Here is a 288,358-nt window from a genome sequence, read left to right on the forward strand (position 1 = left end):
AATCTTCACTTCGTCTTAAAATAAGTTATTTCACCGGGCAACATAAGAAAGGACACCAATTTTATCCATTACTATAAAGAAAATTATATTAGTAGTAGAGGATCACGAACACACATGGAGAATTTTCCACCAAATCAATATTTAGTGTACACAAGTAACCTCAGATGGAGATTGAGTTTATCCCGCCCCCACCAGGTTCCCCTCAATTTTTCTCTTTTGACTTCCCTCTTTGCTGCCCACCTCTTCCACCAAGGAGAGTGCAGGCTGATTATAGAGGGTGCCGCAGATTAGGTCTGTAAGTATATATATATATATATATATATATATGTTTAATTGTTGGGGATTCATTGAGGGTACAACAAACCAGGTTACCCTGATCGCATTTGTTAGGTAAAGTCCCTCTTATACTTATGCCTTGCCCCCAAAAGGTGTGTCACACACTGAGACCTCCCCATCCTTCTCTCCTTCCTTCTCTCTGCTGTTCCTTTCCTCCACCCCACTCCCTCCTTCTCTCTCTCTGCTCTCTCCTTTCCTCACCCCACACCGGGTACTAGGTCATTAATTGTCCTCATATCAAAATTGAATACACAGGTTTCATGCTTCTCCATTCTTATGACGCTTTACTAAAAACAATGTGATCCACTTCCATCCAGGTTAATACAAAGGATGTAAAGTCTCCATCTTTTTTAATGGTTCAATAATATTCCATGGTATACATATACCACAGCTTGTTAATCCATTCCTGAGTTGGTGGGCATTTAGGCTATTTCCACATTTTGGCGATTCTAAATTGAGCTGTGATAACAGTCTAGTACAAGTGTCCTTATGGTAAAATGTATTTTTTTCTTCTAGGTGGATAGATGCCCAGTAATGGGATTACAGACTCAAATGGGTGGTCTAGTTTGAGTTCTTTGAGAATTTTCCATACTTCCTTCCAAAAAGGTTGTATTAGTTTGCAGTCCAACCAGCAGTGTAAAAGTGTTCCCTTCTCCCCACATCCATGCCAGCATTTGCAGTTTTGAGATTTTGTGATGTGGGCCCTTCTTGCTGGGGTTAGATGGTATCTCAGGGTGGTTTTGATTTGCATTTCTCTAATAATCAGGGACGATGAGCATTTTTTCATATGTTTGTTAGCCATTTGTCTTCTTAAGAGAAGGTTCTATTCATGTCTCTTGCCCATTGATATATGGGATTGTCAGCTTTTTTCATGTGAATTAATTTGAGTTCTCTATAGATCCTAGTTATCAAACTTTTGTCTGATTCAAAATATGCAGATATCCTTTCCCATTTTGTAGGTTGTCTGTTTGCTTTGGTTGCTGTCTTCTTAGCTGTACAGAAGCTTTTCAGTTTAATTAAGTCCCATTTGTTTATTTTTGTTGTTGTGATTGCCATGGAAATCTTCCTCATAAAGTCTTTCCCCAGGCTGATCGCTTCCAGTGTTTTCCTCACACTTTCTATGAGGATTTTAATTGTTTTATGCTTCAGATTAAGGTCTTTTATCCATCTGGAATCAATTTTTGTGAATGGAGAAAGGTGCGGGTCCAGTTTCAGTCTTCTACATGTGGATATCCAATTCTCCCAGCACCATTTATTGAATAGGGATTCTTTCCCCCAGTGTATGTTCTTTTTTGGTTTATCAAAGATTAGGTGGCTATAAGATGTTAGGTTCACTTCCTGGTTTTCTATTCTATTCCAAATGTCTATGTCTCTATTTTTGTGCCAGTACCATGCTGTTTTGACCACTATGGCCTTGTAGTACAGCCTGAAGTCCGGTATGCTGATGCCCCCAGCTTTGTTTTTATAGCTATAAACACCTTAGCTATACGGGTTTTTTTTCTGGTTCCATACAAAATGAACAATTATTTTTTCCAAGTCTTGAAAGTATGATATTGGTATTTTAATAGGGTTGGCATTGAATCAGTAGATTGCTTTAGGAAGTTTAGACATTTAACAATGTGGATTCTTCCCAGCCATGAGCATGGTATGTTCTTCCATTTGTTAATATCCTCTGCTATTTCTTTTCTTAGAGTTTCATAATTTTCTTTATACAGGTCCTTCACCTCTTTGGTTGGAAAATTTCATTTTCTTTGAGGATATGGTGAAGAGAGTTGTATCCTTAATTAGCCTCTTATCTTCACTGTTACTGATGTATACAAAAGCTACTGACTTCTGGATATTGATTTTGTATCCTGAGACATTACTGTATTTTTTGATGACTTCTAGGAATCTTGTGAGTGAGTCTTTGGGGTTCTCTAAGTATAAGATCATATCATCAGCAAAGAGGGAGAGTTTGACCTCCTCTGCTCCCATTTGGATGGCCTTAATTTTCTTCTCTTGCCTAATTGTATTGGCTAGAACTTCCAGCAGTATGTTGAACAGTGACAATAGAGGACAAACTTATCTGTTCTGGTTCTAAGTGGAAAAGCTTTAAGTTTTACTCCATTAAGTAAAATATTAGCTGTGGCTTTGTCATAGATAACTTCAATCAGTTTAAGAAATGTGCCACTTATGCCTATACTCCTCAGTGTTCTAATTAGAAAAGGATGCTGGATTTTATCGAATGCTTTTTCTGCATTTATTGAGAGGATAATATCGTCTTTGATTTTGCTTCTGTTGATATGGTGAATAACATTTATGGACTTCCATATGTTAAACCAGCCTTGCATCCCTGGGATGAAACCTACTTGATCATGATGTATGACTTTTTTTTTTTTTTTTTTTTAATTTTCTAAAGTTTATTTTTTTTTTATTTTTTTTTTTAATTTTTTTATTAAATCATAACTGTATACAATGATATGATTATGGGGCATCATACACTCACTTCATAAACCATTTGACACATTTTTATCACAGTGGTTAACATAGCCTTTCCGGCGTTATCTCAGTTACTGTGCCAAAACATTTATATTCTACATTTACCAAGTTTCGCAAATACCCCTGTAATATGCACCACAGGTGTGATCCCACCGATTCCCCTCCCTCTACCCACCCCCCCCTTTCCCACTTCCCCCTGTTGTTAAGTTGTAGCTGGGTTATAGCTTTCATGTGAGAGTCCCAAATTAGTTTCATAGTAGGGCTGTGTACATTGGGTATTTTTTCTTCCATTCTTGGGATACTTTACTAAGAAGAATATGTTCCAGCTCCATCCATGTAAACATGAAAGAGGTAAAGTCTCCATCTTTCTTTAAGGCTGCATAGTATTCCATGGTATACATATACCACAATTTATTAATCCATTCGTGGATCGATGGGCACTTCGGCTTTTTCCATGACTTAGCAATTATGAATTGGGCTGCAATAAACATTCTGGTACAAATATCTTTGTTATGTTGTGATTTTTGGTCTTCTGGGTATATGCCCAGCAGAGGAATTACAGGATTGAATGGCAGATCTATTTTTAGATCTCTGAGTGTTCTCCATATATCTTTCCAAAAGGAATGTATTAATTTGCATTCCCACCAGCAGTGCAGAAGTGTCCCCTTTTCTCCGCATCCACGCCAACATCTCTGGTCTAGAGATTTTGTGATATAGGCTAGTCTCATTGGAGTTAGATGATATCTCAAAGTAGTTTTGATTTGCATTTCTCTGATGATGAAAGATGATGAGCATTTTTTCATATGTCTGAAGGCCGTGCGCCTGTCTTCTTCAGAGAAGTTTCTCTTCAAATCCCTTGCCCAGCCTGCGATGGGATCCCTTGTTTTTTTCTTGCTGATGCGTTTGAGTTCTCTGTGGATTCTGGTTATTAAACCTTTGTCAGAGTTATACCCTGCAAATATCTTCTCCCATTCTGAGGGCTGTCTGCTTGCTCTGCTTACTGTGTTCTTAGCTGTGCAGAAGCTTTTTAGTTTGATCAAGTCCCAGTAGTGTATTTTTGAAGCTGCTTCAATTGCCCGGGGGGTTCTCCTCATGAAATACTCACCCAGACCAATTTCTTCAAGGGTTTTCCCTGCATTCTCCTCTAGTATTTTTATAGTTTCATGTCTTAAGTTTAAATCTTTAATCCAATGAGAGTCTATCTTAGTTAATGGTGAAAGGTGTGGGTCCAATTTCAGTCTTCTGCAGGTTGCCAGCCAGTTCACCCAGCACCATTTGTTAAATAGGGAATCTTTTCCCCACTGAATGTTTTTAATTGGCTTGTCAAAAATCAAATAGCGGTAAGTAGCTGGATTCATCTCTTGGTTCTCTATTCTATTCCAGATATCTACTTCTCTGTTTTTGTGCCAATACCATGCTGTTTTGATCACTATCGATTTGTAGTAAAGTCTGAGGTCTGGTAGTGTGATTCCTCCTGTTTTGTTTTTATTTCTGAGTAATGTCTTGGCTATTCGAGGTTTTTTCTGATTCCATATAAAACGAAGTAATGTTTTTTCAAGATCTTTAAAATATGACAGTGGAGCTTTAATAGGGAGTGCGTTGAAATTATATATTGCTTTGGGTAGTATGGACATTTTGATAATGTTGATTCTTCCTAGCCATGAGCATGGTATGTTTTTCCATTTGTTAACATTTTCAGCTATTTCTTTTCTTAGAGTTTCATAGTTCTCTTTATAGAGATCTTTCACGTCTTTTGTTAGGTAAATTCCCAAATATTTCATCTTCTTTGGCACTACTGTGAATGGGATAGAGTCCTTAACTGCTTTTTCAGTTTGACTGTTGTTGGTGTATATAAAGGCTACCGATTTATGAATGTTGATTTTGTAACCTGAGACGCTGCTGTATTCCTTGATCACTTCTAGGAGTTTTGTAGTAGAGTCCCTAGTGTTTTCCAGATACACAATCATATCATCTGCGAAGAGCGAGAGTTTGATCTCTTCTGACCCTATATGGATACCCTTGATCGCCTTTTCTTCCCTAATTGCGGTGGCTAAAACTTCCATTACAATGTTGAAAAGCAATGGAGACAATGGGCAGCCTTGTCTGGTTCCTGATCTGAGTGGAAATGATTCCAATTTAACTCCATTCAATATGATATTGGCTGTGGGTTTGCTGTAGATAGCCTCTATCAGTTTAAGAAAAGTCCCTTCTAGACCAATTTTCTTGAGTGTTCTGATCATGAAGGGATGCTGGATATTATCAAAAGCTTTTTCTGCATCAATTGAGAGAATCATATGGTCTTTGTTTTTTAATTTGTTTATGTGCTGAATTACATTTATAGATTTACGTATATTGAACCAGCCTTGAGACCCTGGGATAAAACCAACTTGGTCATGATGTATAATTTGTTTGATGTGTTGCTGGATTCTGTTTGTTAGGATCTTGTTGAATATTTTTGCATCTATATTCATTAGTGATATTGGTCTATAATTTTCTTTTCTTGTTGGGTCTTTTCCTGGTTTGGGGATCAGGGTGATATTTGCTTCATAGAACGTGTTGGGTTGTCTTCCTTCTTTTTCTACATTTTGGAACAGGTTGAGTAATATAGGTACTAATTCCTCTTTAAAGGTTTGGTAGAATTCTGACGTGAAACCATCTGGTCCCGGGCTTTTCTTTTTAGGGAGGTTTTGTATAGTTGATGCTATTTCTGAACTTGATATGGGTCTGTTCAACATTTCCACTTGATTCTGGTTAAGTCTTGGAAGGTGGCGTGCTTCCAAGTATCGGTCTATTTCCTTCAGATTTTCATATTTCTGAGAATAAAGTTTCTTGTAATATTCATTAAGGATTTTTTGGATTTCTGATGAGTCTGTGGTTATTTTGTCTTTGTTGTTTCTGATTGATGATATTAGAGATTTTACTCTTTTTTTCCTGATTAGGTTGGCCAGAGGTTTATCTATTTTATTGACCTTTTCAAAAAACCAGCTTTTTGATTTATTGATCTGTTGTATTATTCTTTTGTTTTCAATTTCATTTAATTCTGCTCTAATTTTGGTTATTTCTTTTCTTCTACTGGGTTTGGGGTTGGAATGTTCTTCCTTTTCCAGTTGCGTGAGATGTCCCATTAAGTTGTTAACTTCCTCTCTTTCCGTTCTCTTGAGGAAGGCTTGCAGTGCTATAAATTTCCCTCTTAGAACTGCCTTTGCAGTGTCCCAGAGGTCCTGGTAGCTTGTGTCTTCATTGTCATTTTGTTCCAAAAAATTGGTGATTTCTTTCTTAATCTCATCTCTGACCCAGCTATCATTCAGCATAAGGTTATTTAACTTCCATGTTTTTGTATGGGTATGCAGATTCCTGTTGTTACTCAATTCAAGTTTTATTCCATGATGGTCCGAGAAGATGCATGGAATAATTTCTATTCCTTTAAATTTACTGAGGTTAGACTTGTGACCTAAAATGTGATCAATTTTGGAGTAAGTTCCGTGGGCTGATGAGAAGTATGTGTATTCAGTTTTGTTGGGATGAAATGTTCTGTAGATGTCTGCTAAATCTAAATATTGGATGGTTAGGTTTAAATCTAAGATTTCTTTGCTCAGCTTCTTTCTGGAGGATCGATCCAACACTGCCAAGGGAGTGTTGAAATCTCCAACGATTATGGAGCTGGAGGAAATCAAGTTACTCATGTCTGTTAGAGTTTCTCTTATAAATTGAGGTGCATTCTGGTTGGGTGCATAGATATTAATAATTGAGATCTCGTCATATTGAGTATTACCCTTAACAAATATGAAGTGACCATTCTTGTCCTTCCTTACTTTTGATGGTTTAAAGCCTACTGTATCTGCAAATAAAATTGCAACACCTGCTTTTTTCTGATTACCATTTGCCTGAAATATGGATGACCATCCTTTCACCCTGAGTCTGTATTTGTCTTTTAAGTTGAGATGTGACTCTTGTATGCAACAAATATCTGGCTTAAGTTTTTGTATCCAGTCAGCTAACCTATGCCTCTTTAGAGGACAGTTTAAGCCATTCACATTGATGGAGAGTAAGGATAAGTCTGGTGGAATTTTGGGTATCGAGCTTTTCAAAGGTCCAGTGGACATTTTTAATCCTTTCGCCAGTGTGGAAGTTGGAGTTTGATCCGAAGTTTCTGATTGAGTTTACTTTTGTGGTATAGGATTGGGTTGGTCATTGTGGAGGATAGGTCTGAGAACATCCTGAAGAGCTGGTTTACGTATGGCAAATTTTTTCAACATATGAATGTCATTGAAGTATTTAATTTCTCCATCATAGATGAAACTCAGTTTAGCTGGATACAAGATCCTGGGTTGAAAGTTTTTTTGCTTTAGGAGATTAAAAGTTGATGACCAGCCTCTTCTTGCTTGAAAAGTTTCAGCAGAGAGATCTGCAGTTATTCTAATATTCTTACCTTTGTACGTTATAGTTTTCTTTCGCCGGGCTGCTTTGAGAATCTTCTCTTTCATGTTAACTTTAGTGAAGCTAATTATGATATGTCTGGGAGATGGCTTATTGGGGTTGAATCGTGCTGGGGTTCTGAAGCTGTCTGCTATCTGAATTTCAGATTCTCTAGGCATGTCTGGAAAATTTTCTTTCATAATTTCATGTAGAAGGGCCTCTGTGCCCTTGGCTGCCACTTCATCAGACTCCGAAATTCCTATAACTCTTATGTTATTTTTTTTCGAATTATCTGAGAGCTCTCTGAGTGAGTGATCCGTTTTTGCTCTCCATTTCTCTTCCTCTTTGAGAGATTGGGAGCGTTCGAAGACTTTATCTTCAATGTCAGAAATCCTTTCTTCTGCTTGCTCCATTCTGTTACTGAGGGATTCTACTGTATTTTTCATATCTTTGAGGGCTGTAAGTTCTTGTTTCAGTGTGTCTAAGTCTTTGGTGGTTTTGTCTTTAAATTCGTTAAATTCTTGAGACAGTTTTTGAATTTCTCCTCGAATTCCTAATTCCATTTTATTAATCTTGTCTGCAAACCAAATTCTGAATTCGACTTCTGACATCTCAGCCAGTTGTTTATGAATGGGATCTTCAATCACATCTGCCGTATCTTTTCTTGGGGGGGTTGATCTATTCTGGTTATTCATGTTACCAGAGTTTTTCCGCTGATTCCGCCCCATGGTTTACTCCCTTTGGTTTTTCCCCTGGGGTTTTATCGAGGGCCCGTACAGTGTTGTGGCCTGAGAAACTGGGGCCCTGTCTGGTGTGGTGGAGCAAAGTGGTTCTGTCTTGTTTTCAGCTGGTTTCTGTTCGATCCTATTGCAACTTCTACTCTGGCTTGAAGTCTCAGCTGTGTGGAAAAATCAGCAATTAAGTCACCCCGCCTGCCCACCTCTGGCCCCAGTTGGAAAAGGAGAATCAAACCTTCCTACAATCGCACACCCAGGGCACCACCTGAAAAGTCCTCAGTCTATTAGCCCAGTTCAAAAGGTCCGAATCAACTGTCTCAATCGGCACTTGTCTCGGGTGGAAGGGTTCAAGAGGTCTCTGGGAACTGGATCACAGGGGCCTGGTGACTCCTCTGAGACAGCTCACCCCAATGCAGCGTGGAGTCAGGAGGAGCCACCCTGCAAACAGAGCAGTCTGGGAACGTTGACGTCTCCTTCCCCACTTTGCCCCTCCGTCGGACCCAGTCACTGGTATCTCTGCAGATGGCTAACCCAGTTGCCTGCAGTGAACAGACACTCCAGGGGTTTGCACCTGCCTGAATCGCGAGGAAGTCTGCCAGGCCCCCGCAGACTGCCGCTATCTAGCAGGAGGAGATGGGGCCTGACATCTTTGAGTGTTTGATGCAGGTGATGGGAAGGAGGTGTTCACTCAGCTTAGCCCCGTCCCTGATGGATGCTGTTAACAGAACAGAACAGAACAGACAACTTTGTGAGGTTCTGTCTCTGTTCCTGTCGTCGCCTACAGGAGACGGGCTGTTTTGAGTTCAAACGTCTTTGCTGCTGGAGAATTGCGTCTGAACACCTCTCTGGGTCGGCCCCGCCCTGGAGTCTTCTGGGTTTGTGAGACGCGTCACAGGTGGCCTCCTCTGGTTGCCCAGGGAGACAGGGGGTGTGGCCTCAGAATATCCAGAAGTGAGCGTTCTTTTGTTTGCGTCCTTGTGATCACAACTTGCCTCAGCGGTGTTGATGTGCGTTCTTCAGCCTTCTCTCTTGGTGAGGCTCAAGTCCACCAGGATACTTACTAAATTCCTGTCCCTTAACTCTCCTTCTGGACGGGAGCCTTTGTTGAAAGCTGGCTTCAGTCCGCCATCTTGTCTCCCCTCCGATGTATGACTTTTTTATGATAATCTGTAATCTATTGGCTAGGATTTTGTTGTGAATTTTTGCATCTATTTTCATTAGTGAAATTAGTCTGAAATTCTCCTTTTTAGTTGGGTATTTTCCTGGTTTTGGTATCAGGGTGATATTTGCTTTGTAGAAGGTCTTGGGAAGATTCCTTCCTCCTCAACTTTTTGGAATAATTTGTGTAGTAGGGGAATAAGCTCTTCTTTGAAGGTTTGATAGAATTCTGGTGTGAAGCCATCTGGACCAGGGCTTTTGTTGGGAGATTTTTTATTGTTTCTTTGATCTCAGTGCTTGAAATTAGTCTGTTCAGGAGCTCTATTTCTTCCTGGCTAAGTCTAGGGAGAGGGTGCAATTCCAAATATTGATCTATTTCCTTCACATTGTCAAATTTCTGGGCATAGGGTTTCTTCTCTTGTATCTCAGTGGCATCTGTTGTTATTTCCCCTTTTTTCATTTCTGATTGAGGTTACTAGAGATTTTACTTTCCTATTTCTAGTTAGTCTGGCCAAAGATTTTTTTTTTTTTTTTTTTTTTTTTTGTAGAGACAGAGTCTCACTGTACCGCCCTCGGGTAGAGTGCCGTGGCGTCACACGGCTCACAGCAACCTCTAACTCTTGGGCTTACGCGATTCTCCTGCCTCAGCCTCCCGAGCAGCTGGGACTACAGGCGCCCGCCACAACGCCCGGCTATTTTTTGGTTGCAGTTTGGCCGGGGCTGGGTTTGAACCTGCCACCCTCGGTATATGGGGCCGGCGCCCTACTCACTGAGCCACAGGCGCCGCCCTAGTCTGGCCAAAGATTTATCTGTTTTATTTATTTTTTCAAAAAACCAACTTCTTGTTTCATTAATTTTTTGAATGATTCTTTTGTTTTCAATTTCATTAATCTCTGATTTAATTTTGGATATTTCTTTTTTTCTACTGGATTTAAGTTTAGATTGTTCTTCTTTTTTTGTTGTTTTTTAAGACAGAGTCCCACGCTTTCACCCTGGGTAGAGTGCTGTGACATCACAGCTCACAACAACCTCCAACTCCTGGGTCAAGCAATTCTTTTGCCTCAGCCTCCCAAGTAGCTGGGAGTACAGGTGCCTGCCACAATGCCCTGGTATTTTTTTGGTTGTAGTTGTCATTCAGCAGGCCCAGGATGGATTCAAACCCACCAGCTCTGGTGTATGTGGCGCCTTAGCCACTTGAACTACAGGCACTAAGCCTAGATTGTTCTTCTTTTTCCAATTCCGTAAGATGGCTTGCAAGTTTGTTGATGCACTCTCTTTCTGTTTTTTGGATGTAGGCATCTAAAGCGATAAATTTTCCTCTCAGGACTGCTTTTGCTTTGTCCCACAGGTTTTGGTAGCTTGTGTCTTCATTGTTGTTATGCTCAAGGAAGTTCATGATTTCCTTTTTTCTCTCTTTCTTTTTTTTTGTAGAGACAGAGTCTCACTTTATGGCCCTCTGTAGAGTGCCGTGGCCTCACCCAGCTCACAGCAACCTCCAACTCCTGGGCTCAAGTGATTCTCTTGCCTCAGCCTCCCGAGTAGCTGGGACCACAGGCGCCTGCCACAGCGCCCGGCTACTTTTTGGTTGCAGTTTGGCCGGGGCCAGGCCTGAACCCACCACCCTCGGTATATGGGGCCGGCGCCCTACCGACTGAGCCACAGGCGCCGCCCTTTTCTTTCTTTCTTCACCCAACTGTCATTCAACATAAGTTGTTTAATTTCCATGCCTTTTTGTGGGGTTGAATGTTTTTGTTGGAGTTGAGTTCCACCTTTAGTGCCTTGTGGTCTGAGAAGATATAAGGTAACATTTCAAAACTTTTGATTCTGTTGAGGTTTGTTTTGTGTCCTAGGATATGATCAATTTTGGAGAATGTTCCATGGGCCATTGAGAAGAATGCATATTCTTTATCTTTGGGATGGGGTGTTCTATATATGTCTATAAAGCATAGTTGTTCTAGGGTCTTATTTAAGTCCCTTCCATCTTTGTTTAATTTCTGTTTAGAGGATCTGTCCAGCTCTGTAAGAGGAGTGTTAAAGTCTCCTGTTATTATGGTGTTATGGGATATCATATTGCTCAGACTAATTAAGGTCTGTTAAAGAATCAGGGAGCATTTAAGTTGGGTGCATAATTATTTAGAATTGAAATGTCTTCTTGTTGTATTTTTCCCTTGACCAATATGAAGTGTTCATTTTTGTCTTTTTTGACTTCAGTTGCTTTAAATCCACTTGTATCTGAAAATAAGATTGCAACCCCTCTTTTCTTCTGAATTCTGTTTGCCTGAAAAAATGTCTTCCAACCCTTAACTTGGAGTTTTAATTTGTCTTTTGAGGCTAGGTGTGTTTGCTGCAGACAGCAGATGGATGGCTTGTGTTTTTTAATCCAATCAGCTAGTCTATGTCTCTTCAGTGGAAAATTCAAGCCATTAACATTTATTGAGATAATTGATAAGTGTGGTAGCATTCTATTCAACATATTGTGTGAAAGTCTATTGCTTAGTTTTTTATCTTTTGTATCATTGTGGAAGCTAGGTTCTGTTCTTTAGTTCCTGGGTGCTTACTTTGCTGGTGGTCCATTATGATGGTCAGTGCGTGGAACAGGTTGAAGTATTTCCTGTACAGCTGGTCTTGTAGCAAATTTCCTCAATGTTTGCATGTCAGTAAAAGATTTGATTTCTCTGTCAATTTTAAAGCTTAGCTTAGCAGGATATAGAATTCTGGGCTGGAAGTTGTTCTGTATAAATAGATTAAAGGTAGATGACCATTGTCTTCTTGCTTGAAAAGTTTCATTAGAGAAGTCTGCAGTCACCCTGATGTATTTGCCCCTGTAGGTCAATTGGTGCCTATTTCTGGCAGCTTGAAGAATCTTTTCTTTTGTCTTGACTTTGAACAGGCTCATCGCAATGTTTCTTAGAGAAGCTCTATTTGAGTTCAGGCAACCTGAGGGTCTGATATCCCTCTGAAAGGAGTGTGTCAGAATCTTTGGTGATATTTGGGAAATTTTAATATTCTCTAGTATGGCTTCCATTCCTCTGGGGCATTCTTCTTCCCCTTATGGGATACCTATAACTCATATGTTTGAATACTTTATAAAGTCCCATAACTCTGTCAGTGAACATTCTGTTTTCTATCTCTTTTTTTCTGCCTCTTCAATTATCTGAATTATCTTGAGAGCTTTGTCCTCTACCTCTGAGATTCGTTCTTCTGCATGTTCTAATCTATTATTGACACTTTCTATTGCATCTTTAAGTTCTCTAATTGCCTTCTTCAATTCCTTCAGCTCTGCCATATCCTTTTAATATTCTTCATACTGTTCATCTCTTATTTGATTCTGTTTCTGGATTTCCTTTTGGTTATTTTCCACTTTCTCAGCAAATTCCTTCATTGTTTTCATCATTTGTATTTTAAATTCCCCCTCTGTCATTTCTAACATTTCTTTATAGGTGAAATCCTCTGCATTAGCTACTCATGGTCCCTTGGGGCAGGGGGAAAGGGGTTGCTCTGGTCTGGTTTTTCATGTTGTCAGGATTTTTCTGCTGATTGTTCCTCAAGAGTGTTTTCTTTTATCTGTTTCCTTGCCCTACTTTTCCCTTCACTTTCTTGTGCTCTTTAAGTTACTGTGCCTCTGGCCTAAGGTTTCAATGAGTCCTTTTGGTACAAGACTAAAAGGATGAGAAGATTGATGAGCAACAAGGGAAAATGATTTTTTAAAAAAGTAAAAAGAGAAAGGTGAAGGGGTGAGTAAAAAGAAGAGAGGCATAGAAAGGGGGAAACAGAAGTAATAAAAGTGTACAGTAGCATACTTTTACCCACACCTTAAAAACCCCCAACCTTTGGGGGTGCTTGGTTGAGTGGTTCCCTTAAGGTCAGCAGCTAATTGCCAGCCTGAGCATACAGGGTACCCTACCTCCTCTCTGCCCTACCCTGAGCAGACAGAAAAGACAAAAATACTATAAATCTTGGTTGAGTGGTTCCCTTAAGGTCAGCAGCTAATTGCCAGCCTGAGCATACAGGGTACCCTACCTCCTCTCTGCCCTACCCTGAGCAGACAGAAAAGACAAAAATACTATAAATCTTGGTTGAGGTCAGCAGCTAATTGCCAGCCTGAGCATACAGGGTACCCTACCTCCTCTCTGCCCTACCCTGAGCAGACAGAAAAGACAAAAATACTATAAATCAAACCAAAACTAACAAACAGAAAACCTTACAGGATAAAACTGGGGGAAAAAAACAAATCACAGGGGCAGAAACACAAGAAAAAATGAAGTTATTATTAAAGAAGGCAACAATGGAAAATTATATTTACACTAGAAAAATGAAGAAAGAAAAAACAAAAATTGGGGGGAGGGGGGAGTTTAAAAACAAAAACAAAGCAATGTATATAGCTTGCAGAATACTGTCTGGGCAACAAGTGATCTTCTGGGGTATGAGATGCTAACACAATGTTGACACAGATGTATGAGGAGGTGGAGATTGGAGGCCTCTGCTGACTTTGTCCTCAAACCCAGCAGGGTTGAGAACCTGAATCTCTCCTTAGCGTACTTAAAAGACACTTTAAACCATTAACCTTGGCTAAGCCAAAGCTTTCCCAGGAAAGCACTTGTTGCTGGGATCTCTGCTGATGTGGCTGCCTGCTTATCTGGTGCACCCAAACCGGCCACACTGTATGCCCCTGAGGGCTAAGGTCATAGGGCAGCCCTCTCACTGCCAAACACTGGAAGTTCCACTCTTCCCCAGAGGCCTTTGACATTGCTCACAGTCACTAAATCACTCGCCTAAGGTCTCCCAGCATAGGCCTCGCTCTGTGACCCTGAGGGTGGGGCCTGCAGGTACAGTTGTCCCACAATGGCTGCACAGGTGGCCACAGCCAAACAATGTTAGCTCTGTTGAGGCCCAGTGGCTCAGTCCCATGCCCTGGACAATGCTTAAAGTCCCCCACACTCTCATCTAAGTTCTCCCAAGGTAATTCAACCGAGTGCCCAAGTCCAAACAAACAAAACAACCCACAGGGAAGGCTTTCCCTATCTGCAGTCTTGCTGCTGTTGTGGTTACAGTTATGGCAGCCTGTTTGCAACCACTGCCAGTTCTCCACTGTTTTTTTCCTCCTCCTGGGGTGCAGAAGTCTCTTGCTGGCTCCCTGCATCCCCAAAGGGATGCTTCTGGGCATAGCCCACAAGCCAGAGATCCCTGGAGTCTTCTCTCCCCAATTTCACTGTTCCTTGCAAATAAGATGTTGCTGGCTGCCATCTTGCTCCGCCCCCTTTAAGTATATTCTTTAAGGAGAATACCTAACAAATCCTTGCTTTCTAATGTTGACCAATGATTACAGGTGAAATTACACCTTTTACTAACAAAGTTCATAAATTTCATTTCCTGTCACCCTGAGTGAAGAACGTAAAAGAAGCACCAGAAGAGGAAAAACTTTACATTTTTTGAAAAATAATTTTCCTTATCAAGATAGACTTGAGAGCAGAGGCAGACTTCAGAGCCACAAATGCATGAGGCAGCATTGGCCAGTTCTCTGTGTGCTTATTCAACTCGCTTAGATTTTTAGATTGTCAAAGTAAGAAAGGGGATTTGAGAATCAATTTAAGCATCAGTTCCCAGGGCTTCTCAGATCGAGATAAATAAGAGTAATTTATATTTTTAGGGGTCCTAGTATGAAGAAGAAGGAAGAGGCAAAAAGAAGGAGAGGAAGGGAGAAGAGGAAGAGGAAATACCAAGACAGGGTTATTAAAAATTGTGATATATTTTTAAGTATGTACATTTAAAAAGTTAATGTCACATACACAAACATGATAAACTATATGGGCTACTTGAAGTATAGGATTTCTATCAACTAGGGTACTAGAGGTGGGGTGGCCCAAAGCTGAACTCACATTTTAAATTGTCATTAAAAACAGTTTTTCCCCTTCTTTTCCAAATCCTGTGAGTATGTCTCTGGAACTATGTGTATTACCATATATACAGCACCAAGTATTTTCTCCCTTGGCAGTTTCAAGTAAATACCCTGTCCTTAAATACCAATGAACTCACTATACATTTTTAAGATAGTGGAGGACAATTAATTTGAATTATACTTTCCTACCTAAAGCCAGACCTCCTGTCTCCTAACGCAGTGGTTTTTAAGATGGAGGTAGGGAACCTAGCTAGGGTCCCATTTGAAAATCCAACAAAAGTGAAAGTCCAGAAAAAATGTACACATACAAAAAAATTCTGTGCACATTTGAGGGCTGGGAGTTAGGAGTCCTCCTAAAATCTACCCAAATATAGACTATGGTCTCAGGTTAAGAACTCCTTTTGTGAAGGGTTCTCCACCCTGGGAGTCTGTTATTTCTCCATCGAGACAGGACTCCAGGCTTGAAGAGTACCTAGTGGCTGGGAACAACTGGTTGTTTTGGTGGTGGTGGTAGAGGGAAAGATGGGAGGAATGGCAACACCACTGAATTTCCTTCTTCTCCCCGGATTCTGGGTCTCTGGAATGAAAGAATGAATTCAGGGACCACAGGTAAGAGAAAGCGATAGTTCACAGAGGATAGGAATGCTTCCAATAGTCCACATGGATTGCTACCACAGATCGGTTGTTCAGGGGTTTTAAGCCTTGACAGCTCAAACCTTGTTGGGTCTTTTGAACCAACCTGGCTTTACATTGATTGGTTTCTTTAAAGCTTAACAGACTGTCCTCTGTTGATTGGCCCTCTATTCCTTGACTCCCCACCCCCTGTGCTTTCTTGCCCAATCCCCTGGAGGAGCCCCTCCCCACACACACCAGTGACCAATGGCTGCACAGGTCGTGCGGGCACTCTGTAGTGTCCACGAAACCTCCCACTAAGGAGCCTCTTGACTTTCTGACTGATCTCTCCTACCCTTCTTCTCCCGCCTGTTTTCTCCGTGTCTGCCTATAGCCTCTGACTCCTGTCCCCAGCCTCTCAGACAACAGGAAAGGCGCTGCTTGGCAGGACCTAGCCAATCAGGACCGGCTGCCACCCCTAGGTCACACCTCCACGTTGCCTGGCAGCAGAGCAGCACGTGGCGTAGCGGCAAAAGAAGCCTTTGTTCCCACCTCCAGCCCCACTGGGCGTTGGAAACCGCTAGGCCGGAAGCTGGATCTTGCGCCTGGGGAGGCTGCAGAGGAGCAGCTGCGGGCAGGCTCTGTGCGGGAGGAGAAGAGCAGAGCGTCATGCAGGTGAGGGGCACAGCCAGTGGGGGATACTGGAGCACCTGGCGGGGTTTCCTGGGGCCTGAGTCTGAGGGACACAAATGGGGAGCGCGGCCACACAGTTAGGTTCCAACGTTTGTTCTTGGCAAGTGCTAAATTTTGTGTCCTCATCTGGTTTTGAGAGAAATCCGAATTAACTATAGGAGAACGCCATTTTTCCACATTCAAGACTTTGGTTTGTCGCTGGAGGAAACGTTCGTAGTTGTTGAGTATTGCGTTTACACTTGAATCCTAGAAATCTTACTGCTGCACTATTTTTGGCTTAATGGACAAGCAACATTATCTCATGGGTCCTTTAGTTTAAGTTTCCTCCCCTGCTACCTTAAAAAAATGTTCAGAATATAAACCCCAGTAGTCAGATAAGACTCACAGAAGACTGGCTGTCCCTGGAGTTTCTCCTTCCTGTTCTCAAAGTTGTTAGACGTTCATTTGTTCCTTACAAGGCTCCTACTCTACCTAACCTCTGCTTCCTTGTTAATTAGAAGCCTATGCTGATGTTTTTTTAAAGCTGAGTAAAATTCTCACTTTCTGATTTATAGAAACAACCTTTTTCCATTCTTTCCCCCTCAAATCAAAACCACTGGTATTTTTCTTGTTTTACATATTTAGTTTTGGTATTTGTACATACTGTATAATTTATTAGGATATTTTGAACATACATGACATGTGACTTTTAAGCCAGTCCTTTCACATTAATAATAAATTCCTAAAAAGTACATCTTATATGTGTTTGTAAACACACGACCTGTTCTAAAAGAGTCTACTATGAGAGAATTGATAGGTAAAAGGAGTACCAGATCAAATCACGCCAGACCAACGAATATGCAGAAAAGTTTATTTCCAGCCAGAGTGTAAGGAGGCTGATATCAAAAGGGATGTCCATAGCATTATGGAAGGAGGCGGTTCTTTTTATGGCCAGCTGGGGGGCAGCTGGTTTTACAGACAAGTCTCTCTTATCAGGGTGCCAAGGACATGCAGCTCATTATTGGGAATCTCTGGGCTGGCTCCTTGTACAGGATTGTCAGAGGCTTGTTATAACAGGACCAGACCGAGGAGGCAACGGAGGCTATGGCATGTCTCCCTTTACCTGAGTTATATCTACCTGTAACAGAGTCTAAAGGTTTACCTTAGTTATATCTACCTGTAACAGAGTCTAAAGGTTTACCTGAGTTATATCTACCTGTAATAGAGTCTAAAGGAATTTTTTTTTTTTTTAGATTTAAAATGGAGTTAGTGTGGCCCACCTAATGGAAATCAGAAAGAGACAACTATTTCTGGCATGGTAATGCCATAATAGAGCAAATAGATAAGATTGCATAGATAACCTCTAAAAGTGAAGGGAATAACAAAATATAGAGCATTTGTTGTTATGTTAAGTTCCATTACAACTCACTCCTAGTCAGTTAAGGAAGGACAGAGCAGTGTGAATAAATCTATAACAGTGTCATAAATATCAAGAAAGAATGTTTTAATAAAAAAAAAAAAAAACTGATGCTGCTTCTCCAAGAAAACACAAATGCCAGTGCAGTGGGAGGCCCCAGAGGCCCCAAAGGAATGGGAAGCCGTGGCTGCATTTGGGGCCCTGGTTGGTCAAAGCAGAGGCTGCAAAGTGCAAGGAGGCAAGGCCAAGGACAAGACTTGGATGCCTGTCACCAAGCAGGACCACCTGGTTGAAGACATGAAGATCAAATCTCTGGAGGGGCTTCTTCTTCCTGTCCATCAAGGAGTCTGAGATCATTTCTTTTCCCCTCCTGGGGGCATTTCTTAAGGAAGAGGTGTTGAAGATTATGCTGGTGTGAAAGCAGACCGGCACTGGCCAGTGGGCCAGGTTCAAGGCAGTAAGTGCTCCAAGGAGGTAGCCGCTGCCATCTGAGGGCCATCACGACCTGGGCAGGGTCTCCATCATCCCTCTGAGGAGAAGCTCTTGGTGGAACAAAAGTAGCAAGTCTCACCATTTGTTTCAAGGTGACAGTCACTGTGGCTCTATGCTGGTACGTCTCATCCCTGCCCCTAGAGGAACAGGCATTGTCTCAGCCCCTGTACCTGAAAGCTGCTGCTGATGGCAGGTATCAATGATTCCTAGGCTTCAGCCAGGGGCTGCACTGCCAGCCTGGGCAGCTTTGCCAAGGCCACTTTTGATGCCATCTCTGAGACTCATAGCTGGCTGACTTCCGACTCTGGGAAGAGACCATATTCACCAAATATTCCTACTAGGAATCCACTGACCATCTTGTCAAGAACCTCTATGCAAAGGACCTGGGCTCCAGCTGTGGCTACAAAATTTTATACAAGAAAAATAAAGTGAATTAAGCCTGTTATATTTTTTTTAGTAATTGATTCCCATAAATTATGCTTAAGAAAATCAAATACAATGAATACCCATTGAAATTAATAACATGGAGGTCATCAGTAACGTTAGGTAGAGCAGTTTCGATGGAGCATTGTTGACAGAAGCCCAACTTGGAGTGTGTTGAAGAGTCAGGAGGAGGTGGAATTGGTTACAGCCTATATTCTAATTCTTCTTAGAGAATTAAGAAATTTGACTGTGAGAGACAAAAGAGTGGTAGGGGTTGTGAAATGTGGAGACATTGTTTTAAAAAGGTTAGTGCTGGAATCTCTTATAATAGTGGGCTAAGTTGTTTGGGCCAACTCTCCTACTAAGTGCAAGTAAAAATGTTGTTCTGGGCAGAGTGTCAAAACCATCAAAAGGTTACCCTAAAAGCATCAGAGTGTTGACATGATAGTAAGAACTAGTCTGACCAGAATCAAAGGGAAAGTGGAAAACCAGTGGATTTCTAGAGTTTGTAGGAGACCAAAATAGGGCATCACAAATTATGCCTGTCTGCCAAAAGGATTGTTTTGAGTTGATGATTTGGAGAAACAAAAGACATTGGAGAAGTTCTGAAAATAGAGAAGTTACCCTTTTGTAACAGAAATTTGAATTCATAAAGGGAATTTCAATTTATAAGGGTGTGGCCTCTATACTAGGAAGAGAAGGATAACTCTAAATCACAGGAAACTCTTACCAATGCAGATTGTAGCACCTAAATCTGCATAACAAATGTTATTCTAATACATCATGATTTTATTTTTCTTTTTTTTTTTTTTTAATTTTTTTATTAAATCATAACTGTATACAATGATATGATTATGGGGCATCATACACTCACTTCATAAACCATTTGACACATTTTTATCACAGTGGTTAACATAGCCTTTCCGGCGTTATCTCAGTTACTGTGCCAAAACATTTATATTCTACATTTACCAAGTTTCGCAAATACCCCTGTAATATGCACCACAGGTGTGATCCCACCGATTCCCCTCCCTCTACCCACCCCCCCCTTTCCCACTTCCCCCTATTGTTAAGTTGTAGCTGGGTTATAGCTTTCATGTGAGAGTCCCAAATTAGTTTCATAGTAGGGCTGTGTACATTGGGTATTTTTTCTTCCATTCTTGGGATACTTTACTAAGAAGAATATGTTCCAGCTCCATCCATGTAAACATGAAAGAGGTAAAGTCTCCATCTTTCTTTAAGGCTGCATAGTATTCCATGGTATACATATACCACAATTTATTAATCCATTCGTGGATCGATGGGCACTTGGGCTTTTTCCATGACTTAGCTATTATGAATTGGGCTGCAATAAACATTCTGGTACAAATATCTTTGTTATGTTGTGATTTTTGGTCTTCTGGGTATATGCCCAGCAGAGGAATTACAGGATTGAATGGCAGATCTATTTTTAGATCTCTGAGTGTTCTCCATATATCTTTCCAAAAGGAATGTATTAATTTGCATTCCCACCAGCAGTGCAGAAGTGTTCCCTTTTCTCCGCATCCACGCCAACATCTCTGGTCTTGAGATTTTGTGATATAGGCTAGTCTCATTGGAGTTAGATGATATCTCAAAGTAGTTTTGATTTGCATTTCTCTGATGATGAAAGATGATGAGCATTTTTTCATATGTCTGAAGGCCGTGCGCCTGTCTTCTTCAGAGAAGTTTCTCTTCAAATCCCTTGCCCAGCCTGCGATGGGATCCCTTGTTTTTTTCTTGCTGATGCGTTTGAGTTCTCTGTGGATTCTGGTTATTAAACCTTTGTCAGAGTTATACCCTGCAAATATCTTCTCCCATTCTGAGGGCTGTCTGCTTGCTCTGCTTACTGTGTTCTTAGCTGTGCAGAAGCTTTTTAGTTTGATCAAGTCCCAGTAGTGTATTTTTGAAGCTGCTTCAATTGCCCGGGGGGTTCTCCTCATGAAATACTCACCCAGACCAATTTCTTCAAGGGTTTTCCCTGCATTCTCCTCTAGTATTTTTATAGTTTCATGTCTTAAGTTTAAATCTTTAATCCAATGAGAGTCTATCTTAGTTAATGGTGAAAGGTGTGGGTCCAATTTCAGTCTTCTGCAGGTTGCCAGCCAGTTCACCCAGCACCATTTGTTAAATAGGGAATCTTTTCCCCACTGAATGTTTTTAATTGGCTTGTCAAAAATCAAATAGCGGTAAGTAGCTGGATTCATCTCTTGGTTCTCTATTCTATTCCAGATATCTACTTCTCTGTTTTTGTGCCAATACCATGCTGTTTTGATCACTATCGATTTGTAGTAAAGTCTGAGGTCTGTTAGTGTGATTCCTCCTGTTTTGTTTTTATTTCTGAGTAATGTCTTGGCTATTCGAGGTTTTTTCTGATTCCATATAAAACGAAGTAATGTTTTTTCAAGATCTTTAAAATATGACAGTGGAGCTTTAATAGGGAGTGCGTTGAAATTATATATTGCTTTGGGTAGTATGGACATTTTGATAATGTTGATTCTTCCTAGCCATGAGCATGGTATGTTTTTCCATTTGTTAACATTTTCAGCTATTTCTTTTCTTAGAGTTTCATAGTTCTCTTTATAGAGATCTTTCACGTCTTTTGTTAGGTAAATTCCCAAATATTTCATCTTCTTTGGCACTACTGTGAATGGGATAGAGTCCTTAACTGCTTTTTCAGTTTGACTGTTGTTGGTGTATATAAAGGCTACCGATTTATGAATGTTGATTTTGTAACCTGAGACGCTGCTGTATTCCTTGATCACTTCTAGGAGTTTTGTAGTAGAGTCCCTAGTGTTTTCCAGATACACAATCATATCATCTGCGAAGAGTGAGAGTTTGATCTCTTCTGACCCTATATGGATACCCTTGATCGCCTTTTCTTCCCTAATTGCGGTGGCTAAAACTTCCATTACAATGTTGAAAAGCAATGGAGACAATGGGCAGCCTTGTCTGGTTCCTGATCTGAGTGGAAATGATTCCAATTTAACTCCATTCAATATGATATTGGCTGTGGGTTTGCTGTAGATAGCCTCTATCAGTTTAAGAAAAGTCCCTTCTAGACCAATTTTCTTGAGTGTTCTGATCATGAAGGGATGCTGGATATTATCAAAAGCTTTTTCCGCATCAATTGAGAGAATCATATGGTCTTTGTTTTTTAATTTGTTTATGTGCTGAATTACATTTATAGATTTATGTATATTGAACCAGCCTTGAGACCCTGGGATAAAACCAACTTGGTCATGATGTATAATTTGTTTGATGTGTTGCTGGATTCTGTTTGTTAGGATCTTGTTGAATATTTTTGCATCTATATTCATTAGTGATATCGGTCTATAATTTTCTTTTCTTGTTGGGTCTTTTCCTGGTTTGGGGATCAGGGTGATATTTGCTTCATAGAACGTGTTGGGTTGTCTTCCTTCTTTTTCTACATTTTGGAACAGGTTGAGTAATATAGGTACTAATTCCTCTTTAAAGGTTTGGTAGAATTCTGACGTGAAACCATCTGGTCCCGGGCTTTTCTTTTTAGGGAGGTTTTGTATAGTTGATGCTATTTCTGAACTTGATATGGGTCTGTTCAACATTTCCACTTGATTCTGGTTAAGTCTTGGAAGGTGGCGTGCTTCCAAGTATCGGTCTATTTCCTTCAGATTTTCATATTTCTGAGAATAAAGTTTCTTGTAATATTCATTAAGGATTTTTTGGATTTCTGATGAGTCTGTGGTTATTTTGTCTTTGTTGTTTCTGATTGATGATATTAGAGACTTTACTCTTTTTTTCCTGATTAGGTTGGCCAGAGGTTTATCTATTTTATTGACCTTTTCAAAAAACCAGCTTTTTGATTTATTGATCTGTTGTATTATTCTTTTGTTTTCAATTTCATTTAATTCTGCTCTAATTTTGGTTATTTCTTTTCTTCTACTGGGTTTGGGGTTGGAATGTTCTTCCTTTTCCAGTTGCGTGAGATGTCCCATTAAGTTGTTAACTTCCTCTCTTTCCGTTCTCTTGAGGAAGGCTTGCAGTGCTATAAATTTCCCTCTTAGAACTGCCTTTGCAGTGTCCCAGAGGTTCTGATAGCTTGTGTCTTCATTGTCATTTTGTTCCAAAAAATTGGTGATTTCTTTCTTAATCTCATCTCTGACCCAGCTATCATTCAGCATAAGGTTATTTAACTTCCATGTTTTTGTATGGGTATGCAGATTCCTGTTGTTACTCAATTCAAGTTTTATTCCATGATGGTCCGAGAAGATGCATGGAATAATTTCTATTCCTTTAAATTTACTGAGGTTGGACTTGTGACCTAAAATGTGATCAATTTTGGAGTAAGTTCCGTGGGCTGATGAGAAGTATGTGTATTCAGTTTTGTTGGGATGAAATGTTCTGTAGATGTCTGCTAAATCTAAATATTGGATGGTTAGGTTTAAATCTAAGATTTCTTTCCTCAGCTTCTTTCTGGAGGATCGATCCAACATTGCCAAGGGAGTGTTGAAATCTCCAATGATTATGGAGCTGGAGGAAATCAAGTTACTCATGTCTGTTAGAGTTTCTCTTATAAATTGAGGTGCATTCTGGTTGGGTGCATAGATATTAATAATTGAGATCTCGTCATATTGAGTATTACCCTTAACAAATATGAAGTGACCATTCTTGTCCTTCCTTACTTTTGATGGTTTAAAGCCTACTGTATCTGCAAATAAAATTGCAACACCTGCTTTTTTCTGATTACCATTTGCCTGAAATATGGATGACCATCTTTTCACCCTGAGTCTGTATTTGTCTTTTAAGTTGAGATGTGACTCTTGTATGCAACAAATATCTGGCTTAAGTTTTTGTATCCAGTCAGCTAACCTATGCCTCTTTAGAGGACAGTTTAAGCCATTCACATTGATGGAGAGTATTGATAAGTCTGGTGGAATTTTGGGTATCGAGTTTTTCAAAGGTCCAGTGGACATTTTTAATCCTTTCGCCAGTGTGGAAGTTGGAGTTTGATCCGAAGTTTCTGAGTGAGTTTACTTTTGTGGTATAGGATTGGGTTGGTCATTGTGGAGGATAGGTCTGAGAACATCCTGAAGAGCTGGTTTACGTATGGCAAATTTTTTCAACATATGAATGTCATTGAAGTATTTAATTTCTCCATCATAGATGAAACTCAGTTTAGCTGGATACAAGATCCTGGGTTGAAAGTTTTTTTGCTTTAGGAGATTAAAAGTTGATGACCAGCCTCTTCTTGCTTGAAAAGTTTCAGCAGAGAGATCTGCAGTTATTCTAATATTCTTACCTTTGTACGTTATAGTTTTCTTTCGCCGGGCTGCTTTGAGAATCTTCTCTTTCATGTTAACTTTAGTGAAGCTAATTATGATATGTCTGGGAGATGGCTTATTGGGGTTGAATCGTGCTGGGGTTCTGAAGCTGTCTGCTATCTGAATTTCAGATTCTCTAGGCATGTCTGGAAAATTTTCTTTCATAATTTCATGTAGAAGGGCCTCTGTGCCCTTGGCTGCAACTTCATCAGTCTCCGAAATTCCTATAACCCTTATGTTATTTTTTTTCGAATTATCTGAGAGCTCTCTGAGTGAGTGATCCGTTTTTGCTCTCCATTTCTCTTCTTCTTTGAGAGATTGGGAGCGTTCGAAGACTTTATCTTCAATGTCAGAAATCCTTTCTTCTGCGTGCTCCATTCTGTTACTGAGGGATTCTACTGTATTTTTCATATCTTTGAGGGCTGTAAGTTCTTGTTTCAGCGTGTCTAAGTCTTTGGTGGTTTTGTCTTTAAATTCGTTAAATTCTTGAGACAGTTTTTGAATTTCTCCTCGAATTCCTAATTCCATTTTATTAATCTTGTCTGCAAACCAAATTCTGAATTCGACTTCTGACATCTCAGCCAGTTGTTTATGAATGGGATCTTCAATCACATCTGCCGTATCTTTTCTTGGGGGGGTTGATCTATTCTGGTTATTCATGTTACCAGAGTTTTTCCGCTGATTCCGCCCCATGGTTTACTCCCTTTGGTTTTTCCCCTGGGGTTTTATCGAGGGCCCGTACAGTGTTGTGGCCTGAGAAACTGGGGCCCTGTCTGGTGTGGTGGAGCAAAGTGGTTCTGTCTTGTTTTCAGCTGGTTTCTGTTCGATCCTATTGCAACTTCTACTCTGGCTTGAAGTCTCAGCTGTGTGGAAAAATCAGCAATTAAGTCACCCCGCCTGCCCACCTCTGGCCCCAGTTGGAAAAGGAGAATCAAACCTTCCCACAATCGCACACCCAGGGCACCACCTGAAAAGTCCTCAGTCTATTAGCCCAGTTCAAAAGGTCCGAATCAACTGTCTCAATCGGCACTTGTCTCAGGTGGAAGGGTTCAAGAGGTCTCTGGGAACTGGATCACAGGGGCCTGGTGACTCCTCTGACACAGCTCATCCCAGTGCAGCGTGGAGTCAGGAGGAGCCACCCCGCAAACAGAGCAGTCTGGGAAGGTTGACGTCTCCTTCCCCACTTTGCCCCTCCGTCGGACCCAGTCACTGGTATCTCTGCAGATGGCTAACCCAGTTGCGTGCAGTGAACAGACACTCCAGGGGTTTGCACCTGCCTGAATCGCAAGGAAGTCTGCCAGGCCCCCGCAGACTGCCGCTATCTAGCAGGAGGAGATGGGGCCTGACATCTTTGAGTGTTTGATGCAGGTGATGGGAAGGAGGTGTTCACTCAGGCTTAGCCCCGTCCCTGATGGATGCTGCTAACAGAACAGAACAGAACAGACAACTTTGTGAGGTTCTGTCTCTGTTCCTGTCGTCGCCTACAGGAGACGGGCTGTTTTGAGTTCAAACGTCTTTGCTGCTGGAGAATTGCGTCTGAACACCTCTCTGGGTCGGCCCCGCCCTGGAGGCTTCCGGGTTTGTGAGCCGAGTCACCGGTGGCCTCCTCTGGTTGCCCAGGGAGACAGGGGGTGTGGCCTCAGAATATCCAGAAGTGAGCGTTCTTCCGTTAAAGAAAAAACGGCTGTTGATCTACCTCCAGGGAACTGCTGCTCTGGTGTGGGCACTCAGGCGACCCTTTTCTCCTCTGTCCCGCGCCCCAGAGTCAGCACTGAGCGGCCGCAGTTTGTGCTGGGTCCACACCCCTTAAGAGATCCCCCAAGAATCAGAACTCTTGGGGGATGGGCCCCCAGACCCGGATTGGGAGTGGGGCGGGGGGAAGCTAGAGTTTCATTCAGTTTCACGCAATACTACGGTCCGGGGAGGGCTCCGGCACTGCACCGCAGGGAAGTGCCGCCAAGGCTTGATTTCCCCTCAGCGGAGTGCCCTCTCCTCGCTCACGTGTCCCAGAGTCAGCGCTGACCTGACGCAGCTCAGGCACTGTGCACTCCCCTCGAGAAATCACCCAAGGAGCCGAACTCCTGGGGGATAGGCCCTCAGACCCCGAGTGAGAGTAGGGGTTCTCAGCTCTCAGCGGGGAGGCCAGAGTCTGATTCAGTCTTGGGCCCCCTATGCCCGGGGAGGGTTGGTGCACTGCACCGCAGGGAAGTGCCGCGAGGCGTGACTCCCCCTCAGCCCGGTGCCCTCTCCTCACTCGGCGCGCCTCAGAGTCAATGCTGACCAGTCGCAACTCGGGGACTGTCCACTCCCCTTGAGAAATCACCCAAGGATCTGAAGTCTTGGGGGACAGGCCCTAGACCTCAGTGGGCGGGAGGGGAGCGCCGGGGATTCAGGGTTGCCGGCAAAGGATTCCCAAAGTTTTATTCAGCCCTATGTCCGGCAGGAGAACGCCATGGCACCCCAGTAGGGGAGGTAGGTCCAGTTTTTAGAAGGTCTCTCCCGTGGAGTGTAGTGGGAGGGGCTTTAATTTCTGCCCGCTTGTTCAATTATGGGGCTCCAGAGCCGGTCTCATGGGGGAGGGGGACTCCCGTCCGCTTGGTGGTGGATTTTGTACCTTTTGTTTGCGTCCTTGTGATCACAACTTGCCTCAGCGGTGTTGATGTGCGTTCTTCAGCCTTCTCTCTTGGTGAGGCTCAAGTCCACCAGGATACTTACTAAATTCCTGTCCCTTAACTCTCCTTCTGGACGGGAGCCTTTGTTGAAAGCTGGCTTCAGTCCGCCATCTTGTCTCCCCATCGATTTTCTTTTTCTTTTCTTTTTTTTTTTTGGTTGGTCATCAGCATTTATTTATTTATTTATTTATTTTCCAAAGGCCCGTGGTTTATTGCCAGTGATGGGGATGTTTAACATAAGCATTCATAGAGAATACTGAAAACATGAAAATTTCTAAAATTTATACAGTCACAATGCTGGACCTTATGGAGATTGAGATGCTATTCAAGAACTGAAAAGCTCCAATGAGGTTCCAAGTTGCTCAAATATAGAGTTCATGGACTCTGGTGTCCTCTTTTATTTATTTATTTATTTTTATTTTATTAAATCATAGCTGTGTACATTAATGTGATCATGGGGCACCATACACTAGTTTCATAGACTGTTTGACACATTTTCATCACACTGGTTAACATAGTCTTCCTGGCATTTTCTTAGTTATTGTGCTAAGACATTTACATTCCACATTTACTAAGTTTCACATATACCCTTGTAAGATGCACCACAGGTGTAATCCCACCAATCACCCTCCCTCTGCCCCCTCCCTTCTCCCTCCCCTCCCTTTTCTTCTTCCCCCTGTTCTTAGGTTGTAACTGGGTTATAGCTTTCATGTGACAGTCATAAATTAGTTTCATAGTAGGGCTGAGTACATTGGATACTTTTTCTTCCACTCTTGAGATACTTTACTAAGAAGAATATGTTCCAGCTCCATCCACGTAAACATGAAAGAGGTAAAGTCTCCATCTTTCTTTAAGGCTGCATAACAGTCCATGGTGTACATATACCACAATTTATTAATCCATTCATGGATCGATGGGTACTTGGGCTTTTTCCATGATTTAGCAATTATGAATTGGGTTGCAATAAACATTCTGGTACAAATATCTTTGTTATGATGTGATTTTTGGTCTTCTGGGTATATGCCTAGTAGAAGAATTATAGGATTGAATGGCAGATCTATTTTTAGATCTCTAAGTGTTCTCCATATATCTTTCCAAAAGGAATGTATTAATTTGCATTCCCACCAGCAGTGATGAATCCAGCTACTTACCGTTATTTAATCTTTGACAAGCCAATTAAAAACATTCAATGGGGAAAAGATTCCCTATTTAACAAATGGTGCTGGGTGAACTGGCTGGCAACCTGAAGAAGACTGAAACTGGACCCACACCTTTCACCATTAACTGAAATAGACTCTCACTGGATTAAAGATTTAAATTTAAGACATGAAACTATAAAAATACTAGAAGAGAGTGCAGGGAAAACCCTTGAAGAAATCGGTCTGGGCGAGTATTTTATGAGGAGGACCCCCCCAGGCAATTGAAGCAGCTTCAAAAATACACTACTGGGACCTGATCAAACTAAAAAGCTTCTGCACAGCCAAGAACACAGTAAGTAAAGCAAGCAAACAGCCCTCAGAACGGGAGAAGATATTTGCAGGTTATGTCTCCGAGAAATGTTTAATAACCAGAATCCACAGAGAACTCAAACGTATAAGCAAGAAAAGAACAAGGGATCCCATCTCAGGCTGGGCAAGGGGTTTGAAGAGAAACTTCTCTGAAGAAGACAGGCGCACGGCCTACAGACATATGAAAAAAATGCTCAACATCTTTAATCATCAGAGCAATGCAAACCAAAACTACTTTGAGATATCATCTAACTCCAGTAAGATTAGCCTATATCACAAAATCCCAAGACCAGAGATGTTGGTGTGGATGTGGAGAAAAGGGAACACTGATACATCATGATTTTCCTGGTCACCTGTCTGTAGCTTGCTTCCCTCACATCCTTTTTATTATTATTTCAGCTGAAGATGATATTTTAGCCTAAATTCTAAGGCACCTGAGATTTACTCATTTTTCCTGGTATCTCCCATGTATACATGAGGTATACATACTGATATACTTCTGTTTTTCTCTTATTAATCTGTTTTTGTTATTGTTGTTGCAGGAGTCTGTCCTATCGAATAAATTGGAAGCAAAGAGAGAAAATTATTTGAGGTGGAACCACAGGGTATGGTCCACCAAAGGGTGGGAGGGTAAACCAGAGGTAAACACATACACAGTATCTAGAGGAATTCAGAAAAGGTTATCTTGGTGTTTGTTGGAACAGGGGAGGAAAAGAAAAGGAATAAAACCTGTCCACAAAATTTGGCCAAGACAGCTCTTACATGGATTTGCATCCTGAGGCATATTTTAGGGTTGATCAGCAAACCTCAAACAGTTGGGGTTTTCGTTTGTTTGTTTTGTTTTATTTTGTTTTGTTTTGTTTTGTTTGAGACCGGCTCACTGTGCTGCTTAGTTAGACTGCAGTGGTGTCACATAGCTCACAAAACCTCAAACTCCTGGGCTTAAACAATCCTCCTGCCTTAGCCTCATGAGTAGCAGGGACTACAGGTGCACACCATGATGCCCAACTAATTTTTCTATTTTTAGGAAAGATAGGGTATCACTCTTGCTTAAGCTCATCTCAAACTCCTGAACTCAAGCAATCCTGCCTTGGCCTCCCGGAGGGCAAGGATTAGCAAACCTTAATTATGCTAACTAAAAGAGAGAAGACTTAACCAAAAAAAAAAAAAAAGAGAGAGAGATGTTACAGCTGATACTACAGAAATACAAAGTATTATAAGAGATCACTATGAAGAGTTATGTGCCAACAAATTGGAAAACTTACAAGAAATGGATACATTTCTAGATACAGATAACCTTCCAACACTGAATTGAGAAGAAACAGAAAATCTGGCAACATGGTAAGACTTCATCTCTACAAATAATAAAAATAAATCAGCCAGGTATGGTAGTGCACATGTGTAGTCCCAGCTACCCAGGAGGCTGAGGTACAAGGATTGCTGCAGCCTAGGAGTTGAAGACTACAATTAGCTATGATCACTGCAATTCAACAGAATGAGACCCTGTCTCTTAAAACAAACAAAACACTCTTGTTGCTTATGAGTGATGGTATGTACAAAAATAAAACAAAAATAAAAAACAAAAAAAAGAAGAAATGGAAAATCTGAACAGATCAATAACAAATAAGATTGAGTCAGAAATAAAAAGTCTTTCATCAAAGAAAAGCCCAGAAACTTGAAGGCCTCACCCATGAATTCTGCCAAGCATTTTAAGAACTAATACCAATCCTTTTCCAACTCTTCCGAAAGATCTAAAAGGAGAGAATGCTTCCAGTTTTTTTTAATGAAGCCAGAATAACCCTGACACAAAGCAACCACAAGGACATTACAAGAAAAGAAAATTATAGGACAATATCCCTGATGAATATAGATGCCCAAATTCTCAACAAAATATTGTCATACTAAATTCAACAGCACATTGAAAAGTAATTCACTACAACCAAGTGGGATTTATCCTAGGGATGCAAGAGTCAATCAACACATGCAATTCTGTAAGTGTGATATACCACTTTAACAGAGGGAAGGACAAAAACCTTAAGACTACCTCATTAGATACAGCCAGGTCATTCAACAAGATTCTGTATCTTTTCATGATAAGAGCTTAACAATTAAGTATTGAAGGAATGTACCTCAACACAGTAAAGAAATACCTGACCAGCCCACAATTAATATTATATTCAACAATGAAAAGTTTAAAGCTTCTCCTCTAAGACAAGGATAACCAGTCTCACCACTTCTATTCAATGTAGTACTGGAGGTGTTTGCCAGAAAAATTAGGCAATAGAAAGAAATAATAGGCATCCAAACAGGAAAAAAAGTAGTTAAAGTATTGCTGTTTGCTAATAACAGGATCTTGTGTATACAAAACCCTAAAGATTCCACCCCAAACTGTTAGAATAAATGAATATAGTAAATTTGCATGATGTACAAAATCAACATAAAAATATCAGTAGCATTCTTATATGCTAACAATGAACTATCTGAGAAAGAAATCAAGAAAACACTTTTATTTACAATAGATACAAAAAAAGTGAAATACCTTTTTGGAATAAATAGGAATAAATTTAGCCAAGGAGGTAAGAGATCTTTATCCTGAAAACCATAAAATACTAATGAAAGAAATTGAAGACAACACCAGTGAATTGAAAGATATTCCACATTCATAGATTAGAAGACTCTACAGATTCAATATAATCTCTATCAGAATTTCACTATGCCATTTTTTCAAAGACATAGAAAAAACAATTCTAAAATTCCTATGGAACCACCAAAAACTCTGAATAGCTAAGGCAATCTTTAGCAAAAAGAGCAAAAATGTAGGCATCACATTATCTGACCTTAAGCTATATTCAAAACAATAGTAATCAAAACAGCATAGTACCAGCATAAGAATAGACCTTAGCCAGTGGAAGAGAATAGGGAGTCCAGAAAAGGACCTCACAAATTTATGGGTACACTTGATGGATTTTTGAAAAGGTGCCATATTCTTGGCACAGTGGGGAAGGGGCAATCTCTTCAACAATGGGTATTGGGAAAACTGTATATCCATATGCAGAAGAATAAAATTGGACCCTTCTCCCACTTCATACACAAAAATCAAGTCAAGTGGATAAAAGTGAATTAAATTTAAGCTTCAGAAAATACTAGAATAAAACATGGGAAAACTATACAATAATGGCCCAGGCAGTGATTTTTTTTGTACTCGGGTAATGAAAGCCAAAATAGACAAATGGAATTACATCAAACTAAAAAGCTTCTGCACAGCAAAGAAAACAGTGAACAAAATGATGAGACAACATACAGACTGGGAGAAAATATTTGCAAGCAATACATCTGACAGGAGATTAATATCCAGAATATATAAGTAACTCAAAAAACTTAAATAACTGAATGTGAAAAAGTGCCAAAGCCTTAAATCAACATTTCTCAAAAGAAAACAAACATGTTTAACATCATTAATTATTAAGGTAATGAAAATTAAAACCACAATGAGATATTACTTCACATCTGTCAGGATAGTTATTATCAAAAAGGTAAAAGATAACTAGTGTTGATGAAGATACAGAGAAAAGGGAACCCTTGTACTCTATTGATGGAAATGTAAATAAGTACAGCCATTATGGAAAACTATATGAGGTTCCTCAAAACACTAAGAATTACCATATTATCCAACAATCCTACTTCTGGGTATATATCATAAGGATTTGAAATCAGTGTGCGGAAGAGATATCTGCATTCCTATGTTCATTTCTACATTCTTTATAATAGCAAATTGTGGAATCAACCTAAACGTCCATCAACAGATGAATTAGATAAAGAAAATGTAGTGTATATATACAGAATAGAATAATATTCAGCCTTTAAGAAGGAAATGTCATTTGCCACAACATAGATGAACCTGGAGGACATTGCATTAAGTGAAATAAGCCAGGCACTGAAAGAGAAAAACTGCATGTTCAACTTGTATATGGAATCTAAAATGATCAAACTCATAGGATCAGAGAATAGAATGGTGGTTATCAGTGTCTGGGGGTTGGAAGGATTGGGAACATATTGGTCAGAGGTTAGAAAGTTGCAGTTAAGAGGAATGAGTGGTGGGAGGAGAAAAGATGGCGGCCAAGTAACAGCTTCTATGCAGCCAGGTGCAGTGAGAGTGGCAAGAGAAGACTCCAGGCATCTCTGGCCAGTGGATTTTTGCCCAGAGGCTTCCCTTTGGTGACACAGGAAGCCAGTGAGAGACTTCTGGACCCCACGAGGAAGACAGAAGCGGTGGAAAATCTGGCAAGTGGTAGGTGCATTTGTTTGGTCGGAGGCTGCCTACAGCTGTACCCATAGCAACAGCGAGACTGCAAGCAGGAAATGCCTTACCTGTGGACTGTTTTGGTTTTCTTGGATTTGGGCACTTGTTTGAATTGCTTTGGGAGATCTTGGGCCAGTGTGTGCAGACGACTTTGGGTGTTGTCTGTGGCCCCGGTCTGAGTTGCTGAGCTGGAAGGGAGCTAATATCGTTCAGCTGTGGGCTGCCTACACAGCTGCTGTGGGAGAGCTGCCCCTGTGTGTTGCAGCATGGAGATCAGACAGGAGACCTTGGGCGAGCAATCTAGTGACTGAGCTGCCCCAAGGAGGGCACTGTGACACTGGGGAAGTGCAGAGTTCCAAGTGTGACAGATTAACAGCCTTGACCCTCAGGAGCATAGTGGGAGCCTGGACTTGGTGCACTGAATAAGCAGGCAGCCACACCAGTAGAAATCCCAGGGACAAGTGCTTTCCTTGGGAAGCTTCTGCGTGGCCAAGGTTCATAGTTTGGAGTGTCTTTCAAGTGGGCTGAGGACATTTTGGGGCTCCCAAGCCTGAGGGGTCTGAGAGATCATCAGAGGACTTCAGTCTCCCATCTTGTCCAGCTGTATCAACATTGTGATTAGCATCTTATACCTCAGAAGATCACCTGTTGCCCACACAATATTCAGCAAGATATATATACTATTTGGTTCTTCAGTTTTAGGGTTTTGGGGGTTTACTTTTTTTGTTTGTTTGGGTTTTTTCTTAATTTCAACATTTTTCCCTGGTATTTTTATTGTTTTTCTTTTTTTTGTTTGTTTGTTTTTTTGTCCACTATCCTAGTTTAAATACAAGCTTTTATTTTTGCCTTCTTTACCAATTAGAATTTCATTTTTGCCAGTGTTTCTGCCCCTATTATTTGTTTTTGTTTGTTTGTTTCCTCCAAACCCCATAAGGTTTCTTGCTTGTTGTTTTGGTTTGATTTATACTATTGTTGGCTTTCCTCACTATCTGGTGGAGGTGGGGTACTGTGTTTGATCCAGCTGGCAAAAAGCTGTTGACCTCAAGGGAATCACCCAACACAGCATTCCCAGAGGTTGAGAGTCTTTCAGGTTGGGTCATAGTACACTACATACACCTGTATTACTCCTGTTTCTTTCAGTCCCTTTCCTTTTTTTGTCAATATTTCCTTTTACTCACCCCCTCTTCTTTCTCTTTTTTCTTTCTTTTTAAAATCTTTTTTCCCTTCTTGCTATTCAATTTTCTCATCCTTCTGGTCCCCTACCAAAAGAACTCATTAAAACTTTAAAGAGCAAGAAGAAGTGAAAGAATAATTAGGGTAAGGAAACAGATACAAAAAAGCACTCATGAAGAAGAATCAGTAGAAAAATCCTGGTAACATGAAATACCAGTTCAGCGTAACCCCTTCTAGGGATCATGAGGTAGCTACAGCAGAGGACTCCTCCTATATAGAAATGTTAGAAATGACAGAAGGGGAATTTAAAATACAGATGATGAAAACAATGAAGGAAACTCCTGAGAAAGTGGAAAACAATCAAAAAACAATGAAGGAAATTGCTGAGAAAGTAGAAAATAACCAAAAGGAAATCCAAAAATAGAATCAAATAAGAGAATACAAAGAATATAAAAAGGATATAGCAGAGCTGAAGGAACTGAAGTAGTCAATTAGGGAACTTAAGGATGAAATAGAAAGTATTAACAATAGAGTAGATCATGCAGAAATATAATCTCAGAGGTAGAGGATAAAGCTCTTGAGATAACTCAGATAGTTAAAGAGGCAGAAAAGAAGAGAGAGAAAGCAGAATGTTCACTGACAGAATTATGGGACTCTATGAAGTGTTCAAACATACGAGTTATAGGTATCCCAGAAGGGGAAGAAGAACGCCCCAGAGGAATGGAAGCCATTCTAGAGAATATTATAAATGAAAATTTCCGTAATATCACCAAAGATTCTGACATACTCCTTTTGGAGGGATATGGGTCACCTGGTCACCTCAATTCAAATAGAGCTTCTCCAAGGCACATTGTGATGAATCTATCTAAAGTCAAGACAAAAAGATTTTGCAAGCTGCCAGGAATAAGTGCCAACTGACCTATAGGGTCAAACCCATCAGGGTCACTGCAGACTTCTCTAATGAAACTTTTCAGGCCAGAAGACAATGATCATCTGTCTTTAATCTACTTAAACAGAACAACTTCCAGCCCAGAATTTTATATCCTGCTAAGCTAAGCTTTAAAATTGACAGAGAAAACAAATCTTTTATTGATATACAAACATGGAGGAAATACAAGACCAGCCTTACAGGAAATATTTCAACCTGTTCTACACACTGACCATCACAATGGACCTTCAGCAAAGTAAACACCCAGAAATTAAAGGACAGAACCTAGTTTCCACAATGATGCAAAAGACAAAACTAAGCAATGAACTTTCACAAAATAAGATGACTAGAACGCTACCACACTTATCAATTATCTCAATAAACATCAGTGGCTTGAATTCCCCACTGAAGAGGCATAGGTTGGCTGATTGGATTAAAAAACACAAGCCATCTATTTGCTGTCTGTAGGAAACACACCTCACATCAAAAGACAAAACTCAGAGTTAAAGGTTGGAAGTCAATTTTTCAGGCAATCGGAATTCAGAAGAAAAGAGTGGTTGCAATCTTATTTTCAGATACATGTGGATTTAAAGCAACTAAAATCAAAAAAGACAAAGATGGTCACTTTATATTGGTCAAGGGAAAAATACAACAAGAAGATGTTTCAATTCTAAATATTTATGCACCCAATTTAAATGCTCCCAGATTCTTGAAACAGACCTTACTGAGTCTGAGCAATATGATATCCCATAACACCATAATAACAGGAGACTTTAACACTCCTCTTACAGAGCTGGACAAATCCTCTAGACAGAAATTAAACAAAGATGTAAGGGACTTAAATAAGACCCTAGAACAACTGTGCTTGATAGACGTTTATAGAACACTCCATCTCAAAGATAAAGAATATACATTCTTCTCATCATCCCATGGAACATTCTCCAAAATTGATCATATCCTAGAACACAAAACAAACCTCAACAGAATCAAAAGAATTGAAATTCTACCTTGCATCTTCTCAGACCACAAGGCACTAAAAGTGGAACTCAACTCCAACAAAAATGCTCAACCTCACACAAAGGCATGGAAGTTAAACAACCTTATGCTGAATGGCAGTTGGGTGTGGGAGGAAATAAAAAAGGAAATTATTAACTTTCTTGAGTATAACAACAATGAAGACACAAGTTACCAAAACCTGTGGGATACAGCAAAAGCAGTCCTGAGAGGAAAATTTATCTCTTTATAAGCCTACATTTGAAAAACAGAGAGCACATCAACAAACTCACAAGCCATCTGATAGAATTGGAAAAAGAAGAACAATCTAAGCCTAAACCCAGCAGAAGAAAAGAACTATCCAAAATTAAATCAGATTAATGAAATTGAAAACAAAAGAATCATTCAGAAAATTAATGAAACAAGGAGTTGGTTTTTTTGAAAAAATAAAATATATAAACCTTTGGCTAGACTAACTAGAAATAAAAAAGTAAAATCTCTAGTAACCTCAATCAGAAATGACAAAGGGGAAATAACAACTGATGCCACAGAGATACCAGAGATTATCTCCGAATACTACCAGAAACTTTATGCCCAGAAATTCGACAACGTGAAGGAAAGGGTCAATATTTGGAATCACAACGTCTCCCTAGACTTACCCCCAGAAGAAATAGATCTCCTGAACAGACCAATTTCAAGCACTGAGATCAAAGAAACAATAAAAAAATCTTCCACCAAAAAAAATGCCCTGGTCCAGATGGCTTCACACCAGAATTTTATCAAACCTTCAAAGAAGAGCTTATTCCTATATTGCAGAAATTATTCCAAAAAATTGAGAAGGAAGAATCTTCCCCAACACATTCTATGAAGCAAACATCACTCTTATACCAAAACCAGGAAAAGACCCAACTAAAAAGGAGAATTTCATACCAATTTCACTAATGAATATAGATGCAAAAATTCTCAACAAAATCTTAGCCAACAGATTACAGCTTATCATCAAAAAAGTCATACATCATGATCAAGTAGGTTTTATCCCAGGGATGCAAGGCTGTTTTAACATGTGCAAGTCTATAAACATTATTCACTGTATCAACAGAGGTAAAACTAAAAACTATATGATCCTCTCAATAGATGCAGAAAAAGCATTTGACAAAATCCAGCATCCTTTTCTAATAAGAACACTGAGGAGTATAGGCATAGGTGGCACATTTCTGAAATTGATCAAAGCTATTCATGACAAACCCACAGCTAATATTTTACTGAATGGAGTCAAATTGAAAGCTTTCCGTCTTAGAACTGGAACCAGACAAGGTTGTCCTCTGTCACCATTACTATTCAACATAGTGCTGGAAGTTCTAGCCAATACAATTAGACAAGACAAGAAAATTAAAGGGCATCCAAATCAGAGCAGAGGAGGTAAAACTCTCCCTCTTTGCTGATGATATGATCTTATACTTAGAGAACCCTAAAGATGCAACCACAAGACTCTGGGAAGTCATTAAAAAATACAGTAATGTTTCAGGATATAAAATCAATGTCCACAAGTCAGTTGCTTTTGTCTATGCCAACAACAGCCAAGATGAGATGTTAGTTAAAGACACAACTCCCTTCACCATAGCTCCAGAGAAAATCAAATACTTAGGAATATACCTAACAAAAGAGGTGAAGGACCTCTATAAAGAAAATTATGTAACCTTAACAAATGGAAGAACATACCATGCTCATGGCTGGGAAGCATCAACATTGTTAAAATGTCTATACTGCCCCAGAACAATTTACCGATTTCAATGCCATCCCTATTAAAATACCAACATCCTATTTTCAAGATTTGCAAAAAATGATTCTGCATTTTGTATGGAACCAGAAAAAACTCCATATAGCTAAGGCAGTTCTTAGTAATAAAAACAAAGCCGGGGGTATCACCATACCGGATTTTAGGCTGTATTACAAGGCCTAGTGGCCAAGACAGCATGGTACTGGCACAAAAATAGAGACATAGACATTTGGAATCAAATAGAAAACCAGGAAATGAAATCAACAACTTACAGACACCTAATCTTTGATAAACCAAACAAGAGTGTCCACTGGGGGAAAGATTCCCTATTCAATAAATGGTGCTAGAAGAATTGGATATCCACATGTAAAAGACTGAAACTGGATCCGTACCTTTCTCCACTCACAAAAATTGATTCAAGATGGATAAAGGACTTAAATTTAAGGCATGAAAGAATAAAAATCCTCAAAGAAAGAATAGGAAAAACACTGGAAGATATCGGCCTGGGGAAAGACTTTATGAGGAAGACTGCCATGGCAATAGCAACAGCAGCAATAATAAACAAATGGGATTTAATTAAATTGAAAAGTTTCTGTACAGCCAAGGAAACAACAACCAAAGCAAATAGACAACCTACCCAACGGGAAAGGATATTTGCATATTTTGAATAAGACAAACACTTAATAACCAGGATCTATACAGAACTTCAATTAATTCACAAGAAAAAAACCAATAATCCCATACATCAATGGGGAAGAGAGATGAATAGAATCTACTCCAAAGATGACAGACTGGCCAGCAATCATATGAAAAAATGCTCATCATCCCTAATTATTAGAGAAATGCAGATTAAAACCATCTGAGATATCACCTAACCCCAGCAAGAATGGCCTATATCACAAAATCTCAAAACTGCAGATGCTGGTGCGGTTGTGGAGAGAAAGGAACACTTTTACACTGCTGGTGGGACTGCAAACTAATACAACCTTTTTGGAAGGAAATATGGAAAAACCTCAAAGAACTCAACCTAGACCTCCTGTTTGATCCTGCAATCCCATACTGGGCATCTAACCAGAAGGAAAAAAAAAACCTTTTATTATAAAGACACCTGTACTAGGCTGTTTATTGAAGCCCAATTAACAATTGCCAAAATGTGGAAACAACCTAAATGTCCTTCGACCCAGGAATGGATGGGTAAGCTGTGGTGTATGTATACGAAGGAATATTATTCAGCCATAAAAAATGGAGATTTTTTAGCATTTGTACTAACCTGGATGGAGGTGGAACATATTATTCTTAGTGAAGCATCACAGGAGTGGAGAAGTATGAATCCTATGTATTCAATTTTGATTTGAAGACAATTAATGACATGGTGGTGCATGGGGGAAGGGGAGAGCAGACAGAGAATGAGGGAAGGGCTGAGGAAGAGAAAAAGAACAAGAAAAGAAAAGAAAATAGTGACTAATTTTCACATAAATTAATTTTGACTAACGTATATTACTTAAACATTAATTTTTAACTCAACATGTCAATATGTTGTGTAGGATATTGTATCCTCATTTATAAGTGTCGTATGTTTGTAATTTCTCCTTTATAATAATATATTTTCTCCAATTTAATATCAGGTGTACCCAGATCAAGTAAAATGATTTTGATGTATTTCTTCTTTTTCTGTTGTCTATAAGATTTAGCATGATCTGTTTTTTGAAATTATCTTTTACTTTTATTTATAAATATTAGTTGTATATTTTTTGATACTTCAAAAAAATAACAGGAAGTTAACTGATGACTCCATAGTGAATCTCAGAGTCAAAGCATTCTATGATAGACATACTCTTATTTGACAATGTGAATGTTACTTTCTTTGCATTATTATTATTATTATTATTGCTTAATATTTTGATGAAGCAGTTGTCTGATTCCTTTTCTGAATGTATTTATGTTTGTTCTTTATGAAGTTTTTGTTTCTAATCCTTATCTTAAACATTGTTATTGTTATTAAATTTTAAGTCTTTTTAATTTTGTGAAGGCAAAAAAAGGAAACCTAATTAACACATGTATATGTAAAAATAAAAAAAATTAAAAAAAAGAGGAATGAGTGGTATATAAAGTGATATGTTAATTAGTTTGCTTTAGTCCTTCCTCACAGTCTATACATAATATCACTATGTATCCCACAATTATATGTCATTATAACTTATCAAAGAATAAAAATGAGTGTATAGTTTCACTTTGACATGATGAAAAATTCTACAAATGGATAGTGAAGATCATTGTACAACAGTGTGGATGTATGTAATGTCATTGAATTGTGCACTTAGAATAGTTAAAAATGGTAAATTTTATGCATATTTTGTCACAATAAAAAATATTTGATGAAGAGCCAAGTAAAACGTCTAATAAAAAACTGCAACAAATAACATTTAAAATATCAGTGGATAGCTCTGCACCTGTAGTACAGTGGTTACAGCGCCAGCCACATACACTGAGGGTAGTGGGTTCAAACCTGGCCTGTGCCAGCTAAGCAATTGCAACAACAGCAACAACAAAAAATAGCCCAAGAGGTTGCTGTGAGCTGTGATGCTACAGCACTCTACTGAGGGCAACATAGTGTGACTCTGTCTTAAAAAAAAAAAAAAAATCAGTGGAAGATGGGTGGTGGTTTCAAACCCAGCCCAACCCAGCTAATATCAACAAAGACAACTGCAACAAAAAAATAGCCAGGCATTGTGGCAGGCACCTGTAGTCCCAGCTCCTCGGGAGGCCGAGGCAAGAGAATTGCTTAAGCCTAAGAGTTTGAAGTTGCTATGAGCTATGATGTCACAGCACTCTACCGTGGCTGACATAGTGAGACTCTGTCTCAAAAAAAAAAAAAAAAAAATCAATGGATGGGTTCATCAGTCAGAAGAATAGAAATAGAAAAGATACAAAAAAAACCACCTGAGACTAAGAAGGTCTAACATATGTTTAATTGAAATCCCAGAGGTACGGATGAGAAAGAAAAACGTCAAAGAACATTTGAAGAGATAATTTTTGTGAATTTTTCAGAAAAGTTAAAAGATACCAACTCACTGATTTAAGATGGCCTACTAGATGCAGCTAGTATATGGAGAGGAATCAAAATGGCAAGTGGATATTCATATTTCAAATAGATTCTAAGATAGAACCCTGGTGTTCAATAAAGATGTGACTGAGAACATTGAAAAAGGGACAGGAAAAGTGGGGCAGCCGACTAAGGGAGGAATGGCTGAGCCAGAAGAAGCTCCTAGGTACAGGAAAGAGAAAATGAGAGCCCCTCAAGGCTCCACATTCCTACCATGACTTTTATATTCCTAGCTATTGGAGAACACCTCAACCCATGCAGGCCTCAAGAATGCATAGAGATTGCACAGAGACATGGCTTCAGAGAAGGAACTTAACGCTGAGTTCCATAAGCTTCTGAGCCCCAAGCAAATGCAGCATGACGTTATTCTGAGAGCCAAGCCCCCAAAGGATTGTGTCCCTCTGGGTCTGGGGCTTCTGTTGCTGCTTCCACTGCTGGCCCTAGGAGGAAGAGAGGAGGCTAGGCACTTTCATGTGCCTCAAGGACAACCCCCACTGTCACTGTTGCAGGGTGCTGTGAGACTGAGGTGTGAGGAAACTCTACATCTCACAGCTGTCTTTCTATGCTACTCCCTTTGATCTTAACTTTGTCTTCCCTGGTGGTGGGCCTGTAGCACAACTGCCTCTGCCCACACATGACAATTCCACTGGTAACCTCACTGTTTCCTGTCATAGTCAGTGCTTGGATGCATTACTGGGGAACTTTAGGACAAATGTATTGGCCCAGTTCTGTCTCCCCAGTACTTGAGCATGCTGCCCAGAGGCATGGAAATAACCAGCCCAGTGCATGACTTTTGGCACCTCATTATCCCTCCCAGGGTCTAAAGTCAGGCTGACCCAACCTGTCACTGCCATGCAAACACCAGCACAGATCACTGTGTTCCATTGGGTAGCTCCACCATCACTATTACCACTGCTTACATCACATTCATTGCCCACGCACCCAAGAACTCACCCACACACCCAGTCTTCCATTGCCACTGTCAGAATTCAGGCAAGTCACCTGGAGGACCCAAAATTGGCCAACCTGGACCCACTCACACTATTGCCAACATATGCCACCTTGGGGCTCAAACAGGGCAAGCTCAGCCCATTGCTGCCACCACCAGGACCCAAAGATTAGTCTACCTGGTATCCTAGGCCTCAGCAAGGTTCACGAGAGTGTCCACAAATAACCACACTGAAAGTCACCAGAGAAATAACAGATACCACTGACACTATTTACAGCTGAAGAAATCATACAAAGATTGCACTACTTTGGAATCCAAAATCAAAACCAAATTTCCCTACCCTCCAAAAATACCTTCAGGGAAAAGGCCCTCCCAATGGAAAAGCACCTCTTGCACTAGATACACAGATATCAATCCAACGATACGGGCTACATGAAAAAGCTAGGAAATAGTACACAGAGGAATACACTAACTCTCCAGCAACTTACTTGAAAAATCATAAAATTGCCAGTAAACTCAAAATACTGATTTTAAAGAGGCTTGAAAAGATACGAGAAAATTGTAAAAAACAATAGAGAAATCAGAAAACAATTCAGCATATGAATAAGAAATCTACCAAAGACATAATTATTTTAAAAAATCATCAAACAAGAATTCTAGAACTGAGCAATTCACTTAATCAAATAACATATTTGAGGCTGGGTGTGGTGGCTCATGCCTGTAATCTTAGCACTCTGGGAAGCTAAGGCATTGAATTTAGGAGTTTGAGACCATCCTGAGCAAGAGCAAGATCCTGTCTCTATGAAAATTAAAAAAAAAAAGAAAAAGAAAATAAAATTTGGCTGAGCATTGGGATGTGTGCCTGTGGTCTTAGCTATTCAGGAGGCTGAGGCAGGAGGATCAATTGACCCCAGGAGTTTGAGGTTGCAGTAAGCTATGATGATGCCAGTGTACCCAGTGAGACGCTGTCTCAAAAAATAACGGAAAAATAATAAAAGAAAATGAGTAAAGCCTTTATGACATTTGAGAGAATGTAAAGTGGCTGAGTGTTTGAATTATTTAGTGTTTCTGAGAGTGAAGAGAGAATGAAAGGAATAGAAATCTATTTAATTAAATGCCAGATGAAAACTTCCCAAGTCTAGTAGAGAATTAAACATTTAGATACAGGAGGCTGAAAGATCTCCAAACAGATAAAATGCAAAAAGTTATGTCCATGGCACATTATACTCAAATTGTCTAAAGTCAAAGCCAAAAAGAGGATATTAAACATAGAAAGGGAAAAGTGACTAGTTACCTATAATTGAACCTCTGTCAGACTAAGGCCAAGAGAGAATTAGATGATACATTCAGCATGCTGAAGGAAAAAAACCCTGTCACCCAAGTATATCATATTCAGCAAAATTGTCCCTTTTAAGGGAGGAGAAATAAAGTCTTTCCCAGATAAGCAATGCTGAGGGAATTCGTTACCACTAGACTGGCCCCATAAGAAATTTGCAAGAGTCCTCAACTTGAAAGCAAAAGGATGACATTTACCATTATGAAAACACGTGGAAGCATAAAACTCACTGGTAAACCAAACAGAAGGACTCAAATGGTACCACTACCGTATACCACCAAACCACAATGACAAACAGAAGAGATAAAGGAGAAAAGAGTATACAAAACAACCATAGAAACTATTAACAATGTGACAGTAATAAGTCTTCACATATCAATAACAGCTTTCTATGTAAATTAATTACGTTCTCTACTTACCTGAGTGGATAAAGATACATGATCCAGTGTGTGCTGCCTATAAGAAACATACGTTACCTGCAAAGACACATGAAAATTGAAAGTAAAGGAATGGAAAGAGATATTCCACGCCAACTGAAACCAAAAGCAATGAGGATTAGCTATACTTATATTACATAAAGCAGACTTTAACTCAAAAACAGTATTTAAAAAAAAGTAGACAAAGTCACTATATAGTGATAAAGGGATCAATCCATCAAGAGGATATAACCTTAAGTATATACGTACTCAGGACTAGAGCACCCAGATTCATAACGCAAATGTTACTAGACCTAAAGAGAGATAGGCTGCAATACATTAATTGTTAGGGACTTTAATATCTTACTTTCAGCATTACACAGATCATCTAGATAGAAAATTTTAAAAATACATAGGATTCAAACTGAGCTCTAGACCAAATGGATCTAACAGACATTTACACAAAACTTTACCCAGCAATTTCAGAATATACATTTTTCTCCTCCACATATGGAACATTCTTCCAGATATAACCATGTGGAAAACAAGTGTCAACAATTTACAATCCCTTGATTGTCAAAAAGTTGAAATCATGTCAGTTATCTTCTTGGTACTTGTTATTGGTCTATTCAGGTTTTCCATTTTATTAGCATATAGTTCTTAATAGTCTAAGATGATCTTTTATATTTCTGTGGTATTAATTCTAATGTCCTTCATTTCTGATTTTATTTATTTGGATTTTCTCCTTTTCTTAATTAGTCTTTCTAGAGGTTTATCAATTTTATTTATTCTTTCAAAGAATCAACTTTTCATTTTATTGATCCTTGGTATTTTTTTATTTCATATTTCATTTAGTTTACTCTGTTCTTTATTATTTCTAATGCTGATTTTGGGTTTGCCCTTGCTTTTCTGGTTTTTTGAGGTACTTTGTCAGGTTGTTTATTTTAAATATTTCTCTTTTTTTAAGGTAGGCATTCGTTGCTATAAACTTCCCTATTAGCACTGCTTTTGCTTTATTCAACGGGTTTTGGTATGTTGTGTTCATATTTTCATTTGTTTCAAGAAATTTTTTTATTTCCATCTTAATTTCCTCATTGACCCAGTATCATTCAAAGAACATGTTTAATTTTCATGTACTTGTATAGTTTCCAAAGTTCCTCTTGGTGTTGATGTCTAGTGAGATTGAATCAGTAATAACACGTCTCCCAGAAAAGAAAAGCTCAGGTCCGAAGGATTCACAGTCACATTCTACCAGATATATGAAAAAGAACTAATACCAATCCTCCTGAAACTATTCCAAAAAATTGAAGGGTAGGGAACTCTCCCTAATTAATTCTACGAGGTTGGCATTATCCTGATACCAAAACCAGAAAAGGACACAACAAAAAAGAAAACTACAGTCTATGATGAACATAGACTCAAAAATCCTTAACAAAATACTAGGAAACCAAAAGACAACATACCATAACCAAGTGGAATTCATGTCAGGGATATAAGGATATTTCGATGTATGCACATTAATGAATGAGATGTATCACATCAATGTAATGAAGGACTGTAAACATATGATCTCAATAGATGGAGAAAAAGCATTCAATAAAATTCAGCATTTCCTTTGTAAAAAACTCTCAACTAAGAATAGATGGAATTTACCTCAAAATAATAAAAACTATGTCAGATAAACTCATAGCTAACATCATACTGAAGGCAGAGGAATGAAACTAGACCCCCTTTCTCCTCATACACAAAAATCAACTACCGATGGATTAGTGTAACATCTAGAACAATAAAACTACTAGAAAAAACACATGGAAAACACTGGTCTTGGCATTGGTCTTGGCAAAGAGTTCATGGTTAACAACTCAAAAGCACAGGCAACTATGACAAAAATAGACAAATATGGCTAAAAATGTTCTACGTCTAAATCATCTTATAAAAAAAGTTTCTGGGGCGGCGCCTGTGGTTCAGTCGGTAAGGCGCCGGCCCCATATACCGAGGCTGGTGGGTTCAAACCCGGCCCCGGCCAAACTGCAACCAAAAAATAGCCAGGCGTTGTGGCGGGCACCTGTAGTCCCAGCTACTCGGGAGGCTGAGGCAAGAGAATCGCTTGAGCCCAGGAGTTGGAGGTTGCTGTGAGCTGTGTGAGGCCACGGCACTCTACTGAGGGCCATAAAGTGAGACTCTGTCTCTACAAAAAAAAAAAAAAGTTTCTGGACAGCAAAGAAAACAATCAACAGAATAAAGAGATAACTTGTTGAATGGAAGAAAACATTTGCAAACTATTAATTTGACAAAGGACTATTATCTAAAACAGTGATTTTCAGCCAGTGTGCCACAAGAGTATCTTAGGTGTGCTGGCAAAATTTTTAAAGATCATTAATTAAATTATTTTTAAAAGAAGTTCAAAGCACAGTAAATATATTCTCTTTTTTACTCTTTTTTTGGATCAACACAATTTAAGTGTGCCGCAGGTTTAACTTCGAGTGTGCTGTGAGATAAAAAAAAAAAAGTTGAAAAACACTAATCTAGAATATACAAGGAACTCTGAAGCAACTCAACAATAAATAAAACCATTATAATTCCATTATAAAGTAAGCAAATGACATACAGAGACATTTCTCAAAAGAAGACATAGAAATGTCTTTTGTATACCAACAGGTATATAAAAAATGCTGGATGTAACTAAGAATCAGTGAAATGAAAATCAAAATTAAAAGGAAAGAAATATGTTATACTTGTTGGAATGGCTATTACCATAAGCAAAAAATAACAGATGTTGGTGAGGATGCAGAGAAAGGGGAACTCTTATACACTGTTGGTGGGAATAGGACTTAGGAAAACTGCTGTGGAAAACAGTATGAAGATTTTCAAACAACTAAAAATAGAACTACCATACAATCCAGCATTAGCACTACTGGTATGTAGCCAAAGGAAAAGAAGTCTGTATACCAGAGGGATACTTGAAATCATATGTTTACTGTAGCAATTCTCAGTAGAAAGTAACCCAATGTCCATTAACATGCAAATGGATAAATAAAATATGGTATATACACAATGAAATACTATTTGGCCATAAAAAGAATAAAATCACGTCAGTTGTAGCAACATGGATGAACCTGGAGATCATTATGTTAAGTAAAATAAAGCAGATACAGAAAGTCACATGTCACATGTTCTCATGTTTGGGAGCTAAAAATCTTGATCTCATGGAGATAGAAAATAGAGTGATAAGTACTATAGTCTGGGAAGGGTGTATAGTTGAGAATATATATAGAGAGAGGATATATAGAGAGATTGGTTAGAGGGAACAAACGCATAGATAGAATAAATAAACCCTGATACTCAGAGCACAGCAGGGTGACTATAGTTGCAACAATGTATAGTATATTTCAAAGTAATTAAAAGAGAGGGTTTGACACATTACCAATTCCTAGAAACAATAAATATTCAAGGTGATGGATAACCCCAGATGCTCTGAGTTGGTCATTGCACATTCTATGCACATAAAAAATACTTACATGCACTCCCTAAATATAGTAGAACCTCTATAAGTTGACCACCCAAGGGACTGTAACAAACTGGTTAAGATATGGAGGGGTCAACGTAAGGAGCTAGGCTTGCTGTACCAAGACATACATATCATGTATATACACAATGAAATGCTCTTTCATTGTGCTACATGCCTGGTCTATGAAAATTACGTCAGTTTAATAGTGGTCAATGTAGGGAGGTGATCAACTATGAAGGTTCTACTGTATGTAAAGTATTTTTGTCAATAATAATAAAATGAAAAAGAGATATCCTTCTATAGCTTCAAAAAACCCACTGAACCCACACAGGATAAATTAAAAGAAACACCTTAATTCTTCTTCATGATAAAACTGCAGAATACTATAGAGCAGTGTTTTTCAACACTTTTTATCTCATGGCCACTGAAATTATGTTAATTAAACAAAAAAAGAGTAGGGCAGTGCCTGTAGCTCAAAGGAGTAGGGCACGGGCCCTATATGCCAGAGGTGGTGGGTTCAAACCCAGCCCCGGCCAGAAACTGCAAAAAAAAAAAATAAAATAAATAAATAAATAAATAAATAAATAAATATATATATATATATATATATATATATACTTACTGTGCTTTGAACTTCATTTGAAAATAATTTGATTAATATTCTTTAAAATTTTTCCCAGCACACCTAAGCTCTTATAGCACACCAGTTGAAAAATCACTGCTATAGACAAAGAAAATATTAGACAATGAAAAACAGATTATTGACAGCTTTTGGCCAGAGCTGCAATCTCATTTTGTAGGTACAACAGAGCAAAGATAAACTCCCAGATTCACTTATATGGTAGCTGGCAAGGTTGATTTCTTTTGAGGGCTTCAGGTTTTTTGTTTTTGCAATTTTTTTGGCTGGGGCCGAGTTTGAACCTGCCACCTCCTATATAGAGAGCTGGTGCCCTACTCCTTGAGCCACAGGCACTGCCCGAGGGCCTCAGTTCTTAGCATATTGTTGGTGTGTTTTCCTTGCCACATGGTTCTCTCCCCGGGGCACTTAACAGTATGGTAGCTTCCTTTATCAAAGCCAGTACGCAGGGTAGTCTGGCACAAGATAGAAATTATAATCTTGTGGAATGTATTCATACTTACAGAAATGACATTCTTTCACCTTTGTCATATTTATTGGTTCGAAGCAAAGCACAGTTGCATCCCTCATCAAGGAGAGGGAGGTCGTTCAAAGCCATCTTAGACTTTGTCTGCCACAGTATTCACTCATATATACAACTACCTTCACTCTTTTCTCTGGAAACATCAGAGAATATGGGCAGCAGGCTAGAAAGGTAATAGCTAGTATGTGCTAGACAACTTCTGGAAAAGCTGCAAATAAAAGCAACAAATAACAAAGAAGGAAAACAAAGCTAACTTTCATAGAAAGGAAATGATGGTTAGATGGTACTTAAATAGTGGGAAGATTCCTACCCTCTGGGCAGTGCCTGTGGCTCAAGGAATAGGGTGCTGGCCCCATATACTGGAGGTGGTGGGTTCAAACTTTCCCCCGGCCAAAAACTGCAAACAAAATAAAATAAAATCACAGAATTGTAATTAAAAAAAAAAAAGATTTCTACCTTCTCCTAAGATTTAACCCACAAGTTAGAGTCCCATAAAGCCATATAACTGAAAAAGAAGTTCATCTGAGGCCAGGCACAGTGACTCATGCCTGTAATCTTGGCACTCTGGGAGGCCGAGGCAGGCAGATGGCTTGAACTCAGGAATTCGAGACCAACCTGAGCAATAGCAAAACTCTGTCTCTAAAAATAGAAGTAAACTGTGGTGGGTGCCTGTAGTCCCAGGCACTTGGGGGGCTGAGGCAAGAAGATTGCTTGAGCCCAAGAGTTTAAGGTTGCTGTGAGCTACGACACCACAGCACTCTACCCAGGGCAACAGAGTGAGACTTTGTCTAAACAAACAAACAAAAAAAGTTCATCTGAAGGATTGAAGGCTTACGTAGAAAAAAATTGTATTTGTGTGATGCAAATTGGTTTTGCCCATTGTAGTCATCAGTGAATTTCCCGTGACTTATGTGTTATTTTCCTAATATTTGTTATTATATGTGTTCTAAATCGATTTTTTTGTTCAAGTTTTCAGAGTAACCTGTAATCTTAGGATGTAGGAAAAAGCAGGCCACTTTGTTTTATTCTCTGAAATTTATCTAAACAACAATAAAAATAAACAAGTGGGACTTAATTAAGCTGAAAAACTTCTCAACAGCTAATGACACAACAATTAAAACAAATAGACAACCTTCAGAATGGGAAAAGATATTTGCATGTTACAAATCTCACAAAGTGTTGATAACTAGGATTTATAGAGTATTTAAATTAATCAACAAAAAAAGAGCAAACAATCCTATCTATCACTGGGCAAGAGACATGAACAGAACCTTCTCTGAAGATGACAGGTGAATGGCTGACAAACATATAAAAAAAAAAGTTCATTGTCCCTCTATGTTCAGAGAAATGCAAAACGAAACCACCCAACCTCAGTGAGGCTAGCTCACATCACAGAGTTCCAAAGCTGCAGATGTGGGTGTGGATGTGGAAAGAAGGGAACACTTTTACACTTTTGGTGGGACTGCAAACTAATATAAGCCTCTTTGGAAAGAAGTATGGAGAATTCTCAAAGAACTTAAAATAGACCTTCCATTTGATGGCACAATCCCATTATTAGGCATCTACTCAGAAGGAAAAAAGTCATTTTATCATAAGGACATTTGCTCTAGACTGTTTATCACAACTTAATTTACAATCACCAAAATGTGGAAATAGCCTACCTGCCTACCAACCCAGAAATGGATCGACAAGCTGTGGTATATATATACCATGGATACATTTACTACTGAGCCTTAAAAAAGATGGAGATTTTGCATCTTTTGTATTAACCTGGATGGAGTTGAAACACATTCTTCTTAGTAAAGTATCATAAGAAGGGAGGAACAAGAATCCAAGGTACTCAATACTAATATGAAGCCAGTAGATGATCTAATACACACCCATGTAAGAAAAAAATTCAAATCAATTCAAGGTGGAGGGAGGGGGAGGGACCATGAGGAAGAGGGAGAGGGATGGGTGTGCTCTCAGTTAACGGGCACAATGTAAGGGTACATGGCACACTTCCCGGCTGCAGGACACAACTGCAACAGGGACTTTACCTAACAAATGCAAACATTGTAACTAATTGTACCCTACATTAATCTGAAAAAAATTTTAAAAATGTATTGTTTGTAAAGTTTGTGAACAATTGCATACAATGCTACTTATCATTAAGTTTTACAAATATTTATTAAAGTGAACAACCTATATTAATAGGTTTTCTTTTTCTTTTGTGTAGGATCCCAATGAAGATACAGAATGGAATGAAATTTTAAGAGATTTTGGTATTCTTCCTCCAAAAGAAGAGCCAAAAGATGAAATTGAAGAAATGGTTTTACGTTTACAGAAAGAAGCGATGGGTATAGTAGTCCATTTGGAGGGGTTGATGAAAGGGAGAGCACAGTTAAGGAAATGATGCAGTATTTCATGAACACAGAGAGAGCGAGAACATTAGAAATAATGTAACATAACGCCACCTACTTTCAGTATTAGTATACTGATTTAAAATGGCTAACTCAAAAAAAATAAATAAATAAAAATAAAATGGCTAACTCAGATGTTGAAAATCACATGCTAGTTAATATGAGCACCAAAATGCGCTGGTGAGCTTTCTTCTCTCACCGTGCCTCTCTTCCTTGTGATCATGCAATGCTTTCTGTTCTGATCACTCTGGATAGTAGATCACTCTGGATAGTAGGAACCATTGGTTAAGATTTATGGGAACTTGGGGGAAATCTAAACTTACAGAGTCTAACTGATTTTCAATCTACGTTTAGATGTCGCTTCTCAGTTCTGTGAACTTTGAGGGAGTAATAACACTATAATGTTACAGTCTCTATAATTTGTAAATCTATCTTATGGCTGGCTGCTTTAAGTTTTGATCTCCGTTTATCTAAGATATTGTTTTTTCTAGACGTGCTGTAGAGTAAAAATAATTTTTAAACAATTTGATTATTTTGTTGGTTTATGTTGTCCTAGTTAAACCTTATGAAAAGATGACTCTTGCACAGTTGAAGGAAGCTGAAGATGAATTTGATGAAGAAGATATGCGAGCTATTGAAATATATAGGTACAGTAATTCATTTAAGTTGCTTATGAATTTTTGAATGCAGAAGTATTGTAAGGATAAAACTAAGAGTTTTGTCTTATGGAATATATTTTAAAAAGAACAAAACTAATTTTTAAGTAATATTTTAAAATTCACTTTATATAAGATGGAATTACATCATTTTTTCTCAATTTTTTGCCTTTGCTTAAATAGGATCTTAAACTTTTTTTATATAAAGAGGAAGGATTCCACTATTTTGCCCAAGCTGGCCTGGAACTTCTGGGTTCAAAAGATCCTCCTTCCTCACTGCCTCAGTAGCTAGTATTATAGACGCACAACCCCTGCACCCACCTCAAATAGAAAATTATACAATAATGTACAGTGGAATGTCATCAAGTTATATATGAGTAAAGCAGAAAATATCAATAAAAACCCAATAAAGAGATGGTCATGGGGTGGCACCTGTGGTTCAAAGGAGTAGGGTGCTGGCCCCATATGCTGGAGTTGGCGGGTTCAAATCCAGCGCTGGCCAAAAACTGTAAAAAAAAAAAAAAAAGAGAGAGAGAGAGTGAAAGATGGTCATTATTTTACTTCTAGCATGATGTTAATCAAGGGTTTCTATTATTTAAGGAAAAATTTACTACCATTCATAGACAAATATTTTTAGAAATTAGAACAATGTATGAAACATTTCCTAACTTCTTTTACAAGGCCAGCATTATCCTGATACTAAAACCAGACAAAGACATTGAAAAAACCAGAGCACTTTAGACAAATCTCCCTCATAAATGTAGACCCAAAAATCTTTTAAAAAATATTAGCAGATTAAGTCCACCATTTTCATCATAGCTCACTGCAGCCTCAAACTCTTGGGCTCAACCAATCCTCCTGGCCCAGTCTTCCAAGTAGCTGGGACTATAGGCACATATCACCAGCCTGAGCAAGAGCAAGACCCCATCTCTAAAAGCAGCTGGGCACTGTGGTGGGTATTTGCAGTCCCTGCTACTCTGGAGGCTGAGGCAAGGAGATCACTTGAACAACCTCACACTCCTGAGCTTAAGCGATCCCCCTGCCTCAGCCTCCTGAGTAGCTGGGAAGACAGGCATCTGCTACAACACCCAGATGGTTTCTCTATTTTTAGTAGTCAGGGTCTTGCTCTTGCTCAAATGGTTTTGAACTCTTGAGCTCAAGTAATCCGCCCACCTCGCCCTTCCACAGTGCTAAGAATACAGGCATGAGCCACTGTGGCCAGCCAAATTTTTTATAGAGACCGGGCTCAATCAGTTGGCCAGGCTGGTCTTGAACTCTTGGCCTCAAGCAATCCCCTGCATTGGCCCTCTCAAAATGATAGGATTACGGGCATGAGCCACCATGCCTGGCTCAGTTATTGTACTTTTTAGTTCCTTGTGTGTAGTTTTACTCAAACCACTTCTGACACAAAATCAGCAGCAAGAGTAAGGGAATTTCTCCCACACTAGCCAGTTCTCCAACTTTCTGGACACCCAACTGGGTATCCTTCAATTTACTTCAATTCTGACACTTACTACTAGAGGCAAGGAAGACTCCACAATGAGAGACCACTTCACACCCACCAAATATATAATAATAAAAATAATGGACAATAACAAAATTCTTGGCAAGGATATAGAGAAATTGGAATCCCTGTGAATTGCTGGTAGGAATATAAAATGATGCAGCCACTTTGAAAAATATTCTATTGGATTCTCAAAATGTTAAACATAGAGTTATCATATGATCCAGCAATTTCACTCCCAGCTGTATACCCAAGGGAATTGGAAACACAAAATATGTATAGGAACATTCAGAGCAATATACTCACAGTAGCTCCAAAATGGAGCAACCTGAATGCCCACCCACTGCTGAGTGGACAACCAAAAGTGGCATGTTTATGCAATGATTATTCAGCCATAAAACAAAATGAAATATCAGTATGTTCTACAACATGAATAGACTTTGAAAACAGAATGTCAAGGGAAAGGAACTAGTCACAAAAGTCATAAAGACAGAAAGAAAATTATTGGTTACCAGGGCCTGGTATGAGGGAATAGGGAGTAACTGCAAATAGATACTGGGTCTCTTTTGGAGTGATGAAAATGTTTTTTGCCAGGCACAGTGACTCATGTCTGTAATCCTAACACTCTGGGAGGCTGAGATGAGTGGATTGCTTACCTCAGGCATTCGAAACAGCCTGAGCAAGAGCAAGACCCCTGTCTCTGGAAAAATAGCCAGGCATTGTGGTGGGCACTTGTAGTCTCAGCTACTTGGGAGGCTGAAGCAAGAGAACTGCTTGAGTCCAAAAGATTGAGGTTGCTGTGAGCTTTGACACCACAGCTGTTAACCCAGGGCAACTGAGTGAGACTGTGTCTCAAAAAAAAAAAAAAAGTTTTTGAATTAGTGGTGATGTTTGCACAACTTTTTGATGCATATCCTGCAGTTATCCTGAGCAGCTCTACTCCCAGCAATGACTATGGACCTGGGCTCTTTTCATAAGGGGCTACACTGTCTTAGGATCCTTAATCTTGTCCTGTGTGTTTCAGGGAGACAGTGTGATAGATCACAAGGGGGACATTTTAGGGATGAGTCATAGAAATGGATATGTCACTTTTCTCATTGTTCGCATGACCCCAATCTAACTGCAAGGGAAGCTGGCACATGTAGACTTCCTGGCAATTATATCTTCCCTGGAGGAGGAAACATCATGAGGACCACCCAGCTAGTCCTTGCTACAGAGAATAAAGAGAGATGTCATATGTAGCAGTCCCTTTATTGATATATTACACTCGAAAACCACAAATCTAGCTGCCACAAATTATGGCAATATTTTCACTTCTGTACTGAACCTATAGGATTTGGGAATATCGCTTGTTCTGTTTTTTATTTTTTATTTTGAGAGAGAGAGCCTCAAGCTGTCGCCCTGGGTAGAGTACTGTGGCATCATAGCTCACAGCAACCTCCAACTCCTGGGCTTAAGTGATTCTCTTGCCTCAGCCTCCCAAGTAGCTGGGATCACAGGCGCCTGCCACAATGGCTGGCTATTTTTTGGTCGCAGCTGTCATTGTTGTTTGGTGGGTCCGGGCTGGATTCAAACCCGCCAGCTCAGGTGTATGTGGCTGGCGCCTTAGCTGTTTGAGCCACAGGCACCGAACCTTCACTTGTTCTTAAGAAGAGGAAATTCTGTAGTTACCTTGATAGTGCCTATTTAAAGCAAAAACAAAATACCAGGAAAGTATTTTTTAAAACTATTAGTAAGCTACAGCAATAGAACTTTTTTACTTGGTAAAGATTTTAAAAACATTAAAAGTTACCATTAATTACAAGTAAAAGATGAGTTGTATGTTGTCATCTCTGTCATTAAACAGCATACTTTATGTCCCAGCCACTGCCTTAGGACAGGATAAATGAAAAATATAATATTCATAAAAGAAGAGACAAATTGCTATTGCATAAATGATAAGCTATAAGATAAGAAGTGAATCAACTCAGAAGCTCTTAAAGTTAAAAGGATGAAAAAATCCGTATGTAGCTGTAAACGTATCTGCAGTGCATTTTTTTATGGCAGCCTAACTGAATTGGCTCCCTGATACGTGGCCTTCCTCTTGGTATATGTTCCAGCACCATGAAAGCTAAAAAGTTAAGACTACATTTCTCAGACTTTATTGCCCCGTGGGTGAAGAGTGTGATTTAGGTATTGTTGGACACATTCATAAGACATTCAAATTCAGAATTTCATTTCAAATTAAGTGGGGAAAGACATGGTAGCCCACAAAGCATCCATTTGTCTGGTACTAATCTAGAATTGGCATCACAGTTTTGGAGTCATTATTCTGACAATGATTTCTTATCTTTGGATTATTGCTAAGGGAGATATGTATCTAGAGACAACAGCTGTTACAGTGCTTTCTAGTTCTCAGAATAGTTTGATGCTAGGGCCAATAATGGAACAGTTGTTCCAGATTCCCTGGTTTCCAGATTGCAGTAGAGAAAGCCTTGGAAGACCAGTTTTGCTATATTGTTCTGGGAGTCATTCCTGGTAGCCCAGCCTAGAACCTGTTCTGTCTTACCATTGGGTTTGTAAAGCATTTAATTCCCTAATAGCTAGAGAGCGTTCTGTTATGCGACTGATATGATTGTTAGGTAAAATATGCAGGCCATTGAACAGTATGTGATTTCCTAATGGCATACCAAGCCGGTGTGTTTACCCTCTCTCCTGCCCAATTCCATTGAAATACAAAAAATGACGGCTGAGTGCAGACTCATGCCTGTAATCTTAGCATTTGGGAGGCTGAGGCAGGTGGATTGCTTGAGGTCACAGGTTCAAGACCAGCCTGATCCTGTCTCTAAAAAATAGTCGGGCATTGTAGTGGGCACCTGTAGTCCCAGCTACTTGAGAGGTTGAGGCAGAGGATTGCTTCAACCTGAGAGTTTGAGGTTGCTATGAGCTAAGAGCTAAGATATCATGACACTCTTCCAAGGGTGACCAAGTGAGACGCTGTCTCCAGAAAAAAAAAAAAAAAAAGAAAGAAAGAAAAGAAAAGAAAAACAAGAAGGAGGAGGTGGAAGAGGGGAGGAAGAAGAGAACTAGTTGATAGTTGTGCCATCAGGTAGGGTATGGGGCTGTCATTGGAACAAGAGCATTTTGGAATTTCAGAAAGCCAGTGAGATCAAACTGAAGGAAGTCTGTGATAGTATAAACAGAGCAGCGCTCCCCAAAGACCTTTGGGGTAACTCCAGGCTCAGAGTATTTGGGCCAGTGGAGGGAAAATTGAAAGATCTCTCTTTGAAAAGTATGAAGGTGCTGGCCCAAGGTCACTGTCTCTGGCCTTCTCCTCTAGACTTCATTTTGCTTGGATTACTGGTTATGTAAAGGGAGAGGTTTCTAACATGTGAAATAAGGCCAGAGTGTTTTAAAATGTATCAGAATTTTGTTTCCATTCAGTTGTATCAGGAGATGATTGCCATTGGAAAGATCATGTGTTACAGTTCCCAAGGAAAGGGGGCACACCCTGCCACACAGAGCCACACTGCAAGCTCCTGGACTGGTCAGGAGTTAGAGGAGCAAGGGGACAGCTTGGGCACAAGTCTTCATTGTGGTTCCTGTAAGAAAGGCAAGGCCAGGCCAAATAAGCAGAGTTAGGACTGGGTAGTTTGAGTAATTATGGCTCTGGGCTGTAGGGGCTGTATCTAGTTGTCTGGTACTTGGCCCTAGGGTGATGAGGGCAGGGAGATAGTGGTTTAGTCTGATATCGCAGGTGATTGAGCATATGGGCTGTAGATTTGTTGGTTTTGTTAGGAGAGCATGCTGTCTGGTGAATGTTTGCTATCTCTTGGAATTAGCCCTGGGAGGGGCAGTCTGTACAGGATCATCAAGGTGCCTGATACTAGAGCATCACAGAATACACAAAGCAAGAAAATATAATTTATATACCATGAAAGAAGGGGAGTAAGTGGCCCACAGCAAATTTAGATGTATAGAATCACTAAATGTTAAGAAACTTGCAGATATGTCAGTAACCATTTGGATTTGTTTCAAGAGTCAGGCAATTATCAAAATATATAAATTTTGAGAAAGTTTTAATGGAAGTTTTAAGGTTCTCTATGGGTGAATAAATAGGTAACATTATGGAATGCTCATTGTGTGCCAGGCACCAAGCTAAGAAATTTACATGTCTTATCTCATTTAATATTCAGTGATCCCGTGTGAGCAGTTACTAGTATGTTCCCATGTGCATTCATGGAAACTGGAGTTTAGAGAAATTAATTAACTTGTCAAAGTTCATGCTATTAATAAGTACTAGATCTAATATTTGAAACCAGTTCAGTCTGAACTTAAGAGTCCAAGCTTATAATCATACTCCTCTACTACCGCTCTACCTTTAATAAATTTATAACAAGTAATCACAAATATTTACAAAGGTTTTGGACTAAAGGTCAGTTTAGCATGACAGTTACAAGTACATCAAGGGGATAATAATAGCACCTACTTGAAAACACTTTTGCAAGGATTAAATTAGTTAACGTGATACAATGAAAATAGTGCTTGGCAACACTAAACACTCAATAAATGATATTATTATGACATTCTCCTTTAAAAAGTATTTAACCCATATATGAGAATTTGTTTGCCCAATGTCTAAATAAACTCTCTATGATCAAAACCTAGTCCTAAATAGAAATAAATTTAAAAGTCAAATAGCAAACTTCTTATACTTTTCAATATCTGTGGAAACATATAAAAAGAAAAACTGGCTTTATAAGATAAGTAAGGCTATTTTGCTATTTAAAGTGTTCAATGTATATGGGTATAATATTCATTGACCTAAACTGTTACAGCATATGAGAATGACTTTTAAGAATATGGCATTTTTCTTATGTAATTTAATTTCATTTTTTACTTAGAGAAAAGCGGTTACAGGAATGGAAATCTCTTACAAAAAAACAAAAATTCGGGGAATTAAGGGAAATTTCTGGAAATCAGTATGTGAATGAAGTCACAAATGCAGAAAAAGATGTGTGGGTTATAATTCATCTATACAGATCAAGGTAATTACCATAGCATTTCAAAATATAAATATACAAATGTTATAAAAGACATACTTCTGGTTTTAAGGTTCTATGAAGGTATAATAAAGAGTATTCAGGAATAATAAATTTGTATATATATTAGACATATATCCATCTACAGAGTTTTTACAGTCATTGGCTACAGGAATTAAATTAGGTATTTTTAAATATTTTCATTTCTAATTTAAAGATAAGTCACAGTTCTTGAAAACAATAAGCACTCTTTAAAATTTTTTATTATGGAAAATCTCAAAAATACAGAAAAGTAGAAAGAATGATAAAATGAACACTGTAAATACCTATCATACACATTTTATTATAAACCTTTTGCTATATTTATATCATTGTTTCTGTGTATATATATATTTACATTGGTGGAACTATTTCAAAGTTGATTACATACAGCATGATAATTTATTCCTGTGTGTTTCAGCATGCATTTTTAAAAACATAAGTTGTTGGAGAGGAAAAAAAATTCTTACCCATCCTAGGTGCATTAGCTGGGGTGCGGCAAATGGGACGGACAACAGACAGATTAACAGGAGAAAAAGAAATTCAAAGCGGTGTTAGAACTTGGGTTTATATAACATCTTAAAAGAAATGTACATTTTTAGAGAAGTGACAAGAAAAAGGAGAGGGACTATGAACTTCTAGGGGTGGCAAATTGTAGAAAGAAAAATCTACAGGTGAAATTAATAGAAGACAAAAGCTGTTTTAGCAAGGTTTGTTAAGTAGCTTTCTCTGGTGCTTCTCTGGGTACCAAGAGTCTAGAGTTGTCTCCAGTGATTAGCAATGCCCTGCTTTTCCTGGTAGAGAGGGGAAGAGAGCAGAGAGTTTTTCTTCCATCTATTTCTTCTCAATTGCCTTCAGCTCAGGATAATCCTTTTGTCAGAGCAGCATAGTTTGGTGTGGCATATGAACGTCTTCAAAAACATTCTTCTATATACCCATGGTACCATTTTCTCACCTAACAAAATTAACAATAATTTCTAATAGTATCTGATACCTAATCTTTTTTCAAATTTCCCCAAATGATGCCAAAATATCTTTAATAAATAATACATATATTTCTGAACAAAGAGCTAAACAAGGATTATGCAGCACATTTAGATATATCTCTTGAACTCCCCATTCCTCCAAGACAATTTTAAAATGCCTGGTTGTACCAAGTAAAATCCAATGTCCCTAGGCCTCACAAGCCTGATATAATAATTGAAGAGGAAAAAAAATTAAAAAAAATAATTGAAGAGGGTAGATTGTACCCCAAATGTTCCTCTCACTGAAACAGCCCCTCCAACTTTAAGTCGCAACTTCTCTGCCTCAGGGCTGTAAACCTTTCCAGGGAAAGAGACCAAAACAGCAGCCCAATTGTCTTTATCTCAGTTTCTGAATAAAAAATTGCTTCTCTTTTTAGGCCCTTGGGGAAATTCCATACAGAATAATTTATGCAAATTACAGTCCTATTGTTTACCAGCTCACCAGTTCCTTAGTCAAATTTTGAGAGGACAACATGCACCCACGAAAGAAAATGCCCTATAAAAGTTACTTTTATTATAACTAAAATTCTTGGTAGATTAATTTTGAAGTTGTTTTAAAGGTTTAAGAAGAATCACGTTTTTATTTTACCTATACCTCTTACTTAACTAAAAATGTTAACATTTACAAACTGTCTGGGATCTGTCTGTGGTAAATGTTATATCCTAAATAGGTTCACCGAGTGTCATTTCTGACTCTTTATGATCAGCAGAATAGGTTACTTCTGAATAAAATTGTTTACTTTAATGGTTATTAAATAAGCTACTAGTTTTGACAGATGATTTTCAAAAATTCATAAAGAGGCTAAATGTATTTTAGCCTCCCTCAATTGTTATATGTTTTGATAGAAAGTAAAGATGTGGTTTCATACTATTTTAAGTATTTGTGACCTTCTTAGAAGGTTTTGGGGGGGCTAATATAAGATAGTTACATAAGGCTGGGCATGGTGGCTCACACCTGTAATCCTAGCACTTTGGGAGGCCGAGATGGCTGGATTGCTTGAGCTCGGGAATTCCAGACCAGCCTGAGCTAAAAATAGCCAGGCATTGTGGTGGGTGCCTGTACTCCCAGCTACTTGGGAGGCTAAGGCCAGAGAATCACTTGAGCCCAAGAGTTTGAGGTTGCTGTGAGCTGTGACTCCATAGCACTCTACTGAGGGCAAGATAGTGAGACACTGTCTCAAAAACAGAAAAAAAAAGATAGTTACATAAAATACTAATTTGGGGAACATTAAAAAACTCATGTGTTGGTATAAAACATATTTTAAGAAAACCTATATTAATCCAAATTTTATAAAACGTAATAGAAAATAATTATGTCACAAATATTCTTTAGCAAAGTCTTGTTTTTATTTCGTTTTATTTTATTTTATTTTATTTTATTTTATTTTATTTTATTTTATTTTTGAGATGGAGTCTCAAGCTGTCACCCTGGGTAGAGTGCCCTGGTGTCAGCTCACAGCAACCTCAAACTCTTGGGTTTAAGCAATTCTCTTGCCTCAGCCTTCCAAGTACCTGGGACTACAGGTGCCCACCACAACACCCGGCTATTTTTTGGTTGTAGCTGTCCTTGTTTGGCGGGCCCAGGCTGGATTCATACCTGCCAGCTCTGGTGTATGTGTCTGACGCCCTAGCCGCTGAGCTACAGGTGCCAAGCCTTTTTTTAACAATAGATATTACTCATAACTTTAAAAAGTATATATAGAGAGATGAGGTCTTACTAAGTTGTCCGGGCTAGACCCAAATTCCTGGACTCAAGCCTTAGCCTCCCCAGTGCGAGTTTATAGGTGCCTGCCATCCACCTAGCTCTCATAACTTTATATTAATAATAATAAAGTGAAGCATAGCTGTTAAACAAATTTGTGTTTTTAGCTAACTTCTATACATTTTATAGGAGGGTGACAGTTTGTTTTATTACAAGGCTCCTAAGTTTTATAATTTTAATGGCTTTGCCATTAAATTTATAGGATTGGGTCCACTTTTTATCCAAATTCTCATTCTTAAGTATAGGGATCTGACTCACTAGGGCCAGTGAGCCTAGTGGGTCAGCTTGAAGTCAGTCTTGTCTCTGGATTTAATTCAATCTTACACCTGTGCCAAATTCTAATTTGGGGCTTTAATATTATTCCTATGCCCAAAGTCCATACTTTGAACCTTGAATATCATAAATAGGCCCTTAACTTGTTTCTTGATGTCAGAGGTCTGCCTTATAATTTACAGGTCTTCTGTGGTTAAAAATTCTGGTCCCTGACCCCCAACACCAAATTTGTCCCCTACCACTTGTCAAATTATCTTCAACTAACCCCTTTCTCTCTGTTTTATTATGCCATACCCTCCTAATTGCATTTTCCACTTTCCACTGCTACCTCCAATGCCCACCTGCCTTCTGCTATTTGCAGTACTGACCTGCCTCATAAATATCTATCATACCACTGACTGAGCTTTCATCATGACAATAATGAAAAACTTTCTCTGAAGTAGATATTAGTGGACTCATTTCGCCTATATGAGGAAAGCTTAAACTTACAAAGTCAGTTTATGTCATTGCTTGATGTGGAACACTGGTACTTAAATTGGGCAGTAAATGCTTCTCCAGTATTACTCTCAGTAGTCCACCAACTAAAATAAAGCAGTATCCAGACTTGAAGCAGGTTATAACTGTCCAAAGAAATGATGTACATATATTCTAAAATGCAAATTAAATGAGTAACGCATTTAATTTGTTTTTCTTAGCATCTTCCTTCATATGTTGATAGATAATATACCCTAGGATTAAGAAGATTTCTGAGAATTTTGCAGACGTTGTGGATGCAAAGGCTGTCTCTGCCATTGTGTACATTTCCATACAGTAAAGGGAGACAATTAAATATAATAAAGTCCTTTAGTTTCTATGGTTGAAGTCTATACAGTAAAGACACTGAAGACAGGAGTGGTTAAGTTCTACTTTAGGAGGAGGTAAGTTCCATAGTGTCAGTCATTCCTGGTCTGGGCATCAAAACAAGAAAAGGTTCCCAGGTATGTAGGGTTACAGGAAATATAGCAAAAATAGGGCATTTTAGACGGAGGATGCAGCTTGATATAGAAGTAAGAGACATCGTGGTGCTTTGTGGGGCTTTAAATAATAAGATCTGGCTAAATCATGTGGTGCAATATGGTAGCAGACAGAAAACAATGCTGGAGAGAGGTAGGCAGGGCCCAGACCAGGGCGACCGGAGCGATCCTGACTTTATACTAAAAGCAATGAGGAGCCATTGAAGGGATTTTAAGCTTGGGGGAAGGGTAGAGTTGTGGGATTACTCAGTGAGATTTTCATGCTGAAAATGTAAGCATGAAAGGGTAAGCAGGGTCAAGGATGAGTATCGGGATCCAGGAGTAGAGACGGACCATGTAGGGCAATCTGATGTAGCTCAGATAAGACAGGAGCAGAGTAAGGCAGTGGGCAAAGAGAGGAGAGGAAAGATAATGAAACAAGGGGGCAGAGCCAGTGTGACTTGATTACTGATTAGACATTGTAGAGAAAAGGATTTTTTTAACTGAGAACCAACCTAAGAAAATCAGATTTGGGGGAGTGGGAGTGGAGGGTAAATAAAATTCATCAGGAATTGATATTGGAATGGTTAAGATTGCTCAGTGAATGTGTCTAGAATGAGATGAGGGTCTAGGATATAATCATAAGGATAACTATATTGAGGCAAAGACAGAAGAAGGAAGTCAGAAAGATAAAAAGGAAATTAATAGAAAGTGCTATCACAGATGCCAAAAGAGAAAAATGGTTTAAGAAGGAAGGTGAGCAAAACTGTGACTACAAGGAGAGAAAGTACTTATTAGAAGGAGGCAGAGGCAGGGCCAGGTGGCTTACGCCTATAATCCTAACAATCTGGGAGGCCAAGGCAACTAGAGCACCTGAGCTGAGGTGTTGGAGATCCGTCTGAGCAACAATGAGATCCTGTCTCCACTAAAAATAGCTGGATGTTGTAGCAGGCACCTGTAGTCCCAGCTACTCGCAAGGCTTGGGCAAGGGGATCGCCTGAGTCCAAGAGTTTGAGGTTGCTGTGAGCTAGGACACCATGGCATTCTACCCAGGGCAGAGAGTGAGACTCTCCCCCATCGCACCTCAAAAAGAAGGAGAGACAGAGTTGTAAGGGATATTTGTGTTTTTTTTTTTTTTTTTTTAAGATTTAGTAATTTGACTATGTTTATGTAAAATGGAGAATCTTTGGAGAGGAAAGATGAAAAAATAAAAAAAGAGGGCTACAGAATAACCAACAGAGAAAGATTCCATAGGAAATAGAAGGAGTGTGTAATAAAGCAGGGATGAAAGGATTAATTTGCCTTGGGACGCTTTAATAAAGCTGTGAACAATAGACTGAGAGTCAAAGGATTAACTGAAGAATGGGTGTAATGGAAGTTAAATCATAGAGCAAGAAGAGTAGAGGTTTTGGTCATATTTCCAATAAATTTTAAATTTCTGCCAAAGAATAGTTCTGGATAACGGGAGGAGGATGTGACAGGGAGTGGGATGCCAAAAAATGTAGATGAAATTTGTTGGAGTGATAAAAATCAAGGAATTTTTCAGTAAGAAACTTTGGATGTGGTAATCTCATTATATGGAAATAAGCTCATGACGGTGACAAGAGTTGAGTTCTCAACTCAGAACTACCAAGGATTCCCTAGAAGTGTCTTTTTGTTTTTGTTTTTTCCTGTGACCTATGAATTTGAAACTGGCTTGAACTAAACTGATGCTAACTGGATGTAGTTTGCCTAAGTTAGGCATCAGATTCCCATCACTGCTAGGTTCATCCCCAAGCTATCATGGCATTTGTAGTAAAAGTAAGAGAACTGTTCTACAGTCATCATTGCTAAAGGTAACAACAGAGGATGAAGTTGATAATAATTTTATATTAAAAACTATCAGGCTCGGTGCCTGTGGCTCAAGCGGCTAAGGCGCCAGCCACATATACCTGAGCTGTGAGTTTGAATCCAGCCCAGGCTGCTAAACAATGACGGCTGCATTGTGGCGGGTGCCTGTAGTCCTAGCTACTTGGGAGGCAGAGGCAGGAGGATCGCTTGAGCCCAGGAGTTTGAGGTTGCTGTGAGCTATGATGCCATAGTACTCTACCCAGGGCGAAAGCGTGAGGCTCTGTCTCAAAAAAAACAAAAACAACTATTATCAAATGGTATATTTCTGTCATGGAAATGTTTCACTTATTTTATTAGTTTTGGAGACTGAGTAGTCGATTTCATAAAGATACTGTGTGTGTACTATTTCTCTTTTTAGCATTCCAATGTGTTTGTTGGTTAACCAGCATCTTAGTCTTCTAGCAAGAAAGTTTCCAGAAACTAAATTTGTTAAAGCCATCGTGAATAGCTGTATTCAACACTACCATGACCATTGTCTACCAACAATTTTTGTTTATAAAAATGGTCAGATAGAAGGCAAATTCATTGGAATTATAGAATGTGGAGGGATAAATCTCAAGCTAGAAGGTAATGATGTTATTTTCAAATTTTATTATTAAAAATAATCGGTGATGGCTCAACACCCATAGCACAGTGGTTATGGCACCAGCCACGTACACCGAGGGTGTCAGGTTCAAACCCGGCCCGGGTCAACTAAACAACTGCAACCAAAAAATAGCAAGGCACTGTGGCAGGCGCCTGTAGTCCCAGCTACTTGGGAGGCTGAGGCAAGAGAATCGCTTAAGCCCAAGAGTTTGAGGTTGCTGTGAGCCGTGATGCCACAGCACTCTACCACTCTACCCAGGGTGACAAAGTGAGACTCTGTTTCAAAAAAAAGAAAGAAAAAAAGGTGAAAACTTCCATAAATTAATAAGTATCATGAAAATTCATTCCTTAATGAATATTTTTTCCCTTGTTTCTACCCTGTTTCCCCGAAAATAAGACATCCTCTGAAAATAAGACCTACTTAACAGGAAAGATAAGGCGTCCCCTGAAAATAAGCCCTAGCGCATCTTTGGGAGCACACCTTAAAATAAGACACTGTCTTATTTTCGGGGAAACAGGGTATTCTCTTCGTGTGTGCTTCCAGATTAGTTTTCTACAATACTCTTGTAACACTCCCTTGCTTAAAATCCTTATAGTCCCTTATCTCAAACAAATTATTTAGAATCTTCTGCCTTAGAATCTTAGCTGACTTCTCCAACTCTCTTCTCATTGTTTTCTAGTTTCTGCTACAGCTGGGCTGGGTTTCAGTCACTACCTCCAGTCATCCCTTACTCATTTGTGCCACCACGCTTGGTTACATATTCTTTGCTTATACCTAAAATACCCTACCTTCCTTCATTCTTCCCGTCCAAACTTATACCTTCCTGGGTCTCCTCAGGTTTCATTTACCGGATCATATAATCCTGAACCAAGTCATATTCTGTCTCCTTCTTCTCCATTGAATTTCTATACCATATATTCTCTATACAACTTGTTTTTCACTTATTCACATGCTATCTATTTTTGTTAATTATCAGCAGAGAACATGTCTATTATTTTCTTTTTCATAGCACATAGCACAATACTTTATATTTTTATTTTCTTTAATTATTTTTACTTCCTAAGGCTATTTATTTGATCTACTCATTTTTCGGAACTGCTTTAATTCCATTTTATAAAACTAAAAGTCTTTTCCTCACCATTAAGGTAAAGCTGCTATGAATGTCAGCTCTCAGTAGGTATGCTTTCACTCTGTGACTCTCTAAAAACTATTTTAGGCCTTATTGAGACCTCTATTACTTTAATTGTTTCAGAATTACCCCTTTCTTTCTATTCTCTAAGGCTTCTCATTAGTTCACCACATTGTTTTGTTAGCTTGGACCTTATCTTTTTAATTAAAAAAAATTAATACATAGGAGTACAACAAATAATACAGTAAGCATTCATGAAATCATTATTGTCAGTTTGTTAAGGCTGCTATACAAAGAATACCATAAGCTGGGTGGCTTATAAACAAGAAACTTTATATCTCTTAGTTTTGGAGGCTGAGAAGTTTAAGGTCAAGGTGCCAGCAGATTTGGTGTTTGGTAAGGGCTTCTTCATAGTCAGTGACTTGGTTGTTCCCATATGGTGGAAGGGCCTCTTTTCACTAATTTTATTCATAAGGTATCTCCCCTCTTGATCTAATCACCTTCCAAAGGCCCCACGTCTTAATAACACAATCTTGGGGGTTAGGATTTCAACATGGGAATTTGGGAAAGGGAGCACAGACTTTCAAGATCACAGCAATTATCAAAAATAATAAATATGAACATTCATGTTCGCTTCACCTGATTGTTCATTTATTTTTATTTCAGATTAATACAAGTGTACAAATGTTCAGGTTATATTGTTTTCATTTCTTTTATTTATTTATTTTATTAAATCATAGCTGTGTACAGTAGTATGATCATGGGGCACCATACACTTGGTTCATAGACCGTTTGACACATTTTCATCACACTAGTTAACATAGCTTTCGTGGCATTTTCTTAGTTATTTTGCTAAGACCTTTACATTCCACTTTTACTAGGATTCACATATTCCCTTGTAAGATGCACCACAGGTGTAATCCCATTAATCCCCCTCCCTCCACCTACCTCCCCCCTCCCTCCCCTCTCTTTCCCCCTTCTCCCTATTTTTAGGTTGTAACTAGGTTATAGCTTTCATGTGAAGGTCCTACATTAGTTTCATAATAAGGGTGAGTACATCGGGTACTTTTTCTTCCATTCTTGAGACACTTTACTAAGAAGAATATGTTCCAGCTCCATCCATATAAACATGAAAGAGGTAAAGTCTCCATCTTTTTTTAAGGCTGCATAATATTCCATGGTGTACATATACCACCATTTATTAATCCATTCGTGGATCGATGAGCACTTGGGCTTTTTCCATGACTTAGCAATTATGAATAGGGCTACAATAAATATTCTAATACAAATACCTTTGTTATGATGTGATTTTTGGTCTTCTGGGTATATGCCCAGTAGAGGGATTACAGGATTGAATGGCAGATCTATTTTTAGATCTCTGAGTGTTCTCCATATCTCTTTCCAAAAGGAATGTATTAATTTGCATTCCCACCAGCAGTGCAAAAGTGTTCCCTTTTCTCCACATCCACGCCAACATCTCTGGTCTTGGGATTTTGTGATATAGGCTAGTCTCACTGGAGTTAGATGATATCTCAAAGTAGTTTTGATTTGCATTTCTCTGATGATTAAAGATGATGAGCATTTTTTCATATGTCTGAAGGCCCTGCGCCTGTCTTCTTCAGAGAAGTTTCTCTTCAAGTCCTTTGCCCAGCCTGCAATGGGATCCCTTGTTCTTTTCTTGCTAATGCGTTTGAGTTCTCTGTGGATTCTAGTTATTAAACCTTTGTCAGAGACATAACCTGCAAATATCTTTTCCCATTCTGAGGGCTGTTTGCTTGCTTTACTTACTGTGTTCTTGGCTGTGCAGAAGCTTTTTAGTTTGATCAAGTCCCAATAGTGTATTTTTGAAGCAGCTTCAATTGCCCGGGGGGTCCTTCTCATGAATAACTCGCCCAACCCAATTTCTTCAAGGATTTTCCCTGCACTCTCTTCTAGTATTTTTATAGTTTCATGTCTTAGGTTTAAATCTTTAATCCAGTGAGAGTCTATCTTGGTTAATGGTGAGAGAGGTGTGGGTCCAGTTTCAGTCTTCTACAGGTTGTCAGCCAGTTCACCCAGCACCATTTGTTAAATAGGGAATCTTTTCCCCATTGAAAGTTTTTAATGGGCTTGTCAAAGATTAAATAATGATAATTAGCTGGATTTATCCCTGGTTCTCTATTCTGTTACAGACGTCTACTTCTGTGTTTTTGTGCCAGTACCATGCTGTTTTGATCACTATCGATTTGTAGTATAGTCTGAAGTCTGGTAGCGTGATTCCTCCTGCTTTGTTTTTATTTTTGAGTAATGTCTTGGCTATTCGAGGTTTTTTCTGATTCCATATAAAACCAAGTATTGTTTTTCAAGATCTTTAAAGTATGACAGTGGAGCTTTAATGGGGATTGCATTGAAATTATATATTGCTTTGGATAGTATGGACATTTTAACAATGTTGATTCTTCCCAACCATGAGCATGGTATATTTTTCCATTTGTTAACATTATCAGCTATCTCTTTTCTTAGAGTTTCACAGTTCTCTTTATATAGATCTTTCACGTCCTTTGTTAGATAAACTGCCAAGTATTTCATCTTCTTTGGCATTACTGTGAATGGGATAGAGTCCTTAATTGTTTTTTCAACTTGACTATTGTTGGTATATATAAAGGCTACCGATTTATGAATGTTGATTTTGTAACCTGAAACGCTGCTGTATTCTTTGATCACTTCTAAGAGTTTTGTAGTAGAATCCCTAGTATTTTCCAGATATACAATCATATCATCTGCGAAGAGCGAAAGTTTGATCTCTTCTGACCCTATGTGGATACCCTTGATCACCTTTTCTTCCCTAATTGTGGTGGCTAAAACTTCCATTACAATGTTAAAGAGCAATGGAGACAATGGGCAGCCTTGTCTGGTTCCTGATCTGAGTGGAAATGATTCCAATTTAACTCCATTCAATATGATATTGGCTGTGGGTTTGCTGTAGATGGCCTCTATCAGTTTAAGAAATGTCCTTTCTATACCAATTTTCTTAAGTGTTCTGATCATGAAGGGATGTTGGATGTTATCAAAAGCTTTTTCTGCGTCGATTGAGAGAATCATATGGTCTTTGTTTTTTAATTTGTTTATGTGCTGAATTACATTTATAGATTTATATATATTGAACCAGCCTTGAGATCCTGGGATAAAACCGACTTGGTCATGATGTATGATTTGTTTGATATGTTGCTGGATTCTGTTTGTTAGAATCTTGTTGAATATTTTTGCATCTATATTCATTAGTGATATTGGTCTATAATTTTCTTTTCTTGTTGAGTCTTTTCCTGGTTTGGGGATCAGGGTGATGTTTGCTTCATAGAACGTGTTGGGTAGTCTTCCTTCTTTTTCTACCTTTTGGAACATGTTGAGTAATATAGGTACTAATTCCTCTTTAAAAGTTTGGCAGAATTCTGACGTAAAACCGTCTGGTCCCGGGCTTTTCTTTTTGGGGAGACTTTGTATGGTTGATGCTATTTCCGAACTTGATATGGGCCTGTTCAACATTTCCACTTGATTTTGGTTAAGGTGACATGCTTCCAAAAACAGTCAATTTCCTTCAGATTTTCGTATTTCTGAGAATAAAGTTTCTTGTAATATTCATTAAGGATTTTTTGGATTTCTGAGGAGTCTGTTGTTATTTTGTCTTTGTTATTTCTGATTGATGAGATTAGAGATTTTACTCTTTTTTTCCTGATTAGGTTGGCCAGAGGTTTATCTATTTTGTTGACCTTTTCAAAAAACCAGCTTTTTGATTTATTGATCTGTTGTATTATTCTTTTGTTTTCAATTTCATTTAGTTCTGCTCTGATTTTGGTTATTTCTTTTCTTTTACTGGATTGGGGGTTGGGGTGTTCTTCCATTTCCAGTCTCTTGAGATGTCCCATTAAGTTGCTTACTTCCTCTCTTTCCGTTCTCCTGAGGAAGGCTTGCAGTGCTATAAATTTCCCTCTTAGAACTGCCTTTGCGGTGACCCAGAGGTTCTGATAGTTCGTGTCTTCATTGTCATTTTGTTCCAGAAATTTGGCAGTTTCCTTCTTGATCTCATCTCTGACCCAGATATCATTCAGCATAAGGTTATTTAACTTCCATGTTTTTGTATGAGTATGCAGATTCCTGTTGCTGCTCATCTCAAGTTTTATTCCATGATGGTCTGAGAAGATGCATGGAATAATTTCTATTCCTTTAAATTTACTGAGGTTAGACTTGTGACCCAAGATGTGATTGATTCTGGAGTAAGTTCCATGGGCTGATGAGAAGTATGTGTATTCAGTTTTGTTGGGATGAAATGTTCTATAGATGTCTGCTAAATCTAAATACTGGATGGTTAGATTTAAATCTAGAATTTCTTTACTCAGCTTTTTGTTGGAGGATCGATCCATCACTGTTAAAGGAGTGTTAAAATCTCTGACTATTCTAGAGTTGGAGGAATTCAAGTTGCTCATGTCTGTTAGAGTTTCTCTTATAAATTGAGGTGAATTCTGGTTGGGTGCATAGATGTTAATAATTGAAATCTCATCATATTGAATCTTACCCTTAACAAATATGAAGTGACCATTCTTGTCCTTCCTTACTTTTGTTGGTTTAAAGCCTATTGTATCCACAAATAAAATTGTAACACCTGCTTTTTTTCTGGTTACCATTTGCCTGAAAAATGGATGACCATCCTTTCACTCTGAGTCTGTATTTGCCTTTTAAGTTAAGATCTGACTCTTGTATGCAACAAATGTCTGGCCTGAGTTTTTGTATCCAGTCAGCTAACCTATGTTTCTTTAGAGGGCAGTTTAAGCCATTCACATTAATGGAGAGTATTGATAAGTTTGGTGAAATTTTGGGTATCGAGTTTTTCAAAAGTCCAGTGGGCATTTTTAATCCTTTTGCCATTGTGGAAGTTGGAGTTTGATCAGAAGTTTCTGAGTGAGTTTACTTTTGTAATAGAGGATTGGTTTGATTATTATGGAGGATAGGTCTGAGAATATCCTGAAGAGCTGGTTTGGTTATGGCAAATTTCTTTAGCATATGAATGTCATTAAAGTATTTAATTTCTCCATCATAAATGAAACTCAGTTTAGCTGGGTACAAGATCCATGGTTGAAAGTTATTTTGCTTGAGGAGATTAAACGTTGATGACCACCCTCTTCTGGCTTGAAAAGTTTCAGCAGAGAGATCTGCAGTCACTCTAATGTTCTTCCCTTTGAAGGTAATAGTTTTATTTCGCCTGGCTGCTTTGAGAATTTTCTCCTTCATATTCACTTTAGTGAAGTTAATTATGATATGCCTGGGGGATGTCTTATTGGGGTTGAGTCGTGCTGGGGTTCTGAAGCTACCTGCTATCTGAATTTCAGGTTCTCTAGGCATGTCTGGAAAATTCTCTTTCATAATTTCATGCAGAAGGGCCTCTGCGCCCAGTGAGGCCACTTCATCTGTTTCAGGAATTCCTATGAGTCGGATATTTGTCTTCTTGGATTTATCCCAGAGCTCTCTGAGAGAGTGATCCATTTTTGCTCTCCATTTCTCTTCCTCTTTGAGAGTTTGGGAGTGTTCAAAGGCTTTATCTTTGATGTCGGAGATCCTTTCTTCTCCTTGGTCCATTCTGTTGCTAAGGGATTCTACTGTATTTTTCATATCTTTGAGGGCTGCAAATTCTTGCTTCAGTGTGTCTAAGTCTTTGGTGGTTTTGTCTTTAAATTTGTTAAATTTTTTTATATATATATATATTGTTTGTTTGTTTGTTTTTTGTAGAGACAGAGTCTCACTTTATGGCCCTGGGTAGAGTGCCGTGGCGTCACACAGCTCACAGCAACCTCCAACTCCTGGGCTTAAGCGATTCTCTTGCCTCAGCCTCCTGAGTAGCTGGGACTACAGGCGCCCGCCACAACGCCTGGCTATTTTTTTTGGTTGCAGTTCGGCCGGGGCTGGGTTTGAACCCGCCACGCTCGGTATATGGGGCCGGTGCCTTACCGGCTGAGCCACAGGCGCTGCCCTAAATTCGTTAAATTCTTGAGACAGCTTTTGAATTTCTCCACGAATTCCTAGTTCCATTTTGTTGATCTTGTTTGCCATCCAAATTCTGAATTCGATTTCTGACATCTCAGCCAGTTGTTTGTGAATGGGATCTTCAATTACATCTGCCATATCTTTCCTTGGGGGGGTTGATCTATTCTGGTTATTCATGTTACCAGAGTTTTTCCGCTTATTCCGCCCCATGATTGTTTTACTCCCTTTGATTTCTCCCCTGGTGTTTTGTTGAGGACCCGTACAGTGCTGTGGCTTGAGAAACTGGGGCCCTGTTTGGTGTAGAGGGTCTAAATGGTTCTGTCTTGTTTTCAGCTGGTTTCTATTTGACCCTTGTGAAACAGTTACTCTGGGTTGAAGTCTCAGCTGTGGAGAAATACCAGCAATTAAGTCACCCCACGCACCACAGGCAACAAATGGAAAAGGGAAATCAAACCTTCTTACAACCACACACCCAGGGCACTACCTGGATAGTCCCCAGGTGAGTGGCTCAGTTCAAAAGGTCCAAATCAATTGTCTCAGTCAGCAGCTGCCTCGGGTGGGAGAGTTTAAGAGGTCCCTGGGAACTGGATCACAGGGGTCTGGTGACTGCTCTAATATGGCTTGCTCCAGTGCTGTGTGGAGTCAGGAAGAGCCACCCAGTAAATAGATCAGTCTGGGAAGATTGATGCCTCCTTCCCCACCTTGCAGCTCTGTCACACCCAGTCTCTGCTAGCCCCACAGGGCTGTGACCCAGTCAGTTGTCTGCAGTAAGCAGATACTCCAGAGGTTTGCACCTGCCTAAGTCACAGGGTAGTCTGTGTCTGCTCGTCTAGGCCACTACTCTCTGTCTTTATCCAGCAGGGGGTGGTGTGGCTTGTCAACCTTGATGGAGGCTGGAGGTGTTCACTCAGTTCCAGCCCCACCCTTAGTTTATGTTACTGGGTGAACAGAACAACCCTGTGGGAGTTTGTTTCTGACCCTGCTAGAGGCTTCTGCAGAGGAGAGGCTGATTTGATTTCCCAGAACCTGTGCCTCAGGCCCTGTCTTTAGTCCTGCGGGTTTGTATTCACAATATGATCAGTTGTCAGCTGCAGCCTCTTGGCCTCCTTTGTCTGTAGGCTGGTGATCCCCTGAGGGCCAGGTGCATCTTAGGCTCAGTCAAGCGGTCCTCTGGATCAGCCCCACCTTGGAAGTTTCCCGACTCTGCGGGTGTGTTTTCTAGTCCCTGTGTTCCACTCAGGTCAGTGCTGCCTCAGGCAAACCCTTTACTCACGGGGCCTGTGTTTCAGTCCCAGGTGGTTGCCATCTGAGAAGATGCTCAGCCTCATCTGGTTGCCCAGGAAGACAGGAGGAGAGGCTACGGGATATCTGGGGGTGGGCCTTGTTATTGCTGAAGACGGCTGTTGCTCTGCACCTCGGAGCACCACCACTCCAGTGTAATTCCCTCTTAGCTGACCATTGTCTTCTCGCTCCTTTGCTACAGAGTCAGCACTGGCCAGCTGCAGTCCAGGTCCTGTCTGCACCTCTCGAGAGTTCACCCAAGAATGTGGACTCCTGGGGGGGCAGGTCTCCAGATCACGGAGTGAGAGTGGAAGGGAGTGTTAGGAGCTCAGAGTTGCAGGTTGTAACACCAAGCTCATTGAGACCAAATGAACAAACAGATACAAAGGTAACCAGGCACACGGGCCCATAGATACAGAGACAGACAGAAACATGTAGACATACAGGCAACAGCCACAACAACAGCAATATAAGAACAACTGCAATAAAAATAGTGATAATCATAAAATAATTGAAAGAAAGGAAAAAAAGTAGAGAGAAAACCGTGGTGTTATTAGGAATATTAAATGAGAAGAAAGAAGAAATTAAAATTAGAAGACATAGAAATAAAAAATATATTTATATAGGGAGGCGCCTGTGGCTCAGTGAGCAGGGCGCCGGCCCCATGTACCGAGAGTGTCGGGCTCAAACCCAGCCCCGGCCAAACTGCAACAAAAAATAGCCGGGATTTGTGGCGGGCGCCTGCAGTCCCAGCTACTCGGGAAGCTGAGGCAGAAGAATTGCCCAAGCCCCGGAGTTGGAGGTTGCTGTGAGCTGTGTGATGCCACGGCACTCTACCGAGGGCAATAAAGTGAAACTCTGTCTCTACAAAAACAAAATATTATATATTTATATAAAAAGTAATAAAAAAAATTATCAAAATCTCCTCTAAGAAAATGGTGAGGAAAAAACAGACAAAAACAGAACAAGCAAACAAAAAAACACGAAAACCCCCCCAAAAAAAGCCACCAACTACAAAAATATTCTTGCGTGTAGAAATATACCTATATTAATCTATATGTCTACAGTAGGGATCAAGTTTCGTAGGAATATATTCATACTGCAATATACTTTCTGGACACCAGGTGGCGCTGTGAGTGGTTCTGAGGCTTATACCTGATTTACAGTTTATACTGTTACCATGGTAACCACCTTCCATGGCTGATCGCCATTTTGGAATTTCTGCAAAAGTTTGTCACCTACGGATTGTGTAACCTCGGCTGTTCTTTTCCAGACAGCACTTGCGACCGACCTTCCCACTCAGTGCAGGTGTCCACGCTTCTCAAGTCTTTCCACTCTGTTCCCAGGTTCTCCTGCAAACTGGCGACTGCAATCGGCTGTAGGGGGAGTGGTGCTGAGTTTGCACGGTGGTTGGCGGGCTTGCGGTTTTATCTGTTGTAGCTGGCTCCTGGGGCTGAAGCCAAGTTCCCGGCCTCAGCAGTTACAGCCGGGTCCGCGGCTTCAGTAGCTTCCCGCTTTAGCAGCCAAAGCCAGTCCACGACTTCAAGCCAGGTCCCAGGGTTGGAGCGTTCAGGGGACTTATTCTGGGTTTTATGGTTCAGAGTTTCTCTTTTGGATTGGTGCCCGCCAGTTCGCTGGGCAGCCTAAACTGCCAGCCCCCTCCAACACCTGGGGGAAAGGTGCCCGCCCTTTTGGGTAGTTCAAAATGTCTGTTTCCCAGGCAGGATCCCTTCCCTTCAATTGTCCAACAGTTTGCCCAGCTCCGCATGGTTTCGAGTGGCTTCCTTTTGGATGCCTCCCTCAGTTCAGGAATAATTATTTGTCAGTTGGGTTTTGTCAGTATTTACAAGCTGCTTACCTCTGTAGAGGTGGGGCCTGCTTGCCTGCCCAGCCGAGCAGGGAAGAATCTCTACAACAGAGTCTATGATTTTAAATTACCCCTCATATATAGCAATCCGCCAGTTCGCTGGGGATCTCCAGCTGTCTGTCCATTCCAATAATCCACACACGGGGAAGGTCCAGACCATCTTTCCTCTCACGTGGTGGCTTGGGAGAGGTGGGCTACACGTGGGTCCTGTCCGCCATCATGCTCCACCCCCCCACCCCCGTTTTCGTTTCTAAGGTCAGGTTCAAGTTGTGGTTGAGTCCTTCACCCAGGGAGCATGCTGAACACCCTTACATTGTGCACATTATGTGAGATCCCGACAATCATTTTCCCTCTCCCTCCTTTTTCCTCCCCTAGCTAGACTATACTTGTGTTTTTCTTTTGTGTGGATGTGTAGTTGTTTATATATTGGTTTCATATTAGTATTGAGTATGTTGGATACTTTTTTCCATTTTTGTTTATTTATTTTTAAAAAACACATTACAAATATAGTTGAAGTTACCTGTATTTTCATTCATTCCCTGCTTCTGTAGAGGCAAAAAGTAACATGAATTTCTTATGTCTAATACTTTGGGTTTTGTTTTTTTTGTGTGTGAAACAGTCCCATTTTGTCACCCTTGGTAGAGTGCTAGATTCATAGCTCAAAGTAACCTCAAACTCTTGGGCTTGAATGATTCTCTTGCCTCAGCCTCCAGAGTAGCTGGGACTACAGGCACCTGCTACAGTGCCCAGCTATTTTTGTTGTTGTTGTTGTTGCAATTTGGCCAGGGCCGGGTTTGAATCTGCCACCCTTGGTACATGGGGCTCACGCCCTACTCACTGAGCCACAGGCGCCACCCTTGCCCAGCTATTTCTAGAGATGGGGTCTCACTCTAGCTCAGACTGGTCTTGAATCTGTGAGCTCAGGTCATCCACCCCGCCTCAGCCTCTCAGAGTGCTAGGATTACAGGTGTAAGTCACGGCGCCCAGCCACTTTATATTTTTTGAAAGACATATATCAGTGAAATTCATTTATATACAAGGTGGCCATAAAGGTTGTATGCAATTTAAAATAGTGCATATGAACTTTATGGCCACCCTGTATTTAAACAATTGTGTGACTATAACATAACATTTAATACAAATAACATATTAATCATTCTTATGTACAGTTCAGTGATATTAAAGACATTCACATTGTTGTACTGCCATCAGTTATCATCTACTTCCAGAATTCTTTTCATCTTGCATAAGTGGAACTTTGCACCCATTAGACAGTAACTCCTCATTCCTCAATCCCTTCAGTCCCTGGCAACCACCTTTGTTCTGTGTCTATGAATGTGACTGGTGTAGGTACCTCATCAAATATAATCGTATAGTATTTGTCCTTTGGTGACTGCCATTTCACTCAGCATAATATCATCAAGATCCATCCATGTTGGAGTATGTATCAGAATTTCTTTCCTTTTAAAGCAAATTCTGTGTATCTTTTTGTTTATTGATGAACACTTACGTTGTTTTTACCTTTTGGAAAATAGTTTTGAAGAATTCTACAATGAACGTGGATGTACAAATAATCCATTTGAGTCCTTTAATAACAGTGAATGTTGCCATTTATGAATGATATACAGCTTGTCATTTATTTTGGTCTTCTTTTATGATTTTTTATTTTATTTTTTTCTTCTTTTATGATTTTTATTTTTTTATTATTGTTTGGGATTCATTGAGGGTACAAGAATTAGGTTACACTGATTGCATTTGTTAGGTAAATTCCCTCTTAATTGTGTCCCACCCCCCAAACCCCCTACCTTCTCCTCTTTCCCTGCTCCCTTATTGCCCTATTCCCCACCATCATCTACTGCCTTCATATTAGAATTTAGTACATTGTGAGACCCTGACTCATGAAAAAAAATGGAAAAACCGAGCCGGGTGCCGGGGCGAGCCCCTGTAATCCCAGTGGCTTCCGGAGGCTGAGGCAGCGGGGTGCCCGCAGCCCGAGTCTGAGGTTGCGGTGAGCTACCACGCCCACTGCATTCTGCTCAGGGGCATAGGGTGGGACCCTGTCTCAAAAAAAAAAGAATTTAGTACATTGGATTCCTGCTTCTCCATTCTTGTGATACTTTACTAAGAAGAATCTGTTCCACCTCCATCCAGGTTAATACAAAAGCTGTAATGTCTCCATCTTTTTTAATGGCTGAATAGTATTCCATAGTATACATATACCACAGATTGTTCATCCATTCCTGGGTTGGTGGACATTTAGGTTGTTTCCACATTTTGGTGATTATAAATTGAGCTGCGATAAACGGTCTAGTGCAAATATATTTTTTTCTTCTGGGTAGATGCCTAGTAATAGGATTGCAGGATCAAATGGGAGGTCTAGTTTGAGTTCTTTGAGGATTTTCCATATTTCCCTCCAAAAAGGTTGCATTAGTTTGCAGTCCCTTCTCTCTATATCCACGCCAGCCAACATCTGCAGCTTTGAGACTTTGTGATGTGGGCCATTCTCACTGGAGTTACATGATATCTCAGGGTGGTTTTGATTTGCATTTCTCTGATTATTAGGGATGATGAGCATTTTTTCATATGTCAACCATTTGTCTTTTTCAGAGAAGGTTCTATTCATGTTTCTTGCCCAGTGATATAAGAGATTGTTGGCTCTTTGTTTTTTTTTTTTTTTGATTAATTTGAGTTCTCTATAGATCCTAGTTAACAAGGCTTTGTCTAATTCATAATATGCAAATATCTTTTCCCACACTGAAGGTTGTGTCTTTTGCTTTGGTTGTTGTCTCCTTAGCTGTATAGAAGTTTTTCAGTTTAATTAAGTCCCATTTGTTTATTTTTGTTGTTTCAGTTTTCACTGAAGTCTTCTGCATAAAATCTTTTCCCAGGCTGATATCTTTTAAGTGTTTTTCCTACACTTTTTTTCAAGGATTTTTATTGTTTCATGCCTTCAATTTAAATCTTGTATCCATCTTAAATCAATTTTTTGTGAGTGGTGAAAGGTGTGGGTCCAGTTGCAGTCTGTGGGTTATAGCAAAAGCAGTCCTAAGAGGGATTTTTTTTCTTTTTTGAGACACAGGCTTAACTTGTCACCCTGAGTAGAGTGCTATGGTGTCATAGCTCACAGCAACTTCAAACTCTTGGGCTCAAGTGATCCTTTTGTCTCAGCCTCCCTAGTAGCTGAGACTACAGGCACCTGTCATAATACCTGGCTAGTTTTTCTAGTTTTAGTAGATATAGGGACTCACTTTTGCTCAGGATGGTCTTGAACGCCTGAGCTCAAGCAATCCACCTGCCTCAGCCTTCCAGAGTACTAGGATTACAGGCATGAGCCACTGCACCTGGCCTCTTTTATGATTTTTAAATATATTTTGTACTTTTACTCATAAATGTTTTTTGTTTATATAGTCCTCAGTAACAAATTTAACACAATGATGAATTTACAAAGATATTTGGTTATCAATTATTTTTCTTTATTGTTCTTTTCCTACCTTCTTGATTTGAACTTTCAAACAAATTTTTTGTCATACTATGATTTGAGTATGTCCCCCAGAGTTCTTGTGTTAGAAACTTAATCCCCAATACAACAGTGTTGAAAGCTGGGACCTTTACAATGTCATTAGGTCATGAAGTCACTAATGTTGTTATCAGAGAAGTAGGTTCATTATTGCAGAAGCAGGTTTGTCATAAAGTGATTTTGGTTCTCTCTTGTTCTCTTTTCCTCTCACCCTCTCAAATTCTGTCACAGGATGATGCAGCAGGAAGACCCTGTCCAGATGCTGGCACCTCCATATTGGACTTCCTAGTTTTTAGAACTATGAGAAGCAAATTTCTCAGTCTATGCTATTCTGTTGTAGCAGCACAAAAGAGACTAAGAAAATTGGCACAAAGAAATGTGACTGTTATTATTACTAATAGCTAAAAACGTTCAAGTGGCTTTAGAACTGGGTTGAGTAATCCCCTTTCGTCTGTGGGAGGGTATGTTCCAAGATGGATGTCTGAAACTGCAGATAGTGCCAAACCCTCTACACACTATGTTTTTTTCCTATACATACAAGCCTATCAATAAAGCTCAATTTATAAATTAGTCACAGTAAGAGATTAACAGCAGGACAATTATAACAATATACTATAATAAAATTATGTGAATATGGTCTCTCTCTCAAACTATCTTATTGTACTGTACCTTGTGTAACTGAAGCCACAGAAAGCGAAACCTTGGATAAGGGGGGACTACTGTCATGGGTGAGGCCAGAAGAATTTGGAGGAACAGACCAAAAGTAGCCAAGATTTCTCTGAATGGAATATCAAGGGTGATTCTAGTGAGGACTCAGAAGAACTGTATGTAAAGTCTGGAACCTCTTAGCAATTACTTAGGTGGTTGTGATAAGAATGCTTGCAGAAGTGTGGACAGTAGAGGCTGAGGAGGGCTCATATAGAACTGAGGAACATTGGACTAAAGCCTATTCTTGTTTATAGCTGCAGAGAAATTGGCAGAACTGTGTTCATGTCCGAGGATTTATGTAAGGCAGAATTTAAAAGTAATGAACCAGAATATCTGGTAGAACAAACAGCTAAGCAGAAAAGCATTCGAGGTGTTCAATGGCTTCTGGCTGCTTACAAGAAAATGAGAGCAAAGAGAAGTGACTTTAAAACTTAATTAACAATTAAAGGGGAAGTAGAAAGTAACAATTTTGAAAAATTTCAACATGGCCATGAAAGGAATGAAAACGCACGTTTAGGACAGAATAATAAAGGTGTGGCCACGCGACTGTTTGCCAAAGCAATTCATATGGATAGAAGGAGTGTTACTCATAAAGCCAACAGGAGAACAACTCCACAGGCATTTTGGAAATCTTTTAAGTACCCTGGGACTGTGAGGGGAGGTCTCAGAGCCCTGCGGGTGTGAGGCACGGTCCCCACAGCGATGGGGGTGTGTGGCACCCTGGGACTGTGAGGAGAGGTCCCCCCAGCGGTGCGGGTGTGTGGCACCCTGGGACTCTGAGGCGAGGTCCCCACAGCGGTGCGGGTGTGAGGCACCCCGGGACTCTGAGGCGAGGTCCCCACAGCGGTGCGGGTGCGTGGCACCCTGGGACTGTGAGGAGAGGTCCCCACAGCGGTGCGGGTGTGTGGCACCCCGGGGCTGTGACGGGAGGTCCCCACAGGGGTGCGGGTGTGTGGCACCCCGGGACTGTGAGGGGAGGTCCCCACAGCGGTGCGGGTGTGTGGCACCCCGGGACTGTGAGGGGAGGTCCCCACAGCGGTGCGGGTGTGTGGCACCCCGGGACTGTGAGGAGAGGTCCCCACAGAGGTGCGGGTGTGAGGCACCCCGGGACTGTGAGGAGAGGTCCCCACAGAGGTGCGGGTGTGAGGCACCCCGGGACTGTGAGGAGAGGTCCCCACAGCGGTGCGGGTGTGTGGCACCCCGGGACTCTGAGGGGAGGTCCCCACAGCGGTGCGGGTGTGTGGCACCCCGGGACTGTGAGGGGAGGTCCCCACAGAGGTGAGGGTGTGAGGCACCCCGGGACTCTGAGGGGAGGTCCCCACAGCGGTGCGGGTGTGTGGCACCCCGGGACTGTGAGGGGAGGTCCCCACAGAGGTGCGGGTGTGTGGCACCCCGGGACTGTGAGGGGAGGTCCCCACAGCGGTGCGGGTGTGTGGCACCCCGGGACTGTGAGGAGAGGTCCCCACAGAGGTGCGGGTGTGAGGCACCCCGGGACTGTGAGGAGAGGTCCCCACAGAGGTGCGGGTGTGAGGCACCCCGGGACTGTGAGGAGAGGTCCCCACAGCGGTGCGGGTGTGTGGCACCCCGGGACTCTGAGGGGAGGTCCCCACAGCGGTGCGGGTGTGTGGCACCCCGGGACTGTGAGGGGAGGTCCCCACAGAGGTGAGGGTGTGAGGCACCCCGGGACTCTGAGGGGAGGTCCCCACAGCGGTGCGGGTGTGTGGCACCCCGGGACTGTGAGGCGAGGTCCCCACAGCGGTGCGGGTGTGTGGCACCCCGGGACTGTGAGGCGAGGTCCCCACAGCGGTGCGGGTGTGTGGCACCCCGGGACTCTGAGGGGAGGTCCCCACAGCGGTGCGGGTGTGTGGCACCCCGGGACTCTGAGGGGAGGTCCCCACAGCGGTGCGGGTGTGTGGCACCCCGGGACTGTGAGGGGAGGTCCCCACAGAGGTGCGGGTGTGAGGCACCCCGGGACTGTGAGGGGAGGTCCCCACAGCGGTGCGGGTGTGTGGCACCCCGGGACTGTGAGGGGAGGTCCCCACAGCGGTGCGGGTGTGAGGCACCCCGGGACTGTGAGGGGAGGTCCCCACAGCGGTGCGGGTGTGAGGCACCCCGGGACTGTGAGGGGAGGTCCCCACAGCGGTGCGGGTGTGAGGCACCCCGGGGCTGTGACGGGAGGTCCCCACAGGGGTGCGGGTGTGTGGCACCCCGGGACTGTGAGGGGAGGTCCCCACAGCGGTGCGGGTGTGAGGCACCCTGGGACTGTGAGGGGAGGTCCCCAGTGCGCTGCCTACAGAACCTCAGCACTTGCTGCCCTGTGCCCTGGTGGGGCTGTGCTCCCTGCACTTCAGCACAGCATCCCTTGGTCCACTAAGCTATGGTGCTGGGGGCCGGGGCGCAGCTGGATCCTCCATTTTGGGAGGGTGCTGTAAACTTTGGCACCGTCCACAAGGTGCTGATTCCGCAGGTGAGCAGAAAGCAAGAGCTGTGGGGCCATGGTGGCTTCCATCTAGATAGCTAGCAGAAGATGTCCCTGACAGCCTAGAGGCCCAGCCAGAGTCTTGTCACAGGGGTAGAGCGACTGCAGAGTCCCCACTAAGTTGGAAACTTAAGTCCCATTATAATTGCATTGAAAGGTGGAGCCTTTATGAGGTGATTAGGTCCTGAGGCATCTGCTCTCATAAATGGGTTGTTACAACAGTGGGTTCATTACCTTGAGAGTAAGTGTTTTAAAAGCAAGTTTGGCCCTCTCCTGCTCACTTTTTCTCACCCTTTCATATTCTACCATGGGATGATACAAGAAGGTTTTTACCAGATGTGGGTCCCTCAACTTTGGACTTTCTAGCCTCCAGAACTGTAAGAAATAAATATCTATTCTTTATAAGTTACCCAGTCTTGGGTATTCTCTTTTAGCAGCACAAAACAGACTAAGACACATTTTAAACATAATTTTTCTCACTGTGTATTTTAATATTGTAGCACTTTTATTGTCATCCAGTTCTAAATATATCATCATTTCCATGTTTATTTTATTACAGTCAACTTCTGTCTCATATAGATGAGAAATTCTTCATTTTTCCAAGATTTAGTTCTAACTTAAGGATGGGTTATTTATTGCAGAACTTGAATGGAAGCTAGCAGAGGTTGGAGCAATACAGACTGACCTGGAAGAAAACCCCAAAAAAGACATTGTAGATATGATGGTATCTTCAATTAGAAACACTTCTATTTATGATGACAGTAGTTCCAACAGTGATAATGATACCAAATAGAGAGAAATATTTAATAAATAGCTTTTAAAGTATAGCATATTGTTTTATTTACTACTGCCTTTATAATTAGAGATCAGAAAATTCATAGATTTATTTCCTTATAAATAATTTCAATAGTATTCAAGTAATTCAGAATGTTCATTGCTTCTCAGACAGCCAGAATTTGTATTAAGCCTTTACTATTTTTCTGTTGCTTATCCTTTTTCTGACTCATGTTGGAAAAAACACAAATATCACAGTCCTCTCTATTGCCTATTCACTTTCAAAGAGACCTATGAATGAAAACAATGAAAGAAAAGCATCAAATTTCATTTAAGCCAAATGTTTTTTTTTTTTGAGATAGAGTCTCCTTTTGTTGCCCTGGGTGTGCTGTGGTGTCACAGCTCACAACAACCTCGAACTCTTGGACTCAAGTGATTCTCATCTCAGCCTCCCAAGTAACTGGGACTACAGGCCTCTGCTACATTGCCTGGCTATTTTTAGAGATGAGGTCTCCCTCTTGCTCAGGCTGGTCTCAAACCTGTGAGATCAGGCAATCCACCTGCCTCAGCCTCCCAGAGTGCTAGGATTACAGGTGTGAGCCATGGTGCCCAGCCTAAGCCAACACATTTTAACATTTATAATTTGAGCTTTGAGTGAAAATTTTAGAATTGATGACCATAAATTTATGAATATACTTTTTCTTTGAAACTTTTACCTATTAAAAATATTAACCATTTAATAACATAATGCAATTTATAGAGTTTGAAAAGTAACTAAGAGGTGGCGCTGTGGCTCAGTGAGTAGGGCACCGGCCCCATATGCCGAGGATGGCGGGTTCAAACCCAGCCCCAGCCAAACTGCAACAAAAAAATAGCTGGGCGTTGTGGCGGGCGCCTATAGTCCCAGCTGCTCGGGAGGCTGAGGCAAGAGAATCGCGTAAGCCCAAGAGTTAGAGGTTGCTGTGAGCTGTGTGACGCCACGACACTCTACCCAAGGGCGGTACAGTGACACTCTGCCTCTACAAAAAAAAAAAAAAAAAAAGTAACTAAGAAGCATCTCCACTGGGGACTATTGTTCTGAATGGTTCTGTTATTAAGTTAGAAAATTACTAAGTATTCTTGCTAATAGTTAAACTATAGCATCATTAGATGGTATGACATGTAAGTTTCTAAATCCTGAGAAAGAAAGATAAGAAAAAGTATACTGTGGAACTACCTATGTTTCAATACCAATCACAGAAGAATTCGTCCAGAGAAAAAATACAATAGAAGGACACTGCAAAAGACCTATGAGATGTTTTCTCTTGGCATAATGATAAACATTGCCTTTAGTAGAAAGGTTGGTAAATCCACATAATAGTTCATTAACAGATTTTATTCTTCTGCTTTGTAATGACATCCATCTTATTATGTTCACTGATATTTGTGAGAGAATCTAGGTTCAGTTTAAATGCCTTGATTATAAAAATAAATTGGTAAGAATTGAGGCAGTTTAACATGGAGTCAAGAAAGGGCTCTTTGTTACTATTGGTAGGATGTTAAGGAGTCTTAGAGGCTACAGGGAGCCATGAAGTGGAAGGAAAGTTAAATATGGATTTGAGAGTAAGATAATGAGAATTTATTTCACTGGATAAGTAAAATCAAGTGGTCTAATTTTGGAAAAGATTAGGAAAACTTTCTTCTGAGATGCAAAGAAGAGTTTATGAAAATATACATCTTGGGACTGGGGGGAAGGAAAGTTAAGAGAAGTCACATATAGTTCACAAGAGATAATGTAAAAAAAGTCTGACTACCCTGCTGAAGAGAGAGGCCTCCTGGAGACAGTGTGTCTCTGGAGGATAAAGGACTACGGAGAGAAGTAAGTCCAGCCAACATCTGGCTATTCCAGCTACTCCAACTGAGGCACCAGGCATGAATTGATGCCATCTTTCAGCCCAAGTCAAGCCACCCAGCCAATGCCACATGAAACACAGCTGTCACCCTTTATCCTATTCATATTGCAGAATGATTTCTAGCTGAAGAGAAGCAGCATCTGAAATGCCTCATCCATATCTGGGTCTAGTGTATACTACTAGATCCTGGACTTTAGAGCCAGTGCTATACAGAATGATAATTTTGGACAAGCCACTACTTCCATCAAGAAGTATTTTCCCTCTTCCTTTGAATCTGGGCTGGCCCTGAAATTTGCTTTGGCCAATAGAATATGATGGAAGTGACATTCTGGGACTCCTGAACTCAGGCTTTAAGAGACCTTCTTGTTGCTGCTTTCTCCCTCTTAAGATCCAGCCACTCTGTAGAAAAGCTTGGGTTGGACCACTGAATGGTGAGAGGTCACATAAGAGAGGAAGGCTCCTAACCATTTCAACTACTCCAGATGAGGTGCCAGAAATGTGGATGAAGCCATCTGAGACATTCCAGACTTTGCCAAACTCACAATAGAATAAAGCACATGTCTAACAATAGTTGACATCATGGGGGAGCAGAAGAACTACTCAGCTATGCCCTTTCTAAATTGCAGAATTGTGAGAAAATAAATGATAGTGGTTGTTTTAAGCCAAAAAAAAAAAAAAAAGAGAAGTCACATACACACACATGTCAAGAAGTAATTACCTTGTTATACTGAGCCAACTGCTGAACATATTAAGAAATGGATACATAAATTTCTATTCAGGGTAAATAAGTTGTGGAAATGAAAGGAGGAATCAAACTATCATAAAATTAGCCATTTAATGAATATAAATGTGAACATTATTTTCCCCTCCAATTGAAACCAAATGTTAAATGATCCCCTAAATGTAATCTTTTGTTTCATTTATTATTATTTTGGAAATTTGCTTTAAAGTAAATACATATTTAGCTATTTTCTTTTTTAAGTCAAAATTAAACAGAGTAAGTACTGTTAATACACACTGTATGCCTGTACACATATCAACATCCATGTATCCAACTATTACGTACCCATAATAATGAAAAATAAAAAAATAAATAAATAAATAAATAAATTTAAGGGTGGCGCCTGTGGCTCAAAGGAGTAGGGGTGGCGGGTTCAAAACCAGCCCCGGCCAAAAACTGCAATAAATAAATAAATAAATTAATTAATTAAAATAAAAGAATTAACAGAGGAAGTACTAATAGTATTTAGGAGAGCTAAGAAAAAAAAAAAAAAAAGGTACTTATTTCCTTTTTAAATCTTAACTCAGATCCACCAGGTGGCAGTAAGTTTTTATCCACAAACAATTCTGAATACTATTTATAAAAATTATCAAACTATAGCATGTTAGAATTGGCTGGTTGTGGTTTCAGCCCCACTCTGCATTGCAAAGACCACACACATCATTCTAGCAAGGGCTCATCCTTACCAACACAGGTCACTACTACCACAAATTGCTTCATTTATATTTTTTTTTATTTTTTTAATGGTATGAATCTCATTTATTGAAAACATTTTTTTCTCACCTTTCTCAAATTGAAGACTGTAAAAAATAAAAGCAGTGCTTTATTGAGTTGTCATGAACCTCGGAGCAGCAGCAGTGCTGCCTTCCTTCTGTGTGGCCTCTATCCCATCTTGCTTTACAGAACAGTCCCAAAGTTTAATCAAATAAAACTATTGTACACGACGTTTACATTAGAAAAAGACAGCTGGGAGTAGGAGAGCTAGTGTGTTCCCTTTAAGTAAAGGTTGCTCCACAGTTGGAGCATCTTCGCTTCCTCAAGGCAAAACAGCAGATGAACCCAAAGGGAAACAAGATGGATGGCCAAGAAAATGCCCAGGAAGGTGAAGACATCCTCCAGCACCCCGACCCTGCAGACCGGACAACCTCCGACCACGACGATGGAGTGGGCCGGGTAGCGGGTGACAGTCCGCCTGCGGATGCTGTAGACCCTGGCGTGGTGGGTGGTAACCCTGTGACCAGGTAGGGGCAGGGCGGCGCGGGGGAGCGGCGGGGACGGCGCCGTGGCCCAGACGCCCTGGCCGGCCTCCCGGTTGCAGGCGGGCGCCGCTCCTGCAGCTGGGGCTTGTGGTCCATGGCGGCCCGGCTCTGCCGGCTCGGCCAGGCAGGGACGCAGCGGCTATATGTTTTTATTTTAATAGGGTATAAAGATATGTCAGAATGTGGGGAAATTATTTAATATGTAATTTTGTCCCCCACTTTACTGAATTAATTTTTTATTCAATGGGGGTACCAACTTAAAAGTTTTCTTTTTAATTGCCAATATTCAACCATTTTGACTATCCTATTATTCTGTTCTTTGCCATCTGTGCTCTACTAAAACTCCCATCCCTACTTTATACTGCCTTGTCAAAATGTGGCCCTAGAATCAGCAGCATTCCCAAGGAGCTTGTTAGAAATGCAGAATGTCTGGCCCCATACTAGACTAACTGAACCAGAATTTTCTTTTTAATGAGATCCCCAGGTGATTGACATGCACATTAAGATTTGAGAAGCAGGACGGCGCCTGTGGCTCAGTGAGTAGGGCGCCGGCCCCATATGCCGAGGGTGGCGGGTTCAAACGCAGCCCCGGCCAAACTGCAACCAAAAAATAGCCGAGTAGCCGGGTGTTCTGGCGGGCGCCTGTAGTCCCAGCTACTCGGGAGGCTGAGGCAAGAGAATCACGTAAGCCCGAGAGTTAGAGGTTGCTGTGAGCCGTGTGACGCCACGGCACTCTACCCGAGGGCGGTGCAGTAAGACTCCGTCTCTACAAAAAAAAAAAAAAAAAAGGCTTGCCTACTTTCTTAAGCCCTTTCCCCACACGCTAGGTTATTAAGTCTGTCCAATTTAAAATTCTAATCTCAGTTCCAAGCTAAATACTCTCCAGCTGAATTTGTGACTTAATTAACTTTGAAGATGGAAGGTTGGGTTTGTTTTTAACCAGTCTTTTGCTTCTCCCTTGCTCATCCCCAACTAGTGTTGGGGACTGGGAGGGAGAATGATGAAAGGGATACATTTCTTGTAACTAGACAATGCACACTGCATCCAAATGTCCACTCTTTCATGGGGCACACTGAATTTTCCTAGAAACTCTGAGGCAGTCTCCCCACTTCACAGTTCCTTGCTTGACATGAAGATGAGTCTTGCTTAGCTTTCTCCCTTCTAATTCTGGTAGCTCCTCCCAGAAGTAAACCTAGCCTCTTGCTGCTAGAATTTCCTTTCCTCTTACACAGAGATTCTCAACCTATCTAATGCCTCGATGTATTTTCATTGTTACAAAGAGGTCAACCCACAGGTTGAGAACTGCTGCTTAGGTGTCAAGATGACTCAAACCTGGACAGCACTTTCTACACAGCATCAATCAACCCATGAGAAATTTACACATCCTTGGCATCCCTGCTATGCCAAATGGTAGAAGTGCAGATTGCTTTATTTAGCTCATATTCCCTGCTATTTTTAAGTTCTCTGCCCTGTTCAGGTAGGTGCAGGGCAATATTAATGAGATGCCATTCTCCCCTTCTTACAGTTACTTTCAGTTTTTCTAGCTGATTCTATTGGAGCTCATTCATTGAACTTGAGGTAAGGTGGGCCATAAAAAGGAAAGGAAAAGCCAGTCTCTAGCAACCTCTTAAAACATGGTTTAAACGCTTTGTGTTCCTCCTCTTCCCAAGTATTCTGCTCATATGGCCTGAGAGTAGAAATTGGAGGTTTTGGCTATGGGGAGTCTAGTTTTGTCCTACTTTTACCCCTGGCTGAAGGAGTAGGTATCTGGCCTCATATGTTGACAGCTATTTAGAAGGTGAGATACTTGATCTTTGTTCCCTATTTTATAGATGTGCTGCTGAAGTGAGCACTTTTCCCTATTCTGGGCTTCTATCCTCATCTTCTTATACAGATGTCAGCTCTACCCACTACAGTGTTACATGTGCTCATGGGCTCTCAAGTACTTGATCACTAGCACAGTACTAGTCACATAGTACCAACACTAAATTGTTTCTCCTTTGTACTTTTACACACATTACTAAGGCCACCTCTTGACAAAATATGCTTACAGACATAATTTGGGATACAAAGATGATCCCAAGAATCTTCTTTCTAGCATGTTTTTTCTTTTATCTCATTCATTCATTTAATCATTCATTCACCTCAGGCAATTTTTTTTTTTTTTTGCAGTTTTTGGCCGGAGCTGGGGTTGAACCCACCACCTCTGGCATATGGGGCCGGCACCCTTGAGCCACAGGCACCACCCAGCATTGATTATTTTTAATTATTTATTTATTTTTGAAACATAGTCTCACTTTGAAACCCTTGGTAGAGTGCTGTGGTGTCACAGCTCACAGAAATCTCCAACTCTTGGGCTTAAGCAATTCTCTTGCCTCAGCTTACCAAGTAGCTGGGACTACAGGCAGCCACCACAACGCCCAGCTATTTTTTTTGTTGCAGTTGTCATTATTGTTTAGCAGGCCCAGTCTGGGTTTGAACCCACTAGCCTCTGTGTATGTGGCTGGCGCCCTATTCACTGAGCTATGGGCACTGAGCCTTTATGTTTTTTAGAGACTGGGGTCTATGTTTTCCAGGCTTCACTTTAAATCCTGGACTTAAGTGATCCTCTTGCTTCAGCCTCCTGAGTAGCTGGGACTACAGGCACATTTCATTCCACCTTGCTCACCTGAGGCATAGACATGAATGTTGCATATAGTGGTGAACAGAACACACTGTTCTTGACCTGGAATTTACCATGTCTTGGTGGGGAAAATAGTTACTAAGAAAACAAATATACTATGTATCCACAATTTAAACTTGTATTATGGTGGAAACAGTGAACACAATAAAAGAGAGTAACTGTGTAGGAGGGAGACCTACTCAAGTAGGGCAGGTAGATCTTTGAGACACGAAGGATGAGAAGGAGCCACCCAAGAGAAATGGCAGGAAAGAGGCTCCAGACAAGGGCACAGCATATGCCAAAGTCTGGGACCAGAGCAAGATTGGCTCTGCTGAAAGGAGTTTTCTGAGTGGGATTGTTATGGGAAAAGGAGAAAATGGTAAGCCACGAAGTAGGAGAGGTAGCCAAGGACTAGATCAAACAGAGTATTATGGATATAATTAGGAATTTGGCTGTAACAGAAAATTATAGAAGAGTATTTAGAAGGCATGTAGCATGGTTTCATTTTTATTTTCAAAAGAATCTTGCTGTTCTGTGGAGAACAAATTGAAGGGGGCAACCATCGTATTTGAAATAATGAAGAGGAGACATCAGGTAGGTAATTAGACATACTATGTAGAGAGCCCAAAGGAAAGGAATAGGCTGGAGCTAAACATCTATGCGTCACTTCAACCATTCCCAGGTTTCCAACAAAAAGGTATAAATATCTACAACCACCATCCTTACCACCTAACCTTTACGTAGCAGTTTATTTGATCATAGTTCTCTGAAAAGCCTTATTTTTATAACTTTACAGATAAGTACCTAGAAGGTCAGAGAAATTACTTGATCAGTTTTTCTCAGCTTCACATTAGTCAGGATTTAAGCCTAGACTTTAGACAACGAAGTCTGTAATACCATCTCATACTTTGGTACTTCCCTCTAGTCCCTTTTAAAGGGACTAGAAAGATTATGAGCAATTGACTAAACCATATAGGCTAAAAACAAACAAACAAAACCAAATTAAAAACAAACCCAAACCCTCCCCCCACCAAACTTTGTATTTCCTATTAAGTATACCTTTAGCTTCTTATTCTCCAATTCACCTTAAACTATGGTAGTAAAACTGGGAATGTCAAAGAATGGATGGATAAAAGAGGTTTTATGAAGGAGACATGACTTTGTGATTGATGGGACATGAGGAGTTAGGGGAAGAATTTGACCAAAAGAGATGCGAGAATTACCCAGAGGACAGCATTGCTGACAAAAATAGCGCTTATCTGAGTTTTCTTCCAGCCCACTTACCCTAGGAGATGGGATTGTAATTACCTCCACTTTACAGACAAGGAAGTTAAAGAACAGAGAAATAACCTGTTCAAGGTCATGCAGATATTAGTGGTGGAGCTTTGATTGAAATCCAGGCAGTTTAGTTCCTGCTTATGGGCTCTTAAATGCTATGCTATATTCCGGTATCAAGTTATCAACTGGGGGAAATCAGTGGTGAAGGGAGTTGGAAATACTCAGTTTAAATGAGAACAAGGGACCCAAGAAGTGAACAGAGTATTTGAAATTATGTTTGAGTGTGGGGGACATAAATTTAGGATCTATGAAACTATCAGGCAGGATTTTTGTCTTATGGGAATGTGAAATTTTGGAAGTTGGAAAAGATATTACAAATATCCACTACAGTTTTTTTCTTGGAGAGAATATGGAAAGAAAGAAGTTGTGAACTGAACCATGGGAAATGTTCAAGCACTGGCACAGGACAGAGCAGAAAAACAGGGGATTATCAACAGGTCTTGGTAAATAATTACAGAAGGAGAGAAAGGGAGGAGTAAAAAATGAATATGACTTGATCTTGGTGACTAAGAGGACAATGAAACCATTTAAAAGGGCAAAGGTATTTTTAAAGATATATGTTCTATCAGGGGTCCTCAAACTTTTTAAACAGGGGGCCAGTTCACTGTCCCTCAGATGGTTTGAGGGCAAGACTATAGTTAAAAAAAAACAAACAAACAATGAACAAATTCCTATGCACACTGCACATATCTTATTTTGAAGTGAAAAAACAAAATGGGAACAAATACAATCACACTGCCTCATGTGGCCCGTAGGCCATAGTTTGAGGACCCCTGTAAGATGGGTAATAGGAAATGTGATCATGTCTCTAAGTCTAGAATAATCCAAATGATCATCCTAGGAAAAGCATTCAAACCCTCTTATCTGGCTGTAGTCTACTTTATCAGAATTATTAACCTTGCCTCCTTTCTTGCTACTTATATAAACCAGCTAGGACTCTTGATTGCACGTGACAGGAAATCTCTCACTGGTTTAAGCAATAAAATAAATAGATGTCAGAATTTATTGACTGGTTTAACTGAAAGTTCCAGAGGAATCAAGTCCACATTGGTTTCAGGCATCAAACATGGCTCTCTAGGCCAAATCTCCATCTTCCAATCTGCTTTTTTCCTCACTTCTATTCTTTCTCAGAATCCATGCATGGAAAGATGGGCCCAGCCTTCCATTCTTCCAGATTTAAGTCCATTGGGGGGAAAAAAAGGTAGTAACTCTCTTGGTAATTGCAGCTTAAGACAATATTCACTCAAATATGCTTTCCCAACCCCCTCCTCCAATCCTGCCCAGAACGCCCCACTTACAGACTGAGAGTGAATAAAGGAAATTACAGAATAGGAAATGAATACTGAACAGGCAAAAATATCTACTAAATACCTTCTGCTATCTGAGGGAGTAAATTAACCAAATAATGCTTTCCTACTCTCGACAGAAAAAGTCCTCAGATGAAGAATCAGGGATCTGAGTAAGTTCCTCAATTTTGATGTTTTTCTGAGTATACAGCAAGAATTTTAAAAGTTTACTGATGGGAATGTTATCTTGAAGGGAAGTTTTTATAGCCAAAACAATAAAGTGTATATTTTGAAACAAGAAGATGGGTTCTATTTCAAATATGAAGAACAATCATTCAATATAAAAATTACTAGATATCAGAACTGTGAAGACCTCTTTTCTAGTACCTTAAAAGCACGGAAATCCACTTTCTCCTGTGGACCAAGAGTATCTTAACTCATGGAAGGAAGAATTATAATTTTCCCTCTGGGATAAGTAATCAGTATTCACACATTGTTCTAAAGAGGGAACCCATATGCAAATTAGGGTACTGGTTTATCCCCAGTGCTTCATCCCCTACCTCTTATACTGTCAAAGGCCAGGGGATGGAGGAGCAATGCACTCCGAAGGAGCAATGCACCCTGACCTCCGTTGCCTCCCTCCTTCAGCCGAGGGCGTATGTCCGGTCGACCTAGACCCACACACCGATAAGAAGCAACCCAAGCCGCGCTCCTCCCGGAAACGGGGAAAAGATGTCATTAGTGGTCCACGCACCTTTGCATCCCCTCTCTCCAAGCCCCAGGAGAAGAAATGTCAGTGATGCAACTGGGGGAAAAAGAAATCTTCCAACAACACCCGAATAATCTAACCCGGTGTCAGCAAAGTTTTGCTTTGCAAGGGAGAAAGGGTTCCCTTTCTGCCTCCAGATTCCTCATCCGGCAGGAAACTCTTCCTCTTCCTTGCCCCCGGCCTCCAGAGTGAAAACCAAAGAGCCTCCCGCATCTAACGCTAACGCTCCGGGCCGGCCGCACCTTCCACCCGGCCAGGCCCCGCCCCCCGGGCTTTCTAGTAACTGGCGTCCACCCGACCCGCTCCAGGAAGGGGGCGCGGGGTGAACCCAGGTTTCCTGGGCGCCCGGCGGTGGCCGCGGAACACGCACACGCTCGTCCTGGAGGACCGGGATCTCCGGGCTGCCGGACACCCCCGCGCAGCTCCGCGTTGACTAACGGGGCAAGTCGCATGCGCACCCAGACGCGCCAGGGAAAGGGAGAGTGAGGGGAGGGGCGAGCGCGGAGCCTCCAGCGGCCGCCAGAGTCCGCGGGGTCACTGACGACGCATGCGCCAGGAGGGAGCGCAATCACTGATTCAGCTTGCGGCTGCCGGTTAAAAAAAGGAAACCCCGGAGAGCCAGAGCGCGAAGGAAATCTAGCCGCTGCCGCCGCCAGCGCACTCCCGGTGAGTGGCGCCCCTCCGGGTGGGCCGGGGCCTGACGCCCGCCGGTTGGCTTGCCTCGGCTGCGCATGCGTGCTCTCGGCGCCAGTGGAGGAGGGGAAGGGAAGGGAGGGGGAGGAAGAGCGGGCGACCGTAGCAGTGAATTTTTTGGGGTGGGTGGGTGGGTGGGTGGGGGGCGCCACTCACAACCCCAGAGCTGCTGGCGGGGGGAGCCGCGGTGTCTCCTGGAGGCTGCCAGGTTAGTGGCTCCAAATCACCGCAGTTCGAATCCTGGGTGGAGGAGGGAAGAAACCGGAGCCGCCGCGAGCCACACGGTGAGGGCGCGGGGAAGGGGAGGAGAGGGGGGCGGTGTGTGTGTGGGGCTGGGGGGCGGCGGCCGAGGGTGGGGAAGGCGGGAGCTGAAGCCCAAGTTTTGCGTCTGTCTCTGCTGTGTCTTTTCCCGGGAGTTGGGGCGGAGGCCCGCCCTGGCCAAGGGGCCCTCTGGGGCAACTGGGGTTACCTGCGGGGCAGGGGCGGGATTGGGGTGCACGACGGGCCGGGTGGCCTGAGGGCTTCCGAGGTTGCGGCCGATTCCACCGGCTAGGACCCTGGAAAATCCGGGGACCGGGTGTTCAAGAGGGTTTTCGCAGGGGACCCGCTAGGCCTTGTGACCCACTTTATTCCTGTCACTACTCGGGCACGTTTGGAGCGGCGCCCAATGGGGCGCCAGGGCGGCCAGCTGCTCCGGGGAACCCCCGCCCTCCCGGCGCCCGCCCGCGCTCTGCGGTCTGCAGTCCGAGCGGCCGCCGTCGCCGCGCGTGGGCTGGTTCCGTTAGTGGTCTTGGTTCCCGGGCTCGGTCTTTGCGGCTCCGAGCGTCCGACTCCGGCAACTGCGCGGGTTCCAGGGCTGGAGGCGCGCGGCTCGGCGACCCTACCTGCCTTGACCCACGCCTGCCGCCTGCGGTCGCTCCACCGGCGATCCAGAACCTTTTCCGCTTTGGAAGCTGGTTTTTCCGCCTGAAGCTGGAGAGGTAGTCTTGGCACTGAGGCACCGGGAGTGTAATTCTTGAGTGTTTTTCGCTGGTGTGGAAGTCGCCCTGTTGATAGTAGTGAGATAAAAGCCTCGGCTTCTGACCTGACAGATAAAAGATTAAATCAGGTTGTGATTTCTGTTGCTCTTAGAACGCTATGCTGTATGACTTTAAGGCTTTCTAGCGTTAAAAAAAAAAAAAAAATCAACAAAACACTTTTCTTTTGCGGTGAAAGAAATGCACAGGAAGTAAAGAAACTTTTACACCCATTGTTGATTTGACTATTAATGCTGATTCTCAAAATTAATTTCCCCAGAAGACTGCGTTCCAGTTTTAAATGATTAGAGGAGAAAATTGTGAAACATTTCCCTTTACCTGGTTGAATAAACATTCTTAAAAGGATGTAATTTAGATAATGAGTTGCTTTCTCTGAAACTTACCCCTGAGACACCTTAACTCTGGTTTGTTTTAAAATCTTGCTGGGAGGAGGAAACTAATTCAAGTGTTCAGTAGTTGACTGAACAGAATGTCTTTAAAGGTTAGCCTGAAGAAGATAGACTGAAAATGTGGTAAAATTGGTCATGATCAGCTATGAAAAAAGAATGAGGAAGCTCTCCTGGATACTGACATGGAAAGATCTCAACAATTTGTTACAAAGTGAAAAAAAAAAAAAAAAAAAGACAGAAAGAATGGCGTCCTATTTTGTGTTTGAAGGGGCGTGTGCACTAATGTACACTTACGTCTGCTCTTCTATATATAAAATTCTGGAAAACTGGTAACCACGGGGGGAGAGGGAGAAGTAATGTGATGGGGAAAGGGTGGAAAATGAGATTTACTGTGTGTATGTCTTGTTTTTTATTTTTTGTAACTGTATTATGGATTCATAAACCAGATTAAACAAAAACCCGCCTCCAAATAATTTATGTGCTTCTTGGTTGCCTAATTTATGATGTTTGACCATTTTCAATTTGATTTCATTTAATACATTTTAGAAAAATGAAATAAAAAGAAATTTATAATAAATTTGGCTACTATAATTTTTAAGATGCTGTTGTCAAAAACAAATTTATCTTTTCAGGGTGTTTAGTTATATTTTGCTTTACCAAAATATATAATGACATGGCTTACATTTGGCATTATGACTGTATTATATTGTATAGTGTGTTTCCCTCCCCTTCCTCATTTTTTAGGAGTCATAGGTTTATACAGTTTAATTAATCCCAAAGTTCATGACAAATAATTCGAGGATATGGACATTCCACTAAAATGACGGCATATTTGATTGTCTAGATTAGTTTGCCTTTCAGGTTGAAAAACTTTTCTTTCTCTTAAAGAAATATGATATGAACCCCAGTGAAATGTAAATTTTGTGTGTGTGGTTATTTCTTATGAAAAAATAAAACTAAGCGGCAATGTTCTGTTGGTACAAAAAAATAAACACTTTTTATAGCTATAGATAACAATGGAAACCTTTTTAATGAAGTTAAGATTGAAAGGGGGGTTTTTAAGAGTAGATACAATTTTAGGGGGCCATAATCGAACTCTCTCTCCTGACTAACATTTTATGATTTAGCATGGTGGGAGTGATGTAGCAGTTGTGGGCATTTTTCGTGTTGTCAATATTCCTTTTTATTTTGTCTGATGGGATAGTTGTACTATTATTTGATTGATATGTGGGTTTCTATTATCCAACCTTCTACAGATTAGCAGTTGTTTTTCTTTGAATTGTGTGGGCCTATTCAATCTTTTAAAAAGGTGGATTGCATTTTAAATTTTTATTTACATTTTTTAAAATTACAGAACTAAATTGATTTTCATGGAAATTTAAAACAACCCCATCACATACCTCTGCTTCTAGCCCACATGGCCCCCAGAGATAGCATATCCTTTTCAGAGTTGAATTCTGAACTGTCTTGAGTGACCGACCATCTTCTCTTGCCAGTTTGCTTTTATCTTGGTCTCTGTTATTACCTTTAGAGCAGGGAAATTACCTGGAGTGTGTCAGAAAGTTAACATCTGACGTGCACCTCAGGACATGCTCATCTTTTTACTAGCCAGGGACCAGTTGGTGTGGAGGTATTTGCAGAGGTCTTACTGATGTGAGCTTTATCTGTTATAAATTGAATTCACCATAAAGACTTGGATTCTATGACTTTTTAGGACTCTTTAGAGGTTAAACTCTAGAGTTTTCTTTTGCTTCTGACCTCATCAGTGACTCATGGGTTATACTTTGAATTTTTTCTCCTGTACTTGTAGACCACTAGGAAAACCTTCTAGATTACATCAGCTTCCTCAGGTCCTCCAAAGTGAACCTTAGTAGACTCTGTACTCAACTAAATGACACTCATTTACTTGGATAAAATCCAACTTTTAAAGATAAAGCAGAGCAGAGGCTCTTTGATCTGGTTTGTGCTTAATTGATGGCAGATGGATAGTAAGTAACAATGCAGGATGATGGACTGCATTCAGTAGGTTTGCGATCTGGTTTGATTAAAAGAGCGTATACAGGGCAGGGCCTGTGGCTTAAAGGAGTAGGGCGCCAGCCCCATAAGCCAGAGGTGGCGGATTCAAACGCAGCCCCAGCCAAAAACTGCAAAAAAAAAATAAAATCAATAAATAAATAAAATAAAATAAAGAGCCTATACTTCAGTGGTTCTCAACCTTCCTAATGCCACGACCCTTTAATACAGTTCCTCATGTTGTGGTGACCCCCAACCATAAAATTATTTTTGTTGCTAATTCACAACTGTAATTTTGCTACTGTTATGAATTGTAATGTAAATATCTGATATGCAGGATGTATTTTCATTGTTACAAAGGGGTCGCGACCCACAGGTTGAAAACCGCTGCTATACATAACTCTTACAACACAAGAAAGAAAAGGACAGGTTCTAGAAGAAAAATATATATAAGATGTGTATATTTTATAAAAATATATATAACATGAAACAATTTCCAGCTTTTTTGGGGGGGGCGGTGAGAGCATGGGATTTTGAGGGAGAATATGTATCTGAGAGTTTTAATCAGTTAAGAAAGGATAGAACAGACTTAGTAGCTCTTAATGTATGGAATTAAGTTGCATCCTTATAGCAGGTATCGATGAGACTAATAGCTATTTTAATAGTTTTGTTTTTTAAGCTTTCACACTGGAAAGAGCCATTTGCTGTTTTGTTTGATAGTTATAACCTCTGCAATCTTCAGATTTTAGGATTGCTGGAAATATTAAATTAGGAAATTTAATTTTATCAGTTAATTGTTATCTACCATCAATTATATCAGGCATTGTTATTAAAAGAAAGTTGTTTCCTCCTATCTCATTCTGTCCTCAAAGCACATATTTAATGTCACCTCTCCTACACATTTTTACTTCCAGTGCTGTGTCAAATACAATATTTATTTGCTGTGAATGTTTTAATAAAAACATTGTGGGTGGAAAATCACTTAAGTTTCACATTATAGCAGAACTACCTTTTATTGTGTCTGTTTATTGTGTCTGTTTCCTTGCAGTTCTTTGCTGATGCAGAAAGAAAATATTTTTTAAAGTTTTTTTTTTTTTTTGGTAGTCATTACACCAGTGGATATTGTATTTTCTCCTTTTCTGAGTCTAAAATTCTGAATTATTTATAGAACACTTTTAAGTGTCAGAGCAATTTAATTCTTACTAATGGACTGTAATTATACACGTGTAATGAAATTTGTGTTTATAGGTAGCTTTACAGCTATTTGTTATTAGCCTTGCTAGGTGTAACTTCCATCATCTAGGTAAAGAGATTCTTGTTGTTCTCCATGTTTTTGATTATGCAAGTGCTAAATTAAAACTCATTCTCGTAGTCTCAACCCTTGAATTAATTTACTTTAGTTGTATATTTGCAAAGATGTAATTCTGCTTATTTTAAATCTTAGACATCTACAGAGAGAAAACACTCGTAAAAAACTGAATTTTTATGAATTATTTTGAATTTTATTTTGTATGCTGTTTGGATATGATTTACTTTTTATTTTTCAGAAATTTTTTTATTTCTACATTAATAATGACATAAAGACACACATTTTTATCTTTTTCAAGGAGTGCTCATTAAGTACTTAATATTTTCAATTCTCATCTCAAATAGTATAAAAAGAAACTACAAATTGATTCATGTTTAAAGTTTTTGTATTAAAACAAAAGCACAAATAAGAGTTGTACCAAGGGCGGCGCCTGTGGCTCAAGGAGTAGGGCGCCGGTCCCATATGCCAGAGGTGGCGGGTTCAAACCCAGCCCCGGCCAAAATAAAAAATAAATTAAAAAAAAAAAAAAAAAAAAAGAAGAGTTGTACCAAGGAGAGTTAAACCATATACTTTAATAAGAATTTATCATTTGTGTCAAAATATGGTTTAATGTAAATAGTTGCCTTTATTTCTTTCTTAATCTCTTCTCTATCCCCCAGATATAATAGCACATGCCTAATGTCTGGAACTTGGGAAACACTAAAACAGCACAGATTAAATTTCTAAAATACCATTAAAACTCTCAGATGCCATTATTAATCTTCTGTAACATCTTCTTCCTGTATTTTGTTTAGCTATTAGATAAGAATATGTACACTTGCAAATACATGATGTTATAAGCTCATAATGCATCTACTGTAATGTAAACAGTTCTATTAACTGAATAATCAACGTTTTTATGTCAGCGTTTTTCTATTATGTGGTTATTTTTATTAGCTACATGGTATTCTCCTCTATGTGTGTGCGAGACAATTTACTTATCAGTTTTTTTCTCTTGTACACTTAAATTATTTTCAGTTTTTAAAATAATAAATACTGCCATTTTTAGGAGTGACAAGTAGAATTGATACTCCAAAAAATTTCCATAGCGTAGTCATCAGAAGAATTACATTTCAAATAATATGATACTGAATTTATATTGATAACCAGATGAAACAGAAACTTTGTGCTTTTTGTTAAAAAAAAAAAAAAAAGCCTTATGTATATAATAAATTATTGGGCTGGGTTCCGTGGCTCATGCCTCAGCTATGCTCTGAGAGGCTCAGGCAGGTAGATTGCTTGAGCTTAGGAATTTGAGACCAGCCTGAACAAGAGAGCAAGTCCTCCTCTCTACTAAAAATCGAAAGACTAGCCGGATGTGGTGGCAGGCACCTGTAGTCCTAGCTACATGGGAGGCTGAGGCAAGAGGATCTCTTGAACCCAAAGTGTATGAGGTTGCTGTGAGCTATATTGCCGTAGTAGTCTACCAGGTGACAGTAGATTACCTAGTAATGACCCATAATAATGAAATAAATTTAAGATGTTTGTGATGGTGTATTTTCTTTCTGAATTGTGTTTTACTTTGAATTATATTAAATTCTCATTTCATGAGCATAAATCATTTGGATAGTAATGTTCTTATATGACCCTTCTAAGTTGCATGGGAATATGTGAAGTAGTCTGCAAACGTGATTAAAAATTTGAACTATAACCTTTTTTTTCCAGTGGTCTGAGTTCAACCAGAGTAACCGGGACTATAGGTGCCTGCTACCATATCCGGCTAGTTTTTGTATTTTTAGCAGAGATGGGGGGGGGGGGTCTCTCTCTTGCTCAGGCTGGTCTCAAACTCCTCAACTCAAGCAATTCACCTGCCTCGGCCTCCCAGAATGCTAGGATTACAGGCATGAGCCACTGCCCCTGACCTCAAGGAGAATTTTGAAATTGCTTCCCAAATGGAAAATCTAAATACCAAAAAATAGTTGTCACCCAAAAAATTGACCTTAGCTTAATATAGGACTTCTGTGAAATTTCATTCAGTTCTTAGGCATGTAATATTTATGTGTGCTGCATCCTCCAGTTTAAATTGAGGAGAAAAACCGTTAAACTGTTGTCAACAGAAAATAGGTGTAATCTTACAGTTTAATGCAATGGGTAGTTTTAACGTATTACACGTTTTTGGAAGTGATACATTTTCTCATGTTTTCATAAATATTTTTTATAGTGACTGCCTTTTCCTTTTTTAGCTTTTTTTTTTTTTTTTTTTTTTTTTGAGACAGAGTCTCAAGCTGTTGTCCTGGGTAGAGTACTATGGCATCACAGCTCACAGCAACCTCCAACTCTTGGGCTTAAGTGATTTTCTTGTCTCAGCCTCCCAAGTAGCTGGGACTACAGGCACTCAGCACAACGCCCGGCTATTTTTTGGTTGTAGTTGTCATTATTGTTTGGCGGGCCCCAGCTGGATTCGAACCCGCCAGCTCCTGTGTATGTGGCTGGCGCCCTAGCTGCTTGAGCTGCAGGTGCTGAGCCCTTTTTTAGCTTTTGTCAGCAAAATAGGAAGTTTTTTTTGTATGTGTATTATTTTGTCTATTTATTCTCAGTGAGATTACCAGGTAGTTAAAATACCTGTTTTTAACCTTTCTTTCTTTCTTCCTTTCCTTTCCTTTCTTTTCTTTCTTTCGGAAAGAACTTGGTTGCCCTAGACAGAATTTTTTCTTTTTCTTTCTTTCCTTACTTTTCTTTCTTTTCTTTCTTTCTTCCCTTTCTTTGTTGACAGGGTCTCACTTTGCTGCCTGGGAAGAGTGAGGGCTCTTGGGCTCAAGCTATCCTCTTGCCTCAGCCTCCTGAGTAGTTGGGACTACAGGCACTGGCCACATTATCTGGCTAATTTTTCTATTTTTAGTAGAGATGGAGTCTTGCTTTTGCTCAGGCTGGTCTCGAATTCCTGAGCTTAAGTGATCTTACCTGCCTTGGCCTCTCAGAGAGCTAGGATTACAGGCAAGAGCCACTGAGCCTGACCTCTACATTTTTAAAATCTGTATACAGTTTCTTATTTTTTACATGAAACTTAGTAGCAGACACAGCAAACTAAGTTAACAAGGCCAAATGCTTACTAAGTGGTATATTGATAGCATAATATAGTGATTGAGAGTGTAGGTAGGGCCCTGTATCTAGTCTGTTTGGCATTCAGATCCTGGCCCTACCATTAACTGGCTGACAAATTATGTTACCTCTTAGTACCTCAATTTCTTATCTATAAAATGGAAATTATACTAATTCATAATATAAATGAGATAGAAAAACAATTACTTATCACATTGAGAATTCAGTAAATGTTACTATTACTCTTGTAACTTTCACACTATGTAGCAACCATGGCTTTTATTTTTGTTCTAGATTTAAATTAATTTTTTAAAACATGCTTAGTTTTGGGCGGCACCTCTGGCTCAGTGGGTAGGGCATCAGCCCCATATACCCAGGGTGGCGGGTTTCAACCCAGCCTCGGCCAAACTGCAACAAAAACAAAATAGCCAGGCGTTGTGGAGGGCACCTGTAGTCCCAGCTACTCCTGAGGCTGAGGCAAGAGAATCGTCTAAGCCCAGGAGTTGAAGGTTCTGTGAGCTGTGATGCCATAACACTCTACTAAGGGCGATAAGGTGAGACTCTGTCTCTAAAAAAAAAAATGCTTAGTTTTATACTTACATAAGAGCTTGGGAGAATTTGACCTTTTATGTAACTTACAATAATAAAAATGTTACTAGAACATGTTTTCAAGAAACATGTTATTATGTATTTCTTTGAAATCTTTTCACCAGTAGTTTTGATTTAGAAAACTGATGACTGGTTTTCTTCTGTGTTTAAAATTAAAATTTTAGTTGAACAAATATTAGAAATTATTTAGGAGAAAACCTATAAATTAAAACAAAAGAAAACTTCCATTTTGTAGCTTACATAGTTCAATAGAACTGTCACACATTTTAACTAGAAACAAATAAAATATTAGTCAGTGAAAAAGCTGGTTCTTATCAGCTTTCTGATTCTTATCTGAGACTTTTTGTCTTCCTCAGAAATGATGTGTTTGTAATTATAAAGCTGCCTTTGTTTCACCTGTAGAGTTTACTGTGTTAAATGAGTTTTTCTATTGTTTAGTTTCTTTTTACATTTGATGACATTCTTCTGTTTTTCTGTAAATCTGTTTTTGCTAGAATTGATCTTTTATTTTTTTAATGGTCCATTGAGGCATTTTAAAGTATGTATCACATCCCTAGAAAAAGAATCCCAGGATATTCCCTGCTGTGTGTTTCTTCTTCCTGGTCCATGATGCCAGCTGAAGTTGTCAGTACAATGAAACCAAACTGGCAGGATGGGAGCAGATTATTATTTCATTTTTCTAGATCTTTGAGTTGCACATCAGACCTGGGGCTGATGACTCCACACTTGTTTAACCTGCCTGTGAGGTTCACAGCAATTTTCCTAACTCTGATCATCCATCATTTTAAATTTGCCAATGTAACCATGCTTCAGCATCACAGTTAGAAACCAGATAATGACTTTGGAGCAGGGCCTTATTAGAACTGGGGTTTGCTTCTCTTTTAGGCATCCCTGATACTCTTAGATACCAGCCAGCACATGCCTGCGCACCATGATGGCACCTGGAAAAGGGGCTGCCCGGAAAGGGGGCTGCCGGGAGAGCATGCGGGGTTCTGGGAAGCGAGTGGGACAGTGCCTGGAGCTGAATGTTACCAAAATTTATAACGTTGACTTTTCTTTTGAAAATAGTTTTGTGGGTTTTATATAGATCAGTCATGCTCATTGGAAAAGAGTACCAAAAACTGTAATGAAAATTTGTGATGTAAAAATTGACTGTTCTCAGGGGTGAATGCTGTTAATATTTTTCTAGCATTTCCTTAGGTATTTGTGTTTGTATGTATGTATGTGTGTACATGTGACAATTTTATGGAAAGTGGCATATGCTGATTTGTAAATATACTTTTTTCTCTCATCATGTTTTTCTAAATGTCTTCCCTTGTGAATAAATGCAGTGCAGATACTTCTTATATTAATCTAGTTTTAGTCTTTCCTTCAAGTATTAGTTTATTTATATTTTTGCTAGTAACAGTTGAGTTTGTAACTGCAATCAACTTTGAGTATTTTCTCTTGAAAATAATTTTTCTCTTTGAGTCATCTGTTTTGCATTCCTTTTATTCCTTGTTTTCTGTTTCTTTGTGTTAATCAAATTATACCATTTTATTAACTTGTTATTTATTCTTTTGCTCTGCCCTTCGCAATTATTTAGAGATTAAGTCAATGCTTAATTGTGTAATACAAATTACTACTTTCACCATTCTACAATAAGGACAGTTTCTTACAGCACTGTAACTTCTTTTCCAACTTTTTTTCAGTTACCATTCTGTGTTTTTTCTCCTATGTATATTAAACTCCCAAAGTGATTATTAGTATGGTTTGGGGCAATTTTTTTCATATTTATCTTTTCTAAGACTCTTCATTCCTGCATTTCTGTTCTGTCACGAATGATTTTCCATCTGTCTGAATAGCTCTTCTTTAGTATATGTTTTGATGATGGCCTATACCTCCTACCAGAGACTTTTCCCATTTGTGTTCTCTTAAAATATCTTAATTTCACCTTTTTTGAAGGATATTTTCACTGGATTTAAAGTTCTAAATTGGTGGTTATTTCTTTCAACATTATCAAAACGTTTCATTGCTTTCTGGCTTCGTTTCTGTTAAAGCCGGATACCACTCTTATTGAAGGTAATGTAGCTCTGTATTCTTGCTGAGAATAATGTGTCTTTTATTTTTCTTTGGCCACTTTTAAAAGTTTCTTGTATTAATTTTGCAGCACTATGATATGTTGAGATGTGACTTGTAAGTCCTTAGGTCACTACAAAAGTTTTGAGACAGGCTGTGTTATGGCCCATGCAGTTTATAGTGTCCTGATACATCCTTGCTGGGCTTACTGATTTTGCTGTGAGGGCATTATTTGTTTCCCTCCACAGGGATTGTACATTTCTTGATTTTTGTGTACCTCAAAACTTTTGTAATGTATGTTTATAGGGTTTTTTGAACCCGTGGCTTGATGCCTTTTAGCTTTGGAAAGTTCTTAGTAATTACCTCTTCAAATATTGCTCTGCCCCTCTCTTCTTTTTGAATTCCAATTACATTTATGTTACCCACAATGATCACATTCCACATGTTACAATTTTTTTTTCTTTTTAAGTTTGTATATTTTCTTTTTTTTGGAGACAGAGTCTCAAGCTGTTGCCCTGGATAGAGTGCCTTGGCGTCACAGCTCACAGCAACCTCAAACTTTTGAGCTTAAGTAATTCTCTTGCCTCAGCCTCCCAGTAGCTGGGACTACAGGTGCCCGCCACAATGCCCAGCTGTTTTTTGGTTGCAGTTGTCATTGTTGTTTAGCAGGCCTCGGCGGGGTTTGAACCTGCCACCCTTGGTGTACATGGCTGGTGCCCTGCCAACTGAGCTATGGGCGCCACTGTTGTTTGGATATTTTCTATTGAACTATATTCCAGTATACCAATTATCTTCTCTTCTGTCCACACTAATCTATTGTATTTTTAATTTTACTTTGTGATTTTGAGTTCTATAATACGTATTTTATCTAATTTTATAGATTTTTTAAAAATAGACTTCAATTCTTTTGAGGATATTAATTGTAATTTGCATGGTTATTAATTTCAGTCTCTGCATCATCCATTGATCTGTTTATCTGGTTTTCTTGTTTTTCTGTTGGTTATTGGTCATGGTTATGTTATGTGTCTTTTTAAATTTGTTTATTTTGTTTTTATTTCAGGTTATTGTGAGGGTACAACCAACCAGGTCACAATTTTTGAATTTGTTAGGTAGAGTCCCTCTTGTAGTTGTGACCTTCACCCCAAAGGTGTGCCATACACTCCTAGCTTGTGCCCTTCAAGTGAGAACACACCAGTCCTTCCCTCTCCCGCATGCCTCCTCCCCCCAACTTGATTTTGTCAGCATAAAGTTGTTTGTAATATTCTGTTATTCTTTTAATATCTGTTTGTCTAAGATTTGTATAACCTATAACCTATAATTCCTGGTATTGGTCATTTTTATCTTTTCTCTTTTTCCCTGATTAGTATGGCTAGAGGTTTATTAATTTTATTGAGTTTCTCAAAGAATTAGCTTTTAGAATAATTGCTTTCCTCTAGTTTTTCTTGGTTCTGCTGTAATCTTTATTATTTCCTTTCTTATTTTAGAATCTGAGTCATTGATTTGTGCCCTTTTTTCTTTTCTAATATAAACATGATATAAACTTGCCTCTAATTGCTTAGAATTTTTTTTTTTTTTGGTAGAGACAGAGTCTCACTTTATTGCCCTTGGTAGAGTGTTGTGCCATCACAGCTCACAGCAATCTCCAGCTCCTGGGCTTAGGCGATTCTCTTGCCTCAGTCTCTGCAGTAGCTGGGACCACAGGCACCCACCACAACTCCTGGCTATTTTTTGTTGCAGTTTGAACGCACCACCCTCAGCATCCTACTCACTGAGCCACAGGTGCCGCCCTAATTGCTTAGAATTTTTATACGTTTTAATTTTCATTCAGTTCAGAATACTTTCTTTTTTGATGTCATCTTTGATCAATGGATTATTTAGAAGTGTGTTATATAGTTTCTAAATGTTTGAGGATTTTCCAGTGATCTTTCTGTTATTTTATTAAATAAGTTTAATTCCATTGTGGTGAGATCCTTTGAAATATGTTGAGATTTGTTTTATGACCTGGATATGATCTATCTTGGTAAATGTTTTATGTGCACTTAAATATGTATTTTGATGTTGGGTGGAGTGTTCTGTAAATGTCAATTGGGTCAAGATGGTTGATTGTTTTGTTTATGTCTCATAATTCTTGATTGAGTGCCAGACATTGTATGTTAAAAACATACAGTAGGTGTTTTTACCTATTGGTGAAGGATAGGTGATAGTGAGTCCATCATCTTTTTTTAAAAAATGGCCTTTAATGAAAAATATTAATCGGCGATGTATCAATGTTTAATTTGCACCACATTCTTGCTAACTCTCGGTATTGTCAGTGTTTTTGAATTCTGGCTGTTCAGGGAGCTATATAATGATGTAGATCATCGTTTTACTTTGCATTCCCCTCATATCTGGTGATATGGATCATCTTCTCATATGCTTAGTGGTCATGGGTATATTTTCTTTGTGAGGTATCTGCTCACTTCTTTTGTCCATTTTAAAAATTGGGTTATTTGTAGGCGGTGCCTGTGGCTCAGAGGAGTAGGGCACCACCCCCATAGGCCTGAGGTAGCGGGTTCAAACCCAGCCCCAGCCAGAAACTGCAAAAAAAAAAAAAATAATAATAATAAAATAAAAATTTGGGTTATTTGTTTAGAGATGTAAGAGAGTTCTCCTCTTTAGATATATTCTGATGCAAGGCCTTTGTCAGATGTCAGAATTGTGAAATTATCTCCCAATCTGTAAATTGCCTTTTTATTTTCTTAATAGTATCTTTTCTTTTTTTTCAGGCAGAGTCTCACTTTGTTGCCCTTGGTAGAGTGCCCTGGCAGTCATAGCTCACAGCAACCTTAAACTCTTGGGCTCAAGCAATTCTCTTGCCTCAGCCTCCCAAATAGCTGGGACTACAGGCGCCTGCCACAACACCTGGCTATTTTTAGAGAGAAGGTCTCGCTCTGACCTAGGCTGGTCTCGAACTTGTGACCTCAGGCAGTCCACTGCCTCAGCGTCCCAGAGTGCTAGGATTACAGGTGTGAGTCACTATGCCCGGCCCTCAATTTTTCCATTTTTTTTTCTTATTTTTTATTTTTATTTTTTTTTTATTGTTAAATCATAGCTGTGTACATTAGTGCAATCAAGGGGTACACTGTGCTGGTTTCATATACAATCTGAAATATTCTCATCAAACTGTTCAATGTAGCCTTTATGGCATTTTCTTAGTTACTGTATGTAGGTATTTGTATTCTGCATTTAGTAAGTTTCGCCTGTACCCATTCTAAGATGCACCGCAGGTGTGGCCCCACCCATTACCCTCCCTCCCACCATGACTCCCCCTCCCTTCACCATGACCCCCCCCTTCCCCTTCCTTAGCCCTTTCCCCATGGTCTTATGCTATAGTTGGGTTATCGCCTTCATGTGAAAGCTATAATTTAGCTTCATAGTAGAGCTGAGTACATTGGATACTTTTTCTTCCATTCCTGAGATATTTTGCTAAGAAGAATATGTTCCAGCTCCATCCATGTAAACATGAAAGAGGTAAAGTCTCCATCTTTCTTTAAGGCTGCATAATATTCCATGGTATACATGTACCACAATTTGCTAGTCCATTCGTGGGTCGATGGGCACTTGGGCTTCTTCCATGACTTAGCAATTATGAATTGGGCTGCAATAAACATTCTGGTACAGATGTCTTTGTTATAATTTTTCCATTTTTTATGCTTCATAATTATTATCTTCTATGTAAGGAATATTTGCCTACACAAAGGTTTTAGCTTATGTTTTCTTATGTAAGTTTTAAAATTTAACTTTTGTGTTTAAGTTTATGGTTCGTATAAAGTATAGTATGAGGAAAGGCTTGAGATTTAGAAAGAAAAAAGAAATTTTGTATTAGGTATACAGTTATTTCGTCACTGTTGAGAAAAGACTATTCTTCACTGAATTTGCTGCTTTTGTCAAAAATCATTTAACCAAAAAAAAAAAAAATCATTTAACCATATGTGTGTGGGTCTTTTTTTGAACTCTATGTTTATCCATACATCTCTACCGTAATGTCTTGATTACTGTAGCTTTAAATCTGGTAGGCTAAGTCCCTCACATTTGTTCTTTTTAAAAATAGTTTTATCTTTGGGTCTTTTTTGGTTCTTTTTGTGTCATGTAAATTTTAAAATTAACTTGTCACTTCATACTGAAATGGCTGCTGAGAATTATATTGGGCTTCTATCGATCCATTTAAAGAAAATTGACATCTTAACAGTACTGTGGCTTTTTATTCTTGAACGTGGTGTACTTCTCCGTTTATTTAGGCCTTTCATTTTTCTTAGAAGTGCTTTATAGTTTCTGAGTATACTTTTAATGGTGACTTTGTCCTTTTTATCCAGGAGGCACTTCTTGAGCTTCTGCTATGTGCTAAGCACTTTTCAAGTTACTGGTGAAGAAAGTACGCAAAATGCTCTGCCTTGATGTGCTTGCAGTCTAACTAGGGAAACTAGATGAGAAATTAGTAAGTTAAATACTAATGCTAGATGGTCATTAGTCCTGCGGAGAAAACCAATTCAAGGTGTATGGATTGGAGTGTCTAAGCCTGTGGGGGGGATGGGTGTGTTAGCCCAGTTGGGCCTATATAACAACAAGGCCATAGACTGTGTGGCTAGAAGACCAAACATTCCGGAGGGAAGGTATGGGTGGGGTCTGATGTGAAGGCACTGACAGATTTGATAGTTGGTGAGGGCCCACTGCCTGGTTCATAGACAGCCATCTTCTCACTGTGTTCTCACACCTAACAAAAGGGACCTACAGAGCTGGTTGGGTTCTCTTTTGTAAGGGCACTAATCCCATTTGTGAGGACTCTCTACACTCAGGCTTAATTATCTCCCACAGGCCCCACTTCCTACTATTAATGGTAGGAAGTGGTAGTGGAAGTGTTCAGCATAGAATTTTAGGGAAGAAGCATTAAGTCTGTAACAGTGGGGTTACAGTTTTAAATTGGGTGGATGGAGAAGTCTTCCTTGAGAAGTGGGTATTTGAGCAGACGTTAATTTTGCTTCATGTTCTTAACAGTGAAGCAATCAACAGTGTAAGAAGTAAAAGGGGAAAGATGGGAATTTGAATAAATATACTAAGTATGCCAGTTTCAGCCTCTTTAAAATCTAGGAATCAGTAGCATTTAAAAGCAACTATAGTGATCTAAGTATTCCTAATAGCAGAAGAGTAAACATAAGAAAGATAATGTTGGGTGGCGCCTATGGCTCAAGGAGGTAAGGCACCGGCCCCATATGCCAGAGGTGGTGGGTTTGAACCCGGCCCCGGCCAGAAAATGCAAAAAAAAAAAAAGAAATAAAGAATTAAATCTAGTGATGAGGAGGGGAGAGGAAAAGTAAACAAATACATTTTATTTTATTAACTTATAGTAAGGAACTAATAGACAATGTAAAACAAATGGAAGACTAAGTTCATTATGTAAGGATATGATTATAAAGATGTTCACAAATACAAAAATAGAAAACTTAGGCGTGGTGCCCGTAGCTCAGCGGTTAAGTTCATTACATGTACCTTCTTTCTAAGCACTTTTGGAATGTGTACTGAAATTGTAACTAGGTTATAAAGAAAGCTTCAGTACATTAGAAAAGTAGGAATAATGTAGAGCTTTCCATTTAATATGATAGCTTCTAGCTACATGAAGATTTTGTTTTTTTTTTGTAGAGACAGTCTCACTGTACCGCCCTTGGGTAGAGTGCCGTGGCGTCACACAGCTCACAGCAACCTCTAACTCTTGGGCTTACGCGATTCTCTTGCCTCAGCCTCCCGAGCAGCTGGGACTACAGGCGCGCGCCATAACGCCCGGCTATTTTTCTGTTGTGGTTTGGCTGGGGCTGGGTCCGAACCCGCCACCTTCGGCATATGGGGCTGGCGCCCTACTCACTGAGCCACAGGCGCCGCCCTACATGAAGATTTTTAAATTTAAATTCAAGTTAAATAAAATTTAAAATTCAATTTCTTAGTCTACCTAGTTAAATTTCAAATAATCAATAGGTTTGATTATTTTTGGAATGGAAAGGGAAGAAATCAGGTTAAGACAGTATAAGTGAACTAAATCTTCATCCTTCATAGCTAGGAATCAGTAGACCTAATTTAAAGTTAATAAGAGATAAGGACAGGATAAATGGATAAAGAAATCTTGGTACATACACACAATGGAGTATTATATAGCCATAAAAAGAAGGAAATCATGCCATTTACAACAACATGAGTGGAACTGGAGAATATTATGTTAAATGAAAAAGGGATGCACAGAAAGATAAACCTTGGTTGTTCTCACTCATATCGGGGAGCTAAACATTAAGAACAATTCATCTTGTGGAAACAGAGTAGAATGATCGTTACTAGAGCCTGGGAAGGGTATTGGGGGGAGGAGGATAAAGTGGAGATGGTAAATGGAGATGAAAATACAGTTAGATAGAATGAATAATGTTTGATAGCACAACAAAGTGATTGTAATCAACAGTAAGTTAGGGTAGGGAGTTAGAATGCTCTTAACACAAAGAAATGATAATTAGCTGAGGTGGTGGATACCCCAGTTACCCTGATTTGATTAATTCACATTGTATGCCTATATTGAAACATAACATGCATCCTATAAAGATATAAAACTATTAGGTACCCATAATAATTAAAAATAAAAAAATTAAAGAAGTAATTCCCTAACAAAACTAAAGATAGGTGTGTTATCTGTAATTATGGAAATAATTCAGGAAAAAATAGGTGAAAATAATTGTTTCTTTTTACTATTGTTTTTAAACTGTGAGTCAGGGGTCCTCAAACTTTTTAAATAGGGGGCCAGTTCACTGTCCCTCAGACCGCTGGAGGGCTGGACTATAGTTAAAAAAAAAACAAACTAAACAAATTCCTATGCACACTGCACATACCTTATTTTGAAGTAAAAAAACAAAACGGGAACAAATACAATCATACCACCTCATGTGGCCCACAGGCCGCAGTTTGAGGACCCCTGTTTAGTATTGTTACAACAGAGTACTTGAGGCTGGGTAATTTATAAAGAAAAGAAGGCTGTGTGGCTCAAGGTTCTGCAGGCTGGAAAGTGTAAGCAGGAGGACACTGGCACATGCCTGGCTTCTAGGGAGGGTTTTCTTGCTGTGTGATGGCATAGGAGGAGGTCAAAAGGGAAGCAGACGTTTGTAAAAAGGAAAACACAATGGGTATTTTATACTGGCTTTATAACAACCCACTCTCTTGGGAACGTACCAAGAGAACTAATTTAGGAGCGTGAGAATCGGCTACCTCAATAAAGTTACTAAACCAGCAGTTCTCAACCTGTGGGTTGAGACCCCTTTGTAACAATGGAAATAGATGTCGGCATATCGGCATTAGGAAGGTTGAGAACCACTCTACTAAACCATTCACGAAGGATCCTCTGCCATGACATAAATAAATACTTCCCATTAGGTCCCACCTCCTGTCAAATTCATGTGAATGTTGGTGGGGACAAACAAACCATATCCAAACTATAGCATTTGTTCATGTATTATATCAATAAAATATAAAAATTGACATACACTCCAATCTCTTTAGAATTATTTGAGTATAATTAATTTTTTTTTTTTTTTTTTTTTTTTTTTTGTAGAGACAGAGTCTCACTGTACCGCCCTCGGATAGAGTGCCGTGGCGTCACATGGCTCACAGCAACTTCTAACTCTTGGGCTTACGCGATTCTCTTGCCTCAGCCTCCCGAGCAGCTGGGACTACAGGCGCCTGCCACAACGCCCGGCTATTTTTTTTTTTGTTGTTGCAGTTTGGCCAGGGCTGGGTTGAACCCACCACCCTCAGCATATGGGGCCAGCGCCCCACTCACTGAGCCACAGGTGCCGCCCTATAATTAATTTTTACTGAAAATGTTCTAGGCACAAGTCTGCTCTTCCCCTATCAAGGAGGATAATAAGTAGTTCTCTGTGATGTTGGGCACATACTGGCTGTCTTTTCATTATCAAACAATTTTTATTTCAATAGTCAATAAAAGATTCTTACAAAATAGTGGGGCGGGAATACCTTAAGATTTTAATGTGAATAAATGTCTTCCAAACATGAAAAGACACTTAAGTGGGTCAAGAAATAAAAATAATAGTTTCTAAAGAGTTATGAAATATTTCAAAGGCAATTTCTCTTGGAATTTCTAGAGAATGTTTTAAATATAAGTAAGGAATGACATCTTTAACAATCTTACTCAGCAAGTATAGGAAGTTCTTACTTATATAAATGAAAGGATACTGATAATTGTTTAAGTTGCCATTTTATTTAATAATATTTACAGCTTGCTGTTTTTATTATCTGTTGTCAGAATATAATTATTACTTTTTTTTGCTGTCCTGTGAGAGAAGTAACATAGATAAGGGTTAGAGCAAAGGAGAAAGAATTTTTTTCCTATAATTCGATAATATTACTTGAAAGCATATGGACAGATCAGGACACAATGTTATTTATTGAATGGATACAGTATTTCTTCCCAAATTTCCCAAATGGACTGGTCAAGCCAGTTTTTACTGTTTGACACTGAAACTGTCAACATACTATGGTCTGATGACTCAGGTAAGCTTTATACATGAATGGCTAAGGAAGCATGTATGAGTAAATCTAAATACTTAGCTAATAGCCGTAGTATGAGTAAATCTAAATACTTAGCTAATAGGCGTAGCATTGCACAATGGATCATCAAAAAGACCAAAAATAAATCTTCAATTAAATGGAAGATCCAGGGAACGTGATATTAGTAATTTAGTTTTTAATGGCATGGAAGTCTTGATCTCCAAACGTTTTCCACCTATTTTTAAATTTAACATTTCAGATAAATACTAGGACATCTTCTGCATTGGAAAGTAATTGAACTCATTTTACTGGTTGTTCTTAATTACAAAGTGCTTGCTGAAGATGTAGGTGATTAGGTAGTTATTTACTGACTTCAAGAGATACTCCAAAACTTTGATTTTCAATAAACCCTTGATTTTTTTTTTTTTTTGCCTATCTGTAAAACATAAATGCATATTTTAAAAAAATGCCATAGTAATAAAATAGTTGACAAATTTGTTTGCCATTCAATGTAGGTTATACTACGCTGTGATTATCAACACTAAAAGAATTAATATTTTATGATGTGTAGTATGTGGCAAGAGTGCAGTGCAGCACCATTAGAACAGCACCAAACTGGGAATAAGTGCGAGCAGATCTCTTCATCTGTAGGCCTTCCCCGACCCTCGGTATCTTTTGTAAAGCCCTGATTGGGATTCTGAAGTCCCCTAAAATTGTTGCTAATGAGTGTTTTCTATAGTAATTATAAAAATAAAATATTGTGCCAATAATAAGTAGAGACTTGGTTTTATTCACAGATATATGCTAGCTCCTAAAATAGTATCTGGTCACGGGAGATAATTATTTTTTGAAATAAGGAAATGCAGAAACTACTGATGCATCTATATTTATATAAATATTTATATGTATACTTCATATATTTAGCAAATACTTTAACATTAGTGCATGTAATAATAGTCTTGACTTTTAATTATTTTGAAAGTAACTTTTATTCCACTGAAGTGCTAAACCATAAATGTGAGAAATGTTTCACATTATAACATAGTTGCCTAAATGTATCAATTGAGAATTCTTATTCCTATTAGCCTAGTAATCAACCACTTAAAATTAATGGCTCTAACAACTTTACTTCGTTAAACATATTTTTTAAACCATAGGAAGAGATTTAAACTATTATGTTAAAACTTAATTTTCCTCTAAAGATCTTTAATATTAGCAATTATAGACAGTATTATCATCAGAGTGTATAAAATTTCATCACTGAAAATATTTCTACCATCTTGATCCTACTATTGCCTATATTTATAAAGAAATGTAAATACACATGACTATTCAGCATAAATTGTTGCTCTCCTATTTAAGAACTTTTAAAATATTATATTTTTCCCCCAAATGTGTTTAGATCTTTTGAGAAATACAGATTTCAATGCCTACCTCTCTAGTTTATATCTAATAGGTGGATTCAGAATAGTAAAATTTTTTCAGGAAGAACTCAGCTTCAGTGTATGTGGGTAAAGGGCGGATGGAGACGGAACAATTCTGTTGTGGGTTGAATTCAGCCCCTCCAAAAGCTGTGCTGAAGTCCTAACCCCTAGTACCTGTGAATGTGATCATGTTTAGGAATAGAGTCTTTGCAGATCCAGTAAAGTTCAGATGAGGACTTGATTTAGAGTAGGCCATAAATCCAGTGACTACTGTCTATAAGAAGGCTGTGTGAAGAGAGAGAGGAGACCGGAACGATAGAGTTGCAAGCCAAGGATGGCCAACTAGGATTAAGAGGCTAGGAGAGAGGCATGGAGTAGATGCTCCGTTATGGTCTCCAGAGGGAACCAGCTCTCAGTGCCTTGCTGACACCTTGATTTTGGATATGTAGCCTCTGGAACTGTGGAGTAGATATCTGTTGTTTTAAGCTGCCTGGTTTCTCCCACTCTGCAGATTGTCTTTTTGTTGGAATGATTGTTTTCTTTGAGGCTCAGAAATTTTTAAGTGTAATGTAGTCCCATTTGTCTATTGCCAGATCCCTTGTGCTTTTGGGAATTTTCTAGTTTTCAGTTTTACTTTTGGGTCTAATCCATTTTGAGTTAATTTGTGCGTACAGTGTAAGGTAAGGGTTTGGCTTTATTCCTTTGCATGTGGCTATTCAGTTTTCCCAGCACCATTTTTTGAAGAGACTTTTTTTCTTCCATTGTACAGTCTTGCCACCCTTACTGAAAATCATTTGGCTGTACATGCAAGGGTTTATTTTGGGCTTTTGGTTCTGTTCCTTTGGTCTGCAGCTCTGAACCTCTGTCGGTACCAGCACACTACCTTGATTTGTAGTATATTTTGAATCAGGAAGTGGGAAACCTCCAGCTTTCTTATTCTTTTCAAGATTGTTTTTGCTATTTGGGCTCCCTTGAGATTCCATATGAATTTTAGTTTTTTTTTTTTTCCTGCAAAAAACGTCATTGGGAATTTGACAGGGATTATTACCTTGACTCTGTATTGCTTTGGGTAGTATGGACATTTTAACAAATTAAATATTTCAGTCTGTAAGCATAGAATGCCTTTTCTTCATTCATTTGTATCCTCTTTGATTGCTTTTAGCAATGTTTTGTAGTTTTAAATGTATACATTTTTTACTTTTTGGGTTAATTTTATTCCTAAAGTATTTTATCCTTTTTTGATGCTATAATGAGATTTTAAAAAACAGTTCCTTTTCCTATGAGTCATTGTTAGTGTGTAGAAACAGATTTTTGTGTGTTCATTTTGAATCTTAAAATTCTGCTGAAATCATTTTACGTGTTTTTTTTAGAATCTTCAGGGTTTTCTGCATATCCACCATGTCATCTAGATGCAGAGATGACTTTTTATTTTTTCTTCTTGCATTATTGCTTTAGCTATTGAATAGAAGTGTTGAGAGTAGGCATCCTTGTCTTAGTCCTGATATTAGAAGAAAAGCTTTTGATCTTTCCCTGTTAAATACAGAGTGGTCATAAAGTTCAGGTGCAATTCAAAATAGTGTGTAATTTAAAACCACAAACAAACTTTATGGCCACCTCTTCTTACATGGTTTGTATAATGTTGAGGTAGATTCCTTCTGTTCCTCATTTGTTGATTGTTTTTATCATGAAAGGGTATTGAATTTTGTCAAATGCTTTTTTGTATCAATTATAAATCCCATTTGGTCATGGCATATAATCCTTTTAACATGCTGTTGAATTAGTTTGCTAGTTTTTTTGTTTTGAGGATTAAAAAAATCAGTTCATTAGCAATATTGTAGTTTTCTTGTGGTATCTTTGTCTGGTTTTGGTATCAGGGAAATGCTGGCCTTGTAGAATGAGTTTGGAAATATTTTTTCTTCTTTATTTCTTTAGAAGAATGAGGAGGATTGTTATTAATTCTCTTAAATAATGGGTAGAATTTTCCAGTGAAGGCATGTGGTCCTGGACTTTTTTTATTATTGTTGAGATCTGCTTTTATTTCTTGAGTCACACTTTATGGGGGCAAGACATGATTGCAAGAGGGACTTTACCTAACAATTGCAATCAGTGTAACCTGGCTTATTGTACCCTCAATGAATCCCCAACAATAAAAAAAAAAAAAAGAAAGAAAAAAAATCAAAATATGAAAATATTTAAAAAAAAAAAAACAAAACTTCAAATTATGTCTATTGACTCCCTGATAAGAAAGATAAGGCTTTAGTTCACATATACTGCCCTTATTCTCTTGACTTCCCTCTTCATTCCACAGTTTAAAGTCATGTTATTCTATTCAGTTCTTTTAATAGTGCCTTTGTGAATGAAATATTTAGACTTCTTAGACATTTCATTTTAAATCCCTGCAGTATAAGATTAGGACAGTAGCACCTTTATTTTTCCATCTTGCCTTTTTTCCTCCTTTGCTTCTGTTTTCTAGTTCTTCTTTTGTATTCGACTAGGTTGATAATATGACATTTACCTTCTGTTTTGTAATGAGAATTAAGACTTTCAGGTTTTGTTAGTGGGTTGACTGAACATTTAGTAAACTTAATCTTTGTGCTCAGGTTATTTTTTTCTTTTCTGTGGACCCAAAGTCATAATAGTAGTGGAACTCAAGAAATAAAACATTTGCTCACCTTTTCTTGTACTTTGGTTTCTCAGCATCAAGCCACTAGCTGGCTTCATCTACTTCATATTCTGATTATTTTCATTTTTTTCCCCCAGTTTGTAATTGCCCTCCCCCTTTTATTGGTTCAGAGGTGAGATGTCACGTGTTGCCCAAGCTGGTCGTGGACGCCTCCCACCTCTGCCTCCAAAATACCTGGGATTAAGGGAGGGAGCCACCACACCCTGCACGGGCTTGTTTTCTCTTTGCCATCTTGGACTGAGAAGTCCATTTGGTAAGGTAACTATACAGATGGAGAAGCTGGGATCTAGCCCAGACAGGAGGTGAAAGTGGTCCTGGTGCCCTGAGCACCTGACCTCCCCCAGCTGTCCCCTTCTGGCCCATCCCCTCCCCACATCCTCTCATTTCCTATTCCCACCCCCATCTGTGGGGACATGGCCATGCCTTCTCCACTGAGAACACCAGTGGGCTTATTTCTGAGAAAGCTCATGTGTGGGGCTAGGGCATTCCCCAGGATCCTGCTGGTAGATCTCTGCCCTTTCCCGAGTGCCTTATCTCTCATGCAGCTGCCCCATTCTGAGGCCCCCCGGACACCGGACTGAGGAGAGAGATCCCTAAACTGGAGTTTGGGAGGTTTGGGTTCTGAGACCCAGTTCTACTAGTAGCCCACTGTTGTGACCTTGGGCCTCAGTCTCTGTGAAGTTTCTGCCTCTGAAGGTGCCTGGCCACAAAGCACAAAAGGTCAGGGGTACCTGTGCCTATAGATTATTTGATTTCATGACTTGTCTGAACCCCCAACTTGCCAGTAGGAAGAACCATCTAGGATGCTTGTTAATAGAACGTGTTCTCAGTTCTTTCTCCTGGAGAGTTGATTCACTGTATTTGGGGTGTGGTTCTGTAGTCTTGTTCTAACTAGTCCGCCAGGTGACATGTAGGGTTTGCTTTTGGAGAAAGCGAGTGTCATTTATTCTGATGTACTCAGCCCCCTAAGTCTGGATAGCTCAAGGGAGTCCTGGGTCTAGTCACTAAACGGAAATGTAAATGAGGTGCACTTCACCAGGCAGGTGTCGGCTGCGAGAGACGCAAGGCAGCTCGCAAAGGGGTCCCTGGAAGGCAGGGCTGGCCCTGACCCCTCCCACCAGCTTCCCAGGAAATAAGCCCACTGGGGTTGTCAGTGAAGTGGCCATGGCCATGCACCCACTGACTGACATGGGTGGCAGTAGGAAATGAGAAGATGTGGGACAAGGGTGGGCCAGGAGGGGACAGCTGTGGAAAGTCAGGCACTGAAGTTATCTGCATCACTCTCCCCTGCGCCTGGGCCCCTCCTGAGAGAAGGAGGTGCTACTGCGTGAGCACTTTCACCCTCCTTAAAACAAATTAAAATGAAAGATTTTTTTTTTCCTGAAAGTTTGGGCCAAAAATGTGGGTGGGCATTATACACAGAGCTGCATTATACATGAGGGTGCATCACACACGGGGGTGCATCACACACAAGGGTACATCACACACGGGGGTGCATCACACACAGGGGTACATCACACATGGGGGTACATCACACACAAGGGTGCATCACATACGGGGGTACATCACACAAGGGTGTGTCACACACAATACATCACACACGGGGGTGCATCACACACAAGGGTGCATCACACATGGGGGTACATCACACAAGGGTGCATCACACACAATACATCACGGGGGTACATCACACAGACAGGGGTGCATCACACATGGGGGTACATCACAGATGAAGTGCATCACACATGGGGGTGCGTCACACGGGTGTATCACACACGGGGGTGCATCACATGGGGTGCGTCACACACGGGGGTGCATCACACACAGTGCATCACGGATGGGGGTGTGTCACACATGGGGGTGCATCACACACGGGGGTACATCACACACAAGGGTGCATCACACATGGGGGTGCATCACAAGGCACATGGGGTGCATCACAAGGGTGTATCACAGTGCATCACACGGGTGCGTCACATGGGGTGCGTCACACGGGTTGCGTCACACGGGTGCGTCACACGGGGGTGCATCACACACGGGGTGTGTCACACACAAGGGTGCATCACAGGGGTGTGTCACACGGGTGTGTCACACGGGTGCATCACACGGGGGTGCATCACACAGGGGGTGCGTCACACACAAGGGTGCTTCACACGGGGGTGCGTCACACGGGGTGCATCACAGACGGGGTGCGTCACAGGGTGCATCACACGGGGGTGTCTCACACACAGTGCATCACACACGGGGGTGCATCACACATGGGAGTACATTATATGTGCAAAGTATGAGCAGGTGCTCAGAGGACATTTCCTGTGTCGTGTATATACTCTCATAGCCTGGACTAAAAGCTTGGTTTTAATATGTTTAATATTTATAAGTGTCAGTACAATTTTTTATTATGAATTCTTGTTTTTTTGAGACAGAGTCTCACTTTGTCCCCCTTGGTAGAGTGCCCCTGATGTCACAGCTCACAGCAACCTCATGATTGCCTGGCTAGTTTTTCTATATTTAATAGAGATAGGATTTCTCTTTTGCTCAGGCTGGTCTTGAGCTCCTGAGGTCAAGCAATCTACCTGCCTTGGCTTCCTAGAGTCCTAAGATTACAGGTGTGAGCCACGGCACCAGACCATGAATTTATTCCTATATAAATTATTCATAAAGTGACTTAAAAATATAAAGTAATAAAGTAATAAAAAGGGTCCCTTGGACCAAAAAGACAAAAAGTGATGATTGTATACCAAACCTTTTTATATTTGTTTGTTCATTTGTCATATGACAACCAATACAAATTATGTATTAATTGAGTTTCACGAGGTTTTTTTGTTGTTGTTGTTGTTTAACGTATCTCATTTTTGGCCAGAGGGATCCCCTTTTTATCAGCTTCTAAATTTTTTTGACATGACCATTTTAGTTTTTGAGAGCTTGCTTTCAGGTCTAGAGTTCATCATTTTATATGGTTATTTTATATGGTTCAGAAATAAACGTGTGTTTGTGTGCTCACATGTACATATGTGTATGTTGTATGTGGAGATGCAAGCAATATGAGAGATTTTGCATAGATAAACACGTGTATGGCAGGAAGTGTGCAGACATGGGAGATGGTTAGCAGTTGATGAATATGGGTGAGGATATATTGCTGGTAGTCTTTACGGTGTGGGTTAACTATTTTTCTCCACTACTTAATTTTGCTTACAGTATCTTTTCTTGTGTTTGTTGGTTTTTATTTTATTTTATTTTTATTTATTTATTTATTTTTTGACCTTTTTTTTTTTTTTTTTTTTTGTGTGGTTTTTGGCCGGGGCTAGTTTTGAACCCGCCACTCCTTGAGCCACAGGCGCTGCCCTGTTTGTTGGTTTTTAGTTGCTTCTTTTAAAAAACTATTTTAGTACTGGTTTTTATCCTTTTTCTATCTTTTTTTCCCCTTGCTCATTTGTGGGATGTTACGAATTTTGGATACTCATCTTCTGTAGTACGTTTTTCAGTCTGTGGTTTGCCTTTTCATTTGTTCATGGGATATTTCAAAAATTAGAAAACCTAAAAATTTAAATTAGGTTAGATTTCATATTTGACTTAGAATGAAGTCAACATAGTAATTTTTTTTTAAGGTTTGTGCTTGCCTTGTTTTCCTTTAAGAGTTGTGATGGTTTTTAAAAAATGACTTTATACTTCATAGATACAAAGTTATTCTCTTGTGTTTTCTTCTAAAAATTTCCAAATTTTGCCTTTACATTTGGTAAGGTACTTGGAATTTATTTTTATGTGAGGTAAGAATGGAAGTCCAATTACAGTTTTTCCCCTGTACAGCTAGTTATGGGTCTTGGTACCATTAATTTAATAGTCCATTCTTTCCCTCTTCATTTGTAATGCTCCCTTTTTTAAATATGTGCATGATTCTATTTCTGATACTTTTTTTTTGAGTTTCTAAAAATGATTTTAGTTCTTAAAAACAACACCTGTATATTAATGTTCTCTTACTCAGAATAGGCTACAACGTATGAATAGCAAAATCAGACATTAACAGTAGCACATGGTTTAGTACCACATGGAAACACCACACGTTAGGCACTTATCAAAGAAAAATGCTTAGAAATAAGCGAGGTTACCAAGTCTTCTGCCACACCCTGCAAAGGATGCTGCTGATCCCCCATTTATATAATCTCAGACTGTCACGTTAAATGGGACCTGTGACCCTTGACACCAGCATTACTCTTTCCTAAAGAAGGAAACAGAACAGACTTTAAGGACTCCATAAAATCCGGCAGGCACACCACAAGTTCTCTTTAACTGATGAGGGCAATTCAAGTCAAAAAAATTCAAAGTAACTGCTCAGGGTTTCCCAGAGCCGTATTTTCTGTTCACTCTGCCTGCAGAGACCTGAGACTTACCCACCCTGGTCTCCTGCTGTACACTGCAGTATCAGCTTGCTGCAGGACTACCAGAGCACTTTCACCCTGCAATTTCACCAGAGCAATGCACAAGATGTTTGTGGCAGAAGAGCCAGATTCAATTAAGAGTTTTTAAAACTTGTCTGATTAGGATCTGCTATCCTTTTTTAGCTAACAGAAAATAAAAAGCATGAAAACAGCAGGCCACCCAATCCAAGCATGTGTAGGATGGGCACGGAAGCTCAGCACAATCAATGATTCAGCAAGTCTCAATGGGAAGAAACAACTCACTCAAGTGTCCACGCAAGGTGTTTTTATCGTAAACATGAATTTGTCAGTGTCCAATAATTAGAAATCTTGTCTTCTTTTTTTTTTTTTTTATTGTTGGGGATTCATTGAGGGTACAGTAAGCCAGTTACACTGATTGCAATTGTTAGGTAAAGTCCCTCTTGCAATCATGTTTTGCCCCCATAAAGTGTGACACACACTAAGGCCCCACCCCCCTCCCTCCGTCCCTCTTTCTGCTTCCCCCCCCCATAACCTTAATTGTCATTAATTGTCCTCATATCAAGATTGAGTACATAGGATTCATGCTTCTCCATTCTTGTGATGCTTTACTAAGAATAATGTCTTCCACTTCCATCCAGGTTAATACGAAGGATGTAAAGTCTCCATTTTTTTAATGGCTGAATAGTATTCCATGGTATACATGTACCACAGCTTGTTAATCCATTCCTGAGTTGGTGGGCATTTAGGCTGTTTCCACATTTTGGCGATTGTAAATTGAGCTGCAATAAACAGTCTAGTACAAGTGCCCTTATGATAAAAGGATTTTTTTCCTTCTGGGTAGATGCCCAGTAATGGGATTGCAGGATCAAATGGGAGGTCTAGCTTGAGTGCTTTGAGGTTTCTCCATACTTCCTTCCAGAAAGGTTGTACTAGTTTGCAGTCCCACCAGCAGTGTAAAAGTGTTCCCTTCTCTCCACATCCACGCCAGCAGCTGCAGTTTTGAGATTTTGTGATGTGGGCCATTCTCACTGGGTTTAGATGATATCTCAGGGATGTTTTAATTTGCATTTCTGTAATATATAGAGATGATGAACATTTTTTCATGTGTTTGTTAGCCATTCGTCTGTCGTCTTTAGAGAAAGTTCTATTCATGTCTCTTGCCCATTGATATAAGGGATTGTTGGCTTTTTTCATGTGGATTAATTTGAGTTCTCTATAGATCCTGGTTATCAAGCTTTTGTCTGATTGAAAATATGCAAATATCCTTTCCCATTGTGTGGGTTGTCTCTTTGCTTTGGTTATTGTCTCCTTAGCTGAACAGAAGCTTTTCAGTTTAATGAAGTCCCATTTGTTTATTTTTGTTGTTGTTGCAATTGCCATGGCAGTCTTCTTCATGAAGTCTTCCCCCAGGCCAATATCTTCCAGTGTTTTTCCTATGCTTTCTTTGAGGATTTTTATTGTTTCATGCCTTAAATTTAAGTCCTTTCCCAACACCATTTATTGAATAGGGAGTCTTTCCCCGAAGGTAAGTTCTTGTTTGGTTTATCGAAGATTAGGTGGTTGTAAGATGTTAGTTTCATTTCTTGGTGTTCAATTCGATTCCAAGTGTCTATGTCTCTCTTTTTGTGCCAGTACCATGCTGTCTTGACCACTATGGCTTTGTAGTACAGACTAAACTCTGGTATGCTGATGCCCCCAGCTTTATTTTTGTTACAGAGAACTGCCTTAGCTATACGGGGTTTTTTCCGGTTCCATACAAAACGCAGAATCATTTTTTCCAAATCTTGAAAGTACGATGTAGGTACTTTGATAGGAATGGCATTGAATAGGTAGATTGCTTTGGGAAGTATAGACATTTTAACAATGTTGATTCTTCCCATCCATGAGCATGGTATGTTCTTCCATTTGTTAATATCGTCTGCTATTTCCTTTCTGAGGAGTTCATAGTTTTCTTTATAGAGGTCCTTCACCTCCTTCGTTAGGTATATTCCTAGGTATTTCATTTTCTTTGAAACTATGGTGAAGGGAGTTGTGTCCTTAATTAGCTTCTCATCTTGACTGTTATTGGTGTACACAAAGGCTACTGACTTGTGGACATTGATTTTATATCCTGAAACATTACTGTATTTTTTGATGACTTCTAGGAGTCTTGTGGTTGAGTCTTTGGGGTTCTCTAAGTATAAGATCATGTCGTCAGCAAAGAGGGAGAGTTTGACCTCCTCTGCTCCCATTTGGATTCCCTTTATTTCCTTGTCTTGCCTAATTGTATTGGCTAGAACTTCCAGCACTATGTTGAATAGTAAAGGTGACAGAGGACAACCTTGTCTGGTTCCAGTTCTAAGAGGAAAAGCTTTGAGTTTTACTCCATTCAGTAAAATATTGGCTGTGGGTTTGTCATAGATAGCTTCAATCAGTTTTAGAAATGTGCCACCTATGCCTACACTCTTCAGTGTTCTAATTAGAAAAGGATGCTGGATTTTATCAAATGCTTTTTCTGCATCTATTGAGAGGATCATGTGATCTTTATTTTTGCCTCTGTTAATATGGTGGATAACGTTTATGGACTTGCATATGTTAAACCAGCCTTGCATCCCTGGGATGAAGCCTACTTGATCATGATGAATGACTTTTTTGATGATAAGCTGTAATCTATTGGCTAGGATCTTGTTGAGAATTTTTCCATCTATATTCATGAGTGAGATTGGTCTGAAATTCTCCTTTTTGTTTGGGTCTTTTCCTGGTTTTGGTATCAGGGTGATGTTTGCTTCATAGAATGTGTTGGGGAAGATTCCTTCTTCCTCAGTTTTTTGGAATAATTTCTGCAGTACAGGAATAAGATCTTCCTTGAAGGTTTGATAGAATTCTGGAGTGAAGCCATCTGGACCAGGGCATATTTTAGTTGGAAGCTTTTTTATTGTTTCTTTGATCTCAGTGCTTGAAATTGGTCTGTTCAGGAGGTCTATTTCTTCCTGGCTAAGTCTAGGGAGAGGGTGTGATTCCAAATATTGATCCATTTCCTTCACATTGTCAAATTTCTGGGCATAGAGTTTCTGGTAGTATTCAGAGATGATCTCTTGTATCTCTGTGGGATCAGTTGTTATTTCCCCTTTATCGTTTCTGATTGAGGTTATTAGAGATTTTACTTTTCTATTTCTAGTTAGTCTGGCCAATGGTTTATCTATTTTATTTATTTTTTCTAAAAACCAACTCCTTGTTTCATTAATTTTCTGAATGATTCTTTTGTTTTCAATTTCATTGATCTCTGATTTGATTTTGGATATTTCTTTTCTTCTGCTGAGTTTAGGCTTAGATTGTTCTTCTTTTTCCAATTCCATAAGATCTCTTGTGAGATTGTTGATGTGCTCTTCTTTCTGTTTTTCGAATGTAGGCATCTAAAGCGATGAATTTTCCTCTCAAAACTGCTTTTGCAGTATCCCACAGGTTTTGGTAGCTTGTGTCTTCATTGTTGTTATGCTCAAGGAAGTTAATGATTTCCTGTTTTATTTCTTCCTGCACCCATCTGTTATTCAACAGAAGATTGTTTAATTTCTATGCCTTTGGGTGGGGTCGAGCATTTTTGTTAGAGTTGAGTTCCACCTTTAGTGCCTTATGGTCTGAAAAGATACAAGGTAAAATTTCAATTCTTTTGACTCTGTTGATATTTGTTTTGTGTCCCAGGTATGATCAATTTTGGAGAATGTTCCATGGGGTGATGACAAGAATGCATATTCTTTATCTTTGGGATGGAGTGTTCTATATGCGTCTATCAAGCATAGTTGTTCTAGGGTCTCATTTAAATCTCTTATATCTTTGTTTAATTTCTGTTTAGAGGATCTGTCCAGCTCTGTAAGAGGTGTGTTAAAGTCCCCTGTTATGATGGTATTATCAGTTATCATATTGCTCAGACTGAGTAAGGTCTGCTTCAAGAATCTGGGAGCATTTAAATTGGGTGCATAAATATTTAGAATTGAAATGTCTTCTTGTTGTAGTTTTCCCTTGACCAATATAAAGTGACCATCTTTGTCTTTTTTGACTTTAGTTGCTTTAAATCCACATGTATCTGAAAATAAGATTGCAACTCCTCTTTTCTTCTGAATTCCATTTGCCTGAAAAATTGTCTTCCAACCCTTGACTTGGAGCTTTAATTTGTCTTTTGAAGCCAGGTGTGTTTCTTGCAGACAGCAAATGGATGGCTTGTGTTTTTTAATCCAGTCAGCCAATCTATGTCTCTTCAGTGGGGAATTCAAGCCATTAACATTTATGGAGATAATTGATAAGTGTGGTAGTATTCTATTCGTCTTATTTGGTGAGAGTCCATTGCTTAGTTTTATCTTTTGCATCAGTGTGGAGGTTAGGTTGTGTCCTTTGATTTCTGAGTTCTTACTTTGCTGCTGATCCATTGTGGTGGTCAGTGTGCAGAACAGGTTGAAGTATTTACTGTAGAGCTGGTCTTGTTGTGGTGAATTTCCTCAATGTTTGTATATCCGTAAATGATTTGATTTCTGTGTCAATTTTGAAGCTTAGCTTAGCAGGGTACAGAATTCTGGGCTGAAAATTGTTCTGTTTAAGTAGATTAAAGGTAGATGACCATTGTCTTCTTGCTTGGTAAGTTTCATTAGAGAAGTCTGCGGTCACTCTGATGGATTTGCCCCTGTAGGTCAACTGGCGCTTACTCCTGGCAGCTTGCAGAATCTTTTCTTTTGTCTTGACTTTGGACAGGTTCATCACAATGTGTCTGGGAGAAGCTCGGTTAGAGTTGAGGCGACCCGGGGTCCGATATCCCTCTGAAAGCAGTGTGTCAGAATCTTTGGTGATGTTTGGGAAATTTTCTTTTATAATATTCTTTAGTATGGCTTCCATTCCTCTGGGGCATTCTTCTTCCCCTTCTGGAATTCCTATAATTCGTATGTTGGAACGCTTCATAAAGTCCCATAATTCTGACAGTGAACGTTCTGCTTTCTCTCTCTTCTTTTCTGCCTCTTTTACTATGTGAGTTATCTCAAAAACTTTGTCTTCTACCTCTGAAATTCTTTCTTCTGCATGGTCTAACCTGTTGCTGATACTTTCCATTGCATCTTTAAGTTCCCTGATTGACTGTTTCATTTCCTTCAGCTCTGCTATATCCTTTTTATATTCTTCATATCGTTCATCTCTGATTTGATTCTGTTTTTGGATTTCCTTTTGGTGATTTTCCACTTTATTAGCAGTTTCCTTCATTGTTTCCATCATTTCTTTCATTGTTTTCAACATGTGTATTCTAAATTCCCTTTCTGTCATTCCTAACATTTCTGTACAGGTGGAATCCTCTGCAGTAGCTACCTCATGGTCCCTTGGCGGGGTTGTTCTGGACTGGTTCTTCATGTTGCCTGGAGTTTTCTGCTGATTCTTCCTCATGAGTGATTTCTTTTATCTGTTTCCTTGCCCTAATTTTCTTTTCACTTCCTCTTGCTCTTTAAGTTCTTGTGCCTGTGAACTAAGGGTTACAGGACCAGAAGGGTGAGAAGGTTGAAGAGCAAAAAAGGGATGAGAGAAAGGAGGACCGAGTGATAAGAAAAAAAAGAAAGATAGAGAAAGGAGAGGTGATGGGGATAAGGAATATTGACAAAAAGAAGAGAGGCACAGAAAGAGGGAGACAGGGCAATATAGGTGTACAGTAGGGTACTTTAACACAACCTTAAAAAACCCCACCTTTTGGGGGTGCCCAGTTGGGTGGTTCCCTTGAGGTCAGCAGCTCTTTGCTAACCTGATCAGACACAGTACCCCACCTCCACCAAGTAGAGAGGAAAGACAAAAATGCTGTAAATCAAACCAAAACAAGCAAACAGAAAACTTTTACGGGGATAATATTGGGTGAAAAACCATATGATAGCGGTAGAAACACTAGCAAAAATGAAGTTGTAGTTATTAAAAAAGGCAGCAATGGGAAATTATAATTAAGCTAGAAAAATTGAGAAAGAAAAAGGGATCTGTATGGAAAAGATTGAAATTAAAAAACAAAAGAACAACAACGTCAAAATAAACAAACAAACAAAAAAAACAACCAACCAAAAAGAAAAAAAAAGAAAAAAATACACAACCAAATACAAAGCAGTTTGTATTTGTTATTGAATATTGTCTGGGCAACACGTGGTCTTCTGGGTTTTGAGATGTTAGTCACAGTTCTGATACGACTGGAGGCTGTTGATTTCTCAAACCCCAGCAGGTAGACACCCTAATTCTCTCTTCAGCCCACTTAAAAGGCACTTTGAACTTGTAAACTTGCTGAGCAGAAGCTTTCCCAGCTTTCTCGCTGGAATCACTGCTGAAGTGGCTATCCTCTTACCCAGTGTGCCAAAACCGGTCTCACTCTGCCCCTGAGGGTTAGGGCTGCAAGGCGGCTCAGACCCCACCCTTAGGCTACTTGGTTGCTGGGTTACCAGCTCCCACCCATTTCTAGCTCTGCGACCCTGAGGGCGGAGCTTGCCGGGGCAGATCACTGACAATGGTTCCGTGTGACCCACCGCCAAACACTATTAGCTCCGTCTGGCTCAGCGGCTCAGACTGTGGCCCTAGACAATGGCCAAAGTTCTCCGCACTCCCGCTCAGGCCTTCCCCAAGGCAATTCAACTCAGTGCCAAGTCCAAGGACATCAAAACAGTTCACAGGTAAGGCCTTTCTGGTTTGCAGTCTCGCTGCTACTGAACTTAAAGTTGTGGGCGGGTTTAGACGGATTGAACACACGCGACCACTTGCCGGTTTTCCACTGTTTTAGTCCTCCTCTTGGGGTCCAGAAGTCTCTCGCTGACTACCTGTATCCTCATAGGAGTGATGATAGGCAGTTCCCACCAGCCAGAGATGCCTGGAGTCCTATCTCCCCAGACTCACGGTGCCCAGATGCAAGGAAGCTGTTACTCGGCTGCCATCTTGCTCCGCCTCCAGAAATCTTGTCTTCTTATTTGAAGACTTTTAACAGTAATTCTTAGACTGACCACATGGCAGACCATTTCTAGAAGAAAGTAGAATGTCACCTGGTGTGTGGTTTCCTGTGCCTGCCCCCACCCATGAGCCTGGCAAGCTCTGTGTCCCTCTGTTCACCCGCAGAGCCCATGGCTGCCCCGTGGCTGCCCCATCACAGCTCTTCTCTTTTATACCCTGCTTGATTTTCTTCCTTGGAAGCCTGAGATTTTGAATCTCCTTCCTTCTTCTTTCTGCCCTTGTCTTGCTTCGTTTTATTTTTCTTTTTGCTTCCTCCTCCTTTGCCAGGGTACATCTGTCCCTCTAGAGTTACGTCAGCACACCTGTCTTGACTGACCAAAAGGTCCTTGATCTCCCAGGCGTAGCTCCCATCACCAAGCTTGAAGATCTCATGGTCTGATCCCACAATGAACCTCTGGACATCGCAGTTGGCATTGAATAGACTTGCCTGCTGGAGGCTCGAAATGTCCTCTGTCTCCTTCTCACTAGGTTTTCCTGACACAGTGATGAACATCATGAGCATCTTCCCCTTCTTGGTTATTTTCAGTATGCTTTCAGGCTTGCCCGGGTCTAGCTTGGAGAAGTCCACAGGTGCAGGGGGCCTCTTGTGCTCTGGGAGGTCTCCTTTTTCAATGTCGTCTTCTTTAGCTCTGGAGGTTGGGAAGTCCAAGATCAAGGTGCCAGCAGATTCTGTGTCTGGTGAGGGTCCATTTCTCATAGGTGGCACCTTATTGCTGCATCCTGCATCCATGTAACTTGGGTGCCTAGCACACTAGAGGTGCCCAATGTTTATGGAGTGAATGAACAATGGCAGAAAGTCATGGTGACTCTGAAAGCAGGCAGAGGTAGTCCCTGGAAGGATGAGTTTGGAGGAGCTTCCCTCTAGTGAGGAGGCTGCAAGTTCTGGCCCCGCTCCTGGGGCTCCACGTCCAGTGCGTCCCTTCCTCTTTCCGCTACACCGCGCTGCCCTCTGAAGCCCACGGGGAAGAGATCAGACACAACAAAGGGCAGGGGAAGCCCTTGGAAAATGGGTCAAAGTCATGGGAACCAAGAAAACAGGCCCCCAGCAAATCACCCGGGGATGACATCCTGTGTCCTCCTCCTTTCAGCCCAGAAAGCAGGTCATCTTTTAGATTTGCTCCCTCGCTGGAGAGGAAGCAGGGAGTCCCAGGTCTGGCTGAGAGCTTACGTAAGGCCAATGGGCAGCTGTGCCCCGAGCTCCATGTGTGTGTGCAGAGCCCCTGGCCCGGGCAGGTCTCCCAGCCTCTCAGCCAACGAGCGTTGGGGAGGCCGGGGACCACAGGCCCTGCGCCTGCAGCGTCAGCCTATTTCTGATACTTTTTTTTGAAAGCCCTTTATTGCAAGCCTTAATTATCTATAGGACTATTCTCTTTTTCTCCTTCTAATTATCTTTTTTTTTTGGAGACAGAGTCTCACTATGTCACCCTGGGTAGAGGGCAGTGGTGTCACAGCTCATAGCAACCTCCAACTCCTGGGCTTAGGCGATTCTCTTACCTCAACCTCCCCAGTAGCTGGGATTATAGGCGCCTGCCACGATGCCTGGCTATTTTTTTTTTTTGTTGTTGTTGTTGTTGTTGCAGTTGTCGTTGTTTAGCTGGCATGGGCCTGGGTCAAACCCGCCAGCCTCGGTATATGTGGCTGGCGCCATAACCACTGTGCTACGGCTGCTGAGCCAGTCCTTCTAAGTATCTTATCTGTTCTTAGCCTTGTGGTTTCCCATTTAAATATTAAGATCAATTTGTTGTAGTTATACATTCATACACATATACCATCTAGAAACAAATCAATTTAGGGTTTTAGTAGGAATTGCATGTCATTCATAGATTTATCTAGAAAGATTTATTTAGAGAGCATTTAAATATGAGGAAACAGATAAGGTGAGAATGTTTGCTCAAATTTGTCCAACTCTGAGGCCCATACTCTTTCTCTGTGAACTTATGAGGGCCAATAATTCATGAGTGTAATTTTTGGGAGCACCAACAAAAATCTAAAATTTGTACAATGGGCACTCTAAAATATAAAGATTTGAATTTATATAACCTAAATTATGGTTAGGGACATAAATTACTGTAATTCTGTTTAAAATTCAAATTTATTTTTCCTATGCCTTTTTTTTTTTTTTTTTTTTTGAGACAGAGACAGAGTCTCAAGCTGTCACCCTGGGTAGAGTGCTGTGGCATCATAGCTCACAGCAACCTCTAACTATTGGGCTTAAGCAATCTTCTTGCCTCAGTTTTTCTATTTTTGGTAGAGATGGGGGTCTCGCTTTTGCTCAGGCTGGTCTCGAACTCATGAGCTCAAGCAGTCCACCCGTCTTGGCCTCCCAGAGTGCTGGGATTACAGGCATGAGCCACCGCGCCGGCCTTTTTTGAGACGGGCTTGCTTCTTGTTCTCTTGCCCAGGGTGTAGTGTAGTGGTGTCACAGCTCACTGCAGCTCAGACTCCTGGGCTTAAGGGTTCCCCCTGCCTTAGCCTCCTGAATAACTTGGGACTATAGGTGTGTATTACCACACCTGGCTAATTTTTTTATTTTTTTTGTTTCATTGGAGTAGGGTCTTTCTAGCATCTTGGGAGGGAAAAATACCCTATAAATAAATAAACTATATTTATTTTAAATGTATATTGTAAAACTAAATATGTATTTTGAACAGTGGAAATACCTATGTCTACAATCTCAGTGGATAAACTTTGACTAGTGAGTGACCTAAGACAGGAGGGAGCCAACAAATAAAATCTTTTTCCATCTACACTTACAGACTGCTCTGAAGTGTGGTATTTCTACAGGGCCTATCTGGAGATATTCTATATGACTAAGAAATTAGCTGTGATTTCTAGTGAAGCTATAGGCATTATTGTAATGCAACACCATGTATTTGCTTGACTTCCTTTCCTACTTTATTTCAGTTAATCTTGCTGCTCTGGAACTTCCAACCTTTCCCAAAAGGCATTAGCCCATGAGCTTTGCCTCAAGTTTTGTTTTCTAGGGGTAGGCTAAGACATTTTGTACCAAAAGAAGCAGATCCTTGTGATGGTATTTTTGAAGTTGAATTATTCACAAATTCATTCTGCATCGCAGGGAAACTATTGCTGGTAGTAAATGAGGTGGGGATGACCCTTAGCTATTGGCATCATAATTCTAAAGCTTTCATGTGTAGTTAATTGGGGTGAGATTCATGGAAGGCAAGATGTTGGGAGAAAACTGATGCTTCACTTGATTAGTGTGACAGCAATGAGAACTTTAAGGATTGTGCAGTGGCATGATTGCTTTGGATGAGTTCGTGGTTTTAAAAAAGAAGTTATAGATTTAGGACAGCTAATTGCCAAGTTAGGGCTTTATAAACAATTCTATAGGAGACTCTTACCCTGTTGGCCTAAGGCAAACTGGCCTTGAATCTGATTACTAGAGTAACACAACTGCAGAGGAAACTAAGTATGCAAACTTGACAAGTCTCATTTGTCTAAGTCAGAGCCCTAATGGGGAAAGAATGGGACCCTGTGCCTGAGAATTTTGAACCCAAAAATTGCCACTGAAGCCTTCTGGCCAGGAGCGGCATCTCTTTTCCCTTTGGCAGAATAAAGCACCTCCCAGCCCCGTCATTGCTCGATGACAGTGCAATGACCTCATCCAAGGTAGGAGCTTTGTTCAGTGAAGTTTATTCTCAGGCTTTTCCCCCATGACTGTTCATTACCTTATGGCCAATAACTACAGTCATGGCTTTTAGCACAGCCCATGAAGAGAATTACAAGCCCTTCCCTGGAAAGAAGTATCCTATATGCAAAAAGGAATGTAGGACTTGACTAGTAAGTACCAGGAAAAACCCGCAAAACAGGTATGGGAATGGGGGCAGAGGAGGCAGAACTCCAGGCTGGTTAGAGGAAAGTTTGTTGACATGAGGACACTCACTGAGGACCTGGGATTCAGAGTCTTTCCAGGATGTGGGTACTGGCTCTTAAAGCTCACTGATTGTCGGGTGGCGCCTGTGGCTCAAGGAGTAGGGCGCCGGTACCATATGCCGGAGGTGGCGGGTTCAAACCCAGCCCCGGCCAAAAATCACAAAAAAAAAAAAAAAACAAAACTCACTGATTGTCTTAGTCCCTTTGGCTTTTATAACGAAGCATTTTAGTCTGAGTCATCTATAAACAACGGAAATTTATTGCTCACAGTTCTAGAGGCTGGGAAGCCGGAGGTTGAGGCACCAGCCCAAGTCAGTGTCTGATGAACACTTGTTCTCTGCTTCAAAATTGGTTCCCCTCGCTGTGTCCTCACATGATGCAAGGGAAGAACACGTTGCCTTGGCACTGATCCCATTCACCAGGGTGGAGTACCTGTAACCAAAACATATCTTAAAGACTCCTATTTCTTAAAATTATGACACTGGGGATGAAGTTTCAATGTAAGAACATAAACATTGAGACCACGGCACTGGTATGGTTCTTTGATGCCTGGGCACAGTTAATGGCTGCAGTCCACCTTTTAAGCAAAGAAAATGATGTCATGAGGATAACAAAAAGTATCTTGCATTTCGCTTAAAAATTAGCACTTTACACCAGGGGTTCTCAAACTGCAGCCCACAGGCCACTTGAGGCGGTGTTGATTGTATTTGTTCCCGTTTTGTTTTTTTTACTTCAAAATAAGATATGTGCAGTGTGCATAGGAATTTGTTTCTAGTTTTTTTTTTTTTTTTAACTATAGTCCGGCCCTCCAACGGTCTGAGGGACAGTAAATTGGCCCCCTGTTTAAAAAGTTTGCGGACGCCTGCCTTACACCTTAGGGCCAGGCGAGGTGGCTCATGTCTGTAATCCTAGCACTCTGGTAGGTTGAGGCTGGTGGATGCGCCTAAACTCAGGAGTTCGAGACCAGCCTGAGCCAAGAGCAAGACCTCTCAAAAGAATATCTGGGCATTGTGGTGGGTGCCTGTAGCCCCAGCCAAGAGGTTCTCTTGAGCCGAAGAGTTTGAGGTTGCTGTGAGCACTCTACCCAGGGCAACAAAGGTAGACTCTGTCTCAAAAATAAATAAATAAATAAATAAAATTAATACCTTATGGGAAAGACTTTGCTGGGTTTCTTCTGTCTCTTTCTTGGCACTGGTCTGATGAAGTTCCTTCTCTTCTCGTCTGTGTACGCCTCAGGTCGTGTCACCCTTGGCTCTGCACAGTTTGGCTGTGCATTTGGTTTGTCTCCTTACCTGCTTGGCATTGTACTCTCCCTTCCTGAAGTGTCGGCTTGCCACCTTTGCTTCAGGTTATCTTTTCTAAAGCTGAAACAGTAGCTTCTAGTCTTCTTTGACCACACCTATAGTAGGAAATACGTTTATGTTGCTACCCAGCGTGCAGGTGTACACTCATAAACACATCTGAGGCACCAAGTGTTCTGTACTCTTGACTTCCCCCCTCCATCTTGTTTCATTTTTGGAGTGCTGGTTATGACCAATTATGTTGCTGTACTCAAAGACTAAAAATATTTGTGCTTTTGTTAGGATATTGAGATGTTGTTCTTTATAAGGTTTGTATCAGTTTATATTCCCATCAGCAATGAATGAGTGCAGTGCCTAAGCTGACTTTCTGAGTGCTTTGAAAATTCTGTCCCTGGAGTACTTGACTCAGTGTCCTCAAACTTGAGCAACACCTGCTTTGCCTGGAGATTAAGTGTCTTGTACTTTTAACTCAACTCCTTTTATAATAGTAGTAAGAAAGGAGAAAGAGTCCTTCAACTTTCCCTAGGGCTTATATGCTGATTTTGTTGTTTGTTTTCATGAAGACTATTGCCTTCTAGTTTTTTGTTAAAGTGTCTTTAAAAGAATTTTGAAAAATCTTTGTACTCCCTTACACAATAAATTTTATTTGGAGATAATTATGGATTCAACAAAAAGTTGCAGAAATCTTGTGTGTCCCTTACCTGGTTTTCCCACTGGCTACATCTTATGTAAGTGTAGCACAATATCAAAACCAGGGGGTGAGGTGATCTTATCACACAAGCTATGCATCTTAGAGGTATTTTACATGTTAGTACAATGTATGTTCACAGTTCTGTTTTATCATATGTGTAGAGTGTGTGACCATTACTGCACTCAAATACAGAACTAGTCCATTACCTCAGAGATCGTGCCCTTTGCAGTCACATCCTCATTCCTCCAATCTCCTGGCTCCTGGCAGTCGCTAATCTGTCTCCAGCTCTATATTGTCATTTAAGACATAAATGGAGTCATTTAGTAGGTGACCTTTCGAGATTGTTTTTTATTTTTTTCACTGCTGTGTCTGATTTCTCTTTTTGCTGAGCAGTATTCCACGGTATGAAGGCGTAGTTTGGTTAAATCATTCATCTGCCAGAGAACACATTTGCTGTTTCTAGTTTTTCACTATAACAGCTAAAGGTGCCACAGATAATCATATGCAGATTTTTGTTTGGACATAATGGTTCATTTCTCTGAGGTAAATGCCAGAATATTATTGTTGGATTCTTTGATAATTACGTATTTAGATTTTTAAGAAACCGTCAGACTGTTTTCCAGAGTGGCCAAACTGTTTTCACATTGCCACTACCAGTGAAAGAGACACATTTTCTTTGCACGGGTAGCAGCATTTAGAATCGTCACTGTCTGTTTTCTGCTTCAGTAGGTGTGTAGTGATAACCCATGTAAGTCTCTTTCTGCTTGCCCTGGCTGGAATGTGGTGATGTCATCATAGCTCACTAAAACCTCAGAATCCTGGGCTCAAATGATCCTCCTGCTGCAGCCTCCTGAGTGGCTGGAGTATAGGAACCCACCATCATGCCCTGCTAACTTTTCTATTTCTTGTGCAGACAGTATCTTGGTCATTTTAACTTTTTAAAGGAGGGTGTAGTTGGCATGGTGGTGCCTCCTCATCTTGGAAGATGTGTGAGGCATAGACACGGCTGGGTGTAGCCTGTAATCCCAGCATTATAGGGGCTGAAGCAAGAGGATTGCTTCAGGCCAGGAATTTGAGGCCAGCTTGAGCAAGACTGAGACATTGTCTTTATTAAAAAGTAAAAAAATTAGCTGGGTGTGGGTGGTGCATGCCTGTAGTCCTAGCTACTTGGGAGGATAATAAGGATAGCTTGAACCCAGGATAATAAGGATAGTCCTAGCTACTTGGGAGGATAATAAGGTTGCAGTGAACTATGATTGTGCCAGTACCCTCTAGCCTGGTTGGTCAAGATTCCATCTCTTAAAAAAGTAATAAGGAAGTAAGAATTTTGCCGAGACTGTTTTCCTGGTTGTTCTGCCCATTGGGCCTCTGATGTCATTTGATTTCTTTCATCCATCCGTAGGAAAGCTGCTGTTGTCCCAGGAAAGTCCTCCCCTTGGGCCTTGCAGAAGTGCCCTGAAATTCCCTGCAGAGCATCAGAATGGCTAGTGTATATTGCAGTCAAGTGGTGAGGGTTTAAAATGGGCTGTGCCTTTCAGCTCTGATTGCTGGGCACATTGCTTTACCTTTTATGTTCTTTGCCTGTCTTATCTCAGAGAATGCCTTTTTTCAACCCCTTTTTCATTCTGAGCAGCCACACTGGACTTCTTTTACTTCCATACAAATGTTATAGTCTTCCCTCTGTTGGGCTCATTGAACATGCTGTTCACTCTTGGATAAGCCATGTTCTTTCTCCCAGCTCCCCTCTTGCATATCTACGCTTACATTAAATGTTTCTCTGTTAAGAGAACATTTCTTTAGTTTTTTGTTTTTAAGACTGGTCAAGTGTAATAGTGAGAAGGGAGAAAGAGCAGAACAAGGAAGGAGAATGTTTCTACTCCCAGCAGACTGGTCTGTATGTCTGTTGAGCTTTTCTTTCCCACTGTCATGGTTTTTCAAGCTTTTTATCCCATTTTCAGTTGTCCTACAGATGGAGTCCCAGAGGGGTTGATGGGATCTTTTCTGTTCATCACTACAATCAAATTTTTGGCACATAGAGGAGGCTCCCAGTAAGTGTTCTATACATGGATTAAAAAACAGTAGCAGTAATTTTACTTAGAATTTGGTTAGCATTGTTTCAGCAACTGCCCTTATTTTACAGAATTTTTATTTTATTTTTTCCTACAAAGCTGCTCAAACTTAGAAGCTGATTCTTTCACATGTATTATGCCTTCAAAAAATTCTACAGCTCTCTTATAGGGGTCCTCAAACTTTTTAAACAGGGAGCCAATTCACTGTCCCTCAGACCATTGGAGGGCTGGACTATAGTTTAAAAAAAAAAAAACTATGAACAAATTCCTATGCACACTGCACATATCTTATTTTGAAGTAAAAAAACAAAACGGGAACAAATACAATCACACCGCCTCATGTGGCCCACGGGCCGTAGTTTGAGGACCCCTGATTTAGAACTTGGTAAGTTTCACTAGATACCTTGAATCTTCAATTTGAGCTCAGAGGCATGCTGTCTTTTCTATTTTTTGCTTTTCTTCTTTAATCATAGTAGGGTAGGATGTTCAGTCTCCTGATAGGGATAACAGATAATTATAAAAGTATTTTGGGGCATGATCTGTTACTTTCCTGGACAGCTTTTATTTGTCTTTAGACTATGAGAAATTAAAGAGTTATGGTGGTTTATCGCTAAAGGCAAGGTAGATTGCTGAGCGCAGGAGTTGGAAACCAGTCTGACCCAGTCTCTACTAAAAATAGAAAAACTAGCCGGCACTGTGGTGGGCACCTGTAGTCTCAGTTACTTGGGAGGCTGACACAAGAGGATTGCTTGAGCCCCCAGACTTCGAGGTTGCTGTGAGCTATAAAGCCAGGACACTGCTCAGGGCAAGAGAGTAAGACTCTGTCTCAAAAAAAAAAAAAAAAAAAAAAAAACACACACACATTGATAACTAGATGTAAAGTATTTTATTTTTTATTTTTAGCAGTTACTGAGATTTCTCAAAATTACTACCCAGATGTTAGAATTATATAATTTACCTTTTTCTGAGATAAAATAGGTGATTTGAAATGACTGAAAGTGGAATAATTTCCCATCACATATTAGGGTTAGGGGTAAAGTATCAGAGGAGGTAAAGAAAGGCCAGGCACCTAGCCCCGCGTACAAGCAGGTCTCTGGGAGGGGTTTTGCACACTACCAAATTCAAGTGAGCTAAAATGTTCACATTTTTAGATGGTTAGAAAAAATCTCAAGGAAGAATACTGATTTATGACACATGAAAGTTATATGAAATTTAGATTTCAGTATTCATGAATAAAGCTTTTCTGGAATATAGCCACTCCTGCTTTTTATGTATTATCTATGACTGCTCTCAGGCTAAAGTGGCAGTCATGTGCTGCCTAATGACAGTCAGTGATGGGCCACATATATGTGATTTACATCCCATAAGATTATAATAAAGCCAGAAAATTCCTGTTGCCTACTGACATCATAGCATCCTGACAGTGCAAGCACAACACCTTGCCTCTTCTGTGTTTAGATACACAAATATTTAACATTATGTTGCAGTTACCTGTAGTGCTCAGTACAGTAACATGCTATACAGCTTTGTGCTGAGGAGCAAAAGGTATACCCATCCAGCCTAAGAGTTCAGTAGGCTGTACCATGTAGGTGTGTATGAGTATACCCTGTGATGTTTGCACAGTGGTAAGTTGCCCAACAACACATTTCTCGTAATACATTCTCATTGGTAAGTGAGTTATGACTATTTACAGCAAAGTCCTTAGGCCCCAGAGAGCAAAAAGTTTGTACTGTGTGACAGAATAAGTTAGCTGACTCATGCTCTGCATGGTTGGAGAAGTATTTATAGTGTGCTAGGGTTGAAGAGATGACTTGGGGGAAGCTAAAGGGAGGTAAGGATGGGTGCCAATTCTTGCTGATTTAGTTGTACCTTTTTCTCCCTTGAACGTATAACTCATTAATTAGATTAACCTGTGTGGCAGTTTTGAAATAGAAAAACCAGGAGAAATGAATTCTCTTATTATTTTTTTCACTAAAATTACTGTAAATGGGAATATGTAGAAAGAAAATTAGTACAGTACTTTGAATTTTTAACAGGTTTTAATGTTATTATAATATCTTAAGCACTCCAGTTGGGTTATAGCCTTCATTTGAAAACTATAATTTAGCTTCATAGTAGAGCTGAGTACATTGGATACTTTTTCTTCCATTCCTGAGATACTTTGCTAAGAAGAATATGTTCCAGCTCCATCCATGTAAACATGAAAGAGGTAAAGTCTCCATCTTTCTTTAAGGCTGCATAATATTTCATGGTATATGTGTACCACAATTTGCTAGTCCATTCGTGGGTTGATGGGCACTTGGGTTTCTTCCATGACTTATGGGGAAAGGGCCAAGGAAGGGGAAAGGAGGGGGGAGGTCATGGTGGAGGGAGGGTAAAGGGGAGGGCCACACTTACCGTGCATCTTAGAATGGGTACAGGGGAAACTTACTAAATGCAGAATACAAATGCCTACATACAGTAACTAAGAAAATGCCATGAAGGCTACGCTGAACAGTTTGATGAGAATATTTCAGATTGTATATGAAACCAGCACATTGTACCCCTTGATTGCACTAATGTACACAGCTATGATTTAACAATAAAAATAAAAAAATCTTAAGCACTCCAGAGATTATTTATATCTTGTACAGTTTCTGTGTTTTCCTAATTGTACTTGTACAGATTACCTATTTTTAATTTTTAACATTCACTGCCATGTGAGTTGTATTTAACTCATGCTAGTTTTGAGCCCAGGGCCTTGAGAAGGGGCTAGAACTGGTAGATAGGTGGGAAGGTCCATAGCATATGTGGATGCTGTGAAACCTTTGCTAATTGTTTTCACTGTCAATTGGCATGTCCCCCCTACCTCCTGTAGCCCTGCTCCAGCCAACCCATGCAAATGTGCCACAGGTGCTCAGCTGTGTTCTTTGATTACTGTAACTTCCAATTGAGCATTTTTCTTTGAATGTTTGCCTGACAGTTCTTTGAACAAAGTGATAACTATGTAGTATGCAGCAACATGACATTGTTGGAAATAATTAGGGGGTCTGATTCCGGCCACAACAAAATGCTTGTAGAATGACAAAAGACTCAATTCTCAGAATCAAATTCAATAAGTATGTCATGAATCATATACCATTCACATGGCATGGAGTATAAAAATTGATTATAGTGTAGTGTGAGTTGCATATAATCCATGCACAGAAAATAATTAAAAATAACAAATTTTCTCTTAAAAAGGATCATTTGGTTTTCAAAGTTTTTATTCTAATGATAAAACACTGCAGCCCCTAGGACAAAAATTAGGAAAAAAGTTGGCAGTCAATATGTTAAGTGAAAGTATGAATACAGTTACAGTAGAGGCTCTGTAAGTTCTGTAACAAATAAAGGACAGTAACAAACTCGGCCACACACGGAGGTGGAGGTGATTGGCACAAGGTACTAGACCTACTGCACTGAGACACATGTAGTGCATGTCTGGTTTATGAAAATTAGATGAATGTAGGAAGGTGCTCAAGTATGGAGGTTCTACTATACATTACTTGAGACTGGTTGGTGACTGGCTCAGTGAAACAAAATGGACCAGTGGCTTTGAGGATGTTGTTAGGGAACTCTTCCATAGTCAGATACAGACAGGTTAAACATCATCTTAGCAGGTAGTAGACTGCCATTTCAGTGTTTATGTCCTTGTGCCTCTATAGAACACTTACTAATTACGTGACTTGGGGCATATGACCGCATATTATTGCTCTGAATGCAGTTGCTTCATTTGCACAATGGAGAAATTATTGTACCTTTTCTGTCTGAAAGCAGAAGTCTTCTTCCATGGTTTGCTAAATTCTAAGTTTCATAAGGGAGGGTCCCGTGCTTTATTTTTTCACTATTGCAGCATCCCGGCAGCTAGCAGGACCCTGGCACATAGTTGGCACACAATAAATGTTTTCTAGTTCCAGTATCTATCATATCTATGTATGATCACGGTAATTCTAGTTTCTTTAAAGGTTTGCTTGTTGGGATTTTGTCTTTTGTAAACTTAATTTTGATGAAAATAGTAATTTTCTCTGTATCCCTTCCTTATAGATAGCCATCAGTCTGGTCAGATTTATTTCTATAAATTGATGATACATTGTTATTCTTTAAAATTTTATGAGACAAGATAAACTACTAATCTAGAGAATTGCCAATCTCAAAGAAATCTGGAAGCCTCCTCAGTATAAAGCTTCAAAATGTATATACTAGGTGCTGGGGGAACTGGATATCCACATGTAAAGGACTGAAACTGGACCCACACCTTTCTCCACTCACAAAAATTGATTCAAAATGGATAAAAGACCTAAATCTAAGGCATACAACAATGAAAATCCTCCAAGAAAGTGTGGGGAAAACACTTGCAGCTATCAGCCTAGGGAAAGACTTTATGAGGAAAACTTCTGCGGGGATTTCAACAACAACAAAAACGAACAAATGGGACTTAATTAAACTGAAGAGCTTCTGTACAGTTAAGGAGACAACAACCAAAGCAAATAGACTACCTACACAATGGGAAAGGATATTTGCATATTTAGAATCAGACAAAAGCTTGATAAGTCGGATCTACAGAGAACTGAAATTTATCAACATAAAAAAAGCCACAAATCCCTTATATCACTGGGCTAGAGAGATGAATAGAACCTTCTCTAAAGAAGACAGAAAAATGGCTAACAAAATGAAAAAATGCTCATCGTCCCTAATTATTAGAGAAATGCAAATCAAAACCACCCTGAGATATCACCTAACCCCAACGAGAATGGCCCACATCACAAAATCTTAAAACTGCAGATGCTGGCGTGGATGTGGAGAGAAGGGAACACTTTTACACTGCTGGTAGGACTACAAACTAATACAACCTTTTTGGAAGGAAGTATGGAGAAACCTCAAAGAACTCAAACTAGATCACCCATTTGATTCTGTAATCCCACTACTGGGCATCTATCTGCCCAGAAGAAAAAAATCCATTTACCATAAGGACACTTGTACTAGACTGTTTATTGCAGCTCAATTTACAATTACCAAAATGTGGAAATAGCCTAAGTGCCCACCAACCCAGAAATGAATTAACAAGCTGTGGTGTATGTATACCATGGAATACTATTTAGCCATTAAAAAAGATGAAGACTTTACATCTTTTGTATTAACCTGAATGGAAGTATTCTTAGAATCATCACAAGAATGGAGAAGCAAGAATCCTGTGTACTCAATTCTAATATGAGGACAATTAATAACCTAGTACACAGTGGGGGGTGAGGGAAGGGGAGAGTAGAGAGAAGGAAGGAAGGGGAGTGGGGGGGTGATGGTGTGTGGCATACCTTTTGGGGGTAGGACACAATTATAAGAGGGTCTCTATCTAACAAATACAATCAATGTATAGTCTTTGTACCCTCAATGAATCCCCAACAATAAAAAAAAAATGGGGCTCAGAGGAGTAGGGTGCCGGCCCCATATGCTGGTGGTGGTGGGTTCAAACTCAGCCCCAGCCAGAAACTGCCAAAAAAAAAAAAAAAATTTTGTATAGGCTCTGCCCCTGTGGCTCAAGTGGCTAGGGCGCCAGCCGCATACACCTGAGCTGGCGGGTTTGAATCCAGCCCGGACCGCCAAACACCAATGACGGCTGCAACCAAAAAATAGCTGGGTGTTGTGGCGGGCACCTGTAGTCCTAGCTACCTGGGAGGCTGAGGCAGGAGATTGCTTCAGCCCAGGAGTTGGAGGTTGCTGTGAGCTGTGATGCCAAGACACTCTACCCAGGTTGACAGCTTGAGGCTCTGTCTCAAAAAAAAAAAAAAAGTATAGACTGTATCAAAAGCCACTCTTAGAGAGGAAGATTTACATATTTTTAATCTATATCTCCTGACCTTTTCTCAACTCTTCCACTTAACCTTTTTTAAAAACAGAACTTCCCTATATAGTTTAAGAACTCAACTTTTTTTTTTTTTTTTTTTTTTTTTTGAGATAGAGTCTCATTATGTCACCCTTGGTAGAGTGCCATGGCATCAGCTCACAGTAACCTCAACCTCTTGGGCTTAAGCAATTCTCTTGCCTCAGCCTCCCAAGTAGCTGGGACTACAGGTGCCCGCCACAACGTTCTGCTATTTTTTTTTTGTTTGTTTTTTGGTTATAGTTACCTTTCTTCTAACTCTCAAATGGTTCAGAAAACATGGATACATGCACATATGGTAAAGAAAATAATGTAAAATGTTGACAATTGGTGAATCTGGATAAAACATGCATGGGAGTTTTTTTTAACTTTTCTGGATGTTTGAATGATTTCCTACTAAAATATGTAAAGAAACATCTTTAGCTGCTACATACTACATGTAAGCCTGGAAGTCATGTCCGATTACTGTTACTTTTAAATGAACACTTCCATGAAAAATGAATTTATAGCCCTTGTATTTTTTTTTTTTTCAAAGCACTTTCACACACATTCTGTTTATGTGATGGTACTGAGCAGAATTTTTTACTGAGTGGTTTATGATTACTTATGTGGTCACCAGTATGATGCCTCATTCTGTGATTCTTCACTAGATTAAATGAGTTTATGATTTGTGGATATTTATAAGCAAGTTTATTTTATACTAATGTAAAAATGAAGTACAACTTTGAAAATGTATTAGCAATGTTTTTCTTGATTATCTCATTAGTTATTTCAATCATAAGTTTATAGTTAAATACCAACTAGTATAATTCAGAACTTTAAAAATTTTGGGTACAATTTATTATATGTACTTTTCTTTAATGTAATGTTCACTTCAGCTAGTTGCATTAAAAATCTACTAAGTGTTCCCTTAGCTCCATAAAAATGCTTTGTTTAAAAGTTGGTTCAAAATGCCATGAAGGCTATGTTAACCAGTTTGATGAAAATATTTCAAATTGTATATAAAACCAGCATAATGTACCCTGTGATTGCATTACTGTACACAGCTATGATTTAATTTAAAAAATGAATAAAAAAATGAAAAAAATTGGTTCAGGTTTTAGTATCATATATTTGTCATATTTTGAAGGAAATTCAAGAATAAGGATGTATTACATTGTATGTCAGAATGGTATTAATTGCAGACTTTTTTAGCAATTATTTTGTTTTAGGCATTATATTCTAAACACTTTACATTTAATAATTTATTTTATTATCATAACGACCTTATGGTGACACATCACCTTGATTTGTTGAATGTTTTCAGTTCTAGCTAAAACTAAGCTTAGATGTTAAGCCTCAGAAGCCTCAAGTATTTTTAACCTCTTTTTTGCCAAACAGATACCATGGAAACTAGTGATCTAATATAGAAGAATTGAACATTTATATTTACATTAGGAAAATCTGCCAATTTTGAGTTTTTCTAGTTTGTGTGTAATGGATAGATTTAGTTTCAAGCTACACTTCTCTCTTGCCTCATGATGTGTGATGATCATACTACGGATTCTGTTGCTCTCATGTGGGAAGGATCCTCATGCCAAGACAATTCTTAGGACTAGTGTTGAGAAAGGAAGTGAATATGACTTTCAGTACCCAAGTAAGGCAGACTGATGGATAGAAACTTAGCTTTACTAGACTTAAATTTTACAGACAAATGATATAACAACAAAAATTAAATTAAAAAATCAAGGTACTGATAGCATTATTGCTAACTTTTTTTTACTCTTGTTGAATTATTACACACATATTATAAAATACATAATCCTGAGTGTCATTTTGACAAATTTTTCTGAATCCAACACGTGTTTAACCATTATTAAGAACAAAATGTAGGACATTTTCATGGTCGTATGAGCCTCCTTCCTGCCCCCTGAGACTTATTAAACATTCCTAAAGGTAACTATTGTGACTTCCTTCCCTACTTAGTATTGTGTATTTTTGTATTCTTGTGTTTGGCTTTTTTTGATCATGTTTACGCGTTATCCATGTTGATGCATGTAGCAGAAGTTGATCTCGTTCATTGAATTGGAATACCTCACTGTATGGATAGGTCACAGTTTCTCCATTCTACTGTGATGAATGTTGGTGTTCAGGATCGGGCTAGTGTGAATAATACTGCAAGAACATTCTTAAGCATATCTATAATCCATATATGTATATACATTTCTATTTGGTAAAAACACTGAGAGTGAAATTACCGGGTCATAGGATATTTTACTGGTTAGCGTTAGTAGAGTCTCCAAGTTTTCCAAAGTGGTTAAATCAATTTATACTTTCGTCAGCAGTGCATGAGAGCTCCCGTTGCACCACATCCTCACCAACACTTAAAATTATTTTAATTTCATGTGGATTAAAGAAAAAAGCCAACAATCCCTTATATCAATGGGCAAGAGACATGAATAGAACTTTCTCTAAAGACGACAGACGAATGGCTAACAAACACATGAAAAAATGTTCATCATCTCTATATATCAGAGAAATGCAAATCAAAACAACCCTGAGATATCATCTAACCCCAGTGAGAATGGCCCACATCACAAAATCTCAAAACTGCAGATGCTGGCGTGGATGTGGAGAGAAGGGAACACTTTTACACTGCTGGTGGGACTGCAAACTAGTACAACCTTTCTGGAAGGAAGTATGGAGAAACCTCAAAGCACTCAACCTAGACCTCCCATTCGATCCTGCAATCCCATTACTGGGCATCTACCCAGAAGGAAAAAAATCCTTTTATCATAAGGACACTTGTACTAGACTGTTTATTGCAGCTCAATTTACCATTGCCAAAATGTGGAAACAGCCTAAATGCCCACCAACCCAGGAATGGATTAACAAGCTGTGGTATATGTATACCATGGAATACTATTCAGCCATTAAAAAAAATGGAGACTTTACATCCTTCGTATTAACCTGGATGGAAGTGGAAGACATTATTCTTAGTAAAGCATCACAAGAATGGAGAAGCATGAATCCTATGTACTCAATCTTGACATGAGGACAATTAATGACAATTAAGGTTATGGGGGGGGGAGCAGAAAGAGGGATGGAGGGAGGTGGGTGGGGCCTTAGTGTGTGTCACATTTTATGGGGGCAAGACATGATTGCAAGAGGGACTTTACCTAACAATTGCAATCAGTGTAACTGGCTTATTGTACCCTCAATGAATCCCCAACAATAAAAAAAAAAAAAAATAAAAAAAAAATAAAAAAAAAAAAAAAATAAATAAAAAAAAAAAAAAAAAAATTATTTTAATTTTAGCCTTTTTGGTGCATATGTAGTGAAAATGTATTGTGGTTTTTATTCATAATTTGTTGATGACTTACAAGGTTTAGCACATTTTCAAATGCTTGCTGACCATTTGAGTATCCTCTTTTAAGAAATGCCTTTTAATATCTTCTGCTCATTTTCCTGTTGGATTCTTGATTATCCCAAAATAGATAATTTCAGTTGTTGGATTAACTATTTGAGATGGCTGTCCTAGTTGTTGACTTGCTTCTTCACTCTTAAATAGTGTGTCTTGATTAAGATAATTTCTTATTTTAATAAAGTCTTTTTCATCAAATTATTCTTTTATGGGTAGAGCTTTTGTGTTTTAAGAAATCTGCCTATCTTAAAACCAAAAAGATATTTTCCTGTGTAAACTTGACTGTTTTAGCTGTTGCTTTTATGTTTATATGTGGTATGTGGTAGGCTGCACGGCTCATTTTATTTTCCATAGGGAAATCTAGTTCAGTAGTATTTATTAAAAAGACTATCCTTTGGTAGTACTTTTTTTATAATTCAGGTGGCTGTTCACTCATAAATTTATTTTGGACTCTATTCCTTTGGTCTCATTGTGCTAATGCTATACTTTTTTATTTATTTATTTTTAAATTTATTTATTTTTATTGTTAAATCATAGCTGTGTATATTAGTGCAATCAATGGGGTACAATGTGTGGGATTCATATGCAATCTGAAATATTCTCATCAAACTGTTCAATGTAGCCTTCATGGCATTTTCTTAGTTACTGTATGTAGGCATTTGTATTCTGCCTTTACTAAGTTTCGCCTGTACCCATTCTAAGATGCACCGTAGATGAGGCCCCACCCATTGCCCTCCCTCCAACAAAACCTCCCCCCTCCCTTCCCCTTCCTTGGCCCTTTCCCCATAGTCTTGTGCTATAGTTGGGTTATAGCCTTCATGTGAAAGCTATAATTTAGCTTCATAGTAGGGCTGAGTACATTGGATACTTTTTCTTCCATTCCTGAGATACTTTGCTAAGAAGAATATATTCCAGCTCCATCCATGTAAACATGAAAGAGGTAAAGTCTCCATCTTTCTTTAAGGCTGCATAATATTCCATGGTATACATGTACCACAATTTGCTAGTCCATTCGTGGGTCAGTGGGCACTTGGGCTTCTTCCATGACTTAGCAATTATGAATTGGGCTGCAATAAACATTCTGGTACAGATGTCTTTGTTATATTGTGACTTTTGGTCTTGGTATAAACCTAGTAAAGGAATTATAGGATCGAATGGCAGGTCTATTTTTACGTCTCTAAGTATTCTCCAAACATCCTTCCGGAAGGAACGTATTAGTAGTGTGCATTCCCACCAGCAGTGTAGAAATGTGCCCTTTTCTCCACATCCACGCCAACATCTCTGGTTTGGGGATTTTGTGATGTGGGCTACTCTTACTGGGGTTAGGTGATATCTCAAAGTAGTTTTGATTTGCATTTCTCTGATGATTAAGGATGATGAGCTTTTTTTCATATGTTTGTAGATCGTGCTTCTTTCTTCTTTAGAGAAGTTTCTCTTCAAGTCCCTTGCCCACCCTGAGATGGGATCACGTGTTCTTTTCTTGCTAATACGTTTGAGTTCTCTGTGGATTCTGGTTATTAGACCTTTATCAGAGGTATAACCTGCAAACATTTTCTCCCATTCTGAGGGCTGTCTGCTTGCTTTACTTACTGTGTTCTTGGCTGTGCAGAAGCTTTTTAGTTTGATCAGATCCCAGTAGTGTATTTTTGATACTGCTTCAATTGCCTGAGGAGTCCTCTTCATAAAATATTCACCCAGGCCGATTCCTTCAAGAGTTTTCCCTGCACTTTCTTCAAGTATTTTTATAGTTTCATGTCTTAAGTTTAAATCTTTTATCCAGTGAGAGTCTATCTTAGTTAATGGTGAAAGGTGTGGGTCCAGTTTCAATCTTCTACAGGTTGCCAGCCAGTTCACCCAGCACTGTTTGTTAAATAGGGAATCTTTTCCCCACTGAATGTTTTTAATTGGCTTGTCAAAGATCAAATAACGGTAAGTAGCTGGATTCATCTCTTGGTTCTCTATTCATCTACTTCTCTCTTTTTATGCCAGTACCATGCTGTTTTGATCACTATCAATTTATAGTACAGTCTCAGGTCTGGTAGCAGGATTCCTCCTGCTGTGTTTTTATTTCTGAGTAATGTTTTGGCTATTCGAGGTTTTTTCTGATTCCATATAAAACGAAGTATTATTTTTTCAAGATCTTTAAAATATGACAGTGGAGCTTTAATAGGAATTGCATTAAAATTATATATTGCTTTGGGTAGTATGGACATTTTAACAATGTTGATTCTTCCCAGCCATGAGCATGGTATGTTTTTCCATTTGTTAACGTCTTCAGCTATTTCTTTTCTTAAAGTTTCATAGTTCTCTTTGTAGAGATCTTTCACATCCTTTGTTAGGTATACTCCCAAATATTTCATCTTCTTTGGCACTACTGTGAAAGGAATAGAGTCCTTGACTGTTTTTTCAGCTTGGTTATTGTTGGTATATATAAAGGCTACAGATTTATGGGTGTTGATTTTGTAGCCTGAGACATTGCTGTATTCCTTGACCACTTCTAAAAGTTTTGTAGTAGAATCCCTAGTGTTTTCCAGATACACGATCATATCATCTGCGAAGAGTGAAAGTTTGATGTCTTCTGACCCTATGTGGATACCCTTGATTGCCTTTTCTTCCCTAATTGCAATGGCTAAAACTTCCATTACAATGTTAAAGAGCAATGGAGACAATGGGCAACCTTGCCTGGTTCCTGATCAATGGGGTACAATGTGTGGGAAAAGTTGATTCTTCCCAGCCATGAGCATGGTATGTTTTTCCATTTGTTAACATCTTCAGCTACAAAGTGGAAATGATTTCAATTTAACTCCATTCAATACGATATTGGCTGTGGGTTTGCTGTAGATGGCCTCTATTAGTTTAAGAAATGTCCCTTCTATACCAATTTTCTTAAGTGTTCTGATCATGAAGGGATGCTGGATATTATCAAAAGCTTTTTCTGCATCAATTGAAAGAATCATATGGTCCTTATTTTTTAGTTTGTTTATGTGTTGAATTACATTTATAGATTTATGTATATTGAACCAGCCTTGAGACCCTGGGATAAATCCCACTTGGTCATGGTGTATAATTTTTTTGATGTGTTGTTGAATTCTGTTTGTTAGGATCTTATTGAGTATTTTAGCATCAATATTCATTAGTGATATTGGTCTATAGTTTTCTTTTCTTGTTGGGTCTTTCCCTGGTTTGGGGATCAAGGTGATGTTTGCTTCGTAGAATGTGTTGGGTAATATTCCTGCTTTTTCTGTATTTTGGAAGAGGTTTAGTAGTATAGGTACTAGTTCTTCTTTAAAGGTTTGGTAGAAGTCTGCCATAAAGCCATCCGGTCCTGGGCTTTTCTTTTTAGGGAGATTTTGTATAGTTGATGCTCTTTCAGAACTTGATATGGGCCTGTTCAACATTTCCACTTCGTTCTGGCTAAGTCTTGGTAGGTGGCGTACTTCCAGGTATTGGTCGATTTCTTTCAGATTTTCATATTTGTGAGAGTAGAGTTTCTTGTAGTATTCGTTAAGGATTTTTTGAATTTCTGAGGGGTCTGTTGTTATTTCATCATTACCATTTCTGAATGATGAAATTAGAGATTTTACTCTTTTTTTCCTGGTTAGGTTGGCCAAAGGTTTATCTATTTTATTGATCTTTTCAAAAAACCAGCTTTTGGATTTATTGATCTGTTGTATAATTCTTTTGTTTTCAATTTCATTTAATTCTGCTCTGATTTTGGTTATTTCTTTTTTTCTGCTGAGTTTGAGGTTGAAGTGTTCTTCTTTCTCCAGTTGCTTGAGATGTCCCATTAAGTTATTAACTTCCTCTCTTTCTGTTTTCTTGAGGAAGGCTTGCAGTGCTATAAATTTCCCTCTTAGGACTCAGTATCCCAGAGGTTCTGGTAATTCGTGTCTTGATTATTTTTTTGTTCCAAAAATTTGGTGATTTCCTTCTTAATCTCATCTATAACTCTTCTATCCTTCAGCATAAGGTTGTTTAGCTTCCATGTTCTTGTATGGGTATGCAGGTTCCTGTTGTTATTGAGTTCAACTTTTATTCCATGATGGTCTGAGAAGATGCAAGGAATAATTTCTATTTTGTTAAATTTGCTGAGGTTGGAATTGTGGCCTAGGATGTGGTCAATTTTGGAGTATGTTTTGTGAGCTGATGAGAAGAATGTGTATTCAGTTTTGTTGTGATGAAATGTTCTGTAGATGGCTGTTAAGTCCAGATGTTGAATGGTTAAGTTTAAATCTAGAATTTCTTTGCTTAGCTTCTTTTTGGAGGATCCATCCAGCACTGCTAAAGGGGTGTTAAAATCTCCAACTACCATGGAAGTGGAGGAAATCAAGTTGCTCATGTCTGTTAGAGTTTCTTTTATAAATTGAAGTGCGTTGTGGTTGGGTGCATAAATATTAATAATTGAGATCTCATCATATTGTGTATTACCTTTAACAAATATGAAGTGTCCATCCTTATCTTTACGCATTTTGGTTGGTTTAAAGCCTATTGCGTCTGGGAACAGGATTGCAATGCCTGCTTTTTTCTGCTTTCTGTTTGCCTGGAATATAGATGACCATCCCTTCACCTTGAGTCTATATTTGTCTTTTAATGTAAGATGTGATTCTTGTATGCAGCAGGTATCTAGCTTGTGTTTTTGTATCCAGTCAGCCAACCTGTGCCTCTTTAGAGGACAGTTTAAACCATTCACATTAATTGAGAATATTGATAAGCCTTTCGAGAGACCGGTGGACATTTTTAATCCTTTTGCGACTGTGGAAGTTGGAATTTGATCAAAATTTTCTGGGTGAGTTTACTTTTGTGGTAGAGGATTACACTGGTCTTTATGGAGGATAGGTCTGAGAATATCCTGGAGAGCTGGTTTAGTTATGGCAAATTTCTTCAACATGTGAATGTCATTGAAGTATTTAATTTCTCCGTCATAAATGAAACTCAGTTTAGCTGGGTACAGGATCCTAGGTTGAAAGTTATTTTGTTTTAGGAGATTGAAAGTTGATGACCATCCTCTTCTAGCTTGAAAGGTTTCAGCAGAGAGATCTGCAGTTATTCTAATATTCTTGCCCTTGTAGGTGATAGTTTTCTTTCATCTGGCTGCTTTCAGAATTTTCTCCTTCATATTAACTTTAGTGAAATTGATAATGATGTGTCTGGGGGATGTCTTGTTTGGATTGAGTCATGCTGGAGTTCTGAAACTGTCTGCTATCTGAATTTCAGGATCTCTTGGCATGTCTGGAAAGTTCTCCTTCATAATCTCATGGAGAAGAGACTCTGTGCCTTGTGAGGCCACTTCATCACTTTCGGGGATCCCTATAAGACGAATATTGTTTTCTTCGAATTATCTCAGAGCTCTCTGAGAAGAGTGATCTGTTTTTGCCCTCCATTTCTCATCCTCTTTGAGAGTTTGGGAGCGTTTGAAAACTTTGTCTTTAATGTCAGAAATACTTTCTTCTGCTTGCTCCATTCTGTTACTGAGGGATTCTATTGTGTTTCTCAGATCTTTGAGGACTGCAACTTCTTGTCTCAATGTGTCAAAATCTTTGGTCATTTGGTCTTTGAATTTGTTGAATTCTTGAGATATGTTTTATGTTACTGCTTGGAGTTCTAATTCAATCTTATTTGCTATCCAGATTTTGAATTTGATTTCTGACATTTCAGCTATTTGTTTGTGCATGGGATCTTGTGCTGTGTCTGCCCCATTGATCCTTGGGGGAGTTGATCTACTCTGATTATTCATATTGCCAGAGTTTTTCTGTTGATTTCGCCTCATGATTGTTTTTCACGGTTGCCTCTGGCTGTCCTCAGAGTTGGGGAGGTGTCTCTCCCAGATTAGACCCCAGCAGGATCACTCTATTGTTGCTGGATCTTTGTAGGGAGTGACCCTGTGTAGTTCCTCTGGGGCTGCTCCAGCTAGGGAGTTCTGGTTGTGGAAGCAGCTCCGGCGTGTGACACACCCGGATCTAGCAACAGGGCATGAGGTGGTGCACACGGTTCTGGGAGTGCCTGTCATCCAGTGACTTGGGCACAGAGAGCTGAAGGTTCCAGCCTTCTCTGGGCAGGAGAAGGGCTCTGCGCAGAGGCAGGGAGGGCTCCAGCGGGCACGCAGCTAACAGTATCTGTGGCCAGACAAGCGGGGCAGTGTGGGGGCTGGGAGGACAAAGGAGGGAAGACACAGGGTTGAGCAGCCCCCGCAGTTCCTGGTTGGGGTATGCAGAGGCCTGTTGGTGCGGGCTCACAGCGCAGATCTTATGGAGGTCCGGGCGGTGCCAAGCCCAGGATTTTGAGGTTGCTATGAGCTGTGACATAACAGCACTCTACCCAGGGCAACAGCCCGAGCCTCCAGTGTGCCAAATCCGTCTCACTCTGCCCCTGAGGGTTAAGGCTGTAAGGGAGCTCAGTCCCTGCCTTTAGGCTGCTCAGTCACTAGGTTACTAGGTCCCACCCCATCCTTGCTCTGGGACCCAGAGGGTAGAGCTTGCCGGGGCAGTTCTCTCACTATGGCTCCCTGCAGTCCAGCTCAGCGGCTCTGTCTGGGGCCCCAGACAATGCGCAGAGTTCTCTGCACTCCTGCTCAAGTTCTCCCCAAGGCAGTTTAACTGAGTGCCAAGTCCAGAAACACCGACACAGTTCACAGGTAAGGCCTTTCTGGTTTGAAGTCTCACTGCTGCTTGTACTTACAGTTGCCGGCATGATTAGGTCGATGGAACACACGCAACCACTTGCCAATTTCCCACTGTTTTTGTCCTCCTCTTGGGGTCCAGAAGTCCCTTGCTGACTCCCTGTATCCTCAAAGGAATGATTGTAGGCAGATCCCACCAGCCAGAGATGCCTGGAGTCTTGTCTCCCCAGACTCGCTGTTCCCAGTTGCAGGGAAGCTGTTACTTGGCCGCCATCTTTAATCTCTCCTATTTATTTATTTTTAATTATTTTTGTTATCATTATTTTTTTTGAAACAGCCTCAAGCTTTCAGCCTGGATAGAGTGCCATGGTACCACAGCTCACAGCAACCTCCAACTCCTGGGCTCAAGCGATTCTCCTGCGTCCGCCTCCCAAGTAGCTGGGACTTACAGGCGCCCACCACAACACCCGACTATTTTTTTTTTTTTTGGTTGCAAGCATCATTGTTGTTTGGTGGGCTTGTGCTGGATTTGAACCCATCAGCTCAGATGGCACCTTAGCTGCTTGAACCACAGGTGCTGAGCCGCTATACTTTTTAAAATTATTGTAGTTCTATAATTATTTATTTTGTTAATCTCTTTAATTTATTCCACCTAGAAATGACACAAAAATTGAGATAGAATAAAATTCACTGAGAAATTCCCCTTGAATTTCTTTTTATTAATTGGTTCTTTGAAATATTGGGTGGTTTTCTTTTTCTTTTTATTTATTTTTCTTTTTTTAATTTTTTAATTTATTTTAATAAATCATGAACAAATAGATCATGTATACATTAATGTATTTATGAGGTACAATGTACTGATTTCATATAGAATTAGTAATGCTTGTGGATGTGGAGAAAAGGGAACTCTTCTGCCCTGCTGGTGGGAGTGCAAGCTAATAAGTCCCTTCTGGAAAGAAATATGGAGAATACTCAGGGATCTGAAAGTAGACCTGCCATTTGATCCTGCAATTCCTCTACTCGGTGTATATACAAAAGACCAAAAATCACTTTATAACAAAGATATTTGCACCAGATTGTTCAGTGCAGCTCAATTCATAATAGCCAAAGTCAGGGAAGAAGCCCAAGTGCCCATTGACCTACGAATGGATTAATTGTGGTATATGAACAGCATGGAATATTATGCAGCCTTAAAAATGGAGACTTTACCTCTTTTACGTTTACATGGATGAGGCAGGAACATATCATTCTTAGTAAAGTATCTCAAGAATGGAGGCAAAAATATCCCATGTACTCAGTACTATTTTGAAACCAATTTACAATCACTTACACTTTCATATGAAGAACAGATCACAACTATGGCCCAAGATGAAGGAGGGGGAGGGGAAAATAGGAAGGGAGCAGGGAGGTCAGATCAAGGGAGAGTGAATGGTGGGATCACACCAATGGTGTATAATGTGAGGGTACATGTTGGATCTATTAGTATAGAGTATAAATATCTTAACATAATAACTAAGTAAATGAGATGAGGTATATATTAACAAGTAGGTCTGTAATTAGTCTTGATATTTGATAAAAACCTCTTTTTCCTTCAAAAATAGCCTTGATTTTACTTGATTTTACTTTGCCCTTTGAATTTCAGTCAAACTTTCACTTGTTGGCATCCCCCCCATTCAACCCTTCTGGAACTTTGATTAGCTTAAATCAATTTGGATAATTTGAGCACCTTTCAACATGAGAGTTCCATTATGAGGTTGTAATGGACTTCCATAATGAGGTTGTATACCTCCATATATTTTGACCCTTTATAATTTCTCTCAGATTATTTTGTTATTTTGTGTGTAGAAGTCTTACACATCTTTTGAAAACTTTTTAAGGTATGATGTTATAGTTATGTTTTTAAAAGTTGTTATTTCTGTGTGCATATTGGACTATTTACAGATGAAATGATAAAGCACTTGAGATTTGCTTCTTTTCCAGTTTATTAATTTTTTTGGAGACAGTCTCATTTTGTCACGCTCGGTAGAGTACTGTGGCATCATAGCTCACAGCAACTTCAAACTCTTGGGCTCAAGCAATTCTCTTGCCTCAGCTTCCCAAGTAGCTGGGACTATAAGCGCCCACCACAACATCCAGCTATTTTTAGAGATGGGGTCTTGCTCTGGCTCAGGCTGGTCTCGAACCTGTGAGCTTAGGCAGTCCACCTGCCTCAGCCTCCCAAGTGCTAGGGTTACAGGCTAATTAATTGTTTTTTTTTTTTTTTTTTTGAGACAGAGCCTCAAGCTGCAACCCTGGGTAGAGTGCTGTGGCATCACAGCAACCTCCAACTCCTTGGCTTAAGCGATTCTCTTGCCTTAGCCTCCGAAGTAGTTGGGACTGCAGACACCAACCACAATACCCGGCTATTTTTTTGGTTGCAGCCGTCGTTGTTTGGCAGACCAGGGCTGGATTCCAACTCGCCAGCTCTGGTGTGTGTGGCTGGTGCCTTAGCTGCTTGAGCTACAGGCACTGAGCCTAATTAATTTGTTTTTAAGTAAATTTATTTTAGGTTAATGTGAGGGTACAAACAACCAGATCAGAATATTTGATTTTATTAGGTAGAGTCCCTAACAAAATCAAAGAGGATAAACTCAAGCAACAGAGTCTGTGGTTACGTTCCACACACAAAAGATATGCCAGCCCCCTCTCCCTGTACCCATTCAGTGAGGGCTCCCAACCTCCCTTCCCTTGTTACCCCTCCCCCCAACTTGAATTAAAATGAGTTTTTCTCCTATGTGGGCGTGCATCAGATCTTCTACTGGCTTCATGCTTTTCCATTCTTGTGGTACTTTACTAAGAAGAATGTGTTTCAACTCCATACAGTTAATACAAAAGATGTGAAGATTTTTATGGCTGGATAGTATTTCACGATGTACATATACCACAATTTGTTAATCTGTTCCTGAGTTGATGGAGATTTAGGTTGTTTCCACATCTTGGCAATTGTAAATTGAGCTGCAGTAAACAATCTAGGGCAAATGTCCTTATGATAAAATGATTTTTTTTTTTCTTCTGTGTAGATGCCTAGTAGTGGGATTGCAGGGTCAAATGGGAGATCTAATTTGAGAGATTTTCTTCTAATAATCCAAAGCTGGGGGAGAGAAGGGGCAGAATAGATGAAAACATGATTAACCGTAAGTTGATAACTATTGAAACTGAGTGATGGATATATAGGATTAAGTATTCTTTTTGCTTTGTGTATGTTTATAATTTCCTATTAAAAATAGGTTTTAAAAAGTGTAATTATCATAGTTTCAAATACGTAAATATATAAGAGCCCAAGAATTCATAATTGTTTTCAAAAACCCTCAGAGATACCAATTCATTATTCTTAAAAGAGTTTGTGAATGCAAAGAAAAAAGTCAACTATTTATCTTTTTCTGTGTATATTATATTCCAAGCTTACTAAATAGGTAAGAAGGAAAGCATATCTTTAGAAGAATCATAGTTATTAAGAAATGCTGGAGAATGATAGGCTTAAAAACTCAACCACAGTGGAAGTCCTAATGAAATAATGAATTGAGATAATCATCAGTCAGAATTACCAAAGCTAATAGGTAAAAATTAGTTGGGAAATGGATAAAATAAAACAAATAGGCCAAAGTGGAGTAAGCCTGTCTCTTTGTTTAGAACTAAAAAGTCTGGATAGAATACAAAAAGCAACTATCTGAAGACTGAAAAGTAAACAGTAGAAGAAAAATGAATAGGGAAAATAGGGAAGTCAACATTCCCTTTCAAGTGAAAGCTTACATGTATAGTGGTAAGCTTACCATTTTTCTGTGACCCAATTTTAACTGAATGGTAGGCTAGATTGTGGAACTACATATTGGGTAGAGCCCTTAGCAGAAACTCTCCTAAAAACCCTTTAATTCTAGTTATATGATAAGGAAAAGAGCCTCCCTCTTTCCTTTTTCTCCTTTAGTCTTGCAGCCACACCCACTTATAAAAGTTACATTGTCCACTTAAAAACCCAAGAGAAAACCATTTCTCTGACTAGAGAAATTGGCAAGGAGGCCGCTGGAAGCTGGAGCATGCTTTGGAAATCCCAGAGAGAAGAGTCAAAATGGGAAGTGGTTTCCTAATTGCTATACATGAATGGAACAGACCCAAAGAAATATAGCAAAGGTCTAGAGAACTGAAGTATGATATGAATCATGGTTCAAATCTGAGACTTTTCCTGAGTGTTGCTTTCAGAGGATAAACTCAAGCAGCATAGTAAAGGCTTTGAAAAGTGAACTGACGTCGGAATCTCTACCCAGGGAAGGCAAGACAGAGCTTGCAGTCTAAACTTAAAAAAAATCAAAATCCAGAGGATGTTAACAGAGTCTGGTAACTAATACCCAAATGTCTAGGATATAATCGAAATTACTTGAGATAGAAAGAAACAGGAAAATCTAAACATTTTTAGAGGGAAAAGATAGCAAATGCCAACCCTGAGATGGTCCCAGATAATGTAATTAAAATAAAAAGACCTTAAAATAACTCATACTTATGAAGTGAAGGTAAATACTCTCAAAATGAGTGAGGAAAATAGTTCTTCTCTGTAAAACAGAAACTATTAAAAGGAATCAAAGGAAATTTTGGAACTGGAAAATACATGAAATACAAATTTTCCGCGTGTGCTCAGTAGCAGGATGGAGATGACAGAAGAGTCAGTTAAACTTAAAGACATCAAGTGGACGTCTCATGGCGTCTCAGGTGTTCCGTGTGAACGCTGCATGTGTCTGCTCTGTGGATGCGTCTGTGTGCTCCGCGCACCCCCTGTAAGCCCCATAATTTCTGTTACTTAACTTGGCTAAGGTACTAATTTGAGCCCAATATTCTGTGCCACTCTACAGATGCAAATAGTATCTTAGCCTGCCACTTTCCCAGACCTTGTCATTTCAGGACAAGGTTCAAACAGTCAGTGGGTTAAACTAATAATAATTAATCAGCCCAAGGACTAAATATGCCCATATATTTTTTTAAATCTGAAACCTTTGGAAGTAAATAGGAGCAGAGAGATAAGTGGAAATGGATAAAATGTATAAATCATATATTGTAAAATCTTACATTTTAAAGGGACTGAATTTTATCTTAAATATAAACTTAGATATAATGATTACTTAAGTGAAGAAGAAACTCGTTATGGTGGTTTTTTTCCTGAATAATCTTTGGTTCAGGATATACCTAGACTTATTTGAACTAGTTCTGAGATGGTTATATTTGGTTTGGCCTTGTTGGCTGCACAAAATCAATCTCGCAATTTACGCAAGTTTTAATAGATCAAAACAATTGTCTTTTTTAAGGAAATCATTACTGCAAAAAGTTAGAAGAATACTTACAGCTTTGAAAATGGATACATTTTTGGTGATATTTTCAGTGGCTGTGGTGGCCTCATTTTAGAGTATATATGGCAAAACATTGTCATTAATATTATTGGTATGTTATTAAATATCTCGTGAGCTAGCTCTAAGGCTAATATTTTCAGAATACTACTTGATTATTATATTTTCTACCAGGCCCCTAGAAGATTTATAACACTAATGAAATTCTTTAATTCTTTCAGGTTGATACAATTCTCTTTCTGTCTCTCTGTCTCTCTGTCTTCTAGAGACCTGTCTCAGAAATTTGCATACATTTTGGCTTTTTAAAATAGTAGACTGTTCCACAAAGTGTAGGATTTAATTCATCTTGTTTGAGTATCTATTTGATACACATAAGTTATATCATTTTTTGTACATATTTTCTGAAAGGGAAATTATGCTCATATTCATTTAGACATTAACAGTTTTTTAAAGCGATGAGCTGTCCCAACAACAAATTTTGCCATTCAGAAGAACATCCATACAGCCTTTTGCTGCCATACAGTAATAAAGTTATACTTTAGTTGATCTCATGCAGTCTGATTACCCACTTTATTTTTCAATTTCCTTGAAGAAACATGAAAGGGAAAGACAGTTAAGAAGTTACTGGCAGGGGAGTATATGTAGTCTTTCATACATTAATAGATCAATGTATTCTTTGATGTTTAATCTCCTCCCCAAATATTTCATCTTTACTAAAGGGAAACTTCTTGGTTCATAATATGTGATAGGCAGAATAACAGCCCTTCAAAGATGTTCATGTTCTAATTCTCAGAACCTGTGACTATGTTAAGTACATGGCAGGGAATAATTAAGGCCATCAATTAACCGGAAAATAGGGAGTTTATCTGGATTATCAGAATGTAATTACAAAGGTCTTTATAAGAGAAGAGGGGGCAGCACCTGTGGCTCAGGGGGTAGGGCACCAGCCCCATATACCGAGGGTGGCGAGTTTGAACCCAGCCAAACTGCAAGAATAAAAAAAAAAAAAAAATAGCAGGGCGTTGTGGAAGGCACCTGTAGTCCCAGCTACTCAGGAGGCTGAGGCAAGAGAATCACCTAAGCCCAGGAGTTGGAGGTTTTCTGTGAGCTGTCACGCCATGCATTGTACCGAGGGCGACAAAGTGAGACTGTCTCTTTAAAAAAAAGAAGAAAGAGAGAAGAAGGAGGCAGTCCGAGAAGAATTTGACCTAGTATGGCCTTGAAGATAGAGTGGGGAGCTGAGAGCTATGGAATATGGGGATCCTCTTGAAGCTCTGAAAGGCAAGGGCAGAGCATGGGGAGCCTTAAGCAGCCCTCCCAACTCTTGGTTTTAGCCCAGTGGGACCTGTCTGGTACCCTGACCCACAGAACTGTGAGGTAATAAAGTTATGTTGTTTTAATCCATTAAATTGGTGGAAATTTATTATAGCAGCCACAAGAAATTAATACATAGTACTTCCATTTCATTCTTCACTAACAACAATATATAGAGCAATGAGCGGAATGTCAATGTGAATGACAATGTGATTTTCTGTAACACAGATTCCATTTGTTACATTAAGAAGACATTTATGAGTGGGGCATAGTGGCTCCCACCTGCAATCCCAGCAAGTCAAGAGGCTGAACTGGGAGATGCTTTGAGCCCAAGAATTCAAGACCAGCTAGGCAACAACATAGTGAGACCTCTCTAAAAAAAAAAAAAAAAACAAGTAAAAATGAGCCAGATGCACAGCTTTGCATGTCTTGTAGTTCCAGGTACTCAAGAGGCTGAGGCGTGAGGATCTCTTGGCCCAAGAATTGAAGGCTGCAAGTAAGCTGTGATCATACTGTTATTTTTCAGCCTCAGTGACAGAGGCAGACCTTGTTTCTAAAAAACACAGAGGGAGACATTTATGTTGATAATATGTTGGGGACTGATGGGCAGCCCTTTGCTCAGGGGTCTTTATCTTGTACTTCATAGGATGGTGATGTGATCAGCATAGCTAGAGAATAGGGAATTCAGTGTACTGTGAAGGCCGCGGGGGGTGGGATGAGGCTGCAGAAACAGAGTAAAGGTGGAAAGGAAAGTTGGTGTCATGTGAGAAAACAAGTAATCTATAGAAGCATTGGTTTCCCTTCAGAAAGTTCTTTATTATTTGCATTATGCATGCCTGTGTTAGTGAATACCATAAATTGGAATTTTAAGAAGTTTTTATTGTCATCACAACTTAAGCTAAATTAGAGTCGTGACCATCCCATATGACATGGAAGGCTCCTGAAATGGCTTATCCATATAATTAATGTACAGAGGACCTGGTGACAAAAAGGAGCGCTAGGTTTAGACAGTCATGGAAAAGAACAAAACTCTGGTAGAGTATGATGAACAACAACCTGGCAGCCAGACTGCCACTGTGCTTGGTTTCCTGGCCATATCAAATAAATTTGCTTTGCTCCTTTATGTCTTTACTGGGGTGAGAAGATGTGGGCCCAGCAAGGACTAGGTTGCTGAAACAGTTGTTTTCTTCCCTTGTAAAGGCCAAACATAATTAAATTAGGGCTGTATTGCTAGTTTTTTAAAAAATGGTTATGTTTTTATCTTTTTACATCAGTGGATCATATGCTGTCCCAGCTTGTGATCTGTCTCTGAGAGAGAACGGGACAGGCACAGTGCTTAAAATTGAGAGTGTAGAGGAATGTGTGCTTACTGGTCATGGTGAGTTCCAGACTGGAGGTGTGTGGGAACACAGAGTAGTTTCAGAGAGGATGTTAGGGAACTGGCAGGCCAGGATGTTGGGGTGATCGTTTTGTGTACATTGAAATCCAAAACTGACAAAAGAAGTAATAGGAAGGGGGGCACCCCTCCAAGGGTTTGTGAGTAACTACAACAAGGAGGGGATAACAGCTGCTATATACTCTGGTGGCATTAGATTCAAGTTCATGGGAAGAGAGAAGGGACAATGAAGAAGGAGAAGGCCTACCCCACCTCTAGGACCTGGTCGTCTGAGATGTGGCAGGGAAAACAGCCATTATTTGAAAGGTCTGGAGCTAGACTAGAATTCCTAGGAGACAGAGACATTTCAGTTGGTTCAAGAAAGGTGAAGAGAATCTGCACAAGTACTGAGGAAATGGGATATTTTGATGATGATGATGTATACCATGAGTTCCAGAAAACAATGAAAGGATTTTAGAAATTGGAGAAGGAAGAGAGAAGGGGGTCAGTGTAGGGATTTACAGAGCATGTAGAGATGAGAGCATGGGTGGAAGAGGGCTAGGAGTTTCAGGTTTCACAGTAAGGTTGATGCGTCAGATCCCCTGTGCACACTGTCAGAAGTGTTGAGCAGAGTCTGTAAGAGGCTTATTTGTCAAGAGCAATCAGATCCTGTATTTCTGTTGCTGCCATACAAGTAATCACAAATTTAATAGATTCAAACACTGCAAACTTACTGTTTATATGTAGCTCAGAAGTCCACCAGCGATCTCACTGGGCTAAAATCAAGGGCTGCATTCCTCTCTGGAGGCTTCAGAGGAGAATCTGTTTGGTGGTGACTTCAAGCTTCTAGAAGCTGCTTGCATTTCTTGGCTTGTGGCCGCCTTCCTTTACCTTTAAAGTCAGCCCCTTTCATCTTTTTGACACTCTGTCTTCTATCTATTACCATAGTCTGGAAATGCCTTTTGTTTCTAAGAACTCCTGTGATTACTTTGAACCACCTGGATAATCCAGAATAATCTCTTCATTTTGAGATTCTTAACCTTGATGCACCTACAGAGTCTTTTTTTGCCACAAGAGGTTACCTGTTGTTAGTTTCCAAGGATTAGGGCTTGTACCTTCTTGGAAGGTTTAGTCTGCCTGCCAGAGGCCTCCCCCCTTCTTCCTATGGGTGTAAGTTGAGAGGCTGGTGTAGAATGGTAGGTTTGGGGCTGTGGTATCTGGATTGGAATGTGGTTCCTTCTGAGGCTTGAGCTCTCCTTGTACCTTCAGGTTTTAAAAAAGTGAGACTTATTGAGGCTGAGATCAGGCTCAAACCTCAATCTCATCTCTGAAAAAGGGATAAAGAGCTCATATACTCTGTGGACAAGATTAGTCCATTACATGGATAGGGAGCTCAGACATTAATTGAAGAAATACATTAGTTGAATCATTGGAATAGTCTTGTGTTCCACGAACAGAGCTATATTGATTTTTTAGTTTTTGTTTATTTAATGGGGTTTCATAAATATCTCACATCTTGACAATTGGCAGGCTAGAATTCTAGTGTCAGTTGATACTTGTTTCAAGCCAAATCTGTTTCTAAAACTTTGGTTTTGGATGTGATTCTTGTTCTTAAGGTCAATTTTCAATTTAAATTGGTCTTAGGAGCTGCTATGAATCAAGGATATCTTATTTTTTATCAGTTATAGAGGTAGGCAAATGTTCCCATTCAGTATCGAATAAATTGAGAATTACTGTTTAATTTCATTTTTTCTTGCATATTAAACAATTTTAAAGTATTTGGCCCTTTCTTTTCAAGTTTAAAATGGTTGTTCTTTTGGGAATAATAATAACATTTAAATAATAATTACATTTATTTAAATAAAAAATAATTACATTTTCAGTTATAATACAAATATAAAAATCTGCAGAAGCAGCGCTGGTTTCCTGACCTGGGAACTGAGCGGTTGTCCCACCTTCAGCAGTTCCATCTCCTTGAGATCCTAGCCATTTCAGTAGCCGTCTTTGTTTCCCTGTGACCTGCAAGTACTGGGAGATCTGTAGAGAGGACACCGGGACATCTCTGAAGCTGTGAAATGAATCAGCACTGACCAGCTGCAGTCCAGTCCCTGTCCACACCCCTCAAGAAATCACCCACGAGAATGGGCGGAGCAAGATGGCAGCCGAGTAACAGCTTCCTTGCATCTGGGCACCGTGAGTCTGGGGAGATAGGACTCCAGGCATCTCTGGCTGGTGGGAACTGCCTATCATCACTCCTATGAGGATACAGGGAGTCAGCGAGAGACTTCTGGACCCCAAGAGGAGGACTAAAACAGTGGAAAACCGGCAAGTGGTCGCGTGTGTTCAACCCGTCTAAACCCGCCCACAACTGTAAGTTCAGTAGCAGCGAGACTGCAAACCAGAAAGGCCTCACCTGTGAACTCTTTTGATGTCCTTGGACTTGGCACTGAGTTGAACTGCCTTGGGGAAGGCCTGAGTGGGAGTGCGGAGAACTTTGGCCGTTGTCTGGCCCCAGTCTGAGCCACTGAGCCAGACGGAGCTAATAGTGTTTGGCGGTGGGTCACACGGATCCATTGTCAGTGATCTGCCCCGGCAAGCTCCGCCCTCAGGGTAGCAGAGCTAGAAACGGGTGGGAGCTGGTAACCCAGCAACCAAGTAGCCTAAGGGTGGGGTCTGAGCCGCCTTGCAGCCCTAACCCTCAGGGGCAGAGTGAGACCGGTTTTGGCACACTGAGTAAGTGGATAGCCACTTCAGCAGTGATTCCAGCGAGAAAGCTGGGAAAGCTTCTGCTCAGCAAGTTTACAAGTTCAAAGTGCCTTTTAAGTGGGCTGAAGAGAGATTTAGGGTGTCTACCTGCTGGGGTTTGAGAAATCAGCAGCCTCCAGTCGTATCAGAACTGTGACTAACATCTCATACCCCAAAAGACCACGTGTTGCCCAGACAATATTCAACAACATATACAAACTGCTTTGTTTTTGGTTGTGTATTTTTTTTTCTTTTTTTTTTGTTTGGTTGGGTTTGTTTGTTTATTTTGACGTTATGATGTTCTTTTGTTTCTTAATTTCAATCTTTTCCATACAGATCCCTTTTTCTTTCTCAATTTTTCTAGTTTAATTATAATTTCCCATTGCTGCCTTTTTTAATAACTACAACTTCATTTTTGCTAGTGTTTCTACCGCTATCACTTGGTTTTTCACCCAATTTTATCGCCATAAAGTTTTCTGTTTGCTTGTTTTAGTTTGATTTATAGCATTTTTGTCTTTCCTCTCTACTTGGTGGAGGTGGGGTACTGTGTCTGACCAGGTTAGCAAAGAGCTGCTGACCTCAAGGGAACCACCCAACTGGGCACCCAACCCCCAGAAGGTGGGGTTTTTTAAGGTTGTGTCAAAGTACCCTACTGTACACCTATATTGCCCTGTCTCCCTCTTTCTGTGCCTCTCTTCTTTTTGTCAATATTCCTTATCCCTACCCCCTCTCCTTTCTCTATCTTTCTTTTTTTTCTTATCACTCGGTCCTCCTTTCTTTCATCCCTTTTTTGCTCTTCAACCTTCTCACCTTTCTGGTCCTGTAACCCTTAGTCCACAGGCACAAGAACTTAAAGAGCAAGAGGAAGTGAAAGGAAAATTAGGGCAAGGAAACAGATAAAAGAAATCAATCATGAGGAAGAATCAGCAGAAAACTCCAGGCAACATGAAGAACCAGTCCAGAACAACCCCGCCAAGGGACCATGAGGTAGCTACTGCAGAGGAGTCCACCTATACAGAAATGTTAGGAATGACAGAAAGGGAATTTAGAATACACATGTTGAAAACAATGAAAGAAATGATGGAAACAATGAAGGAAACTGCTAATAAAGTGGAAAATCACCAAAAGGAAATCCAAAAACAGAATCAAATCAGAGATGAACGATATGAAGAATATAAAAAGGATATAGCAGAGCTGAAGGAAATGAAACAGTCAATCAGGGAACTTAAAGATGCAATGGGAAGTATCAGCAACAGGTTAGACCATGCAGAAGAAAGAATTTCAGAGGTAGAAGACAAAGTTTTTGAGATAACTCAGATAGTAAAAGAGGCAGAAAAGAAGAGAGAGAAAGCAGAACGTTCACTGTCAGAATTATGGGACTTTATGAAACGTTCCAACATACGAGTTATAGGAATTCCAGAAGGGGAAGAAGAATGCCCCAGAGGAATGGAAGCCATACTAGAGAATATTATAAAAGAAAATTTCCCAAACATCACCAAAGATTCTGACACACTGCTTTCAGAGGGCTATCGGACCCCACGTCGCCTCAACTCTAACCGAGCTTCTCCAAGACACATTGTGATGAACCTGTCCAAAGTCAAGACAAAAGAAAAGATTCTGCAAGCTGCCAGGAGTAAGCGCCAGTTGACCTACAGGGGCAAATCCATCAGAGTGACCTCAGACTTCTCTAATGAAACTTTCCAAGCAAGAAGACAATGGTCATCTACCTTTAATCTACTTAAACAGAACAATTTTCAGCCCAGAATTCTGTACCCTGCTAAGCTAAGCTTCAAAATTGATGGAGAAATCAAATCATTTACGGATATACAAACATTGAGGAAATTCACCACAACAAGACCAGCTCTACAGGAAATACTTCAACCTGTTCTGCACACTGACCACCACAATGGATCAGCAGCAAAGTAAGAACTCAGAAATCAAAGGACAGAACCTAACCTCCACACTGATGCAAAAGATAAAACTAAGCAATGGACTCTCACCAAATAAGACGAATAGAATACTACCACACTTATCAATTATCTCCATAAATGTTAATGGCTTGAATTCCCCACTGAAGAGACATAGATTGGCTGACTGGATTAAAAAACACAAGCCATCCATTTGCTGTCTGCAAGAAACACACCTGGCTTCAAAAGACAAATTAAAGCTCCGAGTCAAGGGTTGGAAGACAATTTTTCAGGCAAATGGAATTCAGAAGAAAAGAGGAGTTGCAATCTTATTTTCAGATACATGTGGATTTAAAGCAACTAAAGTCAAAAAAGACAAAGATGGTCACTTTATATTGGTCAAGGGAAAACTACAACAAGAAGACATTTGAATTCTAAATATCTATGCACCAAATTTAAATGCTCCCAGATTCTTGAAACAGACCTTACTCAGTCTGAGCAATATGATATCTGATAATACCATCATAACAGGGGACTTTAACACACCTCTTACAGAGCTGGACAGATCCTCTAAACAGAAATTAAACAAAGATATAAGAGATTTAAATGAGACCCTAGAACAATTATGCTTGATAGACGCATATAGAACACTCCACCCCAAAGATAAAGAATATACATTCTTCTCATCACCCCATGGAACATTCTCCAAAATTGATCATATCCTGGGACACAAAACAAATATCAACAGAATCAAAAGAATTGAAATTTTACCTTGTATCTTTTCAGACCATAAGGCACTAAAGGTGGAACTCAACTCTTAACAAAAATGCTCGACCCCATCCAAAGGCATGGAAATTAAACAATCTTCTGTTGAATAACAGATGGGTGCAGGAAGAAATCAAACAGGAAATCACTAACTTCCTTAAGCATAACAACAATGAAGACACAAGCTACCAAAACCTGTGGGATACTGCAAAAGCAGTTTTGAGAGGAAAATTCATCGCTTTAGATGCCTACATTCGAAAAACAGACAGAGAGCACATCAACAATCTCACAAGAGACCTTATGGAATTGGAAAAAGAAGAACAATCTAAGCATAAACTCAGTAGAAGAAAAGAAATCTCCAAAATCAAATCAGAGATCAATGAAATTGAAAACAAAAGAATCATTCAGAAAATTAATGAAACAAGGAGTTGGTTTTTTGAAAAAATAAATAAAATAGATAAACCATTGGCCAGACTAACTAGAAATAGAAAAGTAAAATCTCTAGTAACCTCAATCAGAAATGATAAAGGGGAAATAACAACTGATCCCACAGAGATACAAGAGATCATCTCTGAATACTACCAGAAACTGTATGCCCAGAAATTTGACAATGTGAAGGAAATGGATCAATATTTGGAATCACACCCTCTCCCTAGACTTGGCCAGGAAGAAATAGACCTCCCGAACAGACCAATTTCAAGCACTGAGATCAAAGAAACAATAAAAAAGCTTCCAACTAAAAAATGCCCTGGTCCAGATGGCTTCACTCCAGAATTCTATCAAACCTTCAAGGAAGAGCTTATTCCTGTACTGCAGAAATTATTCCAAAAAATTGAGGAAGAAGGAATCTTCCCCAACACATTCTATGAAGCAAACATCACCCTGATACCAAAACCAGGAAAAGACCCAAACAAAAAGGAGAATTTCAGACCAATCTCACTCATGAATATAGACGGAAAAATTCTCAACAAAATCCTAGCCAATAGATTACAGCTTATCATCAAAAAAGTCATTCATCATGATCAAGCAGGCTTCATCCCAGGGATGCAAGGCTGGTTCAACATACGCAAGTCCATAAACGTTATCCACCATATTAACAGAGGCAAAAATAAAGATCACATGATCCTCTCAATAGATGCAGAAAAAGCATTTGATAAAATCCAGCATCCTTTTCTAATTAGAACACTGAAGAGTATAGGCATAGGTGGCACATTTCTAAAACTGATTGAAGCTATCTATGACAAACCCACAGCCAATATTTTACTGAATGGAGTAAAACTGAAAGCTTTTCCTCTTAGAACTGGAACCAGACAAGGTTGTCCTCTGTCACCTTTACTATTCAACATAGTACTGGAAGTTCTAGCCAATACAATTAGGCAAGACAAGGAAATAAAGGGAATCCAAATGGGAGCAGAGGAGGTCAAACTCTCCCTATTTGCTGACAACATGATCTTATACTTAGAGAACCCCAAAGACTCAACCACAAGACTCCTAGAAGTCATCAAAAAATACAGTAATGTTTCAGGATATAAAATCAATGTCCACAAGTCAGTAGCCTTTGTATACACCAATAACAGTCAAGAGGAGAAGCTAATTAAGGACACAACTCCCTTCACCATAGTTTCAAAGAAAATGAAATACCTAGGAATATACCTAACGAAGGAGGTGAAGGACCTCTATAAAGAAAACTATGAACTCCTCAGAAAGGAAATAGCAGAGGATATTAACAAATGGAAGAACATACCATGCTCATGGATGGGAAGAATCAACATTGTTAAAATGTCTATACTTCCCAAAGCAATCTACCTATTCAATGCCATTCCTATCAAAGTACCTACATCGTACTTTCAAGATTTGGAAAAAATGATTCTGCGTTTTGTATGGAACCGGAAAAAACCCCGTATAGCTAAGGCAGTTCTTAGTAACAAAAATAAAGCTGGGGGCATCAGCATACCAGATTTTAGTCTGTACTACAAAGCCATAGTGCTCAAGACAGCATGGTACTGGCACAAAAACAGAGACATAGACACTTGGAATCGAATTGAACACCAAGAAATGAAACTAACATCTTACAACCACCTAATCTTCGATAAACCAAACAAGAACTTACCTTGGGGGAAAGACTCCCTATTCAATAAATGGTGTTGGGAGAATTGGATGTCTGCGTGTAAAAGACTGAAACTGGACCCACACCTTTCCCCACTCACAAAAATTGATTCAAGATGGATAAAGGACTTAAATTTAAGGCACGAAACAATAAAAATCCTCAAAGAAAGCATAGGAAAAACACTGGAAGATATTGGCCTGGGGGAAGACTTCATGAAGAAGACTGCCATGGCAATTGCAACAACAACAAAAATAAACAAATGGGACTTCATTAAACTGAAAAGCTTCTGTACAGCTAAGGAGACGATAACCAAAGCAAAGAGACAACCCACACAATGGGAAAGGATATTTGCATATTTTCAATCAGACAAAAGCTTGATAACCAGGATCTATAGAGAACTCAAATTAATCCACATGAAAAAAGCCAACAATCCCTTATATCAATGGGCAAGAGACATGAATAGAACTTTCTCTAAAGACGACAGACGAATGGCTAACAAACACATGAAAAAATGTTCATCATCTCTATATATTAGAGAAATGCAAATCAAAACATCCCTGAGATATCATCTAACCCCAGAGAGAATGGCCCACATCACAAAATCTCAAAACTGCAGATGCTGGCGTGGATGTGGAGAGAAGGGAACACTTTTACACTGCTGGTGGGACTGCAAACTAGTACAACCTTTCTGGAAGGAAGTATGGAGAAACCTCAAAGCACTCAACCTAGACCTCCCATTCGATCCTGCAATCCCATTACTGGGCATCTACCCAGAAGGAAAAAAATCCTTTTATCATAAGGACACTTGTACTAGACTGTTTATTGCAGCTCAATTTACAATCGCCAAAATGTGGAAAGAGCCTAAATGCCCACCAACCCAGGAATGGATTAACAAGCTGTGGTATATGTATACCATGGAATACTATTCAGCCATTAAAAAAAATGGAGACTTTACATCCTTCGTATTAACCTGGATGGAAGTGGAAGACATTATTCTTAGTAAAGCATCACAAGAATGGAGAAGCATGAATCCTATGTACTCAATCTTGATATGAGGACAATTAATGACAATTAAGGTTATGGGGGGGGGAAGCAGAAAGAGAGAGGGAGGGAGTGGGGTGGGGCCTTAGTGTGTGTCACACTTTATGGGGGCAAGACATGATTGCAAGAGGGACTTTACCTAACAATTGCAATCAGTGTAACTGGCTTATTGTACCCTCAATGAATCCCCAACAATAAAAAAAAAAGAAAAAAAAAAAAAAAAATCTGCAGAAGCACATTAGAATTTTTCATAAGTGGTGATCAACATTATTAAGGATTGTTGCTTGAGTTTTTGTATTACACCAGTGAGTTAAATTTTAGTACTACTTTTAATTAATGTTAACAGATCTACCAGTCTTCCAAATATTTGTGATATCAGATTTAACAAACCTAAATTCTAAAGTAGGTCAGTAGGTTATTAGGTTAGAAAAAAATTTGTTGTAGTTTGAATTTTTTAAACTCAAGTTCTTGAGGTAACCATTTTCAGTTAATTTTAAAATTATTATTAATTAGATGAAATTGAAGTATTTTTCCCCTCTAAAATAAGTTAAATAGGAAAATAGTCTCTGTTACTCATGTTTTTCTTCTCGGAAATAGATAACATGTTATATTTTGTTAGCCTTTTTGGTGTATAGTTAGGGCTCTAGTTAAAAGAAAAAGAAAAAAGGCAACACTTTAATTTTCTGATTATAAAATGTCACACTAGTAGGGGACCAGATGTCAGATCCCTGTTCCCTGGTTCTTGTTTCCCAGTACTGAAGAGGTTACTGGCACCAAGTTGACAGAGCAAATGAGCAGACCAGGCAGGTGCAAGCAGGCAGAGTGCAAAATTTATTAAAGCATAGAATGTTCTGTAGAAGGACTGAGTCAATCCGTGCGAGTGAATGAAACCCTAAGTTTAAAGACAGAGTATAGAAAAGAGTATACTCTCAAAGTCAGTAGAGAGCAGACTGTAGCAAGGAATGGTAGCCCCCAGGGCTAGGGACTGTCCTTTTATTCTAATCCCTAGTGATATGCTAAGCCAGAGGTAGAATAGTCACAGTTTTTCTTGGAAAGCAGTGAAGAATTCTGAAATGGGGAGTCAGCCCCATTCCTATACTCTCAAGGCCATTTTGGGGTTGCTGCGGTATTTGTAAATTGTCATGGTGATGGTGGGTATAATGTTTACTGTGTTAATGAGGATACTGTTACCTAATTTGTACACATGCTCCAAGGACCCTCTTGTGTGGCCTTGATCCTCTGGTTATTGACAAGTGTGTTTAATATTCATCTGTTTCTGAATTTTCTAGTTTTCCTTCTGATACTGATTTTTATTTTCATTATGCTCACAGAAGATACTTGGTATGATTTCAATTTTTTTTAACTTTGTTAAAACTTGTTTTGTGACCAATTCATTATGTGAATTGTTCTCTGTGTTCTTGAAAGAATATATATTCTGCTGTTGTTGGTTGGAATGGCTGATAGGTCCACATGGTTTATACAGTTGGCCCCTTGTATCCAGACTTTCCACAACTGCAGGTTCAACTGACTGTGGATGAAAATATTCAGTGGCACTCTGGGAGGTCAAGGCAGGTGGATCGCTTGAGCTCAGGAGTTCAAGACCAGCCTGAGCAAGAGTGAGACCCTGTCTCTACTAAAAAATAGAAAAACTGAGACAAGAGGATCTCTAGAGCCCAAGAGTTTGAGGTTGCTGTGAGCTATGATGACTTCATGGCATTTTACCCAGAGTGACAGAGTGAGACTCTGTCTTTAAAAAAAGAAAAGAAAAGAAAATATTCAGTGATGGGAGAGCAATAAGAAATAAATGAAATTAAAAATAAAATAAAATAAAAATCGAGTACAATATGACAACTACTTACATAGCATTTATTAATGCATTGTATTAGTTGTATTATAAGTGTTTTAAAGTATACAGGAGAGTATATAGGTTAAATGCAAATAGTATACCATTTTATAGAAAGGATCTGAGCATCTATTCTTTCTGATATTTGAGTAGGCCTCTGGAAGCAGTATCTCTCAGATACAAAGAGATGACTGAACTGTGGTATTGTTCAAGGCTACTTTTTTCCATACTGATTTTCTGTTGGATGATCTGTCCATTATTGAAAGTGGTATATTGAAATCATCTACTGTTGTGTTGCTGTTTCTCCCTTCAGCTCTGTTCTTCATACATTTGAATGCTCAGGTGTTGGGTACATATATATATTTATGATTGTCATATCTCCTTAGTGAATTGACCATTTCGTCGTTATGTAATGTGCTTCCTTGTCTCTTGTGACAGTATTTGACTTAAAGTCTGTTTATCTGTTAAAGTATGGCCACTATTACTCTCTTTTGGTTACCATTTGCATGGAATATCTTCTTTCTTCCTTCCACTTTCAGTGTGTGTGTTCTTAAATCTGAAGTGAGTTTCTCGTAGACAAATCTGAAGTGAGTCTCTCGTAGTCTCTCCAAGACAAGTTGGATCTTGTGTTTTTATTCATTCAGCCACTCTGTGTCTTATGCTTGGGAAGTTTAATTCATTACATTTAAAGTAGTTTTCTGTCTTGTAGCTGTTTTGTCCTTTCCCTTTCCTGCTGTTTTTCATTGTTACTTTGATGTTTATGTAGTTATGCTTTGTTTCATTTCTCATTTTCTTTTGTGAATCCTCTTAAGTATTTTCTTTGTGATTACCACAAGTTTATTTCTAAAACATCTTACAGTTAGAACTATTTTAAACTTATTTCTAAAACATCTTGCAGTTATAACTGTTTTAAGCTGATACCAACCTAACTTTAAACTGGATATAAAATTCTACTCTGTTAGTGCCCCACTTTGTTATTGATGTCACAAATTATTTTTTTATGTTCTATATTGATTAACATGTTTTTATAGTTATAGTTACTTTCATACTTTTGTATTTTAATTTCTGCATCAGAATTAAAAGTGATTTGGTTTATTCATGATTTTTAGGTTATTTGGGTTTTTTTTTAGAAATAATTTGTAGAATTTAAAATGTTATGTATATTTTTGTAACAAGAGTTCTGAATTTTGTTATGTTGAAAAAATATTTTAAAACATTTTTTCATGGTAAATTTCTTTATAAGTTGTATACATCTAATATATATATATTTTTCTTGTTTAAATAGAATTCTGAGACTCATGGTTGGTCATATGGAAGAGTACCTTGAACTTACAGTATTCTGAAGAATCAGTTCAAAGAATCCAAAGAATACAAAAGGTAAAGAAAGGCGCATCTTAGAATGTATCATAGAATAGTATTTTTCCTAAAACATATATAAAAGAATCTGTGAACTATTTTGACATACTAACTTGAGGAAACTTTTATTTAAAAAATTTTCCTTTTATGTTAATCCCAAAATACTGTATACCAGCTGTGTTTTTAGATACTAAGAATACACTGAAGCCTTCCCTGCTCTTATAAGAATTGCATTCTAGAGCAAATCTAGAGCAAGACAAACACACGAGGCACTTCTGGTCAGTACTGTGCAGAGAGTTAAAATAGATAATGTAATAGAGACTAGTGACAGTTTTCACTAGGTAGTTAGAGAAGGCCTCTTTGAAAAGGGGGCATGACGTTAGCATGCCTAAGGGACAGAAAGGGCAAATATGGCCAGAGCAGAGCAAGTTATGGGAGAATATACGGAGATCAGGTTGGAAAGAAAATGGGAGAGAAGCATGTTTATAGAAGAAAGTCACATTCTTTTTTTGGCTATATGATATTTTAGATACCTGTGAAATCTGTAGAAATGTCAAAAAGGCAGTTGGATATATGACTCTGCACTTGAAAACATGCTCTAGGAGTGTGGACTTGAGGGTCATGTGTCTGTATGAAATTATCTGGGCAGCGTACACTGATTAAAAATATTCAGCCCTGGCACGTGCCAATGTTAATCAGAGGAGAAGCAGCAACCAGTGAGATGAAAGGGTTCTGTCACAGAAATCAAGAAAAGAAGATACTTAATAAATGCAGAAGTAGTCATCTACAGCACACTTACTAAGAGGTTCAGTTGAGAGCAGAGCAAAGCAGCCATTAGATTTGACAACATGCAGTTTCTGGTAACTCTAGAGTGAGCAATTTCAGTGGAGCGATAGGGATGAATGCCTAATTAGGAGCAGTGAAGAAAGAGAATGAGGGACTTCCCATTAGAGATGGCAAATAAAGTGCAAGTATATTTCATTTCCTCTTGAAACCTCACTAAATCTAAGTAAAAAGGTTTTTACAAAAGATGTAACTTAACCAGGACAAGGATGATGGAAGCAGAAACAATAGCGACAAATTTTGGAACCCGAAAAGCAAAAGGAAATACAGTGACTTTCTTGCAGGACCTATAATCACGAGCCCCTGTGGGAAAGTTGAGAAACAAACTTATTGGCATGATAGATTCTCTAAAATTCTCGTGAATTAGAAGCATTCTTTACTTCTGTAAATAGGAGTGATGGTGAGACTAAAACAGAATGATTAGTGGCAAATCCAGTTAAAAGGTGATTATACACCATAGATCTTTTTCTTTGGAACTGAGGCAAGTGTTCCTTCCCTATCTTAGCAGCAATCTGGAGATTTATTCTCTAAAAATAAAGGAGCAACAGACATAGCCAAGAATGGTAGTGACATTGAAGGGAAATAAAAACTCAGATTTTTATACTATTCAGTCAAGAGTTAAGATTTTTTTCTGTGAATTATAAACCAGCCTAAGAGAAAAGATCTGAAGATACTGACATTGAGAATTTCTCAAAGAACTATTCGAGCCTGATATTCCTGCAGTGAAGTTGAGTCAACAAGCCATCTCACACAGAGCCTCCAGTGATCTCTTAAGTGCCCACCTGTAAATACGAGGTGGTGACCAGAGATCACTAGACAGCTGAGGAAAACCTCTCATATTAGAGACAAAACCAAACCAAGAGAGCAAATGCTAAGCTGGGGAAGTAGAGACCAGGTAGGTAGGTAAAAACCAAAACACAAACCTTTCAGAAAGTTAAGAGTAGATGTTGAAACAGAAATAAGAAATGAAATTGGAGGTGAAAAATTCAGAGAGGGCTAGCCATAGTAGCTCACGCCTGTAATCCTAGTTCTCTGGGAGACTGAAGCAGGAGGATCCCTTGAGCTCAAGAGTTCAAGACTAGCCTGAGCAAGAGTGAGACCCCTGTCTCTATTAAAAATAGAAAAATTAGTTGGGCATTGTGGCAGGCACCTGTAGTCCTGGCTACCTGGGAGTCTGAGGCAAAGCATGGCTTGAGCCCAGGAGTTTGAGGTTGCTGTGAGGTAGGGTGAGGCCATGACACTCTAGCCCAGAAAACAGAGCAAAACACTCTCTCAAAAAAGAAAAAGAAAAAAAAAAACCTCAATGAAAGGATTGAAAAATAAAATTGATATAAAGTAGAGCAAAGAGATGGAACATGAGAAGAGAAAAAAGAGCAGCAGTTTAAGATCCCTAATGTTAAATAATAGGAGTTCCAGAAAGAAGGAATAGAGCAGTGGTTCTCACCTTCCTAATGCTGCAGTGTATTTTCGTTGTTAAAAAGGGGTGGAGACCACCATTGGAATAGGAAATAGAGAAGAATAACAAAGGATAGCAAATTCAAGAAAACTTTTCAGCATTAGGGGGCATGAGTTAGAAAGAATAGTCAGTTAGAAAGAATATGTCAAGTGACCAATACAGGTATAAAAATAAGTCTGAAATGGGGCACATTACTGTTAAATTTTAGAACACAGGAGAGCTTCCAGAGTGAAATAAATAATAGGTCACGTATTAAGAATCAGTAATCATAATGGCTTTGGACTTCTTAATATCACGTAAGAAATTAGAAGACAAGGGAGTCTTCAAAATTTTGAGGGAAAAATGATTTCTAGTCCAATATTTAGTACCCAAGATAAACTATTGATTAAGGATAGGATAGCCTAATGACAGTTTTAGGCTTACACAGTCTTAAACAATTTACCTGCTCTGTCCTCTTTCTTAGGCAATTATTATAGGAAGAGCTTAATAACAATAAAAAAAAAAAAACTAAAAAAGACAAAGGCATAGGCAACAAGTAACAGGGCATGCAACTTAACTAGAGGGAATTCACCATTGTTCATCACCCAGTGGACTCACCAGGATGCTGAACAGTGATCACAAGATAAGGTGGTCACCAGGTATAGTAGATGGCATCTAGTTCCAGTGGAAACAGGTTGGAAGATTTCATGAGAAATAGCTGTGAACAGGTGAAACTGGTAGAATATGTTGTGTATTTCAAGATACAGAGAGTAGATTTAGATAGGGAAGCTGAATTGGTAATAAGTATACACAGAAATTAAGTAAACAAAATAGTGCCCCTAGAAAAGGGAATGAAAGCCAGTGTGGTAGCTCACATTTATAATCCTAGCTCCCGGGAAGGCTTAGGTGGGAAGATCCCCAGAGGTTGGTTGGGAGTTTGAGACCAGCCTGAGCAAGAGTGAGATCACCTCTCTACTAAAAATAGAAAACTTAGCCAGGTGTGGTGGCACATGCCAATAGTCCCTCCTACTTGGGAGGCTAAGGCAAAAGTGTTGCTTGAGTCCAAGAGTTTGAGGTTGCCAGTGAGCTAGGCTGTGGCCATGGCACTCTTGCCTGGGTGACAGAGTGTGAGTCTGTCTAAAAAGGGGTGGGGGTGTAACTGTAGTGCACTCTGTGGCTCCGCTGTGAACTGCATTTACAGAGTTACAATAATGTCACATCTGAATATAATCACCTATCCAACATCATGACACTGAACTTGGAGAAGTGAGGTTGGGGAGTCAAAGAGCTAAATTCATATTTTTTCTTAGTGAAGTTCAGTAGATTAAAAAAAGGATATTTCTGAGAGCAAAAGGGAACACTTTTTAATACTTACATTGGGACAACTTGAATAAATTGGGACTGTCTAGGCACCCTGCCTAAAACTGAAACAATCAAAGAAGTGACAAAAATTTTAAAAGATTGAGAGTTAAATACCAAAGAAACAGTTAAAAAAATTGAAAGCAGTTGAAAGTGGAAATAGGGATGACAGGACAGAGAACTTGATTTTTAGTAAGTCTTATAAAACTGTGTAACCTCTATAAACTTTGTACCTTGGTGAAAATAAACCCTAACTTTTAAAATAAGGTAAGTGGAACAGAGGACATTGAAACAGCCACTCTCCCAACTACCACTCTCCACAACTCAGACAAGCAGCTTTCCTGGGAAAGGGAGCAGGAAAGTGGGGCAGTGGCTGAAGGGATTGGTGGGTTAAGAGAGGTTTTTTTTGTTGGGGGTGGGGGTGTTGTTTTGCTTTTTAGATGACAGACACTAAGGTGTTAATGTAATACATTGGTCAGAATTATCCAGTTGTAGAGGAGAGAATTAGTGATGTAGGAGTGGGAAACTTTGGAGGTGGCAGCAGGTGGGATCAGAAGATAAGTCCCATCATGTCATTGGAAACTGTAGTTTAGTTTTAGTAGAGAATATGTTTTATATGTGTAAGGGTACTTTTCCAAAGATATACTGTCAGAGTCTGAGACTTTCCGTAATTATGTATAATGTTGCATGGTGAATGAAAAAACTATCTGTTTCTCTATTTGGTGAAATTTCAATTGTTTATAAAGTCTCTTAGCTACTAATCTCTCTATTTGGTAAATATTTTTTCCTTCTACTTTTAGTTAACAAATAATAATTGTACATATTTATGGGATAGAGAGTGATGTTTCCAGATACATGTGTACAATGTATAAAATATGATCAAATCAGGGTAACTAATGTTCCATCACCTCAACACGTATGAAGGTCATTCAAAATCTGTTCTTCTAGCTTTTTGAAAATACGATATTCAACAAATTATCATTAACTATATTTACCCTGCAGTGCTATAGAATACTAGAACCTATTCTTCCTACATAGCTGTAATTTTGTATCCATTAACCAGCCTCTTTTTATCCTCTCTATCCTCCTGCCGTTCCCAGCCTCTAATATCTGAAATTCTTCCATCGGTTCTGTGACTTTCTAGGTGTGAGTGTGGTACTTCTCTTTCTGTACCTGACTTCATGAAATAAGTCCTCCAGGCTCATCCATGTTGCCACAAATGATGAATACTTTTTAAAGCTAGTTTTTAAAACAATGCTTGTAAAAGACTCATGCCATCGTTGCCCCCTGTTGTCATGAAATGGTAATGTGACGTATGCGCATCTGGGAAGTCTGTATCACTGAATGACTTTGAGCTCCTCCAGTTGCTTAAATAGAGGAGCATTTAATTCCTAGTTGTAATTTGATTCTTTATAATTGGCGAATTCTGGATTATAGTGACTTCAGCCAATCTTTTCAAAGGTGATTATTACATATTATTCTGACCTAAAATGCCAAATTAAAAAAAAACTTTGATTAATAAAATTTATTTTATTTTATATGGATCATAGACTCGAGATTCCTTTTGAGGAATGTGGCATGTGCGTCCTTCTCAGAACCCACAGTGTGGGCAAGTAGGACTGGCTGCTACTCCTGGATTGAAAGCAGGGGACCTAGTCCCCAAACAAAATGTTTTGGCTCTTCCACCATTACGATTTTATTTTGTTAAAGTTAGTTTAATACCACTTAAAGAAGTTTGGGGAAATCTTAAAGCAGCTGCTCTAGAGTACTCAGTGGACCTATTTTACTAGCTCTTCCTTAAATAAAGCTTGTCGATCAAATAGCTGGAAAAGTAGAGAAAAGATCTTGAGCTAGACTGTTTGAGATATAGTCTTATTCTATTTGCAGGGCAACAAATAGTATTAACAGTCATAGTAAAATGCCCGAGAAAGCATCCGTCTGTGTCTTCTAAACGGTTTTGGTTTCATCCTTCATATTGACCACAAGGCCCTGTCGTGGGACTTCTAGTTCTCCGGGACTTTTATTTTTTTACTTTGTCTTATTTCCTACCTTTGGTAACTAAACCAACATACTGATGGCTCTCTGGGTACTTTATAAGGCTCTCTCTACCCTGTTAACTTTAAATGAAACTTTTCTTTTTGAATTCTCCCAAATTTGCTCTATTACTTTTGTACTATTCTTTTGTTCTAGTGATAGAACAAAACTCTGTTATTACATAATGATAAGTATGTCTGTTGGACCAGAGGGGTGTATTTAGGTGATCTTTAAATTCTCTTTTGATTCTAAATTTCTGTAATTCTGTGTCTGTCTGCTGATAATACCCCAGACACTTAAAATCATAGTGTTTTATCCTGGTGTTAGTCCATTTTATTTTTGCCTTTGACTCCCACTTCTGCAGACACATAGGCAGTGCGGCATCATCACCGGGATTGTTCTCTCTTTCTCTTGTGAAGGCACGTTTGAAAACAGTTACAGAATTACGTAGAATCTCGTCATCTTCTAATACCTCAATTTTCTCTGGTTTAGCAAGAGTTATACATTATATTATTTCCTGATTTTTTTTTTTTTTTTAGACAGTCTCACTGTGTCGCCCCCAGTAGAGTGCCTTGGTGTCACAGCTCAAAGCAACCTCAAACTCTTGGGCTCACGAGATTCTCTTGCCTCAGCCTCCCTAGTAGCTGAGACTACAGGTGCCCGCCACAACGCCCGGCTATTTTTGGGTTGCAGTTGTCATTGTTGTTTAGCAGGCCCAGGCCAGTTCAAACCTGCCAACCCTGGTGTATGTGGATGGCACCCTAACCACTGGCTATGGGCGCCGAGCCTGAAGTAGAATTTCTTATGCCTCAAAACTGTTTGTTAGGACGTTTATTAGAATTAAAGTCATTATTCAGTATTATACTTTTAGAAACACTATATATAGATTGATTATCTTTTATCTGAAACCCTTATGACTAGCAGTATTTTGGATTTTGAAATATTTACTGTGTACATGCTTACCAGTTGAGCATTCCTAATCCAAAAATCTGAAATCCAAAATGATCTAGTGGGCATTTTCTCTGAAAATCAGATTGGTGCTCAGGAATTTTCAGATTTTGGACCATTTTGGAATTCAGATTTTTCAATTAAGGGTATTTGATTCATCGAATACAGAAAGGCAAGTTTTAGGCTCATAAAGCAGCAAGTTTTAATTCCTTCAGTGTGTAGGAGACCCTTTCTAATAAGACTCTTCTCGACTTATCTTTGTCCCTCTACTATTTCTGTTCTCCCTTTGTGCTCTAGTAATTAAAATTCTAAATTGTAACATGCTTAAATTTTGCATAAGGAAAATGCTAAACTTTTTAGTTTCTTAAATACTGTGTTTGCCCGTCTGATGAAGTCCTGCACCTCCGCAAATCACCATTCCTGTGGCTTAGAATCTTTTCAGCCAGTTACCTCTTTCTGTTTTCTAGTCTATGCTTCTCAGATATTATGCATTATTGCATGGGAACCCTGGGAAAATAATAAGTTTTGATTCAGTAGGACTAGGATAGGGCCCATGATTTCCCCTTTAACCAAGCTCCCAGAGGATGCTGATGCTATTAATTTCTGTATCTGACAGTAAAAAGAATGTTTTTCTTTCTGGGGTTTTTTTTTTTTTTTTTTTTGAGACTAAGGATCACTCTGTTGCCTTGGCTACAGTGCAGTGGGGTTAATGTAGCTCAAGGTTCAAGTGATCCTCCTGAGTAGCTGGGACTACAGGTGCCCGCCACGACGCCCGGCAAGTTTTTCTATTTTTAGTAGAGACAGGGTCTTGCACTTGCTAAGGCTGGTCTTGAACTCCTGAGCTCAAGCAGTCCTTCTATCTCAGCCTCCCAGAATGCTAGAAATATAAATGTGAACATTTGTACCGAGCCGTAACAAGAATCTTGATTCCACGAACTCATTATCATCAAGAATGTTTCCTTAGACTCTGCTCTCTAATTCCCATGAGTACACTTAATTGTTCCTTTCCCCAGCGATGCCATTCCATAGTATGTATCTTCATTACTTCTTATAATTATTTGGATACCTATCTCCCTGCTTAACTGCAAATTTTTACCTACAGAAACGGTGTCCTTCACTCTGCTATACCCAAGCCTCCCATACCACTTAACAGAAAATAGGCTCTCAATGTACATTTATTACTGAGCGGACAGCATTGTTGCAGTTACATAGTCAAATTTATATACTGACTATTAAAAGTGTCTACTTCATTTTGATCATTTAATAGTAAAAGAAAATGAATTATAAACCTGAATTTTTCCCTATAGTCTCTTCCTCTTTTAAAAGGAAAAAAAAGCCCCCAGATGTTCCTCAGCCAGAGATATATGCTTGAAAGTAATGTTCTAGCCTTCAGTACAAACCAAACATTTTGAAATGTCTATAACATGTAGAATTCCTCAAGATAACATAGAATTAAGATTTTTAGGAAACTAATGACCATTTCTTTCTCTTTTCACTTAAGGAGAAGTACAAATGTCTACCACAAGACGAAAACGTAGTATGTTATGTTGTTTGCTGTAAGCTGTAGTAAAATGAGCTCAATTGTTGACAGGTATGTTTTTAGAGATTCTTATTTTGAATTATATGAGGCTGTTTAAAAATTCATTACTAGAATAATGGTTTATTTATATAAAATAAACAGAACTTAATTTCTAATGGCAAATAACACTGAATTTCTGTACATATTGATTACTAAAAGTTTGAAACAAGTTATTTAAACCAGTTAAATTAAATTCTGTTTTTTTAGCATGTTGTATAATAGTATAGCTGAGTATAAATACTTTTAAAATTTATGTATGTAATAAACTTTAAGAAATATAAATACAGCTAAGCTTTGATTTTTTAATACTTACTGGAAAACAGGTTAGTTTAAATTTGTATAATCTATTAACTTTATAAAAATCTAGGATATAACTTGAGTTGATTTACATGTCATTTTAGTATTACTCTTGTTCACTGAAACTGCTCTTATTTTTTCCCAACCACTTAGTTTTCTTTTTTTTTTTTAGAGATGACAGTAGTATTTTTGATGGGTTGGTTGAAGAAGATGACAAAGACAAAGCAAAAAGGTAGTTTGATTTCAGATGTAAAATAGTGAATAAGTATATAATAAACAAATGTAATGGTAAATAAGTCCTAAATTAATGATTTTCAAAAAGTATCTGCTTTAAGAATTTAGATGTATTGGAAAAGTGGAAGAGCTTAGAATATTGATATACAATTTAAATTAAATTAAATTAAATTATCCTATTACCTTTTGGAAAAGTGTTATGCTTTATTTTGAAGAAAAATTGAATTAGAAAATTGGCTTCAGGCGTGGCGCCCATAGCATAGTGATTACAGCACCAGCCACATACACTGAGATTAGCGTGTTTAAACCCAGCCTGGGCCAGCTAAACAACAATGACAACTGCAACAATTAGCCAGGCATTGTGGCAGGCACCTGTAGTCCCAGCTACTTGAGAGGCTGAGGCAAGAGAATCACTTAAGCCCAAGAGTTTGAGGTTGCTGTGAGCTGTGATGCCACGACACTCTACCAAGGGTGACATAGTGAGACTCTGTCTCACAAAAAAAGAGAGAGAGAGAGAAAGAAAGAAACAAAGAAAGAAAAGAAAATTGGCTTTACAAAGCATATAATTAAAGATATTAAAAAATGATTAATTGCTTTATAAACAATTGAGTTTGTCTCTGGAACTCTTTGTTTGCAGACTACTGCTTCACATAGAATAGCAGTAATCATTAATGTCCATACATTTGGAATGCTGCTATTAGTTAGACTTTATGCTTAGTGCTTAGGGGGAAAAACGTAGGCTGTATTATCAAGGAGACTGTATCCTCAGCAAGAGACAGGTGGTCAGATGATTGGCTACAACTCTATATATACATATGTTGGCGGCTAGGATATAGGAGTACCTAGGAAGAATGAATGAGTTCCTTGGAGGTGGAGTTTCATTTTTATATTTCTGTTGGTTTAAAACTTACATTAGATGGATAACTTTCTTTTATTCAACAGTTTTTAATAATTTGTATTTATATATGTACTTTCACAAACTATATCTTATTAATATTTATAATTGCCTTGTAAACTTTTATAATCATTGGTAAATATTAGATAAAAACTCATGATTTGAATGCAGTTTGTCTTAGCATGTATTTCAAAAACACGTATGTCAAATATTTGATGTGTAAAGTTTCTTTAGTGACTTTAAACTAAGATGAAAAATTATTGCCCAAATTAACTGTACATTGTTGGTAACCTTGGCAATAAATATTCACCATCATCTATATTGACGCATACACATGCTGTGTCATGTCCAAATTAGCACTGTATTAAACTATTTGTGTAATCAAATGGATTGTTTAAAAACTGATTATTTATTTCATCAGAGTATCCAGAAACAAATCTGAAAAGAAACGCAGAGATCAGTTTAATGTTCTCATTAAAGAATTGGGATCCATGCTTCCTGGTAATGCTAGAAAGATGGACAAATCTACTGTTCTCCAGAAAAGCATTGATTTTTTACGAAAGCATAAAGGTAAATTTTTAATTTTATAAAATGGTGACTTTTTTTACAGACTCTCAAAGAATCTTGACAGATGCTTAAGATTAGATGCTTCTTCAGTTTTTATAGTTGCCTTTTTAAAGATTTCCTAAGTATGTTCTTTCTTTCATTCAACAAACATTTATTTAGTGCCTACTTTATCCTAATTTCTCATGAAACGGTAGCAATCCTGGTTCTCAAGCAAGTCAAGCCGGGGGAGACAAACATGTAAGCACATAGTTACAGTACAAATAATTATAATGTGAGTAGTGCTTAGAACTGTGAACTTACAATAAGAACACAAGGGGAAAATATTTCAGAGAATGCTTTAAAATAATTAATATTTCAGCTGAGTCTTTAAGAATGACAGCATTTTACACAGAGGAAATGTGTAAAATCAGAGAAGCAGAGAGACTTCATTGTAACTGAAGCATGTTTGTGTTGGAAAGTTATGGGGGTTTAGAAAGGACAGAGCTGTATCCTATACAGGCCTTGTATACCATTTTAAAAGATTGTTTCAGCATATATCTAGGAAATGCAATGTTTTAAAATAAAGTATTTGTTAAACAAAACTGACTTGACTAAATGAGGCATAAGAAGAAAATTTAAAGAATATAAATATTTTGATTAAGAGGGTTAATAGATTTAAAAAACCTATAAAAGGATATTTCCTTTTTCAGATGCAAATGCAGCTGCAGAACTCAGAAGGATAGTTAGTACCTAGTGCCTCTGTTTACTTCTTGGCTCATTTGGTAGTGTCTTACCAGACTGCTTTATGCTTCACCATATATTGAAATTATTTCTCTTAATTTCACTGATGATACTGACAGCCCCAGCTGCCAACAGAGCAATAGCTTTTTCTCATACCCCATCCTTTCCTGCATCTCTCAAGCCCTGGAAGTTTGATTGCTCCTCCCTTGATTGTTCCCCTGGCCTCTGTTTTATTGCATTTCTACCTCCCTTTTTTTTTGTCTGAAATTAACTTCTTTCCTCTCTTTGTGCCTTCTCAGTGTGACATTTCTCAGTCTCATCCTTGCTTTCTTGCTTTCTCTGCACTCTTTCTCTTGGTTACCTCATTCCATAGCTCCAGCTCTCGCATTTAAACCACCAGATCTCTATTTTTAGATGCAAACTTTTTACCCATGTCTTTCTAGTAACATCTAGGTCTTTCCTTTGCATGTTCTCAAACTCAGTGCATCTAAAAATGATTTCATTTTTATTTTGTCAAGTCACTTCTTTCTCTTAACTTGCCTTTTTTTTTTCTTTTTTATACCACCACCCTTTTAGTCACCCAGCATTCAAATGTGAGAAAATGTTAGAATAGTTTTCATATACCTTAGTACCACAATTGCTAGATACTGTTGATTCTTTTGTGAATGTGTCAGACTTGCTTGTCTTTGTATTTAGACACCAATATCACTACATTTTACCTCTGCAAATAGTCTTCCCACCAACCTGAGTGCCCCACGTTGGATGGTACACTTACTGAAATCAGTCCCTTAGATATCAAGAGTTCAATAAATGATTGTTGAATGAAATGAAATGCATGCATTTCCCTCAATAATTGAGGATGAGTTTTTGCAGTAAGTGGAATTTTTTCCCCCAAAATTAGATATATAATTCTCACAAGAATATTATTTATGTTAAGGAAAAAAGGAATTCTTACATACTTACTCTAAAATAGAACTGTGTTTAATTAAACTTGATTGGTGTTGCTTATGGATTTAAATCTGTTTCCCAAATGCATGTGACTATGTAGATTCAGGAGGTGTGTCTGTGTTCTGCAGATTTGGTGGCTCTTCTTACTCTTCAGATCCAGTACAGATGTCTCTTACATGCTAGATTTTGGATGACAGTTTAGTACTGTGTTTATATGCCTGACAATAAAATCAAAACATACTTCTTACTACAAAATATTTTTTATTTTTTTAACTGCAAAATGTTAATAGAGTATATTACAGAATATAATCTATGACATAATTTTTTTTTTTATTTTTAATTTCAGTTTGCTTGTTCATTCTTCTTTGTTTGAATTACTCCTTTTTTGTTGATTTTCTTCTTTCTCTGGCGGTGCTGGCTGTTTTTGATGTTGTTAGTAGAGACGGGGTCTTATTCTGGCTCACTGCTGCTCATACTGGTCTTGAACCTCTGAGCTCAGACGATCCGCCTGCCTCGGCCTCCCACAGTGCTGGGACTACAGGCGTGAGCCACCACACCCAGCCAATGTCTGCATTTAAAGATGAAAAAACATTTGTTTACTTAAATAAATCAGATCTCATCATGTATGAATAGCTTTCTCATAACTAAATCTATTAGAAGTGTGTAACAAATAAAATAGTGATAAAATTCAATCTAAATCTATTAGAAGTGTGTAGCAAAATAAAATAGTGACAAAACATATGTCCCAAGCCAGGACCTCCACATTTTTAACCAGCTCTCTACCACTAATATCATTTACAGGGGGACACTAAGCAGAATCATTCTGGGACTATTACTAAAGTGGGTAAAGGTTTTATCCTTGATTAATTAAGATGGAGCACCCAGCATTGGGAGGGATCCTTTTGCCCAGCAGTAGGCAGGCCTTTAGGGCTTTTCTGAGAGCAGACTGGCGGCTTGTGGGCCCTTTCCTCCAGGCCCGTCCCCTCATCTCTGCTCTAGATACTACCATTTAGATAGCAAGAAAAGGAAGAAGAAAATATTTCTTCCAAATGATGGAGCAAAGTTTATCTAATCTGCTTTGTCTGATTCTTATTTGGTCATTGTGTCAAATAGGAAGCAATCTTAGGCCTGTCTGTAATAATATATTAGACTGTCCAAGCTTCCCAGACAAAAGACAGACTGGTATTACTGAGAGACCAAACCCAAGGAGATAACTTGCCACATTAACTCAAATATTTTGTCATACCCAAACTTGGACCTCTTGATATCCAGATGAGTAAATGCTGTTACCTGTGGTTCTCATCTTTAATTAGAGTGGGAAAGAGAAGGCAGCTTATAGGACTTTAGTCCTCCTCTGGTGGTTGGAGTGTGCCACTAATGTGTTGATCTGTTCACAGAAATCACTGCACAGTCAGATGCTAGTGAAATTCGACAGGACTGGAAACCTACATTCCTTAGTAATGAAGAGTTTACACAGTTAATGTTAGAGGTATGTCCAGATTTAATTTTATTTTCCTCAAAAAAAGAAATCAGACGGTGAATAATTTTAGTATACAGCACACCTTGGAGATGCTGCGGCACATTTCCAGCCTACTGCAGCAGAGTGAATATTGCAATAAATGTCATACTTGTTTGGTTTCTCAGTGAGTATGTCTACACTGTACTATAGTGTATTAGGCATGCAATAGCATCATGCAAAGAAGAAATACCTAAACTTAAAGATACTTTATTCCTAAAACATGCTCACGATCATCTTAGCCTTCAGTGAGTTGTAACATTTTTTGCTGGTGGGGTTCTTGCCTCATCGGTTATGGCTGCTGTGGTGGTTGCTGCAAGGTGGGATAGCTGCGTTAGTTTCCTAAGATAAGATGACTGTGAAGTTCGCCACAATGATTGACTCTTCCTTTCTCTAAAGAATTTTCTGTAGCATGCAGTGCTGTGTGATATTATTTTACCTGCAGGTAGAGCTTCTTTGAAAATTGGAGTCAGTCCTCTCAAACCCTGCTTTATCAACTAAGTTTATGTAATATTCTAAATGCTTTCTTGTCATTTCAACAGTGTTCACAAAATCTTCACTAGAGGCAGATTCCATATCTAAAGAAGCCATATTCTTTGCTCATCTGTAAGAAGAAATTCGTCATCCCTTAAAGTTTTATCATGAGATTACAGCTATCAGTCATATCATCAGGCTGCACTTCTAATTGTAATTCTCTTGCTGTTTCCACTACCTCTGCAGTGAGTTCCTCTTGAACCTCCCCATGTCTTCCATGAGAGCTGAAATCAACTTCCAAGCTCCTGTTAACATTAATATTTTGACCTCCCATGTTCTGGATGGCATCTGGAGTGGTGAATCATTTCTAAAAGGTTTTCAATTGATTTTGCCCAGACCTATCAGAAGAATCACTATCTAGGGCAAATACAGTCTTATAAAGTGTATCTCTTAAATAACGTGAAAGTTGAAATTACTCCTTGATCCAAGGGCTGCAGAATGGCTGTTATGGCTCGGTCCCTTTAGCTCAGTGAGTAGGGCACCAGCCACATACACCGAAGCCAGTGGGTTTGAGCCTGGCCAGGGCCTGCTAAACAACAATGATAACTGCAACCAAAAAGTAGCTGGACATTGTGGTGGGCTACAAGTCCCAGCTACTTGGGAGGCTGAGGCAAGAAAATCGCTTTAGCCAAAGAGTTTGAGGTCACTGTGAGCTGTGAGGCCACGGCACTCTTAACAAGGGCGACATAGTGAGACTCTGTCTCAAAAAAATAAAAAAATAAATGAAGAATGGCTATTGTGTTAGAGGCAGGAAAACACCATCCATTTCCTTGTGTATCTTGCATCAAAGCCCTTGGTGACAAGGGGCGCTGTCAATGAGCAGTGATATTTTGAAAGGAACCTTGCTTTCTGATCAGTAGTTTCTAATAGTGGGCTTAAAATGTTCAGTAAACTATACTATAAACTGACATGTTGATCATCTAGGTTTGGTTGTTCCATTTATAGAGAACAGGCTAAGTAGATTTAACATACTTCTGAAGGGCCCTGGGATTTTCAGAATGATATTTGAACATTGGCTTCACCTTAAAGTCACTAGTTGCCTTATCCCCCTAACAAGAGAGTCAGCCTGTCCTTTGAAGGTTTAAAGCCCAGTATTGATTTCTTCTCTCTAGTTATAAAAGTCCTGGGCGGTATCTTTTCTCAACAAAAGGTTGTTGAGTGTACCACGTTCATCTTAGACTTTCTAGATAACTTGGTACAGCTTCTGCGTCAGCATTTTCTGTTCCACCTTGCACTTCTATGTTTTGGAGATAGCTACTTTATACCCAATAACCAGCTTCTGCTAATGTAAGAATTTCTTCTGTAGCTTCCTCACCTCTGTCAGTCTTCATAGAATTGGAGAGAATTAAGGCGTTGGTCCAGATTAGGCTTTGACACAAGGGGGAATGTTGGGGCTGGTTTGATCTTCTATCCATACCACCCACTATTTCTTCATATCAGCAATAAAGCTGTGTGGCTTTCTTACCATTTGTATATTCACCAGAGTAGCACTTTAAGAACTTTCCTTTTGGGCGGCGCCTGTGGCTCAGTGAGTAGGGCGCCAGCCCCATATGCCGAGGGTGGCGGGTTCAAACCCAGCCCCGGCCAAACTGCAACAAAAAAATAGCTGGGCGTTGTGGCGGGCTCCTGTAGTCCCAGCTGCTCGGGAGGCTGAGGCAAGAGAATCACGTAAGCCCAAGAGTTACAGGTTGCTGTGAGCCGTGTGACGTCATGGCACTCTACCCGAGGGCGGTACAGTGAGACTCTGTCTCTACAAAAAAAACAAAAAAAAAAAATTAAAAAAAAAAAAAGAACTTTCCTTTTTCATTCAAAACTTGGCTACCTATTTGGCACAAGGAGACTAACTTTTGGCCTATCTCAGCTTTTGACATGGCTTTCTGGACTAAGTTCACTTTTAGTTTTTGATTTTAAGTGAGAAACAGGCAACTATTCCTCTTACTTGAACGCGTAGAGGCCATTTTAGGGTTATTAATTGGTCTGATTTTAATATTGTGTCTCAGGGAAGGGGAACTCAAGAAGAAAGCGAATGGCTATTCAGTGGAGCAGTCAGAACACACACACAGTATTAAGTTTGCCATTTTGTGTGGGCATAGTTTGTGGCCCCCCCTAAACAATTATAATAGTAGCATCAGAGATCACAGATTACCATAAGAAATATCATAATAATGAGAAAGTTTGAAATAGTCAAGAATTACCAGAATGTAGCATAGTGACACAGAATGAGCACCTGCTGTTGGACGGATGTCACCAATAGACTTGCTTGATGCAGAGCTGCCACTGACCTTTACTTTAGTAACTGCACAGTGTAGTGAAGCGGAGCTCAGTCAGACGAGGTGCCTGTGTGTGGCATCTCAGGTGCCCTGTACTTACTGAAGTCTGAAATAAGATAGTTTGCAAATTAATGAGTTAATTTTCCAATTTGTATTTCAGGTGGGACATTTAATTGTTGGATTACGTCTGTATATCCATCAGAAATGTTACCATGTGAAGTGTTTTTGAGTTTAAATATATTTAAATCTGTACTTTAATTGTATTTTATTTTTAATTATTATGGACACAAAATAGTTATATGTATTTAAAGGTACATGTGATGTTTTGATACAGGTATGCAATGTGCATTAATCACGTAAGGTAATCAGGGTGTTCGTCATCTCAAGCATTTATCATTCCTTTGTGTTAGAAACGTTCTAATTCTACTCTTTTTGTTATTTTAAAGTATACCATAACTTAACTGTTGACTGTAGTCACTGTTCATTCTTCTCACTGAATTTTCACCTTAAACCTGTACTTTAAATCCAAACAATAAGTGAGCAGCTTTCACATTTTAACTCCTTGAACCCTTGCAACACTCTAAAGAAGGAGGCACTAGTACCTCTGTGTGATAATATTTAGTATTATGAAACAGATACTAGTATCTCTTTCTTGCTTTCAGATGAGGAAGAAAGTGATTATGAAACTTGCCCAGAGTAACACAGCTAGTAAATGGCTCAACTGGGTCCCACTGCAGGCAGGTGGCCTCTGATCCCGGGCCCTTGGCCACTGTGCACACTGTGCCTCAACAGACTTCTTCCTGGTGAAGCCAGTTAGGTAATTAACCAGCAATTAGCTCTTTAAATTGGTGTACACATAAGTTATAAGCCAAAAAGGTTCCAATTTTGTTAATTTGTTTTCCTCTAAAAAGTAGATTGACATTTTCCAAAATTTATCTCTTTAGATATAAGTGTAATTGACCCTTGGCACACAAGGGAAATTAGTTCCAGGACTTCTCTTCCCACCACCTTCCTGCCATATGCCAAAATCTATGTACACTTAGGACTTCACACCTGGCATTGTGGAACCTGCCTATACAATAAGAAAACTTTGCATATACATAGCTTTTATACCCAGTCATCTACAAAGGCAGTGCTCTCGTCAGCTTTACCTTAGCTGTAGCTCTTGGGAGGTACTGTAACCTTCCCTAGAACCTGTATTCTGTTCTATCCCAGACTAAACAGTCACTAAGCAAATAATGAAGATCTGTATAATCCTTTGCTTGTGAGTCAAGTAGGCACTAAACAGCAAGACAAGGAGTTCTAATGGTCCTTTCCCTTTCATTATACATTGTGAAGAAGCTTCATAGTCTTCAATATTGGGATGAAGAAGTTCTCTCTCTGTCTTCTGCATTTCTTTAATCTTCCTCTTGAAGCCCATCCTCAAGGCCCCTGTAGTTTTTAGGGTGCTCACCTATCTTCTTGGGAAATTACGTACCTCCACTCAGAAGAAGTCTGGGCCCTTGGTCCTTTCTCATGTGAAGACTTTGGCAAAATGCTGTTAAAGGCTTTTGCCTGGTTTGAAAAATGAAAAGGTAGACTTTGGAAGTGGGAGTAAGTTTTAAATGTACTTATCTCTAGTCTGTTCTCATCATAGAAGAGAGCTGCGCTTAATAATGGTTCCAAAGAGTCTTAGCAAATATATATTATCATAGTAAATACTATTATAATTTCCTTTCAAAGGTGACATAATCTAGCCTCACATGAGGAAAGCAGTAGAATAATGGTATTACTGTGCTGAAGAGTTTTTTAAAAAATAATACGTGAGTTGTTTAATTATAAGATTTCAACCTCCATTAGACAAACCCATTCTCAAAGATAGGCATCTACTCAAATTAAGTTCTAATATCCAAAAGTCTTTCCCAGTAGAAGGGCATATGAGAGTGTGTCCCTTTTTCTATACATTCAATAATTTTACATAAAGTTAGAGGGAGGGAGGTCTATGAATTGTATACCAGGGGTATTTTTTTACTTGGGCCACACTAGTGCTACGGTGCTACAGATACGTGTATGAAGACGAGTAAGACATGCAGGGTTCCTGCCAGAGGTTGCCATTTTTTTGAGAGCTCTTTAATTAAGAAATTTGGTATGATAACTGTTTTGATGGGAGAAGAAGAATCTCTCTTTATGGTGTCTTTTCTGCTTTGTATCTTCAACAACTTCTCCATTGCATCTTCCTTTCCCTTAGCCTGCAGATACACTCGATGGTTGTTTTTAATGCCCTCTTGTGAAACTGTTACCCTTTCTCCTTTCTTCCTTTCTTAAGTTCATGAAGGAGTAGTTTGTAAACAGCTTCTGATCATCTCCTCGCTCTAAACTTATGGTAGTCTGACTTGCCTTCTTGTTGGCATAACTCTTTTGAAGATCACCAAAATTCATTCTCATTTTTTTACTTTCTTACTCCTTATTCTGTCTGATCTCATTTTACCCTGAACTGTCACTCTCCTCCCCACTTGCCTTGTCTTTCTACATTGATTCTCTAATGACCGGTGTATTCTGTCTTCTTTGTCACTTTCTCTGGCTTTTTTGTCCTCTGTGTTGCTTTATGTAGATTATTCTTCCAATGATTATCTTTGGCCCTTACTTTTTTTATAGATCTCATTTTTTTAGCTGTCACTTCTATGCTTAGGATTCCTAAGTGAAAATATTTTGTAATGTAGCAAGTACAAGATTATTATTAAGTTTTGCACCCAGGTTCTGACTCTCTCATGAGTCTAACTTCACAGTCCCCAGTGCTCACTTAATTCCTTTCTTCTTTATTCATGATTTCATTCAGATTCTTGTTAACTTCTCTAATTATTCCAAAAGCCACTGAGATCTTCCTGACTCAGTTCTCTTTTCCCTCTAAATCCACTCCTTACACACTGTTTCCAGACGACTGTCATTGAAGCACAGCCTTCATTGGCTCCCTTTGTGTATAGAATAAAGACCTCATGTTTTAACCTGGTATTCAAGGCCTTTCATGATTTCACTTCAGACTAGTTTTTCAGCTTAATTTCCTACCATTCCTTTTTACTTTATTTTGTATATTTCTCTCTACACCTCAGTTCCATGCCTGTCTGTTAATACATCCAAAATAATGACAATGTGTTCTTGTGCCTAAAACATACTGTTAATGTGCCATGTGCTTTTGAGAGGTTAGGTTGGTTGGATCACAGAATATACATAGTGATGAAGGTAGAACAAGTGTGTGTCTTTTAGAAATCAGCTCGTTGAGAAATGGGCAGAAAGTGATCTCCTCCCCCTCACCAGAAGCACTTAACAAATGTAGACAAATGGATAAATAACAAGGGATTGTAAAGGGGGAAAAGCTGGCACTTTGACGGTGTTCTGTATATGCACCTATTTCCTCATTAAATCCATTGTCGTTTATCTTAGATTTTTATTTTTGTCCTTTGAGATACTTTTTTCTTTTCATTTAACTGACCATTATATTTAATTTCAGGCTCTTGATGGTTTTTTTTTAGCAATCATGACAGATGGAAGCATAATATATGTGTCTGAGAGTGTAACTTCATTACTTGAACATTTACCAGTAAGTATAAAAATCTCTTTCTTGTTAAATGCTTATTTTAAATGTTTTAAAGCACTAGGAAGTGCTTTGAGAGCCGTGTTGAACAGTGGTGAAAGGATGGAGATGAGAGCTTTAAATGCGTCTTATGTTTTATTAACAAGGCTGTGTTTCCTCAGGTCAGTCATGACTTGAATCTGTATTGATTTAATATTCAGCTACAGTCACACATCGTTTAATAAAAATATGTTCTGAGAAATGTGTCATCAGGGAGTTTCACTGTTGTTGAGTACTTAGCATCACAGCATAAGTCAGATGGTGTAGCCCGCCGCACACCTCAGCTGTGTGTTGTAGCCTGCTGCACACCTCAGCTGTCTGCTGAAGTGGCCTGTTGCTCCTAGGCTGATAAGTCTATGCAGCATTTTACTGTACTAACACTGTAAGCAGTTGTAAGGCATTGGTAAGTATTTGCGTATCTCATTGAAAAGGTACAATAAAAATGTAGTATGAAAGGAAAAAAAGTTCCATCTGTTTAGGTCATTTATTGTGAATGGGGCTTGCAGGACTGGAAATTGCTCTGAGTTAGTCAGTGAGTAGTGAGTGAATGTGAAGGCCTAGGATATCACTGTCCATTTCTTTATAGACACAGTACATTTATACTACCTTAAATTTATAATTTTTTTCTTTTTCAAGAATAAATTAACTTTAGCTCACCATAACTTTATTTTATAAACTTTTTAATTTTTAAAAGCATTTTGATTCTTTTGTTATAACATTTAGCTTAAAATACATTGTACAGCTGGACAAACTATAAGCTCTTTTTTTATTTTTAAAAGTTGTATTGTTTTCTTGACTTTTTAAACTTTTTTATCAAAAGCGAAGAGATGATAACACATTAGACTAGGCCAACAATGATCATTAATATCACTATCTTACACCTCCCCATCCTGTCCCACTGGAAGGTCTTCAAGGGCAGTAACATTCATGGAGCTGTCATCTCCTGTGAAAATAATGCCTTCTTTTGGGAATACACATACCCCCTGCAAGACCTGTCTGAGGCTGTTTTACATTTACTTTTAAATATATATATATACAAGGAGTATAATTTAAAATAATCGCAAAAAGCATACTGTAATACATAAGCCAGTGACATAGTAGTTTATTGTAATTGTGTACTGTGTACTGTGTACAGTTGTATTGCTAGACTGGCAGTGCACTAGGCCTGCTGACAAGAGCATCACTGTAAACACGTGAGTAATGCCTTGAGCTACGACATCATGACAGCTACGATATCACTAGACAATAGGAATTTTTAGACAGTACTGTAATCTTATGGAACCTTCCTGATGTATGTGTCCACCGTTGATGGATGTGCTGTTGTGCAGTTCATGACTATACCACACACCAACTAGTAGATACAGAACTTTCATGCTATGTGACTTGAACCATATTGACCATATTGGTCATAATGACCATATTCAGTCATATAATAGGACCAATAGGGTGGAAATTAAAAAAAAAGTGTATTGTATAATTTTGATCAGGATGGTGAATACCTGAATTGTGCTCTTGCTTTTTTACTAAAGTGTGTTTATTGCATATCTACTCTATGCCAGACACTAGAGTAGGTGCTGTGCTATAGTTGTTGGGTTTGGGGGGGGCTAGCATTTGCAGTTTTATTAAATATATAATGTTCTTATTAAGATGGAGCTCACGGTACAAATATTCTAAAGTTATTCGTACATTACTTTTAAAATACTTGTCTGTCAGGTGGCACCTGTGGCTCAAAGGAGTAGGGCGCTAGCCCCATATGCCGGAGGTGGCGGGTTCAAATCCAGCCCCAGCCAGAAACTGCAAAAAACAAAACAAAAAAGTACTTTTCTGTCTAACAATGCAGAGTAGTCTGGTATGTAAGTATCTCTTCCAAGAGACAATGAAAGTGATATTTTCCTCCCTCTGATTACTTTGACACTTCATACTTTTTTATCAAGAGAGTAGACTTTATGTTTGTGTCCGGACCTAACAGGGCAGTTTCTTACTGAAAGCCAGGCAATAGGTAATTTTCTAATTTCTATGATTTACACAGAAAGATGTGTAAATTAAAAGAAGATTAACTTGACTTTAAAAAGTTAAAAAGATTTAACTTGACTTTACTACTTTTCTAGGGACTTTCTTTTCTTTTTGAGAACAGGTTTGCTCAGTCGGCTAGGCTAGAGTGCCGTGGCATCATCACAGCTCACAGCAACCTCAAACTCCTGTATTCAAGCCATCCTCTTGCCTCAGCCTTCCCACTAGCTGGAAGAATAACCTGGACTATAGGCACATGCCACCTTACCTGTCTGACTTTTCTGTTGTTTGTAGATATAGAGTCATGCTTAGGTTGATTTTGAACTCTTGACCTCAAGTGATTCTCTTGCTTCAGCCACCCAAAGTGCAGTGATTACAGACATGAACCACTGTACCTGGCCTGGGGCTTTATTTTCTAGTAAGCTCAAATAGCAGGATAAGCTCAACATCTAAAAACTTGTCTGAGAGTAAAACATGAAATTATAGCAACATGTAAGTAAACTAAAGTAGGTAGAGAAAAAGACAGACTGATAGAATTTTCTGGGCAATGTAAAAAAAATTTGCATAGCAAGAAAACCCAAGGAAATTATTCCTTTGTAAGATTAAGATAAAGATTATAATTATAATTGAAAACAACTATAATAATGTTTTTAAACCATAGACAATTGTGTTGGTTTTTTTTTTTTTTGTTGTTGTTGTTGTTGTTGTTGTTGTTTTGCAGTTTTTGGCCGGGACCGGGTTTGAACCCACCACCTCTGGAATATGGGGCCGGCTCCCTACTCCTTTCAGCCACAGGCACCGCCCTGTGTTGGGTTTTTTTAAAGTTACGTATTTATAAAAACTGTAACTTAGTCCTAATCAGAACAGCATTTGCAATGTGTTCACACTTTTTAAAAGCCTGCTTCTTAGCATTTTACTTGAACTCCATTTAGGACTAAACGCCATTCCTCTGTTCTACTGTTACCTTGTACAGGTCACCTTACCATGGTGACATTTATAAGAAATCAGTTTTCTATTTGTTTGGACAGTTACGGTAGTTGTAAACTTCTTATGTGCTTTCTCTCTGCATCCCGAGGAGCTAGCTGATTTCTCAGAGAGGCCCTTAGTGATGTCCAGAGTGTGGGAAAGCAAGTAGACTCCCTGCCATGGGTGTCTGCTTCCTGATAGCCCACTGGTGGTGGATCTTTAGTGAAGGAAGATTTGATATTCACAAGAACGGAGAAGCAAGAATTCAATGTGCTCAATTCTAATATGAAGCCGGTAGATGATCTAATACACGCCCACGTAAGAGAAAAACTCAAATCAGTTCAAGGTGGGGGACAGAGGAACAAGGAAGTGGGATCGTTCTCGAAGGATCTAACTATTTGAATCAAGTGTTTGATTATTAATATTCCCCCCAGAATAAAAACCCTCCTCACCTTCCCCATTTCCTTCTGGATTTTTTAAAAACATGTTTTATTTTAGAATCATTTTAGATTTACACATCGCTAATAATTGTTATATTCTTATTTAGGAAGTAATGACAAGAAGAAAAGGGCTGTACATGTTCAATACAGACAGTCATCCATTTTTTCCCAAATATCTTTGATCCATGGTTCATTGAATGCATGGATGCAGAACCCATAAAAGGCTGACTTACAACTGACAGTTATATTTTATGTTAAATGGGGAATAAATGATATGAGTAATAAATATTAAAGGAGTTATTTTGAATGTGGATTATGGTTTTACGGAAATGCTTTCTTGTTCTTTTTTTATTTTCTTAAGGAAATGCTTTTTCAAAGGATATAATTTGAACCATTCTTTGAAAGATGGAGGATACAGCTGTGTGGAGAGAGGGCAAAGGCCATCCCACTTCCTAGGTGGGCATGAAGGGCTAAAGAAAAGCCAGAGGAAAGGATGGGGATGTATGGCTTGTAGGGAGAATAGAAAACACCCCTTTCTCCTCTCTCACTATCCCCAGTGGCTTTCTTTTTTGTTTTTGTTTTCTTGTTTGAGGTTAATTGAGGGTACAAAGAATTACATTATAATGTTTGCATTTGTCAGGTAAAGTCCCTCTTATAATTGTGTCCCACCCCTAAGAGGTGTGCCATACACCCTAACCCACCCATTAGGTGGGACCACATCCATCATTCTCCCTCCTCCTTTCTCCCCACTTCCTCATTCCCCTGCCGCTCACCTTGAATTGATTTTGAGTTTTTCACTTACATGGGCGTGTATTAGATCTTCAACTGGTTTCATATTAGAATTGAGTACTAGAGTACTCTAATTGAGTATTAGAATTAGATTCTTGTTTCTTCATTCTTGTGATGCTTTACTAAGAAGAATGTATTCTACTTTCATCCAGGTTAATACAAAAGATGTAAAGTCTCCATCATTTTTAATGATGAAGACTATGAACAGTATTCCATAGTGTACATATACAGCGTGTTGATCCATTTCTGCGTTGGTGGGCATTTAGGTTGTTTCCACATTCCCGCAATTATAAATTGAGCTGCGATAAACAGTCTAGTGCAAATGTCCTTATAATAAAAGGATTTTTTTTCTTCTGGGTAGATGCCCAGTGATGGGATTGCAGGATCAAATGAGAGGTCTAATTAGAGTTCTTTGAGGATTCTCCATATTTCCTTCCAGAAAGGTTGTATTAGTTTGCAGTCCCACCAGTAGTGTAAAAGTGTTCCCCTCTTTCACATCTGCACTAGAATCTGCAGCTTTGTGACTTTGTGATGTGGGCCATTCTCACTAGGACAGGTGATATCTCAGGGTGGTTTTGATTTGCATTTCTCAGATGATCAGGGACGATGAGCATTTTTTGGAGTGTTTGTTGGACATTCATCTATGTACCTCAGGAAGGATCTGTTTGTGTCCCAGTAATAGATAGAATTGTTAGCTCTTTTTGTGTTGATCAATTTGAGCTCTCTATAGATCCTAGTTATCACGCCTTTGTCTGATTTGTAATATGCAAATATCCTTTCCCATTCTGAAAGTTGTCTGTTTGCTTTGGTTGTCATCATATCCTTAGCTGTGCTGCTTTTTGTTTTTAAGCAGAGTCCTTCAAACAAAATCTTTATAGATATATAAAATAAAACATATATAAAATAAAAACAGAATAAAATGAATGTGGGAACAGGACCCAGAGCCCTGCCTCACAGCTCCTTTCCACTTGCCGCCTTGCTCTTGTCCACATTCCTGAGAATACCACCTCAGTACACTTAGGATTCCAAAAGCAGTTTGAAAATAGAAACCAGGTAGAAGGGAGTGGATTTAGTAACAGACGTGATGTGACAGAAGTCTTCTTTTCTGTGGTGCTGTCTTATTCGTGTGTGAATTCCACACCCATCGCACAGTGTAGGCAACCTAACATTTGTCAGATGACTGTTGATTAGGGATTAATGAATCGTGGATGATGAGTCATGACTGAAGCCATATGTTAGCAAGAATTATAATGCTTAGTATATTAGTTGCCCTTTTTTGAGGGAGGGGTAGCCAAAAGTAAGGCTTTACCAATGGGATACAAGATGCTGGAAAAGATGAAATAAGGAAGGGTACATTAGACAATTGAAATTGCACCAAAGTCAGACTTCCTCTTTAGTTAGCCTGTTACTTGTCTTTTGCAGTAGCATATACCACTGTTTACCATGGGTTTGAATATATGGAAAGACTGTGTCATATAGTCAAAGATTTTTGTAATTTGCTCTCTTTGTCCTATTGGATTTTAAAATGTAAAAGTTGGTCAAACACAACTTTGCAAATAATTATTAAGCGTGTAAGTCTCATAGATCAAGTGCCACTAGGATCAGAGTCATAAAGGTAATGTTGACCTTCCAGCCACTCAGTCTTATTTTTGAGACGTGGTCTGTGACTTGACGTTTGTTGGGTTTCACAGGTAATCGGGGGTCGGCCACGTGCTCCTCTACTGCTTACTCATGATGGTATGTTTTGAAAATAATTGTCTCTGAGTCACTACAATTATTTTACCGTTAAAAATTTCTTTTTCAGTCTGATCTTGTGGATCAAAGTATATTTAATTTTATCCCAGAGGGGGAACATTCAGAGGTTTATAAAATACTCTCTACGCATCTGCTGGAAAGTGATTCATTAACCCCTGAATATTTAAAATGTAAGTAGTAGCTGTTCAGCAAAAAGCCAGATGTTATATTTAGCCGCGTTGCCTTTTGCTTTGCAGGTTTGTGGAAAACACAGACATGTTCAACTAAATTAATACACAACATTGTTCCATTTACCTGATTAGGTCCTTTATAAATATTTTTAAATTATATAAAATGGAAAGTGACCATATTAAAAGTCTGAAATCCATTCTATAGTATATTAAAATCCCATCTGTTTGTTATGATAAAGACCACATTTATTCCATTAATTATATTGGAATATATATATAAAATATTCCATTATATTCCACTAATACAAACTAATGGAATAAATAATAAACTAATGGAATATATAATAAATTAAGACCACATATATTCCATTAGTTTGTATAAAACTATTTTATACAAAAGTGGAACCTGGCAATATATTCTTATAATTTTGAAATAAAATCTTATTATATTTTAGTGAAAGAAAATTAAGTCATCCAATTTTCACCATCACTTACCAGTTAAACACTCAGACTGTGAGAAAAAGTTTCTGTATTTGAAAAAATTATTAAATGTAATGATAAATTATCTACTTTACTAATTAAACGGAATTAAACAATCATTTATTGGATGCATCTATTTTGCCGGCACAAGTGCTGTGTCCTAGAAGTGCCAAGTTGCAAACAGCCCCTGCCGTCAGGAAACACAAAATACTGTTATGATGAGTCATTTTTACTGATTCTTTTTTGTTTTAAAGAGACAGGGTCTCACTCTGGCACCCAGGCTGGAGCACAGTGGTGGCATAGTCACAGCTCACCATAGTCTCAAACTTCTAGGCTCAAGTGATTGTTCTGCCCCAGCCTTCCACAGTGCTGGGATTATAGGTGTGAGCCACTATGCTGGGCCACTAGGTTCCACAAACAAATTAATTTGACCAGAACACTTCATCTTCTGTACTCCATTACCCTGTATAAAATACAGAACTTTGAGAGAACTGTATTTGGCTATTAACTATCTTTAATCACTGTTTTCATTATTTAGTCTTAAACTGCTAATATTGACATTAATCATCTTAATGATTGTTTGTATTTGAACCTCCAATGTGTAGCATATTCACTGTCTCACACTCAATGCAGACGTGCACATATCCACACACGTGTAAGTTTATATGAAAATATCTCTTTGACAGAACACGTAGCTGTGCAGAGACTGTTGAGAGAAACTAGAGAGCAGGAGAATTCATTTAAAGCCTGTTATAATTGCTATAAAAGCAAGTTTATGTGACACTAGGAGACTAGTCTGGTACTTATGAGAAAGATTTGGGCTGCATATAACAGATGCCTATGAAGAGTATTTGATTGAATGACATTGCTTGAGGTAAATATGCAGAATAAGGAGAGGAGAATTAGAAAGGTGGAACCTTGGGGGAGTGTGGTACACAAAGGAGGAGTGAACACAAAGGAGCGTGAACACAAAGGAGGAGTCTGCCTCAGAGACCCTACTAAGGGCAGAATTGGCTGGAGAACTGAGAAAAAGCCTTTGGCAAATAGAAAGACCTTAGGCTCCTGCTTCCTAGAACAGAGGTCAGAATGGCAATAATACTTTTTGATAGAGAAAAGTCTACTCAGATGGCTTGCTGGTCCTCTAGTTGACCAAGTGATAGACCAAAAAAAAAAAGAAAAGATCTCCCATAGAAAATTTTCATGACAGTGGAATAAATGTGAGTTAAATGTGGAGAAATTGTTCAAAAAATTCAGGTCATTTTGACCATAATGAAGGTGAAGTGATACATATGGGTATGATTTTTGTCTAGAGAATTATAAAGGGCCTAACATTTCATACTAAGGAATTAAATTTTTATTTTTTTTTATACAGTCAGCAAGCCAACAAAGGAGAATTTAATGGTTTTATGGTCTGGAAAAGAACAAAATCACTTGAGGACCAGGCCAGACTATCTTGAACAAGACTGAGACCTCATCTCTTAGCTAGTGTCATGACTGGCGCTTGTAGTCTCAGTCAGGAGGCTGAGGCAGGAGGATCACACTCAAACCCAGAAGTTTGAGGCTGCTGTGAGCTAGGCCATGGTACAATAGCCTAGGCAACAGAGTAAGACTCTGTCTCAAGGTGGGGGACACTCAGGTACATAGTGGAGGGATTTTTTGAAGATGACTGGGAGGGACACTTGGCAGTAGTAAGATCATACACCAAGCTTATCTGGCTTCTCCTTCGTTAAGAGGCTTTGAGTTTGGGACTTGAGCATGGGCCTTTGATTTCTCTGTCATGGTGGCCTAAGTCAAGCTGTGCTCACCAGATGTGGAGATTTCCCACTATACAGATCAAGTGACACCTTAGTGAAGTTACTTACCAGTTTTGTTCCTATGGATTTGTTACATACAATAAGCGACCTAGTGGGTCATACTATGCTGATGACCACATTGGCCCTGTTGCCGAGTACAGTGACTATGCCCCCTTTTCCCACCTCCCTGGAAGTCAATTGTTAAGCATTTCTCACCAGCACCTCTGACCTAGAAAGATTAGCAGTACATTGCTTACGAAAGCCCCACTTCCTTTTTGGTTTGTTTGTTTTTTGGGATAGAGTTTAACTCTGTCACCCTAGGTAGGTGGCATACAGTGGCGTCATTATAGCTCACAGCAACCTCAAACTCCTAGAGTTAAGCAATCCACTCTCCTGCCTTGGCCTCTCAAGAAGCTGGGACTACAGACATGCACCAGGATGCCTGGCTCATTTTTTCTATTTTTAGTAGAAATGAGGTCTTGCTCTTGCTCAGGCTGGTCTCAAACTCCTGAGCTCAAGTGATCCCCTTAGTTCTGCCTTCCAGAGTGCTGCTGGGATTATAGGCATGAGCCACTGCACCTGGCTTGTTGCTTCCACTTTCATCATCTGGGTTGGAAGATACAGCCCAGGAGGTAGTGAGACTAAAAAAAATTAAATTAAAAATCACTCAAGTAGAAAATTTTGAAAAGGACCACCAAACTGGGGACATAAAGAAAAACTGTGTAATCCTAGCTGTAGGAATAAGGGTAAAGAAGAAAGTATATGAATACTAATTAATTCAGTGGGACTTTATGTTAGGCTCAAGTGCTAAGTGTCATTAATGGAGAAAGGTTTGGACAAAAAATATGTTTTGAACCTGTTGAGTCACGCATCTATCATGATAATGACTTGAGAGCACAAGGTTGATGTAGCGAGTGAAGGATGATCAGAGTGGCAAGAGTGTGGAGGCATAATGAGCAGATTTTTTCAGTTATCTGGGCGCATGATTTCCAACTGCACTAAATTTGTGGCAGTATGTGCTCAATTGGAAAAGAATGACTTTGAGCTTCCTTGGTGAAATAAATAGCAGGTTTAGATTTGGAACTTGTAATGGGAAGAGAACAGACCAAATTAGTATGGTTTCTAAGCTGGGGAATAAGCATATATAGGACAAAGGTAGACAGCTGACTTTATAAGAAAGAGGGATAAATTCACTTCCAAGTATTTTGAGTTTAAGTTACTGCTGGGACAGTCAAGTGCTAATGTCCTAAAAGCAAATAATGACGTGAGACTTTATCTAAGGTAAAACATTAGAGTTGGGGAGAGAGATCTAGGTGGAAATAAGCTTGCAAAGGCCTTTCAATTTATAAAGGGTAACAAAAGATCAAGATCAAAAGAACCTTTATAAAAGCCCCTAGTTTGAAGACAGATCAACAGAAGAGATGGAATTTGTCAGCAACATAGGAAGGTAAATACATGCTGTGGGGATGGCATAAACTTTAAGAAGAGGTGACAATGAGGAAGAATGTGAGAAGCTGGTGGTGCTGGTGTTAGGGCTCTTCACCAGAGTGATAACTACCAAGTGTGAGGGGACAACCAGAGTGATCGCCACAGAGTGTGAGGGGACAACCAGAGTGATCACCACAGAAGGGTGAGGGGACAACCAGAGTGATTACCACAGAGGTGTGAGGGGACAACCCAGTGCTCAAAGTTGAGGGAAATAAATATACGCAAGATTGTCTAAGACAATTAGCACCTAAAACTTTGAGATGGGAAGACCTCAGAAAATTTAAAAGTAGAATGGAAGGACTCAAAGAGAAAAATGTGTAGATGCTAAAGGAATGAATAACAGTGGTGTGGCCCTGGCTTCAAGAAAATAGGAAAGACTGTTCAAGATGGAGATAGAGGCATTAGCTTTAGAATGGAAGCAAAACCTTTCCCTGAAATTGGACTTAGGAATGAGAAGGAAGGACAGACATAAGTGGGGAAACATTAAGTTGACTATATTGGAAGATTTGTTTTCTTTATTAAGGAGCACTCCACTTTTGTGGGCTTAATAAAATGTCATTGAGGACTTTTGTTGAAGAAAATAATGGTTATAAACGTACAACTTTTATAACCTTATTTCATGTAATATTCATTGTTATTTATCAGAAATACATGATTTTTTTATGTCTTATTTCAGCAAAAAATCAGTTAGAATTCCGTTGTCATATGCTTCGAGGAACAATAGACCCAAAGGAGCCATCTACCTATGAATATGTGAAATTTATAGGAAATTTCAAATCTTTAAACAGTGGTGAGTTAAAATGCTTCTCTTACAAAGCGTTTTAACTTGGTATTTTTCTAAGCTCTTAAAGACATAGATATTTGAGTATTAGTAACAACAAGGTTTTACTGGAATAACTGATGACACATACTTCCTTATTGTTGCAGTATCCACTTCAGCACACAATGGTTTTGAAGGAACTATACAACGCACACATAGGCCTTCGTATGAAGATAGAATTTGTTTTGTAGCTACTGTCAGGTTAGCTACACCTCAGTTCATCAAGGTATGTTTTTAATTTTATTTTCCAAAGGAGATTTCAGTTCATGTTATGGGAATTATATAATTTTTTGTTATCTCCAGAAAGACTGAAACTTTCTGTTAACACTGAAGTAGTAATGACTAGGAGCCATTAAATATGCATGATCATAATATTTTTGAAAGAATGAATTACTAAAACACACATTAAATTATGTCACTAATTTTTTAATATATGTCCTTTGCAGTTAACCAGTGGTTGTATGTCACTGTTGCCCTATTGTGCAAAATTTTACGATGCCTTTGTTTATGATTCCCTATCTTCATTAAAGGGGCAAGTCCAAAGCTCTAGGTAATTTTTTAAAAGATTGTTTTTGAGATTTTCTTTGAAATGTCCGAGTAGCTTTTTACTACATATAATTTACCTCCTCTACTTTAAAATTTAATTAAATAATTTATTTTTATTTCCAGGGCGCAAACATGCAGATAACATTAGTAGGCATGTGGGAAAGTGAAATAGCTCAGCCACTAGAACGTGACTAGAAAAGAGCCAGCCTGAAATTTAAAGTTCAGGGAGATCCCACAGGATAGAACAAAGCACTGAATCAGCAGCTCAGAGACCCTGAACTAGCCTTGCTCTGCATGTTTGGATCTTAGGAATAATAGCAGTGGCTGACATTTGAGTGCTTACTATATGCTATATATTTTACATACATTATCTCATTCAATTAGGGTTTTTTTGAGACAGAGTTCCACTCTATCATCCTTGGTAGAATCCTGTGGCATCATAGCTCACAGCAATCTCAAACTCTTGGGCTCAAGGTGATTCTCTTGCCTCAGCCTCCCAAGTAGCTGGGTCTACAGACATCCACCACAACACCTGGCTATTTTTAGAGATGGGGGTCTCGCTCTTGCTCAGGCTGGTCTCGAACCTGTGAGCTCAGGCAATCTACCCACCTCGGCCTTCCAAAGTGCTAGGATTATAGGAATGAGCCACTGCGCCCAGCTTATCTCACTTAATTTTTATAACAACCGAAAGAGGCGGATGCTATTATGATCCCCATTTTGTATTATAAGGAAATTGAGGCTTAGGGAAGTTAGTTGTCCACAATTTTAGCTCTTAGTGATAGAACTGGTACTTGATTCTAATTCTTTTCCTTTCAAGGTCCAAGCTCTCACGTGGTACATTGTGCTGCAGACGGGCGTTGGAGGGAGAGGGGCAGGTTGTGATGCATTGTTTTGTATGACTAGATTCTGGGGTTACCGTGTGTGTGGAGGGGTAGGGAGAATTGAAGGCAGACAGAAACCGGAAGTGAAATTTGTTTCTTTCTTTGTTGTTTCCTCGATGGTGCAGACTCTAGCATGAGGAACCATTTTTAAGCAGGAAAGTTATATAACCATATTTGAGTATTGGTAAGAGAGATTGTGGACCCAGAAGAGAAGATGAATTGAAGACAGGGAGTCTGTTGAACATTATAGCAGCAATGGGAATCAGTGATGGCAAGGTCCAGTCTAAGGCACTGAAGATGGTAGGATAGAATAGATCTTTTAAATATATAGAAAGTAAAATTGAAAGGATTTAGTAGTGGCCACTTAGATGGTAAAAGATAAAAAAGAGTGTTATGACTGTCAGATTTCTGTGTTGTACACTGTATGTCCATTAATGAGATGGGAAATTGTGTAACTAGATACAAAGAGTGAGGCAATTAGTTCATTTTAGGACATACTGAGTTTGAGATGTGTGGAGATATCTCAGCAATTAGAAATATGGAACTGTGGTAATTCATGAGAGAGGTCTGAATTCAGAATTAGGGTTTAAAGCCATGTGAGTGAATGGAAAATGTAGTGTGAGAAGTACTTAGCCTAGAAGCCTGCATCTAAGGATTATGTGTTGCCACATCCTTTGGTACTAGAAAATTAAAATGCATTTAAAAATTTAGGGAAAAGTTACCTATTAATGACTTTTATGTCTAACAATATTTTGTCTTCTAAGAATACAGGACAGTATTTCTGAATTGAACTGTTGATTTCTTTGTAGGAAATGTGCACTGTTGAAGAGCCCAATGAGGAGTTCACATCTAGACATAGTTTAGAGTGGAAGTTTCTATTTCTAGATCACAGGTAACTCCATTTTTAAATTCCATAAAAAGTAATTGTCGTATAATTCTTTGAAAATAGTGGATTTCAAAGACAAACTTTTTCAGATCAAGACTTTGAAATCTGTTACCCATTTTTAAAAATATAAAGCCCCTCAGATTTGATTTCTAGTTGGAGTATTTATTATGGAAAAACTTATAATACTTACTGTTTTACGTGAATGTAGGGCACCACCCATAATAGGATATTTGCCATTTGAAGTTCTGGGAACGTCAGGCTATGATTACTATCATGTGGATGACCTAGAAAATTTGGCAAAATGTCATGAACACTGTAAGTAGATTTTAATATTTCTGGTGATAACTTTTTAAATCATGTGAACAGAAATTCTGTCCTATTAATGGAAATTGATAAAATTCAGATTTATAATCATTCTTGTAGTTTTGGAAAGTATTAGAAGATTTTTGCATTATTTGTATAACCAATCTGTGATCATAGATCAAGTTTAAATTAAATGTATTCATATTTTGCGTATTTCAGTTTATAATATTAAGTACAGTTTTATGAAATGGCATCTAATATACCTTGTCCTGAAATGTATAAGCTCTATATTTGAAGAGAAGATACCTCTGGAAAATGATAAAACTATATCAAACTTTTAGGATACTATTTCATAAATTTTGATTTGTAGGCATGTAAGCCTTTCCAGGAGCTGGGCACATATTTGGAACTATTTGTCTTAGAAAGCTCATAGTGAGCACTCAGTATTACCTGCTATTTATTATTACTGTTGGCAGCAGGAGTGTTACCGGTTCATTGTACCAGACACTGTCCTACACACTTTACATGTATTATTTCCATTGTTCAGCACTGTTATCTTCATGAGTAGATGAGACACAGTAAGGCTTAGTAATTCGCCCATCATCCCATGGCTTGCTGGTGGTAGTGACAAGATAGGATTCGAGGCCTATACTTTCACCACATCTGTTCATTTTTTGTTTTAGAGTTTTATTTTGACAATAGGTTTTGTTTCTCCGATCCTCCCCACAAATCCTATCCTCTTGAGTGTTTGCTGAAGCCTAATTAGATATTTAAGACACTTTCATGATATCTTTTACTGCTTTAATAAACGTCTCTATAAAAATAAACGAATGTTGTATGATACCACCTATATAGACAAATTTCAGAGTAAAGTCATTTCAGCGCAAAAGAAAATATTATTGACTCTTAAGTGATAAGGACACTAAGTACCATGATGTCACAAAAAGACCTTGCTCTCTCTTAACAAGCTGAGTAACTTTGGACAGTAAGTTAATGTGTGTAGACCTTGGTTTCCTCATTGAGAGAGAGTGAGTGAGAGAGAAAAAGAGAGAGATCGCTGACTAGCATTTCCTAGGTTTGTTCCACTGAATGCCAGCCCATTAAAAAAAAGGAAAAAAGGACGTTATAGTCAAGGAAGACTAGAAAACACTTCATAATCTTTTAAAGAATTTTCACATACATTAGCATACTCAAGGTTTTGAGAAGAGTAAAGACACCTATTTAACAAAAAATTTCCCAAATTAATTTAACCACAAAGCCTATTTTTAACTTTAAATCTGGTAAAAGGCTTCAGAACATAGAATCTGTCCCACATATTTTGGGAACTAGTGTACTTAACAGTTATTTTAAATAGTGAAGGTATTCTGATTTTGGTTAGTTAAGGTTTAAAATTAAATGCGTCGGGGGGGAAGCAGAAAGAGGGATGGAGGGAGGGGGGTGGGGCCTTAGTGTGTGTCACACTTTATGGGGGCAAGACATGATTGCAAGAGGGACTTTACCTAACAATTGCAATCAGTGTAACTGGCTTATTGTACCCTCAATGAATCCCCAACAATAAAAAAAAAAGAAAAACCAGAAAATGAATTGTATGTGTAGAGTTAAATTTAAATGATAGCTTTTTGTTAAAAACCAGATTCTTCATAATTAGTAATATGGATTAAAAAAATATTTTTCCTCTTTTCTTTTTAGTAATGCAATATGGGAAAGGCAAATCATGTTATTATAGGTTCCTGACCAAAGGGCAACAGTGGATTTGGCTTCAAACTCATTATTATATCACTTATCATCAGTGGAATTCAAGGCCAGAGTTTATTGTTTGTACTCACACTGTAGTAAGGTAAGAATTCTTTTTTTCTGTGTGTTCGTTTGCTTTTTGAGACAGAGTCTCACTATGGTGCCCTCAGTAGAGTGCTGTGGCATCACAGCTCACAGTAACCTCAAACTCTTGGGCTTAAGCAATTCTCTTGCCTCAGCCTCCCAAGTAGCTGAGATTACAGGTAACCACCACAATGCCTGGCTGTTTTTTGGTTGTAGTTGCCATTGTTGTTTGGCAGGGCTGGGTTCAAACCCACCAGTTCCAATGTATGTGGCTGGTGCCGAGCCTGTAGTAAGGTAATTGAGTTACGGTAACATCCTATGATTATTTTGGCAATGTAATTCTTATGCATGACTTGTTAATGAACCACAAAGTGATCTTTTACTGAATTTTAATGTATCCTTTTGATGTTTTATTATTTTTACTTATAGGTATTATGGTATACAGAAATATAATGTAGGTATGATATAGATATGTAATGCTTGACATAAGTTTTGTGCCTTATAGCAGAAGTTATAACTGTCATTTATGTAGCAGAGTCAATCATGTAAAAGGAAAACTATAGATAGATAAGCATATTCTTCTTTTATTTAGTTCCTCTTGATTTAAGTACTCTGTGGTTATGGATTATTTACAGTAGTATATAAAACTTGCAGATACTTAAAAAAATGCAAATTGAATTAAGACAGTATATTGTATTTTAGGCTTGTCTAGCACATAGAAAATAGTCTAGAATTAGTATGAACAAGCGAGGGATATAACAAATGTTGAGTGGTTGTGACTTTGCAGTACTGTAAGTGACTGACCGAACACTACAATTTGATTTTTTTCCTTTTGTAGTTATGCAGAAGTTAGGGCTGAAAGACGACGAGAACTTGGCATTGAAGAGTCTCTTCCTGAGACAACTGCTGATAAAGTATGTTTCCTATAGTTTTAAAAAAGTTATTTAATTTCTTCCCAGTGGAAAACGAGACTCAGTAATTAATAGGAAAATTATTTTTCAAGTCTTTCCTTTTCTCACTTGTGACAGGGATATGATTATACTTTACTATTTACTTTTATTTTTAATTTCATGTTTTAAAATGTCATATACTTCTAAAAACAGTCTGAAGGTCCTACCATTTAGTAATAAGTGGCTGAGAGACATATCTAATCCTAAATCAAAACTACCATTTATTAATTGCCAACAATGTACTAGGCACTGGCTAGGTTTTTTTATATGAATCATGAAGTGTGATTTATTCTTAAGATATCTTTATCTGGTAGGTAATATCACCACTTTTGAAAATATTGAAACTGGATCAGGGCCTGTAGCACAGTGATTACAGTGCCAGCCACATACACCGAGGGTGGTAGGTTCGAACCTGGCCCAGGCCAGCTAAACAACTGCAACACAAAAATAGCTGGGTGTTGTGGTGGATGCCTGTAGTTCAGCTACTTGGGAGGCTGAGGCAAGAGAATCACTTAAGCCCCAAGAGTTTGAGGTTGTTGTGAGTTGTGATGCAACGGCACTCTACCGAGGTGGATGTAGTAAGACTCTTGTCTAAAAAAAAAAAGAAGAAAGAAAGAAAATACTGAAACTGAGCTGGGTATGGTAGCTCACGCCTATAATCCTACCACTTTGAGAGTCCAAGCAGGAGGATTGCCTGAGGCCAGGGGTTCAAGACCAGCCTGAGCAAATGCTAGACTCCATTTCTACAGGAAGTAGAAAAATTATCTGGGCATGGTTGTGTGTGCCTGTAGTCCCAGCTACTCAGGGAGCTGAGGTAGGAGGATTGTTTGAGCCCAGGAATTGAAGGCTGCAGTGAACTTCATGAGGGCACTGTACTCTAGCTTATGTGACATAGAGAGACCCTGTCTAAAAAAACAAAACACACACACACACACAAAAACTGAAACTGAAGTTTCACAAGAGGAAAGTACCATTTCCTAAAGACAAGGGCTGGGAAGTTACGGTCAGAATTTGAACTCTTGGGCTTTTTTGTTGTTTTGTCAGGTAGAAGTATAGTGTATTGGTTATCTATTACTAATGAACAACTTACTCTAAAACTTAATGATGTAAAACAGCGGACATTTACTGCCACCATAGTTTATGTGAGTTGGGAATTCAGACAAGGTTCGGTTGGACCTCTACTTCACATTATATCATGAGGCTGCAATCAAGGCCACAGTGAGACCAGAGTTCACCTGAGGCGGAATCTGTTTTCACCTCACTCAGGGTGTTGACATGATTCATCTCTTCATGGACTGGCTGATGACCAGAGGGCACTCTCACCTCCTCTGCAGGTGGCCCTCTCCATCAGGGCAAGCATGTAGGAAGACTGCAGGAGGGAAAGGAACAGCAAGATGGAAGTCACGGTCTTTTGTAACTTAATCACAGAGGTGGTATTTCATCACTTTTGTCTATTCTTTGCATTATAAAAGCAAATTGCTAGGTCCAACTTCGATTCAAGGGGGGAAGATTATACAAGGGCATGGATACCAGGAGGCAGGAATCGTGGAGTCATGTCAGAAGTTGCCTACCACAAGATATTTTTGGCATGCAGAAAATAAGTAGAATGAAAAAGATCAAGAATCTGTGTAAACAGTGAGCTAAATAGGCAGCATGCCAGGGCACAAGGTGGTGAGTATTCTTCACCTATTTAGCAAATGTCATAAAGTACCTTTTGTGTGGCAGGCACGGCTCCAGAAGCTGAGAGGATAGCAGTAAAAACACAGGTTATCCTGCTTCCATGGATCCTGTGTGAAATAACTTTTCTGAAGAGGCTTTGTATGTTTAGAGGAAGAGGACCTAGTATATATATATGGTTTTTTTTTTTTTTTTCTGAGACAGAGTCCCACTATGTCACCCTTGGTAGAGTGCTGTGATGTCACAGCTCACAGCAACTTCCAGCTCTTGGGCTTAGGCGATTCTCTTGCCTCAGCCTCCCAAGTAGCTGGGACTACAGGCGTCCGCCACAACGCTCGGCTATTTTTTTTGTTATTGCAGTTTGGCCAGGGCTGGGTTCAAACCTGCCACCCTTGGTATATGGGGCCAGCGCTGTCCTAAGCTAGTATATTTTAGTAAAAGAAATTGTTTTCTGAGAAAAGTGATTAAAGTCAGGGTAAAATACGTGAGTGCATATGCTGGTAGATTAATAGCGAGAGCTGAGAGCAGTACTTTCAGTGAAACCAGAACCCAGGTTACCAGCTAAGGGTCAGGTTAGGAGAGGAATTGTTGGAGAATGATAGGAAAAACCAGCCGGGCACAGTGGCTAGTGCCTGTAGTCTCAGCTATAGTGTCAGGAGGCTACGGCAGGAGACCTTGGAGATCAGGAGTTGTTGACCACCCTGGGTAACATAGAAAGACCTTGTCTCTAAAAAAATGTTAAAGTTAGCTGGGTGCATAGGACTGCGTAGCTGGGATTTTGGGTGTGCACCGCTAAGCCTGACGTCCTGCCTTTGGTTTTCTTCTAGTTCTATGGTTTTAGCTCTAGCCCTTTAGGTCTTTGATTTCTTTGAGTTAGTTTCTGTATATGGTATAGGGTAGATTCCAGTGTCATTCTTTTTCTGTTTCTTTAAATAGAGAGTGAAGCCAAAATGTTCTGGCTATAAAAAACACATTTTCATTTTTTACCAAATATATACAAAAAAACACATTTTCGTTTTTTACCTATATATTTTCCCCTTGTTATGGTTAAAAACTGATTCTTTTTCTTTTTTTGGTTAGCAACCAGTATTGCTAATTTGTGATCTCTGAGGAAATCACAGAAAATGTTTGTTTCACTCTGTCTGTAGAGCCAAGATTCTGGGTCTGATAATCGTATAAACACAGTTAGTCTCAAGGAAGCACTGGAAAGGTTTGATCACAGCCCAGCTCCTTCTGCCTCCTCGCGGAGTTCGAGGAAGTCTTCTCACACAGCCGTCTCAGACCCCTCCTGTGAGTATCCAAGCTTGAAAAGCAGACTTCCGTTAAAGAGGGCGCTTCTGAATTGCTTGTTACTGGTGTCAGCATTTTTCATAAAAAGCGTCTTTTTAAGTTTTTACATTTCTGAACTACACTAACCTTCCCAATGGGTATAAGGCTCATTGCTCACCTCTAAGAAAAAATTAAGTTCATCAAGAAGCCTGTAAAATATGCAGGTAGTAATGTTGGTATTGTTTTTCATCATCCCTTCATGAGAAAGCAAACTGTTTTTTCTTTTCTTACTGTAGAGCCAGTAAATGTTCTTTAAGTTTGCTTTTTTTTTTTTTTTTTGCAGTTTTTGGCGAGGGCCGCATTTGAACCCGCCACCTCCCATATATGGGGCTGCTGCCCTACTCCTTTGAGCCAAAGGCGCCGCCCTAAGTTTGCTTTTTGAAAGTTCTTTCATTGTCTTGTCTTTATCAAGACTTATACAGTTGTCATTAAATTATTAACTCTTTTCACAGTTTAAGTTTTCCTATGTCATGTATTTTCTTTGTCCTCAAAAAATGGTAGAAGTAATTATAATGAATGATGTTATTGTCATGGACCTTATTTTCCTTGAATGATTTAGATCAGGTGGTTCTCAACCTGTGGGTCAAGACCCATTTTTAAAAAGGAAAGTACATTGCGGCATTAGGAAGGTTGAGAACCACTGATTTAGATAAACAATTCAAATGGCATCATAGCTCACAGCAGCCTCCACCTTGGGCTCAAGCAATTCTCTTACCTTAGGTTTTCTATTTTTAGTAGAAATGAGGTCTCACTCTTGCTAAGGCTGGTCTCGAACTTGTGAGTTCAAGCCAGTCCAACTGCCCTGGCCTCCCAGAGTGCTAGGCGTGAGCCACTGTGCCCAGCCTCGAAAACCATTTTTATACCCTGAAATCCATTTTGAAATTAGTCTTTGAAAACTGAATTATGTAAAATACTAATGCTGCTCTGGTGACTGACTTCAGCAACACCAACAAAGATCCCAACGGATACCAGCACTCCTCCTAGACATCACTTACCAGCTCACCAGAAGATGGCACAGAGGAGGCCATCCTTCAGTAGTCAGGTAAGCTTGTCAGCTCAGTCTTCAGAAATTCATCCATTCTTTTATCTCTGTCTCTAGAGATCAAAATAGTTGTTGATACATGACATATATTTAAGATCTTTCTCTTTGTGAAGTGGTTGTTATACATATCAGTCATTTAAATGATTTTCCAGGTAAAATGGAGGGTTTTTTTTATTGTGAAAAGCTGATCATTGAGAGCTGTTTTATTTCTAAGTCTGAATACCAACTGTCTTCACTGAAGTTCAGCCAACATATTACTGATAGCTTGTGCTAGTTACTGTATCTGGGTCCTTGAACGATAATAGATAAATGAGGAACAGGCCTTTTCAGTGTAGAGGGGAGGCAGATCTGAAGTCAACAAATAAAAATCGAAGGCAAGTCGTTAAGTTCAGTGATACACATAACCATGTTCATACTGGTGGAAATACTCATGTATGGAAATGAGCGAGCATTACTTCAGCATTGTTTTTTATTTTTCTTTAGTCCATAAATTCCCAGTCTGTTGGTTCATCATTAATACAGCCTGTGATGTCTCAAGCTACAAATTTACCAATTCCACAAGGCATGTCCCAGGTATTTTTTATTTGTTTGTTTGAGTATTTAAAAATGACCAATTGCTTTTAAGCTAATATAATTTTTAAAAATATATAGTTATAGATACAGTCAGTCTTATTTGGGGACATTGTTGATTGTCATGATGATCATGGCTCGTCACTGGCCCATAGTGGGCAAGGAGCAGTGATGCTAAATGTCTTCACAACGAGGAATTGTCCTGTTGAATACACAGTAACACCCTCACTGAGATACTGCAGACATGAAGATGTTAAAGATGAAATACAGCTATTCTTTCTATGGATATTGGAAAAATTGAGTATTTTATTCATATATTAATTCATTCACATATAGGATATATTGAGTTCCTTTTGTGTAACAGACACTGCACATGTTAACAGTACAAATATATAATATCTGTAGTAAAAGACCATTACATCTAGAGGGAATGACAGACACCAACACCCCCACATTACATTGTCTGTGCTCAAGGTAGATAGGCTAATATATGAGCACATTGCATGGACCCTTAATGCATCTTGATGAAGTGAAGGAAAATTTCCTAGTGGAGTTGTTACTTGGCTGCGTCCTGAAGGACACCAGATGTAGGAAGGTAGCGAGACAAAGGAGACTAATTCCAAGAGCAATTCTTTGTTACTTTGGATCATGATTTCTAACTTATAATTTACGATTTTGTATTCATTCAGTACCTCCAGCACATTGAAAATACTTCTGAATAGTAATAAGTATAATATAAAATTCCCTTTATGTTAAGGCTTTAAATGTATCTTATAGCACTATATCAATTTTAAGTTATGATTTAATAATACATAAAAATATACTTTTTAAAAAATAACTTTACCTTGTCTGGTTATTATTTAAATTGTGCACGTGTAACTATGAGATACGTGCACAAGTATTTTGGCAATCCTGCAAATTACCTAAACCTCATAATTTTGATTTCTAGCAACATACTATCATGTAAGGTCTTTATACATCTTAGTATTATTCACATTTAGTTGCAATCTTTTTTTTTTTTTAATCTTTTTGGTTGCAATCGTTTTAAATCAGTATTTAGTTCTCAAATCCTATCTATTGTAAAGTATTAACAGAATTTTTATGTAAATATTTAAACATACTTTCAATATGACTAGTTTTTTAATCTCAAGATACTAAATAAGCATTTAACATTTTATAGGAATATTTTCATGAAGTAAATGAGATCTACTGAGTCAAAAATGTCAGGAAGCATTAAAATCTCACATTTTGTTTGCTAATAAAGACAAATGCTTAGCCTCGTAGTTCTATGGTTTTATTTTCTGTTATCTCGCCTTCTGTATTAGTTACTACTTTCTTATTTGTACCTGGTAGAAATTCTTAAATGGTGACAACATAATGTTTACCCAAAAGTACAAATGGATTTTAGTTTACAATAAAATGTTTGTATAATATAAATATAATATATTTTGACTAATAAAAAATATAAAACGCCTGAGGGAATTGAGGCACTAAATCTGTAATATTTTCTCAAACCTAGTATAATCTAATATGTGATATGGTCTGATTATCATCAGCTTCAGAAGTCAGGGTTATATGCTTTGAAATGTAGTATTCAATGTCTTTAAATACAAACTTCCGAATATAAAGTAAAAAGCTTTCAGGTGGGGGGGAACATTTATCTCTTTTAAGGGCAGGTGTAAGTGACTCTTCTAAGACAGATTTTGCTCTTTTTTTTTTTTTTTGTAGAGACAGAGTCTCACTGTACCGCCCTCGGGTAGAGTGCCGTGGCGTCACACGGCTCACAGCAACCTCTTAACTCTTGGGCTTACGCGATTCTCTTGCCTCAGCCTCCCGAGCAGCTGGGACTACAGGCGCCCGCCACAACGCCTGGCTATTTTTTGGTTGCAGTTTGGCCGGGGCTGGATTTGAACCCGCCACCCTCGGCATATGGGGCCGGTGCCCTACTCGCTGAGCCACAGGCGCCGCCCAGATTTTGCTCTTATACTCTTTCATTTATTGAATATTCATGGGCATGTTTAAATAAGTCTGTGTAGACTTACGGGATGAATCACTAAATGTGGCTAAACACAAGCTGCTTGCTGACTCAGGTAAAACAGAAAAATAAGTAATACTGAAAACTCAGGAAGAAGAGTGACTTTATATTTTTATTTATATATGCATTTATTTTTTCATAATTGCTTAGTCTCTAAAGCCCACATCCGAGGATAGTTCTAATTAAAAATATAAGTGAAATATTATTGTTGATTATCTGTCAGATTTTTGTTAACTCTGTGTAATTTACTGAATATGCACATAGAAGATACTGATGACATAATTTGATATGAATTAACTCCAGGTGCAGGCTACTTTCTGATTTGTTATAGTATGAAATAGAAGCTAAGAAGTTAAATAATTTGTTTTGGTAAGTGATAGCCCCAATATGAGCTCAGGTTTTCTAATTCCAGGGTGTAATCAGTCAGGATTCAGGCCCAGCATACCAGAAATTTGAACAAAATGATATAAAAAATTATTAACTGATAATAGAACTTACATCCTAGAGGAAGTAAAGAGAATCTAAGGACTGTAGGAATAGCAGATGTAGAAAGCAGCCACTACCTGTAAGCCAGAGGGGTAGCACCCAGGGAAGGAACACACTTGGAAGACTTCCCCACAACTTCCTGAGTTGTTCTTCCCCTGTGTCAGGCTGAAACTCAGGTCTTGTTAGAGCAAGTTTGGCTGTTCACAGTGGATGATGGAGAAGTCACCGAGGTGTCGCAGACAAGTGCTGGGGTGCTGGGAAAGCTTGCTGGGAAGCCATCCTTAGGGTATTGTCGAGACGTGTGGGAAGCTGCCCTCTGGCATCTCTGACTTAAGAATGAGAAGAAAAACAATAAATAAAAAAACATTTAAAAAGAGTAAGAAGGAAAATCACCAGACCAAGAGATGAATGCCTTCCTTTGCAGTATCATTGCAGCACCACTGACTGATGTGACTAACTTTGTGCCTGATGGCAAAGGAGAAACACTGTCGAGGTCCAGCTGCAGCAGCACAAAGCCCAGCAGAGTCGGTGGCTCAGGTGGTGCTGAGGGGTGTTACCTGGCATAATATTTTAACTAGTGATATACTGCTTATTCTCCACCCTGCACAATTATGTGGAATAATTCTATAATATGTTATATTTTTTCCATATTTGGTACTTCAGTTTCAGTTTTCAGCTCAATTAGGAGCCATGCAGCATCTGAAAGACCAATTAGAGCAACGGACACGGATGATAGAGGCAAACATTCATCGGCAACAAGAAGAACTAAGAAAAATTCAAGAACAACTTCAAATGGTTCATGGCCAAGGGCTGCAGGTAAATTACTGTTACATTTGAAAACAGAGCAAATGGGTTAATAGGAAAAATGACTTTCTTTAACTGAAAGTGAGATGCAGGAGATACATTTCACCAGTTCAGTTCAGTAAATACCCACTGGTTACCTGTTCAATGTAATTATACTTCCTGTCTCTAGAGATAATTCCTTCCTAAGGGTATTTTCCTATCAGTCCAAATTTTATGAAGTTTAAATCCATAATATAAAATTACAATTTACATAAACATTTATTAATAGATACAGAATTTATAAAGCAATCATCAATAAAAGTTATACAATTCAAATTAGTCTTATTTGACCACACTGTAGTAGACTAGGTAAAGGGAAAACATTGAGTGAAAATTACTTGTATCTATTTATAAATTATAAATGATAAGTGGTATAGATCTTCTAGTTCACAGACTTTTCAGTAGTATTAAGTTACAGTTGGAATAAAGCTTAGGATGACTGAAAGATTGAAATTTTTTTCTTTTTTTAAATTTTAATAGAATTAGCAGGTACAAGTTGAATTCTGTTACATGTACATGTATATTTTGCATAGGGGTGAAGATCTGGGCTTATGTGTCCATACCCTGTTAGTGTATGCAGAAGACTGAATTTGTTGTTCATTGTTCATTCAGAATGACTTGATCTTCTTGTCATTTGCTTTTAAAACTTTATAGCTTGATTTTTTCTTTTAAAACTTTATAGCTTGATTTTTTCTTTCTTTTCAATACTTTCATTCTTTTTACTTTTTAATCTACAACACTCAACCTAATGTGATCTTTATTTTTAAAGATGTTTTTACAACAATCAAACCCTGGATTGAATTTTGGTTCTGTTCAACTTTCTTCTGGAAATTCATCCAACATCCAGCAACTTGCACCTATAAATATGCAAGGTCAGGTTGTTCCTACTAACCAAGTTCAAAGTGGAATGAATACTGGACATATTGGCACAACTCAGCACATGCTACAACAGCAGACCTTACAGAGTACATCGACTCAGGTGATATTACTGAGTACAATGGCCTATGCAGTGTTCAGTGATTGAAGTGTTCACTACTGCTAAAACAAAAGAAAGCCCTAGTCTGTCTTACAAACTAGCATTTTTTAAAATTTAGTTAATGAGAAAGTATAGTATAGACAGATCCTTAAAATACTTTTTGCAAAATTATGTGTTAAATAATTGGTGATTTTACATTTAAAAATTTTCACAATCGGCTCGGTGGCCATAAGTCAGTGGTTAGGGCACTGGCCATATGCACCGAGGCTGGCGGGTTCAAACCCAGCCCTGGCCTGTTAACAATGACAACTGCAACAAAAAAGAAAAAACTATTTTCACAATTTGTTTAAGGATCTAGTTGAATAAAGTTATACCAGGTTCTTGTAACTCACGGTCTACTTCCAAAAGAGGCTGACCAGGAAACACGCTACCATATTTGCAGACTATAGTTAGGGGGCAGTGATGATTTAATCAGTATTCTAGAAAATTTTGGAAATTACTATGCATCTATGACTATAAATCCCAAGTCTTTACATGAAAAATATAAAAATTTCTACTAGTCACTCACGTTGGGCAATTAATAGAAATTTTTTGTGAATATTTTATGTCATCCTGTTAAGATCGTGTTCTTTTTTCTGAAGTCATAGCTTGCCTTAAAAGAAGGTAGGGAAGACTAATTCATTCTCAATTACAAGTCATTCCTTTGTGGTCAGATTCTTTGTGAAGTATCATGTCCTGTATTGTGAGTATGATGAATAGTAGAAGCATACTTCCCAAATGATGTTTTTCAGTTAATCAGTCTATCTGTAAAACCTTCTCTTTTTCAGCAGAGTCAACAAAATGTACTGAGTGGGCACAATCAGCAAACCTCTCTTCCCAGTCAGACACAGAGTGCTCTCACAGCCCCGCTGTATAACACGATGGTGATTTCCCAGCCTGCCTCTGGGAGCATGGTCCAGATCCCGTCTAGTATGCCACAGAACAGTGCCCAGAGTGCTGCCATCACTACATTCACTCAGGACAGACAGATAAGGTAGTTGTCTTAGTTCCTTTGTTGTTTTCAAAGTTGCAGATTGATTAAAAAATAATATTTTTATTTTAATTTTATTTTTTTCTTTTTCTTTTTTTTCTTTCTTTCTTTTTTTTTTTGAGACAGAGTCTCACTTTGTCACCCATGGTAGAGTGCTGTGGCATCATAGCTCAGAGCAACCTCAAACTCTTGAGCTCAAGCGATCCTCTTGCCTCAGCCTCCAGAGTAGCTGGGACTACAGGCACCTGTGACAACGCCCAGCTAGTTTTTCTAGTTTTAGTAGAGACAGGGTTTTACTCTTGCTCAGGCTGGTCTCCAACTTGTGAGCTCAAGCAATCCACCCACGTTGGATTCTCAGAGTGCTGGGATTACAGGCGTGAGCCACTGCGCCCATCCCTTTGCCCATTTTTTAATTGGAATGATGATTGGTGAGTTGTAGGAGTTCTTACATACTCTAGTATGTAACCCCCTATCCTGTTGGCTCTCTGAGCAATAATCCAATTATTGAGACAACAAAGATTGCCAAGGGGGAAATGAATTTTAGTGGGAAAGATGTTTGCTAGGAAAATGGGAGAAATAGTCTCAAATCTGTTTCCTGATCCTGGCCTTTTTAAGGAGTGGCCTTTGAGGCAGGTGAGTACCTTGGGGCAGGTCATGGGGTATCAGGGTTATTCTGTGTTCAAGAATTTTGCCTTGGGGCCTTTGGAATCTCAACTTCTTTGTCTTATAAAAATTTTGCCATTTCTGAGAAACATCTCAAAAAGTTCAAGTACTTAGTTAAGGGAGATTATTAAAAAAAAATTTAGGGGTCTTTGAAATTAGTTTACAAAGCCATTAGCGTACTATGTGCAAACATTTTCTCACTTATGGGTGGCTTTTCACTCTGTTGCTATTGCTCTTTAATACACTAAATTGCTAACTTGTTGCAGTCCAGTTTATCAGTCTTTTTTTTTGTTGTTGGTTGTGCTTTTGGTGTCATGTCTAAGAAATCATTGCCAAATCCAGAGTCTCCTGTGTTTTCCTCTCAGAGTTCTGTAGTTTTAGCTCCTGTGTTTAGGTGTCTAATCCATTCTGAATTGATTTCTGTGTTAAAGTAAAAGTCCAACTTCATTGTTTTAGATATGGATGTCAAAAAAACTTAGTATTTTTGTCACGGTGATTTTGCTATATACATTTTTTGTTTGACTGATGCTCAAAGGAGATTTTTTAAAGGCCTGAAGCAAAATAGGAACATAAAGCATTTAAAAATATGGGTTGGGCTCAGTGCCTGTAGGTTAGTGGTTAGGGCGCCAGCCACATGCACCAGGGCTGGTGGGTTCGAACCTAGCCAGGGCCTGCTAAAACAACAGTGACAACAAGAACAACCACAAATAGCCAGATGTTGTAGCAGGCGCCTATAGTCCCAGCTACTAGGGAGGGTGAGGCAAGAGAATCACTCCAAGAGTTGGAGGTTGCTGTGAGCTGTGACGCCATGGCACTCCACCGAGGGTGACGGACATAGTAAGACTCTGTCTCCAAAAAAAAAAAAAATAATAATGGGCAGGTAGTATCCTTGGGTATTATCTTGGTTAGATGGTCAGCTCACTGCCTTTTATGATGTATAAAACTTGTACTTTTAACAGATTTTCTCAAGGTCAGCAACTTGTGACCAAATTAGTGACTGCTCCTGTAGCATGTGGGGCGGTCATGGTGCCAAGCACTATGCTCATGGGCCAGGTGGTGACCGCCTATCCGACGTTCGCTACTCAGCAGCAGCAGTCTCAGGCGTTGTCGGTGACGCCGCCACAGCAGCAGCAGCAGCCACCGCAGAGCTCCCAGGACCCGCAGCTGACCACAGTGCCCCAACCTTCTCAGGCCCAGCTGACCCAGCCTCCACAGCCTCCACAGCAGTTTTTACAGGTGATTCTCCCAGGGTGGGGTGGGCGGGATGTTGTCTCAAACCCACTTACTTTTATTTAATGAAGTTAACCATTTAAGGAGCAGTTTTGTAAATGATCCCAAAAATACTTTATTGTACAATTTTAATCTCTACAATGACAGAAAACCTATCCTTGTTAGCTGGTTTTTCTTGCCTTGTTCAGTCCTTGAAAGATGAGTCTTGCCATGGGCAAACGCAGTTATCTGAACTGCTGGGTAGAGTAAGTGGCCTATGTCCTGCTCACATCAAGGCAGTTCACACAGAGCCTGTTTTCTCTGTCTTCAGCTAGAGTTTCTGGAATTTAAACAGACAGCTTTCCTTCTAGCTGCCTATCAGACTCACTCTTTTCAGAGTAGGAATTTCTTTTTGTATAGGTGTTACCTTAAATTATTTTGGGGGGGTAAATTTTGTTATAATTTTTCAGTTATAAATTAATATCAGAGGAGAAATATTGTATTTGCTGTGTATAATGTGCTCCCATGTATAATACACACCCACAAGTTGGGCCAAAACTTTCAGGAAAAAGCTCAAGAAAGTAGCCAGTAGCCAGGAGAGACCCATCTGGGGAGGCCAATGCGCCCCCGTAAGTGTGCAGTTCACACTGCTTCCCCTAGCCACCCACTCAGTGAAGGTTGGCTCTTCCTTCCCTGCTATGTTATGGCCCTGTGGCCGGTGGGGTTGAGCTTCTGAGACCAATGGCTCAGCCAATAGGCAGCCAGGTCCTTGGGGCCTGTAAGTCCCCTCTCCATGACTGGGTCTTGGGCCTAGGCCCTAGCCCGCCTCGCCAGCTCCCCCCCCGCCCCTCTACTGATGCTGATCACAACCCTTTGCTGAGGCCACTGCAGCCCACTCTTGCTGCATCCCAGTTTTCCCAGACTGGAACCCCATGCATGTGGCCGGCCCAGACAGGAGGGTGCACTGGCCCTGGGAGACCCTTGGGCTTCTCCACGTCCAGGCTGTGCCACCCATGTGTAATGTGCCATGTATAATGTGCATCCTTATTTTTCCTGCAAAAGTTTGAGCAAAAAAGTGCACACTGTATGCAGCAAAATGCGGTAGAGGGGGCAGTGTGTGCTGCGGTGAGGTCTGGGTTTAGCTTGGACTTCAGAGTTCCAACTTTGCCCTCATTTTTATGTTGTTTTAAATAATAATAATAATAATATCTAAGCTTTATAAAAACCCAATTTGATAGAGACCAAGTGAAACATCTGGAAAATGGGGTGGCCCAAGTCTGAATGACACAGCCTCCCTCAGGGCCTGTGCCCTGGGCATTACCTGCACTGCTCTAACGAGCTGAGCAGACGAGTGTGCAAAAGCATTTGCCATTTGACTTCAGTGTTTGTGCTTCATATAGCTATGCTCAAATGTTATTGTTTAAAATATAGGCCTATGGGACGTAAAGGGAGAGAATACATATGGTTTGTCTTCACACACAGATAGCTGTCTGTGCATAAAATCACCAGTTCAGGTTCCTTAAATGAAGTCCTGTCATACTACCAGAAAGAAGGAAAGCCTCATAAGCATTTTCTGAAATACGATTTTTGAAGTAAAGTACAGAATTCTTGTGGGTTACATGTCTCTGGACAGGGGATACAGTGAGTTAATCTGGTCTCGTGTAATCCATTGTCTTTCAGACTTCTAGGTTGCTCCATGGGAACCCTTCAGCTCAGCTCATCCTCTCTGCTGCGTTTCCTCTACAGCAGAGCACTTTCCCTCAGTCACATCACCAGCAGCACCAGTCTCAGCCACAGCAGCTGCTTAGTCGACACAGGACTGACAGTTTGACTGACCCTTCCAAGGGTCAACCATAGTAGCACACATGCTTCCTCTCTGACGTCAGGGGAGGAAGGGGATGGCCCAAAAAGAGCTACTCAGATGACCTGAGGATAGGAGGAAACGTCCCAGCAGTTTCATGAATGTTCTAGTTCCTGGAATTGGCAGAGAAAATGCTGCCTAGTGCTACAGATACGTATTAAATACCAGCCAGCAGGAGATGATCACAGGGATGTAGCCAGTTCTGACAGTGTTTTAGTTGCCCAGGTATTTTTTTGATGGAAAAAGAATATATTGCCAAATGTAAGAAGCCCAGCTATGAAATGACCTCCAGTGAATCAGAAAGGCACTAACGGTGTTAGTAACTTTAGTGGTTCTGTGCCTGTTGTCAAGTGTTACAGAGGACTCACCACTGCCACAAGGGGGTTTGCTTGCAGTGATGCCATGAAGACAGTCCAGTATACTTGGTAGCCCCCACCCCAGCCCTTCCCCTTTTTTAGATAATGGTGGAACAGTAATTACTTTCAGAATGTTGTGTGGGTTCAAATTCTCTGTGTACAGATGCTGTAAAAATATGTATATGTCTGGATAAAAGGAGAGAAAGCAAAACTTGTTGTATGCTGCACAGAGCCTCATCTCCACCTGTAGTGTGAGCACATTTCCTTGGATTCTGACACCAGGTGCAAGTGGATGCATGGTCTTTTTCCTTTGTTTACAACACATTAGTGTTCTATTCAGTTTTCCAGAGCACAAGCCTTTTTGTTCATACTTTGACTGTGATGTCACAGTTTGTTCAGTGAGGTATGACGTGCTGCTGGGAATGGATGTTTTTCAGGTTAAATTATTGATACAACAGGATTTTCAAGTTATTCAGAAATATTCATTTCATTGTCAATTATGTTTGAAAATAGTATTTGCACTGCTTTATTTTAGATGGTCGGGAGTTTTGATCACATATTTTGATATAGTTTATAGTTGGAAATATTTGTGTAATGGTATTCCACAAGCCTGAAAGTAATTTCAAGAATGTTTCAGTTATAGAGGTAAAATTTGCACACAAAACACCTTAGGCACTTTTTAACATTCTCAGTGGTGGGAATTTTAACTTTTAGGATTTGTTGGAATCTTTTTTATTATCCTTCACAATTTCAATGCTTCTTTTAGTCAGAAATGATTCAGGGTTATTTGAGGGAATAAAAAAACCCATAGTGCCTTGATTTTAATTCAGGTGATAACTCACCATGTTGAACTCGTCTGGTTTCAGTAGCAGTTTTGAAACCTTAGTACATTTTTAATAGCATGTGGGTATCAGGGTCATTATTAGTCTCCTAGGTTCCTTTGAAGACTGCTATCAGTTTCTTGGACTGGAGATACAAATAATTATAAAAGATGATAACCTAACACTATGATAACAACATGTGATTCCAAAATTGTTTTTCAAATCAGCATCTTCCTTGAAAGCTAAGTAGTCATTTAAAAAATACCAGTATTTGCTCAATATGATCTTGATATTCCCACAAACCAAAAAGGAGGGGTAGTAATTTGGCTTGGCCTTCACTACAGCACTGGAATATTGTGTCTCACATGCTTTCTAAATGTGAGCTAAGGTTTCAGTTGGTGATATCATACGCTGAAAGTAGTAAACTCCAACACAAATTACATATGTGCAGACATTAAAGAAAGCAGTTTATAGATTTTATGGTACTAATAATGAAATTTATAGGTATAGAATTAATAGAAAATACCTTATTAGAATATAAAAAATTTTTTAGGAAAGGGTGGAAAACAAGCATACTAAATCAAAATTGGCCCTGAAAGAAAATGTATAGCAGAATTAAGGTTGTTAAACAGAAAAAGTTTTATGCAATGAAAATAACTTGATGCAAAATCGCTAGATCAGTCTTAGGTCATTTCTGAAGACTTCTCTGTCCTCAGACTTGCTGTCATCCTTAAAGGTTATATTTTATCTTTCTGTAAAAAATTGTACCAGACCATAATTAAATTTGAAAAATAATGTTGAAAAAACAACCAAAGAAAATTGGTACCTACCCTTCTACAAAAGAAGTGTGAATAGATACCAGTCAATAATTAACATATCAAGGAGTGCTTCTAGCTAAGCGATGATCCAGAGAGATCTCTGGCCTTCCCGTGATACTGAGAACAGTAGTCAGAGGAAGTGTGTCCTCGAGCATATGTGCACATAGACAGAATGGATGTCGTAGGATACGGCAGTAGCGTTTTTCTCCCCTTTCCAATTGCCTTTCTTGACCTCATGCCATTCCATATATGTCTGAGTTGTGCCTCAGTTATTTAGTGGCAAGAACTTGTGATGTGGATGAAGCTAAGATACAAGTAACTGTCACGTCAAGGCTCCTCCTCTAACCACCACGCTTAATGGTGGTGAACAGTGAGTATTAAGTACTTGGGTTTGAGACACAAGCAGAAGACAAACCGCAAGGTCATTCTGTAAACTGTTTATTACTCACATTCTCCTACTCTGACCCCTTCAAGTGTTTTCCATCTTTACAAGTATGTGGGAAAGAAAGTCAAATTTTTTTTTTTTTTGTGAACAGCTCATCTTTTTCCTTTTGAAGGAGCAGCCAGCTGAAGTATGTTGGGAGAGGCAGTGAGCACAGCTGTCTGTGAGCTACTTCTTTCCCTCTGTTTCCTCCTTCTCTTGATTGTGGGTTGCAGAGCTGTCTCTGGACCTAAGCATTCAAATGAAGACTTAGCGGTTGTGTGTTCTTAATTCATTTCTGTAGCCAAAGTTGTTAATTAAAATCCCAAATCTAAATCTTGAATATACCAAATAGAAAACACCCTTCAGCTTCTTAAAAATCTTATCTCCCCTCTGCTTTACTGTCCTGTGTATTCAGTGTTTCTTAAGGACACTTTGTGTGGCACTTTTGTGTGGCGAGAAACTGTTGAAGTTAAGGAACACGCTGGCTGCTCCGAGTTCTTTGCCTTGCTGTGGATGGCCTTGGCTTTGCGTGTGCCAGTGTTGTTATCTAACAAATGCAAGTGAGAGAATTCACAAGGGTTAATACAGTTGCTGCTGAGTGGTGTTAAACTAGAACCTAAACATTTAAAAATATTCCCTTTTTTGAGCAGAAGATACTGGATGGGGAAGCAAACAATAGGGGCTGAGGGTAGCATGTAAGTAAAGACCACAGTTTAGCCTTTGAACATCCTGGATTGAGGGTGGCTGTAGGGTTCTGTGCTTTCCTGTCACTTGAATCTGGCTCAAGTGACGTGGAATGGCTTGTTACAGAAGTCTCAGTACAGAATAGTGAACATGCTATTTGGATTCCTCAGAAGTGCTACAATTGCTGGTTATTGCCTTAAAAGCAGTCTACTTGGCGTTACAAGCACTGGAGCATCCCAGCTCTGCATAGGGCATCCTGTTGAAGGGATATGAGCCTGTTGAAGAAACCTTAGAAAGGGACCCTTAAAATAGGATTCTGCACAGACAGGTGAAAATCCTTTAAACTGGTTATCACTCAACATGTATTAAAATATTTCCACTACATTGGGGCAGATTTTTTTGTTGTTTTTAAGTAGAATGCATTTTATTTTAGAATTTCTACTTTTTTTTCTGTCTGTCTGGTGATTGCAAGTTTGTTGATGAGCATTTGTGTAAAACTCTATCTGTGGCCCTGCCTGTTCTTAGTCCCACGAGAGTCCATGGAAGGTATAAACACTGGATATTAATATTGTTGAGTGAATCTAGCTAGGAGTAAGCTGATTAGAGTTTTGAATGGTGAGAAGAAACAGCACAAAGGCACTTGCCGTTTTAATAGTGATTGGAGAAAGAGAACATTTTAAGTTTGTTTGCATCGGTGAGCATTCTTCTAAGGAGCTTCTGAAGTAATTGCAAAGGAAAAGAGTTGACTATTTTTATAACATATTTAATATATTTGTATATAACTGAGTATAGTAGGAGCCCTCCACATGCCTCCCACTTTTCTAATTTCTCCCCCCTTGCCATAGCTCTAGCATAGCTTCATCCGCATGGTAACGTGCCTATTGTCAGCCTACCAAAAGATAGTGCTGCTGCTTTTTGAGACAGGTGAGAAGACCCAACTCTCATGCCTGGGGATCCTTTATGGGAGGAATAGCACACACTTTCAAAACCACATACCACAGTCTGAAAGCATCATTTTGAAATGTATAAGAAGCACTTTATTGCAATTATTCATTTTGATAAAGTTTATTATCTTAGGCATTAACCATTTCTAAGGGATCCCCAAATCATCACTTAGGTGAAATTATAAATGATACATTTCTGAGAAATGTTTAGATCCAGTGAACCGTAGTAGGTTTATGGAGTGATTTCAAGGTAGCCAAATGAACTTTGACTTCTGTTTGAATGTGGCGGAGTCAAGAGATTATAGATGCCTAGTCCCATTTAAACACTATTGTAAACCTATCTTGCCTATTGTGTGGACACCAAAAGAGACCAATGAGCCTGTTTATTTTCAGAGGTCTAGGAAAATTGCATCCATGTGACTAGATGTACAGAACTAATCTAAAAGTGATCGGTAGTAATATTTTAGAATACAATAATTTCAAGAATTATTCTGAGTGTTTTAAATGTGCCCTGAAATGTTGGCATGTCATTTCAGTGTTTCCATTTGAATTGCTCTTGTAATATTTTTGCACAAAAAGGACTGAGAAAAAGACTACTTTGGTTAAAGGAAAAAAGGTATAATTTGGTCTTATTCTAATGTCCCCTGTGGAAACACTGGGGATGGATTTTGTTGGTACAATTATTAATTCAGGATATTTTAAAGTGTTGAACTCACAAGAAATTACGCAAACTTGGATATTTAAAAATTAAAATTCTTTCTTTCCATGTGACTGTTTTGCATAGTTTTTTTCCTGTCATAACACTACATTCCTTGTTTTTCTTAAATAAAATAATACTTTATAGGTTTTGTTTTGAGTGTTTTACAATAATTTGTGAGTTGCCTGGGCTTACCCGGGGAAATGTTCCTCAGTGAAATAGGATACAGTTTATGAAGAGACTATTAAGTGAAATTCCGTCACCACCACCAGCAAACACTGAGGTGCTCACTGCGAGAACAATCAGAATAGTATTTGTGAGAGAACTTACTGTGGAAAGTGGCTGAAAGAAGCAGGTGCTTTGAAAGCAGTTCTCTGGGTTTCTTGAATAAAAATGGCTAAATGTATTTATTTTAAATTATCTTTATGTTCTATTTTCTCATCAAAATGGTGTGTCACATGTATTTAATTTGTGGTTTGTTTTCTGTTTTGCATCGTAATGTTAAGAGAACTGGCTCTTTGGGGGAGGGGTAGTCATCAGCCCTCATGGTGATGCCCCAAGGACAGTCTCAGTCTGTCACTTCAGAACAGCAATGGAGGGCTCCAAACCAGACGACCCTGCACTTCCCTCCTGTTCTCAACTCCTTTAAGAAAAAGTTTATAAAGGTAACTCCTTGCAAATATGCTTCACATAGTTCCAGCCTTTTTCTATTTCACCTGCTGCCTTCTCTATGCTATGGGCACTTTCTGTACTTCCCCAACACATCCACAGGCCAGTATACAGAACCAGTGGCACGTGTTGCCTCCATTTGGGGGAAATGTTAGTAAAATAGCATCTGTTAATGGCTATCACTATCATATCCATATTTAAGTCCATTTAAAATCCTTAAATATAGGTGGAGCAGTGTATACACACTGAAAACTACAAAAAGTGTTGCTGTCCATAATACAGTACATGTTGCTTGGTCCTTTAAAAACGTAACAAAACCTCCATATCCAGCACTGTCCAGTAAAGCAGTGTTTGAGCGTGTGAAGCGCAGACATTTGAGGAACCTTTTTCATATGATTTGGACTCCAAGTCTGGGGTCCCACAGACTTTAAATACAGCACACAGCTTAGAGAATGGCAATTAAAGCCCGTCGACTACAAGCTAGATTTGATGAGGTAAAAATGTTTCTTAACTCTGAGGGTTAAATTGAAGATGATTTTTTTCAAATAAACACTTTCAAATTTCTGAGGAAACAAACTGTGACATCGCTTTAAAAAATGACATTCAGAAATTTTTAATGTGTTTTTGAGTTGACCTGGACTGGTACAAATTCACTGCTGGCAATGGTTGTGCCTGTGCTAAGAAGTGAAGATGTAGGAAAAGATGTTACTTTCAAGTGGTATGTTGTAAAACTAGACAATCATCTTCAAGCAAAAAATTGGCCAGAAAATGTCTTTTAAATATTATGGAACTCAAAACAGGTATGATACAGACCAACCTATTTTACGATGGTGTAAGTTGGAGAAGGGCCTCCATATGGCACTCTGTAAAGATTAAAGCCCAAAGATGACTTAAATTCAATGCTGAATTGAAACTAGTGCAAAAAGGTTTTCGTAGTAAATTTTTTTATTGACATCAGCTGATAGTTGTGAACACACACACCACATTCCTCCTCACGTTCCGTGTGGTTCTTCACACGATGCTCTTGTCACTGCTGCCCCTACTGCTTTGGTTCTTGGTTTCAGACGTAGGAGAGGCCACCCTCCCTCCATTCTTCCTCACCAGCCAGCCGTGGGGCTGGAAATGGCTAACTCATCTTGGAATCCAAATTGATTTAGAAAAACAAGAATGACATTTTCTAGGTGTTGTCTTCTGCCAAAATCCTAAATTACATAGAAGTATGAGGGATAATGAATGGTTTCAATGGTGCTATCTTAGGGTCTCTGGTTTTCCTCAGCTGATTTTCATCATGTTTGGAAATACTGTAATATTGTATAAAACGTGGATCATTTTGTTACCTATTTAAAATTGCCATTCTAATTTGGTGTAACAGCTAGTCACACTTTTTCAAAGCTGTCCTCTGAGAAAAAGTGAGTGTTGATGAGCTGCCTCCACACTAGCCTCTTGCCATCTGGCCACTTGTCCACGTTTGATGTGCGCAGCTTTTAAAACTACATGTACTATTACAGTGCTCTTTCCTACAGACTCTTGTAATGTATTCAGAACCTGGAATTATTGCAATAGAGCCAAGCAGTAGTGTTGTTTTTTTGTAAATGTAAAAATGATTAGGACTAGACTGTTCCTTCTTCATTTTAAAAATAAAAAATACCTCAGTGCTATATAATGTTTTTCAGTATCACCTGCATTTCTCAAAAAATAGCACCTGCTCCATGTGGCACACAACTTGTAAGAATCACATTATTCTGGATTTTGAAGAAGACTATTAAATATTTTAAAATCACTATAGTGATATCTTCCTTTTATCAAACAGTGGAGCCTGATTGGTAGTGATTTTTACCTTGAAGCTTGTGAGTCTGAATCACCAAATTCTCTCAAAGGATTGTTCTGTCCTGCTACAAGGTTGTGGTGGCTCAGAAACCTATGCTGATTTTCACATAAGTTAGTATTCCCTGAACTGTTAAGTTTGGGCTTCGATGGTACCAGCTACTTTCTATAAGGAATTGTCCTTTCTGTTCTTAGAAAGGAAGAATTACTGATAATTCCTCCCTCTCTTTGTGTCCAATAAGGTAAAGCAGTACTATGGGTGTCTACCATAGAGAATGAAGGTGTTAGTGTGGAGACCTACCCTGAAACTTCTCTGAAGTGCTGTATCTCAATTCATGTGTTTTTTCTACCTTATAATAACACATACTTTTTATGGAGAGCGCCTTAAAAGTTTCCCGGAATCTGGCTCGGCGCCTGCGGCTCAAGCAGCTAAGGCTCTAGCCACATACACCCGAGCTGGCGGGTTTGAATCCAACCCGGGCCGCCAAACAACAATGACGGCTGCAACCAAAAAATAGCCGGGCGTTGTGGCAGGCGCCTGTAGTCCCAGCTACTTGGGAGGCGGAGGCAGGAGAATTGCTTAAGCCCAGGAGTTGGAGGTTGCTGTGAGCTGTGACGCTATAGCACTCTACCCAGGGTGACAGCTTGATTAGAAAAGTTCCCCAGAATCACCCGTTTTCCTTCGTTACTGTGTGCTGCCTCTGCTTTTTAGCTGAGCACCTTCTGCGTCTTTGCAGTGAGGCGCTGCACAGACAGTGCTGGGTTATGACCGGGCTTCCACGACAGTCTCTTCAAATTACACGTTACGTTGTGGACCTTGGTAGTAGCTCAGTAACACTCAATTGCCCTGGGTCTGCGGTTACATGTCACACACAGACTCTGTGCATGTGACTAGAGAGAACAACTGTCCTTCCAATTCAGGGAGGCTGTTAGTGTCAGTGTTAATGCACAGGATTCTAGACCGTAGCAGGCTGGGAGAAACGTGAGTAGAGACATAGTCAAGTCAGTTAGAATATTCTAACTTTCAGCACAATGAATGATTAACACCCCAGCCTGCAGCCCAGCCCTGCCCTGTCCTGCCCTGCCAGGTGGCCTTGGGCAGGCTCCTCCTCCTCTTTTCCAATTTTGCATTCATCCTACTAACCACCTCAGAGAACTGTGGGGTCAGGGTGGCGTTTCAGAACAAGATCAGGCTCCTGTTGAGCCACTTTATGTGTCTGTCAAATATTTAATATATCAGTGTTTTTACGTCAACGTTAGAAAAGGGTCTATCAATGTTTATAAAGTTATGAACTTATATAACACACAAGGAGAAACAAGCACTGGTCATACCATTTTTATTTACATTGTATCTATGTTACATTGTTTATCTAACATAGAAAAAATATGAATACATTCATAGTATTCTCTTTTAATTTGGTAATTCCACATTGTCAAATATTGACTGGTTTGTTTTTTTTTTAATTGGGTGTCCTACCCAATTTAAAGAAAAAAAAAAAAGAGGAAGAACAGACCTTGTAGACAGATAGCTCTTCTTGTATCACGTTACTGAAATAACAGTACTATCATGTTTGTCCCTCTCTTTTTTTTTTAAGCAAAGAACCTAATTTAGAAAAGACTGATGCTTAAATTACTGTTTACTGGCCAGAAAAAAATGTTTTAAAAATAGAAATTAATTCATTCTTTCCCCATGAAAAATTTTAACATCTTAATACACCTAAGTGATCAAGGAGAAAATTTATATTCCTTATAAAAGGGTTAGTACTAAAGGAAAATCAAGTGACAGGCCCCACTACACAATGGTTCTATATATACCAAAACAGAAATGGGCAGTGGATTGACATAATTATGCTGGAGAGAAGGAAAACCCACATTTAGAAGTCAGGTTTCTTTTAAAAACCCAGGTTACAAAGAGAAATGGTCATCTCTTCTGACATAATATTTTCATAAAATAGTTCAAAGCCACAAATCAATACTACAAAATACAGTATTTTCCATCACTTTTAGTTACAATGTACACTATGTACAGAAAGATTAAGAGTTACCTATCTTAAACTAAACACAGATGAACAAACAGCTTGTTAAAAACCAGAATCAGGACTTATAAATAGTGCAGAAAACGCAAACGCCAAAAACACGATGCCTCCTACGATGGTCACTGGAAGAGAAGAGGAAGAGGTCAGGCCCAATGTTCCTGCACCTGACACTGTACAGACAGTGAGGGGCCAACCAGGGGCCTCACCCTGAAGACCAATTAAGCCCCATTTACACAGCAAAGAACAATTCACATGCTTGACCCTGAACAATAAGAATCAGTTCCTTCTCTAGCACTGTTCCGAGAAATGACGATACTACATTAAATCAAAATGTTGACAAGCAACAGAAAAATTGTAACTAATCTTAACACCCAATTACAAATGAGAATGTTCAGCACCCTTCTAAGACTCAAATTATTCCGTCTTTAGACCTAACAATTATTTATAGCTGCTCGAGGAATTTTCAACAGAATCAGTACATGGTCTCCACCTATGAGTCCCAGTCTTCCAGACATATTTTAAGACCAAAAATTTCTCAGACTTTGACATGGTGATTATTTACTATTTTAAATTGCACATGAACTTTATGCCCACCCTGTATTAACAAAAAGCTACAATGAATTCAATAATGCCTTTAGATGAGTTGAATTTGTATTTACTAATATGTGAAAAATAGTCCATGTTTAGAATACCAGAGATAATACCTTAAGAAATGGTAATTGTAAAGACCAGGTATCTTTTAGAAGTAACAAATAATCAACACTAACGCCTTTTCTAATCTCTCAATGATTCTAAAAGACTTACCAGTTCTGACTGAGATTTTTTGTGCTATCATTCTTCCTCCAATTACTGCCAACCCAGTGCATAAGCAGTGTCCCACGGTTCCACCCACTGCTACACCATAGGGGTCCTGGAAGCAAGCATAACTAGCATTAATTTAAAACCAAGGCTGAAACTGTTACTCGAGAAAGGTAAAAATTAGTAAGTAGTAAAAATGGAGGTCAACAATAAAAAAGCATAAATAGTTGTAAAATTCAGGTGTATAATAAATTTATGAAAGATACAATAGCTGCTTAAAGGAATATGTACCATTTATACCCAAGACTAAACCTAAAAGTTGAAAAAAAATTTGTACAGTCAAAATAATTCTGATGAAATAAAGCTAATTAAACTTTTTAGCAGTTATTAAACTTTATTCACAGGCAATATTTAGCATTCATGTGCAAGTGCCAGGGAGAGCTAAGCCTGCTCCCGGGCTGGTGTTTGATACAGCGGGACAGACCCTGCCTCCTCACTCCCCGTGTGCCCAAGGTGCTTTTAGCTCAGTGCCAACAACGGTTACATCCAGTAAGTGCATGCCACCACAGCAAAGGAGGCACTCGTGACGGGCAGTGACAAGGGAGTGTCAGCCCTGAAAGAGCAAGAAGCAGGAGTCAGCAGGAGGGTATGGTTTTGCTTTGAGAAGACAGAACATGGCAAGTGGAAAACAGCAGGCCAAAAAATAGGAGAGAACAGACCAAAGCCCTTCAGCATCTCCACGGAGAACCGAGGAGGCCAGCAAGGTAGGTGCGAGCTGGCCTACAAACGTGGGAACTTCGATGTTGCCCTGAGACTGGTTGGTTTCCAGCTGGAAAGTGAGATTTATGCTTTAATCATCCAGGGGGAAGAACTGGAAGGGAAACAAGACCGAAAGCAGGTGATCAAGTAAGATGCTTGGTGCGATGGCTTGGGTAAAAGCAACTGTGGCCTGGCATGGGGTGGATGACCAAAGCAGAGAAAAAGAGATGAATCTGAGAAAATTAAGGAGGCATAAATAATATACCTCCATGACAAATGAATGATAGGTATTACGAAGGGAAAACCAGGCATGACACCCAGTTTCCCATAATTCTCTGGATAAATTATAAGACCGATGTGATAAAAAGAAGCAACAAAGAAAGAGTTTATGGGTGCCAACGGGAGTTAAAGTGGAGAAGTTCAAGAGTCGCCTGAACTGGATGGTCAATGAGCTATGGGACTGGATGTGATTATCGTGGAGAGAATGCAGAAAGAGAAGGGTGTGAGCACAATGGGGAAAACGGCAGCATTCACAGGAGGGCAGGGGCCGAGACCACAGGAGACTGAGAAGGGCGCCGCGCAGGTGCTGTCAGTGGCTGCAGTGAACTCAGCCTCCCCTGCTGCAGGAGTCCCATAAGCTTGGTACCCCCATCACGGGCCATGTCCTGTGTCTGTGGGAGGGAGGGCATGAGTGATGCTTAGAAGAGAAGTACAAGTGAGGAAAGAGGCCGTTTCTTTTTAAAGATGAGAAAAAAACTTGCACACTAAAAAATGCTTAAAAAATTGAGCTGGGGGCAGCGCCTGCGGCTCAAAGGAGTGGGGCACCGGCCCCATATGCCAGAGGTGGCAGGTTCAAACCCGGCCCCAGCCAAAAACTGCAAAAAAAAAAAAAAAAAAATTGAGCTGGGACAAAAGCAAAAATGTATAGCTTATTATAAGCGGGGAAAAAGGCTAAAGGCTGAGCACCAGAATACAGAAAGAGGGATAGGCCCTGCTACCATGATGGGTGGGAACAAAGACAGGGGACTCCTGCTGCTCTCTGTGAAACGGAGAGCCTAGCTGCAGAGACTGAGGAAATGGAAATGGTTTGAAGGATCTTCTATACCCAAATTTTATTTTTGTGTGTTGCTTGATCTTTTTCATACAGGAGTTCTCATTGTTGCCCAGGCTGGAGTACAGTGGCATAATCACAGTTCAATGCAACTTTGAATTCCTGGGCACAAGTGATCCTTCTGCCTCAGCCTCCTAATGTGCTAGGATTACAGGTGTGAACCACTGTGCCCAGCCTATTTTATGTATTAATAACATCTAACAGTGCTACCCCAAGAAAAAGGTTTCATTCTATCTGAAAGTATAGAATCACTAGTATAAATAAAATTAAACAGTTCCTTTAATAAGCCATTTTTCAGATTTTTTGTTAACTTTGTACTGATTCTTTTTTTTTTTTTTTTTTTTTGTAGAGACAGAGTCTCACTTTATGGCCCTCGGTAGAGTGCCGGGGCCTCACACAGCTCACAGCAACCTCCAACTCCTGGGCTTAAGCAATTCTCTTGCCTCAGCCTCCCAAGTAGCTGGGACTACAGGCGCCTGCCACAACGCCCGGCCATTTCTTGGTTGCAGTTTGGCCGGGGCCGGGTTTTTGAACCCGTCACCCTCGGTATATGGGGCCGGCGCCTTACCGACTGAGCCACAGGCGCCGCCCAACTTTGTACTGATTCTTAAAACAGATAAATTATTTGCCTGATTTATTTGGCTCTGAAACTTTTCCCTTCTGATTCCTCTGCTTTTGAGCCCGGTCCCCATTAACATCTCAGGACACTAGGATTCTGTGAGATCACCTGGGAACATTAAGTCATGCTGGAAGCAGACAGAAAACTGCAGACTAACATGGACTGAACTAGACTAATGCATGGGTCATACAAAAGAAAACCCCAAAAGTAGGAATATTAAGAAAACAAAAATGGGCACAGTATTTGCTTCTGGCCTGTAAGAGCTCATTAACCATCCCTGCAGAGCTGGCGGGGTGAGGGGACAGCTGATGAGTGCCTGGTGTCAAGACACTGCTCTCTAGGTGGCATCTTATTTCATCCACAGAAGGGGAAAGGACGCAGGGAGGTGCGGTGGTGCTGGGATACGGCAAGGTGCTCAGGCCCAGCTAGCACAGGCCTTGCCAAATGGAGTGGACCAGGGTGGCTCGCACACGGACCTGCCCCTCACAAGTCTTGTGCTCACAGAGAAGAGCATAAGGAAGAATGCGAGGCCGGTGCAGTGGCTCAGCTTTGGGAGGCTACGGTGGGTGGATCACACTTGTGACTAGGAGTCCAAAATTAGCCTCGGCTCTCATCTTTACAAAAAAAATATTTAAAAAAACAAAAATTTTAGCCAGGCATGGTGGCACACACCTGTGGTTAGTCCCTGCTACTTGGGAGGCTGAGGCAGCAGGATAACCTAAGCCCAGGAGTTGGAGGTTGCTGTAAGCTGTGATCACATCATTGCACTCCAACCCAAGCAACAGAACAAATGCCCCTCACACAGAAAAACAAAAAAAGAACCTATGACTCCCCCGTTCTAACAGCTCACCCCAGTAGCAGTAGCACGTTTACTTTCAAGTCCTAGTTCCGTCAATATGAAAGCCAAGAAAAGGCTGGAAATCAAGAAGACTACAGGGCACAGCCATTACAGTGATATTCTAAAAGAAGTTTTGTTTTGTGGAAATTGTGAAAAAGTCTCATTTTCCCTCTAAAACACAACATTTCTGAAGTTCTTCTGACAAAATGGCCTTTCCCAACTATCTTACTCCTGGCCCTCAACTGCAGCCTACATTAAGAAACTTGTTATTTTATAGTAGATACTTCCAAGGAGTTAGAAACAATTTCAGCCTGACAAAAGCAGATAAGAAATACCAGTTAAGATCAAGAGCCTGAACAGCAGTGGTGATGGCAGCATTCCATCCCACAACCTGCTCCTCTGTAAGTCCTGGTGTATCTTTGTGAGTGAGGACAGGCACCTCATGTAAAGCTTTACCATTCCTCTCAAAAGGAAGAAAGACTGAAAAATAAAGAACCAAGGCCAGTGGCTCGCGCCTCTAATCCCAGCACTCTGGAAGGCCAAGGGGGTAGGATCCCTTGTGCTTAGGAGTTCGAGATCAGGCTGAGCAAGATTAAGACCCCCATCTCTACTAAAAATAGAAAAGTTAGCTGGGCGTTGTGGTGGGCGCCTGTAGCCCCACCTACTCAGGAGGCTGAGGCAAGAGGATCGCTTGGGTCCAGAAGTTTGAGGATGCTGTGCGCTATGATGACACAGCACTCTACCCAGGACCACAGAGTAAGACTCTGTCTCAAAAAAAAGTAAACCTTTTAGAATTTCTCCAACTCATCAAAATGATTTTGAAGAGTAAACATTCCAAGAGCTACACAGAAATGTGTAGAAAAGTGAACCGATACTCTTCTGCTAAACAGGCTATTTTTACATTTCCACTAAGTTGCAATGATTTTGCGAGTGGCCTATCCAACACATTTCTTTTTTATGTAAACATTTTTTTTTTTTTTATTTTGGCCGGGGCTAGGTTTGAACTCTCCACCTCCGGCCGAAAGTTACTGCTTTGAAGTAACACTTTGTTTCACAAAGTTTGTTATTTCTTTAGTACAGCAGTACACTTATTTCTTTAGTACAGCAGAAAAACCGAAAGTTACTGCTTTGAAGTAACACTTTGTTACACAAAGTTTGTAACACAAAGTTACACTTTGAAGGCTTTGGATATTTATTGCTAGATTGGCCTTTGATAATATTATGCTGATTTATATTCTCAACATGCATACAAAGGAAAGTTGTGAGGTCAGAAAGAAAACAACCGCCCCAGTATCTTTTTGGCAAAACCCAAAAAAACAGGAGTCAGCAAGATGAATGAGAAGAGACCAGTTAAGTTTGGATAGGAGACTTCCGTCTGACTGGACTGGGAGGTCAAGTCTAATTAGAGAAGGGCAGGTTTTCTGGAGCAAAGTGACATTCACTACATTTTTTTTTTTTCACTTCAAAAGCAGTCTTCTCTCAAATCTCACTCACCTCTCTAGCTGCCAAAACAATGGTCGTCAGTTGAGAGCGATCGCCCCATTCTGCTAAGAATGTTAATGTAAGTGCTTGAACAAAAATGGGTGAAATAAAATGCAACCACTTCCTCTGAGGTATTGTCGTGCTTGTACCCATTTCAACATCTCCCGGTCCATTTAAGAGTTTGCTTCGTTGAAACTAAAATAAAAAAATGACAATCCCAGGAAAAAAGTCAAAATAGCACAAAATCATTTCTTTTTAAAAATGTTTAAGTTCTATGGAATATGCTCCCAAAAAAGTAAATTTATGTGACTCCCCCTCAGCCAAACGTCCCCTCTGAACCAATGATCTCACAAAGCAACAAATGCTATCTTCTCAGTTCTCCCTTTCCTCCCCAGCAAAGCAGGCATCACTCACTCACCTCTGTCCATATGCTATGGAAGAAACAGGTGAAATGACACAGTACAGTCCCTGTGTTTCAGTCTGACTGCCTGTACTCAGTGTCCCTCTCCCAGCCTCCTTCCTCCACCACATTCACACTGACCCACGGTCACACTGCAGCCAGCCATAAGGACACTGAGCAAAATAAGCCATTTTTGTGTAGTGCACACATGTCAATGGCCTCCAGGAAAACTCTCCCTGGTGTTTATTCCCAGTTCAGCGCCTCTTAAGCCAGATATTTACCAGTGTTAGGACTTACTTCTTCATCTTTCTTCTTTAATTCTGCCTGAACTTCTTCCAGTTCTTCTTGACCCTCATCAGGGCTCATCTTTAAGCCTTCCCGAAGCATTCTAATGCCAAAAATGGCAAATAACGCAGTTGAAACGTAGTATGTATACACCCTGGGGATGACTGTGGTGGCATAGCCAAACAAAACTGGAAGAAGCAGCAGGGTATCTGTTAGTGAGCAAAGACCACAACCAGCCAAACCATCCAACCAACCAAAGGAACTTGAGAAATCATAATTTACAACTAAGGAGAAAATGGTTCACATTAGAATTAATCTAACATGTAATAATCTGAAATAACCTGAAATAATTCCATTTCTTTCCCTTCTCCCAATAGTGAATGAACTCTTAGGTCTAGCCAAGTACCTTACACAGCTCACCAGGAAACCAATGCCGGCCAGCTGAACATGACGCATCTTCCTGAACTCCCTCCCAGGGCTGGCTAGCCCTCAGGTTGCGCAGGGCACAGTGCTTGAAGGAGGTCCCCTAAATCGGAGCCCAGGATTTTGCAGCCTGGAACCCACACCACTTTGATATGTAGTGATAGGCCTTTATCACAAACTAATATATTGAAGAATCATGATCAACCTCTGCTCCTCTATAACTATGTAAAATAAATATATCTTAGGAAAGAAAAGAAACATTCCTTTACATGTTAAAATGTTTATAACAGATGCGGAGTTACTTAGTAGCACTCTTCTCTATGGAAAACAAAGTGTAGGTTATAACAAAAATGATACTTAGAACTACATCAAGAACCCAAATCCCAAGAAACATAAGTGCATCAGTAATGAAAATTTCAAAACTAATCAGAGCATTCAGGGAGGCCGAGTCAGAAAGATCCCTTGAACTCAGGAATCAGAGACCAATCTGAGCTATAGCTAGACCCTGTGTGTCTACTAAAAATAGAAAAACTAGCTGGGCATTGTGGAGGGGGCTTATAGTCCCACCTCCTTGGGAGGCTGATGCTACTGATCACAAGCCCAGGATTTTGAGGTTGCTGTGAGATAAGCCTACGCCTTAACACTCTAGCCTAGGCAACTGAATGAGACTGTGTCTCAAAAATAAAATAAAAACTTAAAATGGGTATAACATGGCTCAGTGCCTACAGCAACAGTGGTTATAGCGCCAGCCATATACACCGAGGATGGTGGGTTCAAACCCGGCCGGGCCAGTTAAACAACTGCAACAAAAAAATAGCTGGGCGTTGTGGCAGGCACCTGTAGTCCCAGCTACTTGGGAGGCTTAGGCAAGAGAATCGCTTAAGACCAAGAGTTTGAGGTTGCTATGAGCTGTGACGCCACAGCACTCTACTGAAGGCAACATAATAAGACTCTCTCAAAAAACAAAACAAAACAAAAATGGGTATAACACTGCCTGAACAGCAAACATATAACTGCATATGTAAACTATTCCCTACATTACAAAGTTAGAAAGATTTCAGAAATGTAGCAAACCTATCTCTGCTGTGTGCATATCCACATCTGAATTACATGTCTAAGTGTGCACACACACGATCCAGGCATAGGTTTTCTAGCTCTGTCTACTGAAAATGCCAAGAAGCAAAGAAATCTCAGTAACAATGAGCCTGCCTTGCACCCATATCTTGGGTTCTAATACCATTCACCAGTAAAAGACTCCTCAAGGCTTTTCAGAGAAATGGCCAATTTCAGCACTGAGCGGAGTAGTTACAAGATGAACCTGCAATATCCTGCTATTCCAGAAAGTAAGAAAGAGCAAAAACAATGGGAGCTTGTCACAAGGACATAGGAGGCAGCTTGCAGAAGCTGCCACTGGCCTGTTTAACAGGCTTATTTAATCAACAAAACAGTTAAATAGTTAATTATAAACTAGTGAGAAAAAGGAGTAAGTGAGTCAATATACTATATACTGATATTAAATAGAAAAACAAATGGGAAGGGAGCTCTCACAATAGAATGCCCAAGGCTCACTGGTAAATCTCGAAGTAGTATTGGAATTAGTAAGTCATTTTGCAAGCATAAGGGGAAGGTTTAGAGTACATTCCCCAGGAAATCACTAAGTAATGGTAATCCATGAGGAGATAATGAAGACAGGGTATCTGTGCTGACTTAAGAGTGTCTCCCCACACATTGCGTATTAGTTGCAAGACTAAGACAGCACACAAGAGAATTCCTAATAGAGCGATCAAATTATCAGTGAGGGATAAATGGGATACTCTAGAGCAGCAGTTCTCAACCTGTGGGCCGCAACCCCTTTGGGAGTCAAACAACCCTTTCACAGGAGTCGCCTAAGACCCTGGAAAACATATTTCTGATGGTCTTAGGAACCGAGACGACGCTTCTCTATCCGTCTCCAGGTGGTCCGCCCTCATACGAGTACACGGTGTGTTGACATCATTGTGCCAACCCCATCACATACACCCTGTCCTAATACAGGTGTACGTGACAGGGTTGCACCATAATGTACTAAGGTAGACCAGTCACACATATGTAGAGAGCAGCTACTGTGTTGAAAGCAGCAGTATTGGAGGTAAAATGACACTTCATGAATTATAATTACTGGGTAAATTAAAATCATGTACTGTAAAATCATCAACTACTGCAAAAAATATATATATCTGTGCCATGGGAACTTAATCTGGATGCTGATCGGTCTTTTTATTTTCAGCTGTGTTTGATGTGAATACGGCCCCCTTGTGATAATAACAGGTATGTAAAAAAAACACAGAGAATGGTAAATCATAGGAAACTTTAATGAACTGTATTTATTGAACTATGCCATGGATCATCTTTTGTATTATTAAAGCTATTGTTATGTATTATTTTAATTAGCAAGCCACCCCATAACCATGGATCGTGTAGAGAAGAATGTTAAGAAAAGAAAATATAGGGCAGCGCTTGTGGCTCAAGGAGTAGGGCGCCAGTCCCATATGCCGGAGATGGCGGGTTCAAACTCAGCCCTGGCCAAAAACCAAAAAAAAAAAAAGATAATGTGGAGGAATGCAGTTTAGTGGCAGAATGGTGGTGTTCATAAAATTGTCCTGGAAAGAAATTAAAAAAAAAAAAGAAAAAAGAAAAGAAAATATAGTGAGGGATTTTTTACAGTATGGTTTTACCTTAATAATTACAGCAGGAATTGAGAAACTGCAATGTGTTATTTGTTGTGAAGTTCTATCAGCCGAACAAACTAAAACACCATTTTGATAGCAAGCATCTGCGCTTTGCTGGCAAGGATATCAACTATTTTAGAAGCAAAGCTGATGGACTCAAGAAAGCCAGACTTAACAAAACATTAGCAGCCATGGAAGCTTCATATTTGGTGGCACTCAGAATCACCAGAGCTATGAAACCTCACACCACTGCTGAGGATTTACTGTCACCAGTGGCCAAGGACACTGTTCGAATTATGATCGGAGACGAATTTGTTACGAAATTGAGTGCAATTTCCTTATCTAACGACACTGTCCACAGAAGAATAGATGACACATCTGCTGATATTCCGGATCAGGTAATCCAGGAAATTAAATCTGCTCCACTTCCAATATTTAGTATCCAGCTTGATGAATCTACAGACGGTGCAAACTGTTCACAGTTACTGGTTTATGTGAGATATATTAATGATGGCGACTTTAAAGATGAGTTTCTTTTTTGCAAACCTCTTGAAACAACTACTGCACGTGATGTTATTTGACACAGTTGGTTCATTTCCGAAAAAGCATAAGATTTCTTGGGAAAAGGTTTGAGGTGTTTACACAGATGGTGCGCCAGCTATGCTAGGATGTCGACCTGGATTTCAACGTTTGGTACTGAATGAGTCACCAAAAGTCATCGGAACTCACTGTATGATTCATCAGCAAATATTAGCAATGAAGATGCTGCCACAAGAGTTACAAGAAGTAATGAAAAGCGTCATAAGTTCTGTCAATTTTGTAAAGGCGAGCACTTTAAACAGTCGACTGTTTTCGCAACTGTGCAATGAGTTGGATGCGCCGAACAATGCTCTCCTATTTCACACTGAAGTGAGATGGCTGTCGAGAGGAAAAGTTTTAAAACATGTTTTTGAGCTTCGTGAAGAACTCAAAACATTTTTTAATCAGAAAGCAAGACAGCAGTTCGAAGCACTTTTCAGCAATAAAAGTGAACTGCAAAAAATAGCTTACGTGGTTGATATCTTTGCCATCTTGAAAGAGTTAAATTTATCACTGTAAGGACAAAATGCAACATGCCTCGATTTGTCTGCAAGATCTGATCATTCCAAATAAAACTTTAGCTTTGGCAAAAAAAACTGGATGAAAATAAAATTTACATATTGCCTACCTTATCTGCTTTCTTTGAGGAACATGACATTGAATCAGACAAAAGGATTATGATGATAATTTTGGTGAAAGAACACTTGCACATGCTTGCAGACGAAATTTCATCATACTTTCCAAATGTACCTGACACCCCATTTGCACTTGCTAAAAGCCCATTCACAAAGTTGAAGATGTTCCTGAGACAGCACGAGAGGAGTTCATTGACCTTATTAACAGCAATGCAGTGAGAACTGATTTCTCCACAATGCCAGTTACAAAATTCTGGATCGAGTGTTTGCAGTCATATCCTGTTCCGTCTGAGACGGTGTTGCACCTTCTTCTTCCATTTCTAACAACATATCTTTATGAAACAGGGTTTTCCAGCTTGTTGGTTATCAAGTCTAAATACAGAGGTAGACTTTTTGCAGAAGATGATCTTCGCTGTGCTCTTGCAAAGACTGCCCCAAGAATTTCTGATCTGATCAGAAAGAAGCAATCTCAACGTTCGCACTGACGCTGGCTTTTTACACATATGTGGTAGCAATGTAGTTTACTGGTGTTATATTAAGACTGTTACTACCCATGCTACACCATGCTTCAAGACAAAATTTCATTTATTTGTAATTTGAAATAAATATTTCACAATATATAATTACATGTTGTTTTCGTGATTAATCACTATGCTTTAATTATAGTCAATTTGTAACAATGAAAATACAACCTGCATATCAGATGTTTACATTATGATTCATAACAGCAGCAATATCACAGTTATGAAGTAGCAACGAAAATAATTTTATGGTTGGGGGTCACCACAACATGAGGAACTGTATTAAAGGGTCGCGGCATCAGGAAGGTTAAGAACTGCTACTCTGGAGGGACACAGTGTCTTCTGTGCAGTTTTCTAGTCAAGAATGTACAACCTCAATGTGAGAGTGAGGAAACTCAGACAAACACAAAATGAAGAACAAACAGTCCCTGGGGGAGCTGAAGGACACTGTATTCCTCAAAAAATGTTGATGTCATAAAAAACATTTTAAACGGCTATGGAAATATTTCAGAGTAAAAGACTAAAAAGATAATAACTATGGCTACGTAGTATTTCATGGTATAAATATGCCATTCCTGGGTTTTACATCTTTTGTATTAACCTGGATGGAGCTGCAACACATTCTTCTTAGTAAAGCATCACAAGAATGGAAAACCAAGAAGCCAACGTACTCAATACTAATATGAAGTGAGTAGGTGATCTAATACATGCCCACATAGGAGAAAAACTCTTTTCAAGCTGGGGGGAGGTGGAATGATGGAAGGGGAAGAGAGGAGAATGGGAGGGGATCCGTGTGCTCCCACTTAATGGACACAGGGGTGCAGGGACACAACTACGAGAGGGTCTCTACTTAACATAGCCAAATATTGTAACCTCATTGTACCCTCACATTAACCTGAAATTAAAAAAAAAAGATAATTACTAAATCTGATCTAGATTAGATCCCGTACTAGAGGGGAAAAACAGGATACTAGGTAAATTGACAAAATTAAAATATGGTTGATAAAATTTCGATGTGTATATATTAGTACACATATATATCTATATCTATAACCCACAGATATAGAAATTATATGTAGACAAGATATGTCTAGAGATAATTAAATGATGCGTGTACATATATACAAAATTTTATTTACACTGATCAAACACATATGCTAAAGCAAATGGGGTAAAATATTAACAAAGCTGAATCTGGGCAAATGTTCATAGGTATTCCTTATTTTATTTGTGTAGCTTTATAAATTTAAAAATTATTTCCATAAAATATTTTTAAAATGTAAAAATGAAGGGTGGTGCCTATGGCTCAGTAGGTAGGGTGCTGGCCCCATATACCGAGGGTGATGGGTTTAAACCCAACCCCAGCCAAACTGTAACCAACAAATAGCTGGGCATTGTGGTGGGCGCCTGTAGTCCCAGCTACTTGGGAAGCAGAGGCAAGAAAATCGCCTAAGCCCAGGAGTTGGAGGTTGCTGTGAGCTGTGACACCACAGCACTCTACCAAGGGTGACAAAGTAAGACTCTGTCTCTAAAAAAAAAAAAAATAATGAAATGTAATATTTTTAAATGTCCTATAATTTAGTTTTCTCTTTATCTTCAGATAATCTTAAAAAAATGTTATTTAGTGAAACTTATAATCCTCCCTTTTCTGCTTTGACAACTCTATAGAGAAAAAGTTCCCTCTGACAATACAACTTTGTTTTCTCTTCCTTTGGTTACTGTCCCCCTATTTTCCTCTTGCTTTGGAAGCCTCTCCTCTGATACTGAAATACTTCACGGACAAATAAACAATTTGAAATTAATAATATTTCAATTTTCTCAATCATTTCTAAATAATTTAAACAAGGTGCTTCTAATTCTAAATAAAAGACAACATGTATAAGAATATTCATTTAATAAATTTTAGAGGGCGGCATGTGTGGCTCAAAGGGGTAGGGGCGCCGGCCCTATATGCTAGAGGTGGCAGGTTCAAACTCAGCCCCGGACAAAAATAAATAAATAAATAAATAAATAAATTTTAGAAAAACATGGTTTCTAATTTTCTGCTTTCAACAAAATTGACAAAAGACTTATTGAACTGTCAGATGTTAAGTCATGAAAGTCACTTTTGATGAGACCAGTATGCGATTTTTAGCATGTAGCACAGAGTACTGAACTCAGTGACATGGTTAAAACAAACATTTCTTGGTTTTCACATCTATTTGTCTTTTTCTGGCCAGTGAATACATCCCCCTTACATCTCCTTAAAAAAAAAAAAAAAAATTCAGGCTTGGTGCCTGTGGCTCAAGCAGCTAAGGCGCCAGCCACACACACCTGAACTGGCAGGTTCAAATGCAGCCTGGGCCCGCCAAACAATAATGACGGCTGCAACCAAAAAACAGTCAGGCGTTGTGGCGGACACCTGTAGTCCCAACTACATAGGAGACTGAGGCAAGAGAATCGTTTGAGCCCAGGAGTTTGAAGTTGCTGTGAGCTGTGATGCCACAGCACTCTACCCAGGGCGACAGCTTGAGGCTCTGTTTCAAAAAAACAAACACAAAAAAAATCAGTGATTATGTAAACCCTAATTCATTCTATCAGTAATTAGTATTCACTCATGGGCACATAAACTAATTTAAAAAGAACAGCCCTATCATCTCATTAAGAGATATATCTGCAATTTAAAAAATGTTTAAATATTTAAATTTTTGGTATATTTGCTTTGATCAATTGTGTACTGATAGTAACTATAACTTAATCCATAGTGTTAACATTTAGAGTCTTAAACCAAGGAAATTTTCAAAACTGTAAAATTCAATTATACTATTTGCATATTTTTACTGCAAATAAATATGATGGGGTAATCTGTAAAAGACTTTGAAGCAAAAATTTGTAATCATCAGGGTAAAACTTCATGTATGAAGAAAATACATGAAAATATATAAGAAGAGTTAAAATATTACAGGGGCCAGGAGCAATGGCTCACACCTATAATCCCAGCACTCTGGGAGGCCCCCATGGGTGGATTGCTGGAGCTCAGGACCAGCCTGAGCAAGAACAAGACCCTGTCTCTAATGAAAAATAGAAAAACTAGAGCCAGGCGCAGTGGCTCACGCCTGTAATCCTAACACTCCTTACCATATGGGTAAGAACAGTTTAATAAAATGAATAAACTTAAAATTATGTCTAAGTTATTAATTACCTCCCAAATGTCCTTTAACAGAAAAATATGCAATTCTCTGTGGTTCCTTGGGTCTTATTTCTAAAGTATCAAATATAAATATTACCTGGACTGAAAAGAAAAAAAGCTAAAACAGAAAAAAAGCAAAGATAAAAACCCCAGTGAATAAATAAGTATATATCTTGATTGTGAATAGCTAAAAATTTGATTTAAAATGTGTAACATGGTTTTTAGGAATTTATGCACTGAAATCATTTGCTGTTTGCTAAAATCTGAAACAGAAACCAAATTCCAATAGAACTAAGTGAACCACTCAACAAGACAAGCCACACACCACACTCTCCCCTGCAAGGCAGCGTGCACTCACCTGATAAGCAGGTCATCAGGCCCAGGGCGAGCATGGCTCCCGCCAGCACAGTCAGACGGTTATAGCGCATGGCCATGATGGCTGCTATAAAAAATGTCTTATCACCCAGTTCAGATACAATGATAACTGATATGGCAGCAACAAATGCATGGATAAACCCCAAGTTAGTCTGGGTAGCCGGATCTTCTTTACTGGTATGAACTGGGGCTGCTGGTGTAAATCCTTTCTGAAATTAAAATATATATATATATATCTGTTACTTTTTACGAAAAAAATCATTATTTAATATTCTTTTACTTTGCATGATGAATTTTTTCATCATGGTCACTAGACTTATTGACGGTCTAGTCATTTTGAAAGCCATCAATAGTGACAGTACCAGTCATGAAGGCTGCTGCAGGCTGCGTGCCCCTCACTTGAGATACTTGGAACTAGAAGTGTTTCGAATTTCAATTTGGGGGGATGTTGGAATATTTGCATTATAGTTGAGCCTCCCTAATCTGGAAATCTGAAATCCAAACTGCTCCAATAAGGGTTTCCTTTCAACATCATGTCAGCACTCAAGAAGTTGTGGATCTTGGAGCATTTTGGATTAGGGATACTCAGTACGTATAATGCAGATCTACTTTTGAGTCACCAAAACAATTTATAGAGGACAGCTATATCTATGAATTTAAGTTACCTTATGTTTCAAGTGTTTGTGATTTGAGATTTGGTTTTTAGCTATGTCTCATATAAATTTTTATTGGTAACTTGGGTGAAAGACCCAGTTATGTTTATCAAAGTGCTATGAAGATGAGACAAATTTCATTAACAGTTTAAAAGACAAAGGAGCATCCAGAAAACTCAAAAGGCTAGCACATGAGTTGGTGCTCATTAAAATACGGCTTAATATAGCTTGAAGTATGAATAATCCTATGCTGAAGTCTAATTGTATCCTAGAAGGTAAAGTGGCTTCTTAATAAAAAAGTCAAAACAGCATCTTGGTCAACATTAAGTTGAAAATGTGACAAAGCTCAAAAAAAGCAGTAAGCACTTTGCTTTGTAGAGTTAGTGAAAAGTCCAATACTGTTCTGTGCCCTTCCCCCAAGTTCTGGCAACGGTCTGAGGCACCACACTTGAATGTCTGAAACCTGGGGCTGGCAAGTCACTGCAGAGGCCAACCCAGCCTGGGAGTGAAGAGTATTTTCTAACAGGTCAAAAAAATAAAGAGGAAAAGAAAAGGAGTGGATGGTATGTGGGAGGATGGAAGAAAGGAGGGAAAGAAGAAAAAAAAGTTACGCAACCAAGACTCTATGTAGCCTAGAAATTATGTGGCCTGAAAAACCTAAAACACTTACTCTCTAGCCCATTACAAAAAGTTGCTAACTTGGTTCTAACATAATCCCACAACAAACCACAAATGACAAGTTTCAATAACTGGGAAGGTCTGTGAGTCTATCACTCTATACCTCTATGTGGTCCCAAGAGGCAGAATAAAAAATTAGAGGTAGCAGTTTTTAGCTTAATAGAGAGAAGATTTCTATCTCAAAGAACCAGATGAAGCTGGAATGCACTGCTGGACAAGGCGGCCAGTTCTCTTCCTCTACGTACCAGAGAAGGGAAGGACCACCACAGGAAGTGAGCGAGACAAGTGTTTCTCAAGCAGAGCAATTCTGTCTCCCAGGGGACATCTGGCTAAGCGTGGAGACACTGTTGGTTGTCACAGCTGAGAGGACACTACTCACATCCAGCGAGGAGAGGCCAGACAAGTGGCTACAATGTCCCACAAATATACAGGGCAGCCCCTCCACAACCAAGAATCATCTACCCAATACACTGATAGTTCTCAAGCTGAGAAACTCTGGGCTAGATAAATCTAATTATCTTTAATTAATTTTAAAAGATATGCATCTCTACAAACCTAAGAGATAAATACAAACCTAAGAGATAAAGAAGGAAAAAAACCTCAAAACACAGTCATTTTGGACAAGGTATAAACAAGCACTGGGAAAGGCCCCATCAAGATGTCAGAGTAAAAATAAAATTCTAAATGTCATTGTTCGTGTCATTCTTTAATACATAATACAAACCTTACTCCCAATTCCACAGTAAAGAAGAGAAAAATTTAAGCATTACCTGTAAGACTAGAATTCTAAAATAAATGTCGGGAAAATTCACAATTCCGACGCTGTGTGCTGCCTTGGCAGTCAGCCCTGGCTCAGCCATTTCAAGGCGTCTGCTTTCTCTCCATGACCACACTGCAGCTATGCTGACGTGTTGCTTTTAAAATGAAGTTACAGACCAGAAGCAGTGGCTCACGCCTGTAATCCTACCATTCCAGGAGGTGGAAGTGCAAAGATAGCTTAAGCTCAGGATTTTTTTTTTTTTTTTTAGAGACAGAGTTTCACTCTGTCATCCTCGGTAGAGTGCCGTAGCATCACAACTCACAGCAACCTCCAGCTCTTGGGCTTAGGCGATTCTCCTGCCTCAGCCTACTGAGTAGCTGGGACTACAGGCGCCCACCACGACGCCCGGCTATTTTTTGTTGCAATTTGGCCAGGGCCAAGTTCAAACTCGCCACCCTCGGTATGTGGGCACCGGTGCCCTATATATTGCGGCACCACTGAGCCACAGGCACCACACTTAAGCTCAGGATTTTGAGACCAGCCCACAACAGTGGGACCCTGTCCATACTAAAAAAGAAAAATTAGCTGGGCGTAGTGGTGGACTCTTTTGGTCTTAGCTACTCACGAGGATGAGGGCTTGAGTTTGAGGTTGCTGTGGCCCAGGAGACAGAGTGGAGATTCTGTTTCAAAAAAAAAAAGGCCCAGAGCAGTGGTTACAGCACCAGCCACATACACCCAGGCTGGAGGGTTTGAACCCTAAACAACAATGACAACTGCGACAACAACAACAAAAATAGCCAGGCGTTGTGGTGGGCACCTGTAGTCCCAGCTACTTGGGAGGTTAAGGCAAGAGAAGTGCTTTAGCCCAAGAGTTAGAGGTTGCTGTGAGCTGTGACGTCACGGCGCTCTACTGAGAGCCACATAGTGAGACCCTGTCTCAAAAAAAACCAAAAGACAACAAAAAAAACTTCCTTTCTTTCAATGCCTTGTGTACATTAGACATCCTAAAAAATGTCCTAATAAAGAACATTTTCTTTTTTGAAAAGGTTTACTTTTTAAATCAAACACAATAGTAATCACAACTACATATTCTCTGAGTTTTATAATTCCCAGCCATAAAATCTAGGCCACATTATTTTATCTCTTTTCCTCTGTGAAATATAGATACAATAAAATTTGTTTTAATAGTACAGTCATGTGTCAAAGACACTATTGGTCAAAGACCACTGGTATAATGGTGGTCCCACAAAATTTTAATACTATACTTTTACCGTACCTTTTCGATGTTTAGACATGTTTAGATGCACAGCCACCCACTGTGTCACAACCACCCACAGGGCTCAGCGCAGCAGCACACTGTGCAGGCTGGTAGCCCAGGAGCAGCGGGCCGCACGGCAGAGCCTAGGTGTGCAGTTGGCTACGCATCTAGGTCTGCGTAGTGAGCCCATGGTGCTAGCACGACAGAACTGCCTAACGACGTGATTCTTAACACATTTCTCAGACTGTATCCCCACTGCTTAGCAACACATGATTGTAAAACAAAAGGGTATATATTCTATGTTGTTGAGACAGGGTCCCACCCTATGCCCCTGAGCAGAGTGCAGTGGGTGTGGTAGCTCACTACAACCTCAGACTCAAGCTGCGGGCACCCTGCTGCCTCAGCCACTGGAAGCCGCTGGGATTACAGGCGCTCGCTGCGGCGCCCGGCTGGGTTTTTCCATTTTTTTCATGAGTGGGGGTCTCACAGTCGCTCAGGCGAGTCTTGAACTCCTGAGCTCAAGCGATTCTTCCTCCTCAGCCTCCCACAGTGCTGGGATTACAGGCGTGAGCCACCGCACCCAGCTAGGCTATATATTCTTAAAACCTTCCTATTATATATAGAACACAAGAAAAATCAACTTAGAGCTTTTGTTACATGTTGAACCAGTACTAGACAGGAAAAATCATATTGGTAAACAACCAACCATGGTGATTAAGAATATAAAACTGGCACAGTGTGGTGGCTTACGGCTGTAACTCTGGGAGGCCAAAGCAGCTGGATCACTTGAGCTCAGGAGTTCAAGATCAGCCTGAGCAAGACTGAGACCCTGTCTCTAAAGAAAACAGCCAGGTGTTATGGGGGTGTCACTAAAAAAATTGTTTTTTATTAAAATATTAATAGGATTAGAAAACGTTCAGTTACCAAACATTTATTGCTAAGTACAAAGATCATCTCCATTGTCTAATTCACCTTCACAGAGACATGGTGTGTTACATATGACTCTAGAATCAGACTGCCCGGGTTCACATCCAAGCCATTATCAGGCACTCTGCGACACTGGGCCAACAAGCACACTGTCTTATGACTCAAGTTCATCATAAGGTAAGAGCCACCTACACCTCACAGAGTTGTGAAGATTAAATTCAACAAATAAAACCATTGGGTATGGTGCTTAACACATAGCAAGCACTCGGTAAGTTAAGTTTCTGTAGTACCATGTAATATGACCCACTTAATGTTCCTAAAACTAACTTCATCCTGTCACTTCAGTTTAAGAAACTGTACTGGGCTTTTTATACCAAGAACAGTAATTCTCCAGCACTTCCCATCTAATCACATACCAGTTCCCAAAACAAATGTTACCCTCCATCCTGAAGGACGAGCCACAGCAGTGCTGTCTAATAAAAATCACACGAGAAGCAAGAAGCAAAAAAGTAGGTTCAAGGCAGCCTCCAGAGGCCTTCCTAGCTTGGAAGTCCTCATGCTCTGCGGAGTTAAGAATCACAACCTCCAACACAGTGCACAACCAAAAATCACAAGAGATATGGAGGGGAGGAGACAAGATGGCTGACTAAAGCCAGCTTTCCACAGAGGCTCCCATCCAGTAGGAGAGTTAAAGGACAAAAATTCAGCAAGTAACCTGGTGGATTTGAGCTGCACTAAGACAGAGGTTGAAGAACGCACGTCAACCCCGCTGAGGCGAGCTGGGACCACAAGGATACAAACAAAAGCTGAGACTTCAATCCAGAGTATCTGTTTCACTCGGGTGGAACAGAAACCAGCTGAAAACGAGACAGAACCACTTAGCCCCACCACACCAGACAGGGCCTCAGTTTCTCAGGCCACAACACTGTACAGGCCCTCGACAAAGCCCCAGGGGAAAAAAATCAAAGGGAGTAAAACAACCATGGGCAAAATCAGCGGAAAAACTCTGGTAACATGAATAACCAGAATAGATCACCCCCCCCAAGGAAGGATATGGCAGATGTAATTAAAGATCCTATTCATAAACAACTGGCTGAGATGTCAGAAATCAAATTCAGAATTTGGATTGCAGACAAGATTAACAAAGTGGAATTAGGAATTCGAGGAGAAATTCAAAAGTTGTCTCAAGAATTTAACAAATTCAAAGACAAAACCACCAAAGACTTAGACACACTGAAGCAAGAATTTGCAGCCCTCAAAGATATGAAAAATACAGTGGAATCCCTTAGCAACGGAATGGAGCAAGCAGAAGAAAGGATTTCTGACATTGAAGATAAAGCCTTTGAATGCTCCAAACTCTCAAAGAGGAAGAGAAATGGAGAGCAAAAACGGATCATTCTCTCCGAGAGCTCTGGGATAATTCAAAGAAGGCAAATACCCGAATCATTGGCGTTCCAGAAACAGATGAAGTGGCCTTGCTGGGCCACAGAGGCCTTTCTGCATGAAATTATGAAAGAGAATTTTCCAGACATACCTAGAGATTCTGAAATTCAGATAGCGAACAGCTTCAGAACCCCAGCACAACTCAACCCCAATAAGACATCCCCCAGGCATATCATAATTAACTTCACTAAAGTTAATATGAAGGAGAAAATCCTCAAAGCTGCCAGGAGAAAGAAGACCATTACCTTCAAAGGGAAGAATATTAGAATGACTGCAGATACCTCTGCTGAAACTTTTCAAGCCAGAAGAGGATGGTCACCAACTTTTAATCTCCTAAAGCAAAATAACTTTCAACCCCGGATATTGTATCCAGCTAAACTGAGTTTCATTTATGATGGAGAAATTAGATACTTTAATGACATTCATATGTTGAAGAAATTTGCCACAACCAAACCAGCTCTTCAGGATATTCTCAGACCTAACCTCCATAATGACCAACCCAATCCTATACCACAAAAGTAAACTCACTCAGAAACTTCGGATCAAACTCCAATTTCCACACTGGCAAAAGGATTAAAAATGCCCAATGGACTTTTGAAAAACTGGATACCCAAAACTTCACCAGACTTATCAATATTCTCCATTAATGTGAACGGCTTAAACTGTCCTCTAAAGAGGCATAGGTTAGCTGACTGGATACAAAAATTCAGGCCAGATATTTGTTGCATACAAGAGTCACATCTTAACTTAAAAGACAAATACAGACTCAGAGTGAAAGGATGGTCATCCATATTTCAGGCAAATGATAATCAGAAAAAAGCAGGTGTCACAATTTTATTTGCAGATACAATAGGCTTTAAACCAACAAAAGTAAGGAAGGACAAGAATGGACACTTCATATTTGTTAAGGGTAATACTCAATATGATGAGATCTCAATTATTAATATCTATGCACCCAACCAGAATGCACCTCAATTTATAAGAGAAACTCTAACAGACATGGGCAACTTGATTTCCTCCAGCTCCATAATAGTCAGAGATTTCAACACTCCTTTGGCAGTGCTGGATGGATCCTCCAACAAGAAGCTGAGCAAAGAAATCTTAGATTTAAACCTAACCATCCAACATTTGGATTTAGCAGACATCTACAGAACATTTCAACCCAACAAAACTGAATACACATACTCTCATCAGCCCATGGAACTTACTCCAGAATCGATCACATCTTAGGTCACAAGTCTAACCTCAGTAAATTTAAAGGAATAGAAATTATTCCATGCATCTTCTCGGACCACCATAGAATAAAACTTGAGCTGAGTAACAACGGGAATCTGCATACTCATACAAAAACATGGAAGTTAAATAACCTTATGCTGAAAGATAGCTGGGTCAGAGATGAGATTAAGAAAGAAATCACCAATATTTTTGAACAAAACAACAATGAAGACACAAACTATAGGAACCTCTGGAACACTGCAAAGGCAGTTCTAAGAGGGAAATTTATAGCACTGCAAGCCTTCCTCAAGAGAACGGAAAGAGAGAAAGTTAACAACTTAATGGGACATCTCACGCAACTGGAAAAGGAAGAACATTCCAACCCCAAACCCAGTAGAAGAAAAGAAATAACCAAAATTAGAGAAGAATTAAATGAAATTGAAAACAAAAGAATAATACAACAGATCAATAAATCAAAAAGCTGGTTTTTCGAAAAGGTCAATAAAATAGATAAACCTTTGGCCAACCTAATCAGGAAAAAAAGAGTAAAATCTCTAATCTCATCAATCAGAAACAACAAAGACAAAATAACAACAGACTCATCAGAAATCCAAAAAATCCTTAATGAATATTACAAGAAACTGTATTCTCAGAAACATGAAAATCTGAAGGAAATTGACCGATACTTGGAATTACGTCACCTTCCAAGACTTAGCCAGAATCAAGTGGAAATGTTGAACAGGCCCATATCAAGTTCGGAAATAGCATCAACCATACAAACCTCCCTAAAAAGAAAAGCCCGAGACCAGATGGTTTCATGTCAGAATTCTACCAAACTTTTAAAGAGGAATTAGTAGCTATATTACTCAACCTGTTCCAAAAGGTAGAAAAAGAAGGAAAACTACCTAACATGTTCTATGAAGCAAACATCACCCTGATCCCCAAACCAGGAAAAGACCCAAAAGAAAAGAAAATTATAGACCGATATCACTAATGAATATAGATGCAAAAATATTCAACAAGATCCTAACAAACAGAATCCAGCAACACATCAAACAAATTATACATCATGACCAAGTCGGTTTTATCCCAGGGTCTCAAGGCTGGTTCAATATACGTAAATCTATAAATGTAATCCTGCACATAAACAAATTAAAAAACAAAGAACATATGATTCTCTCAATTGATGCAGAAAAAGCTTTTGATAATATTCAGCATCCCTTCAGGATCAGAACACTTAAGAAAATAAGTATAGAAGGGACATTTCTTAAACTGATAGAGACCATCTACAGCAAACCCACAGCCAATATCATATTGAATGGAGTTAATTTGGAATCATTTCCACTCAGATCAGGAACCAGACAAGGCTGCCCATTGTCTCCATTGCTTTTTAACATTGTAATGGAAGTTTTAGCCACTGCAATTAGGGAAGAAAAGGCGATCAAGGGCATCCATATAGGGACAGAAGAGATCAAACTTTCGCTCTTCGCAGATGATATGATAGTATATCTGGAAAACACTAAGGACTCTACTACAAAACTCTTAGAAGTGATCAAGGAATACAGCAGCATCTCAGGTTACAAAATCGACATTCATAAATCGGTAGCCTTTATATATACCAACATTAGTCAAGTTGAAAAAACAGTTAAGGACTCTATCCCATTCACAGTAGTGCCAAAGAAGATGAAATATTTGGGAATTTATCTAACAAAGGACGTGAAAGATCTCTATAAAGAGAACTATGAAACTCTAAGAAAAGAAATAGCTGAAAATATTAACAAATGGAAAAACATACCATGCTCATGGCTGGGAAGAATCAACATTGTTAAAATGTCCATACTCCCAAAGCAATATAAAATTTCAATGCAATCCCTATTAAAGCTCCACTGTCATACTTTAAAGATCTTGAAAAAACAATACTTCATTTTATATGGAATCAGAAAAAACCTTGAATAGCCAAGACATTACTCAGAAATAAAAACAAAGCAGGAGGAATTACGCTACCAGACCTCAGACTATATTACAAATCGATAGTGATCAAAACAGCATGGTATTGGCACAAAAACAGAGAAGTAGATGTCTGGAATAGAATAGAGAACCAAGAGATGAATCCAGCTACTTACCGTTATTTAATCTTTGACAAGCCAATTAAAAACATTCAGTGGGGAAAAGATTCCCTATTTAACAAATGGTGCTGGGTGAACTGGCTGGCAACCTGTAGAAGACTGAAATTGGACCCACACCTTTCACCATTAACTAAGATAGACTCTCACTGGATCAAAGATTTAAACTTAAGACAGGAAACTATAAAAATACTAGAGGAGAGTGCAGGGAAAACCCATGAAGAAATAGGTCTGGGCGATTATTTTATGAGGACCACCCCCCAGGCAATTGAAGCAGCTTCAACAATACACTACTGGGACTTGATCAAACTAAAAAGCTTTTGCACAGCCAAGAACACGGTAAGTAAAGCAAGCAAACAGCCCTCAGAACGGGAGAAGATATTTGCAGGTTATATCTCCGACAAAGGTTTAATAACCAGAATCCACAGAGAACTCAAGTGCATTAGCAAGAATAGAACAAGGGATCCCATCGCAGGCTGGGCAAGGGATTTGAAGAGAAACTTCTCTGAAGAAGACAGGTGCGCGGCCTTCAGACATATGAAAAAATGGTCATCATCTTTAATCATCAGAGAAATGCAAATCAAAACTACTTTGAGATACCATCTAACTCCAGTGAGACTAGCCTATATCAAAAAATCCCAAGACCAGAGATGTTGGCGCGGATGTGGAGAAAAGGGAACACTTTTTCACTGCTGGTGGGAATGCAAATTAATACATTCCTTTTGGAAAGAGATATGGAGAACACTCAGAGATCTAAAAATAGATCTGCCATTTAATCCTGTAATCCCTCTACTGGGCATATACCCAGAAGACCAAAAATCACATCATAACAAAGATATTTGTACCAGAATGTTTATTGCAGCCCAATTCATAATTGCTAAGTCATGGAAGAAGCCCAAGTGCCCATCGATCCACAAATGGATTAATAAATTGTGGTATATGTACACCATGGAATATTATGCAGCTTTAAAGAAAGATGGAGACTTTACCTCTTTCATGTTTACGTGGATGGAGCTGGAACATATTCTTCTTAGTAAAGTATCTCAAGAATGGAAGAAAAAGTACCCAATGGACTCAGCCCTACTATGAAACTAATTTAGGGTTTTCACATGAAAGCTATAACCCAGTTACAACCTAAGAATAGGGGGAAGGGGGAAAGGGAGGGGAGGGAGGGGGGAGGTGGGTAGAGGGAGGGGGATCGGTGGGATTACACCAGCGGTGCATCTTACAAGGGTATATGTGAAACTTGGTAAACGGTCTGAGAACCTAGTAAATGATGCCCCATGATTATATCAATGTACACAGCTATGATTTAATGAAAAAAAAAAAAAAAAATCACACGAGCCCCAAGAGGGGCCACAAGACACGGTTCTGTATTTTCTGGCAGCCATTATTTTAAAAAGTAAAACTAAGTTAAATTTTTTTTCATAATATTTTATTTAGCCCAATATAGTCAAAACACTACTACTTAAATTATAAGCAGTAATCTAAAAGTTACTAATGAGATAGTTTAACACCCTTTCATTCACACTAACTCTTCAGACTCTGTTGTACTCTGTCCCAACCTTGGACCAGCCCCAGACCAAGTGTTCACGAGCTGCGCACAGCCCAGAGCATTTGCTGACCACAGCCTCAGTCCCACAGTCCTACTCCCTCCCTACTTCCTTGTTTTTGAGACAGTATCTCATTATGTGGCCCTCGGTAGAGTGCCGTGGCATCACAGCTCACAGCAACCTCCAACTCTTGGGCTTAAGCGATCCTCTTGCCTCAGACCCCAAGTAGCTGGGACTACAGGCGCCCGCCACAACACTTAGCTACTTTTTGGTTACAGTCATCATTTTTGTTTAGCAGGTCCAAGCCAGGCTCAACCCCGCCTTCTTACTCACTGAGCTACGGGGGCCAAGCCCCTACTTTCTTTTTATTATTCCAATATTCATCTAGATTCCTCAAGATCCAACTCAAGCAGAACCTTCGGGGCAAGGACCATCCCACTAACTCTAGCCCGTAATGATGCTGCTCCCTCAAATAAGACTGAACGTGCAGTGTGGGCACTGAGCCACGGCAGGCACGTGACAGAAACAAAGCCTGAGGCAGACACTCAGTTTGTATCCGAAATGTGTGTTAGTGTAAGGCTATCAGTCCTAATTTAAAAGGAAACAAAATAACTAAAGGTCCATCAATAAGAAACTAGTTACTCAGTAGGTAGATCCAAATGGAATATTATGGTGCTAAAATAAGAATGTTCTATATATACACTAATGTGGAAAAATCATTAAGATAATTTTAAATCCAAAAAGTACATGTATTACATCCATGCACATGTGCGAGGAGCAGTGCAGCCAGGGACACAGGGCAGGCGCCACCGTAAACGTGCACCAGATCTCAAGTCACTGTTAGGTCCTCCCAGGACAGGAACCAGAATGATCAGAACAGAGGTCAATAAATGGTTTCTATAGAATAGAAGGAAAAGAGGCTCGGCACCTGTGGCTCAAGCAGCTAAGGCACCAGCCACATACACCTGAGCTGGTGGGTTCCAATCCAGCCCCAGCCTGCCAAAAAACAATGACAGCTGCAACCAAAAAATAGCCGGGCGTTGTGGTGGGCGCCTGTAGTCCCAGCCACTTGGGAGGCGGAGGCAGGAGAATCACTTGAGCCCAGGAGTTGGAGGTTGCTGTGAGCTGTGATGCCACAGCACTCTACCCAGGGCTGTCACTTAAGGCGCTGTCTCAAAAAAAAAAAAAAAAAAGAATAGAAGGAAAAGAAACATAACTTCTACTTCTATATTCTTCTGTCCCTTTTGAATTTTTTTAACATGCACACAATTACAGACCCCGGATCTGCACCACTTTAAAAGCCTCTTGCCCCAACTTCTTACAGGCTGTTTGTGGCTTCAGGCAGGTCCAACCAGAAGGGACTGCTCTGACTCACTCACCACCTGGACGTCAGGAGGCCTTCACGCCCGTGGGGCAATCTGTGACCAACAGCGAAGTCCGTTCTGAGACTCACTACTAGTCACTCTGAAGTGGCTCATCTGTTCTTTCGCCTCTTCCCTAGACTGACGACGAGGAGAAAGAAACAGGCATGTTCTGAGAACAAGGAGCAATCCCTAAGATGAATGGTGGGGGCAAGATGAGAAAGGTAAATTGGGCCCAGTCCTAAAATCCTGTATGTTTATGGGCTGAGGCAAAGCCTTTAAAAGTTTTAGAGTATATGACATAAACATGATTAAGGCATTGTGACCAATGAGATCAGGACCCAGAGAGGTGACTACATCCACTGTACCAACTAGCTGGAGGTCAGCTGTACCAGACCACAGTTGAAGACAAGTTACACGAAAGAATTCTGCACATGATGAAAAAATATTCAACAGACCTTTGGGGTGGGGGTACCAAGCATGGTGGCGAGATTTTCTTTCCAGCTGAAGGGAAAAATATCAGTACTCCTAAAAGGTTATGTGGGGAAGAAGAATAAGTACAAGGGGTTTGGTTTCAGACATGTTCAATTTGAGGTGACAAAAGCATTTCAAATGAAGGTTTCCAAGAGATCATCAAAAATGGGTCACCAGAGTCTAGGCTAGGACAGCCCCAAGCGTGTACAGTAAGTCCTCATGGAACATCCTGGATAGGTTTTCTTGGAAACAGACTTCAAGCAAAATGACGTATAATAAAACCAATTTGTTTTTCTCACCAACGTATAATGAAGTGCCTTGAAGAAAAATGTCATACAAGGACCTGCGGAACCTACTGAGAACATCAGGTGAGGACTTACTGTATCTGGTCACTGCAACCCAAATTTATCAGCTAGAACTTTGCAAGTACATGAGATTTCCAAGGCACAAGTCAAAGAGATAAAAGTTCATAAAATGAGCCTTACTCTTTAGGTAAGACAGTTTTTATTTCTGTTTTTCTTTTTTCCTCCTTACCTACAGACTAAGGCTCATTTTTTTTTTTTTTTGTAGAAACAAGTCTCACTTCATTGCCCACAGTAGAGTGCCATAGCATCACAGCTCACAACCATCTCCAACTCCTGGAGCAAACTCTAACTCCTGGGTTTAGGCGATTCTCTTGCCTCAGCCTCCTGAGTAGCTGGGACTACAGGCGCCTGCCACAACACCAGGCTATTTTTTTGTTGTTGCAGTTTGATCGGGGCCAGGGTTGAATCTGCCACCCTCGGTATATGGGACCAGTGCCCTACCCACTGAGCCACCCAAGACTAAGGCCCATTTTATGAACACATGAAGATATATGGCAGCTAGTCAGTAGCTCAGTGACTCTTAACCTTGACCACCTGTGGTGCTTCGCTTAATGTCTGAGGCCAGGTATTTTCATGGACCTTGTTTACCCCATACTCGAAAATCTACAGAACTATTATCCCAAATTAACACGAGGTGAAACTGTGGCCAAATGGGATTGAATAATTTTGCCAAGTTGATACAGCTAAAGCCAGAAGTGATGGCTCATGCCTATAATCCTAACACCCAGCTCAAGTGAGCCAAGGGAGGAGGCTCACTTGAGCTGAGTTCAGCAGAATACAGGGGCACGCAGAGGTGGGTAGTTAGATGCACACAGGACGCTCAGATGCAGTGAATACAATACCAAATTGGATATTCCACTATCCAGTTACCCAGTGCTCTACCACAGTAAGTAGTGAAATATGTGTTTTTTTGTTTGGTTGGTTTTTTGAGACAGAGTCTCGCTATGTCATCCTCTGTAGACTGCTGTTGCATCACAGCTCACAACCTCAAACTCTTGAACTGAAGCGATTCTCTTGCCTTAGCCTCCCAAGTAACTGGAACTATAGGCGCCCGCCACAACACCTGGCTCTTTTTTTTGTTGTAGTTGTCATTGTTTAGCAGGCCCAGGCTGAGTTCAAACCTGTCAGCCCCAGTGTATGTGGCCAGTGCTCTAACCACTGAGCAATGGGTGCCAAGCTGAAATACTAGTGTTTTTCTTGGTATAAATACCACCATTTCAGTATTTTAGTATCTAAAATACAACTTATTTTACACCTTGAGGGCAGGATCAACAATTTGTAATTAAAAAAAAAAATGCTGAATAAAACTTTTTCTCTACAGAAAAGTTGAAATTTTGATTCCAAATTGAAAAATTATTTTTCAAAAGGAAAATTAAAAACAACAAAGAAAAAATATAATTCCTACTCTACTTTGAGTTCAAATGAACACAAATGTAACCATATTGAAACTGATACAGATACCTGCATCAGAATCTCCATCTACACTGGATGAAACTAGAGATGAAGACGTTTTCTCTGAAACAAAATCTACAGCTTGCTACCAAGAAAAAGAATGATGTCCCTGCAAAAAGAAAACAAAACAAAACAACAACAAAAAGTTGCTCAAACAAAGTTATTCAACAAGGAGAGACCTGAAGATAAAGAAGTCAGGAGACGATGCTCAGAACTAGCTGAGAACCATCTCCCTGACAGGAAGCTCTCTCAGGAGTTTAAAAACATGTATAAAATATGAATGCAACTTAAATGACGACACCAGAGGTAAACTTGATTTCAAAAGATTTCATTAAAATTAAGGATAAAATAATGTTATTGTAAATTTTTGCTATTATGATTGTCTTTCTTTGCAGCCGGTTTAGTTCACTGTTTCTTCTGGGGCTAGCACACTTCCACTGCACTGCTCTGCTATCCAGTTCACTGTTTCTTAAATATTCCATTTTTATTAATGTTACTTGCTAATTCATATCGGAATATATGTCTAGCAAAACATTTTTTATAAAATACATTTTCATTTTTTTAGAGACAAGATCTTCCTCTGTCAGGCTACAGTGCAGTGGTGCAATGAGAACACAGTGCAGTCTTCAACTCTCTGGGCTCAAGTGATCCTCCTGCCTGGGCCTCCCGCTGAGTAGCTAGGATTATAAGCATGCACCACTACACCTGGCTAATTTTTGTTGTTGTTGTTTGTTACAGAGTCTCACTTTGTCACCCTCGGTTAAGTGCTGTGGCATCATAGCTCACAGCAACCTCCACAGTTGGGCACAAGTGATCCTCTTGCCTCAGCCTCCTAAATAGCTGAGACTATAGGTGCCTGCCACAACACCAGGCTATTTTTTAAGAGACCTGGTCTTGCTCTTGCTCACGCTGGTCTTGAACTCCTGAGCTCAGGCAATCCACCCCCTGCAGCCTCTCAGAGTGCTAGGATTATAGGCATGAGCCACCAAGTCCATCCACCTGGCTAATTTTTAAAATTTTTGTACAGATGGGGTCTCACCATGTTGCCTAGGCTGTTATCAAACTCTGGGCCAAAGGGAGGCTCCTGCCTCAGCCTCCCAAAGTGCTAAGATTACAGGTGTGAGTCATTGTACCTGGCCATATTTTAATTTAAATGAATGCTTAGGATGAGCAAGGTATGTGGTGGTGGGCACCTGTAGTCCCAGCTACTCGGGAGGCTGAGGCAAGAGAATCGCTTGAACACAAGAGTTTGAGGTTGCTGTGAGCTGTGATGCCACAGCACTCTACCCAGGGGGATAGAGTGAGAATGTGTCTCAAAAAAAAGAAAAGAAAAAGAAAGAAAGAAAAGAAAATACCAAAAAACAGTAAAGTAAAAATACAATAACAAGAACTTAGACTGGGTCAGGAAACAGGAATCTGTGGTTTTATTAACAGTGCTATACAACTAGTGTTGTTCTTTGGACTTCTAGAAAATGCAATAAATTACAAATTACTTTTATTAAATTTATCCAATCTCCTCCAACTAAAGGAACTTATGCTTTCTGTATTATGTACTCTGCTCAGGGAATGATTAAGAAAAAAAACTTAAAGTCACTAGACATATAAACTGCATAAAAGGAAGGATCCAAGTAATTGACAGTAGCTTTTTTTCATGGATTTGTAATTTGAAGTTTAATCAGGACTATAACTTTAGGGTGAATTCCCCCAACTTCTTTTGAGCCTGATTATAGAGAAAATAAATACACAATGTACAAAGTCTTAATAGAAGCTGCTGCCTCCCTTTATAATACCCCCTACATTTTCAGCAGTCAACTCTGGTAGCAGCATAAAAAAGGTTTAATTTAAATGTCCTACCCTCTTGAAAGATCTACTGCATGTAGTTGTAAAGCAAGTCAGTTGAAATTAGGTACTCAGCAACGCTGAACTCTTGCTTATACACCTGTTAAACTGTATTTTCATCATTTTTTACCTCCACCAACTGGACAAAAAAGGCCAATGACACTTACACAGTTTAAAAAACACATGAAAGAAAAATATTTCAACATTCTATAGGCCCATAGATAGTTAAAAAATACTTGAGCCATATCAAAAATTTACATGAAAATATAATCAAAACAAGACAATTATATTTTGCTATAATACAGAAGATTGGAATAAATGCCTAACTATAATGAACCAGACCAAGAACACATTAAAATATTAAAGGGAAAAAGAACATATTATATTACACACACCCCTTCCCTCCACACCTCTAGTTTTATTTTAGAGACAGAGTCTCAATTTGTCACCCTAGGTAGAGAGTGCTGTGGCATCATTGCTTACAGCAACCTCAAACTCTTGTGCTCAAGCCATCCTCTTGCTTTGAGCCTGATTATAGAGAAAATAAATACACAATGTAGAAAGTCTTAATAGAAGCTGCTGCCTCCCTTTACAATACCCCCTACATTTTCAGCAGTCAACTCTGGTAGCAGCATAAAAAAGGTTTAATTTATCCTTAATTTAATCCTCAGAGTAGCTGGGACTACTGGTGTCTGCCACAACACCCAGCTATTTTTTAGAGACAGGGTCTCAGTCCTGTTCAGGCCTGTCTGGAACTCCTGAGCTCAGGCAATCAATCCACCCATCTCAGCCTCCCAGAGTGCCAGGATTACAGGCGTGAGCCACCACACCCACACCTCTAGTTTTAAAAATAAGGATCCTTGAAACCACTTAAAGGTGGTGACTGGACATGTTTCTACCACTGGGACCTTTATTTCGCATGACTGTATTTTTTTTCCTAGCTGCCTTAAAGGGTATTGATAGCTATACTGATGGCAATTTTCTACCTTTAAAATCACAAGATGACTAGATCTGCTGAGATGCCTGAAAGTCATACATTCATAATCTCTCTTACTCTCAATCTCAAAATTACTTAACTCCACATAGTTATTGTTTTAAAATAAACCTCTAATACTGAGTTAAATGATGGAGGACTAGATGACCACTAGGAATCAACTTTGTGAATCAGCATTTCAGTTCCATTTCAGAAGCAGACATGTCAAGTAGGGTCAAGTGAGCCCAGAAGTGATACGCGGGGCAGTGTGAATGGAAGCCCACTCCTGAGCATGTGGTTGGGAGGAGGAGGACAGCAGAGGAAGACAGGAAAGACCACTCACTACTCTGCCCCCACTGGTGGACCAAATACTCTGGCTTCCTGCCACATTCCCTCAGCCTTCTCTTCCAGAGCTGGGAAAAGCTTTATTTGTATATAAAAAATATATATATATACACACATATATATATACATATATATATATATAAATAAAATAACATATTTATATGTTATTTATTTATAACATATAAATAAATAAATAAATAAAAGACTCATACTTCTTGGCCAGGCAGGGTGGCTCATACAGGAGGATCCCTTAAGCTCAGGAGTTCCAGACCAGCCTGCACAAAGTGAAATCCCATCTCTACTGAAAATAGAAGAACTAGCTGGGTGTTGGTTGTGGCAGATACCTGTAGTCCCAGCTACCTGGGAGGCTGAGACAAGAGGATTGCTTGAGCCCAAGAGTTTGAGGTTGCTGTGAGCTGTGACAGCAACTCTACCCACTCTACCCAGGGTGACTGAGACTCTGTCCTAAACTAAAAAAAAAAAAAAACTTGCATTTCTTATACACCTCTGACCAGAACTGTACTACATATCTCTGTTATAGTGGGACATTATTTAATGCTTTTGATCTTTTCTTACTTTTGTAAAACTTTACGGAGTCCTAGAATTAACTAGATGATCAGCTGAAACTAAAAAGGCCAGACAGATACTAAATAGTTTTTACTCTGGTTGAGTTTTACAGCCATTTTTTCCATAAAGGTATTTAACAACTGATATGAACTTGAGATGCAAACATTTCAATTTATTCCTAGAAAATTATTTAATAAACACCAAGAATAGGCAAGGTCTTATTGGAATGGAAGAGACAAAGAAAGAATAAGCCACGGCCATGCTCTCAAGACATTCAAACGCTAGTGGGGCAGATAAAGCATGTAGGTAACTTGAAGAACCCAAAGCAGCAGTGTGCCTGTGTGAACAGGCCACTGACAGGAACAGAACGTTACCCCACCCCCACAACAGGAGAAAGGGAAGGCAGCCTTCAGGACCAAACACCTATGTCAACATACTATACAATAATAAACCACCACAATCCATTAATGAATTAAATAAAATAGGTTAAAAGAGTTCAAGTATGATATAATGAATGCTAATAAAACCTAGTAAGACAGAGATCCAGAATTCTGATTCTTCTGAAAAAGAGCTTCTAGCTCTGTGGCTTTAGAGCAACACTCCTCCCAAAACCAGGTTTCCTCGTCTGTAAGGGGAATGACACCTGCTTCCCCGGCTGGAGCGAGTGCACAGTCAGTCCACAGAATATTAACTTGCATTACTTTAAATCCCAGCTTCCTTCTCATGCAGGAATCTCCTAATAGGTAATCAGTTATTCAACTTCTTCCTGAGTACTTCCAGTAAGAAGAATTTCATTATTTCTCAAGATTGATTACTACATTCAGGATAACTCTAATTCTTAGAAAGTTCTTGCTGGGCGAAACCAAGACCACCATTTCCATCCTCTGCCAGGAGGATCCAAACTTTTTTTTCTTTTCTGAAACACACTGGAAGGGTAAGATGTTTCAGGCCACATATTAAATACACAAACATTAAGGACAGTTGATGAGCAAAAAAGAAAAAAAATGGTCTGTGAATACTTTCCAAGATAGCCAACACCACGGATAAGCAAAACAAAGCTCAAATACTCTGCACGCGGTCTGTGGGACTCCAAGGTGAAACGTGTAACAAGGTAACATTCAAGGACACAGAAAATAACTTAATTTCAACCAGTAAGTTTTAGGAAAGGACTTCACAAAGAGTAGGTCATCCACTGATTCTCTAGGTCTTTTTTTTAGGAGGAAGTCTTTTGTTGGGGAGAGGCTCCTGGCAAGGGAGCACATGGCATGTCCCTAAGGGTTCTTAAAGCACATCCATTTCTGAGCATAGCACATGGCTGGAGGGCAGCTGCAGCAAAATCATTAAACCTGAATATCACCCTGCTAAAAAAGGCAGGACTGAAATCAGCACGCAGGAGCAAGTCACCAAGCATTTCCGAGAAGATGGTAGAATTCGAGGTTAAGGAAGGAAGATTAGTTGGGTGGAGACACGCTGGAGGCTGCCTGGGTGGGAGGAGTTGTTGAGGGTCAGACCTGCCCCTGCCAGGAAAGCCAAGGAGGTCTGAACTGAGGAGTCAAAACTGGAAATGGCGAAAGGGCCTGAGACTAGCAGAGGGAAGAAATTTTGAAACGCCACCAAGTGACTAAGAAAGGAGTGATTCTATTAATACAGATTAAGAAATTAATTAATATCTAAACAAAATAAAGCATCCTGGTTTACTTATAAATTTAGTTTTGGCATCTCAAGCCGCTGCAGCACTGTATACTGCCAAAGCCTGATCATTCCTCTGCGTTCCTAACGGCTACTTTCTGCAGCCAAAGCACGTTTATGAAGTCTGAGAGTCACGATTCATAATCCTTATTTGGCAAAAACCACAGGTCATGCTTAGCTGAATTTGGGCGAGCAGTTTTGGATAAGCTGTTTCAACGCTGAAAGGGTCGGTGTTATTTATCCTCAGGGAATACAAAAAGCCTCCCAGCTACCTTCTGTTAAAAAGTTTCTACTTGGGATGAGATTTCCAGCTACGCTACCACACACTAGAGCAATTCGGCGCCCGTGCGCGGCAGCATCGCGGGCCCCCTGCCGGGCGCTCCGCCCTCCAGAAGGGGCCGGCAGGGCCAGGCCTCGCCCGGGAAAAGCGCAGCCCATCGCCTCCCACCCGGGAGCAAGGCCCCGGCTCCATTCCTCCGGCCCGCGCCCGGTCCCCGGCAGGGCCGGCTCCGCAGCCGCGCCCATCCCGGCCCCCGTGGCCCCGGCCCGGCCGGCTCACCTCGGCCCGAGCCGGCTCGGGGCCCTGCACGGCCGCCGGCTGCGGCTGCGGCTGCAGCTGCTGAGCAGGCGCCGCCGGTTCTTTGTTCCGGTGACTGAGGTCTTCGTCGGGGCCAGCCCGGACCCCGGCCCACAGCAGCGGAACCATCAAGATCAGAAGCAGCCGGGGCGCCGCCGCGCGGCCGCTCCCCGGGGCCGCCATCCCTGCAGCCCAGCCGGCCGCGCACGGGCGCCGCAGGAGGAAGTGCCGGTGACGGGAAGCCTCGACCCGAGCCGCCTCCGCGGCGCGTCGCTCACGCCTCGCCGCGGCAGCTCAGTGAGCAGTCGGCACCGTGCGGGCGGGCGGGCAGGCGGCGCGGGGCAGGCGGGCGTCGGCAGCCGCCAGCTCGGTCCTCGTCCTCCCCGCCACAGCCGCGCAGGACTCCGCCAACCGCCTCCGCGCGGCCGGACCCCAGCTCCCGGGCCCCGCCCCTGGCCGCGACGGCCTCCCATTGGCCCGGCGTCCGCCTTGGCGTCGTGACGTTAGCGGCCAGGTTGGGGTGCGGCCGCGCCCGGGTAGCCTTGGCCTCTACGCGGCGGCCGGGTACCCCGGTGACGCGTGACCGTCCTCTCCCTACATCATTCCCGCCTGCGCCCGGGGCCCCCTGCCTACTCCCCGCTCTCTCTGCCCCGCCGTCCCAGGACTGCAGGGCTCCTTACGTCTGCTTCCTCCTCAACCTTCTGCCCTAACCTCCAGACCCGCTTTCCCCTCCTCTTAGCCTGTCTTAGATGTCAAATTAGTTCGAGCGCGTCTGGCTACGTGGCGCTTGTCTGCGGGAACCGCCACACCCAGCCCTGCTCCGCGCTTCCTCACGGATTCTCTGAGCCACCCTCCTCGAGGCGACCTGCTACAGAGGATCTTCTTAGGGGCTCAAATTGCTACTTAAATTTAAAAAAAAAAAAAGCTTTGAAATGAAATTTGGAAATAACATGAAAATGTGCAAGTCTTGTTTTAACATACTGTTTGCCTATAATTTACCCCCAGACCAAAACTTCTAATGTTGCCCTTGTCCAGGAATTGCCTATATGCTTGGGAGCACTAGTTTAGTGCTGCTTGGTAGACTGACTCATTAAAATGTTTGGCTTTTGAAATTGGGTGTTTAGGCTCAGCGCCTATGGCTCAAGCGGCTAAAGCACCAGCCACATACACCTGAGCTGGCAGGTTCTAATCCAGCCCAGGCCCGCCAAACAACAATGACGGCTGCAACCAAAAAATAGCCGGCGTTGTGGTGGGCGCCTCCCAGCTACTTGGGAGGCAGAGGCAGGAGAACCGCTTGAGCCCAGGAGTTGGAGGTTGCTGTGAGCTGTGATACCACAGCACTCTACCCAGGGCAACAGCTTGAGGCTCTGTCTCAAAAAAAAAAAAAAAAAAATGAAATTGGGTGTTTAGGAGGCTGGGCTTGGTGGCTTAAACTGGTAATCCTAGCACTTTGGGAGGCTGAGGTGGGAAGACCCTTTGAGCTCAAGAGTTGGAAACCAGCCTGAGCAACATAGGGTGACCCCCAAACACACCTTACAAAAAAAAAAATAAAATAGCTGGGCGCGGTGGCAGCTACTGAGGCGCTGAGGCGTAAGGATTGCTTGACCCTGGAAATTTAAGGTTACACTGAGCTATGATGATGCTACTGCACTCTTAGCCAACAGAGGGAGATGCTGTCTCTGGGGAAAAAAAAAAAAAAAAATGGGTGTTTAGGATTTTTGCACGATGGAGGTTGAGGTGGGCAAAATTATAAGACAAGAAAGAATGTTTAATTAGACTTGAGAATATTTTTACATCTTATAAAGAGAAAAGTTAATCTATTTAAGTACCAGAAGTTGGCCTTGGATTAAGACCCAGACCCTAAAAACAAACAGACCAACCAAATAGTGCTAATCATGTGCGGGTGCAATTCTCAGTACTTTACATATATTTGCATAAATTAAACCTGTACTCAGAAAAGACCTAAGGAAGGTTATCACGAAACAAGAAAGTAATCCATCAAAACTGTCTGTGGCAAAGTGGGCACACCCTCCTTTGAGTTCACTGAGGCTGCAGGGCTGTGTTACAAGTCAGTAGGGCTTTGGGCCATGCTGGACTTCCTGCCCCTGACTCCCTTCCTCCATTCTTTCCTTGTAAACTCCTGCCTGTACTTCCAAAACCTGTTCAGGCCTTGCTCAGAAGCCTTCCCCACCACCTCCCCTGATAGAGTTCACTTCTTCATACTGTAGCTCATGCATGCTTCTGCTATTGTATCAGTAACCAGATGCCTCCCACACGGTTTGGAGTGCAACTATGCCTGCCAGTTCTTCCCTGGAGTACAAATGTTTGTGTCCTCCAAGGCAGTGGTAACAGAAAACCCAGAGGTCCAGACTCTCTCAACTACCTCCCCTTTATGCGCACAGGATTTACTGTGCTTACCAGGGTCCTGAGAGGGAAGCTTGGGGGCCTAAGGGAGGGACCTGCAAGAAGTGACTGGGGCCAGAGGCAGAAGGGTGAATGAAGCAAAAGCGGCCACACGTCACGGGTTTCTGGAAGGTGCTTGGTTTGTTATCTGGTGTGGGCTGCCCAGACTCCAGGACTATCTCACAGGAAGGGCTTCTGGTGAAGTCCCATCACTGCAGTACCACCAGTGAGGACATCTGGGCCTCAGAAGGATGAGGAGGCAGCAGCTTCTCATGTGGGCAAAGCAGCAAAGCTGTTTAGCAGAAGACAGAGGTAATGGACACAAAGCGCTGTCCCCAGGGAGGCACTGGCACAGCAGTGTCAGCGCAGTGTCAGAATCAGAGGCAGAGTGGCACCTTTCTGGCCTGCTCCAGTGTCACCCTGACGCAAGGGCCCTCAGGCACTGCCAGGTCAGGCTCCAGATGTCGGACTCCCTAGTAACCAGCCATTTCTGTACCCTCACTAAGCAACCTCCCAGGGATCTGTGCTCAGGGGTGCTAACTCAGGGCTGGTTTCACCACTACAAGGATTCACCCTTCTATTCCTCATTAGTGACTAGCTCCCTTAAAAAAGAAAAGACTAAAAGCATAGGAGGTTTCCTGATACCTTTCTTTTTTTTCTTCAGAGACACATTTTGTCGCCCTCAGTAGAGTACCTTGGCATTACAGCTCACAGCAACCTCCAGCTCTTGGGCTTAGGTGATTCTCTTGCCTCAGCCTCCCATGCAGCTGGGACTACTGGCACCCACCACAACACCTGGCTATTTTTTTGTTGCAGTTTGGCTGGGATTGGGTTCAAACCCGCCACCCTCGGTAGATGGGGCCGGCACCCTACCCACTGAGCCACGGGCACTGCCCCTGATACCTTTCCTAAAGAACAATTGAGGCTATTTACCTGACCCCCTACCCAATAAGGGTGTGGAAGGCTCAACATGTCCCAATTTGGAAGGGGATCCTACCTTACACAGCTATCCTCTCTCTATGATGTAATCACTGGCAGGCATCCTTATGGTAAGAAACCCTACTATGTGGTCATAGCATTGTATTTTCATATCTTTTATTCTTATATCCTTACTGGGTGGGGCTGACCCATCTAGTTTATGAATTTACATTCTCAGCACCTGACAGATTCTATAACAAGGTGGCGGTGAAGTTGTCATTACAACAGTAGTAATAAACATTATTTAGGGCTGTTCTGCTCTGGGCAGAGCAATAAGTGTTTACATAAATTATCTTACCAGGTTGGTGCTGTTATCCTCATTTTTACAAATAAGAAAAGTGAGACTTAAGAAACTTTCCCCAAATTACACAAGTACAGAATTGTGCTTGCTATCTATTTATTGGATTTGACTGTGCCCCGCTTACTGAAAATCCAATTTGTGAAAATGTAAACATAAAATCAGCCAATTATGTAATGATGAACATTTCCGTTAATGGTCAGAGAATACCCTTCCCCACTCTGGGTTTCTATGAGGACCATTTCCTGGCCTTTTGGTGTCTTATCCATTCCTCCTCTGATGATGTAGAGTTAAGTTTGGGCTCAGCTCCACCATCTTCTTCCTCTTGGGAGAAGCAGCCCACAGGGAAAAATATTATCTGCTGCCTCTAGCCCTTGCAAATGGGTGGAAATAGCTCTTGATGTGAGACTTCCAGCCCAGCCCACATGACTACCTGACTGAAAACTGCTCCTTCCAACCTGGCCTCTTGCCTGTCTCACTCTTTGTTTCCATCCTCAACTTTTCAGAAGTAGGAAGAGGTGAGGTATATATCGTCTGTGCTCTCTTAGAGAACTTCTCCAGCATCCAAAAATCCTCCAAGGGCAGACTACAGTATTTTGCCTTGGCTAGGCCTGGTGGCTCATGCCTGTAATACTTTGGAGACTGAGGCAGGTGGATCCCTTGAGGTCAGAAGTTTGAGACCATCCTCGAGCAAAAGCAAGACCCTGCCTCTACTAAAAATTAAAAAATTTAGCTGGGCAGTCAGCCATGGTGGCTCATGCCTGTAATCCCAGCACTCTGGGAGGCTGAGGCAGGTGGATTGCTTGCATTCAGAAGTTCAGAAGTTCAAGACAAACCTGAGCAAGTGAGACCCTATTTCTAGCCAGGCATTGTGGTGGGCACCTGTACTCCCAGCTACTCAGGAGCCTGAGGCAAAAGGATAGCTTGAGCCCAGGAGTTTGATGTTGTTGTGAGCTGTGATGACAGCAGGGCATTCTAGTCTGGGGCAACAAAGTGAGACTCTGTTTAAAAAAAGAAGAAGAAAGAAAAAAAGATCTGAGCATGGTGGCATGTGCCTGTAGTACTAATACTCAGGACGCTGAGGCAAGAGGATCAGGTGAACTCAGTAGTTCAAGATCAGCCTGAGCAAGGACCAGACCCCCTGTCTCTACTAAAAATAGAAAAATTATTTACTCAGCAGCCTGAGGCAGGAAGATCTCTTAAACCAGGAGTTTGAGGTTGCTGTGAGCTATGATGCCACACACTCTAACCTGGGCAACAGAGTGAGATTCTTTCTCAAAAAAAAAAAATAATCAAGTATTTTACCTTGAAGTTTCAGGACTTTTGAAAACAGTACACAGGGCCAGGTGGGGTGGCTCATGCCTGTAATCCTAGCACTCTGGGAGGCTGAGGCAGGTGGATTGCTTGAGGTCAGTTAGAGATCAGCCTGAGCAAGATTTAGACCATGTCTCTAAACACTAGCTGGGTGCTGTGATGGGTGCCCATAGTCCCGGCTACTTGGGAGGCTGAGGCAGGAGGATCACTGGAGCCCAGGAGTTGGAGGTTGCTGTGAGCTGTGATGCCATAGCACTCTACCCAGGGCAACAAAGTGAGACTCTGTAAGAAAGAAAAGAAAAGAAAAAAGAGAAGGGTGGGGAAGGGAAGGGAAAACCCACAAAGAGAAGCCCAGAAGGCAGGGAGAAAGGAGGAAGGAGAACCAGAAACTTCATGCTACTCAAGGGGAGATCATTCAAAATTGAAGCAAAGGCACTTGGACAATTGAAAAAATGTTAAGTAGTGACAAATAGCAATTTGCAGCTTGCTTGACCTTCCCAACTCTTCAAAGCCCACCTACTATGTGAAATGAAGCACACTGCTATCCACACTGCTGCCAAACCCCTGTGAGTGCTGGGTGTCTGGACCTTTGTATGGAAACTCTGCCAGTCCCTGGAAAAAGGAGCCATATCTTCTCTGGCCTATCCCTGGACTTTTTTTTAGGTTTCCACAGGCAGGCTGAAATTTTTAAAAAGACTGTTAAATACATACTCCACAATCCATGCTTATTTATCTAAAGATTTTCTTTCATTTACATTTGGGATTTTCTTTGTGGGTTTTGTTTTTTTTTTTTTAGTCTTACTTTGCCACTCTGGATAGAGTGCCTTGGTGTCATAGCTCACAGCAACCTCAAACTCTTGGCCTCACGAGATCCTCTTGCCTCAGCCTCCTGAAAAGCAGGGACCATAGGTGGCCACCACAATGCCAGGCTAGTTTTTAGAGGCAGGGTCTTGCGCTGGCTCAGGCTGGTCTTGAACTCTTGAGCTAAGCAATCTACCCACTTTGGCCTCCCAGAATGCTAGGATTACAGGCGTGGGTCACCATGCTCAGCCTTCAGTGACAGAGTCTCAGTTTGTCACCCTTCGTAGTGTGCTGTGGTGTCATACCTCACAGCAACCTCAAAATCTTGGGCTGAAACAATCCTCTTGCCTCAGCTTCCTGAGTAGCGAGGACCACAGGCACCCACCACAACACCTGGCTAGTTTTTAGAGACAGGGTCTCATTCTTGGCTCAGGCTGCTCTTGAGCTCCTGAGCTCAAGCAATCCACCTGCTTCAGCCTTCCAGAGTGCTGGGATTACAGGCATGAGCCCCTGGGCCTAGCCTTGCATTTCCATTTGGATGTTTCACAGACATTTCAAACAAAGTAAGGATAAGACAGATCTTTTCATTTCCTTCCACAAACCTGTTCCTCCTTCAGACTTCCCATCTCAGTAAATAGAACGAACATCCACCCCATTGGATTCTTCATACCTCACATCCAATCCACCAGCAAGTTTTTTCTTCTCTGCCAAGAAAATAGATTCTGAATCTGAGCATCTCTTCCTCACTCCACTGTGACTGCCTTGTTCAAAGCAGGCATCGTTTCTCACCTGGCCTGTAAAGTAACCTCCTAATTTGGTCTCCCTACTTCTGCTCTTGCCAATCTATTATCTAACCAGCAGCAAGAATGAGCTTTCAAAATAAGATAAATAATTTCATTCTTCTGCTCAAAATTGGGTAATGATTGCTAAAGGCACATAGAATAAAGTCCAAGGCCCAGTCTTTGAATGAAAGCTCTGTGTCGTCTACGCCCCAGCTCCTGCTGTGACCACCTCGCTTGACTTTCTGCGCCTCAGGCACCATGTCTAGGCAAGCTCATTTCTGGATCAGGAATTCTGTGCTTGCTCCTTTCTCTTTTTCTTTCTTCTTGTTTTTTAAATTTCAGATTAATGTCAGGGTACAAACAACTAGGTTCCAATGTTTGCATTTGTTAGGTAGAGTCCCTCTTGTAGTTGTGTCCTGCAGCCAAGAGCTGTGCCACACACATCGTGCCCCTTACCCCTTAAGGGGGAGCACACCCATCCTCCTCCCCCTCTCTTTTCCACTCTCCCCAATTTGAACTGAATTTTATTAAATCATAACTGCACATTAATGTATTTATGGGGTACAATGTGCTGACTTTATATACAATTTGGAATGCTTACATCAAACTGGTTAACATAGCCTTCACCTCACTTACTTAATTATTGTGTTAAGACATTTATACTCTACACTTAATAGATTTGACATGTACCCTTGCAGTATGCACCATAGGTGACATCCCACCAATTATCCTTCCTCTACCCAATCTTCCACCTTCCCTCCCCTCCCCCTCCTCTTCACTTCTTCATCCTGGGCTATAGTTGTGTTTTATCTTTCATATGAAAGTGTGGGTGAAAAAAAAAGAAAAAGAAAAGAAAGCGTGGGTGATTATATATTGTTTCATAATAGTGCTGAGTACACTGGATACTTTTTCTTCTATTCTTGAGATACTTTACTAAGAAGAATATGTTCCTTGGGCGGCGCCTGTGGCTCAGTGAGCAGGGCGCCGGCCCCATATACTGAGGGCGGCAGGTTCAAACCAGGCCCCGGCCAAACTGCAACAACAACAAAAAATAGCCGGGCGTTGTGGCAGGCGCCTGTAGTCCCAGCTACTCGGGAGGCTGAGGCAGGAGAATCACCTAGGCCCAGGAGTTGGAGGTTGCTGTGAGCTGTGTGACGCCACGGCACTCTACCGAGGGCAATAAAGTGAAACTCTGTCTCTACAAAAAAAAAAAAAAAAAAGAAGAATATGTTCCAGCTCCATCCATGTAAACATAAAAGAGCTAAAGTCTCCATCTTTTTTAAAGGCTGCATAATATTCCATGGTGTACATATACTACAGTTTATTAATCCATTCATGGGTTGGTGGGCACTAGGGCTTCTTTCATTACTTAGCAATTATGAATTGGGCTGCAATAAACATTCTGGTGCAAATATCTTTGTTGTAAAGTGATTTTTGGTCTTCTGGGTATATACATAGTAGAATTGCAGGCTTGACCAGCCAGGCTACTTTTAGTTCCCTAAGTGTTCTCCAAACTTCTTTCCAAGAGGACTGTACTAGCTTGCATTCCCACCAGCAGTGCAGAATGTTCCCTTTTCTCCACATCCATGCCAACATCTGTAGTTTGGGGATTTTGTTATGTGGGCTACTCTTACTGGAGTTAGATGATATCTCAAAGTAGTTTTGATTTGCATTTCTCTGGTGATTAAAGATGATGAGCATTTCTTCATGTGTCTGTAGGCCGTGCACCTGTCTTCTTCAGAGAAGCTTCTGTTCAAGTCCCTTGCCCACAATGAAATGGAATCCCTTGTTAATAAGTTTGACTTCTCTGTGCATTCTGGTTATCAAACTTTTGTCAGAAACATAAACTGCAAATAACTTCTCCCATTCTGAGGGCTGTCTGCCTGCTTTACTTACTGTGTTCTTGGCTGTGCAGAAGCTTTTTAGTTTGATCAGATCCCAGTAATGTTTTTTTAATGTTGCTTCAATTGCCTGAAGGGTCCTCCTTATAAAATATTGTCCAAGGCCAATTTCTTGTCTTTTCTTTTCTTTTCTTTCTTTCTTTCTTTTTTGGATACAGAGTCTCACTTTATAGCCCTCAGTAGAGTGCTGTGGTGTCACAGCTAACAGCAACCTCCAACTCCCAGGCTTAGGTGATTCTCTTGCCTCAGCCTCCTGAGTAGCTGGCTCTACAGGTGCCCGCCACAACACCCAGTTATTGTTTTGTTGCAGTTTGGCCGGGGCTGGGTTCAAACCCGCCACACTCAGTAGATAGGGCCAGTGCCCTACTCACTGAGCCATGGATGCTGCTCACCCAGGCCAATTTCTTCAAGTGTTTCTCCTGCACTCTCTCCAAGTATCTTTATAGTTTCATGTCTTAAGTTTAAATCTTTTATCCAGTGAGAATAAATTTGTGTTAATGGTGAAAGGTGTGGGTTCAATTTCGGTCTTCTGTAAGTCAGCAGCCAATTCACACAGCACCATATGTTAAATAGGGAATCTTCCCCCAATTTATGTTTTTGATAGGCTTATCAAAGATCAAATGATGATAAGTGTCTGAGTTCATCTCTTGGTTCTCTATTCTGTTCTATACATCTACCTCTCTATTTTTGTGCCAGTACCATGCTGTTTTGATCACTATAGATTAGTGATCTATACTGATTAGAGTACAGCCTGAAGTCTGGTTGATTCCTCCTGATTTGTTTTTGTTTCTGAGTAATGTGTTGGCTATTCAAGGTATTTTCTGATTCCATATAAAACTAAATAGTATTTTTTCCAGACCTTTAAAGTATGACAGTGGTGCTTTAATAGGGACTGCATTAAATTTGTATATTGCTTTGGGTAGTATGGACATTTTAACAATGTTGATTCTTTCCAGCCATGAGCATGGTATGTTTTTCCATTTGTTAACATGTTCAACTATTTCTTTTCTCAGAGTTTCATAGTTCTCTTTATAGAGATCTTTCACGTCCTTTGTTAAGTAAATTCCCAAATATTTCATCTTTGGCACTACTGTAAAAGGAATAGAGTCCTTGACTATTTTTTCAGCTTGAATATGGTTGGTATATATAAAAGCTACTAATTTGTGAGTATTGATTTTGTAACATGAGATGCTGCTGTATTCCTTGATCACTTCTAAGACTTTGGTAGTTGAGTCACTGGGGTTTTCCTGATATAAAATCATATCATCTGTGAAGAGTGAGAGTTTGATCTCCTCTGACCCCATTTGGATACCCTAGATGGCCTTCTCTTGCCTGATTGCTATGGCTAAGACTTCCATTACTATGTTGAATAGTAGTAGAGACAATGGGCATCCTTGTCTAGTTCCAGATCTGAGTAGAAATGTTTTCAATTTTATTCCATTTAATATGATATTGGCTGTGGGCTTGCTGTAGATGGCCTCAATCAGTTTAAGAAATGACCCATATAAGCCTATTTTCTTAAGTGTTCTGATCATGAAAGGATACTGGATATTATCAAAAGCTTTTTCTGCATAAATTGAGAGAATCATATGGTCTTTGTTTCTTATTTTGTTTATGTGATATATTTATAGATTTATGTATGTTGAACCAGCCTTGAGACCCTGGGATAAAACCAACTTGGTCATGATGTATAATTTGTTTGATGTGTTGCTGGATTCTGTTTGCTAGGATCTTATTGAATATTTTTGCATCTCTATTCATTAATGATATTGGTCTATAATTTTCTTTCATTGTTGGGTCTTTCTGGTTTGGGGACCAGGGTGATATTTGCTTTGTAGAATGTGTTGGGAAATATTCCTTCTTTTTCTATATTTTGGAAACAGTTATGTAATATAGGTACTAGTTCCTCTTTAAAAGTTTGGTAGAACTCTGATGTGATGCCATCTGGTCCCAGACTTTTCTTTTTGGGGAGATTTTGTATAGTTGATGCTATTGCAGTACTTGATATAGGTCTATTCAACATTTCCAATTCTTTCTGACTGAGTCTAGGAAGGTGGCATGCTTCTATTTCCTCTAAATTTTCATATTTCTGAGAATAGAATATTTTATAATATTCATTAAGGATTTATTGAATTTCTGAGAGTCTTGTTATTTCACTTTTATCATTTCTGATTGATGATATTAGGGATTTTACTTTTCTATTTCTGGTTAGGTTAGCCAAAAGTTTATCAATTTTGTTAATAGTTTTGAAAAACGAAATTTTGATTCATTGATCTTTTGAATGATTCTTTTGTTTTCAATTTCACTTAATTCTGCTCTAATTTTGGTTATTTCTTTTCTTCTGCTGGGTTTGTCATTGGAATGTTCTTCCTTTTCCAGTTGCTTGAGATGGTGCATTAATTTGTTGACTTCCATTCTTTCCATTCTCCTGAGGAAGGCTTGCAACACTATAAGTTTCCCTCTTAGGACTGCCTTTGCAGTATCCCACAGGTTTTGATAATTCATGTCTTCATTGTCATTTTGTTCCAAAAAGTTGGTAATTTCCTTCTTAATCTCATCTATGACCCAGCTATCATTCATCATAAGATTAGTTTCCATGTCTTCGTATGGGTATGAAGATTACTGTTGTTGTTGAGTTCAACTTTCATTCCGTGATGGTCCAAGAAAATACAAGGAATAATTTCTATTCTTTTAAATTTGATGAGGTTAGACTTGTGACCTAAGATGTGATCAATTTTGAAGGATATTTCATGGGCTGATGAGAAGAATGTGTATTCAGTTTTATTTGGATGAATGGTCTGTAGATGTCTGTTAAGTCCATTTGTTGTAGGGTCAAGGTTGAGTCCAATATATCTTTGTTCAGTTTATTCTTGGAGGATCTATCCAACACTGCCAAAGGGGTGTTGAAATGTCCTCCTATTATGGAATATATCAAATTGTTCATCTCTGTTAGGGTCTCCTTTATAATTTGAGGAGCATTCTGGTCGGGTACATAAATGTTAATTTTGAAATCTCTTCATGTTGAGTGTTTCCCTTGACAAATATGAAGTGACCATCCTTATCTTTTCTTACTGTTGTTGGTTTAAAGCCTATAGTATATGCAAATAAAATTGCAACACCTGCTTTTTTTCTGATTTCCATTTGTCTGAATTATAAATGTCCATCCCTTCACCCTGAGTCTATTTTTATCCTTTAAGGTAAGATGAGATTGTTGTATGCAACAGATATCTGGCCTGAGTTTTGTATCCAGTCAGCCAACCTGTGCCTCTTTACAGGACAATTTAAGCCATTCACATTTTGAGAGTAATGATAAGCATGGTAGTGTTTGGATTGTCGTGTTTTTCAAGTGTCCAGTGGATATTTTTAATTGTCCAGTAGATATTTTTAATCCTTTCACCATTGTGCATGTTAGGTTTTGTTCAAGGCTTTCTGGGTGAGTTTACTTTGGTGGTAGATCATTAAGCTGATCATTATGAATGATGGGTCTGAGAATATCCTGGAGTGTTATGGTAAATTTCTTCAACTTGACGAGTATTTGATTTCTCAATCACAAATGAAACTCAGTTTTGCTGGATACAGAATCTTGGGCTGAAGGTTATTTTGTTTTAGGAGATTGAAGGTCAATAACTATCCTCTTCTGGCTTGAGAAGTTTCAGCTGAGAAATCTACAGTCATTCTAATATTCTTCCCCTTGTAGGTTATGATTTTCTTATGACTGGCTGCTTGCAGGATTTTCTCCTTCATATTAACTTTGGCAAAGTTAATTACAGTGTGTCTATAAGATGCTTTATTTGGATTGAGTCATGCTGGGGTTCTGAAACTGTCTGCTATCTGAATTTCAATATCTCCATGCTTGGGAAAATTTCCTTCGTTATATCTTGGAGTAGAGCATCAGCGCCTTTAGGACCATCCTCTTTTCCTTCAGGAATTCCTATAAGGTGAATGTTTGCTCTTTTGGAGTGGTCCCACAAATCTCTCAGGGAGTGATCTGTTTTTGATATCCACTTCTCTGCCTCTTTGAGCATTTGGGAGTGTTCAAAAGCTTTGTCTTTAATGTCAGGGATCCTTTCTTCTGCCTGCTCCACTCTGTTACTGAGGGATTCTACTATGTTTCTCAGTTCTTTGAGGTCTGCAATTTCTTGCCTCATCGTATATAAATCCTTGGAGATTTTGTCTTTGAATCCACTGATTTCTTGAGAGAACTTTTCAACGATTCCTTGAATTTCTAATTCCAACTTTACTTCCTTTCTATTACTCTAATTTCCCATCCAAATTCTGAACTCTATTTCTGACATCTCAGCCATTTGTTTATGAATGGGATCTTCTGTTGTGTCTCCTTTGTCATTCCTTGGAGGAGTTGATCTACTCTAATTATTCATGTTGCCAGAGTTTTTCCACTGATTCCGCCCCATGATTATTTTTCACAGTTTGGCTAGAGAAGCTGGTAAGGTGAAATTGGATTGAGGGCTCCCAGAGTTATAGTTAACCAGCCCTTTACCAAAGAGCTGGAACAGGTGACTGGCTTTTCCCCTACAGCTTTACAAAAGTCCCTTTCGGTATTACAGCCTGAGACTCTGGGGAGCTGTGTGGTGTGATGGGGCTAAGTGGCTCTGTCTTATATTCAGCTAGTCTCTACCCAATCCTAGTTATCAGTGGCTTTGGGCTGAAATCTCAGCTGGGGAGAAATACAAGCAACTAGGACACCTAGCCCCCCATGGGTAACAACTGGAAGAGGAGAATCAGACCCTCCCACTACAACACAACCAGGGTTCAACCTTGGAGGGTCCCCAGGTGGCTGGCCCAGCTCAAGAGTTCCAAACAAATTGTCCCAGTCAGCACAATCACTGTAAAAGTGGTTGAGTTCAAAAAGTCCTCAGCAACTAGACAGCAGGGGTCCACTGGCAGCTCAAGTGTGACTCTCCGGTGCTCCATGGAGTCATGGAGCAAAAGAGTTAGTCTGGGGTGGCTGGCGCCTCCTTCCCCACCTTGCATCTCCACCACGCCAGTCACTGGTAACCCCATGGGGGTGAGCTGTGGCTCAGTTCCTTCCAATGAGCAAATGTGCTAGGGGTTTGCACCTGCCAGAGTCAAAGGGGACTCAATGCCTCCTTGGCTGGGCAGCAACACTCTGCCACTAGCTGGACAGGGAGAGCTGAAGCCTGACTCTCTCTGGTGCTTATTAGAAACTGGGGAGTGTTCCATCTGAGTTTGTTCCAAGCCAGGTGTTAACAATGCAGCAAGTGTTTTTGTCCATCAGAGACCACGACTCTGCCCCAGCCGCTGCTCCTTTGGTACCCTTGTAGAGCGAGGTCTGGCTCCCTCTGGCAGTCCACAGAATTGAGGAGGTGTCTCTCCAAAATTTGACCCTGGCAGGATTGCACTAATTCGCTGCTGCTTTGTGGAAGGTGCCTCTGCACAGATTCCTGAGCCTCTGCCTGCTGCTGATATGCACTAGGGGGCTGGGCCAGTCACCCTCCCCCCTTGCACCTCTCTCCACTTCTACTTGAGTCACAGTTTCAGCACAACTGAGCTGCTGTGGTCCATGCAATGCCCAGCCCTAGCAAGGAACCACCGGACACTCCAGTCTCTGCAGGGGGTGGGCTTCCAGACTGCAAGGAAAGAGGGAAAGGGTGAACTGGGAGTTCAGAATGGCAGGGAAAACATTTGTTCAACTTTTATGCTGGGCAAGAGAAGGCCGAGGCTCATAGCAGTATCTCTCTGGAGAAGGAGTCCCAGCCTTCGGCAACTCTCTCCCATGGGGTGAAACAAGAGGTCTTCTGTTCATTGCTCACTTGTAGGGATCACACAGCAAGCCACTCTCTTGGGGGCGAGGACAGATTCTCATCATCTTTGGAATGGGTTTTTAGCTGAAATTTGCTTCTTTGGTGTCACAGCTTGCCTCAGCAGGGATGATGTGCAGTTATCAATCTTCTCTCTCAGCTCAGCTCTCAACCTTTAGCTTTATTGGGTTCATTCTGGTCATTATCTCTCCTTCTGGATGGGAGCTTCTGTTAAAAGCTTTCCCCATCCCCCCATTTTTATTTTAAAGACAGAGTCTCACTTTCTTTTTCCCAGTAGAGTGCCATGGTGTCACAGCTCCCACCAACCTCAAACTCTTGGGCTCAAGCGATTCTCTTGCTTCAGCCTCCCAAGTAGCTGGGACTACAGGTGCCCCCAATGCTCAGCAATTTATTTAGAGACATGGTCTTGCTCTTCTCAGGCTGGTCTCAAACTTGTGAGCTCAAGTGATCCACCTGTTTCTGTGCTGGGATTACAGGCATGAGCCATGGCACCCAGCCTATTTTCCATTCTTGTGGTATTTAACTAAGAAGGCTGTGTTTTGCTTGAGCTCATGAGTTCAATACTACCCTGATCAAGAGTGAGACCCCATCTCTACTAAAAATCAAAAAACTGAAGCAAGAGGATTGCTTGAGCCCAAGAGTTGGAGGTTGCTGTGAGGTATGATGATGCCATTGCACTCTACTGAGGGTGACAGCTTAAGACTCTGTCTCAAAAAAAAAAAAATGTGTTTCAACTCCATCCAGGTTAGTATTAAAAGATGTAAAGTCTCCATCTTTTTTATGGCTGAATGTTATTCCATGGTATACATGTACAACAGTTTGTTAATCCATTTCTGGGTTGATGGGCATTCAGGTTGTTTCCACATCTTGGTGATTGTAAATTGAGCTGTGATAAACAATCTAATGCAAATATCCTTACAATAAAATGATATTTTCCTTCTGGGTAGATGCCTAGTAATGGGCTTGTGGGATCACATGGAAGGTCTGCTTTTAGTTCTTTGAGGATTTTCCATACTTCTTTCCAAAGAGGCTGTATTACCCTGTTTCCCCGAAAATAAGACATCCTCCGAAAGTAAGACCTACTTACAGGAAAGATAAGACGTCCCCTGAAAATAAGAACTAGCGCATCTTTGGGAGCACACCTTAAAGTAAGACACTGTCTTATTTTAGGGGAAACAGGGTAGTTTGCAGTTCCACCAACAGAGTCTCACTCTGTCACTCTGGGTAGCTCACAGCAACCTCAAACTCTTGGGCTCAAGCAACCCTCTTGCCTCAGCCTCCTGAATAGCTGGGACTACAGGTGTGCACCACAACACGAGGCTAATTCTTTTATTTCTAGTAGAGATGGTGCCTTGTTCTTGCTTGGGCTGGTCTTGAATTCCTGCGCTGAAGAAATCTACCTGCCTGGGCTCCTTGAGTGCTTGATTACAGGCTTGAACCATGCCCCCAGCCTACTTTCTCCTCTTAGATCACTCTTTTGTTCTTTTTCTGGTCATTTAGGCTAAAGGAAAAACACCTCAAGTTTTAGGTGCTTTTCTGAAACTTTTTTCATAGCATTTATCACTATCTGAAATTATTATTATTATTATTTTTGCAGTTTTTGGCTGGGGCCAGGTTTGAGCCCACCACCTCTGTTATATGGGGCTGGCACCCCACTCCTTTGAGCCATAGGCGCTGCCCCAGATCTGAAATTATCTTCATTCTCCTGTTTACTAGTTAAGTTTATTATCTGTATTTGCAAACCAAAACAGAAACTCCATTAGAGTAGGAATCTTTTCTGTTTTGCTCACTGTATTCCCGAGGTCTAAAACAGTACCTGGCTGTAGAAGACACTCATAGATGAGAGACAATTTAATGAAATTATGAGAATGAAAAGACAAAGACAAATCTAGATGTAGACACAGCCTGGGGCAAAACCACATATTTCTGATCTCCTATAGTTTCATCTTTGAAGGTTCACTTCATTCCTGCCAAAAGGCCCGAGTAGTTTTTTTTTTCTTTTTTAAGACAAGAGTGTCACTCTGTTGCTCCAGGCTAGAAGTGCTGTGGTATCAGCCTAGGCCACAGCAACCTCAGATTCTTGGGCTGGAGCAATCCTTTTGCCTCAGGCTCTCGAGTACCCAGCACTATAGGCACCCAGCAAAACACCCAGCTAGTTTTTCTATTTTCAGTAGAGATGAGGTCTTGCTCTTGCACAGGTTGGTCTCCAAATCCTGAGCCCAAGAGATTCAGTGGCTTCTTTCTGCCTCCCAGAGTGCTAGGATTACACCATGTCCAGCCAGCCTGAGTAGCTTTAAAGGGTCTTTTTGTTTTTCTCTTTTGAGACAGAGTTTCACTCTGGGCTCCAGGTAGAGGGCTATGGCATCATAGTTCATAGCAACCTCAATGTCATAGGCTCAAATGATCCTCTTGCCTCAGCCTTCCAAGTAGCTGGGACTCCAGGCACCAGCCACAATACCCGGTTATTATTATTATTTTATTATAAAGAAATTTGGTCTCGCTCTTGCTGAGGCTGGTTTGGAACTTCTGAGCTCAAGTAATCCATTGGCCTTGGTCTCCCAGAGGGGTAGGATTACAGGGTTGGGTCACCATTCCTGGCTCTTTAAAGGGTCTTTTATGACTTCTTTGCCCTTGACTTGACTTGAGAACAGAGTTCATCTCATTTTATGCTCATTTCGTAGTGACCTTGAATTCATTTGCAACCAAAGACAAGAATGGATCTTTCACTCACCAACAATCTTTCCACCTTGCCTTCCCAAATTATTTTCAGGTCAATATAGGTTTAACAACAACTGAGCCTCCACCCTCCAACACCTCAGCCCTCCTCCAGGCTAGTGGAAATCTTCTCAGGCTGCTCTCTTCATTGGCAAGTGAAGATGGGAAGTTGGAAGATGGTACTTAGGGCAAAGAGCTGGTTGGAAATTGGGTGGGATAATACTCTTTCACCAAATTAAGGCTTGGGTGTTAGTGAGAAATAGGGTCAAAATTATGTAAACCAGAGAAATAGAAATTCATTAGAATGGATGAGGGTCTTTATTTTTTTAATTTTTAAATTTATTTATTTATTTATTTATTTTGAGACAGAGTCTCACTCTGTTGCCCTCAGTAGAGTGCTATGGCATTACAGCTGACAGCAACCTCTAGCTCTTGGGCTTAGGCGATTCTCTTACCTCAGCCTCCCAACTAGCTAGGACTACAGGCACTGGCCACAATGCCTGGCTATTTTTTATTGCAGTTTGGCCGCCGGGCCACCCTCAGTATATGGGGCCTGCGCCCTACTCACTGAGCCACAGGCACCTCCCTCGTGGATGAGGGTCTTTAAAATGAGAAAAATTTGCATCCACTGAATGGAAGATCCTCTGTTTTCCTAAGCCTTGAGAGTATAGCTTCCCCACCACTTAGTCAGTGGCCACTGAGACCTGTGCTGCCCCCCACAGGCCGGCAGAACTGTGATAAAGGTAAAAAATGGTCCCACTTTTTCTTTTTTTTTAGCAGTTTTTTACAGTTTTTTGGTTTGAACCCACCACCTCTGACGTATGGGGCCAGCGCCCTCCTCCTTTGAGCCACAGGCACTGCAAAAAAAATGGTCCCACTTCTATGGGCATGAGAAATATCTTTCTCATGGAGTGCATCAATTTGGGAATGCTCTTGAGGAAAATAATGCAGGGAGTAAATTATAAGGTTATAAGTTACTTAATTTATAAGGGTGGCATTCACAATTTTTCTTTTCTTTCTTTTTATTTTTTGAGACAGTCTCACTCTGTTACTCTCAGTAGACTGCCATGGCATTGTAGCTCATAGCAACTGCAAACTCATGGGTTTCAGCAGTCCTTTTATCCCATCCTCCCCAAGTAGCAGGGACTACAGGGACCTGCCATGACACCCAACTAGGTTTTCTCTTTTTAGTAGAGGCGTGCCTCACTCTTGCTCAGGCTGATCTCGAACTCCTGAGTTCAAGCAACCCACCTGCTTAGGCCTCCCAGAGTGCTAGGATTACAGGCCCATAATTTTTCCATCTTTCCCCACTCTCCAAAAAAGTACCTTGGGAAACAGTCTAAGAGGACAAAAGTAAGTTTGTATAAGAGCCTGTCACATTGTTGATAGAAATAGAACCCAACAGGTCAGTGATAGCAAACTCAAAGCTTCTAGGAACTTAAACAAGGAAACAAAACTAATGGAGTTTCTAGCCCTGTCTAAGGCAAGTATCCACTATCCTGTCCTGGTGTTTTAATGACTGCCATGGGGAGCATGACCCCAAGTTTATCAGATTCTAAACCATCAAGGGCAGAGAACTGAAGATTTATGTGAAAGTTTTTAAATTTGGCAATTGTCTTAAATTAGGATTACATTCCATTAAATGTAACATAAAATGCAAAAGAATTTCTAGCATAAATTAGATAGAAATGTTTTCCTTTGCTCGTAGCAGTTCAAAACTAATCCAGCAGCTCCACAGAGATCAGGGATCCACATTCCTTCTAGCTTTCTACTCGGACATTCCTTTATTTTCATGATCCAGATTGGCTGTGAGGGCTCCAAAAGTCAAGTTATAGGCAGCAGGGTGGAAGACTGGCTGAAAAAACAAAGACGAGGCACTCACTGGATGTGTTTGAAGGGAGCTGCCAGAAAGCACATCTGCTCACACCTTATTGGCTAGAGCTTAGCTGCACAGCCACAGCTAACTGCAGGGAAGCCAGAGAACGTCCTCATTTCAGGGGCTTTTACTACAGAGAATAAGAGAAAGGATACTGGGATTAGCAATTAATAGTCTGTGTTGTTGTAACTATATTAGTCAGCGCTCTCCAGGGAAGCACACCAACATGTGCCCTGTCCCGAGGGCAGGACAGCAGGCTGAAAATTCACTCAAGATTTTTTTTTTTTTGAAACAGAGTCTCACTGCATAACCCTGGGTAGAATGCCATAGCATCATCATAACTCACAGCAACCTCAAAGTCCTGCATTTGAGTGATCCTCTTGCCTCAGTCTCCTGAGTAGCTGGGACTATAGGTGCACACCACAATGCACAGCTAGTTTTAGTAGAGACGGGGCCTCAATCTTGTTCAGGCTGGTCTCAAACTTCTGAGCTCAAGAAATCCAGCCATCTTGGCCTTCCAGAGTTCTAGGATTATAGACGAGCCACCGTGCCTAGCTAATCAGGCAAGATTTTTGTATAAGAGAATTATTTCTTCTCCAGGAACCCTCAGATTGTGTTCTCAAGGATTTTAGCTGATTAGATGAGGCCCCCCCAACATAATTTAGCATAAAACTTCTTTACTTAAAGTCAACTGATTATAGATATTAAACACATTTACCAAATATATTTATAGCAACAGCTAGGGCAGTATTTTTAAACCTTTTTTAAAATTAAATGAACCTGTAATTAAATGTCCATGGCACACTTGAATTTTGTTGATTAAAAAAAAAAAGAGTAAAAAACACCCTTGCTTTGAACTTCTTTCAAAAATAATTTAATTGGGGGCAGAGGCAAGATTTCCACAGAGGCTCCCATTCAGAAGGAGAGTTAAAGGACAGAAGTTTAGCAAGTAACCTGATGGATTAGAGCTGAGTCAAGAGAGAAGGTTGAAGAATGCACATCAACCCTGCTGAGGTGAACTGCGACCCCAAGGATACAAATAAAAGGTACAAAATCCATTGCCAAGTGAATGGGAGTCTACCTCCCCCACCCCCATGAGAATGGCTTTTAGTACTCCATACTAACAAATGAGCAGAGTTCATAAGTCCTCCCATTTTATCCCCTGGGAGAGACCCTCTAAAAACTGGACCTACTTCCCCTACAAGGGTGCCATGGCATTCTCCTGCCAGGCATAAAACTGTAAAAACCTGTATATATTCTCTACCTGCAATTCTGAACTCCCAGCACTCCCCTCCACTCTCACTCCATGGTCTGGAGGCCTGTTCCCTAGGAGGCCAGATTCTTGGGTATTTTCTCAAGAGGTGTGGACAGGGCATGGACTGCTGCTGGTCAGTGCTGATTCTGCGGCACGGGAGTAAGGAGAGGGTGGTTAGTGGAGAGGGAATGATACAAGAGCAGTGGTGCCCTGAGGCACAGAGCAGCAGCCATAGCGGCAACAATAGGGCTCACCCCTGGATATTCCGGAGTCACACCCCCTGTCTCTCTGGGCAACCAGAGAACGTGGGGCATCTTCTCTGATGGCAGCCACCGGCAGAACAGATCTGGGATGCAAAATCTGAGTAAAGGGTTTTCTTGAGGGGGTATAGGACCCATGAGTAAAGGGTTTTCTTGAGGGGCATAGGCCTGGGTGGAGGGCAGGGACTAGAATACACGCATGTGCAGAGACCGCAGACTCTCAGGGCAGGGCTGACCCAGAGGACCACTTTACTGAGCCTCAGACACACCCAGCCCTCAGGGGATCCTAGCTGAGACAAAGGAGGGCAGGTAGAGGCTGGAACCGACAGCTAACCCTGCAGCCCCAATACAAACTGTAGCCAAGACTGGGCAGTGGCACAGCCTGGGCCAGGGTCGCAGTTTAGGTGAACTCAAACAGCATCTGATCTCCAGGAGAATATAGCCGGGACAGAAAAAATTCTGCAAAGTTGTTCTGTTCTGTCAGAAACATCAATCAGGGGTGGGGCTGGAACTGCGTGAAACACCCCAGTTTCCATTAAGCACCCGAGATCGTCAGGCCTCACCTCCCCCTTCTGGACAGTAGCAGAGAGCAGTGGCCTGGTTGAGGAGACATAGATCTCCCTGTGATTCAGGCAGGGGCAAACTTATGAAGTATCTTCTCATTGCAGGGAACTGGGTCACAGCCCTGCAGGGTTATCAGTGACTTAGTGTGATAGGCGTACAATGTGGGGAAGGAGGCATCAACCTTCCCAGACTAATCTATTTGCTGGGTGTGTCCTCCTGACCTCATGGAGCATCAGAGGGCATCATTCTTGAGTTGCCAGAGACCTTTTGAACTCTCCCACCTGAGACAGGTGCTGACTGAGACACTTAATTTGGGCCTCTTGAACTGGGTCAATCACCTGAGGACTGTCTAAGTGGTATCCTGGGTGTGTGGTTGTAGGAAGGTTTGATTTTCCTTTTCCAATTATTGCCTGTGGGGGATGGGGTGACTTAATTGCTGGTATTTCTCCACAGCTGAGACTTTAACCCAGAGTAACTGATTCACTAGAGTAGGACAGAGACCAGCTAAAAACAAGACAGAGCCACTTAGTCCCACCAAACCAAACAGGTCCCCAGTTTCTCAGGCCGTAGCACTGTAAGGGTCCTAGGCAAAGCTCCAGGGGAAAAGGTACAGACACTAGTCCCAACTTTTGGGCAAGGGCTTGTTAAGCACTACTCCTGGAGCCCCTAACCTAACACTCTTTATCGGCTCATCTAGTCAAACAGTATAAAATAATCATGGGGTGGAATCAGCGGGAAAACTCCAGTAACATGAATAACCAGAATAGATCAACACCCCCAAGGAAAGATATGGCAGACACAACTGAAGATCCCATTCACAAACAGGTGGCCGAGATGTCAGAAATCAAATTCAGAATTTAGATTGCAAATAAGATTAATAGAATGGAGGAAAAGTTAGAATTAGAAATTCCAGGAGTGTTTCAAAAGTTGTCTCAAGAATTCAACGAATTTAAAGACAAAATCACCAAAGATTTTGACATATTGAGACAAGAATTTGTAGCCCTCAAAGATCTGAAAAATACAGTAGAATTCCTCAGTAACAGAATGGAACAAGCAGAAGAAAGGATTTCTGACATTGAAGACAAAGCTTTTGAATGCTCCCGAACTCTCAAGGTGAAAGAGAAATGGAAAGCAAAAACGAATTATTCTCTCAGAGAACTCTGGAACAATTCGAAGACAATGAATATTCACCTTATAGGAATCCCTGAAGGTGACAAGGTGGCTTCGCAAGGCACAGAGGCACTTCTTCATGAAATTATGGAAGAGAATTTTCCAGACATACCAAGAAATTCTAAATTCAGATAGGAGAGAGTTTCAGAACCCCAGCATGACTCAACCGGAACAAGACATACCCCAGGCACATAATAATGAACTTCACTAAACTTAATATGAAGGAGAAAATTCTGAAAGCAGCCAGACATAAGAAAACCATAACCTAAAAAGGGAAGAATATTAGAATGAATGCAGATCTCTCTGCTGAAACCTTTCAAGCTAGAAGAGGGTGGTCATCGACTTTGAATTTACTAAAAGAAAATAACTTTCAACCCAGGATCCTGTATCCAGCTAAACTGAGTTTCATTTATGATGGAGAAATCAGATACTTTAATGACATTCACATGTTGAAGAAATTTGCCATAACTAAACCAGCTCTCCAGGATATTCTCAGACCTATCCTCCATAATGACCAGTACAAGCCTCCACCACAAAAGTAAACTCACTCAGAAACTTTTGATCAAAATCCAACTTCCACAGTGGTGAAAGGATTAAAAATGTCCACCGGACTTTCAAAAAAAGTCCAGTCGATACCCAAAATTCTACCAGGCTTATCAATATTTTCCATTGATGTGAATGGCTTAAATTATCCTGTAAAGAGGCACAGGTTGGCTGACTGGATACAAAAACTCAGGCCAGATATCTGCTGTATACAAGAATCTCATCTTACCTTAAAAGATAAATATAGACTCAGGGTGAAGGGATGGTCATCTATATTTCAGGCAAATGAAAATCAGAAAAAAGCAGGTGTTGCAATATCATTTGTAGATACAATAGGCTTTAAACAAACAAAACTAAGGAAGGATAACAATGGTCACTTCATATTTGTTAAGGGTAATACTCAATATGATGAGATTTCAATTATCAATATTTATGCACTCAGTCAGAATGCACCTCAATTTATAAGAGAAACTCTAACAGACATGAGCAACATGATTTCCTCAAGCTGCATAATAGTCAGAGATTTTAACACTCCTTCGGCAGTGTTGGATAGATCCTCCAATAAAAAGCTGAGCAAAGAAATTTTAGATTTAAACTTAACCATTCAACATCTGGACTTAACAGACATCTACAGAACATTTCATCCCAACAAAACTGCATACACATTCTTCTCATCAGCACACAGAACATACTCCAAAATCGATTACATCTTAGGTCACAAGTCTAACCTCAGTAAATTTAAAGGAATAGAAATTATTCCTTGCACCTTCTCGGACCACCATGTAACAACAGGAATCTGCATACTCATACAAAAACATGGAAGTTAAATAATCTTATGCTGAATGATAGCTGGGTCAGAGAGGAGATTAAGAAGGAAATTGCCAAATTTTTGGAACAAAACAACAATGAAGACATAAATTATCAGAACCTCTGGGATACTGCAAAGGCAGTCCTAAGAGGGAAATTTATAGCACTGCAAGCCTTCCTCAAGGGAACAGAAAGAGAGGAAGTTAACAACTTAATGGGACATCTCAAGAAACTGGGAAAGGAAGAACATTCCAACCCCAAACACAGTAGAAGAAAAGAAATAACCAAAATTAGAGCAGAATTAAATGAAATTGAAAACAAAATAATTATACAACAGATCAATAAATCAAAAAGTTGGTTTTATGAAAAGATCAATAAAATAGATAAACTTTTGGCTAACCTAACCAGTTAAAAAAGAGTAAAATCTCTAATCATCAATCAGAAACGACAAAGACAAAATAAC

General features: G+C 39.9%; 4 protein-coding genes across 12 annotated transcripts; 2 read left to right on the forward strand and 2 right to left on the reverse strand.

Moving 5' to 3' along the window:
- The first annotated feature begins 15,252 nt into the window (after positions 1-15,252).
- On the forward strand, positions 15,253-81,741 carry PDCL2 (phosducin like 2). Its single transcript, XM_053577446.1, has 8 exons — positions 15,253-15,258; positions 16,028-16,308; positions 41,302-41,539; positions 49,997-50,117; positions 50,737-50,827; positions 57,224-57,367; positions 63,701-63,909; positions 81,563-81,741. Exons 1-8 carry the CDS (start codon positions 15,253-15,255, stop codon positions 81,712-81,714), a joined length of 1,242 nt encoding a protein of 413 aa, XP_053433421.1. The 3' UTR covers positions 81,715-81,741.
- Positions 81,742-92,223: 10,482 nt separating this feature from the next.
- Positions 92,224-220,768, forward strand: CLOCK (clock circadian regulator). Of its 9 annotated transcripts, none has more exons than XM_053577536.1 (22): positions 92,224-92,348; positions 170,528-170,619; positions 178,719-178,808; positions 179,266-179,325; positions 180,644-180,792; positions 183,855-183,946; positions 190,262-190,351; positions 196,394-196,514; positions 200,952-201,065; positions 201,203-201,321; positions 203,332-203,414; positions 203,617-203,723; positions 205,401-205,548; positions 206,368-206,443; positions 209,305-209,446; positions 210,427-210,527; positions 211,011-211,100; positions 214,282-214,434; positions 215,231-215,440; positions 216,265-216,470; positions 218,090-218,366; positions 220,020-220,768. In XM_053577536.1, exons 3-22 carry the CDS (start codon positions 178,762-178,764, stop codon positions 220,194-220,196), a joined length of 2,562 nt encoding a protein of 853 aa, XP_053433511.1. In that variant the 5' UTR covers positions 92,224-92,348; positions 170,528-170,619; positions 178,719-178,761; the 3' UTR covers positions 220,197-220,768. The 9 variants fall into 9 exon arrangements, with proteins under 9 accessions (XP_053433511.1, XP_053433510.1, XP_053433513.1 ...); XM_053577535.1 differs by lacking the exon at positions 92,224-92,348 and adding an exon at positions 92,523-92,659; XM_053577538.1 differs by lacking the exon at positions 92,224-92,348 and adding an exon at positions 92,523-92,659 and having other exon boundaries at positions 216,268-216,470.
- Positions 126,873-127,687, reverse strand: LOC128575842 (LRP chaperone MESD-like). Its single transcript, XM_053577545.1, has one exon. It carries the CDS (start codon positions 127,640-127,642, stop codon positions 127,046-127,048), a length of 597 nt encoding a protein of 198 aa, XP_053433520.1. The 5' UTR covers positions 127,643-127,687; the 3' UTR covers positions 126,873-127,045.
- A 7,989-nt stretch (positions 220,769-228,757) lies between the features above and the next one.
- Positions 228,758-264,870, reverse strand: TMEM165 (transmembrane protein 165). The gene is made up of 6 exons (XM_053577544.1): positions 264,410-264,870; positions 244,159-244,384; positions 235,778-235,953; positions 235,093-235,275; positions 230,278-230,383; positions 228,758-229,595 (listed from the first exon to the last, which is right to left on the reverse strand). Exons 1-6 carry the CDS (start codon positions 264,608-264,610, stop codon positions 229,519-229,521), a joined length of 969 nt encoding a protein of 322 aa, XP_053433519.1. The 5' UTR covers positions 264,611-264,870; the 3' UTR covers positions 228,758-229,518.
- Between the last annotated feature and the right edge of the window lie 23,488 nt (positions 264,871-288,358).

This window comes from Nycticebus coucang, chromosome 23 (genome assembly GCF_027406575.1).
Source record: "Nycticebus coucang isolate mNycCou1 chromosome 23, mNycCou1.pri, whole genome shotgun sequence".
Lineage (NCBI taxonomy): Eukaryota > Metazoa > Chordata > Mammalia > Primates > Lorisidae > Nycticebus > Nycticebus coucang.

Bases quoted from the DNA above. Each gene is read 5' to 3' on its own strand.
- PDCL2 (XM_053577446.1), top strand. The intron at 50,828-57,223 runs GTACAGTAATTC...TTTTTTACTTAG, and splicing joins CGAGCTATTGAAATATATAG to AGAAAAGCGGTTACAGGAAT. The intron at 63,910-81,562 runs GTAATGATGTTA...TATTTATTGCAG, and splicing joins GATAAATCTCAAGCTAGAAG to AACTTGAATGGAAGCTAGCA.
- TMEM165 (XM_053577544.1), bottom strand. From the start codon at position 264,610: ATGGCGGCCCCGGGGAGCGGCCGCGCGGCGGCGCCCCGGCTGCTTCTG. The intron at 235,276-235,777 runs GTAAGTCCTAAC...TTTTTATTTTAG, and splicing joins TAAAGAAGAAAGATGAAGAA to TTTCAACGAAGCAAACTCTT. The intron at 229,596-230,277 runs GTAAGTCTTTTA...CTTCTCTTCCAG, and splicing joins AAAAATCTCAGTCAGAACTG to TGACCATCGTAGGAGGCATC.
- LOC128575842 (XM_053577545.1), bottom strand. From the start codon at position 127,642: ATGGATGCAGGATGCAGCAATAAGGTGCCACCTATGAGAAATGGACCC.
- CLOCK (XM_053577536.1), top strand. From the start codon at position 178,762: ATGTTGTTTGCTGTAAGCTGTAGTAAAATGAGCTCAATTGTTGACAG. The intron at 196,515-200,951 runs GTAAGTAGTAGC...GTCTTATTTCAG, and splicing joins AACCCCTGAATATTTAAAAT to CAAAAAATCAGTTAGAATTC. The intron at 218,367-220,019 runs GTGATTCTCCCA...ATTGTCTTTCAG, and splicing joins CTCCACAGCAGTTTTTACAG to ACTTCTAGGTTGCTCCATGG.